General features: G+C 44.8%; 4 protein-coding genes and 1 long non-coding RNA gene across 13 annotated transcripts; 4 read left to right on the top strand and 1 right to left on the bottom strand.

The window, feature by feature from the left end:
• The first annotated feature begins 2,620 nt into the window (after positions 1 to 2,620).
• On the top strand, positions 2,621 to 158,571 carry DNAAF9 (dynein axonemal assembly factor 9). 3 transcript variants are annotated; one of them, XM_049869255.1, is made up of 37 exons: positions 2,621 to 2,790; positions 18,611 to 18,690; positions 35,385 to 35,504; positions 38,483 to 38,607; positions 39,536 to 39,632; positions 40,484 to 40,590; positions 45,295 to 45,372; positions 59,935 to 60,033; positions 62,425 to 62,480; positions 64,036 to 64,171; positions 69,869 to 69,950; positions 70,912 to 70,948; positions 74,319 to 74,406; positions 75,692 to 75,768; positions 77,989 to 78,033; positions 78,430 to 78,475; positions 79,901 to 80,012; positions 80,928 to 80,998; positions 81,935 to 81,985; positions 82,588 to 82,675; positions 97,541 to 97,644; positions 102,347 to 102,493; positions 103,614 to 103,702; positions 105,254 to 105,355; positions 105,617 to 105,734; positions 107,755 to 107,843; positions 109,676 to 109,834; positions 115,753 to 115,878; positions 131,149 to 131,186; positions 143,540 to 143,675; positions 145,779 to 145,865; positions 149,232 to 149,338; positions 149,727 to 149,801; positions 152,881 to 153,086; positions 154,085 to 154,150; positions 155,292 to 155,385; positions 156,781 to 158,571. In XM_049869255.1, exons 1-37 carry the CDS (start codon positions 2,708 to 2,710, stop codon positions 156,891 to 156,893), a joined length of 3,534 nt encoding a protein of 1,177 aa, XP_049725212.1. In that variant the 5' UTR covers positions 2,621 to 2,707; the 3' UTR covers positions 156,894 to 158,571. The 3 variants fall into 3 exon arrangements, with proteins under 3 accessions (XP_049725212.1, XP_049725214.1, XP_049725213.1); XM_049869256.1 differs by lacking the exons at positions 2,621 to 2,790; positions 18,611 to 18,690 and having other exon boundaries at positions 35,411 to 36,521; XM_049869257.1 differs by lacking the exons at positions 2,621 to 2,790; positions 35,385 to 35,504; positions 38,483 to 38,607 and having other exon boundaries at positions 18,608 to 18,690.
• A 9,397-nt stretch (positions 158,572 to 167,968) lies between these two features.
• On the top strand, positions 167,969 to 183,463 carry SLC4A11 (solute carrier family 4 member 11). 7 transcript variants are annotated; one of them, XM_049869261.1, is made up of 20 exons: positions 167,969 to 168,050; positions 170,034 to 170,078; positions 172,442 to 172,558; positions 172,684 to 172,733; positions 173,018 to 173,249; positions 173,338 to 173,419; positions 173,601 to 173,724; positions 179,162 to 179,377; positions 179,473 to 179,557; positions 179,674 to 179,799; positions 179,880 to 179,993; positions 180,076 to 180,208; positions 180,493 to 180,566; positions 181,180 to 181,429; positions 181,503 to 181,609; positions 181,688 to 181,856; positions 181,949 to 182,122; positions 182,209 to 182,404; positions 182,484 to 182,653; positions 183,012 to 183,462. In XM_049869261.1, exons 2-20 carry the CDS (start codon positions 170,048 to 170,050, stop codon positions 183,073 to 183,075), a joined length of 2,514 nt encoding a protein of 837 aa, XP_049725218.1. In that variant the 5' UTR covers positions 167,969 to 168,050; positions 170,034 to 170,047; the 3' UTR covers positions 183,076 to 183,462. The 7 variants fall into 7 exon arrangements, with proteins under 7 accessions (XP_049725218.1, XP_049725216.1, XP_049725221.1 ...); XM_049869259.1 differs by lacking the exon at positions 167,969 to 168,050 and adding an exon at positions 168,059 to 168,496 and having other exon boundaries at positions 181,180 to 181,417; positions 183,012 to 183,463; XM_049869264.1 differs by lacking the exon at positions 167,969 to 168,050 and adding an exon at positions 168,059 to 168,496 and having other exon boundaries at positions 172,406 to 172,558; positions 183,012 to 183,463.
• A 61-nt stretch (positions 183,464 to 183,524) lies between these two features.
• Positions 183,525 to 194,926, bottom strand: ITPA (inosine triphosphatase). The gene is made up of 8 exons (XM_049869287.1): positions 194,800 to 194,926; positions 192,503 to 192,560; positions 192,348 to 192,412; positions 191,646 to 191,719; positions 190,755 to 190,786; positions 189,424 to 189,539; positions 187,332 to 187,408; positions 183,525 to 186,242 (listed from the first exon to the last, which is right to left on the bottom strand). The coding sequence occupies exons 1-8, from the start codon at positions 194,863 to 194,865 to the stop codon at positions 186,101 to 186,103; spliced, it is 630 nt and encodes a 209-aa protein (XP_049725244.1). The 5' UTR covers positions 194,866 to 194,926; the 3' UTR covers positions 183,525 to 186,100.
• Positions 194,927 to 194,981: 55 nt separating this feature from the next.
• On the top strand, positions 194,982 to 202,748 carry LOC126067432 (uncharacterized). The gene is made up of 3 exons (XR_007515399.1): positions 194,982 to 195,178; positions 197,417 to 197,537; positions 198,097 to 202,748. It is a non-coding gene; the product is annotated as an uncharacterized LOC126067432 (long non-coding RNA).
• Positions 202,749 to 203,677: 929 nt separating this feature from the next.
• DDRGK1 (DDRGK domain containing 1) lies at positions 203,678 to 223,580 on the top strand. Its single transcript, XM_049869285.1, has 9 exons — positions 203,678 to 203,846; positions 205,128 to 205,334; positions 206,629 to 206,745; positions 207,179 to 207,276; positions 209,976 to 210,098; positions 210,424 to 210,462; positions 213,005 to 213,061; positions 213,550 to 213,598; positions 213,970 to 223,580. Exons 1-9 carry the CDS (start codon positions 203,756 to 203,758, stop codon positions 214,134 to 214,136), a joined length of 948 nt encoding a protein of 315 aa, XP_049725242.1. The 5' UTR covers positions 203,678 to 203,755; the 3' UTR covers positions 214,137 to 223,580.
• Positions 223,581 to 227,540: the final 3,960 nt, after the last annotated feature.

Below are 227,540 nucleotides of genomic sequence, written 5' to 3'. Positions count from 1 at the left end.
AAGATATACAAATGGCCAATAAGCAAGTGAAAAGATGCTCAACATCATTAGCCATGAGGGAAATGCAAACCAAAACTATGAGATACCACTCCCCATCCAACAGGAAGTCTATAATAAAAAAGACAGATAAAGATGTTAATGAGGATGTGGAGAAATTGGAATCCTTATACAATGCTAGTGGGAATGTAAAATGGTGTAGCTTCTTTGGAAAACAGGTTGGCAATTCCTTAAAAGGTTAAACATAGACTTAGCATATGACCCAGAAATTCCATTCCTAGGTATATAACAAGAGAAATGAAAACATAGCCACAGAAAATCTTATATATGAATGTTCATAGCAGCATCATTCATAATAATGAAAAAGTGGAAACAACCCAAATCAATTGATAAATGAACAAATAAAACATGGGACAGCCACATAATGGAAAATTATTTGATAATAAAAAGAAATGAAATGTTGATGCATAATACAACATGGTTGCTAAGAAGCCAGTCACCAAAGACCACATGACATATACAACGATTTCATTTATATGCAATGTCTAGACTAGGCAAATCCATAGTGACTGGGGAGAAATGACTGCTGATGGCTATGGAGTTTACTGTTGGGGTGATAAATACGTTCCAAAACTGATTGTGGTGATGGCTGCACAACCGCTGATATGTTAGTAAAAAAAAAAAAAAAGTAATAGTAATAACGATTGAAAATATTTGATAATCTCATGGCTGCTAATTGCGTCCATCTAAACTCATAGCTAACTGTAATCAGGAGTTGAACCTTTGAAAGGGTTTCGAACTTGCGTACTAGCAATACATTGAACTCAATTATCTGATGTAAAAAAAAAAAAAGATTACTTTCTCGACTGCATGCAAAGGAGACAGTACTTGTAAGGCACCAGTCACTCTGAACAAAGCCAGAGCGGATCTCATATAAGGTTTTGGGAAACTTGGCGTTCAGGGGTTGGTGGTCTTTCAGAACCTTTAAGGGCTCCGCGATTGACAGACCTTTCCGCTGTGATAGCGTGGTCTCTGGAGTAGGGCGTTTATGTAACGGCTGACTTTCAGAAGCTTGGTCACTGGACCCGTGCTGATTGGCTGTTGTTTAGATGATGGCGCTGTCGCTGATTGGCTGACTTTTACAAGCTTGGCGCAGTCATTGATTTACTAACTTTGAGAAGCATAGTTACCAGAGCGAAGTTGTCGTTGAATGGCTGGTTTTCGGAAGCAAGGGTCCCTGATAGGCTGATTTTCAGAGCGTGTGTGCTGAGCTGAACCCAAAAGAAGTTACCTTCAAATAATGGTGGGTTTTTTTTTTTTTTTTTTTTGTTCACGACTTGGGATTTTAGCCAAAAGCCAGTCTTTTCCTCTCTTGAGTACGAAAATAAGTATCTATCCCTCTCTTTTGGTCTTTCCTTAGCTAAGCCTGCAGGAGACATCACAGGGTTGTCCAGATCTTTATTTATGGAGGTAGAGTTTTCAGCAAGCATTGCCACTTAAGTAATTTAGGCGCCAATTTCTAATAATACTGGAAAAATAGCGCTAATTTTTGTAATTTATTTTAAAAATGAGTATAGGTCATTTAGGGCATCCTGACAAAAGGAAAACCTGGTGGTGTAGTGGATAAGTGCTATGGCTTCTAACCAAAGGGTCAGCAGTTCAGATCCGCCAGGGTCTCTTTGGAAACTCTATGGGGCAGTTCTACTCTGTCCTGTAGGGTCGCTATGACTCGGAATCGACTCGATGGCACTGGGTTTGGTTTCGCTTTTTTTTTTTTTTTTAACAAAGTCAATGGAATCCTGGTGGCACAGTGGTTAAAGCGCTTACTGCTAACCCACCTGCTGCTCTTGGGGAAAGATGTTGCAGTCTGCTTCGTAAAAAAAAATACAGCCTTGGAAACCCTATCGGGAAGCTCTACTCTGTCCTACACGGTTACTATGAGTCGGAATTGGCAGGGGATGGGACAAAGTCAATTACAGGATGCAGGGCAAAATCATTAAATACGCCTGGCAAACCTATCAATGAGCTATTTTCCCGTTCGACAGACGAAAAGACTGAGGATCTGTGGAATTAAATTTCTTGTCCAAGGCCCCACGGTCGGAAATGGGTCGAGCCAGGATCTGAACCGTAAACGGCTGGGCACACACTGCTAACCTGAGGGCTGCAGAAATCGCTGGATTTTTTTTAAGAAAGGACGCTCAATTGATTAGCAGCGGGTGAGGAGACGGCAGCGAGGTACTCTCCGGGGAGACCTGGGGAAGCAAGCCGGGTACCGGAGAGGCCCTCCCCTACACAAGGCTGCCCTGAAGGCCAAAGCCGGATGGGCCGGGCGGGGCTTGAGCGAGGCCACGCCCCCGGGCGCGTCCCTATGCTTGGCTGGGGGCGCCGCAGAGTCCCCCGCCACGATGCGGGACCTGACGGAGGGGCCGAGCGCCTGTGCGGGGGCCCGCACCTTCGAGGCCCGCGCTCCCGTCGCCTGACCGAGTGGCTCCGCAGCGTAAGGGGGCGCGGCCGCGCGCCCGCCCCGAAGCCCCTCTCCGCGCTCAGTGCGCGCGCCCGGCCCCGCCCCGCCCCTACGTCCCCCCCGCGCGCCGCGCACCCCCGCCCACCCCGTCAGCCCTGCCGCCCCGCCCGCTGTAGCGGGCCTGCAGCCGCCGGCCGGCCTGAGAGCCCCTCGCAGCGGCACGGCCTTCGTCCCCCGCCCGCCGCCATGGACGTGTACCCTCCGCGCCGGCTGGGGATGCCTCGCATGCGGCCGCCTGGCGGCTCCAGCCGCGGGTTGCCCTTCGTCAGGTACGCGGGGCCCTGGCCGAAGAGCGGCGGCCGGACCGGGGGTTGCGGGCTGGTGGGGTCCGGAGACGCCTCCTGAGGCAGGGCGTGGCCCGACATGGCTTCCTCGCGGGCTGTTCTCCCCAGAACGGCTCTCTGGGGAACATTTACCCAGGAACGGGGCCCTCTGTGGAGACTCTCACAATGGCTCCTCTCTACACCATCTCGCAACGACTCCCTTGTGGAGACCCCCTCCTATGACATCTTCATCTCATAGATCGTTTTCCCCAGGAAAGAATTCCCTGTAACGAACCAACACAGTGGCTGCCATATAGATACCCCACTTGCTTTCCCCATAGTATGTTTCTCCCAGGAACGGCTTCCTATAGAGACCCACCACACACAATAGATCCCCGGTGTAGAACCCCAAGTGGGTTTCCCCAGAAACGGCTTACCTATAAAGACCCCCTACAGCAGATCCCCTCTAGAGGATTACCCTTGACTGAAGCTTCCCTAAATAATACCACCCCCACCCCCCTCCCGCACACACATATACCCTGATAGCAGCTCCCCTACTGCGCGTTTCCCCACCTCTCGGTTCCCCAGCCTGCTTCGCGACGCCCCCTCTCTTCATAATGGAGACCTCAGGTTAAGGGGAGGTGGAGGTCATTAGGGACGCAAAAAAGCCATCTGAATGGAGATGGGAAGGAGATACAGCACCCCCGAAGGTGGCGGGCGCCTGGTCCCTAATCCTAGAGACAGAGCCCCCGGTGGCTTCAGGATAGGGAGGGTACTGGGGAGGGCTCCACCCTCGTCCCCTTTCTCCTCTTCGATGTAAGAAGATCGGTTTCCAATTTCTGCTCCCAGTGCCTTTGGGTCTGACCTTGATAGTCTGGGCATTGTTTGTGATTGGAAGTGGTGTGTGGCTGCCAGCGGGTTGTGGAGGCTGGAATGATGGAGGGGTTGCGGCGGAAACCGTTGAGAGGGAGGGGAGAGAGAGAGAGAAAGAAAGAAAGGAGCTTTGGTTTGCTAAACTGTCATTAGACCAAAAGAGGCCTTTTGTTCGCTTTTTGTTTATTCTAACCACTTAGTAAGGGAAGTATGGTACTTTTCCCTTGAAAGGAGATTGTCCACTTACATGTTAGGACGGCTTTTCCTATATTCTTTACAGTACTTAGGGCATTGTATTTTAGCTTTTTGCCAGCGTCTCTTATTTCCCCCATCTCCCCCACCCCCACCCCCGCCCTCGTAATTAATACATGTTTGTCGAATGAATAAAGATAGGGTAGATGGGACTAGATACTGATGAAACCGTTTGTTCAGGAGGATTAATATGCTGCTTCATCAGTTCCACCGCAGCAGGTTAGGGGTTAATTTGCTTCTTATTTGACAGGTGACCGCATTTGAACTGCTACTTGGCCCTTCAATGGGATGCCTTGGGGGCTTTCCAGTTCCGAGCGTTTAGCCTCTCCAGTCAGTGCCTAGGAGCCCTGATGGTGCAGTGGCTAAGAGCTCAACTGCTAACCAACAACTGCACCTTGGAAACCCTGTGGGGCAGCTCTTCTCTCCCCTGTAGGGTTGCTATGAGTCAAAATCAACTCGATGCAGTGCATTTGGTTTTTTTGTTTGTTTTTTTTTAATCAGTCCCTGTGTTTCTGGCAGACAATTTCACAGCAACATTTGAACTTTGTATTGAAATTACCGAGGGGACTTTAGAACTTGGGGCACCCATCCGTTAAATGTAGGCTCCCTGTAGATTTGGGGTTCATACCAGATCATCTTGAGTTTAGAAATCTTGAGGCCGTTCTCCTTCAACAGATCTTTGAGACTTTTAGAAAAAAATCAGCTTTACTGCAGTAAAATCCATCTCTAAAATAACTGCTGCCTTCTTTGTCTCTAGGTCCCTGGGTGGCACAAACAGTTTATTCTGAACTACTAACCTAACGGTTGGTGGTTCGAACCCACCCAGTGGTACCACAGAAGAAAGGCCTGACAATCTGCTTCCATAAAGATTATGGCCAAGAAAACCCTATAGAGCAGTTCTACTCTGTAAGACATGGGGTCTCCATGAGTTGGACTAGGCAGCAACAGGTTTCATTTTGTTTTTCCTTGTTCTATTTTTTTTTTTTTTTTTTTAGTAGCATGTTTGGGGTTTTTTGTTTCTTTTTTTTAATTGTTTTTATGTTAAAAAGTAGTATGTAGGCTGCCTTTACTAATCATACTTCCATCAAGTGATTGAGTGAAACTTAGACTTCAGAGAAGAGGTAGTGCAAGGAACTCCAAGTCCTGGCTGTTCCATACCTTTGGTAAAAGAAATTTGGTGAAGATTCCCCTGCTTTCCCCATGACCATGTAACATATTTTTCTTACCTGTTCTTTTCAAGCCTTTCCGTTTATTTTGACATTGAACTTTCTAGCAAGCTTGGGCTCAGCTTGGCCTCTTTGCTGCATTCTGCTGCATTCTTACTCTGGGTGATGAAAGGCAGGCCTAACTGGTGAAGTTACATTCCTGAAGACCCATAGATAGGGCTTAGCAGTGGAGTTCATTTTCACAGATGGGGAATGGAGAGCAGGAGTTAAAATACTGCTGCCTAGAACTAGAGGCTTCCTTTTAATGGTATGGTAGTTGTTAGTGCTATCTATCAAGTATTTTTGGTTCCTGTCTCCCAGTCATGTGGTAGGATTGTATTTGCTTGCCACCCAGCAGTTGGGGTATGGCCATGTGAGTTGCTCTTGGTCAGTGAAATGAGCAGGAGTGATTGCATACCCCTTCATGGTAAGAGCTTCTTGTGTGTGATTTGCCACTCTTTTTCCCTTTGTCATCAGTGCTCCAGGTGGTGGCTCCTCCATCAGCCTGGGACCTAGCACAAGTTCCTAGGTTACCTGTGTTTGACATGTAGAGAGAGCAAGAAGTAAGCCTTTGTTGTTTCAAACCCCTGGAATTTTGAAGTTATTAGCGAGGTAATAACCTGTCTTGACTAGCACTAAGCAACCATTGAAAATCTAGCTGAAGTCCACTTTCCTATTTAAAAATCTTTCTGCATAGGGATCCATCCATTCCCCTTTGGAATTTGCTTAACAGTTTAAATGTCACTGCCTCTTTGGACATATAATCCAGGTACTCTGTGCTGTGTACCATGGATTCAGACAAATAAGACAGGCCCCTGCTTTAAAGAGCTCTTATGTAAGTGGGAAGAGACAAAAAGAGTAACGATCTTAATACTTCAGAAAGAGAGATACATGCTAAGGAAGAAATAGGGTTGGACGAGCAAAAATACAACAGAGCATGGTTGGTGTTGTCCTCAGCCGCTAGAATGGGGTTGTCATTTACTGATATTGGGAATAGTGGAAGAAGAACAGGTGGGTGGGCAGAATAGAAAGTTCAGTTTTGGCCTTGTTCATTTTGAGTTGCCTAGTAGATAATCCAAATGGAGATACTAAATCTGCCAACAGTTGGATGTATGAGTTTGGAATTCAGGAGAGAAGTTGGGGCTAGAGATACCATCTGCCTTGGTTATCTAGTGCTGCTATACCAAATACCACAAATGGGTGTTTTTAACAAACAAATTTATTTTCTCACAGTTAAAGGAGGCTAGAAGTTTGAATCCAGGGTGCTGGCTCTAGGGGAAGGCTTTCTCTCTCTGTCGGCTCTTGTCCTTATCTCTTTGAGCTTATGTTCCTTGGTGATTTTCCTGTGGCTTAGCATCTCTTCCCCCATCTCTGCTTCTCCACGTGCTTGTTTAATCTCTTTTTATATCTCAAAAGAGGTTGACTCCAAGACACACCCTACACTGATCCCATCTCATTAACATAACAAAGACAACCACCCATTCCCAAATGGTATTATAACCATAGGCATAGTGGTTAGAATTTACAACACATATTTTGGGGGGACACAGTTCAATCCATGACACCATCCATATGTTGACTCCCCAGTTTTTTTAATTGCAGTAAAATACGTATCATAAAAAACGTTGCTCTTTTGACTGCTCTTCAGTATACAATTCAGTGACGTTAATCACATTCCATGCTGTGCATCCGTCACCACTGTCCATTTCCAAAATGTTTTCATCACCCTGAATAGAAACTCTGTACCCCTTATGCAATAACTTCCCCTTCTACCCTCCCACTCTCCCCTGGTAACCAAAGATAAACTTTGTCTGTCTGTATTTCCTGCTCTAGATATTTCATATAAGTGGAATCATATGATATTTCTCCTTTTGAGTCTGACTTATTTAACTTCGTATAATGTTCTAAAGGTTCGTCCATATAGTAGCATGTATCAGAACTTCATCTCTCTTTATGGCTGAATATTCCATTGTATGGACATACCTACCACCTTTTGTTTATCTATTCTTCTATTGATGGACATTTGAGTTGTTTCTACCTCTTGGCTGTTGTGAACAATGCTACGGTGAACACTGGTATACAATTATCTGTTTGAGTCCCTACTTTAAAGTCTTTTGAGTATATACATAGGAGTGGGATTACTGGGTCATATGGTAGGTCTATGTTTAATATTTCGAGGAGCTGCCAAACTGTTTTCTACAGGAGCTATACCATTTCACATTCCTGCCAGTGGTGAATGAGGGTTCCAGTTTCTCCACATCCTCTCAAACACTTGTTACTTTCTGTTTTTCTGATAATAGCCAGCCTAGTAGGAATGAAGTAATATCTCATTGTGGTTTTGATTTACATTTCCGTAATGACTAATGAAAGAAGTGGCTCCCCCAGATAAAGATTTGGCGATCTGCTCCCTTAAAGATTTACAGCCTAGATAACCCTATGGGTCAGTTTTACTGTGTCGCATGGGGTCATTGTGAGTTGAAAATCAATTCAGGGACACCTAACAACAAATGACTAATGAAGGAGCCTTGGTGGTACAATGGTTAAATGCTGAATTGCTAACTGAAAGGTTGGCAGTCTGAACCTACCAGTCACTCCGTGGGTGAAAGACCTGGTAATAAGATTACAGCCTAGGAAATGCTATGGGGCAGTTCTGCTTTGTCACATGGAGTCTCTATGAGTTGAAAATCAACTTGCCCGCACCTAACAACAATAACAATGACTAATGACATTGAGCATCTTTTCATGCACTTCTTGGCCATTTGTACATTTTCTTTGGAGAAACATCCTTTGCCCATTTTTTAACTGGGTTGTCTTTTTGTTGTTGAGTTGTATAAATAAGTTCTTAATGTATTCTGGATATTAAACCCTTATCAAATATATGGTTACCAATATTTTCTCCTGTTCTGTAGTTGTTTCTTTACTTTCTTGGTAAAGTCCTTTGATGCACAAGAGTTTTTAATTTTGATGAAGTCCATTTTATCTATTTTGTCATTTTTTGCGTATGCTTTTGGTGTCATTTCTAAGAATCCATTGTCAAACATTAGATCTGATGCATTATCTTTGTTTTCTTCTAAGAATTTTATGATTTTAGTTTTTATATTTAGATCATTGATCATTCTGAGTTCATTTTTTGTATGTAGTATGCCCAATTTTTATTTGAAGCCGCGAAACTAAATGGAGATCCAGGGAATGATTGTAGACAGAAAAGAGGACCTATCTCCAAGCCCTGAGGCATCCTATATTTAGAGGATGGTGAGAAGGTACCAGAAAAAATAGTGGAGCAATGTCTTCCAAATTCTGAAGGAAAATGATTTTCTACTTTTGAGGTAGGAGGAGTACAAAGGATAGCCATGGAAAGTCAAATGATAAATATTCTTACCAGACTGATAAGGTCTAAGAATAAAGTATTAGATTTGATAATGTGGAGATTATTAGTGGCCTTGACAAGATCAGTTTTGGTGCAGTAAAAGAGAAAATGAGAGGAGAATTGAAGACCATTAGTATAAATACCTCTTTGAAGGATTGTTACAGGGAGAGCAATGATGGTGCTATAGCTGGAAAGGCATGAAGTGTTAAGACAGTTCTTTTTTTTTTTTTTAAGGATAGCAGACATGATAACGTGTTTATAATGATGCAGTAGGAAGGGGAAAATTGATGATAGAGGAGAGAAAAGAGACAGTTTGAGGAGTGAAGTTCTTGAGTAGGTGAGAGAGAATGGGATCTAGTGCACAAGTAGATGTTTTGGCTCAGGTTAGATGTTGTTGTTGTTAGGTGCCATTGAGTTGGTTCCAACTCATAGCTACCCTGTATACAATAGAACGAAACACTGCCCAGTCCCGCGCCATCCTCGTAATTGTTGTTATCCTTAAGGCCATTTTTGTAGCCACTGTGTCATTCTGTCTTATTGAGGGTCTTCCTCTTTTTCGCTGACCCTCTACTTTATCAAGCGTAATGTCCTTCTCCAGGGACTGATCCCTCCTGACAACGTGTCCAAAGTATATGCGACGTAGTCTCGCCATCTTTGCCTCTAAGGATTATTCCGGTTGTACTTCTTCCCAGACAGATTTGCCCGTTCTTTTGGCAGTCCGTGGTATATTCAGTATTCTTCTTTTTCTCCAACACCACAATTCAAAGCCGGCAATTCTTCTCCTGTCTTCTTTATTCATGGTCCAGCTTTCATATGCGTAGGAGGCGATTGAAAACACCATGGTTTGGGTCAGGCCTACCTTAGTCTTCAAGCCTGACATCTTTGCTTTTCAGCACTTTAAAGAGATCTTTTGCAGTAGATTCGTCCAATGCAATGAGTCTTTTGATTTCTTGGATGCTCCTTCCATGGGTGTTGATTTTGCAGATCCAAGTAAAATGAAATCCTTGACAACTTCAATATTTAACCCATTTATCATGAGGTTGCTTATTGGTCCAGTTGTGAGGATTTTTGTTTTCTTTATGTTGAGCTGTAATCCATACTGAAGGCTGTGGTGTTTAATCTTCGTCGGTAAGTGCTTCAAGTCCTCTTCACTTTCAGCAAGCAAGGTTGTGTCATATGCGTAATGCAGGTTGGTAATGAGTCTTCCTCCAATCCTGATGCCATGTTCTTCCTCGTATAGTCCAGCTTCTCAGATTATTTGCTCGGCATACAGATTGAATAGGTATGGTGAAAGGATACAACCCTGACGCACACCTTTCCTGACTTTAAACCATGAAACATCCCCTTGTTCTGTTCAAATGACTGCCTCTTCATCTATGTACAGGTTCCTTATGAGCACAATTAAGTGTTTTGAAATTTCTATTCTTTGCAATGTTATCCATAATTTGTTATGATCCACACAGTCAAATGCCTTTGCATAGTCAATAAAAACAGGTTAGATAGGTATGTGAATAGTTCATATGTGGCAGATTATATGGATCCTAACACTAAAAAAAAATAATAATAATTTTTTTTTTTTTTTTTTTAACACTAGTGGGGAAACCCTGGTGGCATAGTGGTTAAGAGCTACAGCTGTTAATCAAAAGATTGGCAGTTCAGATCCACCAGGCACTCCTTGGAAACTCTGTGGGGCAGTTCTGCTCTGGTCACTATGAGTTGGAATCGACTCGACAGCAAGGGGTGTGGATTTTTTTTGGCTTTAGTGTTTGTATGTTGGTAGTTTAGTGGTGGGAGAAAGTGGAAGTTCTCTTCTGATTACTTCTGTGTTCTTAGGTGAGAAGGAAGGTCTTCATCTAAAAATAAAGAGTGGAAAGAAGATGTTGGAAGTTTCAGGAGAAAGAAGGTATAAAATTCATCAGAAGAGTGGGGAAGAATCAGTTGGATAAGGAAATATAGTAGGATTGCCAGACAGCACCAAGGGCCTATTTAATGTCTATAGCCGTAAATTTAAGGTGAGACTTGGTTGTAATCCGTAACAGGTATTATTACTACATTGGAATATAATGAACAGACTTCCAAACATTTTACCTTTGTTGTAGGTAGCATTTCTGAAGTTGTTGAATTTAGTTTCTAGAATGCCTTATGTTTCTTATTCATTTGTAGATGTGAATTGTAATTGGGCATTAGTTTTAGCCATTTTAAGTAAGGTTGCCTATCAGAAATCATATTTGGCTGCTGGTAATAGACACTTGACAGTAATAATTTAAGTTAGGGATTTATCCTGTCTTGCATTAATTATGGAGGAAAAAGACAGTGAGACAAAAATAAAATTTCCCATTTATCTCAGGATAATGAACAAACAAACACACCTGGTTGTTTGCACAGTGTCATAAAAACAGTGGTCAGTAAATTAACTATTACATATAAAATGGAAGAGGAGAGAACAGAGGCGATTACTTCACATTCCTAAATATTGTACCTGTGGCCAACTTTATTGCTAAGAAAACAGTGAGAAGTAGCAGGAAGAAAAAGTTCAGGGTACCTGATTGCTTAGGTGCTGGTGCTGTTAATCCTCACACAGCCTTGTGATCTTTGGCAAACTACATAGGTTTAGGTCTTAGTTTCTTCATTTTGTCATCTGTCCATGTCTAAAATTCTGAATCTGAATTCCTGATAATGTCAGAAATACATTTTAGTATGAAAGCAGCATATTTGGCACAATAAGCTGCATTATTGGATCTGCTGAGTCTAAATGCCTTCTAAACGAGGAACTTTGTGAAGTCATGGGTGACCACAAGCCATCTACCCACCCTATGCCAGCTGTGCTCAGGTAGACCTACAAGCTGGAAGGTAGTGCTGTTGCTGGGATTGATGTGTATTTGAGAGTTTCTACTAAAAAAGAAAAAAGAAGGTTGGACGGATACACAACAAACTCATAATGGTGCCCTCTGGGAGTAAGGATCAATGAAGACTTTAGTTTTATATGTAATATTCCTTTTTTTTTTTTAGCAAAGTATAATAAATTAATATTCTATGTGCATAATTTTAAAAAGTACGAATGTAGATAAAAGCCAATCAGAAAAAAAAATGCCAAAATGTGAACAGTGGTTAGTTCTGGGTATTGGGAATATGAATGATTATAGTTTTCTTTATACTTCTGCGTATTTTTTTTCTTAATTAAAAAAATAAATTCTGTAAGCAAATAACAAGTTTAGTGGTTTAGTGACAAATAGTCAATTTTCTGGTTAAAAATTAAATTTGGGAAGCAAGAAAATGTACAAAGGAAAAAAGAACTGAATTTAGTTTTACCCATTTGACAAGAAAATAAGAAACACTAATTAAGATAATGTTTTACCGTGTCAAGAGGAAGGTCTTTCTATATTTTATATGCTTCCGCTTTATTTAACCAAGACATTTTTGGAAAAGAAACTCTCTTTTTGCTCCTTTTTTAACATTACCTTGGCTTTCCCTAGCAGGAGAGGGGCAGGCAGTTGTTTCCTTGATCACATGATCTATTCTTGCCTTTCTCACTGGCTGGTTGTAAGTTCGAAAATCAGAGAGCTCTTGGCAACCTTGGCAGTCAGTCAGCCTCTGTCCAGACAGATTGGGAAATGGGCCAAAGGACCAACATGATGAGATATTTCTAGTACAGAGAATGCCTGCAAGAAGAAGTGGGGAGATTCAAACAGTCATCATTTCCAAGGAAGAAGTTTTTCTGCTTTAATCTTGACCTTGCTTTTTCTGCTCCTTCAGTTACTCCACATGCCCCTCTCCCCGCAAGCCCAAATTTTTACTATGAAAATGTTCAAACAATACAGAAAAGTTGAAAGAATAATATGATGAATACTTGTTATATCCACCAGTTAGATTCATCAGTTAATATTTTGCCTTACGTGCTTATTCTTTGCTTTCCTTTCTTTTTCTTCTCTTCTGCTAAAGCTTTTTGAAGTAATAGCCGTCTTGATACTTCATGCCTAAGTCCTTCATCATGCATCTGCTAAGAAAGAGAACATTTTATTACATAACCACAATAACATTATCTCACCTAAGAAAATTAACGGTAATTCCCTAATGTCATCTAATACTGAGTCTATATTAAAATTTTCCCGGATGTCTCCCAGATGGTTTCCTGTTTTTTTTTTTTTTTAAAGGATCAAATACAGTTTCATACATTGCATTTTGTTATTCTGATTCATTGATCTCGTTTACTTTAGAGTTCTTCCTCCCTGTTGTTATTTTTGTTTTATAGGACATTGAAGAGACCAAGCCAGTTGTTTTGAAGAATGCCACACGTTCTGCATTTATCTGATAACTTTTCTCATGCTGTCATTTCCCTTGTTCTTCTGTAGCTCCTGTAAATTGGACATTGGTCTAAAGGCTTGACTTGTTTCAAGGCAAACATTCTTGACAGAAATACTTCATAAGTGATAGATGTCAAATTGTATAACCTTAGGAGGCATCAGTATGTCATTCTGAAGCAGTGAGTTGATTTACCCCTCTTCCTTTAAAAAAAAAATTCTAATGTGAGTAGATAAGAGTTTATTTTGGTTTAATTATATTTTACAATCGGTGGTAATGATACTGATTCAATGGAGAGAACATATAGCTTACATTTCCTGTTTAAATTAAGGTCTTGTGTGAGAGAAGGAAAATTCCTGACTTGGGTCAGAGATGAGCTGTCTTTCTTTTTCCTGTTATAGTTGGATCTCAGATCTTTTGGAATTCTTTGAGGTCAGGGACCATGTCCTGTTTTAGCACCTAGCACAGTATTCCATTCAGTAATGTTTACTGATCTAAGCCACTGATTGTCTTGCTCCTAGTAAATAAGAATAGGGTCTTTTACTACTGCTATGGGGAATAAGTTTTGATTTTCAAATTTAGTGGAAATTGTTATTGGGGAAAAAAATCACAAAGTTTAGTAAAGCAAAAAGAAAGTTTTTTTCAGCATATGTTCAAAAAGACAAAAGCTGAGAAGCAGACAAGCATGCTGCCAGAGCTAATGTCTGCCTGAATCCAAGGAAATATTACAGAGTAAGCAAAAATGGGAAAACGGACAAGCATGCTGCCACAGCCATGTCTGCCTGAGTCCAAGGAGATATTACAGAGTAAGCAAGAATGGGAAAATGGACAAGCATGCTGCCACAGCCATGTCTGCCTGAGTCCAAGGAAGGTTACAGAGTCATCAGTATATATTAACAGTACAAATGGGCAAAGCCATTGAAAACTTCACCTTTTCACAGATTGCTAGAAACTGTCATCCTACATTTTGAATTGTCTTTCTTAATGATCATTGGTACAGGTTTCAGTAACTGACAGTCAGGAGGGTCTTCATTGGTCCAACAAATTTCTATTTACTAAATGTTAATAGAAAAAGATAAAAGTGGAAAATCTTTTGTGTTCTGACTTAAGTGAAAGGTTCCCTAAAAAATACTTTCCAGGATTATCTTAGCTATTGTCTTTATACCTCAGGGCCCAATTGATATGTCCTTTTGAGTCCAGCTCCAGCTGGGTCACCTTCTCCATGCTCAAGGACAGGGAATAATGTCTCTAATGTTATTTCCTAAATTAAAATAAAATTTGTTGGAGATTAGTATAGTCATCTTTACTTGAGAAATGGGTTGAAATGAATGTCAACCATTTGGTGCCTAGTGCTGGGACAGGGCACACATCTCTACCTGACAAATGATGGCAGTGCATCTCCTTCAGAGGCAGCCCCTTTTTCTCTGTAGTCAGAGCTCTAGTCACTAGCACCTCCTCCCTTACACCAAGGTGTGGACTGTTTTCTTAATGTCCATCTGCTGGTCCTGTTTCTGTTCCTTGGACTTGATCATGTCCCTCTTTTACATGATAACCTTTCAGTTATTTCATATCCTTTAGTTTGAGCACTGTGCTCTGTGTCTTTTCTCCAGACTCAACATCCCCATTTCCATCTTCGCCCTCATTTGACATGACTTGACGTATAGAAAGGAGTATGAGCTTTGGCATCAGATAGACTCGGGATCAAAATCTGGATCTTCCATCTACCAGATGCATGCCTCAGGCTAGTACCTGTCTTACAGGTACAGATGCTGTTAGTATAATGCACAGTATACAGCTTTTTTTTCCAATAAATACTAGTTTTATTTCTCCTTCACTGTCCCAACAGATCTCCTCTGCCTGTCTGCTGATTTCTTTATGTCTCTGTTTTGATGTGACGTGCAGAATTGTACACAGAGTTTCAGTTGTGATCTGACTAATATGCTGTTGAGTTGGGACCATCAACTCTTTTTTTCCCCAACATTTTATTACAAACATTTTCAAATATGCAACAAAATTGAAAGAATTTTCCAGTGAACATGCATATATCCACCACCTAGATTCTTCCATCAACATTTTACTGTACTTGTTTTATCACGTGTTTATCCATCCAGCCATGGCAGTGGCAGTCAAGAAATCAAATGACACGATTGCACTGGGCAAATCTGCTGCAGCTAGGATGCTCCTTAGGAGCGAGGATGGTGAGAATATAGATATGAAGTATATCTATATTTCAGATCTATATAGGTACTCCATCTCGTTGAGGTTCTTCTCATTTTTCACTGACCCTCTGCTTTACCAAGCATGATGTTCTTCTCCAGGGACTGGTCCCTCCTGATAACATGTCCAAAATATGTGAGATGGAGTGTCACCATCCTCATTTTTAAGAAGTATCCTGTCTGTACTTCTTCCAAGACAGATCTGTTATTCTGGTAGTCCATGTTATATTCAATATTCTTTGCCAGCACCTTAATTCAAAGGTGTCAGATCTTCTTTGGTCTTCCTCATTCATTGTCCTGCTTTCACATGCATATGAGGCAATTGAGATTACCATGGCCCACCTTAGTCTTCAAGGTGACATCTTTGCTTTTTAACACTTTAAAGGGGTCTTTTGCAGCAGATTTACCCATAGCCACCCTATGTACAGTAGAACAAAACACTGCCCAGTTTTGCTCCATCCTCACAGTCATTGCTGTGTTTGAGCCCATTATTGCAGCCACTGTGTCAGCCCACCTTGTCAAATTCTTCTTCGGTCTTCTTTCTTCAGGAAGCTTCCGCCTCAGAAACCCTATGGGGCAGTTCCACGCTGTCCTGTAGTGTTGCTATGAGTCAGAATCGACGTGATGGCAACAGGTTTGGTTTTTGGTTTAGTGGCTAGTGATATACGTTATATCATGTGCTTATTTACCATCTGTGTATCCTCTTTGACAAAGTGTTTTTTCATGTCTTTCACCCATTTTCTAATTGGATTGTTTAGTTTTTTTACTGCTGTGTTTTCAGAGTTCTTTATGTATTTGCCATTGAGTCCTTTGTCAGATAATGATTTGCAAATATTTTATTCTAGTCTGTAGGTTGTCTTTTCATTCTTTTTCACAGAACAAAAGTTTTAAATTTTTTTGAAGTCCAATTATCAATTTCTTCTTTTATGTGCTCTTTGGTGTCATCTAAGAACTCTTTACCAAGCCATAGGTCTCAAATAATACCTTAAAGTTTTATAGTTTTAGTTTTACATTAAATCTATAATCTATTTTGAGTTAAATTTATATAAGGTATAAGGTTTAGGTTGAGGTTCATTTTTTTGGCCTAGGATATCCAGTTGCTCCAGCACTATTATACTGAAAAGACTATCCGTCCTCCATTGAATTGCTTTTGGACCTTTGTCAAAAATTAGTTGGCTGTACTTCGGTGGGTCTATTTCTGACTTCTCTATTCTGCTCTGTTGATCTAGGCATCAGCTAATACCACTCAGTATTAATTACTTTAATTATAAATGTTGAAATCAGGTAGACTTATTCCTCCCACTTTATTCTTCTTTTTTAAAATCATTTTAGCTATTCTAGTTCCTTTGCCTTTCCATATAAATTTTAGAATAATTGCGTCTGTGTGTACAAAAAATCTCGTGGGGATTTTGCTAGGAATTGCATTAAACCTGTATATCAATTTGGGGAGAATTGACATATGTACTGTATTGAGTGGAAACCCTGGTGGAGTAGTGGTTAAGTGCTACCGCTGCTAACCAAGGGGTCGGCAGTTCGAATCCACCAGGCGCTCCTTGGAAACTCTTATGGGGCAGTTCTACTCTGTCCTATGGAGTTGCTATGAGTCGGAATCGACTCAACAGCACTGGGTTACTGTGTTGAGTCTTTCAGTCCATGAATACAGTATATCTGTCCATTTATTTAGATTTTCTTTGATTTCATTCATGAGTGTTTTGTAGTTTTTGGCATATAAGTTGTATGTATTTTTTTTATGTTTAAAGCTAAGTATTTTATCTTTTTGAGAGATTATAAATGGTATGGTATTTTTTATTATTTTCCACATTTCATTGCTGTTCTATAGAAATGCAATTTATTTTTGTATTTTTAGTATCCTGTGATCTTGTTGAACTGATTTATTAGTTCTAGGAGTCTCTCATAGATGCCTTGAGATTCCCTAAGTAGACCATTGTGTCATCTGCAAATAGGGACAGATTTCTTTTCTATCTGCATGCCTTTTATTTTATTTTCTTGCCTTATTTCACTGGCTAGAACTTCTAGTACTGTGTTGAATAGGAGTGGTGAAAGTGACTTCTTTGTCTTATTTTTGATCTTAGGTGAAAAACATTCAACCTTTCACCATTAACCAGGATGTTAACTACAGATTTTCATAGTTTTTTTTTTTTTTTAATAAAATTGAGGAAATTTCCTACTATTCCTAGCTTACTGAACATTTTTATCATGAGAGTTGCATTTTGTCAAGCAATTTTTCTGCATCGATTTTATGGTTGTGTGATTTTTCTTCTTTGACCTGTTAATATGATGGATCGTGTTGATTGATTTATGATTATTGAACCAGCCTTGCATCCCTGATGTATAATTCTGTTCCTATGTTGCCGAATTCTATTGGCTAATATTTTATTAGGGATTTTTACATCTATATTCGTGATGAGTATTGGTCTGTACATTTCTTTTTTTTAATACTCTCTCTTTGGTTTTTGTATCAGGTGCAAGCTTGAGGAAGTCTTGAAGTAAGACAATGATAAGGACGACTAAATCATGAGTGAATGACTTGAGGAACATCAAAAAGAATTCATGGGGGTGAGGGGACGAATCCTGGGAAGAGAAATAGTGTTGTTTGGCTGGAAATACTGTTGTTTGGCTGACTGTAGAGCAGGGTACCAGAGCAGTTTTGGTGAGGCATGGGGACAAAGTCTGATTGTGGTGGCTGGAACGGTTAATATAGTTGTTTTGTCGAAGATCTTAGTTAATAATGATGTGATGGGCCTGGGAATATGTTGACTGGAGGGAAAAAATTAAATATAGAAATATTAGGGAATGAATAGTAGAGGCAGATCCTGGGCCTGGAGGTGACAGCAAGAGACCCAGTGGAAAGGTCAGTCTTGAGCAGGAAATTGGCCACCTCTCTCTGGACCTGCTGAGCAGGAGGAGGGGTTGGTGTAGAAAGGACAGGGAGCCTTAGAAATGACATTAATGTCTGGAAGTGCCTTTCCTCAAACTTTGCTTGGGAGGAGGGGCCATATACCTAGGGTTGAAGGAATACTAGATCTGCACAGAAATGGGAGAAAGTACTCTCTGCTGACACTCTCTAAGGGAGTAGTTGTGGTAATGAATCAGGGCTTCATTTAGGTCCTTAGACCAATTTTTGTTTATTGTCTGTTTTTGTTTGTTGTTTTTTTTTGAGATAGACCAATGAGGACCCCAGTTAGGGCAAATCAGTGTGGAAGCTCTTCTTTGATAGTCCTCAAAAATGAGATGTTGGTGGTCCCTGAGGCCTGGTAATGACTTCCACTCTTGCCCAGCATTGACCCCAAGAGGTCTTTGGTTCCATTCTCTGTTGGGCCAGGAAACCACTGACCATTTGCTTTGTGATCAGCAGTCCACAGACTTAGTCTCAGATCAGTTCTGCACAATCTCTTCCAGAAAACAAAAGAGAACAATTCCCAGTTCGTTCATGGTTCTGATACCAAAACCAGACCAGGACTAGGTTCTGTCCCTCTCGAGGTAAATCTTCTTCCTAGTGCTATCACTGTGCATCCCTCACGCAGGACTAGGCCACTGCTCTTCTTGTAGGGCTATGCTATCACTCAGAGAGCTCTCTTCTGTTCTCATTGCAGCTGCAGCCGACTCCGCTGGGTCCAGAGCATACTGACCCAGAGCAGCAAGTCTCGGCCGGACGGGATCCTGTGCATCCTAGGTCAGTGCTTTCACACGACATGGGACTCAGGGCTGGGGCCGCCTGCTTCACATTGACAGAGAAATATTAATAGTAGTGTCATTGTGAGATAAATGGTGAGTTAGTGTCCCTTTCCCTGCTCTTGTTCCCCTGAAATCTCTTGCTATTTTAATGAAGTTGCATGAGATTTCAGTGAGATAGGGGGCCTCTACCATGGGGCAAGCACTTCATACATGGTATCTCATTTCTTCTCACAGTGACCTTACAAGAATGCAGTTATTATTCCTGTTTCACAGTGAGGAAACTGAAATACTGGGAGGTGAAATGAACTTGCTCAGGATCACAGAATGGAAGAATTGGGGATTTATTTGTTCTTAGAATTTTTTATTATTATGAAAATATATCACCTATTTTAAAAATTAAAAATTTAAATGAAAAAATTCAGACAATATATAATATATAATGAAAAGAGTATCTGACCATGCCAAAAATCCAGTGTCTTAGGATGGATTCTCTAGAGGAGCAAAAGCAGTGACGTGTGTGTGTGTGTGTGTGTGTGTGTGTGTGTGTGTGTGTACACACATATACACACACACAGACGTATGTGTGTGTATATATATATTTAGAGAGAGAGAGATTTATCTCAAGGAAATGACTCAAGGAAATTGCTGACTGGTTGCCTCAAGGAATAGTGCCATGTCAGGGACGTAGTGCTGGGTTCTGCTGCTAGCAGATTGAGCACTCATCAGTGTCTGTAGCCAACTCAGCCTTGGTGAGTGGAAGTCCATGTTGCTGTGCCCATGTATAACCTCCATCTCTGCCACCATGGCCACTTCATTCATGAGCCCATTGGGCAATGACAGGAGTGGCTGGGGAAGGAAGGTGACTGGTTTCCACAGAACGCATCATCCTATCCACTTGATTGTTAAAATCCTCCTTAGCCCTTTGTTGAGCATTCACATAAGACACAAATATCTTCACTTCTTTGGCCTATTCAGAGAAGTCTATCCACATACCTCTTCCTTATATCTTCTTGTCATCAATTTTCCAATCATGTTCCTTCCAAGTCCGTGACCATCCAGCCAAACCATTAGCCATAGCCCATGAATCAGTATACATTCACACATCTGGGCAATTTTCCTTCCAAGTGAAGTGAATAACCAGGTGCGCTGCCTGAAGTTCTGCCCAGCGGGAGGATTTCCCTTTGCAACTGTCCTTCAGGGAGGTTCCAGAAAGGGGCTGCAGTAGTACACTGTCTACTTTTGAGAGGTGCCTGCATATCACACAGAACCAACTGTAAACCAGGCGCAAGTTTTCTCTTCCTTAGTCAACTGACCATAATGAACACCCCATGAGGCCATAGGTGCTCACTGAGAGAGAAGAGGTAATGTGACAGGAGTGGAGACCACGGGCATTTGGGCCACTGCCTCATGTAACTTACTTTTGCCTTCAGGTCTTTCTCAAGTCTGATCTTGTATATACCACTTCCATTTAATGATGAAGTGCTACTCTGCATGTCCAACTTTATGGCTCTGTGGTTCAGACAGCATCCAGCTCATGATGGATAGGTCAGGCCACATGATGACTTGGTGGCTGATTGTTAAGTGTTCAGTCTCTACTAAGGCCCAGTAACAAGCCAAAAGAAAGGATGTTTTTCAAAAGAAGAGTAGTTATCTGCAGAGGATGGCAGGCTTACTGCAAAACCCTAAGGGTCTGTGCTGTGACTCATCAACAGAGACCTGCCAGAAACTCCAAACAGCATCTCTATCTGCCACTGACACCATTGGATCAGCCAGATCATATCGCTCAAGTAGCAGAGTGCCTTGCGTGGCAGCCTGAACCTGTTGCAGAGCCTTCTCCTACTCTGGGCCCCACTCAAAACTAGCAGCTATTTGAGTCACTTGGTAAATAAGCTGGAGTAGCACACCCAAATGAAGGCTCTATTGCTTCCAAATTCCAAAGAGACTCACCAGGCATTGTGCCTCCTTTTTAGTTGTAGGAGGGGCCAGATACACAACTTATCCTTCACTTTAGGAGGAATATCTCAACATGCCCTGCACTACTGGGCCCCTAGGAATTTCACTGAGGTGAAAAGCACCTGAATTTTTGTAGGGTTAATTTCTAATGCTCTAGCATGGAAATGGAGCCCTAGTGGTGCAGTGGTTAAGAGCTTGGCTGCTAGTCAGAAGGTCCAGCCACTCCGTGGAAACTCTGATGGGGAAGTTCTACCCCATCCTATAGGATCACTATGAGTCAGAATCAACTCGACAGCAACAGGTTTTCAGCACACAAATGTGTTACAAGTAGGCCTAGAGTCATTGATGGTTCTTCCTTACTAGGTCCAATAAGTATAATGTCATCAACGTAATGGACCAGTGTGATGTCTTTTGGAACGGAAAGGCGATCAAGTTTTCTGCAGATTAAATTATGACATAGGGTTGGAGAGATGATATACCCTGAGGTAGGACAGTGAAAGTATATTGCTGGCCCTGCCAGCTGAAGGCAAACTGCATTTGGAGGTCTTTTGAAACAGGTATGGAGAAAAAGGCACTAGCCAGATCAATAGTTGCACACCAGGTACCAGGAGATGTAACGATTTGCTAAATCAACACAACTTCATTTGGAACAGCAGCTGCAACTGGAGTCACCACCTGGTTGAATTTACGATAATATACTGTCATTCTCCAAGATTCATCAGTTTTTTGCACAGGCCAAAGAGGCAAGTTGAATGGGGATGTGGTGGGAATCACCACCCTGCGTCCTTCAAGTTCTTCATGGTGGTAGTAATCTCTGCAGTCCCTTCAGAAATGCAGTATTTCTTTTGGTTTACTGTTTTCCTAGGTAGGGGCAGTTCTAATGGCTTCCACTTGACCTTTCCTACCATACTAGCCCTTACTCCATATGTCAGAGATCCAGTGTGGGGGCTCTGCCAACCGCTGAGTATGTCTATTTCAATTATGCATTCTGGAACGGGGGAAATTACTACAGAAGGGGTTCAAGGATCCATTGGACCCACTGTGAGACTGACTTGAGCTAAGACTCCATTAATAACTTGACCTCCATATGCCCCCACCCTGATGGTAGACCACAGTGACGTTTTGGGTCTTCTGGAATTAGTGTCAGTTCAGAGTAAGTGTCCAGTAATCCCCCAAAAGTCTGATTATTTCCTTTCTTCCAATAAACATTTACTCTTGTTTAAAAAAAAAAAAAAAAGGCCATAAATCCCTTTGGGGAAGGCTGGAAGAAGGATTAACAGTATAAATTTTTGACAGTGTAGTGGGGCCCTTCCTCAAAGGATCCTGACTCTCCCTTCATTCAAGGGGTTGTGGGTCTCTAAGCTGGCTCAGCTCTGGGAATTGATTGAGGGTATATGACTATTCTGGGGATTTGAGTTACACTGCCATTTACTTAACCTAGTATTCTTGTGCAGATCAAGTAAACATTTAGTAGATTTCCCATCTATTTCGCTCATAGGTACACTAAGTCTAAGTAACCAGTACCACAAGTCCATGGGAGTCAGACTACTGTTTTTAATGCATATAATGCATGCCTTCTAGGTTTGTTTGCCAACTGTACCCTCCCCCCACAAGGTATTCTCGTATGTACACTATGCCGATTTTTTACATTACATGTAAAAAATCGGCATAGTGCAGCTTATGAAAATATTTCATGGGGAAGGGCTCAGTTGGCAAACGAACATAGAAAATGTACCTTATTTGCATAAAAATACAGTATGCTGGTTACTGCTTTGACTCTGCTGTCCATTATAGTAACCATACTCACTTTGGCTATTAAGTACTACCACTTAGCCCCTACCGCCATAGGGTCCAGTTGCCGCATTGTAGTTACATGTCTTAATTCAGTTAGGGCAGTTCCTACTGTCAAATCTGGCTTACATAAAATAGCAATCATAGCAGTCTTCAGGGATGCTGGGGCTCCCTTCATAAACGTGTTCCTCACCACTGTGGTGAAGAATGTGTCTTCTGGAAAATCCATGGTTGGTCGGCGGGTCCAACCTGATAAATCCACTCTAACATGCCAATTTCCCTGAATCTTTGGATACCTTCTTCTATAGTATATCAAGGCAGGGCTGGCATTTCAGCTTGATTTAGTGTAGGCCACCGATTAATCCGTGCTTCACTAAACCAACCAAATAAAGTATTAGATCCTTTTGTAGCCTTTCCAGCCAAAGCACTGAATGAAGAGTCTGTACTTAGTGGGCCCATATCAGTAAACTCATATGATCTATCTTTATGTTCCTTGCACCATTATCCAGCACCCTTAATAGCCATATCCACATACATTCCCCAGATTTCTGTTTGTATGTTGTTGTTACTGTTAGGTGCTTTCGGTTTGGTTCCCTCTCATAGCTACCCTGTGTACAACAGAACAAAACACTGCGCCTTCCTCATAGTTGTTCTGTGTTTGGGTCCATTGTTGCAGCCGCTGTGGCAATCCATCATCTCATTGAGAGTCTTCTTCTTTTTCAGTGACACTCCACCAAGCATGATGTCCTTTTCCAGGGACTGGTCCCTCCTGATAACACGTCCCAAGTACATGAAATGAAATCTCACCATCCTTGCTTGTAGGGGGCATTCTGGCTGTATTTCTTCAAAGACAGATTTATTCCTTCTTTTGGTGGTATATTCAGTATTCACTATTCGCTAACACCATAATTCAAAGGCATCAATTCTTCTTTGGTCTTCCTTATTCATTGTCCAGCTTTTGCATGTAGATGAGGTGATTGGAAACACCATGGCTTGGGTCAGGTGCACCTTAGTCCTCAAACTGGCATCTTTGCTTTTTAACACTTTAAAGAGGTCTTTTGCAGCAGCTTTGCCCAATGCAATTTATCGCCTGATGCTACTCTGTGTTCAAGAGCAATTTTCAGTCCCTTCTGACAACCATTTTAGTCTTTCCTTCTTTTCTGTCTTTTTAGTGACATTTTGCTTTCTTCACGTTTGATATCCTAGATGTCATTACACAACTCGTCTAGTCTTCAGTCATTAGCGTTCAATGCGTCAAATCTATTTTTGAGATGGTCTCCAAATTCAGATGGGATATACTCAGGGCTTGTACTTTGGCTCTCGTGGACTTGTTTTAATTTTCTTCAGCTTCAGCTTGAACTTGCATATGAGCAATTGATGGTCTGTTCAGCAGTTGGCCTCTGGAATTGTTCTGACTGATGATATTAAGCTTCTGCATCGTCTTTTTTCCACAGATGTAGTCAGTTCAATTCCTGTGTATTGCATCTGGTGAGGTCCGCATGTATAGTCACCATTCATGTTCTTGTAAAAAGGTATTTGCAATGAATAAGTCGCTGGCCTTAACAAAATTCTATCGTTTGATCTCCAACGTCATTTCTGTTGTTAAGGCCATATTTTCCAATTACCAATCCTTATTTGTTTCCAGCTTTTGCATTCCAATTATTAGTAATTATCAGTGCATCTTGATTGTATGTTTGATCAGTTTCAGAATGTAGAACTTGGTAAATATCTTCAGTTTCTTCATCTTCGGCATTAGTGGTTGGTGGGTAAATTTGAGTAATGTCATGTGGACTGATCTTCCTTATACCAAAAACCGAAACCAAACCCAGTGCCGTCAAGTTGATTCCGACTCATAGCAACCCTATAGGACAGAGTAGAACTGCCCCATAGAGTTTCCAAGGAGCGCCTGGTGGATTGGAACTGCTGACCCTTTGGTTAGCAGCCATAGCACTTAACCACTATGCCACCAGGGTTTCCAGGTCTTCCTTATAGGTGTATGGATATTATCCTTTCACTGACAAGGTAGTACTTCAAGATACATCTTGAAATATTCTTTTTGATGATTAGTGCGATGCCATTCCTCTTCAATTTGTCATTCCTGGCATAGTAGACATATGATTGTTTGATTCAAAATGGCCAGTATCAGTCCATTTCAGCTCACTGATGTCTAGGATATCGATCTTTATGCGTTCCGTTTCATTTCTGACGACTTCCAATTTTCCTACATTCGTACTTCGTACATTCCATGTTCCAATTACTAGTGGATGTTTACAGCTGTTTTTTCTCATTTTGAATCATACCTCATCAGCAGATGAAGGTCCCAAAAGCTTTATTCCATCCACATCATGAAGGTCGACTCTACTTTGAGGAGACAGCTCTTCCCCAGTCACCTTTTGAGCGCCTTCCAACCTGAGGGGCTCATCTTCCGGCAGTATATCAGACAATGTTCTGCTGCTAGCCGTAAGATTTTCACTGGCTAATTCTTTTCAGAAGTAGACCCCTGGGCCCTTCTTCCTAGTCTGTCTTAGTCTGGAATCTGTTCACCATGGTAACCCTACTGGTATTTAAAATACTAGTGGCATAGCTTACAGCATCACAGCAACACGCAAGCCGCCACAGTATGACAAACTGACAGACTAATGATGGCCTGTTTGTGTATATTAGAATAATCAAGCAGTTCTTTTGGAGTGTAGTGTACCTTTTCATGGGTCACAGTTTGTACTTCACCTCTCGGAGCTCACTGGGATTTAAGGCCAGTTAATAGGCCTAGAAGCAAAAATTAGTGGTGGGGGTGGATCCTGAGGACATTAAGCAATGTTTTGTGAGGCATGTGCCTCAGGCCATGCCCTTGATATCTCAAAGACTTTTCAGGTTTAGCTGGGTTAATCTTATCAGATGGGGGTGGAAGGGATAACGGTTTTACTGCGGAAGGTGGCTTAGCTGACAAAGATGTAGTAATCTGTTCTGATGGGGGTAGAGAGCTGGTTCTGTTGGCAGGAGTGACTCGATGGAATTTAGGGGCTCAGTGTTTTTAGCTACCTATTTTCTGCCCATGTGTCCCCACCAAGTTTGAAGATCCCATTTCTTCCGAATTAGTGCCCTCACTTTAACTTCAGACACCATTTAAGGTTAGGAATTCAATTGGCATTGTAATTCAGCCACTCTTTGATAAGTATATGCTATTGGGTCTTCAGCAATATCAGCTCTGTTACTGCAGACTAGGAAAAAGGACCTGGCATCGTACTTCCAAAAAAAACCGGTCAGTGAAAACCTTGTAAATAGTAAGTAGCAGCGGAACATTGTCTGATAATAGTGCCAGAAGATGAGCCCCTCAGGTGGCAACTTTCAGATTTTGTATGCAGCGCTTGAAATGTTTCTCTGAAGCTTTGAGGTCATCCCTTTCTTTCACCACTTTGTCTAGCAAACCAGCTTCCTTATACTTTTCATTCTGACAGAATTGTAGAGAAGTACCAAGTATGTCATCACCCAGAGCCTTGTCTCTCACGAATATTTGATCCAGTGGTGGTGATATTTTGCATATTTCTGTTGCTGCCTCACACCGTGAATTTTTTACTACTGAAGGTAGAATCATCAGCACTTTAAGAATGGCCAGATTTAGGAGCCAGTTCAGAAAACTCACCCTTAAGATTTTGTTCCTCTAGAATCACTCTCAGTAGCGAATGTCTTAGGCTGAATTCTCTAGAGAAGCAAAACCAGTGAAGCATATCTGTCTACGTATCTATTGAGAGAGAGAGATTTCTCAAGGAAACAACTCACACAGTTGAGGAGGGTGGCAAGTCCCCAATCCATGGGTCAGGCATCAGACTGGAGGCTTATCCTGACTCACATGGTTGCAGGGGCTGACGAACCTAAAACTGGCAACTTAGGCCAAAGGCTGCTGACTCATGGGGTTGCAGGAGCTTGTGAATTCAAAGATCTGCAGGTCAAGTGGTAGGCTGCTGGCTCACATCCCGAGAACCAGAGGTCACAGGTTGACAAGTTTAATGCAGGATCCTGAGAGAGCTTTGCCAGAACGTTCATATAAATACATTGGTTGCAGGCCAAACCCCCAAGGGCTTTCAGTTGATTGGCCTTTATCGCAAAATGGAGGATGATTACATGATATCTGCCAAATTACTGAGAATCACGGCCTACCCAGGTTAACACTTAACCTTAACCATCACACCCATTTGCTCCTCAGAGATGACATTGTCTAACACATCTTTTTTTTTTTTTTTTTACATCACTGGGAACATGTTCTATATACTGTTGTTAACCTTATGTTTTTGGTTATTTTTTTCCCCCACTCTGACAGTGTATCTTGGAGACTTTTCTATGATTGATCTCATTCTTAAATTCTTTTCATATATATTCTTAGTATTGAGTAATAGAAGTGCAATTGTTAGGTCAGCTGGTTTGTTTTCAACCACCCAATTTCCTTCCCGGGAGCCAATGCTACTATTAGTTCCTCGTCTGTCCTTCCTCAGATGTTCTATGCATAATTTTGTTTTTTCACTTAACAGCATTTGCATTTAAATTTATAAGAGGCAGTGTACAGAGTGGTTAAAAACATGGACTCTGGAGCCAGGCAGATGTTGGGTTTGAATCCCTGTGCCATTACTCCCTTAGCCCAGAAGTTGGTGAGTCTTCTTAGAGAGACAGTGGTAGAGCTGAAATTCAAGCCAGAGGCTTCAAATGCTTAAACAAGTGGCTTTCCAACTCACAGGATTCCCTTTCCAGCTATAGCCATCAGGAGGGTGGGGGCTCTCTTTGCCATGAATTTACCCATGAATAAAATCACCTGTTTTTGATTCAAGTGGAAATAGAAAGCCTCAACAGACCCAGAACAAGTGAAGAGATTGAATCAGTGATCAGAAACCTTCCAGCAAATAAAGTCCTGGACCAGATGCCTTCACTGGAGAATTCTTCTAAACATTTAGAGAAGAATTGACACCAATACTGTTTAAACTCTACCAAAAGATAGAGAAGGATTAGATACTTTCTAATTCATTCTATGAAACAAACATAACCCTGATACCAAAACCAGACACCACAAGAGAAGAAAACTACAGGCCAATATCTTTTATAAATATAGATACAAAAATCCTCAGCAAAATACTAGCAAACAGAATCCAACAGCATATTAAAAGAGTCATGCACTATGACCAGCATATTGAAAGAGTCATGCACCATGACCAAGTGGGATTTATCCCAGGAATGCGGCGATGGTTCAACATTAGCAAATCAATTTAAAACGCCACGTCAGTAGAACAAAATATAAGAATCACATGATCATCTCTATGAATGCATAAAAATCATTTGATAAAATCCAACATCCTTTCTTGATGAAAACCCTCAAGAAGATTGGAATAGAAGGAAAATTCCTGAATATGAATCAGGGCATATATGAAAAGCCAACAGCCAATATTATACTTAATGGAGAAAACTGACTTTTCCCCTTGAAATCGGGAACAAGACAAGGGTGCCTACTCTCACCCTTCTATTCAGTATTGTATTAGAAGTCCTAGCCAAGGTAATAAGACAGGTAAAAGAAATAAAAGGTATACAGATTGGAAAAGAAGAAGTAAAATTATTTCTATTCGCAGATGATATGATCCCATAGTAGATAACCCCAAAGGGTCTACAAGAAAACTTCTAGAGCTATAGAGGAATTTAGCAAAGTTTCACGGTAGAAGGTGAACAAAAATCAGTTGGGTTTCTATACACCAGCAATGAGAAATCTGAAAGAGAAATTAGGGAAACAATTCCATTTACAATAGTATCTAAGAGAGTAAAATACCTAGGAGTATATCTAACCAGTGACGTGAAGGACTTAAACAATGAAAACTGTAAAACACTGCTGAAAGAGGTTAAAGAAGACTTAAATAAATGGAAAGATGTCCCATGTTTATGAGTTGTAAGATTTAATATTGTTAAGATGTCAATACTACTCAAAGCGATCTATAAATTCAGTGTAATCCCAATCAAAATTCTAACAGCTTCCTTTACAGAAATAGAAAAACAAATCCTCAATTTTATGTGAAATGGCAAGAGGGCCTGAATAGCTAAAACGATGTTGGAAGAGAAGAACAAAGTAGGAGGACTAACACTTCCTAATTTAAAAACATACTATACAGCTATAGTAATCAAAACAGCCTGGTACCGATATAGCAATAGACACATAGACCAATGGAATAGAATTGAGAGTCCAGAAATAAACCCATACATCTATGGTCAACTGATTTTTTACAAAGGTGCTAAGTTCATTCAATGGGGACAGAAGAGTCTCTTCAATAAATGGTGCTGGTAAAATTAGATTTCCATATGAAGAAAAATGAAACAGGATCCATGCCTCACACTATACATAAAAATTAATTCAAAATGCATTAAAGACCTAAATGTGCAAACTAAAACCGTAAAATTCTTAAAAGAAAAAATGGGCAATGCTATTAGGCCTACCTTTCAACAATGGATTATCTAATATAATAACAAAAGCACAAACAGCAAAAGACAAAATAAATAAATGGGACCTCATAACTTTTTTTTACATAAAAATTAAAAACTTTGTTCAATCAAAAGACTTGACCAAAAAAGTGAAAAGATGAGCTACTAACTAGGAGAGTATCTTCAGAAACCATATATCCCATAAGAATCTACTAACTAAAATATATATAAAGCCTCAACAAGTTAAGAACAAAAAGACAAATAACCCAATCATAAAATGGGTAAAGGACTTAAATAGACATTTCACCAAAGAGGACATTCAAATATCCACCAAACACATGAAAAGATGCGCAGTGTCATTAGCCATCAGAGAGATGCAAATCAAAATGCAACAAGATACCATTTCTCTTCCACTAGAATGGCTAGGATTAAAAAGAAATAAAATTACAAATGTTGGCAGAGATGTGGGAAATTGGAACCCTTATCCATTACTGGTGGGAATACAAAATGGTACACCCCTTGTGGAAAAAAAAAAAAATTGTTTTCTTTTTTTGTGTGTGGAAAAGTGTGGTGGTTCCTCAAAAAACTAAAAATACAACTACCATATCCACTGCCATTGAGTCGATTCCGACTCACAGTGACCCCGTAGAGCTTCCAAGGCTGTAACTCTGCGGAAGCAGACTGCCATATCTTTCTCCTATGGAGCCGCTTGTGGTTTCAAACAGTCGACCTTTCAGTTAGCAGTTGATCACTTTAATCACTGTTCCACCAGGGCTGCTGGCAATTCCACTCATAGGTATATACCCTAAAGGCTTGAAGCAGAAACTTAAAGAGATTTGTACGCCAGTGTTAGTTATAGCACTATTTGCAATGGTCAAAAGATAGAAACAACCAAAATACCCATCAACAGATGAATGGATAAACAAAACGTGGCACATACGTACAATGGAATACTACTCAGACAGTAGGAGAAATGAAGTCTTGATACAGACTACAGTATGGATGGAGCTTGAAAAAATTATGCTGAGCAAAATAAGCCAATCACAAAAGGACAAATACTGTGTAACATTGTGTCTTAGATATCTATTGCTGCTATAATAGAAATAACACAAGTGGATGGCTGTAACAAACAGATTTCTTCTCTCACAATTTAGGAAGCTAGAAGTCCGAATTCAGGGTGCCAACTTGAAGGGAAGACTTTCTCTGTGTGTCAGCTCTGGGGGAAGGTCTTTTCATCTTTCAACATCTGTGGGCCTGGTGTTCCTTGGAAATCTCCATCTGTCTTGGCATCAATCTTCCCCTGGGTCTAGGAGGCTGTCAGCGCTGGACCCCAGGTCCAAAGGATGTGCTCTGCTCCTGGCTCTCCTTTCTTGGTAGTATGAGGTCCCTCAGTGCTCACTCCTCTGTCCTTTTATCTCTTGTAAGATAAAAGGTGATGCAGACCACACACCAAGGAAACTCCCCTTACAGCACATCAGCACTGTGACCTTAGTAAGGGTTTTGCATACCATCCTAATCCTCTTTAACATAACCTAATCTTGCCTCTTTAACTGGGGACAGAGACTAGGATTTACAATACATAGGACAATTATATCAGACCACAAAATGGAGGACAGTCATACAATACTGGGAATCATGGCCTAGCCAAGTTAACACATATTGCGGGGGGGGCACAATTCAATCTATGACACCTCACTTATATAAAAAGACAAGAAAAGGCAAATGTATAGAGACCAAAGTTTATTAGAGGTCACTTGGGGTGGAAGGGAGGGGGTTAAGCGGGGTTAACAGTGATGGAATAATTGCATCGATTAAGGTAGCATTGCAAAGCTGATTATTATAATTGCTTTTAGTAAGTTACACTCTTGTGAAAAGTCGAACTGGCAAAAGTTGTGTGATAGATGTATTTACAACAATGACAAAAAAAGAAGAAGCTGAGGCTGCTTATGTACAGGCAGATACCTCAAGGGATTTGGTTCCTTGATTTGGAGGTTTAAGGTCATGGTTTCATGGGACATCCCGGTTTGTTGGCCTAATAATGTATTTAGTGCTTTTGTTCTACCTCCTAGTTTGTTGCATAGTGCCTGGGGTCTTAAAAGCTTACAGGTGGCCACCCAAGGCACAACAATTGGTCTCAATTTGCCTGGAGCAACAGAGGAAGAAGGAGAGTCAGGAACAGGAGGAGGAAGTGGAATGTGTGGCTGATAGCCTCCATGAACAACTGCCATCTTTGCCATGAGACCAGAAGAACTGGATGGTGCCTGGCTACCATTACTGAACATTTTGATCAGAGATTCTATAGAAGAATCCTAATCAAAAGGGGGAAAATGCAGATCTGGATTTCAAATTCTCATGGACTCCAGACTTCCTGTTGCTATGGAGGGTGGTTGAACCCCCAAACTATTGCCCTGAGGTCATCTTTAAACCTTGAACCAAAAATAGCCCCTAAAGTCTTCTTAAAACCAAACAGTAGTTTAGCTTAACTAGTAAAAAAAAAAGGTCTGCCTTGAGCATTATGCTCTTTTAAGAACTATCTATATGAGATCAAATTGATAACAGCAGTTCAAAAGATTAGATAGAACCTTAGTGGGGGCAGTGAGTTTATGTTCATGGAAGAGGAACAACTCAGAAAAGGAGGATGAGAATGGTTGCACAACTTGAAGAATGTAATCAATGTCACTGAATTGTACCTGTAGAAACTTTTGAATTGGTGTATGTTTTGCTGTGTATATTCTCAACAAAAAATTTTTTTAGAAAGCACCATCAATCTCAAAAAAATAAATAAATTTCTGCACAGGAATAAATGACATCTAAATTTATGCTGAGCAAATAGCTGTATTTAATATATTATGAAGTAGGGCTTAGGGTTGGAAAAAAAGTCAAAATGAAAACTTAAAAAAAAAAACCTGTTTGTTACCATACTTATTTCTTTTATCTAAAGTCCAACTTAATAAAAATAGGCAGCATAAAATTAATTAGAATTCCAAAGAATTGAAAAAGTTCGGTTGACACTATGTTGGCATCTCCTGCCTGGAGGGGAGATGAGAGGGTAGAGGGGGTTAGAAGCTGGCAAAATGGACACGAAAAGAGAGAGTGGACGGCGGGAGCGAGCTGTCTCATTAGGGAGAGAGCAATTGGGAGTATGTAGCAAGGTTTTTAGCAAGGTGTATATAAGTTTGTGTATGAGAGACTGACTTGATTTGTAAACTTTCACTTAAAGCACAATAAAAATTTTAGAAGAGAAAAATTTCAATTAACAAGAATATCACAGGACCAAAGATTTATCGTTTTAATACAAACGCTAATGTTGTAGAAACAGATGTGGTCATGGTTGGACGTGAGGATGCAGGTAAAAAGTTAATAAATCTGCAAGACAAAGAGAGTTTTATATGAAAGTAAAGCAAGAAACTAATGAGGGACTTTGTATTAGTCTTCTAGTGCTGCTGTAACAGAGATACCCCAAGTGGATGGCTTTAACAAAGAGAAATTTATTTCTTCACAGTAAAGTAGGCCAAAAGTCCAAATTCAGGGCGTCAGCTCCAGGGGAAGGCTTTCTCTCTCTGTCGGCATTCTCGTCAATCTTCCCCCGGACTAGGAGCTTCTCTGCACAGGGACCCCAGGTCCAAAGGACACGCTGCGCTTCTAGCACTGCTTTCTTGGTGGTATGAGGCCCCCCCACTCTCTGCTTCCTTTTCTTTTTTATCTCCAGAGAGAGGAAAAGGTAGTGCAAGCCACACTCCAGGGAAACTCCCTTTACACTGGATCAGGGATGTGACCTGGTAATGGTGTTACAGTTTCATCCTAATCCTCTTTATCATAAAATTACAATCACAAAATGAAGGGCAACCACAGAATACTGGGAATCATGGCCTAACCAAGTTAATACACATATTTTTGGGGGGGACATAATTCACTCCATGACAGACATGTATATTTTAAAACTGCTTCTGAGATTTAGTGAATTCTACTTTCCTATTTTTTTTTTTTTTTTTTTTAGGTAATAAGGATTACTTTAGCATCTCACTGTTTGTTTAATCTAGCCTCCAAACCCCAGATTCTGGCAACTGAGACCCAACTTGCCTCCACTTCAGCACCTGTCATTTAGTTATTATGGCGTAGAGAATGTTCCAACTGATGAGAGCCCAATTATCTGCTCTTCTTTTTTTTTTTTTTTTTGAAAAAACTGCTTTATGGTGGTGTAATTGACATATAATAACATATTTGAAGTCTGGCAAAGGGCTCAGCCTTCAATAGGCTTCAACCGGAATCTCCTGTTTTCTCTGGGCATTTGCTGATTCACAGCCTCGACGTGCTTCCGCCTCTGTTTTTCAGTACTGCTTCCTGTTGCAAACTACTTTTGCTGTCTCAAGGAATTTTTGTGCCAGTTCACCTCGGGGATTACTGGCCAAGTTATATATTTAGGTGGCGCAAACAATTAAGCACTCAACTACTAGAGGAAAGGTTGGCCGTTTGAACCCACCTGGAGGCACCTTGAAAGACAGGCCTAGCGATCCGCTTCTGAAAGGTCACAGATTTGAAAACCATATGGAGCAGTTTGACTGTGCAGACACGCGGTTGCCAAGAGTCAGAATTGACTGGACAGCAGCTAACAACAACCACCCTAGGGTCAGATGCCTAGCCTGGGTTCAGTCAGCTGTGGCCAGGGTAGAAGGGTCAGGTGATACCAGTGTGGCTGTTTATGTAGCTACACTCCTTAGAAGGGGGCATGCTGAGGCTAGGCGTGCCCAGTCCACTGATTATATAATTCTGTAGCCCTTTAAACTTTGGGCCCGAAGTAGAACCAGGCCATTCCTGCTTTTGATTCTTTTTCATCCCTCCTTCATGGGATAGAACAGGGCTGTGCTGGTATGATCTTAGCTGAGAAAGGAGTCCTCCGTATTAGAAGTCCCCTGTCACAAGCAGCCCTTAGGCTTCTCCCTCAGTTTTCTCTGGTCTCAATGACTAGCACCAGTTCTCTCCCAGGCTCCAGCTATATTTCCATTCTTGGAGCTCGTTCTGCCTCAACCCCTTCCTCTTAGCCTCACATAGATAGCTACCTACTGCCCTTGACACATCTCTGTTGCCCTTAGCTATAGCTCTGGGCCTTCACAGACACCTAGGAACCAGGTAGTATGTATGCCTGAGGCATCGAGAGGCAGCAGTGAAGACAGTATTATTTAATTTCCTTTTTATTTGTCTCTAACCCAGTCCCACTGGACTCTGAGGACCATTTGCAGGCATGTTCCCCACTGCACCAGCATCCAACACAGTGCTAGGCCTCAAGCCTCACAGTTTGTGAAATGATGGGTATTTGTGGTTCCATTCTTTTTGGGGGGATTCAGGCCATCTTAATCTGCTGTTATTTCATCACATACATTTTGGTAAAGATCTCTTTGAGAAATTAAAATTTTTCTGACCCCCCATTCCAAGGAGCCCTGGTTGCACAGTGGTTAAGTACTTGGCTGCTAACTAGAAGGTCAGCAGTTCAAACCCAGTAGCTGTGCCATAGGAGAAAGATGTGGCAGTCTGCTTGCATAAAGATTTACAGCCTTGGAAACCCTATTAAGTCAGTTCTGCTCTGTCCTTTAGGGTCATTATGAGTCAGAATCAACTTGATGGCAATGGATTTGGGGTTTTTTTTTTTTTTTTTTTGGTTTATTCCTAGCACAACCGAGAGTACCATATTCTAAGATCTTTAATTAGTCATGGCAGGAATTGAACCATATTTTTTGGTTCTTTCTATCCTCAAGAATTGCTCTTTGAAAATTAACAGTTTCAGCAATCTATACCTTTTGATTGTCTTAACTATATCAATCTTGGAATCTATGTAAGGGCATTTGATGCTGAGACCTGTTGCCTTTAGAGAGTTGCCTGGTTTGATGTCGGGTATGAAATCAAAGATCTGAGCTGCTGCCTGCAGGGTTGACCATGAGGGTTTTGCTGAGCAGGGTCAAATTATTGGGGCTCATTTGCTTTCCATGTGTGTTAGTCATCTAGTGCTACCACAAGTGGATGGCTTTAACATAGTTCAGTAGGCTAGAAGTGTAAATTCAGGGCGCTGGCCCCAGGGAAAGGCTTTTTCTCTCTCTTGGCTCTGGAGGAAAGTCCTTGTCATCAGTCTTCCCTTGGTCTGGAAGCATGTCAGCGCAGGAACCTCAGGTCCAAAGGACACACTCTGCTCTCAGCACTGCTTTCTTGGTGGCATGAGGTCCCCAACTCTCTGCTTGCTTCCCTTTCCTTTTTATCTCTTGAGAGATAAAACGTGGTGCAGGCCACACCAGGATAACTCCCTTTACATAGAATCAGGGATGTGACCTGGTAAGGGTGTTACAATCCCACCCTAATCCTCTTTAACATAAAATTACAATCACAAAATAGAGGACTACCACAGAGTACTGGGAATCATGGCCTAACCAAGTTGATACACACATTTTTGGGGGGACATAATTCAATCCATGACACCATGGTACCGTACAGCTGATCAGAGCCTTCTTTGCTTTGCAGGAATCGATAGCAGGTACAATGAAGGCTGCAGAGAGCTGGCAAATTATCTTCTGTTTGGTTTGTACAATCAGAATAGCAATGATTTTGAGAAAACAGGGTTTTCGGAAGACGTTTTAGACGGTAAGTATAGATTGGCAAACACAGTGTGTGGGGAAGGAAAGGGTGGTTTATTTCTTCTGGTCCTTATTTCATAGTCTTTTTCTGGGAATATGTGATCAAATTTAAAACAGCCCAAAGCCCCAGTCTTTTCTTTCTTTCTTTTGCCTTTTTAATAATAAAAACATTTCTTCTTTGTTGGTATTTTGAGTAACATCCTCCCACTGGTCACATGTTAGATGATAAGAGAGTAAGGACAAGTAGTATTCAGAATAGATTTACTGGATAAATACGCTTTAGGGAAAAAAAGTAAATGTCAGTGTTTGGCTTAATATTTTCTTGGCAAGGTACTAGCTTTTCTCTTAATTGCCCACTGCCTTTTTTTTTTTCTACGTGCTGGGAGGCTCAGATTGTGGGCTGTTGCCCTTTGAAAGCACTTTTAGTGGTGAGTCAAAGATGAGCCTGCAGGCTGCGCGCTGCGCTGCGCCTGTAAGGAAGACTTCATGTGGATCCTCGGCCTAGGAACAAAGGCTCTTTGTCCTGCTGTGTCTTTGGGAGTTGTTTTCTATGTGACTTTAATTCATGACGTCGCCTGTGACTACAATGCAGGCTTTCTGCTTGCATTCCCCTTTCCTCAGCTCTGAGACACTTGTCCTGTGTTAATGCTGCTGTGGGCTGTTGCCCAGGAGCTATCTCTGATATCACATACTTAGCGTCATGACTTGTCTGCCAGATGGGTCAGGAGACACAGGAATAGACAAATAAGACTGGGCAGAAGACAGACAGCGCTTGTGAAGCAGCTGGGGGTGCCATGAAAGCCAACAGCTGATGTTGAAATAATGGAGGGCAGGGGTTTTCAAATGGGGGATATCTTGCCCCCAGGGGACATTTGGCAGTGTCTAGAGACATTTTTTATTGTCACCACTGGGGGGGAGGGGAGGAGTGCTACTGGCATCCAGTGAGAAGAGGCCACGGATGCTGCTAAACATCCTAGGACACACAGGACAGCTCCCAACGGCACAGAATTACCTGGTCTAAACTGTGAGTAGTGCAGAGATTGAGAAACCCTGGCCTAGTGTATATGAAAGTTCTTCTGCGGTAAAGTCCTTCCTCTTTTAGGCTGGTTAAAGATTTCCTTTTTATTAGGAAATGCAGATTCCTTGCTTTAAATTTTTTTCAACCCAAATTTGGTTTCAGATTTTGAATTTTAAAAAATGTTTCTTAAAAAAAATTTTTTTTTTCCTCACACTCTACTGGTCTGAAAAGAATTGTTCTTGCCAGTTCATTTTAAAGAGTTATAAAAATAAACGTATAGACAGATGTTTGTACCAGCCACACATTTCTCTGCTAGGACATGACAGACAGTCCTGGTGTGCTTTTGTGCTTATCTTTAACTTTACCCTGTCACCTGGGTGCTTAGGAAATGAGCATTTTTCTCCAAATTAATGAACTCCATTTTTTAAATCCAAGTAGTCGGAAAGCTGAGATCACCAGATTATGCGTCTACATTTCGATCTGTAATTACGTGAGAGAAAAAGGGCCAACATCAGGGATTTATTTTTAAAAGAAATTTTTACAGTAGTTTACATATTCGTCTCAACTCTCTTAACACTTTGTTCATTTACTTGACTGTGTGCTTTGTTAAAATGTTGTTCATAGTGGTGGCATCAAAGTCCTATGAGATCCTGAGAATGATTAAGTTTAGTAGATGTTGTTATACCTTTTATTGAATCCTATTTCTTCAAGATACGTTAGGCATTAGTGTAGAGTACAATATACTAGGAAGCCCTCGCTCTCTGACATCAAACTCTGACTCCTCAGCAGGTGGTCTACAAGGTTCAAGATAGGACTCTGGAGGGTGTGTGGTGAGGGACAATGTGCTAAGAGATGAGAGGCGCCCCCTTTCCCACCTCTTGCTCCCCTTTAACTCTAGGACTGACTCAAAAATCTGCAATGAAGAGACTGCTCCATGCTGGCTTCCCTAGAATACCTTGGGCGCGGCCAGTTGTGGAGCTTAGAGTGGCTTAAAAAGCCAGCATCGTGGAGCTTTATTCTAGGAGACCACCTAGCTGTGTGGTTGAGTGTGGTCAGTACTTATTGGGCTTATAATGTTTTCCTAGAGTGTGATCCCTCACACTGTGTTCTGTGTCGGTCCTGCTCTAAACCTGCTGCATCAGCTGCTCCCTGTCCCCATGCACCTTTCTCAGCTCCAGCCCCCTCCTCTAGCAGCTTCCCTAGGTTTTGTTATTAAAAAAAAAAAAAATTTTTTTTTTTTTTAAAGGGAAGGCTAATGACTGACTCCTGAGGCACCAGGGAGTGAATCCTCAGATTTTCTTGTGGAAGGACTACTGCCTTCTTTTTCAGTGTTCATACTGCTGTGCTCTTCTGCCCCATTCCACGGCTCTCTTGTTAGTTTAAAAAAACACTTAGGATTGCTTTAGTCACTTGCCTCACCAACAATTGATGGTTATTCCTTAAATCTGTGAGCTGCTGATCCATTTATAGAAGCCCTTCCCACTTGCCTCTTACTTCCTCCCTCCCAACCTTTCCTGTGTGCAGAATTCAACACACACGATGAGCCCACAGGCTGAACCAGCCACTGGCCATACTTGGTGCTGTTTTCCTGCTCAGTGGCTTTAGGCTATGGGGTTTCCATGTAGTATTTATCTCTGCACTGAAGTACACAGCTAAGTTTAGTGCCTGTGTTGAACTTTGCAAAATACAATGCTTAAGTAGCTGAAGGCTCTTCTTTTGGCTTATTTGTGGCTGTGTTGCCGTAACCAGAGGGCCATAGGAACATCTCAGGGGGACTAGGAAATTCTTTGCTGTCAGCACTTTAGAGTTCTACAGTCACATGTTTCCTAGTTAAGTAATATTAGGGTTAGAGTTTTTGTTACATTGTCCCTGAAGTAGTTTTAATAGCTTTACTGCTTATGTGGGCAGAAAATGTCTAAAGGAAATGCCTTTGATCATCTTTCTTGTGTTTTGATTTTTTCTTGCAGATATAATTATATTGATTAAATCAGATAGTGTCCATCTGTACTGTAATCCTGTAAACTATCGCTATCTCTTACCCTATGTGGCACATTGGAGAAATCTGCATTTCCACTGCATGACTGAAAATGAGGTGAGAAGAAAAGATAGAATAGGCACTTAGAGATGCTCTAAGACTACTCTTTCCAGAAAATATTCATCTGGAACAGGAAGTCCCTAAAATAATCAAATTACAGAGTGTGGCTATATGAAAAATGGTTACTTGTTTTCAGTGAAACGTTTCGTATTTCATTATGAGGCTATGAATAAATTGTATGCCTGAGGGAGGCACAAGGGGCCGTTCAAAGTCGTGCATACGATTAAGCCCTAGACTACTAGCTCAAAAGGCTGAAGGTTGGAATTCACCCAGAAGCTTCTAGGAAGCCAGGTCTGTTGACCTGCTTCTGAAAGATCAGACTTGAGAACCTATGGAGCAGTTCTACTCTGCACACGTGGGATCGCCGTAAGTCAGAATCAACTTGATGGCAACTAACAATGGTAAGTACCTGCCTGCTCCCTACCTGCCCTGCTTCTTTAATCACCAGCCTGAGCCCACTTTCTAGGGGACTAGTGCCTAGGAACTGTCCCAAGACAATTTTATAAGTGTTATGATGTTCTCAAGTTTGGAATTTCTTGATATATGCTTTTGCTTCCTTTTGGGCTCTTTTCAAGGGTTTGGCTGGAAATCAAATTGAGATTTGGGATTTCATGGAAGTTGTGACCCGATATTGATCTCAAGACCCCTTTCTATGTAAACTTTTGAGGATTTTTTAAGACAAGTTTGATCTCTTATATTTAGGTCTCTGAGCTATTTTCAGTTGATTTTTGTGTATTGTACAAGGTAAGGGAATTACAAGTGTTTCTGACGAGCAGCCAGAAACAGATGGTTTTAGAAACACCTCTTTGGGTGGGTTCTCTAGAATTTCATTTGAGATAACCCTGATTGATAAAATGCAGAGAAAATATGGGACTTTACATGATCGCTTATCTGGGCCTGTTTTCCTTTCAATTTCCCTCTTTAGTATGAAGATGAGGAAGCGGCAGAAGAATTTAAAATCGCCAGCTTTGTGGACATGGTTCGAGACTGTAGTAGAATTGGCATTCCTTACAGCTCCCAAGGTGAGTATCTGACAGTAAGCCATTTTAGAACCTTGCTTGGGTTATGTGCAAATCGAATGTCCTTCTTATGGTTTCAGTGGAGGAATTCATCTGGGAAACCCATTGACCTATTTGTACTAAAGCAAAGGGGTCAAACAGGGTGAAATTTGGGGATCTGCCTATCCAGGTATATATTCATCACTGTGAAGTTTCTGTAGCAACACAGCAGGCCATGGTCAGGTAGAACTGATAGAGGATTTCCCACACTTGACATCTAGTCTGTAGCACTTACTGTATGTGAAGTCTAGATATAGGGCCTCTAGGTAATTAGAATAATTTGGGTATCTGTTATTTAAAAACAGCTGACATAGTGAGGTTTAAAAATGAAAAAATCAACAATTTTAGCAGTGCTTATATCTTTAAAAAAAAAAAAGCACTTTTCACAGTGAAGCTATTGTTATAAAAAAGGAAAACTTTTGGTAATTTTCCCTTGAGGAAATTGATTGGCTTTGTTTCTTGAGGGAGAGGAGCCAAGTTTGGGTCTGTTAATAATTATATCTACTAAATGATGCAAGTCAGATGTAATAAGCCTCTATTTACTTTCTTAGGAAACCAGAATGTAAAAATATACTGTGAGGAAATCTGAATTTATGTAACTTGTTTATGATTTGAAATTTCCCTTGGCTTCTATTTTGTATTTCTAGTTTCAATATCTAACGGTTCTATCTGTTCCAATTTTATTTTGCTTGATGAAGGCCTCGGTCAGCTTGTGAGAAATGATGCCCATCTAACCACATTAGGTCAGGTTTAGACTCTTATATCCAGAATGGTATTTGATACGTGCTTTTTTTTTTTTTTTTTAATTCCTCTAGGTCACCTGCAGATATTTGATATGTTTGTGGTGGAAAAATGGCCGATTGTACAGGCCTTTGCACTTGAGGGCATTGGAGGGGATGGATTTTTTACCATGAAATACAAGGTAGGTATGAAAAGCAACATGCCCAGTTTTTGTGTGCCACTGGGCTGTTTTTCTGAAGGGCCCCCAGTGTGGGTGTGCATCATTATAACACCTCAGAAAGCTGGCAGTGAACTCCCAAGGGCATGGAACAAGTTAGGCAAAGACTTGAAGTGGAAAGCAGTTGCTGTTTTAAGGCCTGCTCCCCAAACTGAGTTCCTGTGACCTCTCTTCTTGGATTTATACTCTGTCCTCCCTCCTCTCCTTTCCCCATTCTGAATGAACTGTTCTTCCTCTCTACTCCCATAGGACCCTAGGCCAACTCTTCTCAGAGCTTTTATGTTGCTTGAGATTTGTCACACACCCACATTCACCACTTACCCAGCCCTGGTCTTTGGACTGGAAGCTCCTTGAGAACAAAAACCGTCTTGTTGCTGTTTGTATGTCAGAAATTCATATAATTTGAAAGCTGTTTAAGAGCATTGAAAGAGACGAATAGAATTTTGTGTAAGGACAGTATACTCAAGGAAAAAAAGGTTAGCTTCTGTGGTAAGAACGTGTCTTTTATTTCAGTATTCCTTGCATTTAGGAGATGATCAATAAATGTTTTTTAAGTGAGATAATGAATGAGTCCGGGAGAGGGGTCACCAAGAGTACAGCTTAGGGAGGATGGCCTTGTAGGTTAATAGTGCGCCCGTAGGTATCTAAGTGCCCCCAAAGGATCCCCACTGAAATGACCTGCTCCACTGAAATGGTCCCCACCGAAATCACAAGAAACCAGGGAGTGGGGAGTGTTGTCATACTAGAAGTCTGGGCATTCTGTTAAGAATAGAGCAAGTAGGACCTTTTGAGCAATGCAGGGGTCAGTTCCTACCCCTCCTGAGAAGTAATAGTTGTTGTCAGGTGTTGTCGAGTTAATTCCAACTCATAGCGACCTTATGTATAACAGAACGAAACTGCTTGATCCTGCACCATCCTGAACGATCCTTGCTATGCTTGAGCCCATTGTTGCAGCCACTGTGTCAATCCATCTCATTGAGGGTCTTCCTCTTTTTCACTGACCCTCTACGTTACCAAGCGCAATGTCCTTCTCCAGGGGCTGATCCCTCCTGATAACATGTCCAAAGTATGTGAGTTGTAGTCTCGTCATCATTGCTTCTAAAGAGCATTCTGGTTGTACTTCCAAGACAGATTTGTTGGTTTTTCTGGCAGTCCATGATATTTTCAATATTCTTCGCCAACACCATAATTCAAAGGCATCAATTTTTCTTGGGTCTTCCTTATTCATCATCCAGCTTTCACATGCATATGAGGAGTTTGAAAACACCATGGCTTGGGTCAGGCGCACCTTAGTCCTCAAAGTGACATCTTTGCTTTTCAACACTTTAAAGACGGCTTTTGCAACAGAAGTAGTAGTATCCCTAGGAAATGAGTGGAGCTTGCCTGGCAGAATCATATCACACCCTCTAATGTGGAAGAACATGCCCATGGGACAGAAGGGAAGCGTACCACTTGGACTCGACTTTTCCTGCTCAGAAACCACAGTATTTTCACATTGGCTACAAGTAGCAGAATATCAACAAGGCCAAGGGAGCTGCCCCTGATAGGAAGTCTGTGAGTCGGAATCAACTCGACAGCACTGGGTTTGGTTTTTTGGTTTTTAATACTTATTTTTAATTTATTATATAATTACATTACATATATATATTTATGTATTTAAATAACTATATTGTTACTATATATATTATGCCAGGAACTTATGTGAATTGACTGGTTCAATTCTTAGAATAACCCTCTGAGGTAGATATCATTATTGCCCCTATTTTGTAGGGAGGTTAAATGAATTTCCCACAGTTACAAAGCTAGAGAATGGCAGGCTGTGGCCAGGTGCAGGCAGCCTGGCTTCAGAGCCTGTGCTCCTAGCCCCTGGGCTGCAGGTAGTGGAGCCCTGGAAGGCAGTGCCCTGGGAGACTGCACAGGTGATGCAGCCCAAGTGAGATGGCCTTCTGGCTCCTGCCTTATGGTGCATCACACCGTGAAGTCACATCCAAAAGGAGAAAAATCCCCTTCCAAAAACCTTTGAAAGGTAATGTAGCTCTTTACTGTGGGTGTTTTTTTTAAGGGGTAGGGTAGACAGTAAGGAGGAAACAGCACACAACATGTAGTAAGAGTTACTGTAAATCTTTCTGTACCTGCTAATTTTAATTCTCTCTAACATTTTCCCTCCACCCACACCTCAGTCCCCCCTTCCTGAGATCTCTTCTTTGCCCTGCCCTTCCTGGTCCTTGAGGAGTGGAGCAGTTTGGCTCCGATAACGGCCTGAGGCAGAAGGGCTCTGGCCTGCTTTGAAGGCTAAGAGAAGGAAAACTACAGATACTTAGAACTTAAATTCTTAAACTTCTGCTTTATTGCATGGCCATACCCAGAAGAAAGTCATTAACCCAGAGGGTGTATGTGATGTGGCAGATGACAGCATGAGAAAGGAAGCTGTGCCCAGCATAGCTTTTACTTAGCCTGTAGGCTGGGCCAAACTGAGTCATGGATATAGAGAACTTTTTCCTCGCAGCCTGGAGAAGCTCCTCTGCTAGGGCTTTCCCTGCGCCCAGCTTCCTTCTTCTTACTCTCCATCTGCTGAACTGTGACTTGGCCATGTAAATTTACACCAGCTAGCTCTGGTGGGGAGGTTACTGATAGCAAACTTCTCGAACAATGAGAATAACCATAGAGCATCCATTCACCTGTTTATGGACAAACATAGGATCTTCATATGGAAAGGTGGAGAAGACTTGTGAAAAGATTCAACAAAATATAAGAAAGATGCAGGGATAGATGTGCAGGCTTTTAACAAAAATTTTCTCCAGGAAACAAAATAAAAATTGAGGAAAATATCTCTTCAAGTCGTAAAACAAAAAATAAGGTACAGCAGGTAGAACAAGCAGAAACGAAAAGGGAGATGGATGACACGTTTGGAAAGATTCTAAGAAGTCTCAGAATTCATTATAGAATTGAAACGTGCGTTAAAAAATAGAACTCACATTCAATACCCAAAAATCTAATCAGTTGATACACTTGAAAAGCTGTTCCAGAATACAGAGGAAGAGATTGAAGCCATGAGAAAGAAGATGATAAATGGAAGCTAGAGAATGGAAATTGATGATACTGAAAATGAAGGAATTAATTGAAGGTTTTTATATACTAGTCTATGCCTCCCTCTTTCCCCCAGGCATTTATTTACTGTTTGCCACTTCTACCCTAGAAAACAAAGAACCAGGAGGGAGGGATTCTCTAAAGAAACTATAGGCCTTTAGTCAGTAAGGCTAGAAATGTTGCTAAGCGCCCTGGTATAGGGCCTCCCACCACAACAAAGAAATATCTGGCCCCAAATAACAGTAGTTTTGTTCTTGAGGAACCCTAGTGTAAGCATACTGGCAAATCTGATGGGGCAGTTAAAAAAAAAAAAATGAAAGATTGATTTGTAGAAAAATTACGTAAGTGAAAAAATGAGGCTGGTAGTGTAGTGGTTAAGAGCTACGGCTGCTAACCAAAAGCTCAGCAGTTTGAATCCACCAGCCGCTCCTTGGAAACTCTATGGGGCTGTTTTACTCTGTCCTATAGGGTCGCTATGAGTTGGAAGTGACTCGATGGCAATGGGTTTTGTTTTGTTTTGTTTTTGGGGGGTTTAGTAACTCTAGGAAAAACAAAAATTTGTTTAAGCAAGCACAAGGGAGTATAATACGTACTGAGCCTGCAGTAAATAATATGTACATGGTCTTAATATTAAAACAATGACTGATATAACAAAAAAATCATATTATGGTATTAGATGAGGTTAGAGGTGGCAGGGGACATTTGTAGAAAAGAAGTATGAGAATTGGGAAGGGCTTAAGAAGTCAATGTTTAATTTCTAAATCAATAAATCAAGAAATAGTGGTAGAAGCATATCAAAATATGGAGGTAAATAATGGGACAAAATCTTGGATAAAAAGTTCACTAGTGGTGGCCGGGCACCATCCCGTTCTTCTGGTCGCATGGCACAGGAGGCAGCTGTTCATGGACAGAATTAGCCACACATTCCACATCCTCCTTCTGTTCCTGACTCTCTTCCGTCCTCTGTTGCTCCGTGCGAATAGAGAGCAATCGTTGTTCCTTGAATGGCTGCTTGCAAGCCTTTAAGACCCCAGGCATAACACAATGAACTAGGAGGTAGAACAGAAGCACTAAACAAGTTGTTAGGCTAATTAACTGGGATGTCCCATGAAACCATGACCCTAAACCTCCAAATCAAAGAACCAAATCCCATGAGGTGTTTGGTTGTACATAAGCAGCCTCGGCAGCTACTCTTTTTTTTTTTGTCACCAAATATATCTATCACAATTTTTTACAGGAAGGGGCTAATTTTTTTTTATCATTGTAAGCTTTTAGTACATTTGATTTTCTAACCAGGGGCATGTATTACTTTAATATTTTAAACAAAGGCAAAAATAAGCATATATACATGTGTGTTTGTATGTGTATGCCGTTGAAGATATTCAAAGGTTCTAAAAAAGATAACTGTATTGATTGGGACAGCATTTATTAATATGTACAAGTTCTAAAATTGATATTTTTATTATTCTAATCACACTAGTTTTCACCAACATAATAAGTTCCGAACATCAGAAAATAGTTCTAATTTTCTTAATAATACTGATTCACGAATCATTTCAATGTTTTGCCCTTGCATTGCAGTTGCAGGATGTGAGTTTGAATCTATGGAATGTCTACAGCAAGATGGATCCCCTGTCTCTGGAGAATTTGCTTTCAGAAGTAAGGAGCCAAACTGTATTTAACTCGCAAATTACGGCCAGTTCCATTATCCACTAAGACCATTTAACTTGAAGAAACGCAAGATATATTTTAGCTAGCTTTAGTCGAAGAATAGAACAGTGTCTTCCTTGATTGTTTATTGGACTCCCTGGAGCAGAACGGAGCCTGAAAAAGTGATGTTTCCTCTTCCACTCTCAGGAAGCCTCTGTTTGAGGCCAGACCGAGTCGGCCCCCTGCCTGCTTCAGGGTTTAGGTTTTGGGTTGGACACTAGGGAAAAAAAATACAGGTGTCTTTTTGCTCTCTCTTTGTGGAACAGTATACAAAGATAAAAAAGGATGGGATATGGCTTAAAGGAAGCAAGGGTTAGAGCAGGGTTTGGCAGACTTTTTTTGTAAAGAGCTGGATAGTAATATTTTAGGCTTGCGTGCCATATGGTCTCTGCTGCAGCTACTCAACAGTGCCATTAGAGTGCGAAAGCAACCGTAGACTGCTTAAGTGAATGGGTATGTCTGTGTTTCAAGAAAACCTTATTTACAAATGTAGGCAGCCAGCCCATAGCTAAAATTTGCCAACTCCAGGATTAGAGGGTCAGGCATTAATTGTTCATCTGACCTTTGAAGAAAAAGTTGGTGGTGTTAGGGGAGTGCTTAGCAATAAGGAACAACAAACAAAACTAAAGCCTCAGAACAGGTACTGGTTAAGCATCTCAGTGGTGCCTCCCAGTGGCCATGGATGGGTATGCATGGTCATGGACTTGAGTATTAAATGTGTTTGACTTTTTAAAAATTAATCAAGGTTTACTTGCCGAATCTACCTGTGATGTTTCACTTTAGAGTAGGTAGCATTTACTGACATTTTTTATAACCAGCTATAGTCCCCAAAGAAGGATGCCTAAAACAGACCCATTGGAAGGTGCAGAAGAAAATTAGAATGTCTATGTACAGGTAATCCTCAATTTCTGTTGTATTTGAGTTACAACAAAATACACTTACGACCGTCTGTTGATTTTTTTTTTTTTTACATCTTATTGTTAGTAATATGTGCTACATACGATGTTAAAATATATCTGTAAGTTCGTATGTAATGATGTTTCCAACCCCCAAAGACAAATAAAGATTGGATTTATAAAGATACTGTTAATAAAAGGCAATAATAATGAAACCTTAAAAAAATGAGGCATTTGACTTACGTCAAAATGGACTTACAACTGAGTTAGGCACTACCTGTATGTTTATTTTTATCTTAGTAAAGAAAGAAGTTAAGCTTTGTTGATGTTTAAAACACAGACTACCACTGGCATCTTGGCTCAGTCCACATGCAGATGGTCACGTGTCATGTACTGTGGCTGATCCACAGTGAGGGAGGGGTTTCCAGCAGTAACCTTCCCTCATCCTTTTCCGTTGGGCGTATAATGTAGTACAAGGTCTTGTGATTTTCATGCTGCAGGATGGCTGTAATGTGGTTAATTTTCAAAAAAACATGCTTGAAATAGAGAATAACCATGAAAATCTTTTGTACCACTCAGATGTTCAATGATTTTGTCTCACAGCAAAGTAAAGAAGTATGAGTATATGTGTATATAATTTATAAATAAGAATTCATATATTGAGGGTACTGCTGAAACATTTTTACTGATAATGGTGTATGATAAGAGAAATTAGAAAACACCTACAACTTTTGTCCAAGGATTTTAATGTTCTTGGGCAATCCTTTCTGATAAATTATTATGTTGGGGGTCGCACGTTACAATTTTCCAGTACTATTACTCTTTCTCCATGTTTTATCTATCATTACTCTATAAAGAAGAGCACTCCTTTCCTTCCTTCTTCCCTTCCTTTTCCCTTGTTTTCTCTTTTTAAGTATCATTATGGACCCATTTAAAAAAAAAATTCAGTGTGTTATAATCTGTCGCCATCATTATTCTTTTTGATGCTCAGATTGCCCCATGTTTGTTCAGTGGGAACCCCTTCAGATTGCCCTGTCTCCTTTTGACATGTATCCATCAGTCTTTGGGCACTTCCAGGAATATTTCCTGGATGATATTCCAGGATCATCTTGAACTTGCTTTACCATTTCTGGAAATCAGCCATTTCTCTAAGCTGCTGTGATTCTTTTTTAGTAAGGGATAGTATTTAGAGACCAGGATCTGGGTACTAGGTGTCTTTCTTGCTATTATGGGGACATTGGTTCTAAGCCCTTTCAGTGGGCAGAGCACAGAAATGAAGTAAAAGGATAGTAAAGAAAGAAAATGATGAAGTTTCAAAAATTGTATTTCCCTGAAATAGCAGAAGGCTTGAGTCTACATGTTGAAAAGGGCATACCGTGTCCCAGAGAAAATTGTCCCAGAGTAGTCAACACTGAGTCATGTCCCAGTAAAGTTACTGTCTTCCAAACAAACCAAAAAAAACAAACAAAAACCCCAGACAATACTTTGGCAACAGGTACATATAAAGGCAGAAATTCAGGCTGGCCTCGCATTTCTCCACAGCAGAAAAAAAAGTGATGAGAAGAATGGATTTAGGATGGCTAAAAAGCCACTTTGCCCAATGTCTCAGACCCAGCTAGGAAGTGATAAGGCTAAGATAGGACCCCCGGTATACGTGGCACCACACAGCTGCTGTGTTTTCTTCACCTGCAAGTGGGACGTTTGCTGAAGCCACCCACCTGAATTGTTGCTGGTCAGCTGGCAGGCGTTAACGCTGCTCAAAACACTGGGGAATTGCTGGTAGGAATATGAAATGGAACAGCCACTGTGGAAAACAGTTTGGTGGCTCCTCAAAAAGTTAAACATAGAATTACCATAACCAACCAGTTCCATTGACGTGATTCCAACTCATGGCGACCCTATGTGTTTCAGAGTAGAACTGCTCTTGATAGGGTTTTCAATGGCTGTGATCTTTTGGAAGTAGATCTTCAGGGCTTTCTTTCGAGGTGCCTCTGGGTAGATTCAAACTGCCAGCCTTTCAATTAATAGCTGAACCCTTAACCATTTGCACCATCCAAGGACTTCTAGAATTACTGCCCGAAAAAACCCGTTGCTGTCCGGTCGATTCTGACTCACAACAACCCTATACTACAGAATAGAACTGCCCCGTAGGGTTTCCAGGGAGCAGCTGGTGGATTCGAACTGCCAACCTTTTGGTTAGCAGCCTAGCTCTTAACCACTGTGCCAGCAATTCCACTTCTAGGAATATACCCAAAAAACTTGGAAGCAGGGACTCAAAACAGGTACTTGTACACCAATGTTCATAGCTGCATTGTTCACAATAGCTAAAAGGTGGAAGCAACTCAAGCATTCATCAACAAGTGAATGGATAAACAAAATGTGGTATATACGTACAATGGAATGTTAATTAGCCATGAGAGAAATGAAGATCTGATACATGCTACAACGTAGATGAGCCTTGAAAACATTGTGCCAGGTGAAGGAAGTCAGACACAAAAGGACAAATACGTGATCCTACTTACATGACAAATCTAGAATAGGCAAATGCTTAAAGACAAAAGTTTATTAGTAGTTACCAGGGGTTGGGGAGAGGGAGAATGAGGAATTACTGCTTGAGTTTCTGTTTGGGGTGACGAGAAAGTTTTGGAAATAGATAGTAGTGATGGTTGTGCAACATCGTGAGTGTAATTAATGCCACTGAATTGTACACTTAACAGTGATTAAAACAGCAAGTTTTATGTTATATATATATTTAAACCACAATTAAATAAATAAATAACAGAAATCAATGAATTAAAAAACAGGAAAATGTTAGAACTCATAAATAAGGCCAGAGCTGGGACTTTGAAACCAAGAACAATGAAATAGATAAACTATTAGCTTAATTGTGGTAGATTATATTGCTTGTTTATAATTCTTCCCTTCTTCACATCCTACCATAGTTGACAGTGGGTATTCTTTCTTTCCTTCCACACTGATGTTGTCCTCGGTCATGTGTCCTCGCTTCGGCAAGTGTAATGTGAGTGGCCATGACATCATGTCCCACTAGAGGCTGTATGTGTGCTTGTGTGGTCTGTCTTGCCCTGTTACTCTCCTGCCAGCTACAATGAGAAGAACTTGCTCCAGGTAGCTGCTGCTTCAAGTCTCAGTCCTGAAAGGAGAGAGATCTAGAAAGACTAAAACAAGCCGAGCTGAGCCACAACCAACCTGCAGACCTGTGAGCAATATATAAATGTTTTTTGTTATGAGACACTGGTATGTGAAGGCTGTTTGCTACACAGTATTATTGCAGCAAAACCTGACTAATAAATTAATCTAATAAGAGAAAAAGAGGAGAAAGCACAAATTTACAAAATAAGAAAAAGGAGGGAAATGATAGATACAAAGGAAGTTAATTAAAAAGTAGTGGCCTCATTTCAATGCAAATACATTTGAAAACCTGGTTAAAGGGAATAATTTTCTCTTAAAACATTTTTTTAATCAAACTATACTCCAAAATAGATAGAAAATACAAAGTAACCAATTGAAAAAGACAGAGAAAACACCAGGAACAGATGGTTTTATAGGTGAATTCTATCAAAGCTTTAACATAAAATACAATTCTGGAGCCATTTAAACTGTTTCAGAGTGTGGGAAAAGCACAGCTTGAAATTTTTTAATGAAATTAGCTATGATATCAAAACCCAGCAAAAATAACTCAAAAATGAAAACTACAGACTGGTGTCACTTATGAATATCGATGCTTATATTTTAAGTAAAATATTAGCCAACAGAATCTAATATCATGTTAAAAGAATATTCCAGGATGAAGTAGGATTTTTTTAAGGGTTCAATATTAAGTTCAATATCAGGAGCTCTAATAATGTAATCATTATATTATTTTTGTTTCCTTTAATCCACTTTATGATCCCATAGATGCTGAAAAGGCATTTGATAAAATTTAAAATTCATTTATTTAAACATTTCTAGTTACAATAAGCATATAAAAGGAAAATAAAATCTGAAGTTTTTTTGTTTTTTGAAAAGGAGTAATAATAAAAGAAACCCATGGCTAGTATAACTATGGAAAAGAGAAAAATGCAGAACATACAGTATTAAGGATGATAAAGCAAATTTAACCACAGGTGAAGAGAGAGAGGTATTTCAGGAGTTTCTGCAAGTGACTAAGACCTATTCCTCAGTTGCGTGCAGCGCCCTAAATGTGGGGGTGTCTGCAGATCACATGTGAAGGCTAGACGTAGCACCATAATTTTGAGAACATTGCAAGAGTCTCTGGAGTCAGTGGAGAGGGACCATTCAAGAGGACATCTTTAAGTGCACCTGGAATAACAGTGACATCATGTAGCTGAAGAAGCAACAGTAGTAATCACCACTGGCTGTAGGCCAGGTCCCTTTCCTGGTTTTCTGACTTCCCATGAACTTGGTATTCGTAGGTGATCCCATGATGAAGGGAAGGAAATCTTTCTAATCCCTCATACTGGACTTGTCATCTATCCTGAAGAGTAGAGGCTCTGAGCCAGATTTAATTTGTTTTAGAAATAATAAAGTAAGATGATATTTTTTACATTGTGGAAAGTTTGGTGCAATGGATCTCTTTTATATGGCCTTCTTGCCATGGTCTTGTGACTCCTAAAAAAAATGATTGGGTGAGACTATGCAAATAAGGTGCATGGCACCCTTGTGGGGGTAAAACCATGCAAATAAGGTGTATGGAGCCCTAATGAGGGGATTGGTCAGTTTTGCCATCCCAGAGGCAAAGAAGAGGGACTTCACTACGACCAAGAAAAAAGAGCTGAAGTGGAGCATGTCTTTAGGACCCGGGATGCCTACGCTGAGAGCCTCTTGGACTCAGGAAAGAGACAGAGAGAGAGATCTGTAACACCAGAGATGGTGAGAGTCAGCAGCAGAGAAATGGCAGCAGCAGAGGCAGCAGAACCAGGAGACCTGCAGAAGATGGCACAGTGCCCTTCCCAGCCCATGAAGTGAGAGAGCTGAGTGCCTTCAGCCAGGAGGCTTGCTGGCAGAGTGGGGCGCATCTGGGTACATATTGGAGCTAAAGAGCTTTGTAACACTTTTCCAAGCAGGGCAGAGGCCAGGCCGAGGGGCCAAGAGCCAGAGAGAGGCCTGCCTGCAGACATGGCTGAAAAGAGGCTGTCCTGAGCAAAGAATAGTATCCTGAGTCATTTCTGATCCTGAATTGTAACCTGTTACTTCCCTAATAAACCCCATAACTGTGAGTATGGTCTGTGAGTTCTGTGTGGCCATTGAAGAGAACTATTGAACTCAGCAGAGAGGTAGAGAGTACCGCAGGAGGGAAACCACTGGTGTCAGAATTGGTAAAAAAGGCTGGGGATGGGAGGTATGTCTGACCTCCACTTCATAGGAATCAGCCTCGGGCTATTGATGCTGATAATGCTTCTCTCCCCTTCTGAGGTTAGAGGAGGTCATATGCCCCCCCATGCCATTTTTACAGAGAGCTTTTTTTTTTTTTTTTAAATCAGTAAGAAAATACGCCAACGGAGAATTGAGGAACAGCTTGTTGTTTTAGTTGCCTGAGTTGATTCCCACTCGTGGTGACCCCGTGTGTACAGAGCAGAACTGTGCTCCATAGCGGTTTTAAGGCTGCGACCTTTTGGAAGCAGATCGCCAGGCCTTTCTTCTGAGGCACCTCTGGGTGGGTTTGAAAAGCCAGCCTTTCGGCTAATAGTCAAGAACTTAACTGTTTGTGTCTCCTCAGGGACTGCGGGAGTTGGCTACCCACAAAATAAAAAAATAAAAATGATTATGGATTTCTGCTTCCCATTAAGGATGCAGGAAGTCCAAAGAGATTGTTGTTCCCACCCTAACAAGCAGAACAATCTGGATAAGCAATAGAATCCTAGTTTTGTTGTTTGTTTGTTTGTTTCATTTTGTTTTTAAACCCATAAGAGTTGAACTCAGTTCCAGAAAAGGCAGGGCCTCCCGTAGGATGCTGGTGAAACAGCAGGAGAAAGAGGAACCCGCCGTGGCCGGGGTAAAGGGAAACCAGCTGAGCTTCTAAAGACCTTTTAGTGGTTGTGTGTGAGTGAGTAGACGCCTGCCCTTCAGCTCTGTTCACAGGTCTCATGAGTGCTCACAGTAATACACCAAAGGCTAGAGGCCAGGCGGGAGAGCCAACAGACATTCTCCCTGAGGCATTTGATACCCAGCTACTGTAGCCTATTGGGAGCAGGAAAGCTGAGAGAAACCTTTTGGAGGCACTACAGGCCTAACAGAGTATGAGCAGCTGCCATCTTATGGCTGGAGGCAAGACAGCAGGACAGAGAGATCTTCCTAGGTAGACTGAGGCTAGGGGACTGGAGAACAAAGAGAAATCCTTAGCAACCCAAAAAGCTGGTAGTGGTTTTGTAAGGCAAAGAGATTCAGAAAACTGGTGAATCAACTGTAAAACACAAAGAGATTTCCAGAACCTTGCCAATGATCTGAGCCAAGTCTTTGCTGAAGGGAAAGTCCGGATCCCACCCTCAAAATATTTGAATTTAATGATGGACAAATTATAGTGCAATGAAACCCACACCCAGATCAATTACAGATCAGATTGACTTTGGCCCTGACTCTAGTGCCCTGACTATATGTCTGGCTATATAATAAAAAATTGTAAGACTTGAAGAAGCCAGAAAAAAAAATTTTTTTTTATAATTTTTATTGTGCTTTGAGTGAAAGTTTACAAATCAAGTCAGTCTCTCACACAAAAACCCATATATACCTTGTTACACATTCCCAATTACTCTCCCCCTAATGAGACAGCCCTCTCTCTCCCTCCACTCTCTCTTTTCGGGTCTATTTCACCAACTTCTAACCCCCTCCACCCTCTCATCTCCCCTCCAGGCAGGAGATGCCAACATAGTCTCAAATGTCCACCTGATCCAAGAAGCTCACTCCTCACCAGCATCCCTCTCCAACCCATTGTCCAGTCCAATCCATGTCTGAAGAGTTGGCTTTGGGAATGGTTCCTGTCCTGGGCCAACAGAAGGTCTGGGGGCCATGACCACCGGGGTCCTTCCAGTCTCAGTCAGACCATTAAGTCTGGTCTTATGAGAATTTGGGGTCTGCATCCCACTGCTCTCCTGCAGAAGCTAGAAAATTTTATTCTTGCTTTTTATTTTATTCTTTTATTTGGTTAAAAGGAAACCATCAATAGAAGCAGACCCAGATGTTGGAATTAGCAGAGGGAAACTTTTAAATAATTATAATAAAATTTCTGAATAATCTGGAAGAAAACTGTATGCATGAAGAGAGAGAGAATTTCAGCAGAGACATGAAAACTATAAAAAACCAAGTAGAAATGGGAGAAATAAAAAATATTATTTCAGAAATGAATTCATTAGATTGGGCTTGCAGAAGATTAGACATACTGAACAAAATGTTCAGTGAACTCAAACACAGATGGGTAGAAAAAGTCTAAACTGTAGGGCAAAGAGAAAAGATAAGGGGGAAACGGAGTGTCATGGATTGAATTATGACCCCACCAAAAATGTGTGTATCTATTTGGCCAGGCCATGATTTCCAGTATTGTGTGGTTGTCCTCCATTTTGTGATTGTAATTTTATGTTAAAGAGGATTAGGGTGAGATTGTAACACCCTTACCCAGATCACATTCCTGATCCAATGTAAAGGGAGTTTCCCTGGGGTGTGGCCTGCACCATCTTTTATCTCTTCAAGAGATAAAAAGGAAAGGGAAGCAAGCAGAGAGTTGGGGACCTCGTACCACCAAGAAAAGCAGTACCCGGAGGAGAGCGGGTCACTGCACCTGAGAAGCCCCTCTACCAGGGGAAGGTTGATGACAAGGAATCTTCCTCCAGAGCCAGCAGAGGGAGAAAGGCTTCGCCTGGAGCTAACAGCTGAATTTGGACTTGTGCCTACTAGACTGTGAGAGAATAAATTTCTCTTTGTTAAACCATCCACTTGTGGTGTTTCTGTTATAGCAGCACTAGATGACTGAGACACAGAACACCCAGTATCTGTCAGACAATGTCAAATGATCTAACATAGTATAAATGGAGTCGCAGAAGGAGAGAGAGATAAAATGAGTCAAAAAAAAAATGAGTTGGTAACAGTGTTTGTTTCCTACTTGGGTCACAATCTGACAGGCAACAGATTTGGTTGCTATGCAGCTTGTATGCTGCCCTCATTTACAGTGGCAGTTACTGAACCATTCCAGACTGGTTCAAAGCCCTGATAAAAACAAAACAACGTTTAAGTTTCCAACAATAGTAACTTGATTAAATAAATCCATTCAGTGGCCCATTACACTGCCCTTAAAAATGGGATTTTAGAATTGTATTGGGTTTGGAAAGATGTTCAAAATATGTTAGGTGGAAAAGGTAAAAAAGCAGAGTTATGTCTCCATCTTTGTAAAGCAATTTGTGTTTCTGTGTCTAAGAAACTTCAGGTGGTATTCTTTTTAGCCATGTTTATATTTTTACTTATTTGCATTTTCACATTTTTATTGTGTAATTTTTAAATACTGAGATTAAGCACCTTTTTCCCCTTGGTCAGTCAGTATAGTGCCTTTGGGTTTTTTGTTTTGTCTTGTTTTTGATTGTTGGTTTACTAAACAAATACCCAGTTCTTGAATCCCTATTCTGTTTCTCAGAAACTATGCTTGTGCTGAAATCACAAAGATGAAGAGACACTGTCCCGGCTCATGCTGTTTGGTGGATAAGATGGACTTTTAGACCAATAATAACAACATAATTTAGTAACTGCTACAGTAGCGGTAGGAGCATCGAGGATAAGGAGTAACTGCCTGAGGGTGCTCAGGAATGCTTCCCAGGGGAGTCCTGTGTGGTGATCAGGGACTTTCTGGGCTTTGAAGGGGCCTGCCTGAAAGCCTCAGAATCATCCCTTTTGAACATTGCAAGAAGCTGCTCAAATGAAGCTCTCTTCCCCTCACCTAGTTCTTAAGCCAGCCACCTCCCCTGACTTGGTGATAGTGTCTTGAATATGGACTTTAAGCCATCCTAAGAGCTACTTCTACTGGGTGCCAGCCCAGAGCCAGGAGTTCTGTCCAAAGTTCAGTGTCTTTGCCCACTGGCCTAGGGCCAAAGTATACTGGCATGGTCCTTGGGGTTTTCAAATTTTTTCTGTATATCTGACCTTGATATCTATCTAGGCTCGCCTTCTGGATTTGGCTTTGAAGAGTCTGAGTGGATATGTTTCCTCTCTTCATCATTAGATACACCTGACCAGCTCCAACTACATACACAGTATCTGTTTCCACAAATGCAGGGCTTGTGTGCGGGGAAAAGTCAGAGGATAGTGTGTCTGGTGGAAAGTATGCAGGCTCTGAATATCTCCTACCTAGGTATATTTCCCTGTTCTGTGCTTGTTAGCATTGTATCCTCAAGCAGATCACTTTACTACTTGGTGCCTCAGTCTCCTCATCTATAAAATGGGCATAGAGAATTACACAAGGATGTTAGGAAGATTAAAAAGAGCAGTATATATATAAAAAAATTTTCATATCTAATGCCAGTTATTTTCAGTAATGAGAATTCATTGTATCTGCCATTTTGCTCATAGCGTAGACCTGAAAGCAGTATTTAACAATTCATTCTGACTATACTATATGGTACTATAGTTAGTACTGACATAACCACCTTCCTTGAGGAAATTTTTTGAGAACAGAGTGCCTATCTTCTCATGCATATCCCCCAAAGCACACAGTGTTTTTCACCTAGAAGGTAGCAGGAGAATTCTACTGTGCAGCTCTGTGACTTCTGTCACAGACCCAAAGCAAGGTAGGCTATTAAAAATTAGAAACTGACTTCCAGTTTCTAAATGGGATTGAAAAACAACATAAAGTGTATTCTGTAGTAATAGCTATATTGGTTCTTTTTGGTTTCTTAAGTCTCACAAAGTGAAGCATTCAGGTATAACCCAAGAGATTGGACAGAGCCAAGCAGAGGTGAAACAGAGCCACCACTTGGGTGGACAGCCTCAGAGCTTCCTCATGGCCAGTGATGTGCACAGTGGATGAGAGAGAGCAGACAGAGGTCAGGAAGTCAAGGGGAGGCCCATGTGCTCCCACAGCCAACCTCAGGCAGGCCTACAGTAGAGGCAGAGAGACTAACAAGTACTGAGGACATCCAGCGTGTGAGGCCTGGGAATAAGCACTTGATAAAAGATTATTTCATTTAATTCCTATAATATCCCTGTCAGGTAGATAGTATTCCTGCCATTACACAAATGAGGCATTTGAGTTTCAGAGAGGTTACATCCTCTCCTATGGTCACACAGCCAATAAGAGGCAGAGCAGAGGTTGCAGCACAGGTCTTGCTGATTCTAAACATACTGTTAGTGCCAAAATGTGGGTGGCAGCTAGCTCCAGATGGGGAGTGGTTGGGGGATCCGAGGAGTCAGACAGACATTGAGGGTCAGTGGTTAGAATGTTGGTTAGAAAAGCAAGGAATATACATTTCTCCAGAGCCTAGGAGGACGTGTGGTGTAACCTAGTACCAAAGTGGGAAGACTATACTGGACCCGTGGGTACTGTAGCACCTGATAGCAGTGGGCCAGGAACCCAAACCCAGAAGGACTGGCTTACAGGGCCAAGGCACAAAGGTGAAATGACAGGACAGTCTGACCCAGGCAATTGCAGATGACCAGTTAAACAAATAGATATACGTATTTGTATTTATAAAATACATACGTAAAATTAGAATGAGGGATTATTTCCCAGAATGTCACAGTGATTTTTATTCTGTATTTCCTGAGTTTTCTGTAATAAACATATATTAGGTATTTTTGAAGTATTAAAAATCTGTTATTTTTTAAAAAATCAGAAAACTAGTATACAACTAAATGAATTATTATGAAGCAAAGCAACAGAACCTTGCCAGCCACTCGAAAAGCAATCTGAGTGTTTTCTGCCAAACCCAACCCCTCCTTCGCACTCGCAAAAGAATAGAACTGTCAGGAATTCTGTGGTAACTACCCGCTTCCTTTTCTTTGCAATTTTATCATCCAAATGTGCTTCCATAAACACTGTAGTTTAGATTTGCCTGCTTTTTTTTTTTTTTTCAAATGTTTTCTTTGGTTTGTTTTTTTTTTAATCTCTAGGTTCCCTGCATCTCCATACCCTCCTTGCTATTTGTCGAAGAAACCAAATAATTTGTCGTACAGTTGCCCTCAGTTGGGATTTTGTTGACTGCATTTCCATGGTGTAGTTTAACATTTTCCTTGTCTTTCTGTATTTTGTGAGCATTGGTAATTGGATCTAGAGGTTTAATAAGTTTCAGGATTGATTTTTGGGGAAAAGACTACTTCCTAGAGAGTGCTGTATCTCTGTCAAGAGGCACATAATATCTGATTGATTCTTTTTATTTTGTGAGCAGTCATTGCTTATAATCCTTAGATCATTAAACACTTAATTTGCTATTACAAAATGGTGATATTTCAATTCTATCATTCCTTCTTCATTTATATTATACTTTTCTAAAAAAAACTTTCAACTTGCTATTTGATTACACAGTGGTAAAGTTCATATGGGAAAAGCAGGATAAATGCTTGAATTCTTCCTTCTCTTTATGTTTACAAAATGTAGTTGATTCCCAACTATTCTCCAAAAGTGATCAATTCATTTATGTGAATATATGTGTGTGTGTATATATATAATTTTGGACTCATAAATTTAAACATGTTTGATGTGTTTCTGTCCATTGCAGTTATTATCTTTATTGTATGCTCAGATTGTTCCCTCTTTATGCAGTGGGCTCCCCTCAAGATGGTTCACAAATTCTTTTAACACAATTTTAATACACCTTGCCAACTTCCTTGCTATTTACTATGACAAAATGTTCCAGGCTTATCTTATACATTTCCTGTCCCAGACCTAGAATCCATCATTTCTTTAATAAGTGTGGTTTCTGTGACTAAGAAGTGATAGTTCATCACCACAGCCTGGGTGGCCTTAGGAATGCTCATTGCTATTGGATTGTTTCTGGATCTATTCAGTGATCTCTCTCTCTGTGTGCTTCTGTCTCTATCTTTCTTTCCATAGTGTAAGTATGTGTGTACATATATATGTGCACACACACACACACATACGTATATATACACACACATACAGGTGTACACACACACCTCATGAGTTTGTTCTTATACCTCTAGTACAAATTCAGAACCACTGAATGTTTTCTTAACTGCTTCTATTTTACATTTATTTCTTTTTCCCATAACAAAATCCTGTTTTGCAAGGACACTGGGATGATAGACTTGGACTATGTCATAATTAATTGGTTTGTCTTATCCCACGTTATACATGAAGTGTAGAAAACAATATGAGTACTGACACCTACATGATTATTGAAAACGGTTATATATAATTCATAATATTTATAATAATACATATATATATATATGAAGATACAGATAGAGAGAGAGATAGCCTAGACAACAAGTAGAGAAGCCATTAGTGAGAATGTGGTTTACGCTGTCAGTTATTCCCAGCAGAGGTCCATTTGTGCTTTATGCCCAGGACCAGAAATAGAGTCAATACATGATGAGTGCAGAACCCACAGTTCTGAGTGCCTGTGCAAGCTCGATTGGGAGAGAAGAATGAAGCAGCATAGGTCTGGTTGGTCAGTTTTGGTGCAGCAAACAGGATGCCTGCTGTGAGTGAGGCACTAGGCTGGGAGCCCGACCTTTTAAACTTAGCACGAGATGGATAGTGAAGCTGACTGTCCAATTTGAGTACAAATTATCAGCAGCTTCAAGACAAGGACAAAGATATTATTTCAGGAGTATCTAAATCAAGCAAACCAGAGCTAGTGCTTTGGGGGTAACTGATGATGCCTTAAAGAAAAGCTGGTAGCAAAAGGTAGTGATGGTGATCAGGAGCAGCAGAGTTCAGTGAGGAGGCTGAAACACAGCTGGGATGGGGAGGGAGTAGAGGCCGCAGGTAGAGGAGTCAGGTGGGAAGGGTGCAGAGCACCTCAGTACTTCTCTGGCCCCCTTGAATTGCACTTCAGTGACGTGTCCCTTTTGGCACTGGATGTAGTACTATCCTTTGGGTGCCTCATAAATAACTCCCTTCCTCTAATAAGGACCGCTAAAGTAAGGCGTTTGGGGGCTATTGCTCCTTTTTAAAAAACAGTTTTATTGAGGTATAATTTACGTACCGTAAAACTCACTTGTTTTAAGTGTACTATTCAATGATTTTTTGTAAAAATTACAGAGTTGTAAAGCCATCACCACAATTCAGTTTTAGAATATTTCTATCAACCCAAAAAGATCTCTCGTGCCCACTTGCCATCAGTCTCCATTCCCACTTCCAGCCCCAGGCAAACACTAATCTACTTCCTGTCTCCATAGATTTGCCTTTTCTAGATATTTCATATAACTGGAATCATGTCCCAAGTGGTCTTTTGGGTCTAGCTTCTTTGACTTGGCATAATGTCTTTTAGTTTACCCATGTGGTAGCATGTATCAGTAATTCACTTCTACCTTTTAAAACAATGTATTTAAATGTTCTGGTATTTTGAGATCAGATGCAGTTTCATGATTGATTCTGTTTTTCTAAAGTACCCTCATTATATGACCAAACAGATGATCTTTCTCATTTTCTTCCTAGGATTTAGTGACTTTTGAACACCAGTGGACTAGCTTCTTTGCTAATTTCGACACAGAAATTCCTTTCCTCTTGGAACTTTCTGAATCTCAAGCGGGTGAGGTATGTAAGGGAAGGGTCAGAAAGAAAGAAGAAATTTTTTTTGTTTTTGTTTTTATTTTTAAAAATATAAAGCTATCATCCTAATTTGTTTTAGATATCATTTCCTTTATTATATGCTACAAAGAAGTCCCCTCTCCATAAAAACCAAAACCAAACCCGTTGCTGTCAAGTTGATTCTGACTCATAGTGACCCTATTAAAAAACAAAAAACAAAACTCATTGCCGTCTGACCCTATAGGACAGAGTAGAACTGCCCCATAGAGTTGCCAAGGAGCACCTGGTGGATCTGAACTGCTGACCTTTTGGTTAGCAGCTGTAGCACTTAACCACTATCCCACCAGAGTTCCCATTGGAAGTATATAGATGTAGGAATAGAATTGCTGGGTCAAAAGGTAAGTGTATATGCAGTTTGTTAGCTGTTGCCTAATTTCTCTTCAGAAGGGCTTTACCCATTTGCATTTCCATCAGCAAAATATAGGAGGATGTGTTTCATCACAGCCTCACTAATAGATTGTGTTGTCATTTTTTAAATTTTGGATAGTCTCACAGGTGAGAAATGGTATCTCAGTGTTATTTTAATTTGCATTTCTCTAATTAGGTGTAAATTTGAACATTTGTCATGTGTTTGAGGGTTATTTTTACATTTTGCTTTGATGTCCTTTTCCCATTTTAATATTGGTACAGTATTATTAACTGAACCACAGAGCATAGTTTTAGGTCCTTTGTCCCTTCAGTTTTTAAAAGTTCTTTTTGGGGGGCCGTTATCTTTCTGTCTGTTGTATATATGGCAAGTATTTCTTGAAAGTTTGTCAGTTGTCTTTGGACTTGCTGTTTTGCCATATAAAATTTTTTTTTATGTAGTTAAATTTATCAGTCTTTTCCTTTATTGCCTCTGGATCTTGAGTCATTGTGTAGGGAAAAGCTTTAAACTAAGGTTAAAGAAAAATTCACCCTTCTAGTACTTGGTGTGGTTTAATTTTTTTTATATTTGGATTCCTAATCCATCTGAAGTTTTTTCTTATGTATGATGTGAGATATGGATCTAATTTTATCTTTTTTTTTTTTCCCAAATGACTACCCAACTAGAACTCCAGCTATGTAATTTACTAGCTCTGTGTCTTGGACAAGTTTATCTTTATGTCTTAGGAAAGTCATCTGTAGAGAGGGGATAATGATAGAATGTACCTCATAGATTATAACTAGGAGTATTTGAGATGATGCATTTAAGTGCCTATCACAGTTCACACATAGGCCCTCAGTAAACTTTAGCTCTTATTTTAATATGTAAAGAGTTTTTACAAATCAATAAGACAAACACCAATACTTCAGTTGATAAACATCCAAAGGATGTAAGTAAACAGGTAAAGTGAACTAAGGAGAAAACCCAAATGGCTACTGACCATATGTAAAATATTCTATATCATTAAAAATCAAAAAGATATAAAATAAAACAATAATGAGGTACCAATTTTCATTTTTCAACTTGGCAATATATTTAAAACATGTAATAGTGCTTATGATGATATAATAAGATAGGCACACATATACTGTAAATGGGAATGTAAGTTGATAAAACTTTCTTGGAAAACAGTTTGGCAATATATTTCTGTCTTTTTATCCTATAATTTTATTTCCAGATCCTCCTTAAGAAAATAATCAAAGCTGCAGATAAAATTTATGAAAAGTCATTCATTACAGTATTATTCATGATATGGAAGAATTAGTAACAATATCAACTTCCAAGAATAGAGGACTATTTAATAAACTTTAGTATAATCACACACATTCTACCTTAGAAGAAAGATAGGAAGAAAATGTACCCAAACAGTTCTTAGAGATTGTAGGTGGTTTTTATCGTGTCCTATGGAAACCCTGGTGGCGTAGTGGTTAAGTGCTAAGGCTGCGAACCAAAAGGTCGGCAGTTGAAATCCACCAGGCACTCCTTGGAAACTCTATGGGGCAGTTATGCTCTGTTCTATAGGGTCGCTATAAGTCAGAATCGACTCGACGGCAGCAGGTTTTTTGGATAATAAATATGTATTACTTGCATAATTGGAAAAAATACAATAGATATTAATTAGGAGGTTAAATTTGCCTTTTGAAATTTTGGACTCTTTTGACAATAGACCTTGGATATTAATTTTTGATTAGCATTTAGCCTAGCACAAAAGCTAAGAATTACTTCTTTGGTTTCCCAGAAAGTTTCTATTAATGTCCTTCTAAGTTCCTTGGATTCCTATTGGTTGCTGATTTTTTAGATGAAGTCATATATAATCACATGTATTGTGTGGATATATGTTTGTGTGTGTATATACATATGTATATGAGGATTTTTAATGATTGTTTTACAAAATTGTGATTCTAATGTATACAATATTGGCTTCTTTTTAGCCATTCAGAAGTTATTTCAGTCATGGAATGATCTCCAGCCATATAACTGAAAACAGGTAAAGTTCTCAGAGAAGAAGGGTCAATATTAATAGAGAAAATGGAGGAGACAAAGGATGTGGGGTGGACATGGGGGAGTCTGTAAGTCCAGAAGCTGTGAGTCAGGAGAATCTACAATTCAAGTTTAGTCATCAGAAGATAAGAAATCCTTGTTCTGTAAACTTTTCTGTTTCAGTGCTTTTTCAGTCTCCTATTTTGTTTTCCTATAATTTTATAGTAAATGAGCTTTTAAAACATTTAATAAACATTAAACCAGAATGTGACGCACATCACAGGCAGTCCACTAAAGAGATGGCAAAGACACAAATTTTATCCTTTTATACAGTCAAGCAGATAAAACCCGTTACTAGTCCTCAAGTAAGAGGACTTGACGGCACCATTTTCCATACATAATTATCTAAATTCACCTGGCAGTTGGAATAGCTGATTGCTAATTTCTTTTTCCAAAGAAAAAAGTTTTGAAGAGGCAGCCAGGTCTCACTCCAGGTTCCACAATGCACGGCTGTGTTGGGAAGGTAAATAGTGAGAAAACATTGTAGTTGTCCAGGAAAGAAATGATGGTGTCATGGACTAGGGCAGTGGCCATGTGAATGGAGGTAAATGGACAAATAGCAATGAAACTCCGTAGACTGATTGGATTTAGGTGATGCGAAAACAGGATAATTCAAGGAGGCCTCTCAGGCCTGGCTCGGTCCCTGGATGAACAGTGGTACTGTTTATGGAGGGCAAACAGGTTTAGGGAGTAGATCGTGAGAGAGGAGAGGAGAGAGCAGAAGCCGAAGGTAAAACGCTAATAATATTCAAAGGCCAGGTAGAAGAGGAAGATGATTGATAAGGGAAACTGAGAGGCGACAGCTCTTGAGCTGGGAGGGTGTCAGATGCTTCTGAGAGCAAGGAAGCAAAGGCTGAAGACTTCCATTGGATTAGCTACATGGAAGTCATTGGGTGATGTTTGCAAGAGCTTTTTGGAGTGAAATGATTGAGAAGATAGATTAGAGTGGGCTGAGGAGCGTGCAAAAAGTGACAGAAAAAAGTATAGCCAAGAGAGGAAGGAAGAGGAGGAGGCAGGTACAAGGGCAGGTAAATGTGTTGGTGAGAACATTTCAACCATCCTCTCCCCCTTTCCTCCTGAAAGTTATTCAGGAATTGATAACTATTCTGTAGTCTGAGTACACAATTAGTATCCTTTTTTAAAATTTGTATATCTATTAAAATGCTATTTTATAAAACTGGGACTTTGCTCTCTCGCTGCATCATGGACAGCAAACGTGTAGAACTTACTCCTCAAGAAGTAGGACAAGCCAAAAATATAAACCTGGCTTGAGTTTAGTTATGTCCCAAAATGGCTTGTTCCTATGGGTCAGTAGGGGGAGTTGGAGACACCTGGGATTCCTACCCAGCCAGCCAAGAGTTTTAGGTGGACTTTCCTGTCCCCTTTCCTCAAACTGCATGATACCACTCAAAAAAGCCCGAGAATTTACTCAGGACATGCGAAGTTGCCACCCTGGCCAAGAGACACTTTTCTAATCACATGTTTTTGACTTGCATCTCTAGCCCTAATAGGCAGCCATTTGTTCTCTTTGGTAATCACTCCACACGAGAAAACCTGAATGCTGGCAACTTTAACTTCCCTTCAGAAGGGCACCTGGTACGCAGCACTGGCCCTGGTGGGAGCTTTGCCAAACACATGGTGAGTGGCTTGACTACCCGGTGCTTAATTAGGTTTATTATCAAATAGAGGGGAGGGGGAGAGACTTTACCAGTTACTGTGTTGATTTAAGCCTGAACTTGAAGTTTTTTAAGGATGAAAAGAATTGGAAACTTGCCGCATGTATCTTTGTGTGTTGTTGTGTGCCGTTGAGTCGATTCCAACTCATAGCAACCCTATAGGACAGAGTAGAACCGCTCCATAGGGTTTCCAAGGAATGGCTGGTGGATTCAAACTGCGGACCTTTTGGTTAGCAGCCTGAGTTCTTAACGACTTCACCACCAGGGCTCCATTTTTGTATCGGTACTGGGCATAATTTGAAAACATCATATTCAGTTTTGAAATATTTGAAGGAAAAAGGGAAAACTTTCACAACCCAAACTCTTTAGGTTGTCAGAGAGAGTAGTAGAATAATATTTTTAAATTAAATTGAAAATAGATAGCTTTACTAACCTGAGTTTGTTATGTCTTGACTGTTAATATTTAAGGACATAAACCTTATAGATCAATCTTCTTTTATTAAGAATGCCAGAGAGGAGATTTTTGCACTCGATGGTATTGTCAGCCACATTCTTTTAAAGAAAACATTAGACTAGAATATAGGAGTGCAGTAATTGTAAAAGTCTATGCTATCTTAATGAAATTTTAAGTTTTTAAAATTTTCTGACAATCAGGAAAGCTGGGGAGGTAGATATTATTATTTTCTAATTTGGATTTGGAGAACATGTGACCTAAAAGAATGTAGCTTGATATCTCTGAGCTGGGACCCCAGACCTGCCTCCAGGCTAGTCCAGGAGGAAGGACTATAAGAATAGGTGTGTCGTCAGAATCTTGCTGCCCTGTAAATTGAAGGTTTGGGCCCTGTTTTAACCCCCAGAGCACTCTTAGAATATGTAGAAAATGCCAAATGGCACAGGCCTCTTTGTATAATCTTAACTTGCTGTCTACACGTAGTAACTCAAAACTAGAGGATACTATCTGGCTGCCGCTTCTGGCAAGATGAAGTAGACAGATTTTCCCTATTCTTCCCACTAAAGACCCTGGACATTACATACAAAACGAACAAAAGAAAACTCTAAAAGTTGGGAAAAAGAAGGCAGACTTACTATAGACCTCAGGACCAAAGGAACAAGATGGTGGTGAGTTCACTGGGTTTTCTTTTTGCCTCATATATACCATACTTGGAGTTGAAGAAGCCAACAACTCAGAAATGCCAATGGTTGTAGACAAAGAAGCCCCAAGGAAAGCTTGTTCTCTCTAGCCAAAGGACCAGGAAAGGGACAGTCTAGCAAGACAGAAAACTTTTAGACAATGACTGACACTAAACCACAGATCCAAAAAGCTCAGAGAACACTAAGCAGCGTAAATACCAAAAACTCTACGTCCAGGGATATCTTATTCAAACTGCGGAAAACCAAAGACAGAGAAAATCTAGAAGCTAGAGGGTAAAAACACCTTACCCTCTAGGAACAAGGATAAGAATTACAGCAGAATTCTCATTAGAAACCACGCAAATTAGAGGAGAATGGAGTGAAATATTTAAAGGATTGAAAGAAAAAATGCTCACCAACCTTGACTTAAGACTCCTTAACATTCTATAATAAGCAGATGACACAACCTTGCTGGTTGCTGGCTGAAAGCAAAGAGGACTTGAAGCACTTACTGATGAAGATCAAAGACTACAGCCTTCAGTATGGATTACACGTCAACATAAAGAAAACAAAAATCCTCACAACTGGACCAATAAGCAACATGATAAATGGAGAAAAGATTGAAATTGCCAAGCATTTCATTTTACCTGGATCCACAGTCAACACCATGGAAACAGCAGTCAAGAAATCAAACAATGTATTGCATTGGGTAGATCTGCTGTGAAAGACCTCTTTAAAGTGTTCAAAAGCAAAGGTGTCACTTTGAGGGCTAGGGTGCACCTGACCCAATCCATGATATTTGCAGTCGCCTCATGTGTGCACGCAAAAGCTGGAAATGAATAAGGAAGACCGAAGAAGAATTGATGCCTTTGAATTATGGTGTTGGTAAAGAATATTGAATTTACCGTGGTCTGTCAGAAGAAAGAACAAATCTGTCTTGGAAGAAGGACGGCCAGAATGTTCCTTAGAAGTGAGGATGGCAAGTCCTCATAGTCTCAAGTACTTTGAACATGTTATCAGGAGGGACCAGTCTGTGGAGAAGGACCTCATGCTTGGTAAAGTAGAGGGTCAGCTCTAAACCACAGGTATAGGGGTTAGGATTTACAAAATGCATTTTTTGGGGGGGGGGGCACAATTCAGTCCATAACAAGGACATTATGCTGAGTGAAATAAGTCAGACACAAAAGGACAAATACTGTGTGATATCACTGATATGAAATAAGCAGATACAGGAAACCAAAAGTAAGTAGTGGTTACCGGGGCAAGAGGGAGGGGGCAAGAGAGTTTTTGCTTAGAGTCCATTGAAGATATGTTATGTGGTGGGATAATTTAGAAAAAGAGAGCAAAAATGCATGCACAGGTTGAAGAACGTAATCAATGTGATTGAAGTGTCCACGTTGAAACCAGTAAAATGTTGTATGTGTTGTCATGTATATATTACCGTAATAAAACAAAAGCAAAGGAGAATGAAGACTGTAATCAATGTCACTGAATTGTAGAAATTGTTGAGATGGCATACGTTATATATATTATGTAAAATTTTTTTTTAAAAAGTAAAGGAGAGATAAAGACTTTATCAAACAAACAAAAATTTAGGGAATTTATTGACAGAAGACCTACCTTTCAAGAAATGTTAAAAGAAATTCTTCAGGTAAAAAGAAAATTATATAGGTCAGAAACTTGGATCTACATAGAGAAAAGCATCATAGAGGGAATAAATTAAGGTAAAATAAACATTTTTTTCCTATTCTTAATTATCTAAAAGATAACTGTTTAACGTAATAAATAGTAACAATGTGTTGGGTTATTATAGCATGGGGACAAGCGAAATGAATGACAGCAATGTCATAAGGGACAAGAGGGAAGAAATCGGAGTACTCTGTTCCAGGCTACCTGTGCTACAGATGAAGAGATATAGGGTAATTCAAAGGTGAACTTAGATTAGTTATAAATACGTAATTGCAAACTCTAGGGAAACCACAAAAAATATCTAGGTTTCAATTGAAAAAAATCACTGAAGATCTCAAACTGTGTGAAAAAGGACAGTCATCAGATGAAAACACTGAGATAACACAGATGTTAGAATGATCTGACAAGGATTTTAGACAAGCCATCATAAAAATGCTTCAGTGAACAGTTAAGAATACCCTTGAAATAAATGGAAAAAAAGAAGTGTCAGCAATGAAATAGAAGATGCAAAAAGGAACCAAATGGAAATTTTAGAACTAAAAAATACAATAACTAAAATAAAACCCTAATGAATGGGCTCAGTAGCAAAATGGAGAGAACAGAGGAAAAAAATCAGTGAACTTAACAGAACATAAGAAATTTCCCAGCCGTAGAGGAAGTAAATAGACTGATAGAAAAGGAACAGAGCCTCAGATCTGTGGGACTATCGCAAAGCAGTAGTCTTGTCATCTGAGTACCAGAAGGAGGGAAAAAAGAGGGTGGGGCTGTAAAAGTATTCAAAGAAGTAATGGCTGAAAATTTCCCAAATTTGTCAGAAGACATGAACCTGAGTGTCAAAAGACAAAAAGCTGAGTGAAGCCCAGATAGGATAAACTCAAAGATATCCACACTAAGACACATCATAGTCAAACTTCTGGAAACTATAGACAAAAAGTGTTGAGAACAGCCAGAGAGAAACAGCACTTACCTATAAAAAAAAATAATTCAAATGACATTGGATTTCTCATCAGAAGCCATGGAGGCCAGAAGGAAGTGGTACAATATTTTTCAAGTGCTAAAAGAGAAGAACTGTCAGCCTGGATTTCTATATCTAGTGAAAATATCCTTCAGGAATGAAGGGGAAATCAAGACATTCTCAGATTAAGGAAAACTAAGAGAATTTGTTGGCAACAAACCTACCCTAAAAGAATGACTAAAGAAGTTCTGTCTAAACAGAGAGGAAATGATAAGGAATCTTAGAACATCAGGAAGAAAGAGAGAAAATATGAGGATAAAACCAATGCACCACTGAACTCTAAACTTTAGAATGATTAATTTTATGTTATTTTAGCTCAAAAAAAATTAAACAGAAAAAGAAATGCTCGCCTAGGTTGTGAACAGTATAACCGGTTTCTGTTCTTAGAGCTGTGTGACTGCAAAGCCAACGGGCTTTCGTTCGTTAATTTAACAATCCGTATTAAGTGTCTCTTCTATGCCAATCACTGTGCTAGATGCAGGGAATATATAGGCATGGTGTTTGCCTCCAAGAATCTCACAGATTAGTAGGAGCGTCAGTGAGGATGGTGCTGTGAAATCTTTGAAAGTGTAGCTGGGGTCTTTATACAGCTTTCTATAATAATAATGTTGTCGTCAGATCTTTATTTTACAAACACAGAAATTCAGTGTAGTCAAGGACTTCCATGAGATCACAAATCTGGTCCTGGGGCTGGCGGGCCCCAAATTGTGACCCTTCGTCTTCAGCTCTAGTCCTAGGTAACATGCCCACCCTTTCCATTTCTGTGCCATTTGTGAATAATTTACTAAATGGTAAGTGCCGTATAAAGCATGGAAGCTCAGGTTATTGAAACAGGTTTTATGTTACATTTGCAAATTCTGTTGTACCAATTTATTGTCTAAAGTAAACGGCAATAGATTTGACTTTAATGTGTGCTTACCCAAATTTATTTTTTAGCACTTAAAAAAAAAAGGAAAATTTGGAAACCCAAGGATCATGTTTTAATCGAGAAGATACATATATTAACTGACAATTAGAAATAAGAGAGTTTTCATTCAGGGTCATGGTAATATGGATCCATGTTTACTAAATTATAGATTAGAGTAAGTCCTCATTTCAAACCTGTACCTTGGATTTCACAATATCATAGAAAAGTGCCATATATTCTGGTTTGGCTTCCTTAAGCAATGTAGCAAAGTAGGAATGAATATGTGTATCACATTTAGCTACTTTTTCTATGTAGTGCTAATTTCTTTTCTGTTAGCTCTTGTGGTGGCATTTTGCAACCCCTAACGAGAGAATGTTAGATTTCCCAAAGAGAATGGCATCTATTCCCATCTCTGTGTCAGTCAACAACTGAGTAGGGGAGAAGAATAAGCACATAAAAACCACCTTCTCCTCCGCAAGCCTTAATGTGCGGAGGTGAAATACACATGGAGGTGAGGACCTGGGTAGCACCACCCTTTCCTGCATAGGTGTGCCCGGCACATCTCCCTGCCATTTCACCCAAGCTCTGCACTGAATATTAATGGAATTCAAAACCCAAGTGCGATTCCTCTTTTCTGTCTTCTAAGTTGTGAATTCTTTAGCATCCTGGGCTGACTTGAGTACCCAACAGTAACCACAGAATATATCCACAGTTATTAAAAAAAAAAAAAAACACAAAAAAGGTACCTTTGGGAAGAAAAAGGAGATTTTTTTTCACCATGCCTGTATGAAATCATAAATCAGCTGTTTGTAAAATAAAATTGGTTTCCATTAACTATACACTTTTTGTTTCTATAGCAGTAAGTCACACTCCTGACACACCTAATTCCTGTTCCTTTTTTTTTTTCTGACATCCAGGTGGCACAGTGCATCTCCCCAAAGGGACCCCTTGCTTGCTCTAGAACATACTTTTTTGGAGCTACTCACATTCCTTACTTGGGTAAGTCCCCATAGTCGTTTCTCCCATATTATGGCTTCTCCCATAAGTTAGAAGTTGACTCATGATTACCACTTTGCACAGAAGCCCATGATTCCCAGTTTGTGGGCCTCTCACTCCCTCTCTTAGTACAGCTGGGTAGTGGATGTACCTAACCATTTCTCACAGAATGCATTTCAGGAGAAAAAAACCAATCAGTTCAATATATACTAAGTCTAACCATGTGTAAGATCATGTGCTCAGTATCAGAAGAAAGGCAAAGACGATTACAGGGGGTATGGGCTGCAAGAGAGTTTGAAAACTCAGCCAGGTGCCTGCCTGACTGTTTGTGAGGAAAAGTGGGGAAGGGCCATGGGAGAAGGATGCCCCGGAGCTGTGAACACTCACAGGAGCAAGGGCTCCATGCTGCGGGGCCATCCAAAAAGGCTGGGCTGACCAGGCCTCCTGTCTTGCGAAGATAACTGGAAACTGCAGATATCCAAAGAGATGGGGAGGAGAACCTCTAGAATGATGAGGATCTCAGCACCACTACACAGTGTGTCAGAGGCAGGTTTTTCTCCTGGGTGTTACATAGGCCAGTAAACTCTAGAAAGAAGCATGACTTAGGTCAGACGATTAAGAAGATGAAGAAAAAGGCAGTACACAGCTTGCTTGCTTATACCTCCTATTTTAAAATACTAAAAATGAAAGCAAAAACATTGCAGAGTTTCAGATTTCACACGTCCTCTGGTGTTCAGTGGTGATGTTGGGTGGGTGGTGAAAGAGGAAACGTCAGACAAAGGGTGGAGGTCCAGGAAGATTCCAGGAGTAGCTTGGTTTTGCTGTTGTTTGTGCTTGTACTGGATTTAACTTAAATAATAATGTAGCTCTTGACATCTCTTTGTAATTAAGTTTAAGAAAGTCTAGCTTCCTTGCGAAATGTTTGCATGTCCTGTGATCTTGTCACATTCTTAATACATCACAGGTGATGACAATAAGCTGCCCAAGAAAACTGAGCAAATGTAAGTCTTCATTTATTTTTTATTTTTTCTTTTCTGAAGTTGGGAATCCCTGGTGGCGTAGTGGTTAAGAGCTAAGGCAGCTAACCAAAAGGTCAGCAGTCCAAATCCACCAGGAGCACCTTGGAAACTCTATGGGGCAGTCCTACTCTGTCCTATAGGGTCACTATGATTCAGAATTGACTTGATGGCAAAAGGTTTGTTTTGATTATGGGTTTCTAAAGTTGAGTTTATCCAGAAGTTGTGGCCGTCCCATCTACTCCCTTTTTGAGATCAGCAGTGGTTAGGACACCTGGTTTAAGAGGTACACAGAGCTTTGTAGCTTCCAAGGAGGTCCCCAACCCCTGTCTCTCAGCTTGGAGCCCAGGCCAGAGGACCCTGCCAGCTTTGCCACCTGCTCCTCGCTACAGAACTTCCTACTTTGAGCACCCATGCTTATAAACGATGTAGCTCTCCTTAATGTTTTCTACATAGTGTAGTTTTTATTGGGGGCCTCCCTAAAAATAAAACATCCTGAAACTCATTGAGTGAATCTGTGTGAAACCCCATCTGGTCTGAGGAGTATTTGCTCAGGATTTGACACCCAGGCTTAGGGAGCAGAGCTGGGATCTGAACTCAAGCTGTGCACCCTTAGAAAGGTCCTAGTGTTGACTTCTCTCCCCCACATGCAGCAGGAAGCCAAAGACAGGAAATAAACTCATTAATGCTGAAGCTGCTGAATTCCAAAAAGCATTCTCCTTCCGAAATACGAATGTCATATAGTTTTATTATTACTTAAATAAATGTCTCAGTATAAACTGGCAAGGCCCAGACCAGGGCTTCCACAGGCCAGCAATGACAGGCCACAAATAAGCACCTAAGGAACTTCTCAAAGATATGAGTACCCCAGGCCCAATTCCACCGCTACTGAGTCCAAAATTTCTAGGGTTAAGACCCATGAAGCTATATTGGAAAAATATGTATATAATACAAGTAATATAATCACACTCCAGAAAATGTGAAAAAATAGAGAAAAGAAAATCAGCCATAATTCCTCCTTTCTGGCACTTCTTAATGTTATTCTTTTATTATTATGCATTTAGGTTTTATGTAGCTCTAATCATAGTGGGGAAACCCTTGGTAGCATAGTGGTTAAGAGCTACGGCTGCTAACCAAACGGTCAGCGGTTCGAATCCACCAGGCGCTCCTTGAAAACCGTATGGGGCGGTTCTGCTCTGTCCTGTAGGGTCGCTATGCGTCGGAATCAACTTGACGGCAGTGGGTTTGGTTTTGGGGTTTTGAATCATAGTGGTGTGTGTAGTTTTTTTGAGGGTTTTCTTCACTTAGCAGCAAGTCAGCTATTTCCTCATGTTGATGGATGCAGTCTTGCTTTATAGCTGCTCGTGCTTCCCTTGCGAGCTATGCTTAGCCACTTCCTTGGACCCTCATTCTGTACCCTAGACATTTTGTCTTACACTTAGGTAAGGCTTTGTCAGTCCTGCCAGGCACCTCCCCTTGCCTTTTAGGGCCTCATGGATGAGCCCCATTGGTGCCCAGTTTCAGGGACTAATATGGAAGAGTGCCTGGGCCTACGTCAGAAGACTTGCCAGACCTCAGGACTAGTGGAACTGGGCCTTGTAGAGACCTAGTGAAGGCAACAGCAACACCATCCAGGCAGAGAGCTGTCCCTCCCTGTCATGGGTTGTATGCCTCCCATCTAGACCACTGTATATGTCGGTAGCCAGGTGGCTTGTGAGCTGAGCTCTTGTCTGAGGGTCTGTGTAGGAGAAGGTCAAGCAGGAGGAGGCCTGACCAGTGTTGGTACTTCGGGAAGGTTTAATCAAGCTGGGAGTTATCGTCACATATCTTTGGGGTTGGCTTCTATGAAACCTCACCCTTAGTGTCAAAGTGTAGAGGATTCCAACACCTGAAAGTGACCAAGCTCATTGTCAGTGTCCCTGCCAGGCCCCTTCCTACTAGGGCCATCTGTCCTTACATGGCCATTAATCTTCAGGATATATTGTAGACCTTTGGAGCTGTCATTTTAGTCTAAGTATTTTATATTTCCCTTTTTCTTCTCCTTCCCAGTTCAGATCTTTACCTAAAGTGTGGAGGTGTGGTGCAGGTGCCAAGAAGAAAATGGGAGGAGATGGTAATGTGATGTAGCACATGGAAAAAGCACCAGGCTGAGAGCAGACCTGAGTTTGGGTCTGCTATTAATTTGCTGTGGCCTTGGACCACTTACTCCAACTCTTTAGGCCTCATTTGCTTCATCTGTAAAATGAGAGGATTGGACCAGATCATTTCTGTGTTTCCTTCCAGCCCTCAAACTCCTATCACCTTCCTTTACCTATTAAAAGATTCTCACAGGCTTAAAATAGAAATCGTTAGGTAAGGTTTATCATTTCTCTGCCAGGCAAGCCAGGCACCCCTCCTTCCCTTCTAGAACCTCATGGATGAGCCCTCTCTCTGTAAATCTGGGCCTCCTTTCCCTAAAGTAGTAGTTCTCAACTCAGTTTTGCCACGCATCCTCCCCAGGGGACATTCAGCAATGTCTATCTGAAGACATTTTTGGTTGTCCCAACTGGGGGTGCTCCTGGCATCTAGTGGATAGAGGCCAAAGATGCTGCTAAACATTCTGTGATGCACAGGACAGACAGCCCACCCCCTACAACAAAGAATCGTGGGGCCCAAAATGCCGAGGTTGAAAAACCCTGCCCTGAAGGAAAGCAGACTTGGATTTTCTGAGAGCCTTTCTGGCAGTCTTCAGTCCCAGTTCTACCAAAGAAAAAGCCTCCATATAATGACCTTGGGAAGTAAGAAGTCAGAGGGGAAGAGCAAGGTTTGGGGTAGAAGGGAGGTGATAGAGCCCCTCAGAAGCGTTCTCTGTTGTTTAGATCAGGCGCGCTGCCTGGAGAGTGGACTGCAGCTGTTTAATTTTTATGTAAGTGGAGCCCAGTCTCTGCTCAGCTGGGTAATCTCTCTTGCCCCCTGAGGCTCCAGGAGCAGCCACCTTCAGCAGGCCTGATGAGGAGATGTCATGAAGGTGTGGTGTGGTTGCCCTGAAAAAGCAGCAAGTCTATCTTGACGCACCTGCACAAAGAGGGGTCAGGGCACCCGCATAGTTTTCTCCTATTGGGTTATAAACAGGGAGGATTGGTCTTTGGAGCAGAACTCAGAGGAGCTGGCTTTTCTTAAGATGGTTTAATAAGAGCAAAGTACAAATCAGTTGGAGCACATGATTTTTAGAAGGTTTAGAAATCAATGATTTCCATGTTTACACTTTTTTCCTTTTGTTTAAAAATCAGTTCCTTGGAGAATGTCACTTGCGTGCTTGCAGCTTTTGTTGGAACTCTGTGATGCTGTAGTTAACCTTTATTTTTTGTTTTTAAAGTAGGCTCTTATCCCAGGTATACGCCGCAGTTGTTGAGGCAGTTCTGGCTGGCATTGCATGTTATGCTAAAAGCTCCAGTCTAACAAAGGTAATTTAAATACCATGGTCCTCTTTCCTTAGTAGCTATGTTGGTGTAAAACTTGCTATCCATCTGTTCATTTTCTGGATACCTTGTGGTGCTCAATTTTGTGTGAAGTTGGGCCTTGGTGGAGCTGGCATCAGGCAGAGATGCCTTTAGAGTGCCAAGCTCCTACCGCCTGTGATAGTGCTGTTGTCTTATGAGTGACAGCTAAACAGCACTTATTTAGTAGACCTCTGGTTGTATTAAAGAAAAATCATGCTGTAACATGTTGTTCTGTCTAATAGTTTTAATAAGGCTTTTAAAAGTTAAAAAATAAAAAAATGTAAATTATTCTACTATGAACTCTAATAAAGTTAGGTAAGTTTTTTTTTTGAGCTATGTAATTTGAGTTCCTGTAAGTCGGTGTTTAAAAAAAAAAAAAAAGCCTAAAGAACAGAAGATCTGACTTGCCTTTTCTAGACATTCACGTGTGTTCTTATCCTCTGACCATTATCTTCCTTGCTGTCTTGCGGTTAACCTGCCCTGCTGAGTTGGATTCCTATATCTGACCCAGTAAGGAGATGAGAAGAGTCGGCATGATGCCTCCCAATGCCAATAGGACCTTTCCTGAAGGAAGCCATTTGACATTGGAAAGGTTGTGTATGATGTAGATACCAGAGAGACTGTAGCCGTAGTCACCAGCTCCCTACCGTCTCCCCTCCTCACTGAACTCAAATCCCTGGTGCTGACTTGGGACTTCTCTGCCCTTTAGCGGCTGTGTGGCAGAAAGCTTATGCCATGCAACGGGTTGTCCTTCAATATCATTATTTACATCTTTGTTTTGTAACTGATCTTTTTTAATTCTAGCTCTTTGAATATTCTTAGCCTCTGGCAGAAACTCTCAGGGCAGTGGTCCTCCCCAGGGCCAGGGGAGAAAGGAGGAGAAAACAGGTACTAAAGTCACCCAGAGCACTTTTCCAGACCTCACATTCTGATGCACAGTGCCTCCGGGATCCACTGGCACCAGCCCAGCTGCTTACACCTCTCAGGTGGATCAAGTTCCAGTGCCCACCTGCTTGAATGAAGTTTTTTTTCCTGTGAACCCAGCCTGAAGAAAGCAGGCACCTGTTTCCCTTAACAGTATGCTTTCATCGTAGTCTGTCAATGTGTACAAAGTAGTCACGTAGCAGGGAGCGGCATAGCCTTCTCCCAGACACGTTAGAAGGGCTCGCCTGCTCTCCCTATGAGTCATGTGTGTACTTCTTCCTGCTGTGAAAGCTAATTGCCTTTGTTTGTGTTATTGGTTTTACAGGCCAAGGAGGTAGCAGAGCAAACCCTGGGATCTGGGTTAGATTCTTATGAGCTGATGCAATTTAAGGCAGCCCTACGGTAGGCAACGGTTGATATTTTCTATAAGGCACTTTTCTGGATATTTGTTTAAAAAAAAAAAACTTTTGTATTTTATATTCATTCTCCTCTTTGAGAAAAGTTCCAGTGTGGTTAGGCATTAGGCTGCTGACCAAAATGTCGGCTCCTTGGAAACCCTATGGGGCACCACTTCTCTGTCCTGTAGGGTCGCTATGAGTCGAAATCGATTCTACGGCAATGGGTTTGGTTTTTGGTATGAAGGAGGATCATTCATGATCAGGGCTTTATCTGAGAAGCCAAAGATAGAAGAACTATATAAGAAAAAGCCCCATACATGTTCTAAGGCTGAATGTGAGGCAGATTAATACCAAAACCATAGGAGACCTGTGGTTTCAGAGATTACAAAGGTGAAGCTAAGGAGGTGAGTGATGGGGTTTGCTAGGGGCAGAGGCCTGGGCACATGAAGATAGTCACGCTTAGAAGAGACTTGCCCTGGGCCTCTTCTGCCTCTCAAGTCATAGGAACCCTGAGCCTGGAGGTGTCTCGGGGTCTAGACAGTCTGGGAATCTGGCTTCCTCGCAGTCCTCCCAAGGTGACACATCTCCCAGCAAGCACATCACAGCAGGTCTCTGTATGGTCTCCTTCTGTAGCTAAACCTTCACAAGCCCAGTCCACTCAACTGACTACCCCACATTAGGACCACTTTGTGCACCTTTATTCAAAGGAGACAGAAGATACCAATACTGGGGAGTTTCTTTAAGGACACTACTGGGAAGTGCCTTGGGTTACCCCATCTCCATGCCCCACATTTTCTTACAACTACAGCCCTGCATACTGAGAAGGAACATTTAGAAAGATGTCAGTCAGTTGATCTAGAAAGGTGTCAGTCAGTTGATCTACCGTGAAGAGTTCTATTGCTGCAGCTCCAGGAATGGAATAAAGAGCCAGAACCCCAAAGGCTCCCAACCCTGCCATGGGGCTATTCCAGGAAGTTCCCACACCCTCTGCCCATTGAAGCATTGTTCCTGAGTCGCACTGGTCTCCTACCCTTGATAACCTCTAATAGCCCCTTTGGTGCAAGGCTTAGGGCTTGCTTCAGGCTTCCTTTCCTCTGGGTCTTCTGGATCTTGTTTCTCTGGTCAGGAAAGGAGAGGGATAGGGGAACTTTGTTCCCTAAAGACCTGTACTGTCTATTCCTGAAAAACCTGGGTTTGAGAAAGCTCTTTTGCCTTTCATCTGTGTGACCCTGGGCAAGTCAGGGAGCTCTACAGAGTGCATCTCTTTCTTCGTCTGGAAAATGAGGGTGTACTCTCCTGGTAGAGTGATTGGGAGTTCAGTGTCTGGCATGTAAGTGTTAGCTGCTGTTACAGCAGGGGTCGTCTCTGTTGCCGTAGACATGGCTGATATAGTCATTCCACTCCTTTCTTTGGGGTTTGCCTAGGCCCACTCACCTCCTAGGGCAGGCCTCCTCTCAATCCAAGGCCCCCCTGGCATGGGCGTACCCACCTAGTTGGAGGAAGGAACAAGGAGAAACACCAGGCAATGAGAGGAGAGTCTCTCACAGCCAGGCATCTGCCTAGAGGCCCACTTTCTTCTCTCCACAGGGGTTACTTCACTGAGTACCCTCAAACTCCATCCAGTTAGCAGATCTTTTCCTGAGAAGGGAAGGAGGGGGAAACCGTGAATTTACGTAAGAATTAAGTGTGCAATTGACCAGTACCTGTTAAAGCAAGAAATTAAACTTATACAGTTTAGAAACTTTGTCTTAACAAAATATGTTGAAGCCAGAAGGGTTTTCTAGTTATTCCTCAGTATGCTCAACTCTGGAGCCCTGACTGTGGCCATTACCCCATAGCAGTTGACTGTGGGTAGCAGAGACATGGTTTCTGCCTAGCCTCAGAGCAGGAATGGCAGCTTGACCTAAAGGTGGACATCAATCCTGTCACACAATTCTCTCCTGCTCTGATCTAAAAGTCAAGACAGCCCTGAGAATCTGCACAGAGGCAGGGCCGTGACTGGAGCTAAATGCTTGCCTTACCCCTGCAGGTGGTATGAGACCCCAGGAAAGATGCCTGATGTATCTAAGGTACATCTATGAAAGGCAAGGATGACACATACCTTGCTGGGTGGCCGTGAGGGTCCAGAGCAGGTTTGCTACAGAGGCAAGCATCTGGGAAGGATACCAACCCAGGAATCAGCAAGAGCAGACTGACTTTGTTCTGTTTTGTTTTTGGTCTGCAGCTCCAAGATGGCTTTTCATATACACGCTGTGACTAATCAGGGAAGGTAAGTGTGTGGCTGTGGTTCGTTCTCATTTGGGGCAAGTTTTAGGAGTAGAAAGAGAGGAGAGGCTGCCTTGTAACTGCTGACGTGGGTGCTCTCATAGTCGCATACCTGGCAGTGACATCACTCTGGGCTTGGGCTTGGGCCTGTCTCTGCTCCCCTGAGACCCTCTAGCCTGCGTACTTCCTACTGAAAGCCCAAAGGGTGGGGTGCTGGACATAATTCACTACAAGTGGCCTACATATCATTTCTGCATACTTGCAACCCAGTGTTTTGAAAGTCCCTGAGGGAAATCGGGGTCTATGGGTTAACATCGCCAATGCGAAAGAGAACATCATAAATTTCAGCGCACTAAATAAGTCTTTAATGTATACATCTCCCATCTTTTTCCTCTTTTAGAATTGTACCTCTGGACAGTGAAGATAGCTTATACTTTGTGAAGACGGTAAGCAGAGTTGTTGCAGGTCAGGTGGCTGGAAATGGCTCATAGAGGGGCGTTTACAGGGGATGGGATAGTGGGTGGACGGGTGAGCGGGGGTCTTGGGCAGCTCAGCCCTTAGCCAGAAGAAACTGGTCTGTTCTCAGGACCATCCCAGCCACAGCAGTGGTGGACCTGTGCTTTCTGAGGGTGCCCAGGCAGCTGTGCCAGGCCCAACCACATCCACATGCCCGTGCTTAGGCTGCCTCAGGGCCCAGAGTTTTCACTCAGGGGGGTACCTCTTTGTGAGTTTGTGAAGACTTTCTCCACGTGGCTGACATTGCCCTGATACCATATGAAAATATAAACTGAGGACAGAGGAGCCCACCTCAACACAGACTAGCAAGTTCTCAGTGGTTTCTCTGTGTTCGAGGCCTTCATTGATGCCCTGCACAAGGGCCTAGCTCTCCAGCTAAGTGGGGTAGTCGGAGTAGAACTTCCTATGTGCTGGTGCCCACTGATAGTCCAGGGAAGTGGTTTCAAGGTGCACTGAGATATTGGCCTCCGCAGCCCCCGCTGGGCTGGCACGGCCTAGGGGAACCGGAGTGTCCCAGCCAGCTGCTCCCAGCCACAAGCCAGGGCCTCCATTTACCCCAGTGCTCCTTGTGTGAAGAAGGTTGGCAAAGCAGTGCGTGAGAGGACAGTGAACGTCCAGCCAAGGTTCTGGTTGTCATATGTGTGGCCGCACGTTGTGCCTTGAGTCTGTTCTGTGGTCACAGCCTGAGCCTTAATTCTAGTGAGCTTCTGGTCGTAGGAGCTGGTAAGCAGGTGTGGATGGCTCACTGCAAATGCATCCCACCACCATCACGGTGGGAACCAGCTCAGAGCCCCTGTGCGCAGTGTCCTCTCATCCGCAGACTACGGTGCAACAAAGGCGAATCCTTAAGGTTGCAGTTCACGTTTTTGTAATAGGTGTGCCCCCGTATCTGTCGGCATTTTGTGTTGATGTTCTTTTAGAATCGGTTTAGTTTTTTTTTGTGTGACATCAAGACATTGGGAAATGCTTATATTTAGGCAAGAACATTGTGTCTCCTTACTCAACTTTAAACGTCCTGACTTCTCCAATTCTTGTGCATTGCTTTGGAAGGTGCCTTGTACAATAGTACCTGATTAGGAAATCATTAATGGACCCCAGTAGACTCATACTATTGAGCTAAGGAATGCATTCAGCAGCAGCAAATGAAATAGGAAAGAAGAGGTAGGAAGTTGGTGCCTTCTGCCAACTCCTGTCCTCTCTTCCCAGCAGAGGAGAAGCTCTGCCTTCTCCTTGAAGCCGTCCCCACTGGTTTCTCTGCAGTAGTCTACGATCTGCTTCTTCTAAGTCTCTTCCTGAAGACTTAGGGCTGGTAACTGGCCCAACTCTGGGTGACTCTGCTTTCTCATTTGCTACAGGCTTGTATGACCATTTATGACATTCCCGACTTGCTAGGAGGAACGGGGTGCTTAGGATCTGTGGTCTTCTCAGAATCATTTTTGACATCTCAGATCTTGGTTAAAGAAAAGGGTAAGTGTGTATGGTCTTTGGAAAGCAAAACTTGAACCTTTTTAGGGGGTGGGAGGTGTAGGGAGGCAAAACAAACCACAAACTAAGTCAAAAGACCAGCAATAAACTGGTAAAAATATTGGAACAAACTGGTAATAATATTAGAACGTTTGTGATAAAAGGTACATATCCTGATTTATGAAGAGCTTTTAATAATTAATCAGAAAAACACAAGCTACCCAATGGTAAAATGTATTTACCAATGTGCAGCCTCGCTAGTATGAGCCCTGGTGGCTCGGTGATTAAAGCACTCAGGTGTTAACCGAAAGGCCTGTGGTTCAAATCCAGCTGCTCTGCGTGAGAAGGACGTGGCACTCCGCTGCTGTGAAGACTTGCAGCCTTGAAAACCCTGTGGGGCAGTTCTGCTCCGTCCTGTAGGGTTGCTGTGAGTCGGAGTCGACTCGTCACAGTGGGTTTGGTTTTGGTTGACCGCATTGGTAGTCAAGAAGCAGCATTTTGAACCAATAGTTAGATACCATTTTTCACCCATTATGTTGGCAAAAAAATTTTAAAGAATGATGATACCCAGTGTTGGTAGGATGACCCTCATACTGTTTGAGTTTTAATATGTATACATGTACTACTTTGTTAAAAATTAAAACTAAAAAGAACTAATTCCCAGGACTGTTCATTGAAATATGTATGTCTATTTGTTGTGAAAAATAATAAAGTTTACCACATGGGCAAACCTTTCTTCATCCCCCCATCACTCTCCCTGTCCTGAGATAAGGGAGTTTTCAGTTTTTAAGGGCATCAGACTCCTTATACTAACAAGAGGAGCCCTCGCTCCTGAGAAAGCCAAGGGTATTAGTATTCTGGAGCCTGCAGGTGGGCTCAGTGGTGAGGAGTAACTGGCATGTCCTCGTCTTCCTACAGATGGCACTCTTACCACAGAAACCAGCTCCATAGTCCTGACAGCGGCCGTACCCCGATTCTGCTCCTGGCTGGTTAGTATCATTCATCTGATGGAAGCGGTATAAATGTAGAGAAACCAGGGATATTTAAGGAAGAACCTCCCCGTTGGGTCCCTGGTAGGATGTCAGATGCTGAACTAGCTATTGTTCAGGAATGGAAGTTTCTATCTCAGCTTTCTCTTTATACAAACTAATCTATTTAACTTTTTCATAATCTTGGAAAGGCTTTAAAAGAAAGGAACTTGGTTATCTGGGTCCCTGTTTAATTGTGGAAGGAAGAAATTAACACTCTCATTTTACAACTGAGGAGATTGAGGCTTAGAAGCTGAAAATCCTGTCCAAGGTCACACAGATAGTGAGAAGTGAGACATGTGGCTCCCGTCTCTGGTCAGAGTGGCTGCTGCGGAGTTTTTACAGCATTCGTCTCTACTTGTGGAAAAGGCCCATCTTCCTCAGTGGGGATTAGTCTGAAACTCTGGTGCTTGGGGACACAGAAAGCATGATAGCAGTGGGTCTGGAATGCTCTAAAGACTTGTTTTAGAATCTGCTTATATTTTGTTTCTATGGTTCTGCTATGGATAGGGAAGGACAGGAGGCATCCTCTAACATGAACATATTGAAATAAAAACACACTAAAAATATTTTAATATGTTCTCTTTCCTTCATCCCTAAAAACAGTTGTGTTTCTCTGAAGTAAAATGCTTAAGTCAAGACTTACACATCCTCTCTAGATATCACAGGCCTGTTAAGCTGTACTTTGGGTCCCCATGAGAGAGCCCTCTATGGCCTTGAACTTTGATCCCTGATGACCAACAGCCAGTTCTGCCAGCTACACTAGGGCCTAAGAGCACAGGACTTGGCAGAGAGGCTGCCCCGTCAGTCTCCTGGAAATATGTGAACATGGAGAAACCCAGCAGGATTTTGGCTTTGACGTAGTAAACTGAAAATCTGCATTCCTTTTGGACGCAGGTAGAAGACGATGAAGTAAAATTGTCTGAGAAAACCCAGCAAGCAGTAAGGGTAAGCAACCTTCTTATTCTCAATGTTAACATAGAAAGTAAATTATTTAGAAAAAATTCAAACTATTTCATCTTACTGCTAATTAAAGGATTTGTATGTCTTTGTCTTCAGTTCCACTCTTCCCTATTTCCACTCTTCCCATTCCCAGCAAAGTTCTAGAAATAACCATTTATGGGGAGCACAATTAGAGGAATTCTTTTTGCCATTTAGGCCTCTTGTTGTTTTTTTAAAGATCACCTAATTCTGTTTAAAAGCAGATCCCAGACTGGCCTAGGCAGGTAGAGGTGAGAGGCCAAGGCTTCAGGCCAAGGAAAAGCAGCGTCCAATTTTCAGTCAGGATATAAAACCCCACTATAACATGGACAAGCGCTGCAGACTTCAGCGTGTGGATTCACAGAGAACTTAACACTCCCTTTCTCAGCACAAGTCAAGGATGCCAGTAACATGCTAGACAGCCAGGCAATACCAGAGACCACGGAAGAAGTAGAGTATATCTGAATCTGACTCAACAGCTTTTGTAGACAGGCAAAATTGGGCAAGAATTTTGATTCTGTGTTTATGCTGAAAATCACCTGTCGGTTTTGTTTTGTTCTGTTTAAAAGGAAGATGAGTGTTTCCTGGGCACTTTTCTAACAGGAGGAGAGGGAGCATATCTTTATCCCAGCAATCCACAGCCCTGGCCTGAGGAAGGTAAGCGGCTCTGACTTTTCTGTTCATGACTGTCTGGGTCCCCTTTCTTGCAGGTATCAGCACGGGTGTTGTGATTAATAATACACCTGATATTTGAAAAGGCTTGTTGGTATAAACAAGTTTTCTTAGAGCTTCCCTCCTTTGATCCACCCACTTTGCAGATGAGGAAACTTGTGCTAGGAAGGGCTGGCCCCAGTACTGCACCTGGTCCTCTTGCTGCTGCCTGAGCATTCCTCTCATGATGGGAGAAAGTGGCAACATGTCCAGGAATAGAATCTGTGGACCCAGACAAAAATCTGCATTGGTTTCCTATTGCTGTGTAACAAATTATAACAAACATAGCAGCTTAAAACCGTACCCGTTTATTATCTCACAGTTCTTTAAGTCAGGACTCCAGGCGGACTTGGCTGTATTCTCTGCTCAGGGTGTCACATGGTTCAAGTCAAGGTCTTAGCCAGACTGGGCTCTTGGTCTGGAGGCTGTGGAGAAGAATCTGCTTCCAGATGCATCCAGGTTGTTGGCAGAATCCAGTTCCTCATGGTTGTAGAACTGAGGTCCCCATTTTCTTGCTGCATGGGCACCTCTCCCAGCTCCTCTTCCCAGAGGTCTTTGCCCAATCACCCCCTACATCCCAGCAATGGAGAACCTCCCTTGTATCGAATCCCTGTCACACTTTGAATCTCTCTGACTTCCTCTTCTGCTACCAGCCATAAAAAACTCTGTGCTTGAAAAAGGCTCATGTGATTCGAGTAGACCCACCAGGATAATCTCTCTTTTGCCATATAATGTAACATGATCACAGGAGTAACACCAGGGGGTGAAGGTTATGGGGGCCATCTTAAATTTCTGCCTATCACAGTCTATCCTCTGAGCCCCATGATTCATGTCCTTTCCACATGCAAAATACTATCACCTCCTCCCAAGGGTCTTATTGCATTACAGATAGCATCCGTTCAAAGTTCTCAATCTCATCAGATCAAAAATCCAAAATCTCATCATCTATATCTTCTAAATCAAATGTAGATAAGGTTCCTGAGTGTGATCCATTAACTACAGCACCTGAGCACAATTCCCCTCCATCTGTGAAACTAAAGAGCAAAATTATCTGCTCGTAGCATACAATGTGGGACTGGCATAAGATAACAGTTGTGGGCATTCAGGTTCAAAAGCAGGGAAAATGAAAGGTAAAAAGGAGCCATCAGTCCAAAGCAGCTTTGAAATTTCAACAGGGCATACTCCAGGTAGAGTTCCTTAATAAAATTTTTCCTGGCTCTCGGCTCTCAGGGCTCTTGGTTTCACTCTTCTGAGCTTTTGGATTTGCCTTCTGAGCTCGTGGCTCTGGACTTTGGGCTTGTGGGGTACACACTGTCATTCTTTTTTCACGAAAACATAGCACCTTTGCAGCTGAGTAGTTTTATCAGCCTGCTTCCTACCAGTAAAATTTGGTGATGGGGGGCGGTCCAACGATATACTTTCATTCTAAGCTCTTTCATTCCACAGTGGCAGTGTTTCTGCTGATATAAAATTCTCAAGAACCTTGTGGGTCTTGGGTGGGTTTCACAGGGATTCGCTCCGTGCTCTTTTTTGATTCCCTCAAAATAACATTTTCTTATGAGCCCTATTCTTCCCCGGTTGGATGTAGCCTTCTTATGGAGGCAGAGTTCTGACCTACTTCACAAATTCCTCAGCCTCTACTAAGCAAATCCTCTTTCTGGATAATTTGTTCTTCTGTTGAAAATATTCTGTCTGGTGGCAAATTCCTCTACTTGTTTTTGGATCACCAGTTCAGCTTCTGCTGCTCCGTTCACGTAGAAGACAAAGCTCAAGGAGTTCTGGTTTTCCATCCACGTAATTCTGGAGTGATAATAGAATTTGTTATCAAGCCTGTGGTCCGTATGTACATGCGTACAGCTCCTGCATTTCTGCCTCTCCAGGTCCTAGTGCAAAAGACTAGAGAGTTAGGAACATTTGCTGAAGACATGGGGTGTGACAGTGCTACCAGCCTTGGATCAAGATTGCCTAATGCTTTAAAAGCAGGTTGTGGGCACAACACAGACGTGATTGTGCTTTGGTATAAGGGAGCCAATTATAATATTTAACATGGATATTTGCCAAAATTTGTTTGTACCTTCATAGCAAAGGCCCTTGTTAGAAAAATAATCTTGCATTGTATTGAGTTATCCAGCAAGATTCCGTGTGTCCTGAGGTCTCTGAGGAAGAATAAAGGGCGCAGCCAGGGACTTTCAGGGCCTGGCCAGTCACTATTTTGAGAGCTTACATTTCAAACTTCCTTAGTTCCTGAGGGAAATCTAGTTTGAATTGGGAGATGGTTTTCTGAGGCAGGAAAATTCAGTAGAAGCAGAAAATTTACAAAGGAGTTCTCCCCTGGCTGTGTGTTAACTTTGGAGTTCAGGCCAGGAGCTGATCTGTGGGGCTTGAAGTTTATACAATTTGAGGGCTCTCTTAAAGAAAAATAATACAAAATTGTTAGAGCTCTTCTCATGGTGTTAGAAGGAGGCCTGGGCAAGAGGAGGGGCCTTGGTAAATCTGCGTCTAATTGAAACTCTGCTGAGCTTGAAATTGATCTGTCCCCATCCACTGAGGGCATTTACCTTGAAAGCTCTCAATTGATCTTTTATACCATGAGCCCCATAGAAGTTGAGAACATGCCCGAGGTTATAGCCAAGTTAATGGCAACATCTGGAGGGAGTTCAGGTCTTCTGATGTTCAATCCAGAGATGTTTCGCTACACTACTTATGGATGAGAAGAATGGTGCTTCCTTGACCTTGAAATGGTTCCAGCTCTGCAACAGTTTTCACTGCACTGGTTAGTGGCTTCTTCTATCACGAGGTTTCTTGTAATGTGGCTTCCCATTCACTCATGTCCTTCATTTGCCCTTCTCTGCCCTGCTGGCCTTGGCCAGGCAGACTGTCCAGTACCTGAGCCTTAGGAGCCCACTTTCAAGTTTTACCACATGGGCCTATATCCCCAAACAATGTCTCGTTTTTTAACTTAATTAATACAAATGGAGTTATGCTGTGCGTATTCTCCTGGGACTTGCTTTTCTGCTTGATGTTATGTTCCAGATTGTTCTGTGAAATGCCTTTTCATGTTATTCATGTTTCTTTTGGATTATTTTTTTTTTCCTGCTAGATTTGTAAAAGTTCTATATAAATTTGGGGTACCAATCCTTGGTCAGTTATGCATATCATAAATATTTTCTTCTACTTTGTGACTTGCCTTTTTATTTTATTTATGATTTTTTTAATGAATAAAAATTCTTAATTTTAATGTAGGCAAAATAATTGATCTCTTCATATGAAGTCCATGTATTTTGGACTTGTTTAAGAAATACTTCATCATGAGGTCTCAAAGATATTCTCCTATGTTAATGTCTAAAATTATTAGTTTTTCCAGAATTCACGTGGATTGATCTTTGAAAGTGATGAGCTTTTTTTTTTTTTTTAAAAGATAGATAACCAATAACTTAGGCAAGTTATTGAAAAATCACTTACCTATAACGCCAACTGTTATAATCAAGCGTCCCTTAATGTGTGCAGCTATTAATAGACTCTCTATTCTGTTCCATTAGTCAATTTGTCCCTGAGCAAATACCACACTCTCATTAGTTAATATAGATTTATAGTATATTTATATGTGGTAAGCAAGTTCCCATACCTTGTTTTTCTTACTCAGGAATATCTTGACCATTCTTGACCCTTTGCATTTATTGACATTTGAAATAGGTTTGTCAGAATTATCAAAAACCTGTTGGAATTTTTTTCCTAAAATTTAAAGATCATTTTTGGGGAAATTTGACATTTTTACTATGTCAGCTAAGTAGATCTGAGATTTTCAAGCCATGAACATGTTATCTAATTAGGTCATCTTTAATGTCTTTAAATATAATTTTGTAATTTTCTCCTTATTAGCTTTATTCCTTACTACTTTATACCTGTTTCCTTATAACACTTCTAAACCTGAATGCACATAATAACGTAGCCTTAAAATATAAACCAAAAGATGACACTTATAAGGAGAACTGGAAAAATCCACCATAACTAACACCCTCTTTTCAGTAATTGTTAAATACAACAGACCAAAGACAAAACAGAACACATACCCACAAAAAATCAATAAAGAGAACACAACAAACAAGCTTGATCTAATGGACAAATATAGAACACTATAGCCAACAAACAGAGAACCTATATCAAGCATACACAGAATACTTATGAAAACTGGCTACAAAGGGGCTGAAAAGCAAGTCTCAAAAAATTTTAATGGATTGCTATCACACTGACCTCCACTTTTTATGACAATAAAATAAATCATGGAAACCCTGCTGGCATAGTGGTAAAGAGCTGCTAACCAGAAGGTTGGCAGTTCGAATCCACCAGGCTCTCCTTGGAAACTATGGGGCAGTTCCACTCTGTCCTTTAGGGTTGCTATGAGTCAGAATTGACTCAATGGCAACAGGTTTGGATTTTTTTTGGTTTTGGTCTAACATCATAGTGCTGGATTATGGTTTTTGTGGGGTTTTATGGTTTTTTTCCCTATGCCTGATGACCTTAGTTTTTTAATTAGAACATTTTGGCTATTTACATTTACTGAAATTTAAAATGTATTTGGTATTTATTTTTATATTTTATTTTGTAATATCTACTTGTTTTGCCTTGTCTATATTTGTTTTCTTTCAGGTTGAATATTACTTCATTGCCTTTTTCCCCCCACAACTTTTTTTTTTTTTTTTGGTCAATCTGATGAAACATATCTCATAAGGAAGGGAGTGTTTGGTACTCCCTTCCCCAATTTTTTTGAGTCAGTAGAGCTCTTTAAACAGCTTTATTGTGGTATAGTTGACACATAGTAAATTGCAGAAGTTTACAGTATATCACTGATAAGTTTTGACATAAGTATGCACACATGAAGCCATCACTGCATTCAAAATAATGAAAATGTCCATCCTCCACGAAAGTTTCTTCATGCCTTCCTCCTGACAGTCCTTACCCCACTTTCCATGTCCGGGGCTGTTTGTCTTTTTGTTGTTCAGTTGTAGGAGCCCTTTATGTATTCTGGATATTAAACCCTTAGCAGATCTATGATTTGCAGATATTTTCTCCTGTTCTGTAAATTGTCTCTTCACTTTCTTGCTAATGTTCTTTGATGCACAAAAGTTTTTAATTTTGATGAAGCCTGATTTATTTTTTCTTTTGTTGCTCATGGTTTTGGTGTCATATCTAAGAATCCACTGTCAAGAATAAGATCCTAAAGATTTACCTCTATGTTTTCTTCTAAGAGTTTTATGGTTTTAAAACGTTCTTATATTTAGGTCCTTGATACATTTTGTAGATAATTTTCACGTATGATGTGAGGTAGTGGTCCAACTTCATTCTTGTACATTTGGGGATCCAGTTGTTCCAGCCCCATGTGTTTAAGAGACTGTTCTTTCCTCATTGAACTGACTTGCTTCCCTTGTCAAGTATCAGTCGGCCATATACAACTCAACAGCAAAAAGACAAACAATTAAAAAATGGACAAAGGAGTTGAATAGACATTTTTCCAAAGAAGATATACAGATGACCAATAAGCATTTGAAAAGACGGTCAACATCATTAGTCCTTAGGGAAATGCAACTCAAAACTACAACAAGATATCATTTCACAGTCACTAGGATGGCTACAATCGGAAAAATGGAAATTAACAAGTGTCAGCAAGGATGTGGAGAAATTGGAACCCTTGTGCATCATTGGTGAGAATGTGAAGCGGTGCAGCCACTGTGGTAAACAGTACAGCAGTTCCTCAAAAAGTTAAACATAGAATTACCTTATGATCCAGCAATTCCACTTCTGGGTATGTACCCAAGAGACTTGCAAGCAGGGACTCAAGCAGATGCTTGTACACCAGTGTTCATTGCAGCATTATTCACAGCACCCAAAAGGTGGAAACAACCCAAGTATCGTCAACAGATGAGTGGGTAGAAAAATGTGATACATCTGTACAATGGAATATTACTCAGCCGTAAAGAGAAGTGAACTTCTGATTCATGCTAAGCATGGATGAACCTTGAAGACAGTGTGCTGAGGAAATAAATCATGCACAAAAGGACAAGTATTATATGATCCCACTTATTTGAAATAGATAGGATAGACAAATGCTTAGAGATAGAGGTTTATTAATGGTTACCAGAGGCTGCAGGGGAGGAAGAATGGGAGTAATTTTGAAGGGGTACTGAGTTTCTGTTACTTTTGGAAATGGATAATGGTGATGTTAGCACAACATGTGAAAGTAATTAATGTCACTGAATGGTACACTCAAAAAAGGCTAAAATGGCAAAAACGTGTATATATATATATATATAAACTCGAGGGCACTGGGTTTGGGTTATATATATATATATATGTTTTACCATAGTAAAATTTTTTTAAAAATCAATTAGCCATAGATGTATGGGGCAATAGACATTCTTAACCTTCACAAAGAAGAGAATTTACTTCTATTAGATCAAATGTTATTTTACAAGAAGATGGAATTTCTGGCAGTTATGTTGGTGCTCATAACTATGTTGGTAAAGTGTCCATTATTTTAAGTGGTAATTCCTTTTCAGTGATTAAGAAAATTTCAAAATATGTGAATCATCCTCTGAGAAAATAATGAATAGTAAATCCCTATGGAAATCTGAAAAACAACTTTATCCATGTCTTTATTCTCTTCCTGAACAGGACAAAGGTCCTTCCTTCCCCCAACTTTCAAGACAGTGTTATTGTATTCAATTACAGTTCTCTCTCTTTTTTTTTTTTTTAACCCCCCAAGACATTATTAGTTATATCCGTTCGGTATTTCTCTAGATATGCACACATTTTTACTCCTTTTCGGGGCCTATCTTCTCACCTGAATCTCAAATCTTCCATCTGAGGTTATTTTTTCCTTTTGCTTGATTTGAAATACATTCTTCGCAATTCACTAAAATGAAGGTACCTCTCAGTTTTTATGTATTTGTTAATATCTGAATTTTGCTCCCCCCTTCCCCTGCCTTTTTTAAAAGCATAATGTCAGTGGGTGTATTATTCCAGACTGACAGTTAATTTTTCTCAGCACTGTGAAGATAGTATTCCAGTTTCTGGGTTCTATGATTGCTTCTGAGAAGTCACCGTCAGACTGATTGTTCTTTTGTAGTTCATCTCTTTTCTCTGGCTGCCTTTCTCATCATTGTCTTAAATTTTCTACACTCTACTACGATCTTTCTAGTTATGAATTCCTTTTCGTTCACCCTTATTGAGATTTGTTGGGCTTCCTGAACCTGAGATTTGGTGTCTTTCAACAGTCCTTGAAAATTATCTGTCTTATTGTATCTCTTCAAATATTGCCTCTTCTTACAGAGTTCTACTCTTCACGTATGGGATCTCCATGAGTCGGATGGAATCCACTCAGTGGCAACTAACAACAGCTATAAATATTGCCTCTTCTCCATTTTCTCTTTCTCCTCTGCTTTTATAACTCCAATTAGATGTGTTACACCTATTCATTCTTTACTAGGTGACTCTCTCCCTCTTTTTCATATTTTCCATCTTCTTGTTTTCTATGCCACATTCATGATAATCTCTTCAGCTCTCTGTTCCAGCTCACTAATTCTTTACACACCTATGACTAATCTACTTTTAAATTTGTCAATTAGTTTTTAATTTTAATTATTATATTTCTGTAAAAAACGACGTGGGAGCAGTGTCTGACCTCCTCTAACTTCATAAGGGGAAAGGAAAATGAAGATCAACAGCCCAAGTTTGATTACTGTGAGGAAGAGGTCAGACACACCTCCTCTCTCTGCCATCTTTACTAATTCTGACACCAGCCTTCCCTCCCATCACACCCTCTCCTTCTCTGTTGGGTTCAGTAAGTCATTGGAGTGGCCACGCAGAACACACAAACCGTACTCACGATTATGGGGTTAATTAGGGGGAAAAAAAAAATTTTTTTAGGGAAGTAACAGGTTACAATTCAGGCTCAGGAACACTCAAGGATACAGTTCTTTTATCTGCACAGCCTCTTCTCAGCCATGCTCACAGGCACACCTCTCCCTGGCCGTATGCTACTGCCCAAAGGCACTCAGCTTTCTCTCTCCATGGGCTGGGAAGCTCACCTCAGGCCTCCTGCTGTCGGGTCTCACCATCTTCAAGGTTACAGCTCACTCTCTGTCTCAGTCTCCTGGTTCCATGAGCTTCTCAAAACACTCTCTGCTCCTGGCTATTTTTCATTGGTAGTAGTGAAATCTTCTCTTTCCTGCCTCTGGGATGGCTTATTTCAAGCCCAGCAAGGTGGCAACACTAACCAGTCCCTTTGGTGGGCTACCATTATCATGTCTGCACAGTGCTGCCCGGTCACCTGAGTGGGAGCTACAAGACCATGGCTAGAAAGGCCACACAAAAGCAGTCCATCACATTGCAATTTTTTTTCTTTTCTGTTATTTCCATTTGATTTTTTTCCTACATCTATTTGTGCTTTTTGTTTGTTTGTCTCTTATACCTTAATCATGTTTGTAGTTTCTTGTGATAATTTCAATGAGTTTTCTTTTCTGTATCTGATCCTGCTCTTCGTAGTTGCTGCTGGATCTCACTCATAGTACTTTCTTTACTTGAGTGCTTTATTATTTGTGATGTATTCTTTGGAGCTTTATTTGTGGAAATTCTTTTATGTCTGCACTGAAGTTAGTTTTCCCCAGCAAGAATTTATGTTTTTACTTGCCAGACATCTGGGGGCACTACCAACCTAGAATTCCTCTAAACTTAATTCTCTGGTTAAATTTTTTAGGCCACCCAGGTAATGATAATAATAATAGGCAACATCATATAGTATTTTCTATATCCAGGCACTGTTCTATGCTATTTACATGCACTGTCTTATTTTATCCTCGTAACCGTATTAGAAAGTACTGTTAATTGTCCCCATTTACAAAGGAGTTAGTTGAGGTACAAAGCAGGTGATTAACCTGAAGCCATACAGCTAGTAAGTAGAGGAGATGGGATTTAAGTCAGACAGACTCCTGACTCCACTGTCAGTGCTCCTAGCTACAACTTTGTTGCATTCTTATCCTATGTTGTTGTTAGGTGCCATCGAGTCAGTACTGACTTACAGCAACCTTGTGTACAACCGAATGAAACACTGCCCAGTCCTGCGCCATCCTCAGAATTATTGCTGTGCTTAAGCCCGTTGTTGCAGCCACTGTATCAGTCCATCTTGTTGAGGGTCTTTTTTGCTGACACACTACCAAGCATGATATCCTTCTCCAGGGACTGATCCCTCCTGATAAACATATCCAAAGTATGTGAGATGTAGTCTCGCCATCCTTGCTCTAAGGAGCATTCTGGTTGTACTTCCCCCAAGACAGATTTGTTCATTCTTTTGGCAGTCCACGGTATATTCAATATTCTTCGCCAATACCACAATTCAAAGGCGTCAATTCTTCTTCTATCTTCTTTATTCATCGTCCAGCTTTTGCATGCATATGAGGCAGTTGAAAACACCATGGCTTGGGTCAGGCGCACCTTAGTCCTCAAGACATCTTTGCTTTTCAATACTTTAAAGAGGTCTTTTGCCCAATGCAGTGCGTCTTTTGAATTCTTGACTGCTGCTTCCATGGCTGTTGATTGTGGAACCAAGTAAAATGAAATCCTTGACAACCTCAATCTTTTCTCCATTAATCATGATGTTGCTTATTGGTCCAGTTGTGAGGATTTTTGTTTTCTCTCTTTTGAGGTGTAATCCCTACTGAAGGCTGTTGTCTTTGATCTTTATCAGTAAGTGCTTCAAGTCCACTTCACTTTCAGCAAGCAAGGTTGTATCATCTGTATAACACAGGTTGTTAAAGAGCCTTCCTCCAGTCCTGATGTCCCATTCTTCTTCATATAGTCCAGCTTCTCAGATTATTTGCTCAGTATACAGATTGAATAGGTATGGGGAAAGAATACAACCCTGACGGACAACTTTTCTGACTTTAAACCACACGGTATCCTCTTGTTCTGTTCAAACTACTTCTTGATGTATGTACAGATTCCTCATGAGCACAATTAAGTGTTCCAGAATTCCCATTCTGCATAATGTTATCCATAATTTGTTATGATCCACACAGTCGAATGCCTTAGCATAGTCAATAAAACAGGTAAACATCTTTCTGGTATTCTCTGCTTTCAGCCAGGATCCATCTGACATCAGCAGTGATATCCCTGGTTCCATGTCCTCTCTAAATCTGGCTTGAATTTCTGCCAACTCTTTGTCTATATATTGCTGTAGCTACTTTTGAATGATCTTTAGCAAAATTTTGCTTGCTTGTGATATTAATGATATTGATCAAGAATTTCCACATTCGGTTGGATCACCTTTCTTGGGAATAGGCATAAAGGTGGATCTCTTCCAGTTGGTTGGCCAGGTTGCTGTCTTCCAAATTTCTTGGCAAAGACAAGTGAGCCACTTCCAGGGCTGCATCCAACTGTTGAAATATCTCAGTTGGTATTCCATCAATTCCCGGAGCCTTGTTTTCCACCAGTGCCTTCAGTGCAGCTTGGACTTCTTCGTTCATTACTATCGGTTCCTGATCGTATGTTATCTCCCGAAATCGTTAAACATCCACCAATTCTTTTTGGTATAGTGACTCTGTGTATTCCTTCCATCTTCTTTTGATGCTTCCTGCACTATTTAATAAAAATTTTCCCTATAGAATCCTTCAGTATTGCAACTTGAGGCTTAAATTTTTTCTTCCCCCTAAAAATAGAGTCAACCTTAATGACATGAATGGAATCAAGCTTTCAAGACCTTCATTTGCTAATGTGGCACAACTCAAAATGAGAAGAAACAGCTGAAAACATCCATTAATAATCAGAACCTGGAATATATGAAGTATGAATCTAGGAAAATTGGAAATCATCAAAAATGAAATGGAACACATAAAGATTGATATTCTAGGCATTAGTGAGCTGAAGTGTACTAGTATTGGTCATTTTGAATTGGACAATCATATGGTGTATTTTGCCAGGAATGACAACTTGAAGAGGAATGGCATTGCATTCATCCTCAAAAAGAACATTTCAAGATCTGTCCTGAAGTACAATGCGGTCAGTGATAGGATAATATCCATACCCCTATAAGGAAGACCAGTTAATATGACTATTATTCAAATTTATGCACCAGCCACTAAGGCCAAAGTTGAAGAAATTGAAGATTTTTACCAGCTTATGCAGTCTGAAATTAATCAAACATGCAATCAGGATGCCCTGATAATTATTGATGTTTGGAACTCAAAAGTTGAAAACAAAGAAGGATTAGTAGCTGGAAAATATGGCCTTGGTGATAGAAACGATGCCAGAGATCACATGATTGAATTTTGCAAGACCAACGACTTCTTCATTCCAAATACCTTTTTTCACCAACATAAACAGTGACTGCACACATGGACCTTGCCAGATGGAATACACAGGAATCAAATCGACAACATCTGTGGAAAGAGACGATGGAAAAGCTCAATATCAGTTAGAACAAGGCCAGGAGCCGACTGCAGATCAGACCATCAATTGCTCGTATGCAAGTTCAAGATGAAACTGAAGAAAATTAGAGCAAGTCCATGAGAGCCAAAGCATATCCCACCTGAATTTAGAGACCACCTCAAGAATAGATTTGACATGTTGAACATTAATGACCGAAGACCAGACAAGTTGTGAAAGGACATCATACATGAAGAAAGCAAGAGGTCATTAAAAAGACAGGAGAGAAAGAAAAGACCTAAATGGATGTCAGAAGAGACTCTGCAACTTGCTTTTGAATGTTGAGTAGCTAAGCAAAAGGAAAAAATGATGAAGTAAAAAAGCTGAACAGGAGACTTCAAAGGGCGGCTCGAAAAGACAAAGTAATGTATTATGATGACATTCGCAAAGACCTGGAGATAGAAAACCAAAAGGGAAGAACACACTCAGCATTTCTCAGGCTGAATTAACAGCATTTTGGCATCAGACAAATCTGGGTCCTGTACCTGGCTCCACCACCAAATAGATGTGTGACTTTGGCAGAAACCTCTGAGCTTGTTTCCCCAGCAGTTCTATAAGAATAATAATACCACCTCTTAGGATTATTGTGAAGATGGAAAACTATGATGTATGTGACATGCTTGGTGCTTAGTAAATACTGAGTAAAACCTGTTTCTGCTTCTTTGACAGAACAGAGATTAAACAGTGTTCCAGGGGATCTGTACTAGATATGGATGAGAAGAAAGTCAGAAATTTTTTATCAGTAGGGGCGAATGGAGGGCCAACAGTTTCAAAAGCTCAGTGACATCAGAGGACTGGGTATTGGGAGTGAGATAGCTAAAAGGATGGCTCTAACAAAGAGAAATTTATTCTCTCATGGTCTAGGAGGCCAGAAGTCCAAATTCAAAGTGCCAGCTCCAGGGAAAGGCTTTCTCTGTCTATTGACTCTAGGGGAAAATCCTTGTCATCAGTCTTCCTCGGTTGAGGAGCTTCTTAGCACAGGGACCCAGGATCCAAAGGACACGTGCTGCTCCCGGCACTGCATTCTTGGTGGTATAAGGTCCCCCATCTCTCTGCTCGCTTCTCTCTTTTATATCTCAAAGGAGATTGGCTCAAGACACAATCTCATCTTGTAGATTGAATCTTGCCTCATTAACATAACTGGGCTAATCCCGTCTCATCAACATCATAGAGGTAGATGTCATAGATTCAATTATGTCCCCCTCCAAAAATGTGTATATCAGTTTGGCTGGGCCATGATCCCCAGTATTGTGTGGTTGTCCTCCATTTTGTGATTGTAATTTTATGTTACAGAGGAATAAGGTGAGATTGTAACACCCTTACTAAGGTCATAGCCCTGATCCAATGTAAAGGGAGTTTCCCTGGGTTGCGGCCTGCACCACCTTTTATCTTACAAGAGATAAAAGGAAAGGGAAGCAAGCAGAGAGTTGGGGACCTCATACCAGCAAGAAAGCAGTGCCAGAAGCAGAGTGTGTCTTTTGGACTTGGGGTCCCTGTGCGGGGTAGCTCCTAGTCCAGGAGAAGATTGATGAGAAGGCCAACTGAGAGAGAAAAAGCCCTCCCCTGGAACTGATGCCCTGAATTTGGACCTTTAGCCTACTTTACAATCATACAATACTGGGAATCATGGGGGACACAATTAAATCTATAACAGATGCTGTAGTCAAAAAGTAGGTGCTATAGCTAAGCTTTCAGAGGTAAAAACACTCTGGTAGCTGCTTTACTGCAGCAGAGTTGTGACTGAGGAGAAGTGAGAACAGTGCGTGGATGCGCCTTCCCCCCTCCTCTCAGAAGGGATGGTAGTGTTGGCTCTGGAAGGGAAGACTGTGAACATGTTCAGAAGTTATCCAGGATATTGTGGCATGATCAGGAGGGCAGTAGATGTGTGATTGTGCCAGGGTGAAGGGGAATGGTCTGAGAGCAACAGTGAGGAGCCTACAGAACGAGGCTGGAGCATGAGTAGCCTCTTCTCAAGAGGACCCCATGGCAAAGCTGTGTGCAGGGAAAGCCAGGCTTTACTTGTTGAGAGGTGGAAGATTCACAGGGCTGGAACCTGGATGCCTTGGGTTGGGCTGGCCGGTCACTGGCTGTTGCTACCCCAGATTGTGAGGTTGTGGCACTAGTTACCTCCGACTAAACATCTGGTTCTTCCATTGATATTTAGACTCCAGACCATCTTTTTGTATCTAGAAATCGCCTCCACCTCCCCCAGTCTTCCCAACCCGCATTAACATGCACACAGACTCCCTTTCTTCTGAAATCCCACTTTCTCAGAAGTCTTCAAAACTTAGAGTCTCCAGGATTCCTCACCCATGATGAAAAGGCAGCTCTCAGACTCCTTGCCTTTTATCTTCATGTCACTACAACCTCTAGAGCTACAGCTTGAGGAACCAGCCTGCTTCTTTGTCTCCTGTCCTTTGCCTTAGCAGTAAGGTATTAATGACAACGTTCTCAAGCCTGTACCTTGAGATCCCAGGCTACTTTATCTCTTCTTTATATATGAAAACATGAAAAGAAACAGGGACACAAAGTATCCAGCTTGGACCAGCTCCAGAGAGCAGCTTCACCCATGTGCCTTATGGCTCTGAGTGCTTCATTTGAGTCCCCAAAGCAAGCCTAGGCCCAGCATGAGTCCTTGTCATCTTAGTTGTCCATCTTTTCTGTAGTTTGCTCCCTAGGGCCCATACTAAGCTGCCCTGTACAACTTTGGCTACCAAAAAACAGAAGCTGTCATTGGACTGAGTCCTTGTCCTGAGGAGCCCATGTCCAATGTCTACCTCCCACCCACTTTGTAGACCCTTCTTGTTGCCTAATGTAAATGTACCTTTGCTGGTCTCTGTCTTCCACAGGGACCCATAGGCTCCTTTCACCATTCCTTCCCACTGAGACCTTAGAGCCCCTTGTTGAGCCCTAATGAGGGATGTGCTCTCTTTAGGGCTGAGCCAGCATCTGCCAAGTCAGGATAAAGGAGCATCTATAAACTCAGGAATGGAGCAGGCATGCTTAAGCCATTTTTAGCATGTTTCCCTGGAAGGCACCGATAAGAGTGTGTAAATTTTGCCTCTCCCCATCAACTGACAGTTTATTCATGCATTACTTTTTCTAGTTCTTATGCAAAGACTGTGCCTGGTGCCTCATTTCTCTCTGAAGCCCTGAGAGGGTACACTGGCTTCCCCAGAGCACAGGGCGCAGCGCAGATAATCATGTAACTTAAGCGCTACTGATGTTGGTCTCTAGTTACCCCTCTGGCATGTCCTGGTACCTGTGAGAAGGACACTGGGATCTGGATTCCAGGATTGAGCCCTCCATCTCTGACCAGTTCTCTTTGCCTTGCAGGGAAAGTGCATTTCTTCTCTGGTGGCCTTCTGTTTTTTCACCGTCATCATGGAAGTATCATCATTTCCAAGAATCACATGAATTCCATTTCATTCTATGATGGGGTAGGTGTTTCACCAGTCCATGGCTTTGGTGTTCAGAAAGATATGCACACTTTTTTTTTTTTTTTTTTTTAATTGTGCTTTAGGTGAAAGTTAAGATACTCACACTTCTGAGGGGGAAAACCAGATGACTCCCCATCTCCCCACCACCACCATGGGGCAGGATGTCAGAAGCCAGCATTGCACTTGAGGCAGGCAGGCAGGGAGGTCGTGGACAGGCCTGAGCATCCTCAAACTTTGTCAACCTGTCTGCTCTGCCAAGGGCTTAGCCAGAAAGGGCTTCTGGGTCAGGAGGGCCAGTAGCTACCCATGCCCAATTCACTTATCCTAAATGGGACTAGGAAGAAGGATGAAGACGGCCTCCAGTGGCCCCTTGTAGATAACCTCCAACCCAAAGACACAAAGACTCACCCACTTAACAACTAAAAGGAAGCTGCATTGTTGGGAATCCACTTACCCATCAGTATGGGCACTTACCCAACAGTATGGGGAAGAATTATAAGTGAGCCAAAGAGGGAGAGAAATGACTAGCTTTTCTCTTGGGGGCTTAGCCCCACCTCCTTCACCCACTTAGCTTTAACCTTCAGCTCTATGAAAGCCCCATCCCCCAGAACTACCCTTTAACTTAACCAATCTGTACCAGCACTTGCCCTTAAGTAGGGGGAGGGGGGCTATGAGTTTCCCTTCACCTTCACCCCCTGTCCAGGGCACAGCTTGTGGACAGCCCCCTACTCTGCCTGGTCTCAGCCTCCTAATCAGCCTGTCTGGGAGCCAGGACAGAGACTAGGTGAGGTGGTATGGTCAGAGGGCCCAGAAAACAAATTCCGTGAGCAAGTCTTTCTTCCGCTTAGAGCCTGCTGCCTTAAAGACTGTTCAAAAAGGCAAGCCAAGCAATCTGACATATTGGTTGTCCCATGAGATAGAAAGAAGCTTTAATAGTAGGCTAAGGTGTCTTCCAACATCAGGAAAGGACAAATCATTCAAGAAACAATGCTATGACAACGTTGTTGTTGTTGTGTACCATAGAGTCAGCTCTGACTTATAACGACCCACAGGACAGAGAAGAACTGCCCTGTGGGATTTCTTAGGCTGTAATCTTTACAGGAGCAGATCACCAGGTCTTTTCTCCCAAGGAGCCACTAGTGGGTTCAAACCACTGACCTTTCAGTTAGCAGCCTAGGGCTTAGCCATTGTGACATCAGGGGTCCTTTGCTAGGATAATAGTTTAGCTCATTGCGGTGGCAGGGGAGGAGAGGAATGGGAATAGGTTCTTAACTCACATTAGAAATCAGCATAAACTTCTGACAGAGTAAAATTAAGTATTTTTATATTTCCCACTATAGAAAGAAGGATTAAAAATGAGTATTAAACCTGTAGGAGCAGGAGGACTTTCTAAGCTTAGCAACGATAGAGGCAATTCTAAAGGAAAAGTTCAGCAAATATGACCACTTAATAATTTAATGAATATAATTTTTTGATAATAATTTACTTTATCAAAGTATAATTTAAATACAATGAACTGTATTCTTTTAAAGATTTGGCAGATGTATCCACCTGTGACCCCACTATCCCAGTCAAGATACAGAAGATTTTCATCATCCCCAAGAGTTGCCTCATGCCCTTTGCTGTCCATCTTCCCCTCCACCCTTAAGGCAACCACTGTTTAACTTTCTGTGGCTCTAGATTAGTTTGCATTTTCTAAAATGTTACGGAAATGGAAAGCATGCATTATATACCCTTTTGAGTCTGGCATTTTTCACTCAGCATGATGATTTTTTTTTCATCCATGTTGTTGTATGTATCAATAGTTTGTTCCTTTTTACTGCTGAGTAGGATTCCACTGTATGGATATACCATAACATTTATCAGACCCTTGAATAATTTAAAACTTCTGAAAAAGTATTTCAAAAAGAGAATCAAAAGGCGGAAGTGGGAAAACCACTTTTGGTGATTAAAACAAATCATAATTTCTCTTCTATGAAGAGCAAGCTGGACACATGTTAACTGAAAACACTGAGTTTCAAGTCGGGGTGTTCAGAGGGCGTGAGGCTAGTTAACAAACCTGTGGAAGCACGTCAGAAGCAGCCTTGCAGTACGTGTGTAACAGTAAAAATAAATTAATTTTCCTCTATGTGAAAAAGGCAAGTCAATGAACGCATGGGGAGAATGACTGGAAGGAAGAGTATTGAAATATTAGCTATAGTTAGGTTTAGGTGATAGAGCTTTGGATTGATTTTTTTTAAAACCCTTTTTCTCTCTTCTATTTATATTTTTTTCAAATTTTTATTTAATAAACATATTACTCTTATAATGAAAAATTAAATGCTAAAAAAGAAAACTAAAACGCCTTCTGAGGGGAAGGGAAGAACGCTGTCTGATGGCTTGAGGAGCCACTTACCGAGGTTAAACCCTGATCACATCCTTCGGTTGACTCAAGCTTGGGTTGGGATTGTCAGCACCCCTTACCTGACCTCTGGCTGGTTGTGCTCCTGTGTCAGAGCCCACCCCGACTGGCAAACAACCCATCAGGTTACTTAAGCCTGACTTAGCCTAGACATGGGTGCCCCAGAAGGACAGGCAAGCCCCTCTCACCCTTCCCACGAGAAAACACTTCAGTCTCGCTGCATGGGCAGGCATGGGGTGAGCCTTCTAGGGTGAGTGGAAGCAAAGCACACTGGCCATTGACTTTCCCAGGGCTCTGCCAATTCTGCTTCGCCTTGTATTCTGGCTTCCCTAAAGGATGTCCACTTTTAGGTGCTTGGTACTCAGCAGAGGGTTCTAGCTCTCAAAGGAGGTAGCCTTCCTGAATCTGATGGGGAGGGGCGCCTGAACTGCTTTAGGAGCTGTGGTTCATCACAAGAACTAAGGCCCCCTCCAGGCACCTGTGGCACTCCAGCCCTCCAGGAGACACAGCAATGAGGGTCATAGAAATCTCTTTTTTTTTTCTAGTCTTCATTGTAGACTGGCATCAAATGAAAGCACAATTCTCTGAACAATTCTGCAGTATGTGTGTGTGTTGTGATCAAGGTACCTAGCTCCCAGATGACCTGGCTTGATATCTAGGGTTAGCTTTTTCTGTAACTTCTGGAATAGTGGCCAACCAGTGTTACCTTCAGACAATTCTGAGTGCTGTAACCCTCAATTGAGTATTAGAGGAGTACTGATTGGTGGGGACATCGGGATGAGCTTCAGGCAGGGGCTAGAAGTACCAGCTCTTGTCTGCTGCTCCATCCTCTTCACTAGTCTCTGAGGAGCTGGGAGTGGAGTGACTGCCTGGAGCGGTTGGAGGGGGGCAGGGGGCGGCAAGCAGACTCTGCCAGGGGAAGGGTGAGAGAAAGGAGTGTCTTTGCTCCTGGGGATACTGACACTGCTCCCTCTGAACCACAAGTCTGGTCCACCTGGGGCTTAGGTAAAGGGAGTTACTGGAATTTATCCCACTCTGCAGTGAAAAGGGTGATCTGTTCTTCCCATTCTGTTGGCCGATTTTCTTCAGGCCATTGAAGTGCAGAACTCTAACAGGGAAGTGGAAGACTAGTCCTAAGAGGCTCCAGAATCTCATCCAGACAGAGAGGAGCAGCAGGTCTGGCCCACTGCCCCGCTCTAGGAGCTCAGTACCCTGAGAGCTGAGCTTACCTTTAGCTTGTGTTGGAAAACCCAGGGCTGGAAAGCTTCAAGACCATCATTTCAGATGAGCCCTGAGGTCACTTTCATCTCTTCCTCTACACACACATATGTCTATGCAAGAGTACACATAAACACACATTCTCTTTTGCTTTTTGCTCATTATCGATTTGATACTAATTCAGGAGTTAGAGATGAAAGTGGAATTCTAAATGCCCTTTTTCCATGGAAGGGCAGATAATGGTTATCCCATCAGAGTACAAAGGTCTTCTCATATCCATGACTTACCAAAAAACCCACCAAACCCACTGCCGTCAAGTCGATTCCGACTCATAGCAATCCATGACTTGGTGGCCATAATTTCAAGTCTTTGCTGAATTCTCACTTTGTCAACAAGGCCTGCCTTGACCGCTCCCCCATACTTCCATTTTCCCTTTTATCGATCTACTTTCTTCTTCTTTCCATAGCACTTACCATCTTCTAACATACTACATAATTCAGTTACTTATTATGTTCATTGATTATTGTCTTTGTCCCCTCCCCACCCACTACCACTCCCAAAAAGACAGGGATCTTTATCTGCTTTGGTCAGTGCTGGATCCTGAGTTTCTAAAACAGTGGTTGGCATATAGCAAGCGCTATGTTGAATATTTGTTGAATGAATAAGTGAATGAAAGAAAGAAATTTTAACCTCTGGTTATTGCTGAACAGATTAGTTACTGCATAGAGTAGTAACTGCAGCTGCTTTGTTTCCAAGACAATGCCTGCTCTGTAATAGGTACTCGTTAAGTATCAGTTGAATGAATGAATAACCTGGAAGGCTGAAGAGTATCTTCAACATTGTTGACTAAATCTGAGCATAAATTGAATTTCATTGCCCTAGAAAGAATTTTAAGGTGACGTTTTCCATTTAGGAGAAAAGACCTTTGTACTTCCTGCATTTCCTGTAACTACGTATTAGGAAATGTCTTCTACTGTCAAACCCCAGAAAACCACATGCCATGAAAATAATTGCACTCAAGCTATGAGGGCTGATTCCGTGCAAATGGCTTTTCTCACTAACGCTCCCTCTCTTTCTCTTTAGGACTCCACCAGTGTTGTTGCTGCCCTTCTGATAGACTTCAGAAGCTCATTGCTGCCTCATCTTCCAGTTCATTTCCATGGATCAAGCAATTTTCTAATGATTGCCCTTTTCCCCAGATCAAAGATATACCAAACATTTTACTCAGAGGTAACATCAGTCATTATTCAGCAAGACAACTACCACTTTTTTTCCCTAGTAATTTAGATGGCGAGGCAATGTCTTAGGGCTAGCACTGAGGTGCTGAGAGGCAGAGTTGGGAGGGTTGGTGGGGGAGGCTCTGCTTCTGATCCCTTCAGGTCCTAGAATTGTGCGCTTGTCAGGGAGGGGTAAGAGCCTAAAGGAACTGAACAAAAGGCTTTTTAACGTCTAAGAAAATTCTCCTTGGTCCCCTTTAAATCCTATTTAGACTTACTTCCCTTCCTTTTCCCTTCTAGTTGCTTTATTGAATTGTTGGGCCCCAATTTTTTTTTTTTTTTTTTACCCACTGGAGCAGAGCTCTGCACCACACCCCATGCCCTTGGTCCTTCCCTATGGTTCACACCTGCGCTCATGGATGGTTCCACCTGGCAGGCTGCACTTTATAGGCACTCAGCACAGTTTTGCATAAGTGTGGGAGATGACTAAGAATTAGACCCTTAGAGACCAAGCAGTAGACAAACTTAAAAGGGTGGCCAGCCTGGTAACTGGTGGAAGTGCTTGGAAAGGTGTGATTACAGCCGCTCCTGCACTGCTTGTGAGGGAACGGTGCCCCTCCCTCAGGACAGTGGAGGAGACAAGAGCTGCCCTTGGGGGCAAAGTGACTTCTCAGCCCAGTCTGTGTCTTCCTCCCCTTACTGTCTGCTGGTACTTCGTAACTCCTTGTGGTTGTCCTTCCAATGTGGTAACCTAGAGAACAGCCCTGTAGGTTCTTTTCAGCCATTCCCCTGTTGGCAGGTGCTGTTTGAACCATTTCTGACTGTTTAGCCCTATCTCCAGGGTAGAGAATTCCCCTGTTGCCAAAACATTGTTACCTGACACCTTCCTCTGTGTCTCCTGACCTCAGAAGGAGCAGGATTCCTGAGGAGAGGAGCCCAGAAAGAAATTCTGGTTTTGAAAAAGGCAGAACAAAATTGCTCCTAGCCCCTGTTTTCGGAGCAAACTTGTTTGTTACAATAGGTTTTCTCTGCACTGACAGTCTAGCCTTTCAACAACCATCAAATCCCCATGTGGGTTCCATATCCTGTTGTTGGCTTTAAAGTGTTCTTTGCTCAAATTCTGTTTTGTTTAGGTCTTCTCCCCCTGGCAACAGCAGGCTAACTCAGGGCTCTCTTTAAAAGTGATCCAGGAAGATGGATTATCTGTGGAACAAAGGAGATTGTAAGTGGCTGCCTCCAGTGTTTATGCTTGCTTCCCTAAGCTTTGTGTGTGTGCTGTCCTGCAGGATGACATGTGTTATGTAACACAGGGGTCTTGGCTTCTAAAAGGGCCAACGCAGTCATTTCAGTGCTGCTAGTTTGCAGGTAGCCAGTGCCATTGGGGAAGTAGAAGGCAAGAGAAATGAAATCAACCAAGAATCAGAAACCCATAGTGTTGCCAAGGGGTTTCAGGCCAACCTTCCTGTGTGGGCACACCAGCTCAACTGGCGCTATGCAGGGCCTCAACCATAACCACTCACCATGCCAGATTGCCAGAGAGGGGCAAAGGAGATAATCTGTACTCTGGAGATAATTAGCCCAAAGTTGTCAAGCATTTTTTTTTCCTCCAGTTTTTTTTTTTTTTATTGTACTTTAGATGAAGGTTTACAGAACAAACTAGTTTCTCATCAGTTAGTAAACACATTCATTGTTCTATGACATTAGTTAACAGCCCCACAACATGTCAACACTCTTTCTTCTCAACCCTGGGTTCCCTATTACCAGCTTTCCTTTTCCCTCCTGCCTTCCAGTCCCTACCCCAGGTCCGGTACACCCCTTAAGTCTTGTTTTGTTCCGTGGGCCTGTTCAATCTTTGGTTGAAGGGTGAACCTCAGGAGTGACCTCATTACTGAGCTGAAAGGGTGTCCAGGGGCTACACTCTCAGGGTTTTTCAGGGTTTCTTCAGTCTCTATGAGGCCAGCAAGCCTGGTCTTTCTTTTTGAGTCAGAATTTTGTTCTACATGTTTCTCCAGCTCTGTCTGGGACCCTCTATTGTGATCCCTGTCAGAGCAGTGAGTGGTGGTAGCCAGGCACCATCCAGTTATACTGGACTCGGTCTGGTGGAGGCCATGGTAGATGTGGTCCATTAGTCCTTTGGACTAACCTTTCCCTTGTATCTTTAGTTTCTTCATTCTTCCTTGCTCCCAAAGGGGTGAGACAGTGGAGTATCCTAGATGGCCGCTCATAGGCTTTGAGACTCCAGATGCTACTCACCAAAGTAGAATGTAGAATATGTTCTTTATAAACTATTTTATCACGGTCCCCACAGCCCTGAGCCCAGCGATTCGGTCCCTCAGGGAGTTTGGATGTGTCTGTGGAGCTACCATGACCTTGCCTTGTACAGGTTGTGCTGGCTTCCCCAGTTGTGTACTGTTTCACCCTTCAGCAAAGTTTCCACCTATCTATTGTCTATTGAGTGTTTTCCATCCCACCTCTCCCCTCCCTCGTAACCATCCAAGATTGTTTCTTTTTGTATGTAAACCTTTTCATGAGGGTTTTAACAGTTGTGGTCTCATACAATATTTGTCCTTTTGTGATTGACTTATTTCACTCAGCATACTGCAATTGTCAAGTATTAACACCACATTTTGTTTAAGTCAGTAAGATGCTTGTTTTAGAAGAGTTCACACTGTCACAGGTCTCTGGCTTGAAAGCATCAGGACTGCAAGTTGCGTAAAGTGCATGTGCTATATAGGGAGATAGAATTCTAATCTGTGAGCTTCTGATGTTGCAGACACTCCAATGCACAGAAGCTCTTCAGTGCCCTGAGACATCCTGCTGGAGAGAAACGGAGCCCTCTTAAGCTGCTCTCAGCCAAACTCCCAGAGCTGGACTGGTGAGCTCTGGTTTTCTGTTTTTAGATGGGATTTTAATGCCAGAAACCTCAATCTTGGTCCTTCGTAAACCCCTCTTTCTTTATAGCTTCTTGGGGGTCATTGCAAAAGTAATAGTGACACATCATATAAAATGTTATTCTCCAGAGAGGATTTCTCTAAGGTTTATTTTTCAGCAATTAAGTAAGAACTTTCTCGTGCGAATTACACATTCAGGCTAGGCCGGTACAGGTAACATGATAGCATTGTCTTTGTTTTTCTAGGTTTCTCCAGCATTTCGCAGTCAGCAGCATTAGCCGGGAGCCTGTGATGCGGACCCATCTTCCTTTCCTGCTGCAGCAAGCTGATATCAACCCTCCTCACAGAGTAGAAAACGACAAGGTAGAGGAGCTCACCAAATTATGCTGGGAGTTCTCAGGAAGATAATCCTGAGAGCCTACCCTTGAATCTTTTGTGTCCATTAACAAAAGGAACTCAGGTGGAGTTCCCTTAGAAGACTCTCCACCTCCTTGAATACAGATGGAATGCTACACATGAAACCTGCTCTGTACAGTGACTGTTTACAGACATCTACGTTAACCCTGGCCAAGCCCCGTGACAGTGATACAACCCTGGCATCTTGCCCTGCCGTCCCCTTGCTTCTCTAGATCTTTTAAACTCTTGCTCAGTTCTCTCCTACCATCAGCTCTTTCTGGTTGTGACAAGGACTTACCTGGCAGTAGTTGACACATTGTGCTTAATGAGGGGGAGGGAGCCCGTGTTGTATGGGCCTTGCTGACATCTCCAGGGTAAGGTGATACTTTACAAACATTCTCTTCCCAAGATTAAACCAAACCAAACCTGTTGCTGTTGAGTCGATTCCAACTCATAGCAACCTTATAGGACAGAGTAGATCTGCCCCATACGGTTTCCAAGGAGCGGCTGCTGGGTTCTGACTGCCAACCTTTTGGTTAGCAGCCTAACACTTAACCACTGTGCCACCAGGGTTCCCTCTTCCCAATAGTGGACTTTAATCTGGTACTGCCTCACAGTTCCCTCCTCTTGACCCCCCTTCCACCATCTCTTTGGAACCATATGTTGTAATATACTCAAAGAAGGTATTTGTTTTTATACAAATCTTGAAGACGCTGAACCGTTAAAAGACTGCAGAAGCACTAAGAAACCAGAAGCATCATTTTTCCATTCAACAAGAGTTTTAAAAGCCTGAAAATGCCTGTTTGTTATATTTTGTTAAAAAGGCACTCCAGCATTGGCCTTAAAGTAAGAAGGCATCTGGTTGTAAGCATGCATACTGTGGTATAAGGCGCTGAGACTTAGGCACTGAGAAATAGGAACCAAAATGGGAAAATTTGGCTGGGAGACAGATAAACAAAAAGTCAATTACATGGAGTACCTACACCCAAGGGGGCAGGAAGGGGTACAGAGTAGGGATCCTGGTCGGTGAGGACAAGGGGAAAGCTTCTGGTTCCCAAAGAAAGTGATCCCTGGCCATTTCTGTGCTGATGTGACCAACTCAAGTGATAAGTGCCACCAAGCTTAGCTTTAGCATAAGTTATCTGTGACTGGACCTGTCCCAGGGAGTCTTATATTTCATGAAATCACACACACACTTAAAGGCTCTTACGGTGCCATGTCACTTACATAGTCATACTTCAGGGATTATGTGGTTCCTGTCCTCCTTTGCTCAACTCTCTTTTCTCTGTGAATTTCTTCAAGTTGCTTTGGGATATCTACCTGAAGAGAGACCTGTTTTGATGTGGTCATGTATTAACATTAGGACAGTCCAGCCTGGCTCCTTTCTCTCCTTTCTGAAGAATCAGAAGTGTTTCCCACACCCATTTGTTATGACTTAGACCAGGCTGTGTGGCTTGGAGGGCACAGGCAGCCAGACAGAAGTATCCTCAGTGCCATTCCTCCCCTTTGCCAAGTTTACCACACCAGCTTAGCCTGTGGCATTTTCGAACCAGACTTCCTTCCTGGCCAACATTTTCCTCAGTCTTACAGTCAAAAATAAATCATATTATCCGTGAATGTCTGCTCTACAGAAGATATTCGTGGTCTCAAGCAGTTAGGCTCCTGAATGCATAGTATGTTAACTCATCTCTTCACAACCTGCTGAAAGCCAGCCCCATAGAAATTCTAATAGTAATACTACTTATTATATAGTGTTTGCTATGTGCCAGGCACTGTTCTAAGCACTTCACATATATTAATTCAACTAATCCTCACACCCACCCTGCAAGATGAGTTCTGTCATTAGCCCAAGATCACATAGCTAGTAAGTGGCAGTGCAGAGAGGTTCAAAACCACAGAGCCTGGATGCAGAGTCACTTCTCTAAATTCTTACACAATGCTGCCTCTCTGTTGAATTGCAAACCCACGTGATTTTTCTTTCATGTAGGTAATTATCAGCATTGTAACCGGCCTCCCAGGCTGTCATGCTAGCGAACTCTGTGCTTTTCTGGTCACGCTGCATAAGGAATATGGCAGGTTAGTATGGCTGCTGCCTTTGCTTTGGGGAGAGGGATTCTGTGCCTGGGCCTAGGGCTGGGAAACTTTAGACATGTCCTGACCTCTGGTGTAATTGTATCAGCGCAGTAGTCATCCGTCCATCCATCCATCCATCCATCCATCCATCCATCCATCCATCCATCCATCCATCCATCCATCCATCCATCCTCCACCCATCCATCTTCCGTCCGTCCATCCTCCATCCATCCATCATCCATCCATCCTCCGTCCGTCCGTCCATCCAACATGTTTGCACTGAGCATTCCCTGTATGCCAGGCACTGTTCTAAGTGTGGGGGATACATCAACGAACAAGACAAGAAAATCTCTGCCCTTGTGGAGCTTACATTCAAGTTTGGGGAGACAGGCAATTAACCAGATAAGCAAAACATAGTATACTAGCAAGTGAAAAGTGCAATGGAGAAAACAAAGCAGGAAAGAATATAGGAAGTGTGGGGTGGGATTCCATTTTTAAATTGTACAATCCAGGAAGACCTCACCTTGAAGATGCCATCTGAGCAGTGACCTGAGGAAATAAAGGAACAAGCCATGCGTATATCTGGAAGAAAAACATTTTAGCAGCAGGACCAGCAGGTGCAAAGGCCTGAGAGTGCCTGCCCAGCAGGAAGTTGGGAACTGGTCAGTGTGGCAATCCTTCCGGGACCACAAGGAGACCGTGTGAGTTCAGGTGCAGCTGGGACCTGTTGGCTCATGCGAAATTGGAAAAATCATTAACCCACAACTTCCACCTGGCTGGCAGATTACAAAAAAACCCTTGCTGTCTAACCAAAAACTAAACCCAGTGCCGTCGAGTCGATTCCAACTCATAGCGACCCTATAGGACAGAGTAGAACTGCCCCGTAGAGCTTCCAAGGAATGCCTGGTGGATTTGAACTTTCGACCCTTGGGTTAGCAGCTGTAGCACTTAACCACTAGGCCACCAGGGTTTCCTTGCTGTCTAAACCAGGCGTTTAATATCTAGTTGGTCTACCTCAACATAAGGCATCCTACAAAAAGCCATAGAGGAATTGAGAAGAGTGGAATTGCCTAGAAGGTTGAGAGTTATGGGTGGGAGATTGGGGGCGCGGGCAAATTTTAGAGAGATGCTAGGGAAATATCAGACCTCTGTACTTAATAAATACTAAATGACTAACCAATTCTTCATTTTCAGTGTTTTTGTTTTATGTTGTTGAATACCGTTGAGTTAGTTCCAGCCCATAGTGACCCCATGTGACGGAGTAGACCTGCCCCGTAGGGTTTCCTAGGCTGTAATCTTTATGAAGGCAGATCGCCAGGTCTTTCTCCCTCAGAGTGGCTGATGCATTCAAACAGCCAACCTTTTGGTTCGCAGCCAAGTGTTTACCTGCTGTGCCACCAGGGTTCCTTTTTTGTTCTGTAAACGTTCTGAATTCTCCATCTTGCCTATTTCTTATTCTTAGCAAGAGTCTTACTAAGCACCAGACTGAGTTCACCTTATTGAGTGGTCCTTCAGGAAGTAGCTACCTGGTCAGACAGAGTAGTTCTCAACTCTGAAGTCTCTTGGTCATGTGCTTACCTGACCTCTTTCCCTGTGACAAGGGGTTTCTTATCAAAGCCCCAGTGATAATGGTTTCTGAATGCTGGGCTCTCAACCAGCCAGGGCCCTCCATCTTTTTCTTAAGTGCCAGAACTGCTTCCTCCTGTACAGATGCTCTGGGCACATGTCTGTGTCAGCGTACTGGTCACGTCTGAACCCACGAGTGGGAAGTGCCTGAGCCTACAAGGCCAGGCCATCAGGTAGCCCCCCACTGAGATAGTATTTGCCGTTTCCAGGTGGATGGTGTACCGCCAACTCATGGACAGCTCCGAGTGTTTTCATGCTGCCCACTTCCAGAGATACCTTTCCAGTGCCCTGGAGGCCCAGCAGAACCGCTCTGCCCGCCAGTCAGCCTACACCCGCAAGAAGACCAGACTGCTGGTGGTGTTACAAGGGTAAGCATTAGAAGTCTGTGGGGACAGTGGGGTTGGGGTGGTGATCTGGCCTTTATGGATTCTTCATGTGTAGCAAATTGGGGGCACAGACCAAACTACACAGGAACATGAGGGTGTCTGCACTACACAGAGAGGGTCCTTAATAGAGTGAGGACTTTCTGTGGCCTAGAGTGACTGCTGGAGTTTGCACACAAATTTTAAGTTTGGCTCATCATCATAATAGTCTCAAGGGTTGGGGGTTGGGGAAGAGTTTTTCTGGGCAGGGCTCTTTGCTAATTCTGGTAACAATAGACCTCTTAGACCTCTTCCTTCACCATCTAGATAAGGCAGCTTCATCCGTTCCAGTCCTTCCTCCTGTGGAATTGCAGAGATGGCCCTGTACTCCGCTGTCTCCATCCACATTGTCCCTTGGATGGCTGGCCTGAGAGGGTTTCCGAGGACCCTCAGTAAGGGGCATGAATAGTCCAGTTGGCCAAGGACCTCCCCTTTCGTGATTGTGGCAGATGAAATCCCTGTGTACACAGAATTATCATAGGTGTGAGACATGCGAGGGCAGGTTTGACAGTGTGTAGCACGGCTCCCAGCATCCTGGCTGCAGGGAGCTTCCCTTGGCCTCTTCCAAGGCCTTCCAGGGAGGAGCCCTGTGCAGTCCCCTCACCGCCCCAGGCACACAGGGAAAACATGGGCTATGCTTTTCACTAGTGTCATTATGACCAGTAATAAAAAGAAGCTTTTGGCAGGCCTCACAAAGTGCTTTTGTGCTATGCTACGTTTTTTGTGCTCGTAATAATTAGTGGTTGCAACTGGCTAGTTTTTTCCAATAAAGAGTGGGCCCAGATCCAAAACCCTGTTTCATCTCCTGGGTGTGATGATGAGAAATGGAGGAAAGCTGGGCCAGTGGTCGTGAGGAAGGAGGTGGTGGTGGAACTGTGCACCCCACAAGGCCATCATTCATCCTCTTCAGACCTTGTTCTCACACCCTGCCTCGGGCTTCCCTTCTGTCAGCCCTCTAGTCTACTTGTGGGCCAAAGTTGTGGAAGCCACAGAAGAGGAATCTGGGCCTGAAACCACTTGTTTTCCTCTGATTTTCCATCACTTCTAATGGTCGAAGGAATGGGTTGGCCCAGCTCCATCACCTCCTGCTCCTGCCAGAGTTGGGGGTGTGGACCCGGAGGCAAATTTGGCAGCTTGATGATATGCAGTTGAGGTCATTTCCATCTTCCTTCATTTCTAAGGGCATTCCTGACTCCTTGTCTCTGACTTTACCAACCTGCAGAAGTGTCAGCCGACCCAGCTGCTTCTGGACTGCAAGGACAGCGTCTGACCAGCCCACTCTTATACTGTCAGAGACAACCTTTGCCCAGCCTCAGTCTCAGGACTCTAGGGACCTCAGACAGATTTCCTGAAAGACTCCAGTCAGAATATCAGCTGAAAACTGTGACTCCTTCCTAAAGCGCGTTTAGGCTGGGCTCATTGTCTTAGGGCTCACCAGGAGCATGGGGCAGCCTCCTTTGTAGCAGGTCCGTCTCCTTGGGGCTGAACCCGTTATTAAGGTTGCTAGTGAAGGGGAAAACTCCAGAGGTTTCACAAATTTATAATTTTACTCCCTGAATACGGCTTTTATCTTCATTTGTAGGATTCTTTGGAGGAAACCTGTGGTACAGGGTAAAGTTTCCTTTTGTCCCCCAGAGTGGCTCTGTTCCATTTGACTTACTACAGCTGTGTGGGAAGTGGCTCTTGAACTTTGACATCAAGTGTAGCTGTTGTTGTTTTAAATTTTGAATCAATATATTTTGAAATGAGAAAAGTTTAGAAATGGAGGACAGATAACCGCTGCAAGGAGTTACAGATGGGGAGGCAAGAAGTGGGTAGGGTTATAAAAGGGCAACGTGAGGGATCCTTGTGGTATCGGAACTGTTTAGTTTCTTGTCTGTGTTGGTAAGTACAAGAATATACACAGGTGATAAAATTGTATGGGATTTAATGCACACACAGACATACACACAAATAAGTAAAACTGGGGAAATCTGAATTTTAAAAAATTAATTTTCAGGAATTTTTTGAGCGGAAGCTAATATGTGGGGAGTTGGAGTTGACTTGATGGCATCGGGTTTGGTTGTTTTTTACATTGTTTATACTCTGAAGTGTTGTAAAATCATTCTTTAAAATTATCTACATCGAAAACCAAGTATCTGTGAAAACAAAAATTGGATTAATGCCGAACATATGCCTAGTCAAATAATAGGCTTAAATTGCAAATATAAAACAGCCTAAAGAAGACTTGAATGGAATATCTATTGTTTCAGGGAAAAGGAAGTTAAGGTCCTGCTGAGTTTTTTGTTTTGGTTTGTTTTTAGTTTTAATAAAGAGTACTGACAAGAAAAGGCAAACAAGAAAAGCCAGTTTTTTGCCTTCATCATCCATCAGGGCAGATTAGCCAAAGTGGCCTGGTCCAAGCTTCCTTGTGTGGTGAGGGCTGCCTTCTTCCATCTGGAGGCAGGCCCAGTGTGATGATACTGATATGGCTGGGGCTGGTGAGGGAGGCAGGGTATAGCAGGGCTCCCTCTCAGTTTTTGTTCTTCACATTCTTTTCCCAGAGTCTTTTCTTTTTTTAATTGTGGTAAAATATAACAAAAGTTTACCGTTTTAACCATTTTGAAGTGTATAATTCAGTGACCATTAATTATATTCACCGTGTCGTGTTACTGTCACCACAGTCCATTTCCAAAAGTTTTTCATTGCCCTAAGCGGAAACTCAGGATCCTTTCTGCTCTAACTCCCTTCCCCCCTCCTCCTAGCCCTTGTTAACCACTAATAAACTTTTATCTCTATGTTTTTACCTATTCTAGATATTTCATGTAAGTGGGAACATGCAGTATTTGTCCTTTTGCCTCTGACCTATTTCACCCAGCATGATGTTTTCAAGGTTCATGCGTGTCATAGCATGTATCAGATTTTCATTTGTCTTAATGGCTGAGTAATAGGCCATTGTACGTATATACCACATTTTGTTTATCCATTCAACTGTTGATGGACGCTTGGGTTGTTTCCACCCTTTAGCTATTGTGGATAATCTGCAGTGAACATTTGTGCACAAACAGCTATTTGAATCCCTGCTTTCAGTGGAATTACTGAGTCATATGGTAATTCTGAAAGAGCCCTGGTGGCGCAGTGGTTAAAGCACTCAACTGCTAACCCAAAGGTCAGCAATTTGAACCCACTGGCTGTTCCATGGGAGAAAAGATGTGGCAGTCTGCTGCCATAAAGATTATAGCCTTGGAAACCCTACAGGGCAGTTTTACTCTGTCCTTTAGGATCATTAAGAGTCAGAATCTTGGAGCCCTGGCGGCTCAGTGGTTAAGAGTTCAGGCTGCTAACCAAAAGGTTGGCAGTTCGAATCCACCAGCTGCTCCTTGGAAACCCTATGGGACAGTTCTACTTTGTCCTATAGGGTTGCTATGAGTCGGAATCGACTCGATGGCAATGGGTTTGGTTTGGTTTATGGTAATTCTGTACTTAATTTTTTGAGGAACTACCAAACTGTTTTCCACAGTGGCTACACCGTTTTACATTCCCATTGGGGCTCCCTCTTAATGAGCAGAGTGAATGGCCATGGGCGTCCTCTTGCCGCCTGCCCATAGGCTCCTGGCTGCAGTGTCCAGACACACAAGCCTCAGAGAGGAATCTGGGGCCTGTTTTTACTCTAACACTTTTCCTTTAAAATCACTGAAGATTAATGGAATGCCCTGAAAATCTGAGCATTCCCTAGCCATCTTTTCTAAGGGAAATCCTATTATATTAAAATTACCAAAATCCTCAAGATTAGCTTAAAGGTCTTTCAGTTGTCCATTTCTGTACTGAGAAATGAGTGTATACTCTCATACTGAACTTGTAAAATAAAAAGCCCTAAAGCACTTTTTTTTTTTTAAGAAGAGGACGAAAGCTAATGCCGAGGAGCGAGACTATGGCACTTAACCACGTTAATCCATTAAACATTGCCAAAAAGAGACTGGGGCAGTCTGTGTCAGCCCAGCTTCCCTAGTGCTGGGCAGCATGTCGGCATGGGGGCTTTTCTGGCATCCAGGCCAACCCAGACACTACAGAGCCAGGGGGAGAAGCCAGGAAGCAGAGGGCCGGTGCACTGAATGCTCTCTGGCTGCCAGGCCCTTGTCAGGTAGGGTAAGGGGGACTCTAGAACCTTGCATATCCTGTTCTCTATGGAAACACTGCCAGTTCATCAGGACTGAGCCCAGACCTGGGGAGGGAGAGTAGATACTGTAGTGGGGGTAAAGACACTGCCTTTTTACAGACGAGTAGTTTGTAGGAACTCAGGAAATGGCTTAGGAAGGCTAGGACCCAGGCCCACCTGCTCACCAAGGCTGCCCATCCAGTTTACATTCCCTCCATAGGAACAGACTTTTTGGGTCAATTGGGAAAGTGTTCTGCACAGATAAGGAGGACGGGCTCCCTCTTGGAGTGGCTAGGGGTCTACCTGGGGTAGAATGTCTAATTCATTCATCTGTCATGCTTTAGGCACCGAAGATTATAGCACTGAACAACCACCTTACGTTCTTATTGGGGGAGACAGACAATAAGCAAATAAATGGGAAAATACAGCATGTGTAGCTGATGATCAGTGCTTTGAAGAATATTTAAGAGGGGGTGTGTGAGCAGAGAGTGCCAGAGGGAGGGCTGCTGTTTCACACAGGGAGCAGAGAGCTGGAGAGTGCCTCTATCTGAAGAAGCAGTTTGAGCAGAGACTTGAAGGGTGAGGGAGCGAGCCAGGTGGATATCTGAGGAAGGGCACTGCAGGCAGAAGGACAGCAATTGTAGAAGCAAGAACATGCCTGGTGTGTTCATGGAAGAACCAAGAGGCCAAAGTGGCCAGATTAGGGTCAGGGAAAGAATGGTAGGAGATGGGCCTTTCCCCTGTATCATGGGAGTCGGATCACAGAGGGCTGTGTGGGCTTTGGCTTGCCCCTGGGATGGGGCCAATAGACCGTTCTGAGCAGAAGAGTGACATGATCTGACTGTGGGTTTAGAGGCTCCCTCTGACTTCTGTGTTGAAAACAAGGTGGAGAGAGACCAGGATAGAAGCAGGGAAGCCAGTAAGGAAGCTGTTGGAGTGATCACAAGAGATAGTAGCAGTCAGGACCAAGTGGTAGCCATGCAGGTATGAACAGTGATCGCATTCTAATTACATTTTGAAGATAGAAGTGACAGGATATACTAATATATTAGACTCTGTGGTAAGAGAGAAAATGGAGTCAAAGAAGACTCCAAACAAATCTTTACTCTAGCGGCTGAAGTAGAGAGGGACAAAGCCTTGGGAGAGCAGCAGGTGTGGGCAATTGGGTCATGAACATACTAGGCTCTAAGTGAAGATAATCAAATTGGATCTGCATGTCTGGTTTGGAGGGAGTCCCAGGCAGGAGGTACAAATGCAAGTGCTATTTGACATGTATCTGCTGACCTGCAGAGGTTCCCAATGATCCCCCGTTGGCTCTTGCCTGCGTGTTCTGTGTGGCGGGAAGGAGAGGAAAGAGACATTAAAGAAAATGGAGACCAAGGCAGGCGCTTCTAACCTGATGATTAGAAAAGAGACCTAAGGACTCTGAGTCCCACCCTCAGACCCCCAGTGTCACCTGCAGGCTTCCGTTTAAGCAGAGAGGGTGTGGTTCTTCCACTCCTTCTTGCACAGTTATGAGGATTAAAGGAACTCTGGAATGCAGAAACACTGCGTAGACTCCAGGTGCTCTAAATCATGAAGTAAGGTCACATCAAGTAACCCAACCACAGGCTTCTTTTGGTTTTCTCTCCACCCTTGCACATTCAGCCACTCAGCGCTCCCCTCTTTCCTGCCTGTGCAATCCCAATCAGCCTCTCACCCTTCCCTTTTATTTCTTTTTTTCACCCAGCTATACAGATGTTATCGATGTTGTCCAGGCCCTGCAGACCCATCCAGACTCAAACGTCAAGTCTTCCTTCACCATTGGTGCCATCACAGTGTGCGTGGAACCTCTGAGTTGCTACATGGAGCATAGGTAATACTTAGGCGCACCTTCAGCCCACAGGATGTGTTGAAGTACACAAAAAGTGAATTTTCTCCCACCCACCACAAATCTGTGTTTGTCTTTGGAACTCATCAGTCTACCTTGTATGTAGTAAATGGTCAGTTGTTCTTCCATTAGTGCTAGGCCCCCAAAAACCCATTTGGACTGGCAGCCTCCCACCACCTCTCTTTGTGCACTGAGAAGTTGTTCACCTAGGGCAGTGGGACTTGAAATGGATTCTCCCAGAAGGAAAGATTGCCCCGACTGTCTTTTCCTCTTTACTGCTGGGGAGGGAGCTTGTGTCCTAAGGCATTTGGAATATCTCACAGGTATTTTTTCATATTGTTAAGCCATCTTATCTCAGTTAATGACACTCGTTCTCACTACCGATAGTAGTGTCACTTTGGAAGTAATACAACAACAACAAAGAAAATTGGGTAATAATTCATCCATAATCTCACCAACTCAGTGTAACTGTTAAAATTTTTCTGAATTCCTTTCTGGACCTGTTTTACAGCGTGGTGTACATACAATTTTGCATCCTTTTTCTTAGGTTAGCATATAAACATTTTATGTAGGGTTAATATATATATTACTGTGTCATAATGGTAATTACATTTTGATTAGTTATATAATCATTCTAGTAGACATAGTTGCCTTGACCATTTCCCCACTGTTAGTCACATAAAATGTCTCTAACTTCTCACTATTATAGATAATGCTGTGGGGAACATACTTATCCATAACAGTTTTCCAAATTTTAGATTATTTCCTTAGAATAGATTCCCCCAAAGAGATATTAATCAAATTGTATGGTCACTGTTATTACTCTGTATTCACATTTCCAAATTGCTTTTTGAATGGGTTTTACAGTTTACACTGCCACCAGTGGTATCTGGAAGTATCTACTTCACCATCAAGCAGTCCTCACTGGGCAAAATTTCAAGTATTACATTGTCCTCTGGTAGAGCTATTTGTCTTCCTCTCTGTTTAGCCTACTGGAATGTACCCAGGACTGTAATCATGAGTTTTTTCTGGCTAGTTCATATCATTATCCTCTCCTGGTAACTGAATGATGTCCTTAGACCTTCGTCTGAAAAAACTCCCTTCCTACTTGGGTTCCAAGTTGATATCTTCAGAATCCTGGTAGAAATTATATTAGAAGCTACTTCCCTAATTACCTTGGTTGAGCCCTAGAAATGTCTTCGCCATTCTCACTTTTCTTCAACTGTGACCTGGATTTTGCTGTCCCATAAACAAACAGGGTGCTCTAGTTTTCCTTCTGTGTGAGGTTTTTGTGGTGAATGCCGAGCATCACCATTGTACTTTGACTGCCATGTTGACTCTTCCATGCTGCTCCTTCTACCATTCATGTTTCTCCTTTTTCTCAAGTTTTTATTTAAAAATGAATTAAAATAGAAGGGAGTAAAACATGGAACTAGGTACTGCCATAAAAACGATGGGGAAAACAATAATAAGCAACAGATGGAGGTTATACTGAAAAGAATTATCCCAGAAAAGTACTTCTCCACAATGTCAAAAAAATGTTAAGGGACTATTAAGATAGAGCAGGGAGAGCTCAAAGAAGAAATATACTAGGTCTGAGGAAATGGGCACGGAGTTCTTTTTAGGGTGATTGGAAGTATTCTAAAATTGGATTGCGGTGATGGTTAGGCAACTTCGTAAATTTACTGTAAATATCTTTAAATGAATGAATTCCACAATATGCAAATTGTACTTCAGTAAAGCTGTTAAATTAGAAAAAATTCAAAGGAAAAAGGAGCTAACAAAAGCTGATGGAAAATGAACTGTTAGAGCTCTAGAAAGAAAATAAAGATTATAATAAAATCACTATGGAAATAAAAATCCCATTTGAAGCAGTGAGAGGTTATGTAGACACTGCCAAAACTTGAGTCTATGTCAGAGTACCTCAAGCTTGAGGAAATAAAGTGAAGAGGAAATAGGAAGAGAAATTAATACCACTTAAGAAAAAGAGTACAGACTTAGCTTTTGTGAGAGCAAGACACATTTCTGTGAATGCTTGATAGGGACTAAGTGCTCACAAAATATTTGTTGAATAAATGAGTGCTTCAACGTGGGTGCCTTAAACCAAACCAAAACCAAATCCATTGCCATCGAGTTGATTCGGACTCATAGCAACCCTATATTGCATTAGGTGTCCTTGAGGAGAATTAATTAGTTAATTGATTAAGATATAAAAGGACTAAAGAGTATATAATCCATTTAAATATAGAAATAAGGCTAAAATTAGCTAAATTATGGTTATGAAATATAAAAATATAAGTAACAAAATCGGGGTAAATGATAGGAAGTATGAGTATGCTAATTTTTTTATTTTTATATTAGGAAGTCAAAAGAATTGCTTAAGTCAATAAATCAAAATTACTGATTTGCTCATTTTCTAGATATAAATGATAAATTTCCAAATTTGCTTCTGAATTCCTTCCTGAAAGTAATTTACTATAGTGGTTTATTAATGCTCTGTTGAAAAATTAATGAGTCTCCCATGGTGCACATAAAACAGAATTAGAGAATTATGAAAATGATGATCAAGAATAGAAAATTATTAAAGTTAAGCCCATTCAATTAAAAAAAAAAGTTAGGTGGCCAACTGTGTGTGGTAGATTTAAAAAATGGCCACAGCTAAAGCATCCCCTCCTCCGATCAAGAGTTCTATATCTTACCCTTTGAATTTGGGCTTGGTCATGTGACATGCTCTGACCAGTAAGACATTAGGAAACATGAACCAAGGAGAGACTTAAAACGGGTTTACACATTGAGCCTTGCCCTCTTGCTTCTGGGAACTGAGGCCATCTTATGTACTCCATATGGAAGGAGAGACCCAGCAAACCCAGACACTACTGTCATCCGGGAAAAGGCCCCAGATGGGCTTGGGAGTGAAGCCATCTTAGAAATTCAGCCCCAGTTGAGCTGCCTTAGACCAAAAGAACTGCCAAGCCAACGCACAGAATCATGAGAAATAATAAATTGTCACCTAGTTTTGGAGCGATTTATTATACTGCAGGAGTCCCTGGGTGGTACCAAAGGTTAACGCACTCGGCTGCTAACCAAAAGGTTGAAGGTTCAAGTCTTCCCAGAGGTACCCTGAAAGAAAGGCCTAATGATCTACTTCAGAAAAATCAACCATTGAAAACCCTGTGGAGCATAGTTCTACTCTAACACACATGGGGTCTCCATGAGTGGGAATCAACTCAACAACATGTATACTAGTATTATGCAGCAACAGTGTGGGAAAACAGGTATGTTCATACACTGTTGATATTGTTAGGTGCTGTCAAGTTGGTTCCAACTCATAGCAACCCTATGCACAACAGAACGAAAAGCTGCCCAGTTCTGTACCATCCTCACAATTGTTGCTATGATTGAGGCCGTTGTTGCAGCCACTGTGTCAGTCCATCTCACTGAGGGTCTTCCTCTTTTTCACTGACCCTTTACTTTACCAAACACGATAACCTTTTCCAAGGACTGATCCCTCCTGACAACACATCCAAAGTATGTGAGACACAATATCGCCATCCTTGCTTCCAAGGAGCTTTCTGGTTGTACTTCTTCCAAGACAGATTTGTTCATTCTTTTGACAGTGCGTGGTATATTCAATATTCTTTGCCAACACCACAATTCAAAGGTGTTAATTCTTCTTCAGTCTTCCTTATTTATTGCCCAGCTTTCACATGCATATGAGGCAATTGAAAATAGCATGGCTTTGGTCAGGCACACCTTAGTCCTCAAGGTGACATCTTTGCTTTTTAATACTTTAAAGAGATCTCTTGCAGCAGATTTGCCCAGTGCAATGCGTCTTTTGATTTCTTGACTGTTGCTTCCATGGGTGTTGATTGTGGATCCAAGTGAAATGAAATCCTTGACAACCTCAATCTTTTCTCACTTTATCATGGTGTTGCTTATTGGTCCAGTTGTGAGGATTTTTGTTTTCTTTATGTTGATGTGTAATCCATACTGAAGCCTGTGGTCCTTAATCTTCATCAGTAAGTGCTTCAAGTCCACTTCACTTTCAGCAAGCAAGGTTGTGTTATCTGCATATTGCAGGTTGGTAATGAGTCTTCCTGCAGTCCTGATACCCTGTTCTTCATATAGTCCAGCTTCTCGGATTATTTGCTCAGCATACAGATTAAATAGGTATGGTAAAAGGATACAACCCTGACGCACACCTTTCCTGATTTTAAACCATGCTGTATCCCCTTGTTCTGTTCCAGTGACTGCCTCTCGATCTGTGTACAGATTCCTCATGAGCACAATTAAGTGTTCCAGAATTCCCTTTTTCCTCCATGTTATCCATAATTGGTTATGACCCACACCGTTGAATGCCTTGGCATAGTCAATAAAACACAGGTAAACATCCTTCTGGTGTTCTCTGCTTTCAGCCAGAATCCATCTGACATCAGCAATAATATCCCTGGTTCCATGTCCTCTTCTAAATCCTGTTTGTATTTCTGGCAGTTCCCTATCGATACACTGCTTTTAAGTGGTCTCCAGCAGAATTTTGCTTGCATGTGATATTAATGATATTGTTCGATAATTTCTGCATTTGGTTGGAACACCTTTCTTGGGAATACCACAACTTATCTAGCCTTCGGTCATTGGTGTTCAGTGCATCAAATCTATTCTTGAGATGGTTTCTAAATTCAGGTGAGATATAATCAAGATCATACTTTGGCTCTTGTCGACTTGTTCTAATTTTCTTCAGTTTCAACTTGAACTTCCATATGAGTAATTGATGGTCTTATCCACGTTTGGCCCCTGGCCTTTTTCTGACTGATGATATTGAGCTTTTCCATCATCTCTTTCCACAGATATAGTCAGTTCGATTCCTGTCTATTCCACCTGGAGAAGTCCACATGTATAGTCACCATTTATGTTGGTGAAAAAAGGTATTTGCAGTGAAGAAGTCGTTGGCCTTGCAAAATTCAATCATATGATCTGTGGCATTGTTTCTGTCACCAAGGCCATATTTTCCAACTGCCAACCCTTCTTCTTTGTTTCCAGCTCTTGCTTTCCAATCACCAGTAATTATCAGTGCGTCCTGATAGCATGTTCGATTAATTTCAGACTGCAGACGTTGGTAGAAATCTTCAGTTTCTTTATCTTTGGCGTTAGTAGTTGGTGCGTAAATTTGAATAATAGTTGTATTAACTGGTCTTCCTTGTAGGCGTATGGATATTATCCTATCACTAACAGCGTTGTACTTCAGGATAGTTCTTGAAATGTTCTTTTTGACAATGAATGCAATGCCATTCCTCTTCAAGTTGTCATTCCCAGCATAGTAGACTATATGATCATCCAATTCAAAATCACCAATACCAGTCCATTTCATCTCACTAATGCCTAGGATATAGATCTTTATGGGTTGCATTTCATTTTTGACGATTTCTAGTTTTTCTAGATTCATGCTTCATACCTTCCAGGTTCCGATTATTAATGGATGTTTTCAGCTGTTTCTTCTCATTTTGAGTTGTGCCACATCAACAAATGAAGGTTCCAAAAGCTTGACTTCATTCATATTGTTAAGGTCAACTCTTCTTTGAGGAGGCAGCTCTTTCCCAGTCGTCTTTTGAGTGCCTTCCAACCTGAGGGACTCGTTTTCTGGCGCTATATCAGACAATGTTCCGCTGCTATTCATAAGGTTTTCACTGGCTAATGCTTTTCAGAAGTAGACTGCTGGGTCCTTCTTCCTAGCCTCTCTTAGTCTGAAAGCTCAGCTGAAACCTGTCCACCATGGGTAACCCTGCTGGTATTTGAATACTGGCGGCATAGCTTCCAGCATCACAGCAACACACAAGCCTCCACAGTAGGACAAACTGACAGATGTGTGGGGGACACTGTTGATAAGAATGTAAAGTAGGATCTCTTTGGAGGCAAATTTGGCATTTCCATTGGTAGAATTTTATCATATGTATAGTTTTTTTTTTTTATAGGGGTGTTGTACTTCAGCAGGGATTCTAAGTTTCAAACAATAGAACCCACTCCATTGCTTTTATTAAAGGACATTAGATAGGTTGTAGAATCTCAAGGGGAGCCAGAGAGTCAGGCTGTCTCAGCTGGGTAGTCAAAAACAACGCTCTAATCTCTTGTAGGACTGCCCTGGAATGGGGATGTCTCCACTGTCTCCTTCACCAGAAAGTGGAGTCAGCTTACCACACATTCCCTCACTCAACTTGCTTACTACTAGTCGAAGTTTTCAGTACATCTGTTAGATGGAACCTAGGTCACGTGCCTGCACCAGACTGCAAGGAAGGCTAGAAAAACAGTTTTCTGCAGTTTACAAGGGGAACTGAGTTACCTAAGCCCAACCAAAGGTGTGCAGAAGGTGTGGGCAGTCTGAAATATGACACATGTCCTCTGCACCATTCAAAACAATACTGTTTATGATATCAAAGAAATAGAAATAGTCCGAATGCCATTACTAAGAAACCGGCTAAATAAATTTTGGTATATCCGTACAGTGGAGTGCTATGCAACCATTTAAAAAAATTAAGCAGATTTTTATGTACTAACATGGGAAATTTTCCACAATACTTTGGTAAGTGAGAAAAACAAATTGCCAAACCAATATGTGTTTTTTTTAACGTTTATCTGTGTATGCATAGGAAATAGCTAGAAAGATTTATACCAAACTGTTAACGGTGGTTCCTTCTGGGAAATAGGCATTGCCTTGGGAGTGGGTGTTGGATGAGTGAGAGATCACTTGACATTTTATAGTATGTGTGTGTATTACTTTTTAAAATATCTAACAGGTTTATTGAGATACAATTCATGAACCACAAAATTCACCTTGTTAAAGTGTACAGTTTACCCTGGTGGTCATGGCCCCCAGACCTTCCTTTGGCCCAGGACAGGAACCATTCCCAAAGCCAACTCTTCAGACATGGATTGGACTGGACAATGGGCTGGAGAGGGATGCTGGTGAGGAGTGAGCTTCTTGGATCAGGTGGACACTTGAGACTATGTTGGCATCTCCTGCCTGGAGGGGAGATGAGAGGATGGAGGGGGTTAGAAGCTGGTGAAATGGGCATGAAAACAGAGAGTGGAGGGAGAGAGCGGGCTGTCTCATTAGGGGGAGAGTAATTGGGAGTATGTAACAAGGTGTATATGGGTTTTTGTGAGAGAGACAGACTTGATTTGTAAACTTTCACTTAAAGGACAATAAAAATTATTTTTTTAAAAAAAAGTGTAGTTTAGTGGGTTTTAGTATATTCACAGAGCTTTGCAACCATTTACCACCATCCAATTCCAAAAAAGGAAACCCCATACCCATTACCAGTCATTCCTCTTTGCAACTTCCTCCCAGCCCCTGGTAACCACCAATCTACTGTCTTAGGCTGGGTTCTCTAGAGAAGCAAAACCAGTAAAGCATATAAATATATATTTTTAAAAAACCCACTGCCGTCAGGTCAATTCTGACTCATAGTGACCCTACAGGACAGAGTAGAAGTGCCCCACAGGATTTCCAAGGAGGGCCTGGCGGATTTGAACTGCTGACCTTTTGGTTAGCAGCCATAGCACTTAACCACTACGCTACCAGGGTTTCCATATAAATATATAGAGAAAGACATTTATATCACGGAAAAGGCTCGTAGGATTGTAGAGGCTGGAATGTCCCAAGTCTGTGGGTCAGGATAGAGACTTCTCCTGATTCACGTAGCCGCAGGGGCTGGCAAATCCAAGATCAAAAGGTCAGACAGCAGGGCTCTTGCTCACAGGCTGCAGAGATCAATGAATCCTGGAATTGGCAGGTAAGCTGCTAGCTCAAGTCCTAGGAACTGGAGATCAGCTGCAGGATCCAGAGCAAGCAAAAGCCTGTGAGCCTTGCCAGAAAGTCCACTTATATTTGATATAGGCCATACCCCCAAGGAACTCCGTTCAATTGATTGGCTGCTCACAGCAGATCCCATCATAGAGGTGATCACATCATGGTACAACTGCCAAACCACTGAGAATCATGGCCTAGCCAAGTTGACACACAACCCCAACAACCACATCTACTTTCTGTTTCTGTGGATTTGCTTTTTCTGGAAAATTTATGTAAATGAAATCATACAACACATGGCCTTTTGTGTTTGGCTTCTTTCATTTAGCATAATGTTTTCAGGATTCATCCATGTTGTAGCATGTATCAGTACTTCATTCCTTTTTATGAAACGATAATACTCCTTTGTGTGGATAGGTAACAGTTCGTTTATCCACCCACTAGTTGATGAACATTTGCATTTTTTCCACCTTTTGGCTATGATGAATTACGTTGCTATGAACAAGTACAAGTTTGTGTGTGGACATGTCTTCAGTTCTCTTGGGTATGCACCTGGTAGTAGAACTGCTGGGTCACATGATGACTGTTTAATTTTTTGAGGAACTGCAAATTGTTTTCCAAAGTGGCTGCACCATTTCCATGCCTGCCAGCCGTTTATGAGGGTTCCAACTTCTTCACATCCCTGCCAACACACGTTATTTTCCTTTTTTTTTTGTTGCTGTTTTTGTTTGTTTTGTTTTATTTTTCTGATAATAGTCATCCTAGGGGATGTGAGGAGCCCTGGTGGCGCAGTAGTTAAGAGCTATGAAGTGGTATCTCATTGTGGTTTTGATTTGCATTTCCCTAATGACTAATGATGTTGAGTATCTTTTCAAGTGCTTATTGGCCATTTGTGTATCTTCTCTGGAGAAACATCAATTCACTTCCTTTGCCTGTTTTTTAATTGGGTTATTTATCTTTTTATTACTGAGTTCTAAGAGTTCTTTCTGTATTCTGGATCCAAGTTCTTTATCAGATGTATGAGTTGCAAAAATTCTTTCCCATACTGTGGGTTGTCTTCTCACTTAATGTTGTCCTTTGAAGCACAAAAGTTTTTCACTTTGATAAAGTTCAATTTATCTAATTTTTCTTTTGTGCTCTTAGTGCCATGTCTAAGAAACCATTTCCCATTCCAAGATCATGAAAATACACTCCTATATTTTCTTCTAAGAGTTTTAGAGTGTTAGCTCTTACATTTAGGCCTGTGACCCTGCTTTAGGTTAATTTTTGTATGTAGTGTGATGTAGGGGGTCCAACTTCATTATTTTACGTGTGGATAACCAGTTGTTCCAGCACGTTTATTCAAAAGACTTATTCTTTCCCTCATTGAATTGTCTTTGTACCCTTGTGGAAAATCAACCGACTATAAATGTGAGTTATTTCTAGACTCTCAGTTCTGTTCCATTGATCTGTATGTCTCTCCTTATGTCAGTACCACACTCTCTCGATTACTGTAACCTTGTAGCGTGTCATCTGCAGATAGAGAGTTTTACTTGTTCCTTTCCGAGCTGGATGCCTTTTATTTCTTTTTCTTGCCTAACTGCCCTGACTAGACTCTCCAGTATAATGTTGAATGAAAATGGCAGGAGTGGACATCTTTGTCTTGTTCCCGATCTGAGGGGAAAACATCAAGTCTTTTACCATTCAGGATGGTGTTGGCTGTGCATTGTATATTACTTTTATAATGAAAGTATTTTTTAGAGTAAAGTTTATAAAACTCTTAATTCCATGATTGTTTTTATGGAATGGCTACCTTAGCAAAAATAAAATTTGCATCATTGCTCCAGATAAGGTTAAAAAAAAAAAATCTTCCCTTCTTTGAGCATGTGGGCTCACTTTGGATTCAGGATAGGTCCATGTGACATTTGCCTAATGTCTTTATTCTAATGGCTTTTGTTCAGTGAGGATCCGTTGTGAGTCTGCTGTGTGCCAGGATCATTGTAATCATTGAGGATGCAGCAAGGAACAAGGCAGCCCAGGTTTCTGCTCTTAGGGCATCTACAGTTTCATAGATGTGCACATAGGAATTATGGGACCCACATTTTGAGGCAGATGAGATCAGTATTGCCATTTGTTGATTGACTAGAATTTTTTTTTAAATAGTTACTTGTTGGTCAAATGCACAATTACAAAATGCACAACCACATACACATGTAGGGCTTAGGAATATATTATAACCACAGCTATTTTTGTTATTCAGAGGAAGAGCTGGTCAGTAGCTGGTCAGTGTCTGTTGGTCAGAACCGTACCAACTCCTGTGCCAGGCATTCCTCAATAACTTTACAGTTTAGTTAGGGAGATGATATGTAGAGAAGAAAAAAGTGAGCCAACATTTATTTTGTGCTGACTGTCAGGCATCATGTTGATGTTTTACCCCATTTGGAGCCCTGGTGGCACAGTGATAAAGAGCTCGGCGGCTGCTAACCAAAAGGTCAGCACTACGAATCCACCAGCCACTCCTTGGAAACGCTATGGGGCAGTTCTACCCTGTCTTAGGGTCAATATGAGTCGAAATCTACTCAACAGGAACAGGTTTTTGAGTTTGGGTTTTACCCCATTTAATCCTGAAAATCCCCCTTTAAGGGTGGGAATCATTACCATGTTATACTAGGAGAAATCTGATGCTCAGAAAAGTTGTTTTCTAAAGGCTACACTGATGATATGTACACAATTAATCATGATATTCTGTAGGAAGTACCATAATAAAGATTAATACAGTTTTATAAGAAGTAAAAGTAGCTCCTAGTTGGGTTAGGAAAAGAGCCAATATATGAATTTGAAGAATGGCCAGAAGTTGGTATGCCAAGATGTGAGAAATCGCATTCCAGTTTTAGGGAATAATATGTATGTGCAAGCCCATGTGTTCTGAATATTTTCTCTCTAGCTGCTTGAAGCCAGCAGCTTATAACCCTATTCCCTGTCTGAGGCTTCAAACATTAGCATCCAACCTGTGATTAGATACGATGCTTTGAAAAGGAACTTTGCTTAACCTTGCAGAAAATGGCTCAGTGTGAATTGTCTTGCCCTGCTGTGAGAATGCAAGCAGGGCCCTAAGAAGGGCCTTAAGGGCATGTATCCCAAAGTCACAGGCACTTCATGGGGACACACACATTCCAAGAATGGATTCACTGTGCTGCAGGCCGTCCAATGGCCTGTGAATGCAGTGGGCCACTGTTCTCTCTCTGTCACACACGCACACATAACTTGCGTGTTCAGTGACTTCTGTTATCGGAAAACTCCACTGTGAATGTCTCTTCCCTCATTGTAGGGCTCTTGAACTTGCTCAGAGCACACAGGGGAGGGAGATCCTCTTTGAGATTCTTCAAAAAACATGAAGGAGTCAGGCAAGAGAATTAGAAAAAAAATGTTACTTATCCAGTTCACTTGCCACTAAACTTGGCTCCAAGGGGCATGTGTCTGGCTATTTCCAAATAGAAACTCAGTACCTCTTAAGCAATAACTATTCATCCCCATACCCCCCAGACCCTGGTAAACATTAATAAACTTTTATCTCTGTGCATTTGCCCGTTCTAGATATAGGTCTTTAGCTGGCGCAAACAGTTTGATCTCAACTGCTAACTTAAACGATTGCCAGTTCAAACCCACCCAGTGGTACTGCAGAAGAAGAGGACTGGGGATCTGCTTCTGTTAAGATTACAGACAGGAAAACTCTATGGAGCAGTTCTATTCTGTGACATGTGGGTTGCCTTGAGTCAAAATTTACTCAACAGCAATTAACAACAACTACAGTTCTAAAAATTTTATAAAGTGGAATCACACAATATTAGTCCTTTTGTGTCTGACTTATTTCACTGAGTATAATGTTTTCAAGATTCATAATGCCATAGCATGTGTCAGAACTTCATTTCTCTTTATGGCTGAATAATGTTCCACCGTATGTATGTATGTGTGTGTGTGTGTATCAAGTTGCAACATTGAAGGATTCTATGGACAAAATATTGAATGATGCAGGAAGCGTCAAAAAAAGGTGGAAGGAATACACAGAATCACTGTACCAAAAGGAATTGGTTGACGTTGAACTGTTTCAGGAGGTAGCATATGATCAAGAAACAATGTACTGAAGGAAGAAGTCCAAGATGGGCTGAAGGCATAAGTAAAAAACAAGACTCCGGGAATTAAAACAATACCAATTGAGATGTTTCAACAAATGGATGCAACACTGGAGGTGCTCACTCATCTGTGCCAGGAGATTTGGAAGACAGTTACCTGGCCAACCGACTGGAAGAGATCCATATTTGTGCCCGTTCCAAAGAAAGGTGATCCAACAGAATGCAGAAATTATCGAAATATCATTAATATCATACGCAAATAAATTTTGCTGAAGATAATTCGAAAGCAGTTGCAACAGTACGTTGACAGGGAACTGCCAGAAATTCAAGCTGGATTCAGAAGAAGACACAGAACCAGGGATATCATTGCTGATGTTAGATGGGTCTTGACTGAAAGCGGAGAATACCAGAAAGATGTTTACCTGTGTTTTATTGACTATGCAAAGACATTCAGCTGTGTGGATCGTAACAAATTATGTATAACATTGCAAAGAATGGAAATTCCAGAACACTTAATTGTGCTAATGAGGCAGTCATTCGAATAGAACAAGGGTATACTGCATGATATGAAATCAGGAAAGGGGGGCATCAGGATTGTATCCTTTCATCATACTTATTCAACCTGTATGCTGAGCAAATAATCCAAGAAGCTAGACTATATGAAGAACACTGCGGCATCAGGATTGGAGGAGGACTCATTAACAACCTGAGATACACAGATGACACAAACTTGCTTGCTGAAAGGGAAAGGACTTGAAGCACTTACTGATGATGATCAAAGACTACATCCTTCAGTGTGGATTACACCTGAACATAAAGAAAACAAACATCCTCACAACGGGACCAAAAGCAACATCATGATAAACAGAGAAAAGATTGAAGTTGTCAAGGATTTCATTTTACTTGGATCCACCATCAAAACCCATGGAAACAGCAGTCAAGAAATCAAACAATGCATTGCATTGGGCAAATCTGCTGCAAAAGACCTCTTTAAAGTGTTGAAAGGCAAAGGTATCACTTTGAGGATTAAGGTGCACCTGACCCAAGCCATGGTATTTTCATTCGCTTCATATGCCTCCAAAAGCTGGACAATGAATAAGGAAGACTGAAGAAGAATTGATGCATTTGAGTTATGATGTTGGCAAAGATATTGAATATACCATGAACTGCCAAAACCATAAAACCAAACCCAGTGCCGTCGAGTCGATTCTGACTCATAGCGACCTTATAGGACAGAGTAGAACTGCCCCATTGAGTTTCCAAGGAGCACCTGGCAGATTTGAACTGCCGACCCTTTGGTTAGCAGCCGTAGCACTTAAGCACTACGCCACCAGGGTTTCCAGTGAACTGCCAGAAGAATGAACAAATGTGTCTTGGAAGAAGATCAGCTAGAATGCTCCTTGAATGTGCCTAGAAGGGGGGATGGCAAGACTTTCTCTTGATTGCTTTCAACATGTTATCAGGAGGGACCAGTCCCTGGAGAAGGGCATCATGCTTGGTAAAGTAGAGGATCAGCAAAAAAGAGGAAAACCCTCAGTGAGATGGATTGACACAGTGGCTGCAACAATGGGCTCAAATACAGCGCTGATTGTGAGGATGGTACAGGACCCAGCAGTGTTTCATTCTGTTATACATAGGGTTGGAACTGACTAGTCTAACATCAACACTAGCAATACTTGCCAGCTAGACCAGTATCTTAGTTATCTAGTGCTGCTGTAACAAATATCACAGGTGGATGGCTTTAACAAAGACAAATTTATTCTCTCACAGTTTAGGAGGCTAGAAGTCTGAATTCAGGGAGCCAGCTCCCAGGGAAGGCTTTCTCTCTGTTGGTTCTGGGAGAAAGTCCTTGTCATCAGTCTCCCCCTGGCTTAGGAGCATCTCAGCACAGGGACCCCAGGTCCAAAAGACATGCTCCACTCCCAGCTCTGCTTTTTTGGTGGTAGGAGGTCCCTCTCCTCTCTGCTAGATTCTCTTTTTATATCTCAAAAGAGATTGACTCAAGACACAACCTAATCCTGTAGATTGAGTCCTGCCTCATTAACATAACTGCCTCTATTCCTAGCTCATTAACATCATAGAGATAGGATTTACAACACATAGAAAAATCTCACCAGATAACAAAATGGTGGACAGTCAACAATACTGGAAATCATGGCCAAGCCAAGTTGACACACGTTTTGGGGAGATACAATTCAATCCATAACAACCAGCAACAATTCAGATGGGTGACTTCAGCAAGAGTCCCACTTGCAGGGGAAGAAAACACAGCAGCTGTGTAGTGCTAACCATACCTTGGTCCTGTGTTAGTCTTACCCCTTCCTAGCTGTGTGTGAGACCTTGAGAAAAGTGTGTAGCCTGTTTAGGCACCCTAAACCCACTCTTCTCATCTGTTAAGTACCAAGGCACACAGGGTGGACATAAGAACAGAACCAGATGTGAAGTACTTACACGGCACCTAGCGCATAGTAACATAGTTGCTGTTGAGTTGATTCCAACTCATAGTGACTCTGTAGGACAGAATAGAACTGCCTCATAGGGTTTCCAAGGAGCAGCTGGTGGATTCAAACTGTTGACCTTTTGGTTAGCAATCTAACTCTTAACCACTGCACCACCAGGGCTCCAACCCATAGTAGGAACTCGGTGAAAGGCAACAGGCAACTACTCTCATCAGTGTTAAGCTTTCTTCGTGGGAAGAGCTTTGTGATATTTTAGGGATTTTGAACCACCGAGAATACTGAGGTTTTCTCTGGAGCTTGCTACAGTTGTTAACTGCAGTAACACAAACTTTGGGTCAGTCACCCCACCTCCTGCTTCACTAGTGATCTGGTTAGTCAGTTTCCTGCTCTTCGTTTACTGTTTGCGTTAAGGATGATACTGAAGGAGCACTGGGATTCTAGCATGCACATAAAGGGGAGCATGGCAACCTTGGTACTCAAGGTCCCTGGCAGAGTTAGGTGAATGTAATTCCTCTCATTTTCCCTTGAAATTTCCTGTTTACCATCAGAACAGTATCTCTTTCATAAAAGACCAGATCACTCTTCTCTCTTTCTCCCTCTCCTACAGTGTAGAGAGCTGGCCCAGCCCCCAGTATCCCATTCTCCTGCATTCCACCAAGAGTGGGCCACATGGGGATTTCCAAGGGGCCCAAGGTGACTGTAGGGGCTCCTGGCTTGGGGATCCACTCGACTAATCATGGCTGTCCTTCATGGTCAGTGCTACCTGTATGTAGCTTCCCCCCCACTGAGTGAGTCAGCTCGCACAACAGGATATTGAGGTTTTTGTGAGAAATAAGTAATGACAACTCTGAGATTAATGGTTTTAAAATATTTCTCTTTTTTCCCCTAGATTTCTCTTTCCTAAATGTCTTGACCAGTGTTCACAAGGTAAGCAATATGCTTTACTTTCTGCTGCACGCCTTTCAAATTCTGTTTAGATGCACCAGACTTTTCTTCCTGCTCCTACCTACCATTCTGAAATCTAAAACAAACAAAACTGGTTCAGGGAAAATGTTGACACATTTTACTTTTATCATATTTGAGAGGCAGACTTCTCCCAAGAGTTGGTCTCTTAATGGCAATAAATTGCTGTGGTAACATTTCTCCTGAGCTAGGTCTATGTCTGTCCTGACCTTCCAGCTAAGATCAGTGTACTGAGTAGGTATTCAAGTCTCTGAATCAGCAAGATCTTTATGTACACTTCTCCAGTCCCAAGAGTGTGGAGTGTGCCCAGCAGGACCTGTCTCCCTTAATATCCCCGGCAACACACATTGGAATTTTCCACACCACCTTGATAACATTCAGAAAAATCCACCCATTCTGTAGGTTGCACTCAACCTTGCATTGTCCCACCACCTGGCAGCCCTGGAAGCAGCACTTTTTAATCATATTATCTATGGTGCCTGAAGATCCAGAATAAATTCTAAGTTCCCTACAGTATGAAATACTCATTGTTGTCAGAAGATATGCCTGGGGTCTGAGCTTCCTGAAAGGGCAGAAAAAACTCAATGTCCCCAGCACAGTTTTGCCCTGCTGATCTCATTGCCGGTCCACAGGGAGTGGAGACAACAGAGCATTCCAGAGCTGTTGTCTTGGGAAACAGCTGAGCTGGGTGCTGCCTGGGAAGGAGGCCGGGTCACTCAAGGGAAGAGTGTGTGTGTTGGACTGCTGCACCAGCTAGTCTCAGATCCAGCTTTCAGAGGCAGGCCCTTGTTACTTTCCAAACACTGTACCCCAAAAGAAGGGTAGCATGGAAGTTGGCTGGGTCCATCCACAGTATGTACCCCAGGTAGATTAGGGAGATTTTGTGGAGGTTGGGTCAGAAGAATCTGGTAACAGACTAGATGTGGGGGCATGAGGGAAAAGGCAGTATCTAGGGTGACTCCTAGGTTTCTAGCTTGGAAGATTGGGAAGGTTGGTGGTAGCTATCCTTGAAATAGAGATCATAGAAGGGGGAAGAAAGGAGATGATGTGTTCTTTATGGAACCAGGGAGCATGGAAGAGGAAGGATGCAGGAGATGTTTAGTTATGTAGGCTCAGAACCGAGGAGGGCTGTCTTGTCCTTAGATACATGTTTGGGAGTCCTGGTCAAAGCCAAGGCTATGGCTGTAGTCAGCCAGTGGCCAGGCGTAGAATTGAAAAGGGCAGAAAGCCAAAAATGTGGGGTAACGAAAGTCCAGGAGACTAAAGGAAGAGAAGCAGAAGAGAGCATTGCCTCAGACACTGAGGAAGGAAAAACAAAGAGATCAGTGGTGTTCACTGTTGCAGAGATCTCAAGGGCAGGACAGAAAAGCCCATCAGCTTTCAGTGTGAAGGACACTGTGACCTCAGCAGGAGAATCTGAGTGGAGAAGTGAGGGCCAGAGCCAGGTCTGAGTGAGATGATGGCCAGTGAGGTTCTGGAGCCAGCAAATGTGGATGTTGTTTTAGGGTGTGTGGGGCTATGCAAAGAAGACTGATAGCTAGAGGAGAATAATTTCTAAGAGGGAAAGATACGCACATCCTCATTTGTTGAGGAGAAAGCCTATAGGCTAGAGGGAGACCCTAGGCTTGATGGAGTGAGGACCTAAGGAGCGGGTGAGTGGGATCCAGAGCTCAGAGCAGGAGTGAAGGTTGACTTAGAGGAAGTGGTGGGAGGGAAAGTAGAGGAGGTGTCTGTTAGCCTCACTGTCGGTACTGGCCAGTAGTTGTGCCTGGAATTTTGCTGAATTGTCCAAGCTAGGCAGGCCTTGTCTTACTCTGGCAAATGTTGATAGCCTCTTTTCCCTTCAGAGCCCCTTATCCAGAACATAATTGCTGAGCCCACTCTTAGTTCCTCAGCACCTTTGTCCCAAGTGCCTGTCTGCTTTTCTGTGTGAGGGACAAGCACAGGCCCTGGAAAAAAGAGCCTTGGGGAAGTGCTCTGTCTTCACTGTCCATGAACCTGGGACAGGCCAAGAGAAAAGCCCCTTTTAGCCTGATCCCTTTTAGCAACACAGACTGCATTCTTTCTGACATTTGGTAGGCTTATTTCATTAACACTGCCTTCCAACCATTTGTTCAGGGGTGACTTGTTATCAAATTCTGAGCTTATATAAAACCAGGGGTGTGATGAGCTGTGGCAGATGCCCTTGAGGCTGGATGTGCTGTTTTCTGAACTCCAGGGGAGGTTGAGTCAGTATGGTCTTCCTGAATATGTTCCACCTATATCTGGGTCCAGGGACCTCTGGACTAGCCTGACCTGACTGTCCATGGGCATGAGCTATCTGAGAAGGGGGCTGGGGGGCGGGGGGCGGGGGTAAAAGGCAAGTCTTTCTTGTTTCCTAGGAGATTTGGTGGCTCACCTGGAGGTGGGACCTGCCACCAGTAGATAAGCACTTCAAGTCCTGGGGGGCCTTATTGCCTCCCCTCGCGCCCCTTCATGAGCCAGGCTCCCTGATTTGTTACTTTTAACAACAAAGGATTACAGTAGTCCCCCCTTATCCATGAGGGATATGTTCCAGGACCCCCCGTGGATGCCGGAAACTGTGGATAATACCAAACCCTATACATACCACGTTTTGACCTATACATACCTACTTATGATAAAGTTTAATTTATAAATTAGGCACAGTAAGAGATTGACAACAATGCTTAAAATAGAACTATTATAATAATATAATGTAATAAAAGTTATATGAATATGGTCCCCAGGTGGGAGGGAGCAGGAAGGCACAACATTTTTGGACCGCAGTTGACCGTGGGTAACTGAACCCTCAGGGAGCGAACCTCAGATAAGCGAACCTGCTGTATTCTACAATGAGAAAAGGACTGTGCTGTAGGCCCAGAATGATGTGTATTACAGAAATCTGAGGACTGGAAAATAATCAGTGCCTAACCAGCAAGCTTTTTTTAACCAGCAAGCAAGTCTCACTATAATGCTGGGCTGAAAGGAGTGAAGATATTTTACGGACAAAAGAAATGAACTTTTGTTTTCTCCTGGGCTGCTGGAAGCCTTTAGCCCTAGGATGGTCTGATGGACCTTGGGGATGTTTCTCTGCTCTTGGGAATGGGCCAGGTCAGACTGCCTGCTTCCTCACAGCCTGTCTGGTGAGACCTTGGCCAAACCTGGATATCTACTCCTTGATACAGGACAGAATGAAGCTCCAGGCCCAAACAAGATGAAACCGCCCAGCCTGGCCTCTTCACCCTGTGTTCCAGATAGCTGTCGTACCTGCCTTGTAGATGGCATTTCCTCTTGGCAGGTGGCAGTTTACTTAGCTGGTCTAAGGAATGCTGGGGATAATCCTCTTGCTTGTTTCCCTACAATGCAAAGCCCCTTTTCTCTGCCCAGTTCCTGACCTAGAATCGCGACCCCACAGGATTGTCCACATGGTCCTCGTGCTGCAGACAGGACTTAGGGCCAGCTGTCTGTCAGAGACCCAGATCCCAGCCGTCTCTCAGGCAGTACTGGCATGTGCTTGTGACCCTGCTGTGCACTGCTTAAGTTAGCATGTTTGCATTAGTCCAACGCTACAGTTTTGTCTGCCCAAGAATGTATCAAAAAGAGTCTCAAGGCCTTTATAGGTCTTCACTCAGCCTTTCCTGGCTTCTCACAGCAAGATCCACCACAACCATTCTTGTCTTCCACCCCTGGGAATCTCAGAGGCTTTTTGCAGGATCTGCATCTCACGTCTGCTACCTCCGGCATCTGCCGAGCCTTCTAGGATCCTACCTGCTTCCCTACTGTGCCACATTCTGGGCCTGGCCTCCTGACCTCACCTTACTCAGTTTTGGAGCCCCTAGTCACTTCCTGTGGCGGCACCAGGCCATGGGGTTCTGGCAGTAGACTCTTCAGACTGGCCTCCCTGCCCCCACTTCCCTCCCCCCACCACAGCCTCCAGAGTAACCTTTCCAAATGGGAACGGGAGCACAGGCACCACCAGTGTCCCCTTCCTCAGGAGGTTTCCCTGGCACTGTGACCTAGAAAGGTCCATCTTAATGTTAAAGCTTCTAAACAGAAAGAACATCATATGAGGAACCATTTTAAAATAGAATAAACAAAATGTTAAAGTATTCTCCGTTTGAATTCCTTAAGTCATGTGCTTTTACCACAGCTAGGTCATACAAGGAGATCTTGAGGATAGAGGTTTTGTGTGGGGGAAAAGCTCTTAAGAAAACATGATTCCGTGTATTCCTGTATACTTGTATGTGCACAGACCGTCCAAGGAAAAGCACCCAAAAGCTGGTTATCAGTAGTTGCCTCTGGGGAGGAGAGCTAGAGCCCAGGGTGCCAGAGGAGGAAGGAGTAAGACAGCTCCTTACTGAACACCATTTTGTACGTTTATGAATTTTGTACCAAAAATATGTCTTTACCAATTCAAAAATTAATTGTTTAAAAACATTAAAATACAAACATAAGTCTGAGAAACTTTTTCAGATGGCTGTCTGATGTTCAGAGTTATATGTAGGGAAAATTTTAGCATGTGACTGCCCCCAACTTAGCTGCTTGGGCAGCTGCCTCAGAGGTCGGGTTGCAAGTGTCTTATTATGCTTGGTCTATTCATTCATTTATTCAGCAAATCTTTATCCAGCGCCTGCTCTAGCCCAGTCATGGAGCATTAGGGAAGGCCTCCCAGAGGAAGTACTATTCAAGTTGTGCACACTCAAAGAGGAGCTGACCCAACAAAAAGAAGGGGAAAGATGGTTCCAAGCAGAAGTAACAGTAAGAGTGGAGGTCTAATGGTGACTAGAGCATGCATAGGGCCTTTTAGGAAACAAGGCATGGCAGATAGGTCATGCCTAGCCAAGAGTAATTGGAACCCACTGGGATATTCTAAGTAGGGAAGTCACATGATTGGTTTTATGTTTTTGAAAGATCATTCTGACTACAGTGGGAAGAATGAATTGCACAAAAGGAAGCCTGGAAGTAGAGAGACTGAGCAATAGCCTAGTGAAGGGAGAGTGGTCTGGATGCGGCAAGGGGGGTTGGTAGAGGGGTTGAGAGTGAAACATGGCTCCAAGGGCTGCTTAGTACTCCCCAGGCCTTGGTGAGGGATGATGTATGGGAAGAGAGGGAGAATTCAGAGATACCTCCAGGGCCCAGGTTTGGGGAGCTGAGACAGTTAGTGTACCTTTTACCAAGTGACTGGAGGAGAAGGAAGAGGAACTTACTCACTACCTGGGTGTCAGGAGAAAGCCATTGAGGAAACTCCCTCGAATCCTTGGAGATCTCTCAAGCCCTGTATGGAGGCAAATGGCCCGTATCTGCCTAAAGCTGACATAATACCTTTGGAGCACTGACAGGTACCTGAGAAAAGTAGGGCCCATGTCTCAGAACCAAGGAGCAGGTAGACCCAAAATGGTCCATAAGCACTTAGGAAATAGGTTCTGGCTCAGCAGGTAAGCCCTAGCTCCTGACCGTCGATGGTCTCAGGCGCATTGCATAGCCTTTGTGTGTGCCCTTTCCCCTTTGTGACATGTGACCATTGTCTTGAACACTCCTAATCCCTATACCCTGATCTTGAATGGAATGCATCCAGATGGATTTGTGAGGTCAGGTTCAGTCTTTATAGTTTTTTAATACTTTTTTCCTAAGTGTGGTTGGTAAAAGGAAGTGTCACTGACATCTGCCACAGATCAGAGGCAGGGGGCCAGGAGACCTGGAAGTTGCCTTCAAACCAGTGATTGCCACTCATCTAAGCCATAGATTTGGGAGTCACATGACAGCTTCCCCTGGTTAATACGGCCAAGGCCCGCTTGCTACAGGCCCCACTTTCTGTCTGAAGAATGGATCAGTCCAGGCCACTTGGTGTACTCATATAAGTCCCATCCTCAGTCTGATGCTCAGCTGACAGTGATGTTGGTAGCAGTGTTGGTGATAGGTTGCATAATGAGTTGTTACCATGTGTGAGCCCTGTTGTAAGCACTTTACTGACAACTTCGAGGTCGGTGATACTATTCTTATCGAACAGAGAAGGGAATTTGGGCTCAGAGAGAAGGTTGAGCAGTTTGCCTAATGTCACCCATTAGTAATTAGTGGAGTCCAAAATTCAAACTCTGGTTTGCCTGGCTCTAAAACCTTTGCTCTCAATTTCTACATTATGCTGTCTTTTCACATATATGAAGAAAAAGAATATAAGACCTGTGTCATATATGCCCCCTCTGTTCTTCAAACAAAGGAGCTTTCATATTTCATAGTTCAGAGAAGGGGAGAGGGCAGGGCAGCATGAGGAGTGTTGGGATGGCAAGGTATTAGGGAAGGTCTTAAGGAAAAAGTGAGATTTACTGAAATTAAAGGGTAAAGAGCTTAAGTAAAAAAACAAGGCACAGAACTGTGTGTATAGTATGCCACTATTTGTGAGAAAAAATATGCACACACATTTATTCCTCCTCAGCCACCTAGTTCTCTTCCCTGGAGGCAACCACGCTTATCAGATTCAGCAGATCTCTGGAAAAAGATGTAAAAATCTGAAAACCGTGGTTGCCTCCAGGGAAGGGAACCAGGTGTCTACGAAGGAAGAGAATTTATTTTCTCTGTGAACCTTCTGTATGTACATTGTGAATTTTGTTCTCAAAAACTGAGTTAAATTTTTAAAAACTAAACACTCAACTCCATCACTCGTCTGTCAGTTTGTCGTACCGTGGTGGCTGGTGTATTGCTGTGATGATGGAAGCTATGCCATCAGTATTTCAAATATCAGCAGGGTCACCCGTGGTGGACAGGTTTCAGCGGAGCTTCCAGACTAAGACAGACTAGGAATAAGGACCTGGCAATCTACTTCTAAAAAAAAAAAAAATGTTGGCCAGTAAAATTAAAACCTTATGAATAACAGCAGAACATCTTCTGATACGGTGCCTGAAGATGAGCCCCTCAGGTTGAAAGGCACGCAAAATACAATTAGGGAAGAGCCCCCCTACTCGAAGTTGATCTTAATGACGTGGATGGAGTAAAGTTTTCAAGACCTTCATTTGCTGATGTGGCACAACTCAAAAGAAGAAGAAATAGCTACAAACATCCATTAATAATCAGAATGTGAAATGTACAAAGTATGAATCTAGGAAAATGGGAAGCTATCAAAAATGAAATGTAACGCATAAAGATCAATATCCTAGGCATTAGTGAGCTGAAACGGACTAGTATTGGTCATTTTGAATCAGAAAATCATATGGTCTACTATGTCAGGAATGACAAATTGAAGAAAAACGGATTGCATTCATTGTCAAAAACAACATTTCAAGATCTGTCTTGAAGCACAATGCTGTCAATGATAGGATAATACCCATACACCTACAAGGAAGACCAGCTAATACGAATATTATTCAAATTTATGCACAAACCACTAATGCCAAAAATGAAGAAATTGAAGATGTTTACCAATTTCTGCAGTCTGAAATTGATCAAACACGCAATCAAGATGCATTGATAATTACTGGTGATTGGAATGTGAAAGTTGGAAACAAAGAAGAAAGACCAGTAGTTGGAAAATACAGCCTTGGTGATAGAAACAACGCTGGAGATCACATGATAGAATTTTGCAAGACCAAGGACTTATTCACTGCAAATACCTTTTTTCAACAACATAAACATTGACTTCACCTTGTGGACCTCACCAGATGGAAAACACGGGAATCACATCTACTACATCTGTGGAAAGAGGTGCTCAAGAAGGTCAGTATCATCAGTCAGAACAAGACCGGGGCCCGACTGCAGAACAGACTGTCAATTGCTCATATGCAAGTTCAGGTTGAAGCTGAAGAAAATTAAAACAAGTCCATGAGAACCAAACTACAATCTCAAACATACCTGACCTGAATTTGGAGACCATCTCAAGAATAGATTTGATGTATTGAATACTAATGACCAAAGACCAGATGAGTTGTGGGATGACATCAAGGAACATCATATGTGAAGAAACCAAAAGGTCACTAAAAAGACAGGAAAGAAAGAAAAGACCAAAATGGAAGTCAGAAGAGACTCTGAAACTTGCTCTCAAACCATAGAGTAGCTAAAGCTAATGGAAGAAGTGATGAATAACTAAACAGAAGATTTCAACGGATGGCTTGAGAAGACTAAGTATTGCAATGAAAAATATACAAAGACCTGGAGTTAGAAAACTAAAGGGGAAAAATAGGCTCAGCATTTCTCCAACTGAAAGAACTGAAGAAAAAGTTCAAGCCTTGAGTTGCAATACTAAAGGATCCTATGGGCAAAATATTGAATGATGCAGGAAGCGTCAAAAGATGATGGAAGGAATACAGAGTCACTGTACCAAAAGAATTGGTTGGCGTTCAACCATTTCAGCAGGTAGCATGGGATCAAGAACTGGCCAGCAAACTGGAAGAGGTCCATATTTGTGCCCATTCCAAAGAAAGGTGATCCAACAGAATGCAGAAATTATCGAACAATATCGTTAATATCACAACGCAAGTAAAATTTTGCTGAAGGTAATTCAAAAAACGATTGTAGCAGTATATTGACGGGAAACTGCCAGAAATTCAAAGTGGATTCAGAAGAGGGCGTGAAACCGGTGATAACATCGCTGATGTCAGATGGATCTTGGCTGAAAGCAGAGAATACCAGAAAGATGTTGTTAGGATGATTTGGGTTGCGTTACCCACCAAAATGTGTGTCACCTCGGCTAGGCCATGATCCCCAGTATTGTGTAGTTACTCACCATTTTGTCATCTGATATGATTTTCCAGGTGTAGTAAATCCTACCTCTATGATATTAATGAAGCAGGATTAGTGGCTCTTATGTTAATGAGGCAGGACTCAATCTACAAGATTAGGTTGTATCTTGAGTCAATCACTTTTGAGATATAAAAGAGAAAAATAAGCAGAGAATTGGGGGGACCTCATGCCACTAAGAGTGAAGAAGCAGGAGGGGAGCATGCCCTTTGGAGCAGGGGTCCCTGTGCTGAGAAGCTCCTGGACCAGGGGAAGATTGATAATAAGGACCTTCCCTCAGAGCCAACAGAGAGAGAAAGACTTCCCCTGGCGCTGGCATCCTGAATTCAGACTTATAGCCTCCTGGACTGTGAGAGAATAGATTTCTGTTTGTTAAAGCCATCCAGTTGTGATATTTTTGTTACCTGTGTTTTATTGATTAGGCGAAGGCATTTGGCTTTGTGGATCATAACAAATTATGGATAACATTGCGAAGAGTGGAAATTCCAGAACCCTTAATTGTGCTCATGAGGAACCTGTATCTTGACCAAGAGGTAGTCATTCGAATAGAACAAAGGCTTACTTCGTGGTTTCAAACAGGAACGGTGTGTGTCAGGGTTGTATCCCCTTAGCGTACTTATTCAGTCTGTATGCTGAGCTAATAATCCGAGAAACTGGACTATGTGAAGAAGAATATGGCATCAGGATTGGTGGAAGACTCACTAACAACCAGGGAAGAAGGCCATGTGAAGACAGAGGCAGAGATTGGAGTGATGAAGCTATAGGCCAAGGAACGCCAAGGATTGCTATAGCCACCAGGAGCTAGGAAGAGGCAAGGAAGGCTCTTCCCTACAGCCTTCAGAGAGAACACGGTCCTGCCAGCACCTTGATTTCTGATTTCTGGCCTCTAGAACTGTGAGAGAATCAATTTCTGTTGCTTTAAGCCACCTAGTTTGTGGTAATTTCTTACAACAGCCCTAAGAAACTAATACAGAGATCTATAGATACTTTAAAGCTGTTGAATCAAGTTATAAAGGGTTAATTACACTCTAAAAGATATAAAACTAACCAATAGAGGAACTAAAAATATTAATGTAACCAATCAGAATTGGATGGTAGAAAGTGGAAAGAATTTAAGAATATACTAACTTTCCCCTCTTTTCATGTAGAAGAGTCAGTTGGCATTTGTATAAAGGTGACGTTACAAGAAATGGTAGTTTAGATATGTTATAAAAAAGATGTAATGATAGCTATTATAAGAACTAAAAACAGTCTATAAACCTACCAGCTTTCAGAAGGAAAGCAGAAAGAATGCATAGATCATAGTGCAAAAGGTTAAAAAAAATTTTTTTTCTAATTTTAAGAACACAATTACAAACAGAGTCCGACATAAACAAGGTTACAGAACCAAGTGTCAGTAAATACAAAAGGGGTAAATACACCTGATAAGAGGAAAAGAATCTCAGGTTAAACCGGAAAACAAAACCTAATCATGTGATGCTGTACACAAGAGAAACCTCTAAAGCTGAGTAAGGATGGTGATAAAGGATGGGCAAGACATAACAGACAATTGCAAACAAAAAGGGAAGAGGTGATATTAATAATAAAAAAAAAAACCCGTTGCCGTCAATTCCAACTAATAACGACCCTACAGGACAGGATAGAACTGCACCATAGGGTTTCCAAGGAGTGGCTGGTGGATCCAAACTGCCGACCCTTGGGTTAGCAGCCAAACATTTAACCACTGCCTCACCAGGGCCCCAATATTAATAACAGGCAGGGTAAGTTCAAGCAAAAGACTGAAAAGTCTAAAAGCCAAGCCAAACCCATTGCCATCAAGTCGATTCCAACTCATAGCGGCCCTATAGGGCAGAGTAGAGCTGCCCCATAGAGTTTCCAACAAGGGGCTGGTGAATTCAAACTGCTGACCTTTCAGTTTGCAGCCCTGCTCTTAACCGCTTCACCACCAGGGCTCTGAAAAGTCTAGAAAGGGCACATTTTAATGATAAAGGACATTGTCCGAAACCTTTCATGAATATTTACCACATAATTCAAAGGCAAACAGATACCCTTAAATTACTATGTTACTAAACAGGAAATAATAATTTTAAAAAGAAGTTAGAAAAACAACATTTTTTAAAAAGCAAGTTAATAATAAAAAAAAGGTTCAATCTATAAAGCAGTCTTGCTGATCCAGCCTCTAGATCTAGCTATCATGCTAAATAACACTATGAGTGTGTGATCAGTAAAACCAGACTTTGGGAAATTTGCAGGATGTAGTTTTTCAGCAGATTGCAAGGCATGAAGGAGAAGCCTTAGATTTAAAGAGAATTGTGAGGTGTATCAGTGAAATACAATATGTGGACTTTGGTTCCTGGTTCGGTAAAATTAACTGTAAGAAAACTTGAGACAATCAAAGAAATGTAAAGACTGACTGAATTTTTATATTAAGGAATTTATTGTTAATCATTAATTTTTTTTAAGTGTCCTTGTCTTATGGAGATACATACAGAAATATTTTGGGATGGGGTGAAATAATATAATGATTGGATTTCAATTCAGAATTATCCAGTAGGAAAGGGGGTAGGGGAAGGAGAGGAGATATGGTATAGATGAAATAGGATTGGCCAAGTGTTGATGTTTCTTGAAGCTGGTGATGGGCACATGGGAGTTTGTGTATATTTGAAATTTTCCATAATATTAAGCAGTGAATAAAAATGATTGAATGACAAAAATGCATATTATCTTATAGCATATGCAATGATTATAACTGTGTTTAAAAAAAAAACCTGTTGTCACCGAGTCGATTCCAACACATTGTCCCATAGAGTTTCCAAGAAGCGGCCAGTGGATTCGAACTGCCGGCCTTTTGGTTAGCAGGCAAGCTCTTAACCACTGTGTCACCAGGGCTCCATGTGAAAATAAGGAGGAATATAGAAGAGATATTATTTTTTTTATTATAATTATGTTGGGGTGATGAGTTGTCATAATTTTCCTGATTTCCAAATTACTTGTAGTATTGTGAATTTTGCTTCTGTAATTTCACAAGAAGGCTGGGAGTGATTGTGCCCACTCCACACCCACTCCTTACGTGGGCTACCCATCCTTACCCTGGTACTGTGTAAACATCTGTGTTAGCATGTATCTTGGAATTGTGGGTCCACAGTGACTCCTTGTTGGCCATGTGCCCACTGAGAATGTAATGGTTAGAGCCTAGTGTTTGGGAAATGTCTGCGGTCTGAACTGGTGAAGGTCAGTAACAGCAGGTGCTGATAAGGTTAAGCATAGGTTGTGTTGTGACCAGAGCCCTTTGATGGAGAGCCTCTGGATATCAGCCAGAAAGCACCGTGAAGAAGATAAGAGGAGGTTAAGAAGTGAGGCAGCTGCGGAGTTGAGGCTGTTCTTTCCAAAAGGTGGCAGTGCTGGGAATGGGGAACAGAATGATGTTTGTGTGTGTCAGTGTTGTGGGGTGAGTGTCTACACAAGGAGGCTCCTGGGAGGAAGGTCAAGGAGGACGGTGGATGGTCAGGGGAGAGAGCAAGGGTCCACGTCAGTGTGATCCCTTAGCCCAGTCAGAGCTCTGAAGGCTGAACTGTTGTCGGTTTACTCCCCAGGCTTGGTGAGTAACGTGGTGTTCACCAGTCACACCGCGGAGCAGAGGCACCCTCTCCTTGAGCAGCTGCAGAGCCTCATCAGGGCTGCCAATCCTACTGCAGCCTTCATCTTTGCAGAAAATGGAATCATCACCAGGTAAACTCTTCCACAGACCACCCCGCAGGACTGGCCACATTCTCAGATACTGTGCTCTAGCCCACAGGGTCTTTTCATGGTAGCTAAGGCCTGAGCACTTATAAAAGTCAGTTTTCTTCAACCAAGTATTTTTGAAGCTCTATAAAAATCACCAAGAAGTCACCATGCGTCAGTACGCTATACTGTTTTTGTTTTTTCTTTTCTCTTTTGAGGCATTCTTGTTCTTATCCCTTAAAGGGTGGAAGTCCAGAATATCACAATGTTCCTTGTGTTAAAACGTGAAAGAAGTCTCTCACATATGAAATACAGTTAGCTCTTCTCCTTCAGAGACTTGGGCCTATGAACACATCATCATCTGTGTGTCACTCTTGCCAAAATAGATGAATTGGTGACTGTATGTGTGTGTGTGTGTGTGTGTGTGTGTGTGTAGAGAACATGTGCGGTCATTTAGTTGATTTTGTTTGCTTAGTTAGGAAAGGTACAGAGACTTCCCTGTGTGCACCTTTTCATATAATTTTGGCTTTTAAACCCTGCAATTATTTTACGTATTCCAGTGTCAATCAACAGGAGGGAAAAAACTAAATTAAATACAAAAAATAAACTTTTCTAGGTATCAAAGGTGACCACATAACCACACACACACACACAAATAAGTAATTTTTGAACATGATCATCTGTTGAAGCCCTAATTCCAGACGACATCACTGATTGGAGAAGGGAGATTACAAATAGGAAATGGGGCACGGTGAGGAAAAAAGCCTACAAAGTATGTTGGGTTTGAATTGGGGGATTCAATATAAATTCATTATTTTTTAAAAATTATATGTGTGTAATATATACACCTAGCCTTCAGATCTTGGTTTCTAAGTACCATTCCCCACTAAAAGGAATCAGAACTTCTTGGAGAATTGGCTGATTGCAGATCTAGGGCAAGGAAAGTACAAGGTGAACCTGATACACGTTATGCCAAAAAAAGCAAAGAACTCAAAAACTAGTGGAGATGCGTCAGAAGGATTCAGGAACTAGCTTAAGAAGCTCCCACTAGCCGACTTGGGGACAATTTGAGCATGAGAGAAAACAGTGGTAATAATGGACTATAACACACGGAATAAAATGAATCCATGGTGATATTAAAAAAAAAAAAAAATGAGGGCAGAACATTAAAGGCCTTCATCACAGAAGAATGTCAACTAATAAATAAGGATTGATAGAATTAGAAAAATCACCATTTTCTACTCTTCCATGTAATACTTGATAGAGGCAAGGATCATCAATGGATGCTAAAAGCAGTGGGTGAAAGAGCATTGAGGAGAAAGGATATTCACTGATCTCAGACTGTCACTGCAAAGACTACATATTAATTACAAAGGGGGAAAGGACCTTTACCGTGGAGAGGTCCAGTAGACACTACACTGACCAAATGATTGAACTTAGCAAGACCAGTAATGGGACAGATTGACATCACTTGCCTCCTCTATGTGATGCGGAGGGGAGGACCCAACATCACCTGTGTATTAACCATGCCAAAAATGTTTCACCTGAATCTAATCATGAGGACACTATCGGACAAATCCAGGTTGTGGGACACAGGACAGCTGGCATGTACTCTTCCAAAATGTCAGTGAAAGACAAAAAAAAAAAAAAAATGTGGAGGAACTGTTCCAGAATAAAGATTGTGAATTCAGTCAGTGAGTGATCCTATTAAAAATCGGTGTATATTAGATCATTGCTTCTCCAGCTGTATGGTATATATAAATCTCTTGGGGAGCTTGTTAAAATGAGAATTCTGATTCACCAGGCCTGGGGCTGGGGCCTGAGAGTCTGCATTTCAGACAAACTCCCATGTAACACTGAAGCTGCTGGTGTGTAGTACTAAGTTCCTGGAGGGTGATAATGGCATCCTGCTTCTGTAAGAGAATGTCCTTGTTCCTAGAGACTCATATTTAGGGGTGCAATGCCATGATGCCTGCAACTAACTTTCAAATTGTGTGGTGAAAAAAACACATGCACGCGTGCATGTATAGGGGTAGAGAGGTTTGCAAAATGTGTGGGTTAAGGTTGGTAGTCCTAATTAACCTGGGCCTTTTCTGTATGTTTTCAAAGGAATGAAGACATTGAGCTGATTCTCTCAGAAAGTAGTTTTTCAAGTCCTCAGATGCTGCGAGCTCGATATTTAATGTACCCTGGCTGGCAAGTATCATTATTGTAAAGTAGCTAAGATTTCTTTGTAAATCCAGTGTCTTATCTATTTATAGAAAATGAAAATACTGGGTGTTCTCTACACAGGTGACACATGGCAATAGCTGGATTGGCCTGCCATGTCCAAATGGCCGCCAGCCTTGCAGGAGCCCAGTGCTCCACATCTTGGGCTCCAACTTGGAAGCCTTCCTAAATTGTTGAGATTTAGGGAGTCACCCTGTAGGCACCAAGCCCAGCAGTAACCTGTGTTTTCCTCTTACCCCTAGTGAGGGAGAGGCAGCTGGCATGGAATCAAAGAGTTATAGCCTTCCCAGGTGAGAGAGTTGCTCCTGAGAATAGTCAGTCCTCTAGGGCTGTCTGAGAAGCACGTTCCCTGATGTTGTGGCCCAGGGCATGTTCTCTTCTCTGCAGGCCTCTCAGCCTGTGAACCTCCACTCCAGAGGGGAGAGGAGAGACAAAATAGTGCCAAGTGCACTGTAGTGCTAATGACCAGCATTACCTGAGCACTTAATATGTGCTGAGCATTGTTCTAAGACTACACTGGCCAATACAGTAGCCATCAACCACATGTGGCTATTTAATTTAATAAAAATTAAATTAAAAGTTCAATCTTCCAGTTACATAAGCCACATTTCAAGTCCTCAGTAGCCACAGGCGGCCAGCAGCTATCTATCATACTGGACAGTGCAGTTCGTCCAGAACAGCTCCATCATCACAGGAAGTTCTCTTGAACACTGCTGTTTTAAGAACTTTGCCTGCGTTAATGGTCACACCAAGCCTATGAGGTAGAGCCCGTTATTTCCTTCGTTTTACGGATAAGGAAGCTGATGCAGGAAGGAGTTAAGTGACTTGTCTAAAGCCTTGCAGCTCATAAATGGAAGAGCTGAATTTTAAACCCTCCTGTCTGGCTCCAGCCCACCGTGCCGCCCTGTCTCTGTTATAGAACGGATAACTAATTTCTGCTCTGTTGTAAGTTTAAGAGACAGCAATCATTAAAGCTTGGCCAAAATTAACCTCCCATGTTTATTTGGATTATCTTTGTTAGCCTTACTCACTTCCCCCAGGCGTCTCTCTACTTCCTCCACACTGCCCCTTAACTACCAATTTTTTGGACTGAAAAAAAAAAAAAGCTGATTATACTTGGCCATAATAAAATCCCAGAAGGCCAGTATGTAAAATTAGAAATTTCCAGGCGTATTCTTAGAAGGAACCTCTGATTTGGGTCACATCATACGTGCTTAAGCATTGGGTAAGTGGGTCCTTCCTTATGTCTGAGCAAGAGATTATATCTTAGCTAAAAAGAAACAGATGGCATTTCTGGGATAAAACTCCTCTCTGGCACTATAGTTACTGACCCTTTTACTGTCCATACCTCGGGCCCTGAGCCTGAGACTCCTTCCCTGTCCCACCTGGCGCCTAGGGAAGTACCTAGCTACCAATCACCATATTGGCTCATTCTGGGTATGGCTGTGTGAGCCTCACTCAGGGCACAGACTTACCCGGGGGCAGACTGACGCAGGAGAGACCACAGTCTACAGCCTGAAACCTTTCCCTTGTCAGGAAGCAGTTCAGTCCTCATAGAGAATTGGAGAAGAAGGGGCCTCAAAATCACCCTTCAGTATGTTAGTCACAAAAGGACAAATATTATAGGATCCCACTTACATGAAATATCTAGACTAGGCGAGTATATAGACATCAAAGTGTATTGGTGGTTACCAGTAGTGGGCAGCAGGAACGGGGAAAAGAAGACCTGCCACTTAGGGGACACTGAGCTCCTGGGAAGGGTGGTGAAGAAATTCAGAAACGGTTAATGCTGATGATTGAATAGCAGGATGAATATATTTAATGTCACTGAAGAGCACAATTAAAAAAAAAAAAATCACCCTTCAGGCCCCTCCCCCCGCCCCGGCCCACTTATGGGATAATTATTAAGTTAACAGATAACTTAGTCTTTTAACAAAGCAAGTGATCAATCTCCTCCTGCTTATCCCCGTACATTGCCCCCTAGCCCTTCTTTGGGTCAAGGCCACCACTTCCAAATGAAGTGGCTTTAGTTCCAGTATGTGCTCAGCGCGGTGTTGTGCAGATTCCTCGCACTTCCCCTTCCACAGCCCTCTCTGTTCTCGCCACCCTACCACCACCTTCCCTGATAGGGCAGTTCCTTTCTAGCCTGGAAAGAACCTTACTCTCTTCCCTTAGCCGCGCAAATTCCCCTAAAGGCTAAGGCCCAGAAGCCAGAGAAGCCCACGGCCTCCCTGCGACCTCCCACGAACTGGCTCCAGTGGTGTGTTTGGATGGGGAGGAGGGTTGCAAAAATAGCACGTCAGTCTTGCAAAAAATGCTATGCCACCACCTTAACTTCGAAGAGAGCACAAAGAGTAAGATACTTCCAGCAGTATAGTGTTCAACACTGCAGAGCTGAATGGAGGACTGAATTGCTGGTAGAGGAAGAAGACAGGGCTGTCCACCCACTTGGGGACAGAGGCCAAGTTCAGGGCAGCACAGAAACAAAAGAAACTAATGAGAAGATACAGTAGACTAGAGGAAAATGTTTGCATCAGTTGTGCCTAAGGGTTAATAGCTATAATATTTGGGAAGCTTGTTTAAATATTTAAGAAGAGTAACCGACTCTGTATAAATAAGAACGAACTTAAGAGCAAATATAAGTAACAATCATGGTAACAGAATTCAATGTCAGTAATACTCAGAAATGTAAAATTTTGCCTCATTGTTTTAATTGGCGCCTATTAAATTCATTCAAAAATGTCTACAATACTTATTGCTGCGGAAATTATGTAGTCATCTACGGCTACGGGCAGTGTAAATTATTACCCATGAGATGCTCACACCTCCCTCCACCAAGTGAGTTTAATCATGGGGAATCATCTCAGGGAAATAACCCGTACTGTAGACACTGGGTAATGGGGAGTACCAGAAAAACCCATTGCCATCGAGTTGATTCCAACTCATAGTGACCCTATAGGGCAGAGCAGAATTGCCCCAGTAGGGTTTCCAAGGAGCATCTCGTGGATTCAAACTGCTGGCCTTTTGGTTAGCAGCCGAGCTCTTTAACCACTGTGCCACCAGGGCATTCCTTCATAAAAAGTTAAGCTTTTAAATGCTCTGAATATGACCGTGTTCCTAATGACCCTGTGGCAGGCAGTAAGTCTCCTGATTTTAGAACTGGGGAAATCAAGCAGAGATGCCCCTGGCCTTTCAGTTCCTTCTAGAGAGAATGTACATGTCCAAACGTTCAGTCTGTTGAGCTGCCCAAGACTAGATGTAGTTCATCCCATAGTGGTATATAACACTCAAAGCTCCTATTACTTGGACTTATAATTTCTTAAACCTTTTAAGGTATGAAGGTAAATTTGATTCTGGATCAGTCTTTCCACTAATGGTTCAGATCTGCGTATGGTTTGGTCGGCCCTTGGAGAAGACTCGCTTTGTGGCCAAATGCAAAGGTAAGCCTTGACTGTGACATGTCTCAGACCTAGTGAAGGGGTGCCCCAGATGGTCCCTGCTTCCTGGCACTATTTCAGTCTTTCCTTTGCTGTCTCTTTTCCCTACCACTTAGGACCAAAAACAGGAAGAGGGATTTGAGGACCCAGGAGTTCCTTACCTCTGATCTCAAGTGGCCACCTAGTTTGACCTCCACTCCCTTAGAAGAGTTTCCCCACCCTTGGGAACAGTGGCAGAGCCACTGGGGAGGAGCGGGAGGCAGGGCTAGGGCCTGTTAACCCTAGACCCTGGAGTAGGGTCCCTCCCCAGTCCCTAACCCTCCCGGCTGTGCTGCCCTAAACTTGGCCCCTACCCCCGGTGGATGACAGCCCTGTGTTCTTCCTCCACCAGCAATTCAGTCCTCTATCAAGCCAAGTCCCTTCTCTGGAAACATCTACCACATCCTGGGCAAAGTGAAGTTTTCAGGTAACTGGGGGATTGGATTTGGGAGCACTGTACTGTGGAGAGCTCAGATCTCATGGCCCTCCACATACACCAGCCCCCACCCCACCTGCACCTTCTGAAGGATTCAGAGCCTTCTGAGTTCACAGCCTCCACGAGTGCTCTGCAGACCACCAGCGCCTCTCAGACTGTCGCCCAAACCCTCCCCTGTGGCCTTACACGATCATGGTCTTCCAGTCTCTCCCCTCAGCCGAGGACTCACCTTTCTCTGGAGTCTTCCTGCTCCACAATGAAGAATCTGTTCCTCTTCCCCTGGGTGACTTGCCCAGGGCCTCTCCTTGACTCCTGTGTTCCAAAGACTCACACCCTACCCCTCTTGAGCCACCCCTGGCTTCCTCCTGGACCTATCACTAGGACCTACCCCACTGCTGAGCTCCAGTTCCATTTCAGACCAAGTCTTCTAGCCTTCCACGTGCCTTCTTCCCTGCTGTCCAGTAGGCCTGCGTGAGCCCTAGATATCTGTAGTCCTTGCGACGTAATAGTTTATCCCAGTCTGGGGGTCAGGGAAGGGCTGAAAACAAGTAGGAATTTTTTTTTTTTTTTTGAGGAAGGGAAGAATATTCCAAGGAAAGGAAACAGCATGTGTTGTGGTCCTGAGGCAGAAAAGGCACATTTGAGGAACCAAATAGGGTTTACTGTGGCTGGAGCCTGGTGGTAGGAGGGAATGTGTCTGTTAGGACATCTTCGCTGTTATGATAGAAAACCCAGTTCAACTAGCCAGGTGTTAGATACGTAACAAGAAGTCAAGAGGTCAGGCACCTTAACAAAGCCACTGAAGGCCAGGTGATGTGTGTTCTTCCTTTCTTATTGTGTCAATTTGTCCTCAGGTTACCACCCCTTGTGATTCCCAGGTTGGTACAGCAGGTCTAGGTGTCATACCCAGACACGGCCCCTGGATGTTGTGTGGAGACCCTGGCTCTTCCCATGGTGTCTTTATCAATGCAGAAGCCATTCCCAGAAATGTCTCCCCCCAGTTCCTCAGCAGACTTGTCCTCTCATTGGCCTGGGTTCAGTTGCCATGCCTTCCTGGACCCATCACCCAAGGGAATTAGTATGGGAGGAAGAGGAGATGCTGGACAGGCAACCAGCAGTGTCTGCTCTAAGGAGTCTCTGAGGATTTTAAGCACGGGACTATCATGGTTCAGATGGGAGAATCGAATGACATAACCTATAGAAAAGAATCTCTCCAGGTTCTTAGCCCATACCTTTTGCTTAATGTATGTTCACTGAATCTGAAACATTGACCCCTCTCCTCAAGCCCCTTACCCAAGTCCACTTTCCTCAGGCTCCAACAGGCTCCGCCTGGTTCAGGGCCGTGATGCCTTCATCTCCCTTTCCTACAGCAGTCTCACCCATCGTCATCTCCTTTTCTTCCATATTTAGACCCACTGTATGTATATGTCTGTCTGTCTGTATTGCACATGCAGACAGGCTATGCCTCAAAGGTCCAGGCAGCCACTAGATTGCTGGGAATGAGATACATACACCCCCTGGCATCAGCCATTCCATGGATGCTACGTTCATTGTGATCAAACCAGACACAGTCTGAGACACTTAGGCAGTGTTGGCAAAGTGAGAGCCATCATCACTGTTTATAGAAAGCAAACATTAAACAATAGCAACAAATTTCCTAAGGGGAAATGCTTACCCTTCCCCAAATCACCAATGTCCATTCCTATGTCATTGGGCCAGCCCACTGAGGTTCAGGTCGGATGCTGTGTTCACGTCACTGCTGCCTCCAGCTACCACCATGCTGCCCGAGGCTTCTGCTCTGCTTCTGAGCCTTGTGGGGCCTTACCTTGATGACAGGAAGACCCCTGCACAGGATCTCCCGAGCCTCTGCCACCGGGCCCTTCTAAACCTCTGCTACTGGCTCCCGCCAAGCTACCAGGGCCCCCTCTGCCCAGTGGGGGAGGCGTGCAACCCCTGCACAGGGCACACTTAGGCCTCTGCCCTGCACAAGCAAGTGTTGCAGTTCTTTTAGCTCTGCAGGCAAGCCTCCTGCCCAAAGGCGCTCATCTCTCACTCGGTGGGCCAGGCAGGCCCACTGCCGCTGTCTCTCATCATCTTCAGCGTTTGCTCTTTCTTCTGTGTCTAGGAGGTTCTTAGCTCAGGGAACCCAAGCTCTTGGTCCAAAGGACTTGATCTGCCCCAGACTCTTCTTGATGGTAGTGAGGTCCCCTTCAACCTCTGTGGGATTAGCCTCGAGAAGCCTAGCAGGTTGGCAAAACTGACCAATCCCCTTGGTATACCACAGTCACTTTATTTGCGTAGTAAACTGTCCAATCCCTGAAAGAGTTTTACGCACCATATATGTTTAGTTACAGCCAGTCATTTGTGGGAGTTAAAAGACCATGGCTAGAAAGACCATATAAAAGCAGTTTACTGCACCACACCCACTATTGACCTCTTCTTGTTCAGGATTAACACCTTTCACTCTGGTTCCCTTTCTCATCCTGCCTTTTGGGGGACCATGCCCTTGTCTTATGTTTTCAGTCACTCCTATCCACCGGTTCCTCAGCCTATAAATATTGCCACAACCTTTCAGTCCCCATCCATGTGGCCTTCAAGTGCTTTTGACCATATCCTCCCCCCTTGGACCATATTCTTCCTCTTGGGCCTCTGCCGAGACCCTCCTCCACCTGCTACCAAGGGGGCTTTCTTTGGTTCTCCTCAACTACCTACTCCACATGGGTAACTACCTCCTTCTAATGATCACACGGGTGTCTCCCATTCAGGATCTTACAACCTTTCAAATTCCACAGGTGCAAAGCCAAAGTCCTCTTCTTCCCCCACCTAACAACCTTTCCTTTCTCTTGTATCCCCCTTTTGGGTTAAGAGCATCCACCTTATCACCCAAATCAACCAAGCTAGAAACTTGTTTTGCTCCTCCTCTCTAATTTGCCACCAGGAATGTCAGTCCTACCTCCTGCATCTGTCTCATGAACCTGTCCCCAGTTTAGCAGCTGTATTGTTACAGTCTTAGTGTAGCCTTGTCATTTGGGGCCAGGATCTCGGGGACTAACACGTGTTCTCTCTGCAGACTCTGAGAGGACCATGGAGGTCTGCCACAACACTCTAGCCAATTCCTTAAGCATCGTGCCAGTGCTGGAGGGACCCACTCCACCGCCTGACTCCAGAAGCACATCTCAAGACAGCAGTGGGCAGCAGGAGTGCTATCTTGTGTTCATTGGCTGCTCCCTGAAGGAAGAAAGTGTCAAGGACTGGCTGCGGCAGTCAGCTAAGCAGGTGGTTTCCAAAGGCCAGACAGACCTGGCACAGATGTGCCCAGCCCACCCCGAGGCAGACTCCCCTCCACTGCCTCCCTGATGCTTCCCCCCTGGTCCACCTGACAGGCTCAGCCAGCACTTTTAGGGACACTTGGAGCATGGGAGGAAGCCACTGGGGTATACTCTGGGCAGCCAGGGTATACTGCCTACCCTGTGAGCCCAGGTTCTCAGAGCCATTTCCAGTTCTCCTTCCCAGGGCACGCTGGGGTCATTAGGTGGTTTAACTAAAACCTAGGTTAAACCTATTTGTTCCATGTGGACCTTGGGTCTGTCTGGTGTTTCAAACCCAAAATGTCTTTTCTTAGCAGAATCTAATTCAAAGACTTTCCTGTGTTCTGAGCCCAGAATTTCCTATATTTGGGCTCTGTCTCTAGAAAGAAGTGACAAAGATTTGGTTAGAGCTAGATGCCAAGTATGGGTAGCACTGAGTCCTGTGGCCCTCTGGAGGCAGGGGAGGGGAGGCTTGCCTGTAGAGTCACACCAGCATTTTTAGCCTAATTGTTTAAAGACAAAGGCAGAGTGGAGTTCAAGTCCTTCAATACACTGTAAGCCTCAGGGTTTAGGTCATCCCAGAACTCTGGGAATAAAATTGGCTGGGGCCTGGGTCTTCTACAGATTCTCAGTTGCCTGCAGCGTGTGTCTTTTCAGACTCTCACCTGGATGAATTCCTAATGGTGCTTGACTATGGGACCCTCAGGTCGTCCCATTGTCAGCATGTCTGTCGATGGTAGAGCTTGGGAATGAGAACCTGCAGAGGCAGGAACATGCCCATTACAAAAGCACTGGGGTCTTCTCAAGGGGCGGGCAGGCAGGATTTTATGTCCAGGCCGTGAGAGGTCTTGTGCTTTCGCCTCTGCTGGGGTCTTAGTGATGTAGCTGGCCCCAGAGCCCCAAGACGTCACCCTCCTATGTACCCGATTTGCTCTCTTGGGACCTGACCCCTACATCTCTGTACAGAAACCGCAGAGGAAAGCTCTGAAGACTAGAGGGATGCTGACCCAGCAGGAGATCAGGAATATCCACGTGAGTGCTCTGCCCTGGGGTTCTGAGGCCCACTCTCCCCTCAGTCCCAAGGCTGTCCTTCAGGGCTTACATAGCTCTACCCTTTAGGACTCCCTGGGTGAAGGGGCTATTTGTAGGGCGTGCTGGAAGTCTGGCTTCTCTTCCAGCCACAGAGGGCAGCTGGATAAAGAGAAACCTGGCAGCTTCAGGGAGGAGGGTGGAGCCACCTCTGTGACCTATGTGTGAGATCAAGGAGAACCAGTGCCTGTGGGAGGAACCTATGATGTGATATGGGCCCTGCTTTGTCACCCTGTGAGACAGCTGCAGAAGCCCTCTACTCCTCCTATCCCTCTGTCCCAGATAAGTCTCGGATAAACTAACTAGGGCCCCAGAAGAAAATTGTCTAGATCTAGAATTTGCCTATGGGAAGGTTGCGGAATCCCGAGGCCAAGAAGATGAGCCCTCTCAACCTCCTGGCTGGCTCCAGCCTCTGCTTCAAGCCCTCCAGCTACACTGTGGCCTTTTCCTGTGGAGCTTAGGGGCAAAGCTAAAAGGGACACCATCCAGGCTCCAGGCCAGATTATGCTGCCAGTCCCAATAATGACTGGATGACACAGGAGAGACTACTTGGCTTTCCTGGAGCCCTTGCTTTGGGCCCGAGGAGGTCCCTTCATGTCTAGCTCCTGCAGGGTGTGGATGACCCTGCATGCCAGGCCTGGCTTTCTGCAGGCTCCTGGGGAGGAAAATGTGGGCACCTGAGCAGGCGATCAGTGCAGTGTGTATTTCCCCAGAAGCTGACATTGAGCAAGGATTTGAGTGTGGATAGCTGTTTTGAGAGGTGATTCTAGGAGACACTGGTAGGGGGAAGTAAGAGAGGAGAGGGAAGGGGGAGACAGACAATGAAGGGTGTTGCAAGCCAGTCCCACTGTGGGCAACTGGAGCGGAGTCCCATCAGGAACTCCCAGAGTTCTCTTCTCAGAGGCGAGAACGTCTCTCTATCAGCCATTCCTGGGGGGGTGCTAACACCCTGGCACTTCAGCCCTTCCACAGGGCAGCATAGACTCTCTTGCTGGGGTAATAGGTTTGTTTATTTGTTTTTAATGAGTGAGTGAATGATAGAAAGTGGTCAGGTAATACTAACAGGACTCTTTTTTTCCTACAGGTGAAACGCCACCTGGACCCCCTCCCTGCAGGCTACTTTTATAACGGAACTCAGTTTGTCAACTTCTTTGGTGACAAGACCGATTTTCACCCACGTATCCTTAAAACTATGAGTCGGAATTGACTCGACAGCTCTGGGGTTGTCCTTAAAGCACGTGGTCCCCAAGTGGAGGCTGGGGATGTGTTCGAGCCTGTCTGTAAAGCAGGTGTCTCCCTGAGCCACTGCAGCTGGGCCCCTGGAGCAGGCCAGGCTGTGCATTCCCACGGATGGGGCTCGGTACACACAGGAGCAAACTTCAGGGGCCGACCTCATTTTTTTTTTTTTTTAATTTTTACTGAGGTTTAAGTGAAAGTTTATAACCCAAGTCAGTCTCTCATACAAAAACTTATACACACCTTGCTATATACTCCCAGTTGCTCTCCCTCTAATGAGACAGCACACTCCTTCCCTCCACTCCACTCTTTCTTTTCGTATCCATTCAGCCAGCTTCTGTCCCCCCTCCACCTTCTCATCTCCCCTCCAGACAGGAGCTGCCCACATAGTCTCATATGTCTACTTGATCCAAGAAGCTCACTCTTTACCAGTATTATTTTCTATCCCATAGTCCAGACCAATCCGTGTCTGAAGAGTTGGCTTTGGGAATGGTTCTTGTCTTGGATTAACAGAAGGTCTGGGGACCATGACCTGCAGGGTCCTTCTAGTCTCAGTCAGACCATTAAGTCTGGTTTTTTTAGCGAGAATTTGGGGTCTGCATCCCACTGCTCTCTTGCTCCCTCAGGGATGTGTTCCCTGTCAGGGCAGTCTTCGGTTGTAGCCGGCTACCATCTAGTTCTTCTGGTCTCAGTCTGATGTAGTCTCTGGTTTATGTGGCCCTTTCTGCCTCCTGGGCTCATAATTCCCTTGTGTCTTTGGTGTTCCTCGTTCTCCTTTGCTCCAGGTGGGTTGAGACGAATTGATGCATCTTAGATGGCCACTTGATAGCATTTAAGACCTCAGGGGCCGACTTTTAAAGTCATTAGAATTAGGTTTCTCCTTCATTCAGTGATTGCTATAATGTAACTGCTGCATATTGCTGTGTGAGTGGTAGTTTAAATGCAGCCCTGCTGCGTGATACAGTCCGTTCGAGAACTCAGATGACATTCTGATTGCCCTGGTCATCAGGGCCATAATTTACAAGTTGGAAATTGGCCTAGATTACATTAATCTGTAAGAAGATCTATAAAGCATGAGACATGGGGTGCTGCTGGGTGCTAATAAAAGCTGAAGGGCTTAGGTCTAGGACCTTATTAAGGACCCTGTGCCAACACCTGTCCACATTCTTTACAGCTGAGATGCTGCCACTGTAGGAAGAGCCCATCAGGCACCTGTGTGCTGGCCGGCCCTCACCACCTCAGTGTCCCCCAGCTCACCAACCCAGAACTCCCTCTCAGTCTTAGGCAGCCTCCCTTGGCCTCTGGGCTCAGGCCACTCTTCCTTAATGAGATGCCAGTCATGGACCAGTTCATGAATGACTACGTGGAAGAAGCCAACCGGGAAATTGAAAAGTATAACCGTGAGCTGGAGCAGCAGGAGTATCATGACCTCTTTGAGCAGAAGCCCTAGAGGAAGGCTAGGCCTATACGTCCTGCAGAATGTCTGTCCTGGAGACTGATGAAATGGGGCATCTTAACCTCAGCTCTCCTGGAGAGGCTGCCTTTGTTCTTGTCGACCTGTGTGTGCTGGCTTGAGTGCATGTTGTGTGTATTCTCTATACAGTGCTGAAGGGCATCACTTGGACCACTGAGGGTGGGGGGAGGGGTCCTCATGGAGGGCAAGCAGACAGGGACTGCCCTGTGTATGGAGCTGGTAGTCCAGGATCTCTGGGTGTCTGGTAACAGTATCTCCTCTGAGCTGCTGAGGGACTGTGTGAGGGTGGGAAGAAGCATTTGGACTCCACAGAGGATCTGCCACGACTCAGAAGGGACCCTGGCTGTGCCTGGAGGACTGAGCCACCACAGACCTCAGGTCTCAGACACTGTCCCAGGAGGGCCCTCATCCCCAGTGGAGTGCCTGCCTCCTCTGCTTAGGCCCCTTCCATTGAAGGAGCTGGCCGTGGGCCCAGGCCTGAGGTGAGTAGGACAAGCCCTGCCCAGCCCAGCCCACAGAACCAGCAACTTGAATGAGAGATCAACAGCTTGTTCTAAAATGAGGGAATTTCGCTTATGGACTAAACCAAGGGGAAAGGCACAGAGCTTTCCAGAAGTGTGCTGCAGCATTGACATACTAAGTCCCAGTTGTGATTGGTTCTTGAGCTCCCCTGGTGGCATCACTCTGGTTTCCCCAACTCAAAGCAGCCCAGTTGCTCAAGCCTCCCTGCGATGCTCTGCCTCACTGTGGAGGGAGAGCATCCTGGCGAGTCTTAGGCCCGGGAGTCTGATTCCTTATGGGGTGTCCTTGAAAGGGTTTCAGTCTCCTGTATCCAGCCCTTCCGTCGGCCTTGTCAGGCAAGGCCTGGTTTCCAGACACAAACTTCAGGAAATTCATGCCCCCAAGCATTGTTGCTGGCCCTTGACTGGTTTGGCTCCTAAGGACCAGGAATTTGAAATTCAAGTAGAAGATAGAATTCCTCCCAGCGGCTTAGTTTTCCACTGACCATAATGCAGAAGGGAATGACAAGCGTGACCTCCAGAATTAGTGCAGGTGAGGAAGGTCACAGGCACTGACGCCTAGGTAGTATCTTTGAGGACTTCAGCACCTCAGCTGCCCAGATTGTAAATGTTTTCTGAATTTCACGTAATTTTTTGCATGCCTTAGGAAGAAGCACATAGATGAAACCAGCAAAGTTTCCAGTAATGCAGAGGGGTTTTGAGAAAGACCCCTTGTGCAGAGGAGAAACAGGCAGGAGCACACGCAGCAAGTAGCAAAGCCATCATCAAGGGCTCATCAGTAAAATGAAGTAGAAAGGAACAATTTGTATTTGAGGCCAAGTGAACAAAACTCCAGATTCCATTGAATAAGAAATCTTGCATCAAAAAGGGCTTCAGAAAAGGCCTCTGTGCTCTAGCCTAGCTCCAAAAGCCACTAGCCACAAGGACCCAGCTGTGGAGCCGAAGTCTGAGAGCCCCTCACTTCCGGCTGGCCGGATGGGGTGGGGGGTTCCACAGCAGGCCTGCCTCTGTTTGAGAATCAATAGCTTGTATGTAGATTTTAAGTGCAATTGATTAAATAAGCAATGAGTTACTGTAGCTTCCTTTAGCTCTACCGAGCTCTTTTTAAAAACTCAAACTTGAGCAGCCTTAGAAAAGGGAGGGGTGGGTGGGGGGAGGCGGGGGAACCAGGTGGATTGCTGTGAAGTTTTAAATGAAAGCTCTAGATCTCGGAGCTCGAGCCATTTCCTGGCTGCCCTAGTCCGGCAGTCTGGCTGCTGCACAAGAGTTTTTAAAGAGGGGTCGACACCCGCCGGTGAGAGTGGGCCTCCCCGCCGTGTAGGGTTGCGCTGCGTGGTGGTCTTGGTCTCTGACCGGCGCCCCTAGAAGTGCTCTCTCACCAGCCTGCCCCACTGTCCCAATTCCTCTCTTAGAAAACTGTGATTACCTCAACTTGAATATGAAACTGTGATTGAAAAAAGTACTCAAAACGTGAAGAAGTTTCAAAGCCAAAAAGGCAAAACTGGCCGAGGCCTCTGTAGACACTCCTCAGCCTGCTCAGGAGTGTGATGGGGCACATTGGTGAAAGGGCATTCCTCTGCACACTCGCTGTACCCCCTGGTGGAGAGGCACCCCAGCGGTGCACTGTCTGAGCTCTTTGAGGGCTGCCACCTCCAGGCACTGTCCCTTCCGGAGCCTGCAGGGCCTCTTGGTTTTGACTGTGAACGTTTAATATCCACTTGATTTCTCCCAGCGCCAGGTCGAGTGGCAGGGTCTTTTAGGCTGTCTCCAGAGCAAAGGCCGTGACGCTGTGTTTTAGTTTTGGCCTTAGAAACCGAGTGGATATGGGGACCCAGCAAAGGCATCTGTGTGGGTCCTAGGGGCAGGCAGAGTCAGTCCTCCAGGGGCTTACATGCTTTTTTGCCACCTTTCCTGTTAACAGCTTCAGTTCTGTATCACCCAGAATGAGTGTGATAATGTTGAAGTCGCTGAAGTTATGGACTGTTTTACGTTTTGATGTGGGATTTTTCTTTTTTTGATTGGAAGAAGGAGGTAGAAATTGGAGAAAAATGGGGGTTCCTCCTAGGAAGGGGCTCTCTGACCTAAGGCATGGACACTGGGCCTGAGGGTTGCAAGGAAAAGTTAACCTCCCAAATTCGATTAGAATTTTGGAGAATTTTTGCACAGTAATAAGCTCTGGGTTGCTCTTTGGGCTTCTCAAAAGGGAAAAATTCAACACAAAGATTGTAAATTTTTAAGTATTTCAGCGTGTTGCTGACCTGGTTGGATAGTTGTACCTCAAAAAGTAGGTGAGAAATGGCTTCCTCATTGTCACAGGTTGTCAAGTACTAATGACATAAGAGCTCACTTACGTGCCAAAATTCACTTTTATACTAGTTTTTCAGTGCTTTAATATTTGTAACTTAAATTTTAAAACTCGTATTTACAAACACTACTGTAACTTCAGTGAAACTGAATTGTGTGATTGCAGCTTTTTGCCTATGATAGTATTTATTACACTACTTAATTCAGTAAATATATAAAAGTAGCCTTCAATTTATTTTTATATTATTTTACATGTTTTTACCTGCAGTCGTGTATGTGAATTTACCTTGGTAATTGAGATGTGATGCTAAGGACCAATTAACCAATAAACACAATAAGCAAGGACCGTCGGGTGTTGCTGTCGCTATGGAGAAAGACCGCCCCCTGGGAGCGAGCGGGGACCTTGCCCGCAGCCGCCCCCGGGCGCTTCTTTGCCTGGACCGCTACGGGAGGAAGCCTCGGGACCCTTTCCCCTGCCCGGGCCCTAGAGCGGCCTGCCGAGTGAAATTCTTGGGAAGAAGATACTGCGGCTTAGCCGGTGGGGAGAAAGAGGGAGGGAAGTGGTCCCAGAACCTGCGGAGGGGCTCGAGGAAGCTGGCTGAGCGCACGGGGCTCTCCCGAGCCCCGGAGGAAAGCTCTGCCACCCCCATCTCGCACGGATCCCCGGGGGTGCCGGAGTCCGCCCTCGCCTAGGACCGCGGTGCACGGGTGTCCGTTTGCCGCCCGCATCCAGCCCGGGCCCGGCCGCAGTAGGAGCCGTTGCTACACGTTTTTTATCAGCTCATTCAGTCCCCGTAAGGGCTCCACGAGGTGGCCTCCCGACCCCACTTTACAGATGGGGCACAACCAGGCACGGGAGGGTCAAGTAGCTGGCCCAGGTGGCAGAGCCGCTGCCGTCGCCCGCGTTCAATCCCAGAGGCTCCTCTTGTGGAGCCGGGCGGCGCCGGAGATTCTCGGGGAGGTCTGCCGGCGCCCTCGGAGCGCTGGGGGGACGAGCAGAAAGGCACCCTGGTGCTCGGGCGGGCTCGGAGTCCCCTCGCCCGCAGGCCTGGGCGAGACTGGACCCGGTTGGGGCGCGCTTCCCGCCGCAGGCGGCTGGGGCTCGGTGAGGCCGTGTCAGGGGACCGCGGACGCGTCGGGCTCCTGCGGGGTGACCAACGCCTCCCGGGGGCAGCCGGACTCGCGGGGCGCGGGCAGGGCGCACACCCGCCCGGGGTTTGAGGAGGGTATGCTGCTGTTTGGGGGAAAGGCCCATTCCGGAGGCGGCACCCGTCGCGAGGCGGCCGGCCCATAGAGACCCTGCCGTTGTTACATGCAAGACGCAGGCCCTCGGACACGGAGAGCTTTGGTAGCAAGCGCAAAGGGGAAGGTGCAGCCCACATGGCTGTGATGGTGGTCTTGGGCCTGGGGGGTTCTATGCGGATCATTCAAACCAAACCAAACCAAACCCATTGCCGTCGAGTTGATTCTAACTCAGAGCGATCCAATAGGACAAAGTAGAACTGCCCCATAGGGTTTCCAAGAAGCGGCTGGTGGATTTGAACTGCTGGCCTTTTGGTTAGCAGCCAGTAGCTCTTAACCACTTTGCTACCCAGGCTCCATGCTGCTCATTAGTCAAGTGCAAATCAAATACAAAACAGCGTGTGAGGGGCCTGACAGAATTGGGAGTAGGGAGATGGCAACAGGACCATCCTCCTCACAGTCCCTTTCCCCAGCCTCTGCCAGCCTCTCCATTTTCCAGCTGAGGGTTTGAATCTTGGTGGAGCTGGGGTGCCTGCACTTCCCAGAAACCTCCAGGTCTGAGGATGACCCCCCAAGAACTGCCAGGGAGGTGGGGTAGACAGTAAATGGTGAAGGGCCAGAGCTGGCTGAGCTTTGAGGATGAGGAGGACTTAGAGGTCAGGAAGCCCGGGACTGGAGGGGGCCTACCCCCTACCATGTGCAGGAGCCTACAGTAGGGGCAAGAACTGCTGAAACCCAAGGGCCTCCTGACAGAGCTGCCAGCCAGGGTCGGGAACACTGATGGAAGAGAGGTGTGGAAAGTGATTTAGAGCAGAGGGTCTCACGTGGAGCTGCTGAAAATCACAGGGATCTGTGATCTGAGGAACTCGGAGAAATACTGATGTATTAATTTCTATCAGACATTCTAGGGAAAAGGCATGCCCCCAAAAAACAGGGCCAACACCACGCTTGCAGCCCGTGACCAAAAGAGAATGACTTGGTTCCCGTAAACGAGAAGCCCAGGATGGTACCAGCTTCAAGTTTGCCTGGGCCCAGGAGCTCAGATGTCATCAGGGCTCTCTCCACCCTTGGTGGCCTCGCTCTCCCCAGGCATTGATCTTCCCTTACGCCACCAGCAGCCGCAACATCCCAAAGGCAAGACCCAACCAGCCCCACCTCTGAACCAGTCACAATGGTCAGGAAGAATGGAGAGCAGTCTGATTACTGGCCCTGCCAAGGGTCCCTGAGCACCTCCATGTGCCCTCCTCCAGGCCCATTTGAGAGCTGGGTCCCCTAGACCAGCACTGCCCACCCTGTGCAGGCTGTTCCTGAGCCTTTAAGTTCAAATCAGATACCTATTTGATTTTTTAATTTTGCTTTCTGCCTGTTTTTTTTTTTTAATTATGGTAAATATATAGGTAACAAAACGTGCCATTTCAACAGTCTTCGCATGTTCAGTGACATTAAATAGACTCATCACATTCATTGTTCAACCATCACCATTAACCAGTCCCGAATTTTTCCATCACTCATAACAGAAGGACAGTGTCCCCTAGGCATTGTGTCCTCCTTTCCCCCTCCCTCCGCCCATCTGCTAGTCTTTTTAAGAACAGGCGATAGCAGGCACAAAGCTTTTCTGTTGCGGTCAGTCGTAGTGGTGGTTGTTTTTAAGGGAAAAGAAATGTTGAACTGAAAATATCCTATCCACTAAGATAATTTGTCCCCCTACAGATTGAGAAAAAGCCACCAGTATTTGGTTTTCTGGTGCCTCAGCCCAACCCAGGAGCACCAGTCTTTATGGGAACCTGTTTGAGAACCTTTATTATTATTATTAAAGAAAGATCACGTAGACTGGAGCCTGGGGAATGGACTGCTCCTGTTGAGGCTGCCGGTCCCCAGAGGCTGCTCACATGGCTGGAGGTGAGAAGTGAACCAACCAGAGAGGGATTTTGAAGGAACAATTGACAAGACAGATGACTAATTAGACAAGAGCGAAGGGGACAGCCCCGAGATAGGAGTGGAAAAAGCCAAAGTGGAAAACAACCCAACATCCTGAAACAATTCCAAAAACTTTTTTTGTTTCGTTCTCCACAAATTTCAAGAAAAATAAATTTTGTTTATCCACAAATAATTCCTGTTTCTCCCTGGCCTTCTGTGTGGCTAAATGGACCAGGTAATGTAATGTGGTAAAAAAAAAAAAAAAATTGCATTAATAAATTTTATGGCAAACTAATAAATGTCTATAAATCTGTAAAAAAAAAATGCTAACTAAATATAACATGAATACAGTTTCATTTTTATCCTACAATTACTACTGCTTTTCCCATACCAATAAAGAAGATTTCTTTTTTTTTTCCTCCTGTGCCTTCAAATTTTGAAGAAAATTTACATCTCTACTCTGAAACTTCATGCCTGGATGAATGTACAAATAATAGCAAAACAAAGACAACAGGAAGGGGAAAGATGGCTTGATAAGGAAAATTAGTTTGAGATTTAAAAATTCATGGAATTTTCTAGCTAAAAAGACTCAGTTTCAACCTCTTCATTTTACAGATTAAAAAAGTGTCACCCTGGGCTTTTCCATTACCTCTCCCTGCCCAGTTCAACCAGCTTCCTGGGAGGGGCATCTGGGAGGAGGTGTAGCTTGTGGGAATGGTGGTCTGGGGTGGGTACTTGGGGAGTGTCTGCCCAGGATAGTGGGCTGGAGGCCCCTGGGTAGGACCTTGGGGAGCCCCTTGGCACAGGGGACCAGTGAGAATGAGAGCCATACAATGTGTAGGGAGGACGTGAGCTACACAGAATGGCTGAGGAGGGCAAGGATGGCCAGGAGGGTGACAGGCTGCCCAGAGGACAGTTTAGTGTCATCATTAGTATCACCAGCTCAAAGTCCCTAGGTGGCAGGGGATTAGTTTCCAAGAGAGCAGGGCCTGGAAGGAGATAAGGGTGGGGAAGTTTGGGGCCAGGCCTTTGGACATTTGTCCCAGACTTACTGCCTCAACATCCTTTGGGAATACAGATTCCGGGCCCCGTCCTTGGATCTATTCAATGAAAATCCCTGGGCCTAGGGCGGGGGGATCTGCAGTTCAGAAAGTTCTGGGTTGGGGAGTTCTTACATGATATGCATCTGCCTCGGAGGGCCCTACTAGGGGAAGCCATTAGGGGTCACCACCCACAGAATGGGATGCAGGCAAGCTTCTCTGAGAGGGGGGTCCTGGAGCAGGATGGGTGAAAGTAGGTCATTGGTTGTGTCTGCCCACCGGGGGTTTCTTGTCTGAGAAGCTGGGTGAAAGGGGCAGGGCTCTGGAGCTAGAACCCAGGTCAGAGGGCAGAGGGGCCTGACGTGAGGGCAGCAGGACAGCCCCGGAACCTTCCTGCCCAACAGTCTGCTGGCCAGATAGAACCAGAGAGCCAAGAGCAGTTAGACCCCTGCCCAGCTGATTCTGACTGTGAGTATGGATGGGGGGCGGGGGGGTGGGCACAGGGAGCAGAGGGATGTAACCGAGGTGGAGCAGGTCCTGGTGGGTCCTCCACCAGACAGGGGCTCTTGCCCTCCTGGCTGCCCCTGCAGGAGGAGCCTGGATCTTTCTCTCAGCAGGGAGTAGATGGTAACTGGAAGAGGGCTTACTGCTGTGTTGATTGGGTGCCGAATGGTCATCGTCTCACCCACCTGTGGGGCCTGGAGCTGACCACCAGAGAAAGAGGAGGCCAATGGAGGCCATGTTCTCTCCCTTGACTCCTACCAGCAGCCTCAGTATGCCCAATCTCGTGTGGGGCTCCCAAGGGTCAAAAGCAAAAGCTGGAGAGACAGGGAAAGGCATTCAGGGTGGAAGCCTAAATAAAGGCATTCAGGGTGGAAGTCTAAGCAAAGTGGGCAGGAGACTGGCATGGCTGCTGGGGATCACTTAGACCACCAGGGAATATCAAGGAGCTAATTCAGTGTTCAGGCCTGGTCCAGAGCTGCGCATGGGGCTCCCACAAATAAGTAACCATAACAGATGACGAGTCCTCACTCAGAAGGACAATCCTGGGAACAGCATCTCTCCTCCCTGGAATGGCGAGGGGACAGTGCAGCTACACCTGGGGAACGGAAGTGAGGGGCTGAGAGGGCCATTCAGTGCTGCCTTCCCTGGGTAGCCAGAATCCAAGAGGCTTGTAAAACATGAGTAATAAGAGGAAAACTGCCAGCTGCAAGGTACGGGAAGCCACACTGGCCAAGATCCAAGGAAGGTGAGGGCAGCTGGGACGGGAGAAGCCAAGGGGAGAAATCAAAGGACTCAGTGGTATTTGAGGAGTCTGGGGTAAGAGGAAGGAGGCAGAGGAGAATCATTAGACACAACTGGGAAACCTGAGTGGGAGTAGAGGATAGAAAATGAAAAGGAGGTCACCTTCTCTGGTTTGATCTGAGAAATATAGATGAAGACACCCACCATGCACGCAACACATCACAGGCTTATTGAGCACCTACTAGGTGCTGCTCTCGTGAAAGGCAAACACACAGTCCTGCTCTCAGGGAGTTCACGGTCTAGCCAGGGCTCAGACAGTAAATAAGGAAGCGAGTGAAGAAGGCCATGCTACAGAGCTAAGTCTGCCATGAGTAGGGTCTGTGAAGGAAGGAAAGCAGGAGCCTCCTCAGGTGGTGTGATCAGGAAAGGCTTCTCAGAGGCAATGAGCTGAAGGATGAGCCAGGGGACAAGCCTGACAGCACACAGACTGTCAAAGCTTTGAGGAAACTGGGGGCTTGTGTTCCAGGCACATGGCAGCCAACATGGCTGGAGCCACATTCAGGGACAGGAGGTATAAGATGAAGTGGAGAATAGGTAGGTGCCAGGTTGTACACACACACACAGACACACACACACACACACACAGCCACAGCAGGGAGTTTGGAAGTTTTATTCCTAAATCCTCTAGGAAGCCATTGAAGATAGGGAATGGATTATGAAAGATAGGGTGAGGGGGCAAAATGATGGACCAGGCTGGGATGAGTTCAACAAGTGGGCAGATCAGAGCTGTAGTTTGAAGATACTACAACAAAACAAACCAAAAAACCCAAACCCACTGCCGTTGAGTTAATTCAGGCTTATAGCAACCCTATAGGACAGAGTGGAGCTGCCCCATTGTGTTTCCAAGAAGTGGCTGGTGGATTCAAACTGCTGACCAATTTTGAAGATAAACCCAGTAAAGCCTGCTGATGGATTTGGATGCAGATGACGAGGGCCAGTGAGGAGTCAGGGTGACTCTCAGGTCTGGAACAACTGAGCGGACAGTGACTCAGGGACACCATTCTCATGTATTTCACTTGATTGTCTATTAGCCACCCAGGGTTTGGGGTGGGGATGGCGAGCAGGTAAGTGGGCTGTGGCATGTGGAAGTGTTGAAGTCAGGAGCTCAGTGACTGAAGATAAGGAAATCTGACAGTCCACCACAGACCTAGAGAAGCCATAGATTTACAGAAAGAGCCCTGGGGCCAGCCAACACCTCCAGCTAGGTCAGGGGAGGAGTTGGAAGGAAGAGGAGTAAAAGTTGCTAGAGAAAGAAGGGGTGGATGGTGCTAAGTGCTGCTGAGGTGAATCTGTGTGGGGGGAAGGTGGGGGGGGGATAGCAGCAAGAGAGATGAAGCAGGGTAACCTGGACAAGAGCCTTTTCAGTGAGTGTGGGGATAAAAGACAAGTCTGAGTGGGCTGAAGAGAAATCGGGAGAGGGGAGTGCAGCTGAGAGGTAGAAAACTCTTTGGATGTACACTCCTGATGAGGCTGCCTCTCCAATCCAGGGCAGATTTCTGGAAGAGGTGGGCTGGGAGGGTCAGGTATGGGGGACCTGCTGGTGACACAAGGAGGCAGAAGCAGAAGCCAAGGCACTTCCTGCTGGGAGAGGCTGGGGACAAAATGGGTGGCTTTTCAAGGGTCCAGCCCCTCTGCCTCCTGCCCAGCCTTGTTCCCTGGGCAAGTCAGCCTGGTTGTTCTTCAGCCTCCACTCCCTGTGACTTGGAGTGTCTGTTCCGGTTGCTGAAGGCCCAGCTAGTGGGTAGAGTGGAGGGGGGCTCAGGTTGACACGGTGTCTCTCCTCCCAGGGTCTGCTTATCTCATAAGAAGCCTGCAACCAGCCCGGCCCGTTGTTGGCCAGGTTCTCTGGGGACAGGCATTGAGTAGGTATCAACAGCAGTGCCTCCTAAAAGAGTTGGGAAGGGAGAGTGCTCAGGCTCCTTCAGACCCCCCAGGCCGACCTTCCCTAAAGCATTCCGTCTCTGACAGGGACAGAAGCCGGCTCAGCCTCGCTCCCCCAGTCGGCTGCATGGGGCTCCCCACAGCGCGTAAGTGGGCTCGCCCTCAGCCGGCCCCGCCCGCCTTCTTTTAAATCTGGGGGGGGGGACAGTAGCCAAGGACTCGGTCCCAGCGGGGGAGGAGGAAAAGAGTAAGGCGGGAGTTGCTGCCAGCTTCGTGGCTGGTGGCCAGAATTGTGGTGGGGGCGAGGAGGCTCGCACTTTGTGGGGTGCTGAGATTCTGGGTCAGTCCGAAGCCGGAGCTGTGGAATCATTTACTGAGGAGCTCTGAGGGTCAGGCCAGGGGCCCATCACGCGGGCTGAATTGGCAGGACACACATACACACGACTAGCAGGAACGGAGACGCCAGTGAAGGCGCGTCCCGGGGCCCGGCTCCCGCCAGTCCAGGAAGGGAGACGGGGCGGCGGGGCCATTTTAGGAAGGAAAGAAGCTGCGAGCCGCGACCTTGACCCGAGAGAAGGCCGAGGGCGCGAAGAGGTCAGACTGGCCGTAAGGCGCGCTGCAAGCAAACCCGACGACGCCGAGCAGGGAGAGCTGCCCGCTCCGCGGCACAGGGCGTATCCCAGGGAATGCGCGCCGGCCCGTCTAGTCAGTCTGGGTGCGCTTCCTGGAGGAGGAGGAGGAGGAGGAGGAAGAAGCGGAGGAGGAGGGTTTACCGCCGGGACTGCCCAGCTGAATGAAGGGGGCGGGGCAGTCGGCGGGCGGGGCCTCGCGGATTCCCCAGGCCCCGGGGAGGAGAACCAGAGCGGGCGACGCGCATAAAGCGGGCGCTGGGCAACCCTTCCCGGCCGCAGTCACACAGCTCGGTGGGTCCTTGGGCCCATCGGTTTCCTCCCCCGGCCCAGCCCTCCCTCCAGCCCCTAACCTGGCGACGCCTGGGCGGGCGCGCGCGGTCCCAAGGGCGCCTGGTCTACACTCTCCGGCGAAGTCTCTGCGGGCTCCCTGGAGGAGTCCCTGAAAGTTTGACCGCAGCGCGGGTGAGGGTGCGGGACCAGTGACGCGACCCCGCCCTCGGCGACACTGCCCCTGGGCCAGGGCGGAAAGTCTGAGTGGCATTAGGACCCAGGTGCAGCGCGGGGGTGTGTCGCCGGCTCCCGCAGCTCGCTCTCGGGGGATACTAAGTTTGGGGTCCTGTGGCGCTGGAGTGCTGGATGCAGATCCCGGGCGTGCGCGCTTGTGTGCAGCCCTTCGGCAGCCGATCACTGGGCCATGGCCACCGCCTCCAGGCGCTTGTTCCATCTCCAGCCACGCGGTGGGTGCCGAGCCCGTGGGCGCGGCGGGAAGGCCGCCCCGGTCTCCGCTGCTAAGGCGTGCTAGGCGGGGACGCGGAGCCGTCGGGGGCACTGGGACGAAGGAGGATGTCGCGGGCCTGAGCGGGCCGGGGCCACGGTGGGCGAGAGGGTTGTGGGGGGTTCTCCGCCTGGGGGCTCCAGGTGTGAGTTCGGCCGCAGGGGAACGAAGAGTCCCAGGTAGGTACGCAGGAGGCCCAAGGAAGGCTTCGTGGGCTCTGCGCGCTCGATCTAAGCTTTGCTATCGCCATCTTTAAATTCTTAATGATTTTTGCGCAAATTGTGTAGCCGTTGATGCGGTGGGTGCTCGGCGGTGGGCGGGGCGAAGTTGTGGAGTCTTCGGACCGGGCACGCTTCCCCCTCGGAAGGCTTCATTTTACCTTCTGTCCGGGCACCTTCCCGTCCCCGGCACTGCTTGGGAGCCTGGCCACTCTCGGCGGTCCCGGGAACTCTGACTGTCCCCTGCGCGGCAGCGGCAGTCTCTGCTCCGCGACGCTTAACCCCTGAGATCCAACTCGGGGTCCCGGCGAGGAACCGGGGCTCGTACGGCCATTTATCCGTGTGTGGGGTGCCGGGGATGGGGGTAGGGTATCCCATCCCCTCCGTTTCGGACCCTTGCCACCCTCGTTGGCTTTCCATCCCTGCAGCCTCGGGTGCTAGCTTTCTGCCCCGCCCCTCCCGTGTGAGGGCAACCGGGGCTGAGGCCCCGCGCGTCCGCCCGCATCCTGTTCCCCGACCCCCAGGGTCTACGAGCCTGTAGGCACTTTCCTCACGTGGATGCGGCCCCTCCTGTCGCTTCCTTCCTAGAACCACGCGACACAAACATCCCGGACCATCCGGGGCCCCGCTCAGGGAGCGCGCACAGCCCCCCCATCCCCTGCCTCCGTGCTTCCCCAGACCCCCACCCTCACCCTCTGGGCCAATAGCTCCGCCTCCCAGGAGGCCCGGGGCGTGGTGACGCCCAGGGGACGGGGCCGTTGCTAGGTCGGTCCCCGCGTGACCCGGGGCGCCGGAGGAGGGGTGTGCTGCGCGTGTGATGAGCGTTTCTGGCTCTGAGCCCCGGCGTAAGAGGAGTGATGTGCCGGGAGGAGGAGGAGGGCATTCGTCTGAGCACTGGGCTTGGCGGCGGAGGGACAAGGGAGAAAGACCGTCCCTCGCCCCCGCGCCGAATCCGGATCCTTCAAACAGTACCTCCCCGATTTCTAACCTGGGTACTGTTAATAACTCTGTCGGGATAGCATCCTGAGAGTGACCTCCCCCAACACCTGGGCGGCCCCTAGCAGATGGGCTGAGGAATTTAACAGCAGGCTGGCTGTCCCTGTCTCCCCACGGACCCCTCCCTAGTATTGATCCCTGCACTTCTTTCTCCTCGGCGTACCCTAAATTGAGCTTCTAGGAAGGGGCATCAGGAGGGTTGGTGTGGGGTGGGAAGCAGGTGGGCACGGGAGACTGCCCAGGGCTGGTCCATGGGCTGGTGACATTCTTCGGCTTCTCTTGCAGAAAACTCTCTCACCATGTCCCAGAATGGATTCCTTGAGGATGCAGGTGAGCACCTTTCAGAGGCGTATGTGTGTGTGTATGGGGAGAAAGAGATACTTGGCCATGAGTCTCTAAGGGACCTGGCCCACCAGCCTGGGTACCAATGGCATCTTGTATGTTCTCATCTGCTTTTGGAATGTCTCTGGATCTCATCCCCCAGGAGGTTGTGGCACCGGCAGAGGGGCAGCTGAGGAGGCTGGACATGGGCAGGTCCCTGTTGGTCCTGTGGTCCTGGAAGGGCAGGTTGTTTCCTCTCCTGAGCTATGTGGACCATCCAGTGATCTCCCCATGGTTAGGCTCACTGTTACAGTGCTCTGGTTATCTCCCCAGCCTTAAGCTAAGTGTTGTACTTGCCCATTTCCCTCAGTCCCCTCCCAGCCCTGTGAGCAAAGTCTGCCATCATCTGCTTAAAGAACATAACCTCCCCATGACTCAGTTTTCTCTACTTGCACCATGTAGCTGTCTTGCCATGTCTCTGGGCTGGTTCTGGGTTGCCTGTCCTGTGCCCAGGTCCATGAACTGGCCTGTCAGAGGGAACAGAGGGAAGTTTGATGGGACAGTGCTTGGTCATCGTGGTGATGTGCTGTTACCCAGGGTCCCCAGAGCATGGAGGCTCCTGTGCCAGACTCCTAGTAGGCAGGTTAGGTATGTAGCCGGGCTGTAGGATGGGGGCAGGGACATGGCATCACAGGAGCCGTGCAGGGGCCTGGTGGTGTCAGCCGGGCAAGTCCTGAACTAGGAGATCCAAGAGCAAAGGCCAAGAAAAGGTAGAGCCCAGGGTAGGGGAGAGAAAAGGAGCAGTGTGAGGGGCAGTGTGGGAGAATAGTGGATGCTGGTGAAGGTAGCCAGGGGCGCCTGGAGGCAGGCCTGGAGTGGGGAGGAAGTTTGTGGCAGACATGATCACCACCACAAAAGCAAAGAGGACATCTTTTGACATAATAGCTGTTCCCTGGGTGCAGTACAGAGCTGGGGGGCCTTGTAGGAGGTCTCACCCCTCCTGCCTAGAAAGGGCCCTGGCTGAGCACAGGACATCGGGGGAACAACAGGGCCTGGGATGTGTAGAGGAAACTGGCCGGTGTGAATGGAAGTGAGTCAGGGTGAGTCATGCCTGGCAGGTGTAGGCGTGCTGCTGACCCTTCCCTGTCCCTGCACAGGTGTTTGTCAGACATTGGTGGGCCCTGGGCTGCAAGGGCCCCTACCCTGGGAGTACCCACAGGTGGTGAACCATAGGGAACCAGAGGACAGGAAGAGGAGGTTCTGGCTGGGCCAGGAGTGAGTAAGGGGCCTAGGGGGACTTCCCAGAGGAAGGGGTATGTTCTCAGGATGTTTTCCCCACTGAGTTATTAACAGTACTCAGGAGGACGGTTATAAGTGGGCCTTGAAGAGGACCCTCCAGGAAGGAAAGCCCTTAGCTTGGGGGACAGAGTTGCTGGCATGCTTGAGGTGCTGGCCACCTGGCCTGAGGAGCAACAGATGGAGGTGGGGACTTGAACTGGGCCCGAGGGGCTAGGAGTCAGGGCAGGGCTAGCAGCTTCTGACCCTAAAGAGCCATAGTAGAGCTCCGGGAAGAGGAAAATTTTCATGTTACCAGGAAGTCTTCTTATAGGAGGGGCCTGTGCTATTGGGCAGTTGCAGAAGTTTAAGAGCATCTAGAAGGGGGAAGCAGGCTCTGTCCTGGGGGTCCCACATCCCAACGACATCACGATGTGCCCCTTACCTGCCATGGGTGAGGGGTGTGGTAAAGGCAGGGCCAAAATGAGACCTCCTTTTGCAGTCCCATCCTGCCCATCCCTGGTTCACCCTACTTCTCTGGCTGTCCTGCTTCCTGGGTGTCTGATGTCTGGTCTGTGCCTCTCAGCCTCGATGCTTTACCCCGCATGCCCTCCCTGGGGGAAAGGGGTCTATGACGCCATGCCACCAAGGGTGGGGGGGGCAGTCTGTATACTACAGTGGCTCTGCCTTCCCTTGGACTCCTTTGGGGGAGCTGGGCAGGACTGGGTCTCCTAAACTGGGGATTCTGGAAGGGCAGGGGCCAGGTAGTCTCACCTGAATGGTGTACCCAGTGTGTGGGTATCCCATGGTCGGAACAGTGCGGCTGAAAAAGGTTGGAGATCGCTGGGCATGGGGCTGCCAATTGGCCTGGGCCACCTGAGCCTGAGGCTGCCCAGGGATCCCTTCCTGGTCTACAGGAAGCCTCCTTCATTCCAAGTCTGGGCCCAGCGACAGAGCCCAGGAGTTCCTGCCCCTTTGGGCTTGGGGCCCCCTCCTTCTGGTGTGCAGCAATGATGGCTGGTCCCTTTGGGAGTCTCTCTTTTTGGTGGTTGAGGCTGTAGGCCACCTCAAATGTGACACAAATTATATCTCTGAAGCCCCTGAGGAGAGCCATGGGGAAGAGGTCTGTGATACGGTCAACTCCTCCGTTGTGTCTGGCGAGAGCATCCGTTTTTTTGTCAACGTCAGCCTGGAGATGCAGCCCTCCCAGACTGGTATGGGGACTACAGCAGGGACAGGCTGGGGGACGGGCAGAGGGCTGGGCAGGCATAGCCCCCCTTCACTAGGAGAGACCCGTAGAGGTGGGGTTGCACTCTGAGTGCTCCCCACTTTTCTCCAGCCGAAAATGAAGCATCTGGTGGCTGCGTGCTCCTACACACCTCCCGCAAGGTGAGTGGCCCCTCCTGCAGGGTGGGGGAGACATCTGGTGGGTGGGGGGCAGGTAGATGCTTCCCTGAGAGTCCTCATGCCACTCCCCTCTCCCCTTACCTCCTGGAGCGCCTGGACGGGGGTTTCAGACTAGACGAGGCTGGACAGTTGGGGCCAGCCAGGCCCTGGAAGGGGTTATTGGTCCTGGTGGATGGGGCAGCTAGGGACCACCACGGAGGGGCCAGGGCAGTGATGGTGGGTCTCACTCAAGTGCCTTTGTGGTTCTGTGCCTGGGGTCCCTGTAGTATCTGAAGTTAAAGAACTTTGAGGAAGAGATCCGAGCACACCGCGACATAGATGGCTTCCTGGCTCAGGCCAGCATCATCCTGAATGAGACGGCTACCTCACTGGATGACGTGCTGCGGGCCATGTTGCGCCGCTTTGCCCAGGACCCCAGCCATGCCGAGCCTGGCTGCGACTTGGACCTGCTCATGGCCATGCTCTTCACTGACGCTGGGGCTCCCCTGGAGAGTAATGGTAAGGCCTCCACCCACCTGTGAAGGGAGAGCAGGGAGGTGGGCCAGCTGACTCGCTAACCCTCCCTACCCCTCCACTGTGTCCCCAGTTCACCTGCTGTCAGATACCATCCAGGGAGTCACGGCCACCGTCACAGGTGTGCAGTACCAGCAGTCGTGGCTCTGCATCATGTGAGTGACCAGACCACAGCCACAACTGGCCACGTGTCACTTCGGGGCCTGCAAAGTCTGGCCCACCCATCAGTGATGGCTCACCCAATTGGGGTGGGAGGGGCCGGAGGCTCTGGGTGGGGGAGGCCCAGCTCCTGTGAGTAGCAACTGTGTCTGGTGTGCCCTCTCCTGTCCTGGACAGCTGTACCGTCAAGAGCCTGCAGCGGCGGCATGTGTGCATCAGCCACCTGGTGCGCCCCCAGAACTGGGGGGAGAATTCCTGTGAGGTGCGCTTTGTCATACTGGTGCTGACCCCACCCAAGATGGTGAGTGGGGGTCCTGCGGTGGTTCTGATTCCTAGGGAGAAGGGTTCCAGGTTACCCTGCCCTCTCCTTGGCGACATTTCTTCCATGGGCTGAAGGACCCCAAACTCCTGGCTTCTGAGGACTGAGGGCCTCATTATCACCCCAGTCCTTCCCCTCTGCCCTACTGTGTCCTCATCAGGGCAGCCACAGTGGCTTATGTCATTCCTCAAACCAAATTTCCCCAGAGAGTGCCCAAAAGGTTGTGCTTCCTTCCTGACTAAAAAAAAAAAAAAACTTTTATTGTTATTATTATTCAAACATAGCAGCCTTTATTTGGCCTCCCCCTTCCTTAACCTTTCTTTTAGTTGGCTGTCTTTGTGATTTGCTGGTCAAGAACCTCCCTACTTCTTCCTGGGCCATACTCTCCCTCTCTGGTCATGGGTATCGGTTTTTGTGGGGCCTGAAGCTGGTACAATCTGGAGAGTCTTCTTTTAAGGAAGGAAATTCATAATCATGGAGGTTTAAGCTTCCATTGGCTTCTTGATGCTTCTGTCTCTGCCTTTGGTTCGTATTCACAACCTGGCACGGCCCCCTCCTCGGGCTTTCTCTGGGCAGATCGGCTGCTGAGGGAATGTCCCGCCCAAGGATTTTATTTATCATTATTATCGTAGTTCAGTGTCATTTATTGCATTATGTATTTGTGTGACCACTGCAGTCAAGGAATAGAATTTTCCCTCACCACAAAATCGCTCACCCTACCCTCGTAGAGTCACACCCATCGCCAGCAGAGTCACAGCCATTGTACAGTCACATACCTCTCCCCACCACCCCGAACCCCTGGCAGCCGCTAATGGGCGCTAATGTGTTTCCCATCTATACAATGTTGTCATTTTGAGAATGTTATGTATTTATACCATGTGACTTTTAGCAATTGGCTTGTTTTCACTCAGCATAATGCCTTTGAGATCCACCCAAGTTGCTGCGTGTATCAATTTGTTCCTTTCTTATTGCAGCATAGGATTTCATGGTACAGGGTACTCAAGTTTAACCATTCACCTACTGAGGAACACTTTGGTTGTTTTCAGTTTGGGGCTATTACAAATAAAGCGGTGAACCCTGTCGTACAGGTTTTTGTAGGGACATGAAGTATCATTTCTCTGGGATAATTGCCCAGGTGTATGGTTACTGGGTGGTATGATAAGTGTGTGTTTAGTCTTTGAAGCAACTACCAATATGTTTTCCAGAGTGGCTGTACCATTCTACATCCCCATCAACAATGTATGAGAGATTGGGTTTCTCCACATCATCACCACCACTGGGTGTTTGGTTGTCACTGTTTTTTTAACCATTCTGATAGGTGTGTAGTGATATCTCATGTGGCTTTACTTTGCATTTACCCAATGGCGGATGAAGATGTCGAACATCTCCTGTGCTTATTTGCCATCTCTGCATCCTGTGAGGTGAAATGTCTCTTCATGTCTTTTGTCCATTTAATTGGATTGTTCATGTGTTTTTATTGTACTTTGGATGAAGGTTTACAGAACAAACTTGTTTCTCATTAAACAGTTAGTACCCATATTGTTTTATGACATTGGTTAACAACCCCATGACATGTCAACACTCTCCCTTTCTCGACCTTGGGTTCCCTGTTACCAGCTTTCCTGTCCCCTCCTGCCTTCTAGTCCTTGCCCTTGGACTGGTGTGCCCCTTTAGTCTTGTTTTATTTTATTGGCTTGTCTAATCCTTGGCTGCAGTGTGAACCTCAGGAGTGACTTCATTACTGAGCTAAAAGGGTGTCCAGGGGCTATGGATTGTTTGTTTTTTAATGTTGAGTTTTGAGAGTTATCATTCTAGATACCTGGTTTTTGTCAGATATATGGTTTGCAAATAGTTTTTTTTTTTTAATCTCTGTAGCCTTTTTATTTTTAATAGGCTTTATTCTTTAGAGCAATTTTAGATTTATAAAAAATTGAGAAGAACGTACAGGGTTTCCTTATCTCCAGCATCCAGATTTCCCTGTTATTAACATCTTGAATTACTATGACATGTTTATTATGACTAATGAACTAATACTTATACATTATTATGAACCACAGTCTATAGCTTATTCAGAATTCTTTAGTTTTCACCTAATGCCCCTTTTCTGTTCTATGGTTTCATCTAGGATACCACACTGCATGTAGTTGTCATGTCTCTTTAGGGTCCTCTTGGCTGTGGCAGTTTCTCACACTTGCTCGTTTTCGATGACCTTGGCTTTTTTTTTTTAGTTGTGATTTAGGTGAAAGTTTACACAGCAATTAGTTTCTCATTAAACAGTTAATACACAATTGTTTTGTGACATTGGTTGCCAACCCCATAATGTGTCCACATCTTCCCTTCTCCATCCTGGTTCCCTGTTTCCATTCATCCAGCTTTCCTATCCCTTTCTGACTTCTCATCTTTGCATTCGGGCTGGTGTGTCCATTAGTCTTGTATACATGACTGAACTATGAAGCATGACCCTCATGTGTGTTATTGTTGGCTCTATAGACCCGTCTAATCTTTGACTGAAGGGTGAACCTCAGGAGTGACTTTAGTACTGAGTTAAAAAGATGTCCGGGGGCCATACTCTCGGGGTTTCTGTTCTCTGTTAGATCAGCAAACCTGGTCTTTGTGTGTGTGTGTGAATTTGAATTTTGTTCTATATCTTCTCCTGCTCTGTCCAGGACGTGCTATTGTGATCCCTGCCAGAGCAGTCAGTGATGGTAAGTAGGCACCATCTAGTTGTTTTGGGCTAAGTCTGGTGGAGGTTATAGTAGTTGTGGTCCATTAGTCCTTTGGACTAATCTTTCCCTATGTTTTTGATCTTCATTCTCCTTTGCTGCAGCCAGGATGGGACCAATAGATGTATGTTAGGTGGCTGCTCGCAGGCTTTTAAGATCCTAGTTGCTCACTGCCCTGACAGGAAACACAACAGAGAATCCCTGATGGAGCAGGAGAACAGTGGGATGCAGATCTCAAATTCTTGTAAAAAGACCAGGCTTCACGGTCTGACTGAGAGTGGAGGGACCTTGACGGTCATGGTCCCAGACCTTTTGTTAGCCCAAGATTGGAACCATTCCCCATGCCAGTTCTACAGACAGGGATTGGACTGGACTGTAAGACAGACAGTGCTACTGGTGATGAGTGAGCTTCTTGGCTCAGTGGACACTTGAGTCTATGTGGGCGACTCCTGTCTTGTGGCGAGATGGGAGGGAGGGAGGGGGATAGGAGCCAGTTGAATGGACACGGGGAATACAGGGTGGAGAGGGCAAATGTGCTGTCTCATTGGGAGGAGAGCAGCTGGGAGTGCATAGCAAGGTGTGTATAACTTTTTATATGAGAGACTGAATTGATTTGTAAACTTCACCTAAAGCACGATTAAAAAAAAAATGAAAATCCCAGTTGCTGCTACTCACCACAGGATGACCTTGACCGTTTTAAGGAGTGCTGGTCACATATTTTGTAGGACGGCCCACTATTGGAATTTCTCTGATGTTTTCCTTATGATAAAAAGGAAGTTACGGGTTTTGGGGAAGAAGACACAGAGGTAAAGTGTCATTTTAATTATATCATATCAAGGATGTATATTGTCAATGTGATTTATGACTGTGGATGTTGACCTTGGTCACTTGGCTACGGTAGTGTTTGTCAGGTTTTCCCACTGAAAATTTACTCTCCCCCCTCCCCTTTTCGTACTCTACAATTTGGAAGGAAGGAAGGATGTGTAGACTACGTCTGAGGAGTGGGAGTTATGCTCTTCTTCCTTGAGAGCAGAGCGTCTCCATCAGTATTTGGAATTCTTCTGTATCCTCTCAAGGATTTTATAGACATGCTGTGAACCTTCCCAGAGGGCAGCCTGTTGATGAGGAGGCGCATTTCACGGCAGTGGCAGCTTGTGGGTCGGAGGGGGTGACAGCTGGCAGGGTGGCTAGAAGGGTGGAAGGAGAAGTATCTGGGAGCCTTGGGACAGGTCAACCAGACCCTGACACAGGACTCCTCCTTGGGAATTGAGCCTCTTGTAAAAATAACAGGAACACAGAGCGGACTGAGCCCCAGGACTATAGCCCTAGGCAACGCAAAGGGATAGACACTGCTCCCAGGGGACCTAGGCTGGGGAAGTAAGACAGGTGGCTGTCTGGAGGCAAAGTGCTGAGTTTACGGACGGGGTGGTCTTGGCTGGCAGGAGGGAGAGGGCCCAGTGGGCCTGGAAAAACCAAACAAAAACCCACTTCCGTCAAATCGATTTCAACTCATGGTGACCTCATGTGTTAAGAGTAGAATTGCTCCATGGGGTTTTCTTTTTTTTAATTGTACTTTAGATGAAGGTTTACAGAACACACTAGCTTTTCATTAAACAGTACACATATCATTTTATGACATTAGCTAACAACCGCACGACATGTCAACACTCTTCCTTCTCGACCTTGGGTAACCTATTACCAGCTTTCCTGTCCCCTCCTGCTTTCTAGTCCTTGCTCCTGGGCTGGTGTGCCCCTTTAGTCTCATTGTTTTATGGGCCTGTCTAATCTTTAGATGAAGGGTGAACCTCAAGAGTGATTTCATTACTGAGCTAAAAGGGTGTCCAGGGGCCATACTCTCCAGTCTGTCAGGCCAGTAACTGGTTTTTTTGTGAGTTAGAATTTGGTTCTGCATTCTTCTCCAGCTCTGTCCATGACCCTCTATTGTGATCTCTGTCAGAGCAGTCGGTGGTGATAGCTGGGCATTGTGTAGTTGTACTGGACTCAGTCTGGTGGAGGCCGTTGTTGTTATGGTCCCTTAGTCCTTTGGACTAATTTTTTCCCTGGTGTCTTTAGTTTTCTTCATTCTCCTTTGCTCTCAAAGGGGTAAGACCACTGGAGCATCTTAGACAGCCACTCACAGGCTTTTAAGACCCCAGGGCTACTCACCAAAGTAGAATGTAGAACATTTTCTTTAAAAATCGATAGGGTTTTCTTAGCTGTAATCTTTAGGGCAGTAAATTTCCAGGCCTTTCTTCCATGGCACCAGTGGGTGGGTTTGAGCCATCAATCTTTATGTCAGTAAAAAAAAAAAAAAAAAAAAAAGAGCACAAATCACTTGTGCCACTCAGGACTTTGATGGGCCTGAATCCTTCTGGAGATTAGCAGACAGTGCACTACCACTGATGATTTTAGGATTTTAAGTGGTAACTGGGTAAACATTTTCTCCACTGTTGTCGTTTTATTATCCACGATTATACAGGTTTTGTTGCTTAGGACAAGACTAATATCCATATAAAGATTTGGTGAACGGTAGTTGTCGTGATCTGCTGACATGGTGGACACTGAGGCAGGGGACAAAGCCCACTGCTCTGAGAACAACACCTGCCACAAGCTTAGGGATGTTGGTGCACAGCAAGGGTGAGACGTCCTCCACTCCTCAGGGGCTGTGGGCCTGACTCTCCTGCCCCCGCCCCCAGAAAAGCACCAAGACGGCAACGGAGGTGGGTCGCACGTTCGCCACCATGTTCTCGGACATCACCTTCCGCCAGAGGCTCCTGGAGACCCGCACAGTGGAGGAGTTCAAGGAGGCCCTGGTGCACCAGAGGCACCTGCTCACCTCAGCGAGTCAGCGTCGACGGAAGTCCAGTGCCAAGTACCACAGCACGTGCTCCTTCAGCCACAAGCCCCTGCAGGTGTGGGGCGAGGTGGGCATGGGCAGGACAGGGGCGCGGGCCCACAGACCTAACAGTCAGTCACTCTGTCCTCCCCCACCCTCCGGCCCCTACAGTGCAAGGACTTCCTCTCTGTAGGGAAAGGCATCTGGGACGACATCGCACGGAGGTTCCCTGTGTACCCGCTGGACTTTACGGAAGGTACATGGGCCCATGGCCTGTGTCCCACCCCGAGCTCTAGCCTTTCAGGTCCCAGGACAACAGGGGTGCCTGTCCTGTATCTGTGGCAAGCCCCCTGTCCTGCCCTCCCTCCCTAGGCATAATCGGGGGCCACAACGCTGTGGGCAAATACATCACCACCACTATATTCCTCTACTTTGCCTGTCTCCTGCCCACCATCGCCTTCGGGTCCCTCAATGATGAGACCACGAAAGGAGTTATCGGTGAGGGGCTGGGGGCTGACAGGTGGGTGCTGGGCTGGGCCCAGGCCTGCGGTGCCCGCCTGACCTCCCCACACCCACAGACGTACAGAAGACCGTGGCTGGGCAGAGCATTGGAAGCCTCTTGTATGCACTCTTCTCTGGACAGCCGCTGGTGGTGCTGCTGACCACCGCACCGCTGGCCCTCTACATCCACGGTGCAGTGGGGGCTGAGGGGGGAGGTGGTGCTCGGCGTCCCTGGCCCTGCTCCCTGACCCCATCCCTGCCTGCTGTCGGCAGTGATCCAAGGCATCTGTGACGACTACAAGCTGGATTTCAAAGCCTTCTATGCATGGACAGGCCTGTGGAACAGTTTCTTCCTTGGGCTCTATGCCTTCTTCAACCTCAGCCTGGTCATGAAGCTCTTCAAGAGGTGACGGGGCCTTCCCTGAGTTGCTGGGACCCTCAAGTGGGGAGGAAACCCAGGCTGGGCATCAGTCAGCTCCTGGCCAGCCTTTAAGGCCCTACAACCCTAGAGTGGATGGGACGCCCCACCCTGTCACTGCCCCAAGGGGCTGGATGGAGCAAGTTTGTTGGGAAGGCCCGGGACCCTGGTATGCGTACAGCAGGCAGAGACCGGGGGCCAGGCAGGCGCTCAGGGAATCCCTCCTTCAACCACACCCCCCCCCCATCTTATGTGGCACGTCACCCCGGCAGGTCAACAGAAGAGATCATTGCCCTGTTCATCTCCATCACGTTCGTAGTAGATGCTGTCAAGGGCATGGTCAAAAGTGAGTATACGGCAGCTCCATGCTACCCCATCCCCCCACCCCCACCCCCACCTGCTGTGTGGCCTAAGCTGAGATGGAGGGGTCTGTGGGTTGTGGCCAGGGCGGCCAGGAGCGGTGCGCTGTAACGTTGCTCCTGCTGTCAGGAGGGGCTGTGACTGGGCGGAGTAGTGGCCCTGTGTGCTGGAGGGTGATAAGATAGGGCTGCTCCAGGCAGGACCAGAGGTGGGGCAGAGGCACTGGGCCAGGTGTGATGGGGCATCAGTGATGGAACAGAGGGACAGTGGCAAGGTTGTGGGGATGGTGGGTTGAACAAACAGATGGATACGGTTCTGGCTGACAGGAGGCTAGAGCTTCCTCCCGCTCCATTCCCTGCCTCCCTCCCCCACCTCCCCTCAGGATCCCCTTCCCCCTCCCCAAAGTTTTCCCTCTCTCTCCTTAGGGCTGCCACCCTTCCCGCAGGTCCCCCCACCTCCCCCCAGGGCTCCTCTCTCCCTCCCCCCAGGATCCCACCCACTTGCCCTCAGGGCCCCCTACTCCACATCCAGGAGGAAGCTGGGCCCTAACCTCCCAGAGCCCAGATAGCTGAGGCCTGTCAGCCGGCCTGTATCCCCAGTTTTCAGGAAGTACTACTATGGCTACCACTCCGAGGACTCCTACACAGAGAAGACTGCATCCCTGGCAAGCCTGCTGGGCCTCAACACCAGCCTCCATGCTGACGTCAACACCAGCCTCCTACCCAGACTGCCGGAGCTAACAACGGAGGACAGCCATGTGCACACGGGCCGGGACACCGCCGTGCTCAGTCTCCTCATCATGCTGGGCACCCTCTGGCTGGGCTACACCCTCTACCAGTTCAGGAGGCGGTGAGGGGGCCTAGGGGTAGTAGGAGGGACCCACAGCCCCCAGACCGAGGCTGACACCTCCCTTTGTCTCCAGCCCCTACCTGCACCCCTATGTGCGGGACATCCTGTCAGACCTGGCCCTGCCCATTGCGGTGCTCACCTTCTCCCTCATCGCCTCCTACGGCTTCCAGGAAATAGAGAGTGAGTTAGGAGCAGGTGGGTGGGGTCTCCCTGGTGTGGAGGGGCCAGGACTGAGCAGAAGCGTGTACCCTGCTGCAGTGTCCAAGTTCCGCTACAACCCCAGAGAGAGTCTGTTTGAGATGGCCCAGATGGACCTGCTGTCCCCGGGGGCCATCAGCAGTGCCATGGGCCTCGGCTTCCTGCTCTCCATGCTCTTCTTCATCGAGCAGAACCTGGTGGCTGCCTTGGCTAATGCACCAGAGAACAGGTACCCCACTGGGCCGGGGAGGCAAGAGGGGGTAACCCCACCCTACAGGAGGCCAACAGGGCCGTGCCCACATGGGCCACCATCTGCCGCAGGCTGGTGAAGGGCACTGCCTACCATTGGGACCTCCTGCTCATCGCCCTCATCAATACTGGGCTGTCTCTGTTTGGGCTGCCCTGGATCCACGCCGCCTATCCCCACTCCCCACTGCACGTGCGGGCCCTGGCGTTTGTGGAGGAGCGTGTGGAGCACGGCCACATTTATGAGACGTGAGTGTGAGACCTGGGCTGGGAGCCAGAGGGACATGGTTCAGGAGCAGGACCCAGACGTGACCCGCTGCCCTGGGACCACGCAGGATCGTGAGTGTGAAGGAGACGCGGTTGACCTCGCTGGGCGCCAGCATCCTGGTGGGCCTCTCGCTGCTCCTGCTGCCCTTCCCGCTGCAGTGGATCCCCAAGCCCGTGCTCTATGGCCTCTTCCTCTACATCGCCCTCACCTCCATTGACTGCAACCAGCTCTTTGAGCGAGTGGCCCTGCTGCTCAAGGAGCAGGTGGGTGCCTATGCCTGGCCCCAGAAGGAGGATGGGGGCACAGCCTCACAGCCCACCAACCTTGTCCCTGCTCCTGCAGACTGCATACCCGCCCGCGCACTACATCCGGAGAGTGCCCCAGAGGAAGATCCACTACTTCACGGGCCTGCAGGTCCTGCAGCTGCTGCTGCTCTGTGTCTTTGGCATGAGCCCCTTGCCCTACATGAAGATGATCTTTCCCCTCATCATGATTATCATGATTCCCATCCGGTACGGTGGGCAACAGCCGGCAGGAGGGCACAGCTGGGCCTAGGGGTAGGAGAGCGGGCAGGGGGGCCCAGCCGGGCCTGGGGGTGGGAGAGGGGGCAGGGGGGACCAGCTGGGCCTCGGGGTGGGAGAGGGGGCGGGGGGCCCAGCCGGGCCTGTGGGAGAGTGGGCAGGCTGCGGGTGCAGTGGGCAGGAGGGCCCAGCCTGGCCTGTGGGAGAGTAGGCAGAAGGGCTCGGCCTGGCCTATGGGGGAGGGGGGCAGGTGGGCCCAGCCTGGCCTGTGGGTGGGCTTGGGGGGGATCCCTACTGCCTTCTCCATTTCTAACCCAGTGTTCATCCTCCTGCCCCTCCCCCCGCCCAGCTACAACCTGCTGCCCCGAATCATTGAAGCCAAATACCTAGACGCCATGGATGCCGAGCACTGAGGCCCTGACTGGCAGGCCCTGGCCACACCCCTTCGCTCGTCCCTCCCTGTCCTCCCAGGCTGGCTCTGTGGCTGTGTGGGGAGGTGTGGGTATCTCTGGGGTACTGCTCTGTGCCATGCCCTCACAACTGCCGGACAGGCCTGGGGCGTCTGGTCATGGCAGGGTTTATTGGTGTGTGCCCATGCTTCTCCCCATTAGCCTTTTGCTTTGGTTGGAACACTGCTCAGGGCAGCTTCCCCCCAGGGTGGGACTAAGCAGGACAGATTTTCTTTTGATAAAAGAGTCCGTGCCTGAAAGAGAAACCATGTTCCTTGATTGTGTAAGGAACTCGCTGTATGCACATTAGAGAATAAAACTCGTTTCTATGCTTCTCCGTGCCACCTCCATTGCTGCTGCCCCACCCCAGCCTCTGAAGGCTGCCTGAGGGCCCTGGGGACTGGAAATGGAATGAAAGGGCCCTCTGTTGTTGAGTGCCACCTGTGGGCTGTCATCTCCAGTCCCCATGGGCAGTGTTGGCCCAGTAGTGCACCGCGCAGTCTGATTGTGTGGCCAGGGACTTGCAGAACTGTTCTAGGAACAGCACGTGCAGAGGACCAGAGGTGGGAGGGTTGGGGCCTGGGGAGTCATGGCGGCTGGCAGAGTGGAGTGTGTGCACTAGGGAATCAGGGCTGACAGTGACGGGCCCTGTGACTATCAGATGAAGCCTGCTCAGGAGCCAGATGGGAGACTGAAGACAGGCATTTGATAGGGTCAGAGCAGAAGTTTTGAACTACCATTGTTTTACGCAAATAACACGCACATTGTGTTTTCTGCCAACCGTGCAACCCTCTCGCATATTTTCCTAGGCGTGTGCATTGTGTGCGTGGGCGGATTAATGTGGGTGTGTTATTTGTGGAAAACTACAGTATCTGTCTACTGTGTGGATCATTTATACATATGGGGGTTAGGGGCTGTACCCTGAACCAGGGCCAAAATGGTATGATAGTGAGGATGGAGGGGAAGTGGGAGAATTCCAGATGGCAGGACACAGGGCTGATTTGATGGAGGAGAGAAGGTGCCATGTTTCTGGCTTGGGCATTTGGTGACTAGCAAGGGCCCATGACGATACCAACAAGGAGCATGGGTCTGGGGCTCAGAGGAATGTCCCCTGTGCATATTTGGGAGCGGCAGTAGTGAGCAGGAGCACCTGGCTCACAGATACCCTAGAGGATGCCAGTTTGACAAACACACAACAGACCGAGGTAGCAGACTGAAGGAAGACATTTGCTCTAAAACTGAAAAGATGGTACCCCGATAGAAAAGAGGCAAAGACTGTGAATAGGTATTTTACAGAACGGGGTGCCCAGAAGGACAACAGGGACAGCAAGCGATGCCACATCAAAGCTCTTGGTGAACAGAGAAATGCAAGCGCCAGCCATGCGTCACCTTATACTTGGGAGACTGGCAAGAATCAGAAGGCTGGACAGTGCAGGGGCAGTGGGAGGTAGGGAGCCCTGTGCACTGAATGGGGAAAAGAACAACTGCACCCTCCAACCAGGCAGTTCTGCCCCTGGGCAGGTGGGAGAGTTCAAGGATGTTCTCAACAGATGGGTAGCAAAAGTCAGGACAGACTCCAGGAGAAGCAGGAAACTCAGAGGGGTGTCCTGGCCCACCACCCCACCCACGCACCATGTGGTTCTTCAGGGCCCCTCCCTGGTGGCCTGCAGCAGGAAGGCCCCAGTCACCCCACGTTTGAGCCCCTGCAGACATCACAGGCCCACCAAGGAAACCACCCAGAGGAGGCTGGGCACACGCACTGGCGCTTCCTGGGGAAACCACCCAGTGGGGCCTCACAGGCAGGAGGAGCAAAGGGATGATGTCCTGTCCTTGCCCTCGTGCGTTAAGGCAATTTAGGGGAGGTAACGGACCTCACAGCCTTTAGACCTGGGCCCTGGGCCATCTTGTCAGGATTGAGAACAGCAGCTGGAGAAGAAGTTCTCCAGAGCTGCCTGTGAGCACAGGTGGAAGCCTGGGAGTGACCCCCAGCATTCAACGGCACCCACCCTGACCTGCTGAACACAACAGACTTTTCTGTCCTTGGGGTGGGGCACCTCCTGCCAGAAGCATCGCCAGCGGGAAAGGCAAGGGAGCCACCGTGGGCCCCTGTAAGTTCCTCCCAGAGAAGGGCTCCTCACCAAGGCCCAGTGAGGGTCTGGGGCACCTTACCCAGGCCTCCTGAGGGGCCTGTAGTCCCCTGGTTAACCATGGTATGTCAACCCAACTGGGGTCAAGCACTCATTCCCACCCCTCCCATACACACAAAATCATAAAAATGAACTTGGCTGTATGATCATAAGCCAACATTTTAGCTGCTCTAGATAAAACAGTGTAAAGCAAAAGCACCGGACATCCTACACTGCCCCCACCCCCACCTTGAGCCAAGACCACTAAGGTCAGCCAAGCAGTAGCATCACCTGATAGGTGGGTGGGCAGCAGACCCGGCATGGAAAAGGTCATCCCATGATCTAAGACTTGAAGAATTTCTCAGACTGCAGGTGGAGAAGATGTAACACTGCAGCTAGCGTGGGTGCGCGAGCACCCCCAACAGTGCTGCCCGTCTGCCCACTCATGCCCCACCTGAAAGGCCTCCTGCCACCTGCCAAAATGGACTCAGGAGACAGGTATCTGCTAGGGTGGGTTTCAAAAAGCAGATGAATCCAGTTTATTTTGGAAGCAAGCTCCTCCCAGAATTTTTATTTGCTGTATTTGAAAAATAACTATTTGTGTGATTCTCCCCCAAACCCTAAATCCTGCCAAGGCCAGTTTTAACACCCAAGGTCTCTTCAGGATCCTAGGCATGAAGACCGTGGGGGAGGTCACTGAGTCCCTGAGACAAGAGAAATGGTGTCCCTTGCCCAAAGTTTCTCCAAGCAGAACCAGCTGCTTCTCCAGATAGGACTGGGGAGGCTGCCTCAACACCCCCAGGAAGCAGTACCCCTCTCAGGGAATGGTTTGAGGGGTACCTGCTGATGGGCAAGGTTTCAGGTTAGTTCTCCCCAGATCCCAGTTCTGAGGGGCCACCTCTGGCCTCAGGGAGAATCAGGCCGTCAAAGTATCTCTGCAGCTCACGCAGGGCCCGGAAACGATGGGAGATGACATTCTTCTCGGCCTTGGGCATCTCTGCGTACCTACAGGGTGACAAGCGGCAGCTCAGGGAGAGGGGAGGCCAGGTTCAGGGAGGACGTGTACCCCACTCGAGCCCAAAGCTCAAGGAGTCCCCAGGGAAGGGTAGCAAGGCCACAGCTCCTGGCAGCCAGAGTTGTTTTTTAAACTGGGATAGAATTTTAAGTTCCCCTGTAGAGTAGGAACCCATATTCGCAAGCACGGAGGGATATTAAACTTGCTCTACCGTGTCCAAAACTCATTAAGGGAATCTGGGGACAGGGGATGAGCTGCATGTTTGATCAGCTTTGTCATCTGTTGACAGGAAGCAGCAGGGCCTGACAGAGCAAACACGGCAGCCTCCTCTAATGCATGGAGGCGGGGGACCTGGACAGCAGGCCAGTGGCCTATCTTCCGTGCCAGGACCCCAGTGAGTTGAGGATCCCAAACCCCACCTGCGCACTTCAGACCTGTGCTGTCCAATACGGGAGCCACTAGCCACGTGTAGCTAATTACACTGAGTTCCTCGGCCGCAGGAACCACGTTTCAGGTGCTCCACAGCCACATCCATGTAAGTACTGGATTAGACAGTGTAGGTATAGAACATTTCTGTCATCAAGAACGTTCCCAGACAGCACTGCTTCATAGCTGCCTGGCTATCGTGTGGCCTGAGGCCATGCTTCCTGAGGGCCGCTCCAGCCTGGAAAGCCTCTGATGCAAACACTGGCTGACGCATCTGATGCAATTCAGGGGTGGTTAGTATGAAACACTGAGAAGGCTTGGCACTGTGGGGATTTAAGGTCGCAACCACCCAAGGCTGCAACAGTGTTAACAGCTTTCCACACTAGATGAGCGGGGGGTCAGAAAATCATCCCACAAAACTGCCTGGTTTATACATAACCAGCCAAGGCCAGAGAGAAACCTCTGGAGCCAGAGAGCCCAGGCCTCCCACCTACGCCTGGCTGCCTCCCCCAACATCACCGGGCCACCCAGATTCCTTCAGCTGGAACAGCACCACAGAGCCTGCCACCACCCAAATCTGCGTGCTTGCACTTGGACGGGTGCTGACCCAACCCAGACCGCATCTACCCTGATCCCATATCCCAGGGGCTTACGTCTGCTCGTATCCATCAGGCTGAAAGCAGGGGTCCCAGCCAAAGTCCCGGGGGCCTCGGGGCACCACGATCTGGCCCTGCCATAGGAAAGGGGGACAACAGGTGTGTCACTGGATGTAGAGGACACACGCTAGGAGGGCAGCAGGCAGTGGGTTTGGTTATTTGTGAATTTGGTTAAACTCGATTTACTCAAAATGTATGGATTCAAGGGACACTTGATTGCCTACAAATGTCTGCTGAAGGCCTAAAAAAATACAGGTTGGGAAGAGCTCTCCCCTCACACAGGAAGAACCACATCCACTATCAGTCTACTGCCTCCCCTGGGTCCACATCTTTAAACTGTGACCTCACTGAAGGATTCAAAAGCTGATGTTAAACATCTTCTCCTACCAGCAAGTTGAGGGCTCTGACCTCTGCAGACACATCCTATGCCTGCTACTATTACGGCATTCCTCAGCGGACAAGGGAGGCTCCAACAAGTAGTAGAAAGACAACGACCCACACATAAGTGAGCTCAGTAAACATTGGCTCCAACAGGCAAATTCCAATGTGAAATGTTATAAAGAGAACAAATTATAGCCCAGTGTCATGCAATGTGATGTTGCCATGAAAGTAAAAACAAAAACTCGGAAGTGGGAAAAGACAGGGATTAGTTACATAAATGCCAAATCTATCAGACCCAAATCCAAATTCAGCTTCTGCTGGTGGGGAGCTGTGTGACCAAGGCCAATAACTGAACCACTCTGAACCTCACTCATGTAACAAATGTTTTTTGAACCACTACATGGAGCCAGGCACTGTTTTCAGCACTGAGGCACAGGAGGCCTAGCCTTGCCCTCACAGAACTGATCATCTCTTGAGCAAAATAGGCTTTAAGCCAGGAAACATATTAATGGACACCAAAGGCAAAGTGTCTTAAAAGAGGGCAGACAGGGTGCTCGGTTCAAGGAAAGAAACAGCAGGGACTGACTTAAGTGAGGAGGTCAAGGAGGCCTCAGGGGGGACACTTTGACCACATAAAGGTATGAGGCTCTAAGAACATTAAAGGTGGGACCACACAGCTGGTGCCAAGGTCCTGAGATGGGGAGGGGCTTGGCATATCTGAGTGGCAGAAAGGACAATGTAGTTGGGGCTTAGAGAGCCCAGGTGAGATGAACAAACAGGCTGCCTCAGGTGAAGTGGGGCAAGCAACAAAAACATGGGAAGCGGCCCAAGTTGGGGAAACAACAGGGAATGGTGGGGCCACAGTGACACAGGCCCCATCAACAGAGCAGCTGCTACTCAGTCACTGTGCAGAAAGCTGGGTCTCTGGTTATTTGAGCTTCTGACTTTTTAAGTGGACATTTCTGTGAAGATAGCAGACGACTAAGTTTTAAAATTTAACCTGGCAGGGCAAAATGCAACACGTGTGTACAGCCCCCGGCGCAGCCTCTATGGTAGGGCTTTGTTCACTACGGTGAGGACACGGGTTTTATCCTGGGAAGGGCAGGAAGCAGCTGAGGGTCTGGGGAGAATGATGTGCCACTGGGAGAAAGGATGGGGTGTGGGGAAAGCAGGCCAGCTGGGAGGATGGTCTGGACCCTCTGAGAAACAGATGAGCCCAAGGGTCTGGTAGGTGGGGTGGGTGGGGAGTACTGAAAAACATCTAGGGAAAAATTAAGATTTTACACAGTCAGAAGAAACATCCAAGAGAAGCTGGAGCCTCAGCAGTTGGACAGATCGGAGCTTGGAGAAGTCTGGGCTGCAGATGTAGCTTTGGAAGCTGTCACCTTCAGTTTCCTTACTGGCCTCTCAGGTGGGCACGGGTGCCAGAGATTCTGGGTATGTCAGCCCTCAACAGCTGTTACCATAGTAATGGTTTCATGAAACATCCACCCCAGGGGTCAAATAGGTTTCAGGACCGACAGCATTTCTAACTGTGGTATGCAAGCAAGCCTCTCAGCAAAGCCCTGGTGCTAATTAACTCTGGTCCCAGGGGTCCTTACACTACCATCCTGCTGATGACCCTGGAGCATCTGCTCTGAGTCGCAGCTCCCTCTGGTGACATGTTGGGGTACGGCATCCAGGTGGGTGGCCAAGAGTGGGTTCTCACCGAGGTCCGGCCCCTGAACAAGCGCACAGGCTCTCTGGGGTCCCCAGTGCTGAGTGCGAACGTGCAGAGTGCATAAGCCGACTTGTCTTCGAACCCGGCCAGAAGCTGGTGGAGACCTGCGGGCAGGTGCAGTGAGGGCTCAGCTCACAGTCAGTGCTGCCCAGCAACTCCCCCTACCACCAGGGAGAAGCCCATCACAGGTTGGGAGGGAGGCCCTCAATAAGGGGCTGAGCCAGGGAAGGGACTAAGCTTAAAACAGAAGGCTATGGGTATACATGCTTCCCTCTGGCACAAGCTGAGACAAGACTTTGCTAAAAATCACAATATCAGCCAAATGCCATGGAAATCTGAACACTGACAGCTGCTGTGTAATATCAATTATTTTTTAGTTAACAAGAGTATGTTGTTGTTGTTGCCATGACAACCCCACACAGGACAGGAGTCGTGATCCACAGGATTTTGGTTGGCTGATTTTCAGAAGTAGATCATCAGGCCTTTCTTCCTAGCCTGTCTCAGACTGGAAACTCCACTGAAGCCTGTTCAGCATCACAGCAACACGTAAGCCTCCACTGACAGAGGGATGGTGGCCGCACTGGCCAGGAACTGAACTCGTGTCTCCCGCATGGAAGACGAGAATTCTACCACTGATCCCCCCACTGCACCCAACAGTAGCATAGTTGTTAAATTCTTCATATCTTTTAAAGATATAGCCTAAAGAACTGATACAAGACAGAAGTCTGAGATTTGCTTTAAAATAATAGTTTCTAGGGGATTTGAAGAGGGTTATAGAAGACACAAGATGGTCTCTGTGCTGACAAATCTGGAAGCTATAGAATGAGGACATGAAATTCATTTTTCTATTCTACTATGGTATATATTTGAAATGTTCTGTAATATATAATATCTTTAAAAGCACCTAAAAAGTGAACACTCTGCCCCACAACTGTGGGTGACAGGGTATATACTACTAGGGCCCAGAAGAGGCAGTACCCCGTCCCAGGCCAGGCCCTGGCTGAGGCAAAGATATGCCAACACCCACTTGGGCCAAGCCCCTCTCACAGACCCAGAATCAACCACAATGCCTTTGCCCCTCCAACTCACAGCCCCCTCAACCTCACCCTATCCACTCCTTTCATATCTGTGTCCCCTGGAGGCAGGCGTGCAGGGACAGTGTGAGCCGCAGGTTACGGATGGGGGAACAGAGGTGAAGGGGCCCCAAAACAGGGGCAAAACCTGTATCTCCTGGTTATGATCTGCGGCCCCTTCCCTAGGCAATCCCCAGATACCGAATTCCCAAGAGATCCAAGGGAAGGGACAAAAGGGGATAATACCTTCAGGCTTTAACTTCTCCAGAAACCACTTTCTGCAAGAGAAATAAAGGCGGATCAAACACAGAAGCACAGGGGTCTTCCTACCAACTTCTTCTCTAGGTTGTGCCTTGCAGGTATTAGAGCCCAAAGGCAGTCAAAGGGAAATGATAGAAATCTCAAAGTCAAGAGAAATACCCAATAGGAAAAAGGAAATGGAAACAAACAGGCAATTCATAGGAGAAAAACCGATGAACTAATGAAGGCTCCAACCTCACTGGTGATGAGGGAGATGCAAATTAAAACCCCACCTGGTCATTTCACACTCAGCAAAGTGCTGAATACTAAAAAGCCTTAATACTCAGTGCTGGCAAGGAAGTGGAGAGATGGAGACTCCAGTGTACTGTGGGGAGAAGCGTACATGGGTGCCATTGCCTTGGCAAACAAAGTGACAATTGAAAAGTTAAAGACATACATATCTAAAACCCAGCAACAGCACTTCTGTACATACAACCCTGACCCCCATGCAAGGGTCTTCAAATTAGGGTATGTGCACTCTAAAGACACAAAAAGACTTTTTAAGAGGTCCCGGGCACTGAATAGTTTTAAGAAAATCAATGTTCAGATCTCAACTTCCTTATTTCCTCTTTCCTGAAACTGATCTGCCCGTGAATGTACCTCTCTCAAACAAGTGGGTCCTCTTTCCCATATTTACTTACACAATCACATTCTCACACTTTACAAAAGAAAGGCCTGCCTCTTCCCCACCCCTAATCCTTCCCGGGGACAAGGACAGTCAGAAACATTGGCATTGATGCCAAGACAGTTAACAACCTGCAACATCAGGTAATCAATCCTTCTGCAGTTCAGGTGGTTTTGTGACCGGGGCCCTGACAGAGGTAGGGGAACACTCACATGTAGGGGCCAGGGAGTCCCCCGAGGGCATTGAAGCACAGACAGGTATCCTCCACCAGCACAGGCCCCTGCACCTGCAGCACAAGGACACGCAGCCCTGAGGCCCAGGGACCACAGCAGGCCCCATCCCTGCCTGAACTCCAGCCAGGCCCATGGCTACTTGGGATCTGCAGCAGCAACAGATGGAGGTCCATCAAGAGCCACAGGCAACAGCCCTCAGCTACTCTCTTATCTTCCTTTTAAGAGACATGGACACCAAACCCTCAGCACGCTGTAAAATCTGCTCCAGGCACAGCAGTGAGAGAGCTGAGATTCACACCCATGCAGCCTGACTCTTCATAAAGTGCTCTTTCTTGGTTCCATCAAGATGGAGGAGTACCAGGGTGGATGTATGTGGGGAGAAGGCAGGGGCTGGAATGTGTGTATCTGAGAATTTGGAGAGAATGTGCGTGTGCACATGGGTGCACATGTGTACAGACTTGGGAATGGGGGGCGGAGGACAGAGTGCAGTCAGGGTTGGAAAAGGAAAGCAGGGTTTGAGGGCCAACATTAACTGACCCCAGCCTAGCTGGGCATGGGCAGGTCCTTCAGTCATGACCAACCACGTCCACCCTAGTATCCTCTGCCTGTCTCCAGTGGGGACAGGCCCTGGGAGCTAGCAGGCCAAGAGGAGAAAGTACGGGACTAGTACAGGGCAAGCACCTGGCAAGCCGCCTCCTGACACTTCTGGATGGAAATCTCATCTGGCTCTCCTTGGTACTCCGGCACTTATCAGGGAAACAGACACACAGAGTCAGGTCACGGGGAGACACAGAAATTGAACCATCTTTCAAAAATAAAACAAAACAGAGACATACGGTCAATTTTCTGAGCCACCAAAGTGCATGGAAACTTATCTCCTAGAATCTGAATGACCTGTTAATAAAGAACAGTTATCACCATTTGTTAATCAATTCCCACTATTACATGAGTTGTCAGCCCACCTTTCTCATCAGGTAAGGCTCCTGACAAAACCCTAAAGCTTACCAAGTCAGGGCCCCGAGCCTCATCCCAGCCTCCAGGGTTCTACCCTAGCAGGTCACCTCCCCCATCTCCTCACCCCCTTGCCCTTCATATTTCAGCTCTCTGCTCATGCTGACCCTTCCCCACCCCACCCAAACACCCTTCTCCCATCTCAGTGCTTCCAGAAACCCTATCCATCATCACAGGCCAGGAATTCTCTATCGGGGCTAGCCAGAATTCAGGAGGCCTGCGAACTTGGACAGAGGGAGAAAAAAAAAAAAAAACCTAGTTCATTAATCTCTAGCTGAAATGTAGCATCTCTTCCAATTATGAATATAGACAACACATCAAAATAGTATCAACAGTTCCTCCGACCTTTAACTCTATTAAAATCACACATATTGTCATGTCTCATTACAGTTGTTAGAAATATCTTAAAATATTACTTGCAATCCTATTTTGCCAGGGGGTCCTGGTGGCACAATGGTTAAGAGCGACAGCTGCTAACCAGAAAGTCAGCAGTTTGAATCCACCAGCTGCTCCCTGGAAACCCTACGGGGCAGTTCTACTCTGTCCTACAGAGCCGCTGTAGGGTTGCTATGCATCAAATCAAATCAACTAGACGGCAATGGGCTTTTTTTTTTTTTTTTGGTATTTTGCCAGATCAAACTCTTTTAATGCATCAATAACACATATGCATGCATATAAATACGTATATGTACATACACACATATACGTAACTAGATCACAAATACATTTGTAGTATCTTAATCATTTTACTTCAATATAATTGATTTCCTTTGTGAGCCTCCGCATTTTATTTTGTACATTTAGAAATATTTTCCTGAAAAGGGGTCCACAGGCTTCACCAGTCAGTCAGTGGAGTACACTGGACGAAAAGAAGACAAACTCACCCTTCTAGGTGAAGTTTAAGCCCACCTTCTCAAGAGAGCTTCCCCTAGCCACTCCTTTAAATGTGGCAGGGACATGTTTTCAGCCAGAGGCGAAGATGGGCTTGGGGTTTGGCACACACTAAGCTGCATGGGGCTCGCTGGGGTGCCGTGAGCTGTCTGCTTCAATGGCCTGGTGGCAGGATCCAAACCTTTTATCAGCACAGGGCTCTGGCTCTGGCTCTGGCTCTGGGGAAGGACACCTGGCTTGGCACCTAACACACCACTGGTTCCTCTGCTGTGGACAGATGAAAGCTCCCCTAACAACTGCACCTCATTGGTCTGCCTCAGACATATTCAGTGGGTGTCGTCCCTTCACTCCCCACAGGTGACCCCACTCCACTTCCTAGGCCGTGGCTCACTGGGCTTGGCAAACCCTTGACTGGAGCAGACCAGTCAGAGCTGATGTATGGCAGGAGCATCACTGCCCACTCCAACAGGAGATGCAGAATGAGAAAGACCCGAAGAGCAGCAGGGACGAGTGTCGGAGTGAGGAATACAAGGGCAGGCCAGCCCCTCACAAGGCTCCTCAGGTCCTGTGGGACATCACATTCTCTCCCACAATCAGCTAGTGGCTTGGATAAACCCCATGTGTCTCTGTTACTTGCAGCCAAAGAAAGTTCCATCAACCCCCAGAATCCTTCCAGTTAGCCACAGTGATGTTGCTCCCTATGGGCAGGAACTTTGGATCCATTGCTTCCTTCACTTCTCTCCACAGCACTGTGGAGCTGACCTTCCGCACCCTCCCTATTTCACAGATGCAAAAAGAGGCTGGGGACCACATTTCTGACCATAGGGAAATAGGGTCCGCTCAGTTTGGATACCATCCCATGCCCTCTCCAGCCCTTCTGGGCCAGCCCCAGAGAGTTTGGGGTCCCATTTTGGGATCTAGTTCATTAGGTGACCTTTTGGGATAAGTGCTAAAAGCCCCACCACTACTTTGGTTTCCACAGCCTCTGGCCTCACAGGCTCTGTCCAGATCTGTAAAGCCCCCCATTCCGCACAGACACCGCCGTCCCACTCCCCGCGCCCCACAAACCCCTGCCCGGAACCATCCCTCCCGGCCGGACTCTGTTCTCCCTCAGTGCCCCTTGCCACGTGCTTGCTTTCGCCTGGAAGCCCCTTCTCCGCCTATCTCCCGCCGTCTCTGCCACACGCTACCCCCAATGTCTCCCGGACGGCCCCCCACGCCCTCCTGGCACCTCCTCCAGTTTCTTGGAGTTCCCCGTCACAAACACAATCTTCTTCCCAGCCAAGGCGCCCGCCATAGTGATGCCGTCTACTCCTGGGTCCACCGGAAGCTCCTTTGCCTTGAGTCCCAGGGCACTTCCGGCTGGGGGCTGTAGGCGGAAGGGAACCCTGTGACTTCCGGTCTGATATTCCAGGGAAGGCAGCCCCGGGTTTCGCAGGCGTCCAACGCGCGGCGGCAAGGTCGCCCCTGCGCCCGCCGTGGGTAGAAGGGAGGCAAGTGGAGCCGCCTCTCTGCGGCCGCACTGATGGAGTCCGCGATGCCATGCCCGAGACTAGGGTTGAGTACGCCAAGACCGACCCCCTCCGCCGAGGGACGCTTTCACTGCGCCGGTATCACCGCACCCACTCCACCCCCTCCCACGCCTGCCTTTGTCCCTCTGCTGAAACCAGGGCGTGGACGGGAGCAAAGAACCCCCTCGTCCCTAACCCCTTACGCCTTGTGCTCTGGGCTGTTCGCTGTCTCCCCGAACACCTCCTAAACTGTTTCCGAGAACTCTTCCTCTGGGCAAGGGGCTCTAGACCCGGGTCTCCATCCTGACTTCACCTTCAGCACGGCTCTCCTAGCTTCCTTCCTGCCTGCCAGCTGTGATCTACTTGACTGTGATCTTGGCATATCCTAAGCAAACGTGGTCTTTTCACCCACCTCCCAAGCTTGGGACCTCAGTTTTTCCATTCCTTCATCCCATCAGTCTCAAATCCATCATCCCTTCTCTGTACCTACCATCTAAGCCAGATCTTTGCATCCATCCTGAACACAGCGAGGAAGTAGGAAGTGCCCCAGCAGGCCTACCCGTGAGACAGGCCTTGGCCCTCCCCTAATATTTCCCTCCAGGGGCTCAACGCAGTACTGCCTGAAGCCTTGGGGCCAAACTGAAACCCAAACCTGTTGCCATGGAGTGGATTCCGACTCATAGCGACCCTACAGGACAGAGAAGCACTGCCCTATAGGGTTTCCAGGGAGCACCTGATGGATTCCAACTGCTGCCCTTTTGGTTAGCAGCCTTAGCCTTGGGGCTGTAGCTCCCAAATGACCCCCTAGGCCCAAGAACCAGAGGGAGGGTTTGTATTCTTATCAAGCTCCCCAGGTCATTCTGATGCTTAACCAAGTATGGAAACCACTCTTTTAGGTGGTGACCTATTTTCTGTTACTGAAGCAGAAACACTAATGACCCCAAATCTTAGGTTAGACTTGGGGAATGGGTGCCCCACCACATCATCCATCTTCTTCTTCATGATGTCATGGGGACTCCTCAGGGAGGTGGGAGGGGCAAAGGTGACATGGTTGTTGAAAGCTTTAACTACAGCCTCAGGCAAGGAGGAGCTTGTCAGGGACAGGAGGGAGGCACCCGGAGTACCACACAGCCAGTTACCACACGCTATGATCAGTGCAATGACCCAGGAACACTGGGTATTAGAAGCACTGCCTAAGTTGGGGAGGCCTGGACAGTCACCCGGCAAGTAATGTGTCTTAGTTATCTAGTGCTGCTGTAACAAATACCACAAGTGGGTGGCTTTAACAAACAAATTTATTTTCTCACATTCGAGGAGGCTAGAAGTCCAGATTCAGGGTGCTGACTATAGAGAAAGGCTTTCTCTCTCTATTGGCTCTGGAGGAAGGTCCTTGTCTCTTTGAGCTTCTGCATGGCCTGAATTTAAGCACGAGGAGAAATAAGACAAACCCAAACACAAATGAAAGGACATTTTACAAAATACATGTCCTGTAATCAGAGGCAGATTATCCAATAAACAAGGTAAGCATGGGTTTACTTGTGCATATTTACTAATCTGTAGTCAACAATTTCACATGGGTTTCACTACATCCTTGAATTCAGGGCACTGGCTCTCTCTCTATTGGCCTCTGGAGGAAGGACCTTGTCTCTTCTGAGCTTCTGCTCCTGAGCAATCTTGTGGCATCTCTCTTCCCCCATCTCTGCTTCTTTTGCTTGCTTGTTTAAATCTCCTTTATATCTCAAAAGAGATAAACTCAAAACAATAATCCTAATCCTGCCTACTACACTAATTCTGCCTCATTTAACATAACAAAGACAACTCATTCCCAAATGGGATTATGACCAGAGGCATTGAAAAAAAAAACACTGCCTTGAGTCTTTCCAACTCATAGCGACCCTAAAAGACAGAGTAGAACTGCCCCATAGGGTTCCCAAGGCTGTAAACTTTACGGAAGGAGCCCTGGTGATGGGTGGTATAGTAGTTAGGTGCTTGGCTGCTAACTGAAAGGTTGGTGGTTCAAATCCACCAGCCACTCCTCAGGAGAAAGATGTGACAGTCTGCTACCGCAAAGATTTACAGCCTTGGAAATCCTATAGGGCAGTTCTACTCTGTCCTATAGCATTGCTATGAGTCGTAATTGGCTCGACGGCAGTGAGTTTGGTTTTTTGGTAATCTTTAGGGAAAATCTTTCTCCTGCATACCATATGATCCAGCAATCCCACTCCTAGAAATATATCCTAGGGAAATAAGAGTTGTCAAATAGATGTATGTACACCCATGTTCATAGCATTGTTCACAATAGCAAAAAGATGGGAACAACTTGATGTCCATCAACAGATGAATGGATAAACTGTGGTACATACACACAATGGAATATTACGCAACACTAAAGAACAATGATGAATTTGTGAAGCATCTCATAACATGGATGGATCTGGAGGACATTATGCCGAGTGAAGTAAGTCAATCACAAAAGGGCAAATATTGTATGAGACTACTATAAAAACTCATGGAAAGGTTTACATACAAAAAGAAACAATATTTGATGGTTATGAGGGAGGGGAGGGGTAGGGATGGAAAAACACAGACAATACATAAGCAGTAACTCTGGTGAACGGTAAGACAGTACACGATACTGGGGATGCCAGCACAACCTGTACAAGGCAAGGCCATGGTAGCTCCAGAGACATCCAAACTCCTGAGGGACTGATTTGCTGGGCTGAGGGCTATGGGGACCAAGGTCTCAGGGAACATCTAGCTCAACTGGCATAACATAATTTATAAAGAATATGTTCTACACTCTACTTCTTTTTTTTTTTTTTTAACAATTTTTATTGTGCTTTAAGTGAAAGTTTACAAATCAAGTCAGTCTCTCTCACAAAAACCCATATACACCTTGCTACACACTCCCAATTACTCTCCCCTTATTGAGACAGCCTGCTCTCTCCCTCCACTCTCTCTTTTCATGTCCATTTCGCCAGCTTCTAACCCCCTCCACCCTCTCATCTCCCCTCCAGACAGGAGATGCCAACATAGTCTCAAGTGTCCACCTGATCCAAGAAGCTCACTCCTCACCAGCATCCCTCTCCAACCCATTGTCCAGTCTAATCCTCTATGTCCTACTTTGGTGAGTATCATCAGGGGTCTTAAAAGCTTGTGAGCAGCCATCTAGGATACTCCACTGGTCTCACCCCTTTGGGAGCAAGGAATAATGAAGAAAACTAAAGATGTAAGGGAAAGATTAGTCCAAAGGACTAATGATCCACATCTACCACGGCCTCCACCAGACTGAGTCCAGTAGAACTAGATGGTGCCCAGCTACCACCACTGACTGCTCTGACAGGGATCACAATAGAGAGTCCCAGACAGAGCTGGAGAAAAATAGAGAACAAAATTCTAACTCAAAAAGAAGGACCAGACTTGCTGACCTGTCAGAGACTGGAGAAACCCTGAGAGTATGGCCCCTGGGCACCCTTTCAGCTCAGTAATGAGGCCACTCCTGAGGTTCACCCTTCAGCCAAAGATTGAACAGGCCCATGGAACGAAACAAGACTTAAAGGGCTGCACCAGCCCTGGGGCAGAGACTGGAAGGCAGGAGGGAAGAGGAAAGCTGGTCATAGGGAGCCCAAGGTTGAGAAGGGAGAATGTTAACATGTCATGGGGTTGTAAACTAATGTCACAAAATAATGTGTGTACTGTTTGATGAGAAAATAGTTTGTTCTGTAAACCTTCATCTAAAGTTCAATTAAAAAAAAGAGAGAGAGAGAGGAAATCTTTCTCCTGCAGAGTGCCTGGTGGGTCTGAACAGCCAGTTTTTTAGTTAGCAGCAGAGCCCTTAACCACTGTGCCACCAGGGCTCCTTGAAGTTACACTATACTAGATTTTAAATATGTGGATTTTTACCCCTTCAGCAAGGAATATGCCAGAAAACCTCTTTGAATTGTACTCCCCCTCATTGTGGAGGCAACTCAGTTAAGCAAAGGACAATTCCAGTCCTCAAAGGAGCTTGTCAGATCCCATCGATTCTACTTCGTAATAGTTTTGGTATCAACCCCTTCCTCTCCATTCCCACTTCTACTGTTGTGAATCCACATGGATATGGAGCAACAGGAAATATAGAATGGTACAGCCACGTTGGAAGACAGCCTAGCGGTTTCTTGCGAAGCTAAACATAGGCTTACCTTGTGATCCAGCAATCATAGTCCTAGGTATCTACCCAAATGAATTAACATTTCATGACCACAAAAAACCTGCCCGTGCGTTTTCTTAAAAAGTTAGAAATAGAACTACCATTCAACCCAGAAATCCCACTCCTCGGAATATACCCTAGAGAAATAAGAGCCTTTACACGAACAGATACATGCACACCCATGTTTATTGCAACACTGTTTATAATAGCAAAAAGCTGGAAGCAACCAAGGTGTCCATCAATAGATGAATGGTTAAATAAATTATGGTACATTCACACAATGGAATACTACGCATTGATAAAGAACAGTGACGAATCTGTGAAACATTTGATAACATGGAGGAACCTGGAAGGCATTATGCTGAGTGAAATTAGTCAGATGCAAAAGGACAAATACTGTATAATACCACTATCATAAGATCTTGAGAAACAGTATAAACTGAGAAGAACACATTCTTTTGTGGTTATGAGAGGGGGGAGGGAGGGAGAATGGGAGAGGGTTATTTACTGATTAGTTAGTAGATAAAAACTACTTTAGGTGAAGGGAAGGACAATACTCAATACAGGGAAGGTCAGCTCAATTGGACTGGACCAAAAGCAAAGAAGTTTCCGGGATAAACTGAATGCTTCGAAGGTCAGCGGAGCAAGGGCAGGGGTTTGGGGACTATGGCTTAAGTGGACTTCTAAGTCAATTGGCATAATAAACTCTATTATGAAAACACTCTGCATCCCACTTTGAAGTGTGGTGTCTGGGGTCTTAAATGCTAACAAGCGGCCATCTAAGATGCATCAATTGGTCTCAACCCACCTGGATCAAAGGAGAATGAAGAACACCAAGGTCACACGATAACTATGAGCCCAAGAGACAGAAAGGGCCACATGAACTAGAGACTTACATCATCCTGAGACCAGAAGAACTAGATGCTGCCCGGCCACAATTGATGACTGCCCTGACAGGGAGCACAACAGAGAACTCCTGAGGGTGCAGGAGAACAGTGGGATGCAGACCCCAAATTCACACATAAAAAGACCAGACTTAATGGTCTGACTGAGACTAGAAGAATCCCGGCGGTCATGGTCCCCAAACCTTCTGTTGGCCCAGGACAGGAACCATGTCCAAAGACTACTCATCAGACATGGAAGGGACTGGACAATGGGCTGAAGAGAGATGCTGATGAAGAGTGAGCTACTTGTATCAGGTGGACACTTGAGACTGTATTGGCATTTCCTGTCTGGAGGAAGATGGGAGGGTAGAGAGGGTTAGAAACTGGCAAAACGGTCACGAAAGGAGAGACTGGAAGAAGTGAGCGGGCTGACTCATTGGGGGAGAGTAAATGAGAGTATATAGTAAGGTGTATATAAGCTTATATGTGACTGACTTGATTTGTAAACTTTCACTTAAAGCACAATAAAACTTATTTTAAAAAAAAAAAAAAAAACCTTCCCATGAATGCCTGTAGCAGCTTTATTCATAATGGCCCAAAATTGGAAGCCACCAAGATGTCCTTCAAAAGGTGAGTGAATAAACTGTGATACATCCATACAATGGAACACTATTCAGTGATAAAAATAAACGAGCTATCAAGCTACAAAAAAGGAGCCCTGGTGGGAGAGTGGTTAAGCATTCGGCTGCTAACCAAAAGGTCGGTGGTTTGAATCCATGGGGCCTCCGAGGGAGAAAGATGTGGCAGTCTGCTTCCATAAAGGTTACGAACTTGGAAACCCTCCAGAGCAGCTGTACTGTGTCCTGTAGGGCTGCTATGAGTCGAAATTGACTTGATGGCAAAGGTTTTGGTTTTTTATCAAGCTACAAAAAGGCCTGGAAGAGACTTAAAGGCATAGTGCTAAATGAAAGAAGCCAGTCTGAAAAAACTACATACTATATTATTCTAACCATATGGAATTCTGGAAGAGGCAACACTATACAAAAACCATTCCCACCGCTGTTAAGTCAAGGCTGTAAATCTCTATGGAAGCTGACTGCCACATCTTTCTTCTGCAGAGCTGCTGTTGGTTTCAAACCCCCAACCTTGTGGTTAGCAGTCAATTGCTTTAACCACTGTACCACCAGGGCTCCTGGCAACACTATGTTCTTGCTGTTAGATGCCCTCAAGCTGATTCCAACTTACAGCAACCCTACAGAACTGAGTCCGCACAGGGCTCCTTTTTTGAGGCTTGATAGCTCACTTATTTTTATTGCTGAATAATACTCCTTTGTAGGGATGTATCACAGTTTATTCATTCACCAGTGGGAGGACATCTTGGTTGCTTCCAATTTGCCCCGTAGAGCTTCCAAGGAGCAGCTGGTGGATTTGAACTGCTCAAGTTTTAGTTAGCAGCCAGCTCTTAACCACCAGGGCTCTGGCAACACTGTGGCAACACTATAAAAAAAAAAAAAAAATAGAGACAGTAAAAAGATCAGTAGTTACTGAGGTTTGGTGGGGGTGGGGACACATAGGTGAAGGACGGCACTCTAAGGGCAGTGAAACTGTTCTGCAGGACACTGTAATGGTGGATACATGCAGTATGCATTTTTCAAAACCCAAGGAACTGTACAACAGAGTGAAACCTAATGTAAACTGTGTATTTTTGTATATGTAATAATGTGTTTTTATAATGATACATGATGTAATAATATAACAATACTGGTTCCTCAATTGTAACAAATGCACTAGGCCAATGCAAGATGTTACTAATAGGGGAAACTGCTGAGGGAAAGGGAGCATATAGGAACTCTTGGTACTTTGCAGGATTTTAGTATATACCTAAAACTGCTCTAAAAATGTTTTAATGAAGGTGTGAACTATGAAATATTTCAAACTTACAGAAAACAATAAACACCCGGGTTCCCCCCATTCCAATTTAACAAATGTTATGATGTTAATAAGCTGTTTCAAACCCCTCCCCCGCTCCACCGCTCCACTCCATGGCCTTGCAATCTTTATTTCTGTCATTTGTCATCTCACTCACACACACACACACACACACAGTTTCATAGTACTGTAATAGAAATTCCCAGTAGTTTTTTGCTTTTTAAAAAATCCTGAATTCACATCCTGTCTCCGGTGTTTTTTTTTTAACAACTTTTTGTTGTTAGTTGCTGTTCCATCGGCTTAGTCTCATGGCCACCTTATGTACAACAGAACGAAATATTGCCTTGTCCTGTGCCATCTTCATGATAGTTTGTATGTTTGAGTCCACTGTTGCAGCTTTTTTGTGCCAATCCATCTCATTGAGGGTTTCCCTTGTTTTCATTGACCCTCTAGTTTACCAAACATGATGTCCTTTTCTAGTGATTAGTCTTTCCTGATCATGTGTCCAAAGTAAGTGAGCCAAAGTCTTGCCATCCTCACTTCTAAGGACTGTTCAATTTTAATGAGGTATAATTTATACCTAGTTTTTTACAGGTTCTTAAGAATTAAAGAAAAATCTAAATTTCCTATAGATATATATTTAAAAAAGTGCTTATTATGGAAAACTGGATCACTAATACTTGTATAACCTAATAAAGCCAGTATTATTTTTAAATAGGTGTAAAACTGCAGGTCTGAGTAAACAAAATACAAAGCAATTTATTTAAACGGAAGATTTGGTCTCTCTTTTAAATAAACCAAATATCACAGATAAAGGCAAAGTTCTCCTCTTAATTGCACCCCACCTTCTCCCTCCCGAGAGGTAATTGCTGTCCTAAATCGGGACGTATTCCAAAGCACGTTTTTGTACCTTTTCCACATATGTACATTTCCATAAACACTATGTAGTATTGTTTGGTGATTTTTAAAACATACGTAAATGTTGTCGATACATACAGCACATATCATTTGCAATAATTTCCACTTAACATTGTTTTTCTATGCTCCCAAACTCACTTTAAAGTAAAAAATTAAGAATTACTTTAAAAAAGAAGTTATATAGTTATAATTAATACAAAATTTGGTACTGTACCAGTAGAGACTAGGGGAACCCTGAGACTATAGCTCTGGGATACCCTTTAAACTTGAAGCTCAAACCACTCCTGGAGTCACCTGTCAGCCAAAAGACAGAAGGGCTCATAAAACAGTATCGCCAGTGAGTACTGCGCTCCCCTAAACAATCATCTAAATGAGATCTAACGGTCAACATTTACCCTAGGCCAAAGATGAGAAGCTAAGGGCGACAGGGAAGCTAGATTAATGGAAACAGAACCAGAGTGGAAATAATGAAAATGCTGAAATATTGTGAAAAGTATAGCCAATGTTACTAACAATATGTATACAAATTGTTGAGAACCTAACTTGCTATGTAAATTTTTTTCATAATCACAATAAAATACTAAAAAAACGAAGACATAAAAAAAATTGGTAAAAAATTAAGGTGCGGGTCTGGGCGGGGCCGACCGGTGGGCGGAGTCTAGAATGGGAACGGGAGGGGCCTATGAGCGTTGGGCGGGGCCTGGGAGATCCCGAGCCTCAGGGCGGACGCGCTGGCTCCGCTGGGCAGCAGCTGTCATGGTGGCCCCCGTGGTGTACCTGGTAGCGGCAGCTCTGCTCGTCGGCCTGATCTTCTTCCTGACTCGCAGCCGAGGCCGGGCGGCAGCAGGTAGGAGATGCCGCCGCGCAGGGTCGGTGGGGCTCGGTTGTCCGGCCTCTGATCCTTTCTAGGCCGACGTACCGCAAGCCCTGCGCATGCGCCCGACGTGCCTTGCGGGCGGTGTGTGCCCGATGGGGCTGACGAGTATCTCGGTGCCCGACCTCGCTGGGGCGGGCGTGAGACAGGCCGTGCGCATGCGCTCATGTGCCGCAAAGCGGGCGGAGCGGGGAACCGCAGTGCTGGAACCAACCGCGGAGACCGGGCGGCAGCGCCTTACGCCTTTCTCTCAGCCCAAAGCCAGAGCCTCACCCCAGCCCTCTCCTCTCTCCGTTGCACTCCAGATCGCCAGGCCCGGAGGGCCCAGGCCCTAGCAGACACCTACTCCCATCCCTCATTCCTCTAGGCTCTTCCCCTCTGCGCCCGTTGGGGCCCCCGGGGGTCCCATTCCTCCCAGACTAGCTCCAGAGCGAGTGCTAGGGACGGAGCACCTGAGTATTTTCTGCCCACCCACAGGCTGGAGGGAGCGTGAGGCCGCTTCAGGAAGCTCCTTGTGGTCCTCTCCACCCTCCCCCTGCCCCCAAGGAAAACACCCATGCTACCTTGACTTCCTCACCATCCTTTTCTGCACCCCATCGTTGTACCCCGACCTGAAGCCGTTTATCCGCCAGGACACAGAGCAGATACACCTGTCATCCCCCTCCCTCCCATTTCTTGTCCGCATATGGGTTTGTGTACTGTCTCTCCCCCTCCCTGAGACCATAGGCTGTTTCGGAGCACGTGTGTGCCCCAAGGACAGGGGAGAGACAGGCTGAGGTAAGGCGGGCAGCCAACAAGTCTTCCTGGGAGGGAGAATCAGCCACTGCTGACTAGTAGATTCTCCGGCTGGAGTGCCAGATAAAACCATGGCAAACGGTGCTAGGCAAGAAATCAATGCAGTAATGCAGTGGGCCTTCAGGTGAAGTCTGGAGAGGCCAGGGTGGGCTTTCTGGAGGAGGCGGGGCCTCAGCTCCATTTTGCAAGGCAGGGAGACTACTGACAGGCTAGCCAAAAAGTGGGACCTTGAGGGTAGAGAAAGTATCAACACAGGTAGAAGGGAAGGGGTGAGTTTGCTGCTTAGGACAAAGATGTGGGCCTGGGTTGTAAAGGCCTCCACAGTCAGATTGAAAAGTTGGGGATTTGTTCTTTGGGCAACAGAAGCCTGGGAGGAGGTTGAGCAAGGGAAGGGAGCCCCTCCTGTCATCAAGTGTGTGAGGCAGCTGGGCAACATCATGGTTCCTCTCTTCACTGTAGCCAGCCAAGAGTCACAACGCAATGAAGGGGAGCCCGTTGTAACAGGCCGGGAGGCCCAGCGTGGGCACCTGGAGCCTGAGGAGCAGAGAGCTGAGGGCAGGCCCCGGCGCCGAAGGGACCTGGGCAGCCGTCTGCTGGTCCAGCGTCGAGCCCAGCGGGTGGCCCAGGCAGAGGTGGATGAGTACGAGGAGGAGGCAGTCATTCCAGGTGAGAGGGGCCAGCCTGGTGAGGAAGAGGGCTAGATTAGGAGGTGGAGTGGGGGCCCAGACCTGGATAAGGGAGTAAAGTATGAAGCCACAGTGTGGGAGGGATGGCTAGAAGCCATCAGGCTGGAGAGGGTACTTGGGGGCTGGCCTTTGGTCCTAGAGGCTGGCAGTTCTGCACCCTGAACCCCACTCCATTGAGCTGTTCCCTCTTCCTTCATTTTGGCTCTTAGGGCCTAAGCAGGAGGGCAGGGGTGCTGAGATTGCTCAGTGCACCCCTTCTATCCCAGCAGTCTTCCTGGTGTGGGCATACTCATTCCCTGAGGGCCTCACTCTAGGGACAGAGTGCCTGGCCAGGAGCTTTTGCAGGTTCTGGGATGCAATCACCTGTAACTTCAGAAGAGAAGCTTGGGGATAGAGACATCTTGCTGACCCAGACATCTCCATATCCCCTGTGCTGGGAGACCAAGAGAGCCCTTAGAATTGTGGGAAAGAACATCTCTTCTCCATGTACTTGATGGCTGGCTTGAGTCTGAGCAGGGGACGTTTGGCCCTTCCCAGAAACTGGGGGCATTTGGAGCTTTTGTTCTTGTACCCTTGGGGATTAGCCCCTTTGGCTCAAAAAGAGGCCCTCTGTTATGCCACCCCTCCTGCCTCAGATGTGAGGTCAAATGTCCTGCTGCTCAGGCATCACCTGGTCTTTATGTTTCCGCTGGTCCTGGGATAGTTCTGGGTCAGGGCTATCCTTTTGGCCTGGGCCTGCTGGCAGGAAGGGATAACCCTGGCCAGGGGCTGAGCCCAGAACCCTCAGTAGCTCCTGTCTACAGTGAAGAGGATTCATATTTGGCTGGGATACATTTCCCAGGGGGCCATCCTTCCCTGGGGGGGTTGGCTCAGAGACAGAAACCAGAGACCTCTGCAAGCCCAGACAGCCCTGTCTGTGATCCTCAGACTCTCGGACATTGGAACCCGGGATCTCCCACTTCACACTATATGGCATCTAAAGCTCTCATCTGTCCCCGTGCTCCATGGCCCCCAGGATCTCCCACTTTACACTATATGGCATCTAAAGTTCTCATCTGTCCCCGTGCTCCGTGGCCCCCGAGCCCTTCCCTACCCCTAACACCCATACACACACTCACACTCAGTGCACATTTCTACCTTCATGGCAGATGTCTCTGGAGAGTAGAACTGGGCTTATGATATTCATTAGTGGGTAAAGGGGATTCCCCTATGAAGAAAGGGACATTGGTCCCCTCTGACCAGGGCCTGAAGTATCTTTCTCTGACCATACCCAGCCCAGGAGGAGGAAGGCATTGAGAAGCCAGTGGAAACTCACGTGTCAGGGAAAATCGGAGCCAAAAAACTACGGAAGCTAGAGGAGAAACAGGCACGAAAAGCCCAGCGTGAGGCAAGTAGGAAGGGTGGGGTGCAGCTCTGGGAATAGGAAAGTCCCTGCCTGCCTATCCCCTGCAGTGGGACCTTCCATGGGGGCTCTTTGCACACTAGGATAAAGTTTCTCAGGGGCCATCCTTCCCTGGGCTTGCCTGGCCCTGCCTCCTGCAACTTTGATCTCTGGCCTGGCTAAGGCACTGCCTTCCTCAGCCTCTGAGAGGAAGACAAGCTCTAGCTGGTGGTAGGGGATATGTCTCTCTCCCTGGATGGTTAACTCATTCAGCTAATCAAAAGGTTAGAGTCCACCCAGAGGCACCTTGGAAGAAAGGCCTGGCAATCTACTGACAAATCAACCATTGAAAACCCTATGGAGCACAGTTCTACTCTGCCACATGTTGGGTCGCCATGAATCAGAGTCGACGTGATGGCAACTGGATTTTTTTCTCCAGGCAGAGGAGGCAGAGCGTGAAGAGCGGAAGCGCCTGGAGTCCCAGCGTGAGGCAGAGTGGAGGAAGGAGGAGGAGCGGCTTCGCTTAGAGGAGGAGCAGAAGGTGAGGTAGACTCCGAACTCTGACCTCTGACCCCTGACTGGGCAGCCCTGCTTCCCATGCAGTCCCCCAACACCTCCAGCCTGATAGATGGGCCACAGAGCAGGTGCAGGGCAGGCCCTGGTTTATTTGGTTCTTGGGCTCTAGATGCAGCCTATGCAAAGCTGGCTGTCTTAGGTTGGGTTTCTGAGAAGTAGAGTCTGGGATTAGGATTCTTGTGGATATGGTTTATTGCACATGCCTGGATTGAAGGGCGTTGAGGTGGTCTGAGTGGCTGGAGCAGAGTCAGCAAGGAGGAATGGAGGAGAAGGTCAGCAAAGTAAGAGAGGTCTGGATCCTGAGGGCCTTGAGGCTGTGAGGCCATTGTAAGAGGTGGTGGGTCTGTCCTGGGCCATATGCAGTACAGGGCCTGGCATGGAGGAGATGCTCAGGGAGTGGGGGCCACTGCAGTGAAGGTGGTTGATGAGCGTTTGCCAAGTGTTTCCTTTATCCTCAGCACCAGGTGCCCAAGAAAGGGAACATCACAAAGATGTGGGGTATAAAGAATGAGAGCCAGGGCTACCCTAGCTAGGAAGACCCCATAGCTTGGTACCTGTGACTCTAACTGGCCCTTAGTGACCAGGATCCCTGTATGGCAGGCAGCCTGGCCCTGGGTTCTGTAGCAGATGGACCAGAGCATAGCAGAGGGCAGTATTAGCAGAGAGGGTTTTCACCTTTCTCAATTTTGACCTCGCTTTATGTACTTCGGCATCCATCATGGGGCTCTGCCTCTCCCTGTCCCCCAGTTTTCCCTATTATTAACATTTTATAGGAATGAAGTCCATTTGTTGAAACTAATGAGCCAGCATTGATATGTTGTTATTAACTAAACTCTATACTTTATTCAGATTTTTTGTTAGTTTCTTCCCCAAGCCCTTTTTCTGTCCCAGAGTCCCATCCAGGATGTATTACATTTAGCTGTTGTGTCTCCTTAGGCTCTTTTGGGCTGACAGTTTCTCAGGCTTTCCTTGATTTTGATGACCTTAACAGTTTTAAGGAGTGATGGTCAAGTATTTTCTAGAATGTGCCTCCATTTGAGTTTGGCTGATGTTCTTCTCATATTTAGACTGGGGTTGTGAATTTCTGGGAGGAAGACCATAGAGGTGAAGTGCCCTCTTCAACACAGCGGATCAAGGGTACATGCTATCAACTTGACTTGCCAATAATGATGTTAACCTTGATCACCTGGCTGAGGTTGCATTTGCCAGGTTTCTCCATTGCCTAGTTACTCTTTTTTTCTTCCTTTTCATACTGTACTCTTTGACAACAAGTCACTAAGCGTAGCCCACCTCCTTGAGGGCAAAGTATCTACATAATTTATCTGGAAATCTTCAGTACAGGAAATTTGTCTCTTCACCCGTATTTATTCACTTGTATAATCGTTATTTATGATTTTTGAATTATTTACAAATCCATATGAATTTATGGATATTTTGTACTTTCGTGTAATGCTACGTTGTTCATTTTGTTGCATAAATTGTTCCACTTTGGCGTTGGGAGCTCTTTTAATTGATGTTTGTGTCCCTTTGATATACCCCATCGTTGTGTTTTTTTTAGTACTTTCTGGCACTGTAGGATGCTCCAGGTTCGTCTTACATATTTTCTGCCCAGTTTTAGCTTCACATTGTGATATTCTGAGAGACCTTTCTGAGGGCTCTGGAAAATGGGTTGGGTTAGGGGGAGACTGTTGCGGTAGATGGTGGTGGTAGTGGAGTGAAGTAGATGGATTGAGAAGCTTTCAGGACATTAAAAAGGGAAAGGAAGATGGGACCTCATTTCTGACCAGGGCAGATGGCCGGATGGCTGTGTGATTCATCAAGTGAGGGAGCACCAAGCAGGTAGACCAAATGTGTGGCGAGTGGGTCACAGAGTTTGTTTTGGGCATACTAAATTTGAGGTGCCTGTGAGACAGCCAAGTGGGTGTGTCACATGGGCAGTTGTGTTGGGAGGAGAGGTTTGGGCCAGGGTACAACTCTGGCAGTCACTGGCAAGAATATGGTTGTTGCCTAGCATGGGCAAGGTGTCCAGGGAAGAAGTAGGGAAAGAAGAGCCCAGGCTGAGTGATGAAGGAGGTGGGAAAAATGGCCGAGGAAGCAGAAGGAAATCCAGGGGAGGCTGGGAGCCTGGAAGACAAGAGAGGAAGGTGGGGGGTGGCTGCTGTGTCTAACACCACCAAGAGGATGGGGGTAGGAGGCCTGAAGGTACCCCTTGGATTTGGTGAGAAGGAGGGCATTGGTGAGACCATCACAGGAGTTGTTTTGGTAGAATGGGGAATGTCAGATTGGAGCAGGCTGAAGAGGTGAAGGGTGGTGAGGAAATAGAGCCTGGTGTTTGTTCAGGAAGTGTGGGCATGATGGGGTGGAGAGAGGGAGGATCGTGTGGGGTCAGGTCATGGCAGGGTTTTCAAGAGATCTGAGCCAGGAGGTGACGGGTTGGGGATGGAGCAGTGTTTGTCTGGGAGGTGATGGAGCTGATGGGTCAAGGGGCATCTGCCTGCTGTCCAGCTTAGAGAGGGTGGGGATTGGGGTCTTGAAGGTGCTGTGTGCCTGAGAAAGGGCTGGGCTGTATCCTCTGGTGCTCTGCCGGACAGGAGGGGCCAGAACAGGGATGGAGAGGGCACCCCACCCCCACATACCTGACTTTTGCCTCCTCTGTGTCCACAGGAGGAGGAGGAGAGGAAGGCCCGGGAGGAGCAGGCCCAGCGGGAGCATGAGGAATACCTGAAACTGAAGGAAGCCTTCGTGGTGGAGGAGGAGGGCGTGGGCGAGAGCATGACTGAGGAACAGGTGGGCTTGGCACCCCTGGTAAACCCTTCCTTGCACCCACCAAAGGGCTGGGGGGCTGTGTCTGACCAAGGCTGGCTACCCCATCCCATATACCCCGTCGGGCAGTGAAAGGTGGGCAGACATCAGTACCCGCAGGATCTGTTGGCCAGAGGCTCTGAAGTCCTCACCACACAGGCTCTGCTGCCGCTGCAGGCAGGTTGTAGGTGGCACCTCCAGGTGGTTAGGCGGGCAGATAAGTGGCACTTAGGTGGGCAGGTATTGCCTACAGTCAGGTGCAAGGCATAGACTCTGCTAAGCACTCACCCTGATTTCTCTGCTCCTCTAGTCCCACAGCTTCCTGACAGAGTTCGTCAATTACATTAAGGTAAGAAGCCAAAGAGCAGAGGCCGGGCACCAGCTCCCTGCCCTTGCGTGCATCTTGTGGGTATCCTCAGAGCCTAGAGGGAGGGCCTGAGCAGAGGCAGTTGGTGTTTCACTCAGGTGCCTGCAGGAGTGGGCAGGGCAACCAAAGAGACTGAGATGCCAGGATCCTGGCCAGGAAAGTCCCTTCTTTTCTGACCTCAAAGGTGGGGCAGAACCTGGTCTGTGTGGGTGGCACGAGCCTTTGCTCATTGCCCACACTCAGTGTTTGACAGCTTCCCTGCTTTTCAGACCCCGTGCTCAGTGACTCACTGTGTTTTTAAGCTTTTTCATGGGTATTTCCTGTCAGTTCTGTCAGATTGAAGCTCAACAAGCCGAAACAAGTGTCCCCTGCCACGTGGCCCTGACCGGGAACTTGGGCCTTCCAGGGGAAACAAGATGGTGTTTCCTTTGTAATCTAGGGCAGGGTGACAGGTGTGTCCCCTTCTGCCCACAGCCTCAGTGCAGGCGCCCCGGGTGTTGGTCCGCATTGCATAAGCACGTCCCGCTCTGCCTTGCTGCTAAGCAACTTCTCCTCTCCCACGAAGGATGCATCGAGGGGAGAGGTTTTCAAGTGCAGCTCAGAGGTGCAGAGGCGGCTGAGGGAAGGGGTACAGAGGGAGCGGGGGCGAGGGTGGGGGTGGTGCTAGGGGGTGCCAAGGAGCCAGGGCTTGCATAATCCTTCCCCCACCCCCACAAAGAGAGCAGGGTTTAGCTGGCTCCCAGCAGCGTGGGGCTGGGCTCAGCGGGGGGCTAGGGGTTCCTGACAGGGAGAAACACTGGCAGCTTCCAGAGGGTCTGTCCCCTCAGGCTCTGACCATTCCACCCTGACAGAACCCCTTTCCCCTGGCACACTTAATTGGGGACCATAGTTTTTGGCAGGATATCAGTCATGATTTCTTGCTGCTTTCTGAAACTTGCAGTCCCCACCTACGCAGTGGGCAACAACATGGGTCTGAAGTCCCTCCTCCAGGAAGCCTTCCTGGGTGGTTTCGGAGATGGTCAGCTTCAGTGTCCTCCTCTCCTGCAGGCTGGGGCAAGGCTCCGGTTCATGTCAGAGACTCTAGGAAAGGCTCCCCAGGGTGGTTCTAGCCCTCTCTTTTGGTGGCCTTCTGGGGCTGTGGTTCTCCAAACTTTTGAAGTTAAGAGGTATTTCCAGCCTATGCTGGCTGATTCTCCTGGAGCTGCTGCCCTCCCACCTTCCTCCCAGCTCTAAGGGTCTCAGAACTGGAGAAACATTCCCGTGCTGTGCAGTGTGTGTCCGAGGGCTACGGAGAACCTGCTCTTATAGTCCACTCTCCCTTCTTTCTGTGGCTGGATTTGCTTGTTTTTTCAAACACACTTTTGGCCCCAGCAGCACCTTGGACCAAGTCTTCGGGGACCACCTGGGGCAACTCCGTGTTCTGCTCTGAGCTGTTGCTGAGAGCCCAGTGCCCACTCCCTGTCTTAGTTGGTAGAGGCCAGCTGGCCAGGTCACCTTGTGCTTGCCCACCCCTTGCCCCAGCTGTAGCTCATTCGCCTCCCTGCTTGCACAGACAGGTTGGCATTTCAAACAGTCACATGCCATCTGCACCCAGGGAGGCGTCACTGTGTCTCTCCTCCCCCAGCTCATTTGCTATGGGAGGTACATGGAAATGCAAAAGACCTTCTCTGGAGTCACATGCTGTCTGTGGGGAGGAGGGGTGATGCATGTATAGGATCCAGCAGTGAACGCTCAGCTGCACCCCTGGGAACTAGAGGTTCTGCTGAGGGTGTGAGGGAAGCACTCAGCAATGTTAGTGTAGTTATTTTAAGGGTGGGCTCAGTGCCTCAGACAGTGTGAACAGGATGGGTGGAAAGAAATGTAGGTGTGTCAGGGTTGTGGGGAGCTTCAGGCTAGGGTGGGGGGGCAGCAAAAGCAAGGCAGGAATAAGCTCCCACTGCCTGTCCCGCAGGACCCTGGCCTTCCATGTCTGTAGAGTCCCCCATTCCACCAGCCAGGCTCAGCTTAGGAACCTTAGCTGTGTTATGTTCACCATTGTACCCTCCACACCTTCTCAGCACCTGGTCCTGACAGATCCTCAGGAAACACAAGTCCACAGTGACAGCTTTTTAAAGGAGCTTTTGGTGGATGTCACCTTCTTCCCTTCATCTCCATGCTGCTTCCCTTCCAATTGTCCGTGATGTTAAAAAGATACAGCTGGATACAGAGGCGGGGGGCAGCTGTGCTCTGCTCACCAGGTGTAGTCATCAGGCCAGGCCCTAAAGGGCAAGTGGTGGTTTGGGGTAGACCCTTCCCAACAAGCAGGGGAGTGAGAATGTATGAGTGCGTGTGTCTGTATTTGGGTGGTTGTGTAAGTGAGTGTGTGAGCGTGGGTGAGGGGAGCTAGGCTGTCCCACAGAAATGGACAAAGTGTTCATCTAGCACCCAGACCAGATGAGAGTAGAATACAGACCTGCAGGGGGTACCAATGCCTAGAGGGATCACCCAAGCTCACCTCTCTCCCTTGCTCTCCCTCCCCTTGTAGCAGTCCAAAGTAGTGCTCCTGGAAGACCTGGCTTCCCAAGTGGGCCTGCGGACTCAGGTAAGCCCTGGAAGGTGGTCCCCTATGTGGAGTGTGGCCTTGGGGTTGTGTGACTGGCTGAGGGGACATATTCTAAAGGTGGGGAATCTTGCTGCCCCCTCCACCCTGCCAACCAAGAAGGAGTGGTGTAGGAATCCTGGCTTTCTAAGATGGAAGAACAGGCAGAGAGGAAAAAGAAAAGCCCAAACTCCATCACTCCCCACCAGGTCCTATACCCAAAGCAGCCCAAATCTAGTTACCTTGACAACTCTTGCAAGTGGGCTGTACCAGCCTTTATGGCCAAGTACCACAGCTCCCATCTTGGCTGGAAGAGACTTTGGGGGGGCCTTGCAGGGCCCCAGGCCCAGAACTCCTTTTGCCCAGGACTCCTCCAAGGGAGCAGCACAGAGTCCTGTTGGGGCATGGCTGTGAAGAGAGGAGGAGATCAGCAGTGGTGGGAGGAAGGCTGCAGGTGCTTTTCTGGGCTCTGAAAACTGCTCTCCCCTTAGGATACCATAAACCGTATCCAGGATCTGCTGGCTGAGGGGACTCTGACAGGTGAGAGGATGAGAGTCAGCCACTCCAGGGACAGCAGGGGTCTGCAGAGTCTTCTTGCTAAGGGACACCTGGTTCTGGGGGGCAGGATGAGAGTCCTGAGGTAGGGGTGTGAGCTGGGGCATGAGCAGTGGGATGCAGTTACAAGGAGGACGTGCCAAGGGCTGGGGATGGCTGCTGGATGCTGAGGGCAGGTGAGGAAGCCTGGCTTGGCTCACCTAGCCAGGACTGGCTGCAGCTAGGAAAGACCAGGCAGGCAGGGGATCTGGAGGGTTCCGAGCCGGTTGTAAAGGGGTGGGTGGGCATCCTTAGGACAGGTGGGGAAGGCTCAGAAGGGCTCAGCCCTGCAACCTGCACCCCGCATGTCCCCACAGGTGTGATTGACGACCGGGGCAAGTTCATCTACATAACCCCGGAGGAACTGGCTGCTGTGGCCAACTTCATCCGACAGCGGGGCCGGGTATCCATCACTGAGCTTGCCCAGGCCAGCAACTCCCTCATTGCCTGGGGCCGGGAGACCCCCACCCAGGCTCCAGCCTGACCCTAGCCTGTCCCTCTTGGACTCTGAGCTGGCTTGGCCTATCTGACCAGTCATCTTCCTCCCTCCCCACCATCCCGGAACAGTGATGGAATGTGGTTAGGCAGTTACAGATTAAAGGCCCATGAGCACTGCTAAGCTTGGTGTGGCTTGGTGTGGCAGAGGCCTGTCCTGGGATCTCAGACAAGCAGGTATAATCTCAGCCTCCAAGTATATCCAAGAGGAGGGAAAGGTCCCATGGAGGCAGGTAGGAAGCCCCATTTGTATCATACATTCATTCATCCAAAATATATATATATATGTATTGAGCACCTACTGCATTTCTTTGTGCCTGCAAGTCTAGCCCCCAACGCCTCGACAAGGTCTTTCTCTACCCTCTTCCCACCCCAGTCCCAGAGCAAAAGTGGGGTAGTCTCTTGGGCCGTCTCCCCTAATGGGAAGGAGGGGTCACTTTTTAAATATAGATTCTGAGCCTAGGGCTGAGAGTCCCTAAAGAGAAGAGTTCAGGAGAAGCATTAAGGACAGAGTCCTAGGGAGCTTCAGCCTCTAAGAGGGAGGGAAGATGAATCAGTGAAGGAGGGCATCTGGGCCAGCTGCTTGCGGGCCCGGGATACGGAAGGGGAGGGCCTGCTGGAGCTGGACATGATTGTGCGGTGGAGGGACACTGCTCATACAATAAGTCACATGAATTCACGTCTCCCCTTGGCAAAAAAAAAGTGGAAGCGGTGTGGGTGGTCCCACCCACTGTTGGATGTAAGGACCATATGTTCGGGCGTTGGTGTTAGCTGGGAGATATGTGTCTCCTGGAGGGCCAGTCACTCTTGTGCTTATGGGCTGTCAGTGGCGTGCTCCTTCTGCTGTGCTGAGGGTGAGGCTCGTGTTTAAAATGTGCCTTTTTCTATGCAAGGTGGTTGCTAAACACAACCACCTACTTTCTCTGGTGCCTGGTGGAGGAGGCAGCTTTCTGTTCTGGCCCAGAAGGAAGCTGTCTGTGTAGAGCGATGTGGAGATAGTGCGTCTGGCTCTGGAATGGTGCCTTCCTGAGGGGTTGTCAAGGGTGATTTTGACTCATTTGAGGCTGTAAGCATTGCCAGTAGAACCTCCATTCTAAGTACTACAGGGTCGGCTGTGGACCCTTGGCGTCACTTGGAGCTGTGAAGGGCCACGGCACATGGCCTGGAAGGCCATCCAGGAGTCCACCATCTAGTCAGAGAGGGGAGGCATAGACATGGATAACCACGAGAGGCGAATTGTCCAGTAGGCAAGGTAAACACAGTACTTACCTTGCTTACCAGAGCTATAGTGAACATTTCACAGTTTTTCACTACATCAAAGATTCTGCTTCTAGATATGGCTGGCATTTATCTCTCTCCTAACCCCACAGCATCTTCCTACAAAATCAAAGCCTCTTTTCAAATTTAGTTCAACGGGGGTGGATGACCCAGTAAGCAAGGTAAGTATAGGCTTTTGTGCTTACTTACTAATCTGCAGTGAACAATTTCACTTGGATTTCAAACTCATGTGAAATTGTTCACTATAGATTAGTAAATAAGCACAAGTAAGCCTGTGCTTACCTTGAGTGTTGGATAATCCACCCCTGAGAACCTCAGTATGAGTTGGACACAAAATTCTAGAGGGAAAAGAAAAGGTGACTTCAGTTAGATCAGTGGCTCTCAGCCCAGGTTGCTCATTAGAATCACCTGGGGAATTCTCAACAGTCCACATGCCCAACTGCACCCAGGCCAGTTAAATCAGAATCTCTGGGGGTGGGATACAGGGATCGGTAGGAGGTTCCATTATGCAGCCAAGGCCAGAGGCAGAATGGAAGTGGGGGTAGGGTAGAAAGGCAGGTGATGAAGTTGCAGGAAATTAAAACCCTCACCAGAGGGGGCTTCTTACAGGACTAGAGAGCAGCTCCAGGGTCTCTTCTCTCCTTTCTGTCAGCCATCCTCAGCCACAGCCCTCCAGGCAGCAAGACGACTGTGGCAGCCCCAATCCCACCATCCCTCTGTTTCAGGAGAGTGCCCAAAGTCCAGAAGGGAAAAGCGCACGTTCCTTCCTCACGTCTGGAAGCCTCCTAAGATCCTTTATGTCCCAGGGTCTCAATGTGGAGGAAAAAGCCCACAACTCTTTGTGCATTATTTAGTGATTGATCTCTTAATCTTATAAATTTATCAAGTAAACAGTTCTTCAGATAATAAACAGTTAACGTCCTTCTAAGTGCGTACAAACTGCTTTCACAATTAGCAAATGAAAACTTCCAGGTTTAACAACCTACATTTTTCCGAACATTTAAACATCGCCAACTTCTAAGCATTTGATTAAAATCCTCAAGTTTAATATAGGAAATTATTTAAAATGCCTTAACCCAGTGCCGTCAAGTCGATTCCGACTCATAGCGACGCTATAGGACAGAGTAGAACTGCCCCATAGTTTCCAAGGAGCACCTGGCGGATTCGAACTGCTGACCCTCTGGTTAGCAGCTGTAGCACTTAACTACTATGCCACCAGGGTTTCCTAAAATGCCTTAGCATTTTAAAAAGTAGACCAGACATAGGTAGTATAATGGTTACATGCTCATCTGTACATGTAACATTAAAACCGATTATAAACATGAATACCAGGGATTTACATTTAACTTATTAGTGCTATTTTAATTTTTATTCCTTCCTGAGGGTATAGTTTCCACTTACCCTGGAGCACACTGGTTACTATCTCAAATAGCTGAGGATGTAGTTATGACTGGCGGATGTTGATTCAGAACCGGATTGAGGGCTTCATTGTGATTCTACCTGAGTCCTTTACCTATTGGGAAGTGCCTTTTCAGAGTTAGATTCCCCCCACTCCACATCAAGAATTTTTGACTGTTGGCTCCAACCAACCAGATAAATTTTGATTTGTGTAACCCCCAAATGATGCTTGTTCTGGGTGCCTTATCTTCACAGCGCAGCCCAGCGTAGGTCTATTTTGATATCACTTGCTCCCAGTGGAGTACAATCTGGTTCAGTTTGGTTCCATCACAACTTCTTATTTTAATGGACCATCGAGACCTATGTTGACAAGCTCTGTGGTTGAAGAGCCATATAACTTATCTTTTCAAAAATGTTTATTTATAAGGTTGGCCTTGAGTTGAAAGCTATTGAAACTGGGTAATGGGCACATAGGAGGTATACTAATCTGTTTTTTGTATGTGTTTAAATTCCCTATAACAAAAAGCTTAAAAATAAACACCTGAGCCCTTGATGGTCTTATGCTAAGGCCCAGAAAAGGGGCTAATAAAGCTGGGTCATGTGAAGCCACCCAGTCATTCATTTACCCAGCAACTGAGTGACTCCGGGGCTACCACAATGGTACTAGCACGGTCCAGGTTAGATCTTTAGAACAAAATGTATCAAAATCCAAAGTATGTTTAAAAATATACTTTAACATAATTTATGGAGATCCCACTGAGTACAAAGCACAATGCTAAGCACCCCAAGACACTACAGTGAGCAAAACATAGCCCCACCCGCAAGTAACAGGGGTGATGGTGGGATTAATCTCTAACGGGAGACTGAACAGTCACCCAGCCAACAAAATACCCCACTATAGGAAAGGGTCCAGCAGCAAATAAGGAGAGGTTTTCCAGGTTAAGAGGATGCAGAGATCTGGAGGGGAGAATGAAGGCCTGTGGTTCACTGAAGGGGGTGTGGAATGTTGGGTGGAGGAAAGGGAAAGGCCAGGGCAAAAGGAGAGACAAGGGTGGAAACGGAGGTTGGGACAAGGCTGGGAAGGGCCATGAATGCTGAGCCCAGAGATTTAGGCTTTATTTGGTGAGCCAGGGTGGGGGGAGAATGTTTAATGTTTAGTATTTTGAATCAGTAACTCATTTCTTGAACATTTTTTTTTTTTTTTGCAATCATCATGTGCCACAAGTTGTCTCTACTTCATCAACACCTCCTTCCGTACCCTTGTTGTATGCTCCAGGTACCACCTCAAGCCTTCATGAGTGCATGCCCCAGGCACCTCTAGTTTCTTCCTAGCCCCAAGACTGGATACTAACTATTCCACTAAGACCATGCTTTTCAAACTTTTTCTGACAGCATCTCTTAGTAAGAAACCCATTTTACATTAAGAACTCAGTTCCTGTGTGTATATATACATATAGGTAACGAAAGCAAAAGTCTCACAGAACAATTCTTCATGTATCATGGTTTTGATACATGTTGATATTTGCTTCTCTATTCTGTTTCATTGCTGATAGTGACAATTTATTTTACAACCCACTCACAGGTCTCGACCTACAGTTTGAAAAGCAGAGTCCTAAGGAAGCTTGTTCCTTTTCTATTGAGAACAGGGCCAAGGATCAGTATCTGGGTGAAGAGCTGCGTATCATACGTAACTTTTGATAGTCATAGACTTGTACAACCAGAAGCAATTTAGACTTCAGTAGCGACATTGGAAAACATTTTGACTCGGTTCATTCTGACACCATACATAATTTTTGATTGGTTAATCTATTATTTAATTTGACTAGTCGGTACAACCAAATCTATAAGGAAACCTTCTAAGTGAACCTACCAAATATGGATACTCTAACATTGAACTTATTTAAATATAACCTCTTGGATGTAACCTGCTAAATGTGCTCTGACTGGTTTTAGTCACTTTAGCTTTCTTCTGTGATTTTACAATTTAACTTATATTTTTGACATATGATACAGAAGAACACCTCCATAGTAATAACAACAAAACTAAAACTTTTAATCTTCCACCTGTATCGAGGAATGGAGGTTTGATACTTCTGTTGCTTTAAGAGATTTTCCTTTAGCTGTGTCTCTCATCAGTGAGGTAAGTTAAGTCACTTCATTCTTGAGCTAAATCTCACAGTTCACAGCATAGTTCACCTAACAGTATAGTTGTATGGGCACCTACTTGATGTCCATAACAAAGATAAATGCCATAGATGAGAAATTATTAGATATATAATCCATCATCATCAGGAAATTTTCATTTTTTCACGTCTCAGTTACTGGCCCTGCTAGGTGGCTGCAACTCAAGAAACACTGGCAAATGGTAGGTGAAGGGCACATGGGAACCTTGGGCCCCGATACCAGGTAATAAAAGTTTAATTTAGCCACCACCTTGTCCATCTGTAATGATCATATAAAAACTTTATAAGGAAGGCTTTTGGCTTCATAAGTTTACGCTAGCTTTTACAAAAATTAAAATTTCTGGTAACATTTTTATAGTCTTTGCGTTTTTCTTAAAATAATTAAAGACTTGATTGAGCACGATCATGAGCAACGTCATGATAAATGGAGAAAATTTTAAAGTTGTCAAGGATTTCATTTTTACTTGGATCCATAGTCAACACCCATGGAAGCAGCAGTCAAGAAATTAAACCATGTATTGCATTGGCAGATCTGCTGCAAAAGACCTCTTTAAAGTGTTATAAAGCAAAGATGTCATTTTGAGGACTAAGGCCCACCTGACCCATGCCAAGGTATTTTCAGTCATCTCATATTCATGCAAAACCTGGACAATGAATAAGGAAGACCGAAGAAGAATTGACACATTTAAATTATGGTGTTGGGGAATATTGAACATACTGTGTACTGCCAGAAGAATGAACAAATCTGTTTTCTGGAGGAAGTACAGCCAGAGTGCTCCTTAGAAGCAAGGATGGAGAGATTTGTCTTTACTTTGGACATGTTATCAGGAGGGACCAAGCCCTGGAGAAGGACATCAGGCTTGGTAAAGTAGAGGGTCAGCGAAAAAGAGGAAGACCCTCGATGAGATGGATTGACACAATGGCTGTAACAATTGGCTGAAATGTGGCACCTAGCAACAGCAACAACATAATTTCCGTGACACAGTAGTCATTTTGTGTATTCTGTTTGTGAGTTTAGGAAGGAACAACATGCTTCAGAAGTAGATGTAAATAAATAGAGCATTTGGGATGGTGGGTGCTGTGGTAGCTTATACTCCTTTTTACTTTGTATCTGAATACCTTTCAGTGAGGTTTACAGTGTATTGGTACGAATGAGTCTCTTAGTATTATATGAACGAAATATCAGTTATGTAAAAACAAAAGAAATATTAAATTTTACAAGGAACAATAAGAAAAGCATAATCATATATTAGGTAAAATGTGTCATTTCTAAAGACTAGGAAGAAAAAGAATATAGCTTTTAATGATTTTTTGGTATTTTCCCATATATTTTCTTTTTCATGGGCCCAGTGTGTGTGTGTGTGTGTGTGTGTGTGTGTGTGTGTGTAAACATCAGTTTATCATATAAAACAACTTGTAAAAAACTCCAGCACACTTGGATCATAACGCTTTCAGTTGCAGTTTTATATTGGTCTAGATAACCCCCAACCTTTACTGGTAATGCCAGGACTATTTGGCCCAATTCCAGAGATTTTGTATTTCCTCAAAGCAAGCACAGCTGTAAAGAGCATTAGTACAAACAGTGGGACTTTTGCATGAACTAAAATGCCTTGTTTACCTCCCAATTTGACATTTGGAGTTAACTACACATTCATCCCAAAGAAGAAACCCCAAGACCCCTTTTGGAGAATTTGGTGGGTAGGACCTCAAAGGACCACAATGGCTTTGCTAATTTGATAGGTTTAATTTGCATCTTTTCAGTATCAGTGAGGCTGAAGATGTTTTCGAATGCTCGTTGGCCACTCGTATTCTGTGAATTATCTATTTCTAGCTTTTACTCATTTATCTATAAACCTAGGGTATTTGCAATCTCATCTGTCAGACAAATGAACATCAGTGGGTACCTACTATGCTTTTATATTAGTTTTCTAGGGCTGCTGTAACAAAATGTACCACAAATTTTGTGCAGTAAAACAACACAAATTTGTTAACTTCTTAGAAGTTCAGTATGGGATTTACTGGCTTAAAATCAAGACAGGGCTGTGTTCCTTTCTAAGGCTGTAGGGGAGAATCCATTTCCTTGTCTCTTCCAGCTTCTAGAGGTAGTCCATACTCCTTGGCTTATAGCCCCTTTCTCAATCTTCAAAGCCAGCAGTGTTGCATCTCTCTGACCATTCTTCCATAGTTACATCTCATTCTCTCCTGATTCCCTCTTCCACTTTTAAGGACCCTTGTAATTACACTAAGGGGCCCTGGTGGTGCAGTATTTTAGTGCTCGGCTGCTGACTGAAAGGTCAGAAGTTCTATCCCACCAGCATCTCCATAGGAGAAAGATGTGGCAGTCTGCTTCTGTAAAGATTACTGCCTTGGAAACCCTATGGGGCAGTTTTGCTCTGTCCATAGGGTCGCTGTAAGTCAGAATCAATTCAGCAACCATGGGTTTGGTTGGTTTTTTTTTTTTTGTGTGTGTGTGGTTTCACTGGGCCCACCCAGATAATCCAGCTTACTTGCCCTATTTTAAGATGAGCTGATTGTTGTTCGGTGCTGTCAAGTCAATTCTGACCCTGTGTACAACAAACCGAAACACTGCCCAGTACTGTGCCATCCTCACAATCATTGCTGTGTTTGAGCCCATTGTTGAAGCCACTGTGTTAGTCCACCTTGCCAAGGGTCTTCCTCATTTTTGCTGACCCTCTGCATTACCACGCATGGTGTCCTTCTCCAGGGACTGGTCCCTCCTGATAACATGTCCAAAGTACATGAGATGAAGTCTTGCCATCCTCACTTCCAAGGAGCACTCTGGCTGTACTTCTTCCAAGACAGACTTGTTCATTCTTCTGGCAGTCCATCATATATTCATTATTCTTTACCAACACCATAACTCAAATGCATCAATTCTTCTTTGGTCTTCCTTATTCATTGTCCAGGTTTCACATGCATATGAGGAGATTGAAAATATCATGGCTTGAACCAGGGGTACTTTAGTCCTCAAAATGACATCTTTGCTTTTAAACACTTCAAAGAGGTCTTTTGCAGCAGATTTGCCCAATGCAATACATTGTCTGGTTTCTTGATGGCTGCTTCCATGGTCAATTGTGGATCCAAGTACAGTGAAATTCTTGATTAGCAACCTTAATTCCCCTTTATCATGTAATATATTCACAGGTACTGGGGATTCAGACTTGGACATGATTGCAGGTGGGGGAAAGGTATCATTCTGCCTATCGTGGTATTAAGCTGGGGATATGGCATTAAAAATTAGGGTTCTCTCTGTATGAATCCTGCAAACTAGTGGGGAAGACATGACTAATCAATCACACAATTTTCTTCTTTTATATCATTTGTCAGATTTTGGCATTAAAAGTGTTCTACCTTAATAAAATAAACTACAAATCTTTCCCTCTTTTCATGATTTAGAATTATGTCTTTAAAGATTGGTTAGAACTCTGCTACTGAGCCATCTGGGGCTGGTGCCATTTAATAGGGCAGATCTTTAACAACAGTTTCTATTGTAGTTATTGATCTTATTTTAAAAACTGTAATCAAAATGATGTTTAAGTCTTTTTTTTTGTTTGTTTGTTTGTTTTCCTATTGGGAAGCTTTAGCCAGTACACAAAACAAGACAATCTTGAAAAAGAAGAGCTTATTTTATTAAAAAATGATTGCTTCCTAGAAACCTCCAGATATACACATGGCTTGCTCCCTTGCCTCCCTCAAGTCTTTAACTGTCAGCTTATCTAGAATTGAAATCCCTAGCCCTTCTGACTCATATCTTTGCTACTCATCACTTACTAATCCACTATCTTATTGTCTTCTTCCACGAGAACGCCAGCTCCATGGGGGCAGGGATCCTTTTATTTATTTATTTTTTTTATTGTGCTTTAAGTGAAAGTTTACAAATCAAGACAGACTCTCATACAAAAATTTATATATACCTTGCTATATTCTCCTAACTGCTCTCCCCCTAATGAGACAGCACACTCCTCCCCTCCACTCTCTCTTTTTGTGTCCATTCGGCCAGCTTCTGACCCCCTCTGCCCTCTCATCTCCCCTTCAGACAGGAGATGCCAATATAGTCTTATGTGCCTACTTGATCCAAGAAGCTCATTCTTCACCAGTATCATTTTCTGTCCCATAGACCAACACAATCCCTGTCTGAAGAGTTGGCTTTGGGAATGGTTCCTTTCTTGGGCTAATGAAGGTTTGGGGACCATGAACTCTAGGGTCCTTCTAGTCTCAGACCATTAAGTCTGGTCTTTTTATGAGAATTTGGGGTCTGCATCCCACTGTTCTCCTGGGTGCAGGGATTTTTAAACAAAGCTTAATATCTTATTACTCTACTAGTTCTAAATATTCAGAGCTTACTCACCTGTTTATTCTTCCCAGCAAATTTTTTTCTTTTTGAATTTTTAAACAAAATTAACATATTCTTATTATATATATATATATTTTGATGCAAAAATCAGAGAAGTGCCTAGAGTAAAAATCTAGAGCCACCTCTTCTGCTTTTAATAGTTTGGTTTGTATCTTTCCATACTCTTCTATGCATATACATGTATGTTCCTAAAAAAAGAAAAATGAGCGCATACTACTCATATGTATGATTCAGCCATTTGTTTTTTCACTTATTATATTCATCTTAATTGTCAATTCATAGATAGCCATGTCATTCTTTTTTTATTGTTTATTTTTTGTTATTATTGAGAATATACGCAGCCAAACATACACCAATTCAACAGTTTCTACGTGTACAATTCCGTGACCTTGAGTACATTCTTTGATTTGTGAGAACTTCCTTTTCTGAGTCGTTCCTCCTCCATTAACATAAACTCACTGCCTCATAAGTTTCCTATCTAATCTTTTGAGTTGCTGCTGTCAGTTTAATCCTATATAGATAGATCTTAAAAGCTCAAGGCTCAAGGCAGGCATTTTTTACTAGTTAAGCCAAACTATTGTTTGGTTTTAAGAAGACTTCAGGGAATATTTTTGGATTAAGGTTTAAAGATTATCTCAGGGCAATAGTTTCAGGGGTTCATCCAGCCTCCATGGCTCCAGAAAATCTGGAGTCCATTAGAATTTGAAGTTCTGTATTTTCCCCTTTTGATCAGAATTGTCTATAGAATCTTTGATCAAAGTGTTCAGTAGTGGTAGCCAGGCCCCATCCAGTTCTTCTGGTCTCATGGCAAAAGAGGCAGTTGTTCATGGAGGCAATTAGTCGTACACAGCGTTTCCTCTTCCTACTCCTGACTCTCCTTCTTCTGTTGCTCTAGGTGAATAGAGACCAATTGTTGTGCCTTGGATAGCTGCTTGCAAGCTTTTAAGACCTAAGGCACTACACATTGAACTAGGTGGTGGAACAGAAGCACTAAACACATTATTAGGCCAATTAACTCAGATATCCCATGAAACCATGATCCTAAACCTCCAAACCGAGGAACCAGCTTCCTTGAGGTGTTTGACTGTACATAAGCAGCCTTAGCAGCTACTCTTTTTTTTTTTTTGTCATCATTGTAATAAGGTCATTTAAAAGGTCATTTAAAAGACAAGAAAAAAAGGAGTAATAAGTTGTATGCCTGTAAAAAGTTGAATTAGCAAAGGTTGTTGATATCAACAACCTTTGCTAATTCAACTTTTTACAGGCATACAACTTATTACTCCTTTTTTTCTTGTCTTTTAAATGACCTTTTGCTTTCTTCACGTATGATGTTCTTGATGTCATCCGAGAACTCTTTTGGTCTTCGGTCATTAATGTTCAATGTGTCAAGTCTATTCTTGAGATTATGTAGAGCAGCTAGAGCAAATGGAAGAAATGATGAAATAGAAGAGCTGAACAGAAGATTTCAAAGGGCAGCTGGGGAACACAAAGTAGGGTATTATAATGAAATGTCCAAAGACCTAGAGTTAGAAAACCAAAAGTGAAGAACACGCTCAGCGTTTCTTAAGCTGAGGGAACTGAAGAAAAAATTCAAGCCTCAGTTGCAATATTAAAGGATTCTATGGGCAAAATATTGAGTAACGAAGGAAGCATCAAAAGAAGATGGAAGGAATAGACAGCCTCACTGTACCAAAAAGAATTGGTTGACGTTCATCCATCTCAGGAGGTAGTATATAATCAAGAACCAATGGTACTGAAGGGAGAAGTCCAAGCTGCACTGAGGGCATTGGTGAAAAACAAGGCTCCAGGAGTCGTTGGAATACCAATTGAGATCTTTCAACAAATGGATGCAGAGCTGGAGGTGCTCACTCATCTATGCCGAGAAGTTTGGAAGACAGCTACCTGGCCAACAGACTAAAAGAGATCCATATTTGTGCATATTCCAAAGAAAGGTGATTGAACCAAAAGCAGAAATTATCAACAATATCATTAGTATTACATGCAAGTAAAATTTTGCTGAAGATCATTCAAAAGCAGTTGCAGCAGTACATTGATAGGGAACTGCCAGAAGTTCAAACCAGATTCACAAGAGGACGTGAAATGAGGGATATCATTGCTGATGTCAGGTGAATCTTGGCTGAAAGCAGAGAATACCAGAAAAATGTTTACCTGTGTTTTATTGGCTATGTAAAGGTATTTGACTGTGTGGATCATAACAAATTATGGATAACATTGTGAAGAATGGGAATTCCATAACAATTGTGCTCATGAGGAACCTGTACATAGACCAAGAGGCAGTCGTTCAAACAGAGCAAGGGGATACTGTGTGGTTTAAAATTAGAAAAGGTGTGCGTCAGGGTTGTGTCCTTTCAGCATGGTTATCCAATCTGTATGCTAAGCAAATTATCCAAGAAGCAGGACTATATGAGGAAGAACGCAGCATCAGAATTGGAGGAAGATGCATTAACAACCTGTAATATGCAGATGACACAACCTTGCTTGCTGAAAGCGAAGAGAACTTTTTAAAGCACTTAGACTGATGAAAACCGAAGATCACAGCCTTTCAGTATGGATTAAGCCTCAAATAAAGAAAACAAAATCCTCACAGCTGGACCAGTAAGCAGCATCATGATAAATGGAGAGAAAAATTGAAGTTGTGAAAGATTTCATTTTACTTGGATCCACAATCAACATCCATGGAAATAGCAGAATGGTGCAGGACTGGGTGGGCAGTGTTTCGTTCTGTTGTACATAGGGTCGATGTGAGTCAGAATCAACTGGACGCCACCTAACAACAACAACAATGTTATGTTGGGTAAATTTTTGCTGTCAAAGACCTCTGAGATGTTCAAGAGCAAAGATGTCACTTTGATGATTAAGGTGCTCCTGACCCAAGCCATGCTATTTTCAATCACCTCTCTGCATGCAAAAGCTGAATAGTGAACAAGGAAGACTGAAGAATTGATGGATTTGAATTATGGTGTTGCTAAAGAATATTGAATATACCATGATCTTCCAGAAGAACAAACACATCTGTCTTGGAAGAAGTACAGCAAGAATGTTCATTAGAGGTGAGGATGGCAAAACTTTGTCTCACATACTTTGGACATGTAATCAGGAGGGACCAGTCCATGGAGAGGGACATCACACTTGGTAATGTAGAGGGTCAGCAAAAGAGAGGAAGACCCTTGGCAAGGTAGATTGACACAGTGGCTGCAACAATGGGCTCAAACATAGCAACGGTTGTGAGGATGGCACAGGACCAGGATGTTTGGTTCTGTTGTACATATGATTGCTATGAGTCAGAATCTACTGGATGGCACCTAACAACTACACAACTTATTGACAGCACTTGAATTAATTGGCTGTGCAACCCTTAATCAGCACGATTTTTTTCATCACTGTAAACTGAAACTCAGTGCTCCATAAGAAATAATCCCCTGCCTCCCTCCCTCCAGTCCCTGGTAACCACTAATAAAATTTGGTCTGTATACATTTGGCTGTTCTTGTCTTTTTATGTGAGGTCATATGGTATTTGTCCTTTTGTGATTGACTTATTTCACTCAGCATAACGTCTTCAAGCGCCATCCATATTGTAATATGTATCAAGGCTTCATTTCTCCTACTGGCTTAGGATTCCATTTTAAGTATGTACCACGTTTTGTTCATTCATCCATTGATGAGCATTTAGGTTGTTTCCGCCTTTTGGCTATTGTGAATAGTTTTGCAGTGAACATTGGTACAAGTATCTGTATGAGTCTCTGCTCTCAAGTCTTGGGAAACAGTTGTCTCTCAGTATCCGCGGGGCATTGGTTCCAGTTTACCCTGAGGATTCCAAAATCCAAGGATGCCCAAGTCCCTTATATAAAATGGTGTAATATTTGCATATAACTTATGCAGATCCTCTGATATGCTTTAAGTCATCTCTAGATTACTTAAATACCTAATACAATGTAAATGCTATATAAATAGTTGTTATACTGTATTGTTTAGGAAATAATGACAATAATGTTCAGTACAGGTGCAACTATCATAGGCCTAACTACCTAGTACATGTCAGATGGAGAACGGTGCTTTAAGGAGTGCTGGAGAGAATCTGAGGATCTGTGAAATGCCAGGAGGCTACAGCAGGGTATGCTTACACACCACATTTTTTTTT

This window comes from Elephas maximus, chromosome 25 (assembly GCF_024166365.1).
Source record: "Elephas maximus indicus isolate mEleMax1 chromosome 25, mEleMax1 primary haplotype, whole genome shotgun sequence".
NCBI classification, from domain to species: domain Eukaryota; kingdom Metazoa; phylum Chordata; class Mammalia; order Proboscidea; family Elephantidae; genus Elephas; species Elephas maximus.
This window is presented reverse-complemented; position numbering and strand designations above follow the sequence as displayed.

What these genes read in the sequence shown, in the direction of transcription:
- DNAAF9 (XM_049869255.1), top strand. Translation starts at nt 2,708, where the DNA reads ATGGACGTGTACCCTCCGCGCCGGCTGGGGATGCCTCGCATGCGGCCG. An exon ending in TTTTTACCATGAAATACAAG is followed by an intron (nt 40,591 to 45,294) that starts GTAGGTATGAAA and finishes CTTGCATTGCAG; the next exon opens with TTGCAGGATGTGAGTTTGAA. An exon ending in CAATTTAAGGCAGCCCTACG is followed by an intron (nt 75,769 to 77,988) that starts GTAGGCAACGGT and finishes TTTGGTCTGCAG; the next exon opens with CTCCAAGATGGCTTTTCATA.
- SLC4A11 (XM_049869264.1), top strand. Translation starts at nt 168,454, where the DNA reads ATGGCCACCGCCTCCAGGCGCTTGTTCCATCTCCAGCCACGCG. An exon ending in TGGATTCCTTGAGGATGCAG is followed by an intron (nt 170,079 to 172,405) that starts GTGAGCACCTTT and finishes TTGAGGCTGTAG; the next exon opens with GCCACCTCAAATGTGACACA. An exon ending in GTCATGAAGCTCTTCAAGAG is followed by an intron (nt 180,209 to 180,492) that starts GTGACGGGGCCT and finishes TCACCCCGGCAG; the next exon opens with GTCAACAGAAGAGATCATTG.
- ITPA (XM_049869287.1), bottom strand. Translation starts at nt 194,865, where the DNA reads ATGGCGGGCGCCTTGGCTGGGAAGAAGATTGTGTTTGTGACGGGGAAC. An exon ending in GTCAGGAGGCGGCTTGCCAG is followed by an intron (nt 191,720 to 192,347) that starts GTGCTTGCCCTG and finishes CTTGTGCTGCAG; the next exon opens with GTGCAGGGGCCTGTGCTGGT. An exon ending in GGACTCCCTGGCCCCTACAT is followed by an intron (nt 190,787 to 191,645) that starts GTGAGTGTTCCC and finishes TTTCTCTTGCAG; the next exon opens with AAAGTGGTTTCTGGAGAAGT.
- DDRGK1 (XM_049869285.1), top strand. Translation starts at nt 203,756, where the DNA reads ATGGTGGCCCCCGTGGTGTACCTGGTAGCGGCAGCTCTGCTCGTCGGC. An exon ending in CCGAGGCCGGGCGGCAGCAG is followed by an intron (nt 203,847 to 205,127) that starts GTAGGAGATGCC and finishes TCTTCACTGTAG; the next exon opens with CCAGCCAAGAGTCACAACGC. An exon ending in AGAGCATGACTGAGGAACAG is followed by an intron (nt 210,099 to 210,423) that starts GTGGGCTTGGCA and finishes CTGCTCCTCTAG; the next exon opens with TCCCACAGCTTCCTGACAGA.